The 269126-nt window shown below is 40.6% G+C and overlaps 1 non-coding gene and 338 pseudogenes across 1 annotated transcript; 277 read left to right on the top strand and 62 right to left on the bottom strand.

Annotated features, from left to right (window-relative positions):
* Positions 1–132279: 132279 nt before the first annotated feature.
* On the top strand, positions 132280–132399 carry LOC146741302 (5S ribosomal RNA; annotated as a pseudogene).
* A 95-nt stretch (positions 132400–132494) lies between these two features.
* Positions 132495–132614, top strand: LOC146741301 (5S ribosomal RNA; annotated as a pseudogene).
* A 96-nt stretch (positions 132615–132710) lies between these two features.
* On the top strand, positions 132711–132830 carry LOC146741300 (5S ribosomal RNA; annotated as a pseudogene).
* A 526-nt stretch (positions 132831–133356) lies between these two features.
* Positions 133357–133476, top strand: LOC146741299 (5S ribosomal RNA). The gene has a single exon (XR_014930043.1). It is a non-coding gene; the product is annotated as a 5S ribosomal RNA (ribosomal RNA).
* Positions 133477–133572: 96 nt separating this feature from the next.
* Positions 133573–133692, top strand: LOC146741298 (5S ribosomal RNA; annotated as a pseudogene).
* A 96-nt stretch (positions 133693–133788) lies between these two features.
* Positions 133789–133908, top strand: LOC146741297 (5S ribosomal RNA; annotated as a pseudogene).
* Positions 133909–134003: 95 nt separating this feature from the next.
* LOC146741296 (5S ribosomal RNA) lies at positions 134004–134123 on the top strand (annotated as a pseudogene).
* Positions 134124–134219: 96 nt separating this feature from the next.
* On the top strand, positions 134220–134339 carry LOC146741295 (5S ribosomal RNA; annotated as a pseudogene).
* Positions 134340–134434: 95 nt separating this feature from the next.
* On the top strand, positions 134435–134554 carry LOC146741294 (5S ribosomal RNA; annotated as a pseudogene).
* Positions 134555–134650: 96 nt separating this feature from the next.
* LOC146741293 (5S ribosomal RNA) lies at positions 134651–134770 on the top strand (annotated as a pseudogene).
* A 526-nt stretch (positions 134771–135296) lies between these two features.
* Positions 135297–135416, top strand: LOC146741292 (5S ribosomal RNA; annotated as a pseudogene).
* Positions 135417–135512: 96 nt separating this feature from the next.
* Positions 135513–135632, top strand: LOC146741291 (5S ribosomal RNA; annotated as a pseudogene).
* Positions 135633–135728: 96 nt separating this feature from the next.
* LOC146741290 (5S ribosomal RNA) lies at positions 135729–135848 on the top strand (annotated as a pseudogene).
* Positions 135849–135943: 95 nt separating this feature from the next.
* Positions 135944–136063, top strand: LOC146741289 (5S ribosomal RNA; annotated as a pseudogene).
* Positions 136064–136159: 96 nt separating this feature from the next.
* LOC146741288 (5S ribosomal RNA) lies at positions 136160–136279 on the top strand (annotated as a pseudogene).
* A 97-nt stretch (positions 136280–136376) lies between these two features.
* Positions 136377–136496, top strand: LOC146741287 (5S ribosomal RNA; annotated as a pseudogene).
* A 220-nt stretch (positions 136497–136716) lies between these two features.
* LOC146741286 (5S ribosomal RNA) lies at positions 136717–136836 on the top strand (annotated as a pseudogene).
* A 96-nt stretch (positions 136837–136932) lies between these two features.
* Positions 136933–137052, top strand: LOC146741285 (5S ribosomal RNA; annotated as a pseudogene).
* Positions 137053–137148: 96 nt separating this feature from the next.
* Positions 137149–137268, top strand: LOC146741284 (5S ribosomal RNA; annotated as a pseudogene).
* Positions 137269–137363: 95 nt separating this feature from the next.
* On the top strand, positions 137364–137483 carry LOC146741283 (5S ribosomal RNA; annotated as a pseudogene).
* Positions 137484–137579: 96 nt separating this feature from the next.
* LOC146741282 (5S ribosomal RNA) lies at positions 137580–137699 on the top strand (annotated as a pseudogene).
* Positions 137700–137795: 96 nt separating this feature from the next.
* On the top strand, positions 137796–137915 carry LOC146741281 (5S ribosomal RNA; annotated as a pseudogene).
* A 220-nt stretch (positions 137916–138135) lies between these two features.
* Positions 138136–138255, top strand: LOC146741280 (5S ribosomal RNA; annotated as a pseudogene).
* A 96-nt stretch (positions 138256–138351) lies between these two features.
* On the top strand, positions 138352–138471 carry LOC146741279 (5S ribosomal RNA; annotated as a pseudogene).
* A 96-nt stretch (positions 138472–138567) lies between these two features.
* Positions 138568–138687, top strand: LOC146741278 (5S ribosomal RNA; annotated as a pseudogene).
* Positions 138688–138907: 220 nt separating this feature from the next.
* Positions 138908–139027, top strand: LOC146741277 (5S ribosomal RNA; annotated as a pseudogene).
* A 96-nt stretch (positions 139028–139123) lies between these two features.
* On the top strand, positions 139124–139243 carry LOC146741276 (5S ribosomal RNA; annotated as a pseudogene).
* Positions 139244–139339: 96 nt separating this feature from the next.
* On the top strand, positions 139340–139459 carry LOC146741275 (5S ribosomal RNA; annotated as a pseudogene).
* Positions 139460–139554: 95 nt separating this feature from the next.
* LOC146741274 (5S ribosomal RNA) lies at positions 139555–139674 on the top strand (annotated as a pseudogene).
* A 95-nt stretch (positions 139675–139769) lies between these two features.
* Positions 139770–139889, top strand: LOC146741273 (5S ribosomal RNA; annotated as a pseudogene).
* Positions 139890–139985: 96 nt separating this feature from the next.
* On the top strand, positions 139986–140105 carry LOC146741272 (5S ribosomal RNA; annotated as a pseudogene).
* A 220-nt stretch (positions 140106–140325) lies between these two features.
* LOC146741271 (5S ribosomal RNA) lies at positions 140326–140445 on the top strand (annotated as a pseudogene).
* Positions 140446–140541: 96 nt separating this feature from the next.
* On the top strand, positions 140542–140661 carry LOC146741270 (5S ribosomal RNA; annotated as a pseudogene).
* Positions 140662–140757: 96 nt separating this feature from the next.
* LOC146741269 (5S ribosomal RNA) lies at positions 140758–140877 on the top strand (annotated as a pseudogene).
* A 220-nt stretch (positions 140878–141097) lies between these two features.
* LOC146741268 (5S ribosomal RNA) lies at positions 141098–141217 on the top strand (annotated as a pseudogene).
* A 96-nt stretch (positions 141218–141313) lies between these two features.
* LOC146741267 (5S ribosomal RNA) lies at positions 141314–141433 on the top strand (annotated as a pseudogene).
* A 96-nt stretch (positions 141434–141529) lies between these two features.
* Positions 141530–141649, top strand: LOC146741266 (5S ribosomal RNA; annotated as a pseudogene).
* Positions 141650–141745: 96 nt separating this feature from the next.
* Positions 141746–141865, top strand: LOC146741265 (5S ribosomal RNA; annotated as a pseudogene).
* Positions 141866–142085: 220 nt separating this feature from the next.
* Positions 142086–142204, top strand: LOC146741264 (5S ribosomal RNA; annotated as a pseudogene).
* A 96-nt stretch (positions 142205–142300) lies between these two features.
* LOC146741263 (5S ribosomal RNA) lies at positions 142301–142420 on the top strand (annotated as a pseudogene).
* Positions 142421–142516: 96 nt separating this feature from the next.
* Positions 142517–142636, top strand: LOC146741262 (5S ribosomal RNA; annotated as a pseudogene).
* Positions 142637–142732: 96 nt separating this feature from the next.
* On the top strand, positions 142733–142852 carry LOC146741261 (5S ribosomal RNA; annotated as a pseudogene).
* Positions 142853–142948: 96 nt separating this feature from the next.
* On the top strand, positions 142949–143068 carry LOC146741260 (5S ribosomal RNA; annotated as a pseudogene).
* Positions 143069–143288: 220 nt separating this feature from the next.
* LOC146741259 (5S ribosomal RNA) lies at positions 143289–143408 on the top strand (annotated as a pseudogene).
* A 96-nt stretch (positions 143409–143504) lies between these two features.
* Positions 143505–143624, top strand: LOC146741258 (5S ribosomal RNA; annotated as a pseudogene).
* A 96-nt stretch (positions 143625–143720) lies between these two features.
* Positions 143721–143839, top strand: LOC146741257 (5S ribosomal RNA; annotated as a pseudogene).
* A 96-nt stretch (positions 143840–143935) lies between these two features.
* LOC146741256 (5S ribosomal RNA) lies at positions 143936–144055 on the top strand (annotated as a pseudogene).
* Positions 144056–144300: 245 nt separating this feature from the next.
* On the top strand, positions 144301–144420 carry LOC146741255 (5S ribosomal RNA; annotated as a pseudogene).
* Positions 144421–144516: 96 nt separating this feature from the next.
* LOC146741254 (5S ribosomal RNA) lies at positions 144517–144636 on the top strand (annotated as a pseudogene).
* A 96-nt stretch (positions 144637–144732) lies between these two features.
* LOC146741253 (5S ribosomal RNA) lies at positions 144733–144852 on the top strand (annotated as a pseudogene).
* Positions 144853–145096: 244 nt separating this feature from the next.
* On the top strand, positions 145097–145216 carry LOC146741252 (5S ribosomal RNA; annotated as a pseudogene).
* A 96-nt stretch (positions 145217–145312) lies between these two features.
* LOC146741251 (5S ribosomal RNA) lies at positions 145313–145432 on the top strand (annotated as a pseudogene).
* Positions 145433–145528: 96 nt separating this feature from the next.
* On the top strand, positions 145529–145648 carry LOC146741250 (5S ribosomal RNA; annotated as a pseudogene).
* Positions 145649–145744: 96 nt separating this feature from the next.
* LOC146741249 (5S ribosomal RNA) lies at positions 145745–145864 on the top strand (annotated as a pseudogene).
* A 96-nt stretch (positions 145865–145960) lies between these two features.
* On the top strand, positions 145961–146080 carry LOC146741248 (5S ribosomal RNA; annotated as a pseudogene).
* Positions 146081–146299: 219 nt separating this feature from the next.
* LOC146741247 (5S ribosomal RNA) lies at positions 146300–146419 on the top strand (annotated as a pseudogene).
* A 96-nt stretch (positions 146420–146515) lies between these two features.
* Positions 146516–146635, top strand: LOC146741246 (5S ribosomal RNA; annotated as a pseudogene).
* Positions 146636–146732: 97 nt separating this feature from the next.
* On the top strand, positions 146733–146852 carry LOC146741245 (5S ribosomal RNA; annotated as a pseudogene).
* A 220-nt stretch (positions 146853–147072) lies between these two features.
* LOC146741244 (5S ribosomal RNA) lies at positions 147073–147192 on the top strand (annotated as a pseudogene).
* A 96-nt stretch (positions 147193–147288) lies between these two features.
* LOC146741243 (5S ribosomal RNA) lies at positions 147289–147408 on the top strand (annotated as a pseudogene).
* A 96-nt stretch (positions 147409–147504) lies between these two features.
* LOC146741242 (5S ribosomal RNA) lies at positions 147505–147624 on the top strand (annotated as a pseudogene).
* A 96-nt stretch (positions 147625–147720) lies between these two features.
* LOC146741241 (5S ribosomal RNA) lies at positions 147721–147840 on the top strand (annotated as a pseudogene).
* A 96-nt stretch (positions 147841–147936) lies between these two features.
* Positions 147937–148056, top strand: LOC146741240 (5S ribosomal RNA; annotated as a pseudogene).
* Positions 148057–148276: 220 nt separating this feature from the next.
* LOC146741239 (5S ribosomal RNA) lies at positions 148277–148396 on the top strand (annotated as a pseudogene).
* A 96-nt stretch (positions 148397–148492) lies between these two features.
* Positions 148493–148612, top strand: LOC146741238 (5S ribosomal RNA; annotated as a pseudogene).
* A 220-nt stretch (positions 148613–148832) lies between these two features.
* On the top strand, positions 148833–148952 carry LOC146741237 (5S ribosomal RNA; annotated as a pseudogene).
* A 96-nt stretch (positions 148953–149048) lies between these two features.
* On the top strand, positions 149049–149168 carry LOC146741236 (5S ribosomal RNA; annotated as a pseudogene).
* Positions 149169–149264: 96 nt separating this feature from the next.
* On the top strand, positions 149265–149384 carry LOC146741235 (5S ribosomal RNA; annotated as a pseudogene).
* Positions 149385–149480: 96 nt separating this feature from the next.
* LOC146741234 (5S ribosomal RNA) lies at positions 149481–149600 on the top strand (annotated as a pseudogene).
* A 220-nt stretch (positions 149601–149820) lies between these two features.
* Positions 149821–149940, top strand: LOC146741233 (5S ribosomal RNA; annotated as a pseudogene).
* A 96-nt stretch (positions 149941–150036) lies between these two features.
* Positions 150037–150156, top strand: LOC146741232 (5S ribosomal RNA; annotated as a pseudogene).
* A 96-nt stretch (positions 150157–150252) lies between these two features.
* On the top strand, positions 150253–150372 carry LOC146741231 (5S ribosomal RNA; annotated as a pseudogene).
* A 96-nt stretch (positions 150373–150468) lies between these two features.
* Positions 150469–150588, top strand: LOC146741230 (5S ribosomal RNA; annotated as a pseudogene).
* A 96-nt stretch (positions 150589–150684) lies between these two features.
* LOC146741229 (5S ribosomal RNA) lies at positions 150685–150804 on the top strand (annotated as a pseudogene).
* A 312-nt stretch (positions 150805–151116) lies between these two features.
* LOC146741228 (5S ribosomal RNA) lies at positions 151117–151236 on the top strand (annotated as a pseudogene).
* Positions 151237–151332: 96 nt separating this feature from the next.
* Positions 151333–151452, top strand: LOC146741227 (5S ribosomal RNA; annotated as a pseudogene).
* Positions 151453–151765: 313 nt separating this feature from the next.
* LOC146741226 (5S ribosomal RNA) lies at positions 151766–151885 on the top strand (annotated as a pseudogene).
* Positions 151886–151981: 96 nt separating this feature from the next.
* Positions 151982–152101, top strand: LOC146741225 (5S ribosomal RNA; annotated as a pseudogene).
* Positions 152102–152198: 97 nt separating this feature from the next.
* LOC146741224 (5S ribosomal RNA) lies at positions 152199–152318 on the top strand (annotated as a pseudogene).
* A 301-nt stretch (positions 152319–152619) lies between these two features.
* On the top strand, positions 152620–152739 carry LOC146741223 (5S ribosomal RNA; annotated as a pseudogene).
* Positions 152740–152835: 96 nt separating this feature from the next.
* On the top strand, positions 152836–152955 carry LOC146741222 (5S ribosomal RNA; annotated as a pseudogene).
* A 96-nt stretch (positions 152956–153051) lies between these two features.
* Positions 153052–153171, top strand: LOC146741221 (5S ribosomal RNA; annotated as a pseudogene).
* Positions 153172–153268: 97 nt separating this feature from the next.
* On the top strand, positions 153269–153388 carry LOC146741220 (5S ribosomal RNA; annotated as a pseudogene).
* Positions 153389–153484: 96 nt separating this feature from the next.
* Positions 153485–153604, top strand: LOC146741219 (5S ribosomal RNA; annotated as a pseudogene).
* Positions 153605–153725: 121 nt separating this feature from the next.
* LOC146741218 (5S ribosomal RNA) lies at positions 153726–153845 on the top strand (annotated as a pseudogene).
* Positions 153846–153941: 96 nt separating this feature from the next.
* On the top strand, positions 153942–154061 carry LOC146741217 (5S ribosomal RNA; annotated as a pseudogene).
* A 312-nt stretch (positions 154062–154373) lies between these two features.
* Positions 154374–154493, top strand: LOC146741216 (5S ribosomal RNA; annotated as a pseudogene).
* A 96-nt stretch (positions 154494–154589) lies between these two features.
* On the top strand, positions 154590–154709 carry LOC146741215 (5S ribosomal RNA; annotated as a pseudogene).
* Positions 154710–155021: 312 nt separating this feature from the next.
* On the top strand, positions 155022–155141 carry LOC146741214 (5S ribosomal RNA; annotated as a pseudogene).
* Positions 155142–155454: 313 nt separating this feature from the next.
* Positions 155455–155574, top strand: LOC146741213 (5S ribosomal RNA; annotated as a pseudogene).
* A 97-nt stretch (positions 155575–155671) lies between these two features.
* Positions 155672–155791, top strand: LOC146741212 (5S ribosomal RNA; annotated as a pseudogene).
* A 301-nt stretch (positions 155792–156092) lies between these two features.
* On the top strand, positions 156093–156212 carry LOC146741211 (5S ribosomal RNA; annotated as a pseudogene).
* A 96-nt stretch (positions 156213–156308) lies between these two features.
* On the top strand, positions 156309–156428 carry LOC146741210 (5S ribosomal RNA; annotated as a pseudogene).
* Positions 156429–156524: 96 nt separating this feature from the next.
* Positions 156525–156644, top strand: LOC146741209 (5S ribosomal RNA; annotated as a pseudogene).
* Positions 156645–156740: 96 nt separating this feature from the next.
* LOC146741208 (5S ribosomal RNA) lies at positions 156741–156860 on the top strand (annotated as a pseudogene).
* Positions 156861–156956: 96 nt separating this feature from the next.
* On the top strand, positions 156957–157076 carry LOC146741207 (5S ribosomal RNA; annotated as a pseudogene).
* A 121-nt stretch (positions 157077–157197) lies between these two features.
* LOC146741206 (5S ribosomal RNA) lies at positions 157198–157317 on the top strand (annotated as a pseudogene).
* A 96-nt stretch (positions 157318–157413) lies between these two features.
* On the top strand, positions 157414–157533 carry LOC146741205 (5S ribosomal RNA; annotated as a pseudogene).
* Positions 157534–157629: 96 nt separating this feature from the next.
* LOC146741204 (5S ribosomal RNA) lies at positions 157630–157749 on the top strand (annotated as a pseudogene).
* A 96-nt stretch (positions 157750–157845) lies between these two features.
* On the top strand, positions 157846–157965 carry LOC146741203 (5S ribosomal RNA; annotated as a pseudogene).
* Positions 157966–158061: 96 nt separating this feature from the next.
* On the top strand, positions 158062–158181 carry LOC146741202 (5S ribosomal RNA; annotated as a pseudogene).
* A 423-nt stretch (positions 158182–158604) lies between these two features.
* Positions 158605–158724, top strand: LOC146741201 (5S ribosomal RNA; annotated as a pseudogene).
* Positions 158725–158820: 96 nt separating this feature from the next.
* On the top strand, positions 158821–158940 carry LOC146741200 (5S ribosomal RNA; annotated as a pseudogene).
* Positions 158941–159034: 94 nt separating this feature from the next.
* LOC146741199 (5S ribosomal RNA) lies at positions 159035–159154 on the top strand (annotated as a pseudogene).
* Positions 159155–159250: 96 nt separating this feature from the next.
* Positions 159251–159370, top strand: LOC146741198 (5S ribosomal RNA; annotated as a pseudogene).
* A 96-nt stretch (positions 159371–159466) lies between these two features.
* LOC146741197 (5S ribosomal RNA) lies at positions 159467–159585 on the top strand (annotated as a pseudogene).
* Positions 159586–159681: 96 nt separating this feature from the next.
* On the top strand, positions 159682–159801 carry LOC146741196 (5S ribosomal RNA; annotated as a pseudogene).
* Positions 159802–159897: 96 nt separating this feature from the next.
* On the top strand, positions 159898–160017 carry LOC146741195 (5S ribosomal RNA; annotated as a pseudogene).
* A 96-nt stretch (positions 160018–160113) lies between these two features.
* Positions 160114–160233, top strand: LOC146741194 (5S ribosomal RNA; annotated as a pseudogene).
* A 312-nt stretch (positions 160234–160545) lies between these two features.
* On the top strand, positions 160546–160665 carry LOC146741193 (5S ribosomal RNA; annotated as a pseudogene).
* Positions 160666–160761: 96 nt separating this feature from the next.
* On the top strand, positions 160762–160881 carry LOC146741192 (5S ribosomal RNA; annotated as a pseudogene).
* A 312-nt stretch (positions 160882–161193) lies between these two features.
* Positions 161194–161313, top strand: LOC146741191 (5S ribosomal RNA; annotated as a pseudogene).
* Positions 161314–161409: 96 nt separating this feature from the next.
* On the top strand, positions 161410–161529 carry LOC146741190 (5S ribosomal RNA; annotated as a pseudogene).
* A 97-nt stretch (positions 161530–161626) lies between these two features.
* On the top strand, positions 161627–161746 carry LOC146741189 (5S ribosomal RNA; annotated as a pseudogene).
* Positions 161747–162047: 301 nt separating this feature from the next.
* LOC146741188 (5S ribosomal RNA) lies at positions 162048–162167 on the top strand (annotated as a pseudogene).
* Positions 162168–162263: 96 nt separating this feature from the next.
* On the top strand, positions 162264–162382 carry LOC146741187 (5S ribosomal RNA; annotated as a pseudogene).
* Positions 162383–162478: 96 nt separating this feature from the next.
* On the top strand, positions 162479–162598 carry LOC146741186 (5S ribosomal RNA; annotated as a pseudogene).
* Positions 162599–162694: 96 nt separating this feature from the next.
* LOC146741185 (5S ribosomal RNA) lies at positions 162695–162814 on the top strand (annotated as a pseudogene).
* Positions 162815–163125: 311 nt separating this feature from the next.
* Positions 163126–163245, top strand: LOC146741184 (5S ribosomal RNA; annotated as a pseudogene).
* A 96-nt stretch (positions 163246–163341) lies between these two features.
* Positions 163342–163461, top strand: LOC146741183 (5S ribosomal RNA; annotated as a pseudogene).
* Positions 163462–163557: 96 nt separating this feature from the next.
* Positions 163558–163677, top strand: LOC146741182 (5S ribosomal RNA; annotated as a pseudogene).
* Positions 163678–163772: 95 nt separating this feature from the next.
* On the top strand, positions 163773–163892 carry LOC146741181 (5S ribosomal RNA; annotated as a pseudogene).
* A 96-nt stretch (positions 163893–163988) lies between these two features.
* LOC146741180 (5S ribosomal RNA) lies at positions 163989–164108 on the top strand (annotated as a pseudogene).
* Positions 164109–164204: 96 nt separating this feature from the next.
* Positions 164205–164324, top strand: LOC146741179 (5S ribosomal RNA; annotated as a pseudogene).
* A 96-nt stretch (positions 164325–164420) lies between these two features.
* Positions 164421–164540, top strand: LOC144354902 (5S ribosomal RNA; annotated as a pseudogene).
* Positions 164541–164636: 96 nt separating this feature from the next.
* On the top strand, positions 164637–164756 carry LOC144354907 (5S ribosomal RNA; annotated as a pseudogene).
* A 96-nt stretch (positions 164757–164852) lies between these two features.
* LOC144354905 (5S ribosomal RNA) lies at positions 164853–164972 on the top strand (annotated as a pseudogene).
* Positions 164973–165068: 96 nt separating this feature from the next.
* Positions 165069–165188, top strand: LOC144354904 (5S ribosomal RNA; annotated as a pseudogene).
* Positions 165189–165499: 311 nt separating this feature from the next.
* Positions 165500–165619, top strand: LOC144354900 (5S ribosomal RNA; annotated as a pseudogene).
* Positions 165620–165715: 96 nt separating this feature from the next.
* Positions 165716–165835, top strand: LOC144359823 (5S ribosomal RNA; annotated as a pseudogene).
* A 96-nt stretch (positions 165836–165931) lies between these two features.
* On the top strand, positions 165932–166051 carry LOC144359821 (5S ribosomal RNA; annotated as a pseudogene).
* Positions 166052–171516: 5465 nt separating this feature from the next.
* On the bottom strand, positions 171517–171635 carry LOC144359901 (5S ribosomal RNA; annotated as a pseudogene).
* Positions 171636–171731: 96 nt separating this feature from the next.
* LOC144359900 (5S ribosomal RNA) lies at positions 171732–171851 on the bottom strand (annotated as a pseudogene).
* Positions 171852–171947: 96 nt separating this feature from the next.
* LOC144359899 (5S ribosomal RNA) lies at positions 171948–172067 on the bottom strand (annotated as a pseudogene).
* Positions 172068–172379: 312 nt separating this feature from the next.
* Positions 172380–172499, bottom strand: LOC146741178 (5S ribosomal RNA; annotated as a pseudogene).
* A 96-nt stretch (positions 172500–172595) lies between these two features.
* Positions 172596–172715, bottom strand: LOC144359372 (5S ribosomal RNA; annotated as a pseudogene).
* Positions 172716–173027: 312 nt separating this feature from the next.
* LOC144359374 (5S ribosomal RNA) lies at positions 173028–173147 on the bottom strand (annotated as a pseudogene).
* Positions 173148–173244: 97 nt separating this feature from the next.
* On the bottom strand, positions 173245–173364 carry LOC146741177 (5S ribosomal RNA; annotated as a pseudogene).
* Positions 173365–173677: 313 nt separating this feature from the next.
* On the bottom strand, positions 173678–173797 carry LOC146741176 (5S ribosomal RNA; annotated as a pseudogene).
* Positions 173798–185049: 11252 nt separating this feature from the next.
* On the bottom strand, positions 185050–185169 carry LOC146741175 (5S ribosomal RNA; annotated as a pseudogene).
* A 311-nt stretch (positions 185170–185480) lies between these two features.
* On the bottom strand, positions 185481–185600 carry LOC146741174 (5S ribosomal RNA; annotated as a pseudogene).
* Positions 185601–185696: 96 nt separating this feature from the next.
* LOC146741173 (5S ribosomal RNA) lies at positions 185697–185816 on the bottom strand (annotated as a pseudogene).
* Positions 185817–185912: 96 nt separating this feature from the next.
* LOC146741172 (5S ribosomal RNA) lies at positions 185913–186032 on the bottom strand (annotated as a pseudogene).
* A 96-nt stretch (positions 186033–186128) lies between these two features.
* Positions 186129–186248, bottom strand: LOC146741171 (5S ribosomal RNA; annotated as a pseudogene).
* A 96-nt stretch (positions 186249–186344) lies between these two features.
* LOC146741170 (5S ribosomal RNA) lies at positions 186345–186464 on the bottom strand (annotated as a pseudogene).
* A 931-nt stretch (positions 186465–187395) lies between these two features.
* Positions 187396–187515, bottom strand: LOC146741169 (5S ribosomal RNA; annotated as a pseudogene).
* Positions 187516–187611: 96 nt separating this feature from the next.
* LOC146741168 (5S ribosomal RNA) lies at positions 187612–187731 on the bottom strand (annotated as a pseudogene).
* A 96-nt stretch (positions 187732–187827) lies between these two features.
* On the bottom strand, positions 187828–187947 carry LOC146741167 (5S ribosomal RNA; annotated as a pseudogene).
* Positions 187948–188043: 96 nt separating this feature from the next.
* Positions 188044–188163, bottom strand: LOC146741166 (5S ribosomal RNA; annotated as a pseudogene).
* A 96-nt stretch (positions 188164–188259) lies between these two features.
* On the bottom strand, positions 188260–188379 carry LOC146741165 (5S ribosomal RNA; annotated as a pseudogene).
* A 96-nt stretch (positions 188380–188475) lies between these two features.
* On the bottom strand, positions 188476–188595 carry LOC146741164 (5S ribosomal RNA; annotated as a pseudogene).
* Positions 188596–188691: 96 nt separating this feature from the next.
* Positions 188692–188811, bottom strand: LOC146741163 (5S ribosomal RNA; annotated as a pseudogene).
* Positions 188812–188907: 96 nt separating this feature from the next.
* Positions 188908–189027, bottom strand: LOC146741162 (5S ribosomal RNA; annotated as a pseudogene).
* Positions 189028–189123: 96 nt separating this feature from the next.
* On the bottom strand, positions 189124–189243 carry LOC146741161 (5S ribosomal RNA; annotated as a pseudogene).
* A 96-nt stretch (positions 189244–189339) lies between these two features.
* LOC146741160 (5S ribosomal RNA) lies at positions 189340–189459 on the bottom strand (annotated as a pseudogene).
* A 96-nt stretch (positions 189460–189555) lies between these two features.
* LOC146741159 (5S ribosomal RNA) lies at positions 189556–189675 on the bottom strand (annotated as a pseudogene).
* A 96-nt stretch (positions 189676–189771) lies between these two features.
* Positions 189772–189891, bottom strand: LOC146741158 (5S ribosomal RNA; annotated as a pseudogene).
* A 96-nt stretch (positions 189892–189987) lies between these two features.
* On the bottom strand, positions 189988–190107 carry LOC146741157 (5S ribosomal RNA; annotated as a pseudogene).
* Positions 190108–190203: 96 nt separating this feature from the next.
* Positions 190204–190323, bottom strand: LOC146741156 (5S ribosomal RNA; annotated as a pseudogene).
* A 96-nt stretch (positions 190324–190419) lies between these two features.
* LOC146741155 (5S ribosomal RNA) lies at positions 190420–190539 on the bottom strand (annotated as a pseudogene).
* Positions 190540–190635: 96 nt separating this feature from the next.
* Positions 190636–190755, bottom strand: LOC146741154 (5S ribosomal RNA; annotated as a pseudogene).
* A 96-nt stretch (positions 190756–190851) lies between these two features.
* On the bottom strand, positions 190852–190971 carry LOC146741153 (5S ribosomal RNA; annotated as a pseudogene).
* A 96-nt stretch (positions 190972–191067) lies between these two features.
* LOC146741152 (5S ribosomal RNA) lies at positions 191068–191187 on the bottom strand (annotated as a pseudogene).
* Positions 191188–191283: 96 nt separating this feature from the next.
* LOC146741151 (5S ribosomal RNA) lies at positions 191284–191403 on the bottom strand (annotated as a pseudogene).
* Positions 191404–191499: 96 nt separating this feature from the next.
* Positions 191500–191619, bottom strand: LOC146741150 (5S ribosomal RNA; annotated as a pseudogene).
* Positions 191620–191715: 96 nt separating this feature from the next.
* On the bottom strand, positions 191716–191835 carry LOC146741149 (5S ribosomal RNA; annotated as a pseudogene).
* Positions 191836–191931: 96 nt separating this feature from the next.
* On the bottom strand, positions 191932–192051 carry LOC146741148 (5S ribosomal RNA; annotated as a pseudogene).
* Positions 192052–192147: 96 nt separating this feature from the next.
* Positions 192148–192267, bottom strand: LOC146741147 (5S ribosomal RNA; annotated as a pseudogene).
* Positions 192268–192363: 96 nt separating this feature from the next.
* Positions 192364–192483, bottom strand: LOC146741146 (5S ribosomal RNA; annotated as a pseudogene).
* A 96-nt stretch (positions 192484–192579) lies between these two features.
* LOC146741145 (5S ribosomal RNA) lies at positions 192580–192699 on the bottom strand (annotated as a pseudogene).
* Positions 192700–192795: 96 nt separating this feature from the next.
* On the bottom strand, positions 192796–192915 carry LOC146741144 (5S ribosomal RNA; annotated as a pseudogene).
* Positions 192916–193011: 96 nt separating this feature from the next.
* Positions 193012–193131, bottom strand: LOC146741143 (5S ribosomal RNA; annotated as a pseudogene).
* Positions 193132–193442: 311 nt separating this feature from the next.
* Positions 193443–193562, bottom strand: LOC146741142 (5S ribosomal RNA; annotated as a pseudogene).
* A 96-nt stretch (positions 193563–193658) lies between these two features.
* Positions 193659–193778, bottom strand: LOC146741141 (5S ribosomal RNA; annotated as a pseudogene).
* A 312-nt stretch (positions 193779–194090) lies between these two features.
* LOC146741140 (5S ribosomal RNA) lies at positions 194091–194210 on the bottom strand (annotated as a pseudogene).
* Positions 194211–194636: 426 nt separating this feature from the next.
* Positions 194637–194756, top strand: LOC146741139 (5S ribosomal RNA; annotated as a pseudogene).
* A 96-nt stretch (positions 194757–194852) lies between these two features.
* LOC146741138 (5S ribosomal RNA) lies at positions 194853–194972 on the top strand (annotated as a pseudogene).
* A 95-nt stretch (positions 194973–195067) lies between these two features.
* LOC146741137 (5S ribosomal RNA) lies at positions 195068–195187 on the top strand (annotated as a pseudogene).
* A 96-nt stretch (positions 195188–195283) lies between these two features.
* LOC146741136 (5S ribosomal RNA) lies at positions 195284–195403 on the top strand (annotated as a pseudogene).
* A 96-nt stretch (positions 195404–195499) lies between these two features.
* On the top strand, positions 195500–195619 carry LOC146741135 (5S ribosomal RNA; annotated as a pseudogene).
* A 96-nt stretch (positions 195620–195715) lies between these two features.
* Positions 195716–195835, top strand: LOC146741134 (5S ribosomal RNA; annotated as a pseudogene).
* A 96-nt stretch (positions 195836–195931) lies between these two features.
* Positions 195932–196051, top strand: LOC146741133 (5S ribosomal RNA; annotated as a pseudogene).
* Positions 196052–196362: 311 nt separating this feature from the next.
* Positions 196363–196481, top strand: LOC146741132 (5S ribosomal RNA; annotated as a pseudogene).
* A 96-nt stretch (positions 196482–196577) lies between these two features.
* LOC146741131 (5S ribosomal RNA) lies at positions 196578–196697 on the top strand (annotated as a pseudogene).
* Positions 196698–196793: 96 nt separating this feature from the next.
* On the top strand, positions 196794–196913 carry LOC146741130 (5S ribosomal RNA; annotated as a pseudogene).
* A 96-nt stretch (positions 196914–197009) lies between these two features.
* Positions 197010–197129, top strand: LOC146741129 (5S ribosomal RNA; annotated as a pseudogene).
* Positions 197130–197223: 94 nt separating this feature from the next.
* On the top strand, positions 197224–197343 carry LOC146741128 (5S ribosomal RNA; annotated as a pseudogene).
* A 243-nt stretch (positions 197344–197586) lies between these two features.
* Positions 197587–197706, top strand: LOC146741127 (5S ribosomal RNA; annotated as a pseudogene).
* A 311-nt stretch (positions 197707–198017) lies between these two features.
* Positions 198018–198137, top strand: LOC146741126 (5S ribosomal RNA; annotated as a pseudogene).
* Positions 198138–198448: 311 nt separating this feature from the next.
* On the top strand, positions 198449–198568 carry LOC146741125 (5S ribosomal RNA; annotated as a pseudogene).
* A 96-nt stretch (positions 198569–198664) lies between these two features.
* On the top strand, positions 198665–198784 carry LOC146741124 (5S ribosomal RNA; annotated as a pseudogene).
* A 742-nt stretch (positions 198785–199526) lies between these two features.
* On the top strand, positions 199527–199646 carry LOC146741123 (5S ribosomal RNA; annotated as a pseudogene).
* A 525-nt stretch (positions 199647–200171) lies between these two features.
* Positions 200172–200291, top strand: LOC146741122 (5S ribosomal RNA; annotated as a pseudogene).
* A 311-nt stretch (positions 200292–200602) lies between these two features.
* LOC146741121 (5S ribosomal RNA) lies at positions 200603–200722 on the top strand (annotated as a pseudogene).
* Positions 200723–200893: 171 nt separating this feature from the next.
* On the top strand, positions 200894–201013 carry LOC146741120 (5S ribosomal RNA; annotated as a pseudogene).
* A 312-nt stretch (positions 201014–201325) lies between these two features.
* Positions 201326–201445, top strand: LOC146741119 (5S ribosomal RNA; annotated as a pseudogene).
* A 311-nt stretch (positions 201446–201756) lies between these two features.
* On the top strand, positions 201757–201875 carry LOC146741118 (5S ribosomal RNA; annotated as a pseudogene).
* Positions 201876–202188: 313 nt separating this feature from the next.
* On the top strand, positions 202189–202308 carry LOC146741117 (5S ribosomal RNA; annotated as a pseudogene).
* A 367-nt stretch (positions 202309–202675) lies between these two features.
* On the top strand, positions 202676–202795 carry LOC146741116 (5S ribosomal RNA; annotated as a pseudogene).
* A 98-nt stretch (positions 202796–202893) lies between these two features.
* Positions 202894–203013, top strand: LOC146741115 (5S ribosomal RNA; annotated as a pseudogene).
* A 311-nt stretch (positions 203014–203324) lies between these two features.
* Positions 203325–203444, top strand: LOC146741114 (5S ribosomal RNA; annotated as a pseudogene).
* Positions 203445–203540: 96 nt separating this feature from the next.
* Positions 203541–203659, top strand: LOC146741113 (5S ribosomal RNA; annotated as a pseudogene).
* A 306-nt stretch (positions 203660–203965) lies between these two features.
* On the top strand, positions 203966–204085 carry LOC146741112 (5S ribosomal RNA; annotated as a pseudogene).
* Positions 204086–204181: 96 nt separating this feature from the next.
* Positions 204182–204301, top strand: LOC146741111 (5S ribosomal RNA; annotated as a pseudogene).
* Positions 204302–204612: 311 nt separating this feature from the next.
* Positions 204613–204732, top strand: LOC146741110 (5S ribosomal RNA; annotated as a pseudogene).
* A 737-nt stretch (positions 204733–205469) lies between these two features.
* On the top strand, positions 205470–205589 carry LOC146741109 (5S ribosomal RNA; annotated as a pseudogene).
* Positions 205590–205685: 96 nt separating this feature from the next.
* LOC146741108 (5S ribosomal RNA) lies at positions 205686–205805 on the top strand (annotated as a pseudogene).
* A 96-nt stretch (positions 205806–205901) lies between these two features.
* LOC146741107 (5S ribosomal RNA) lies at positions 205902–206021 on the top strand (annotated as a pseudogene).
* A 744-nt stretch (positions 206022–206765) lies between these two features.
* LOC146741106 (5S ribosomal RNA) lies at positions 206766–206885 on the top strand (annotated as a pseudogene).
* Positions 206886–207252: 367 nt separating this feature from the next.
* Positions 207253–207372, top strand: LOC146741105 (5S ribosomal RNA; annotated as a pseudogene).
* A 98-nt stretch (positions 207373–207470) lies between these two features.
* On the top strand, positions 207471–207590 carry LOC146741104 (5S ribosomal RNA; annotated as a pseudogene).
* Positions 207591–207687: 97 nt separating this feature from the next.
* Positions 207688–207807, top strand: LOC146741103 (5S ribosomal RNA; annotated as a pseudogene).
* A 367-nt stretch (positions 207808–208174) lies between these two features.
* LOC146741102 (5S ribosomal RNA) lies at positions 208175–208294 on the top strand (annotated as a pseudogene).
* A 99-nt stretch (positions 208295–208393) lies between these two features.
* Positions 208394–208513, top strand: LOC146741101 (5S ribosomal RNA; annotated as a pseudogene).
* A 526-nt stretch (positions 208514–209039) lies between these two features.
* On the top strand, positions 209040–209159 carry LOC146741100 (5S ribosomal RNA; annotated as a pseudogene).
* A 96-nt stretch (positions 209160–209255) lies between these two features.
* LOC146741099 (5S ribosomal RNA) lies at positions 209256–209376 on the top strand (annotated as a pseudogene).
* Positions 209377–209472: 96 nt separating this feature from the next.
* Positions 209473–209592, top strand: LOC146741098 (5S ribosomal RNA; annotated as a pseudogene).
* A 311-nt stretch (positions 209593–209903) lies between these two features.
* On the top strand, positions 209904–210023 carry LOC146741097 (5S ribosomal RNA; annotated as a pseudogene).
* A 97-nt stretch (positions 210024–210120) lies between these two features.
* LOC146741096 (5S ribosomal RNA) lies at positions 210121–210240 on the top strand (annotated as a pseudogene).
* Positions 210241–210552: 312 nt separating this feature from the next.
* LOC146741095 (5S ribosomal RNA) lies at positions 210553–210672 on the top strand (annotated as a pseudogene).
* Positions 210673–210768: 96 nt separating this feature from the next.
* On the top strand, positions 210769–210888 carry LOC146741094 (5S ribosomal RNA; annotated as a pseudogene).
* A 312-nt stretch (positions 210889–211200) lies between these two features.
* Positions 211201–211320, top strand: LOC146741093 (5S ribosomal RNA; annotated as a pseudogene).
* Positions 211321–211416: 96 nt separating this feature from the next.
* LOC146741092 (5S ribosomal RNA) lies at positions 211417–211536 on the top strand (annotated as a pseudogene).
* A 96-nt stretch (positions 211537–211632) lies between these two features.
* Positions 211633–211752, top strand: LOC146741091 (5S ribosomal RNA; annotated as a pseudogene).
* Positions 211753–211848: 96 nt separating this feature from the next.
* LOC146741090 (5S ribosomal RNA) lies at positions 211849–211968 on the top strand (annotated as a pseudogene).
* Positions 211969–212496: 528 nt separating this feature from the next.
* Positions 212497–212616, top strand: LOC146741089 (5S ribosomal RNA; annotated as a pseudogene).
* Positions 212617–212712: 96 nt separating this feature from the next.
* Positions 212713–212833, top strand: LOC146741088 (5S ribosomal RNA; annotated as a pseudogene).
* Positions 212834–212929: 96 nt separating this feature from the next.
* LOC146741087 (5S ribosomal RNA) lies at positions 212930–213049 on the top strand (annotated as a pseudogene).
* A 311-nt stretch (positions 213050–213360) lies between these two features.
* Positions 213361–213480, top strand: LOC146741086 (5S ribosomal RNA; annotated as a pseudogene).
* A 97-nt stretch (positions 213481–213577) lies between these two features.
* Positions 213578–213697, top strand: LOC146741085 (5S ribosomal RNA; annotated as a pseudogene).
* A 312-nt stretch (positions 213698–214009) lies between these two features.
* Positions 214010–214129, top strand: LOC146741084 (5S ribosomal RNA; annotated as a pseudogene).
* A 96-nt stretch (positions 214130–214225) lies between these two features.
* Positions 214226–214345, top strand: LOC146741083 (5S ribosomal RNA; annotated as a pseudogene).
* A 312-nt stretch (positions 214346–214657) lies between these two features.
* Positions 214658–214777, top strand: LOC146741082 (5S ribosomal RNA; annotated as a pseudogene).
* Positions 214778–214873: 96 nt separating this feature from the next.
* On the top strand, positions 214874–214993 carry LOC146741081 (5S ribosomal RNA; annotated as a pseudogene).
* A 96-nt stretch (positions 214994–215089) lies between these two features.
* Positions 215090–215209, top strand: LOC146741080 (5S ribosomal RNA; annotated as a pseudogene).
* Positions 215210–215305: 96 nt separating this feature from the next.
* On the top strand, positions 215306–215425 carry LOC146741079 (5S ribosomal RNA; annotated as a pseudogene).
* Positions 215426–215523: 98 nt separating this feature from the next.
* Positions 215524–215643, top strand: LOC146741078 (5S ribosomal RNA; annotated as a pseudogene).
* Positions 215644–215740: 97 nt separating this feature from the next.
* LOC146741077 (5S ribosomal RNA) lies at positions 215741–215860 on the top strand (annotated as a pseudogene).
* A 96-nt stretch (positions 215861–215956) lies between these two features.
* On the top strand, positions 215957–216076 carry LOC146741076 (5S ribosomal RNA; annotated as a pseudogene).
* Positions 216077–216387: 311 nt separating this feature from the next.
* On the top strand, positions 216388–216507 carry LOC146741075 (5S ribosomal RNA; annotated as a pseudogene).
* A 94-nt stretch (positions 216508–216601) lies between these two features.
* LOC146741074 (5S ribosomal RNA) lies at positions 216602–216721 on the top strand (annotated as a pseudogene).
* Positions 216722–217711: 990 nt separating this feature from the next.
* LOC146741073 (5S ribosomal RNA) lies at positions 217712–217831 on the top strand (annotated as a pseudogene).
* Positions 217832–217927: 96 nt separating this feature from the next.
* On the top strand, positions 217928–218047 carry LOC146741072 (5S ribosomal RNA; annotated as a pseudogene).
* A 312-nt stretch (positions 218048–218359) lies between these two features.
* Positions 218360–218479, top strand: LOC146741071 (5S ribosomal RNA; annotated as a pseudogene).
* Positions 218480–218790: 311 nt separating this feature from the next.
* Positions 218791–218910, top strand: LOC146741070 (5S ribosomal RNA; annotated as a pseudogene).
* A 96-nt stretch (positions 218911–219006) lies between these two features.
* LOC146741069 (5S ribosomal RNA) lies at positions 219007–219126 on the top strand (annotated as a pseudogene).
* A 96-nt stretch (positions 219127–219222) lies between these two features.
* On the top strand, positions 219223–219342 carry LOC146741068 (5S ribosomal RNA; annotated as a pseudogene).
* A 95-nt stretch (positions 219343–219437) lies between these two features.
* On the top strand, positions 219438–219557 carry LOC146741067 (5S ribosomal RNA; annotated as a pseudogene).
* A 96-nt stretch (positions 219558–219653) lies between these two features.
* Positions 219654–219773, top strand: LOC146741066 (5S ribosomal RNA; annotated as a pseudogene).
* A 312-nt stretch (positions 219774–220085) lies between these two features.
* LOC146741065 (5S ribosomal RNA) lies at positions 220086–220205 on the top strand (annotated as a pseudogene).
* Positions 220206–220516: 311 nt separating this feature from the next.
* Positions 220517–220636, top strand: LOC146741064 (5S ribosomal RNA; annotated as a pseudogene).
* A 96-nt stretch (positions 220637–220732) lies between these two features.
* On the top strand, positions 220733–220852 carry LOC146741063 (5S ribosomal RNA; annotated as a pseudogene).
* Positions 220853–220947: 95 nt separating this feature from the next.
* Positions 220948–221067, top strand: LOC146741062 (5S ribosomal RNA; annotated as a pseudogene).
* Positions 221068–221163: 96 nt separating this feature from the next.
* Positions 221164–221283, top strand: LOC146741061 (5S ribosomal RNA; annotated as a pseudogene).
* A 96-nt stretch (positions 221284–221379) lies between these two features.
* LOC146741060 (5S ribosomal RNA) lies at positions 221380–221499 on the top strand (annotated as a pseudogene).
* A 95-nt stretch (positions 221500–221594) lies between these two features.
* On the top strand, positions 221595–221714 carry LOC146741059 (5S ribosomal RNA; annotated as a pseudogene).
* A 96-nt stretch (positions 221715–221810) lies between these two features.
* LOC146741058 (5S ribosomal RNA) lies at positions 221811–221930 on the top strand (annotated as a pseudogene).
* Positions 221931–222242: 312 nt separating this feature from the next.
* LOC146741057 (5S ribosomal RNA) lies at positions 222243–222362 on the top strand (annotated as a pseudogene).
* Positions 222363–222673: 311 nt separating this feature from the next.
* On the top strand, positions 222674–222793 carry LOC146741056 (5S ribosomal RNA; annotated as a pseudogene).
* A 96-nt stretch (positions 222794–222889) lies between these two features.
* Positions 222890–223009, top strand: LOC146741055 (5S ribosomal RNA; annotated as a pseudogene).
* Positions 223010–223104: 95 nt separating this feature from the next.
* Positions 223105–223224, top strand: LOC146741054 (5S ribosomal RNA; annotated as a pseudogene).
* A 220-nt stretch (positions 223225–223444) lies between these two features.
* On the top strand, positions 223445–223564 carry LOC146741053 (5S ribosomal RNA; annotated as a pseudogene).
* Positions 223565–223875: 311 nt separating this feature from the next.
* On the top strand, positions 223876–223995 carry LOC146741052 (5S ribosomal RNA; annotated as a pseudogene).
* A 605-nt stretch (positions 223996–224600) lies between these two features.
* LOC146741051 (5S ribosomal RNA) lies at positions 224601–224720 on the top strand (annotated as a pseudogene).
* Positions 224721–224817: 97 nt separating this feature from the next.
* On the top strand, positions 224818–224937 carry LOC146741050 (5S ribosomal RNA; annotated as a pseudogene).
* Positions 224938–225033: 96 nt separating this feature from the next.
* On the top strand, positions 225034–225153 carry LOC146741049 (5S ribosomal RNA; annotated as a pseudogene).
* A 97-nt stretch (positions 225154–225250) lies between these two features.
* Positions 225251–225370, top strand: LOC146741048 (5S ribosomal RNA; annotated as a pseudogene).
* Positions 225371–225466: 96 nt separating this feature from the next.
* On the top strand, positions 225467–225586 carry LOC146741047 (5S ribosomal RNA; annotated as a pseudogene).
* Positions 225587–225682: 96 nt separating this feature from the next.
* LOC146741046 (5S ribosomal RNA) lies at positions 225683–225802 on the top strand (annotated as a pseudogene).
* Positions 225803–225898: 96 nt separating this feature from the next.
* LOC146741045 (5S ribosomal RNA) lies at positions 225899–226018 on the top strand (annotated as a pseudogene).
* A 97-nt stretch (positions 226019–226115) lies between these two features.
* Positions 226116–226235, top strand: LOC146741044 (5S ribosomal RNA; annotated as a pseudogene).
* Positions 226236–226331: 96 nt separating this feature from the next.
* On the top strand, positions 226332–226451 carry LOC146741043 (5S ribosomal RNA; annotated as a pseudogene).
* A 312-nt stretch (positions 226452–226763) lies between these two features.
* LOC146741042 (5S ribosomal RNA) lies at positions 226764–226883 on the top strand (annotated as a pseudogene).
* A 96-nt stretch (positions 226884–226979) lies between these two features.
* On the top strand, positions 226980–227099 carry LOC146741041 (5S ribosomal RNA; annotated as a pseudogene).
* A 96-nt stretch (positions 227100–227195) lies between these two features.
* Positions 227196–227315, top strand: LOC146741040 (5S ribosomal RNA; annotated as a pseudogene).
* A 96-nt stretch (positions 227316–227411) lies between these two features.
* On the top strand, positions 227412–227531 carry LOC146741039 (5S ribosomal RNA; annotated as a pseudogene).
* A 96-nt stretch (positions 227532–227627) lies between these two features.
* Positions 227628–227747, top strand: LOC146741038 (5S ribosomal RNA; annotated as a pseudogene).
* A 96-nt stretch (positions 227748–227843) lies between these two features.
* On the top strand, positions 227844–227963 carry LOC146741037 (5S ribosomal RNA; annotated as a pseudogene).
* Positions 227964–228490: 527 nt separating this feature from the next.
* Positions 228491–228610, top strand: LOC146741036 (5S ribosomal RNA; annotated as a pseudogene).
* Positions 228611–228706: 96 nt separating this feature from the next.
* LOC146741035 (5S ribosomal RNA) lies at positions 228707–228826 on the top strand (annotated as a pseudogene).
* A 95-nt stretch (positions 228827–228921) lies between these two features.
* LOC146741034 (5S ribosomal RNA) lies at positions 228922–229041 on the top strand (annotated as a pseudogene).
* A 220-nt stretch (positions 229042–229261) lies between these two features.
* On the top strand, positions 229262–229381 carry LOC146741033 (5S ribosomal RNA; annotated as a pseudogene).
* A 311-nt stretch (positions 229382–229692) lies between these two features.
* Positions 229693–229812, top strand: LOC146741032 (5S ribosomal RNA; annotated as a pseudogene).
* A 388-nt stretch (positions 229813–230200) lies between these two features.
* On the top strand, positions 230201–230320 carry LOC146741031 (5S ribosomal RNA; annotated as a pseudogene).
* A 96-nt stretch (positions 230321–230416) lies between these two features.
* On the top strand, positions 230417–230536 carry LOC146741030 (5S ribosomal RNA; annotated as a pseudogene).
* Positions 230537–230632: 96 nt separating this feature from the next.
* On the top strand, positions 230633–230752 carry LOC146741029 (5S ribosomal RNA; annotated as a pseudogene).
* Positions 230753–230848: 96 nt separating this feature from the next.
* Positions 230849–230968, top strand: LOC146741028 (5S ribosomal RNA; annotated as a pseudogene).
* Positions 230969–231187: 219 nt separating this feature from the next.
* Positions 231188–231306, top strand: LOC146741027 (5S ribosomal RNA; annotated as a pseudogene).
* A 311-nt stretch (positions 231307–231617) lies between these two features.
* LOC146741026 (5S ribosomal RNA) lies at positions 231618–231737 on the top strand (annotated as a pseudogene).
* A 96-nt stretch (positions 231738–231833) lies between these two features.
* LOC146741025 (5S ribosomal RNA) lies at positions 231834–231953 on the top strand (annotated as a pseudogene).
* Positions 231954–232049: 96 nt separating this feature from the next.
* Positions 232050–232169, top strand: LOC146741024 (5S ribosomal RNA; annotated as a pseudogene).
* A 604-nt stretch (positions 232170–232773) lies between these two features.
* LOC146741023 (5S ribosomal RNA) lies at positions 232774–232893 on the top strand (annotated as a pseudogene).
* Positions 232894–232990: 97 nt separating this feature from the next.
* Positions 232991–233110, top strand: LOC146741022 (5S ribosomal RNA; annotated as a pseudogene).
* A 96-nt stretch (positions 233111–233206) lies between these two features.
* LOC146741021 (5S ribosomal RNA) lies at positions 233207–233326 on the top strand (annotated as a pseudogene).
* A 96-nt stretch (positions 233327–233422) lies between these two features.
* On the top strand, positions 233423–233542 carry LOC146741020 (5S ribosomal RNA; annotated as a pseudogene).
* Positions 233543–233638: 96 nt separating this feature from the next.
* On the top strand, positions 233639–233758 carry LOC146741019 (5S ribosomal RNA; annotated as a pseudogene).
* Positions 233759–233854: 96 nt separating this feature from the next.
* On the top strand, positions 233855–233974 carry LOC146741018 (5S ribosomal RNA; annotated as a pseudogene).
* A 96-nt stretch (positions 233975–234070) lies between these two features.
* On the top strand, positions 234071–234190 carry LOC146741017 (5S ribosomal RNA; annotated as a pseudogene).
* Positions 234191–234286: 96 nt separating this feature from the next.
* LOC146741016 (5S ribosomal RNA) lies at positions 234287–234406 on the top strand (annotated as a pseudogene).
* A 96-nt stretch (positions 234407–234502) lies between these two features.
* LOC146741015 (5S ribosomal RNA) lies at positions 234503–234622 on the top strand (annotated as a pseudogene).
* Positions 234623–234795: 173 nt separating this feature from the next.
* On the top strand, positions 234796–234915 carry LOC146741014 (5S ribosomal RNA; annotated as a pseudogene).
* Positions 234916–235011: 96 nt separating this feature from the next.
* Positions 235012–235131, top strand: LOC146741013 (5S ribosomal RNA; annotated as a pseudogene).
* Positions 235132–235227: 96 nt separating this feature from the next.
* LOC146741012 (5S ribosomal RNA) lies at positions 235228–235347 on the top strand (annotated as a pseudogene).
* A 311-nt stretch (positions 235348–235658) lies between these two features.
* Positions 235659–235778, top strand: LOC146741011 (5S ribosomal RNA; annotated as a pseudogene).
* A 96-nt stretch (positions 235779–235874) lies between these two features.
* On the top strand, positions 235875–235994 carry LOC146741010 (5S ribosomal RNA; annotated as a pseudogene).
* Positions 235995–236090: 96 nt separating this feature from the next.
* LOC146741009 (5S ribosomal RNA) lies at positions 236091–236210 on the top strand (annotated as a pseudogene).
* Positions 236211–236306: 96 nt separating this feature from the next.
* On the top strand, positions 236307–236426 carry LOC146741008 (5S ribosomal RNA; annotated as a pseudogene).
* Positions 236427–236522: 96 nt separating this feature from the next.
* Positions 236523–236642, top strand: LOC146741007 (5S ribosomal RNA; annotated as a pseudogene).
* A 96-nt stretch (positions 236643–236738) lies between these two features.
* Positions 236739–236858, top strand: LOC146741006 (5S ribosomal RNA; annotated as a pseudogene).
* Positions 236859–237170: 312 nt separating this feature from the next.
* On the top strand, positions 237171–237290 carry LOC146741005 (5S ribosomal RNA; annotated as a pseudogene).
* A 96-nt stretch (positions 237291–237386) lies between these two features.
* On the top strand, positions 237387–237506 carry LOC146741004 (5S ribosomal RNA; annotated as a pseudogene).
* A 95-nt stretch (positions 237507–237601) lies between these two features.
* On the top strand, positions 237602–237721 carry LOC146741003 (5S ribosomal RNA; annotated as a pseudogene).
* A 526-nt stretch (positions 237722–238247) lies between these two features.
* LOC146741002 (5S ribosomal RNA) lies at positions 238248–238369 on the top strand (annotated as a pseudogene).
* A 527-nt stretch (positions 238370–238896) lies between these two features.
* Positions 238897–239016, top strand: LOC146741001 (5S ribosomal RNA; annotated as a pseudogene).
* Positions 239017–239112: 96 nt separating this feature from the next.
* On the top strand, positions 239113–239232 carry LOC146741000 (5S ribosomal RNA; annotated as a pseudogene).
* Positions 239233–239328: 96 nt separating this feature from the next.
* Positions 239329–239448, top strand: LOC146740999 (5S ribosomal RNA; annotated as a pseudogene).
* Positions 239449–239696: 248 nt separating this feature from the next.
* Positions 239697–239815, bottom strand: LOC146740998 (5S ribosomal RNA; annotated as a pseudogene).
* Positions 239816–239909: 94 nt separating this feature from the next.
* LOC146740997 (5S ribosomal RNA) lies at positions 239910–240028 on the bottom strand (annotated as a pseudogene).
* A 309-nt stretch (positions 240029–240337) lies between these two features.
* LOC146740996 (5S ribosomal RNA) lies at positions 240338–240456 on the bottom strand (annotated as a pseudogene).
* A 96-nt stretch (positions 240457–240552) lies between these two features.
* On the bottom strand, positions 240553–240671 carry LOC146740995 (5S ribosomal RNA; annotated as a pseudogene).
* A 96-nt stretch (positions 240672–240767) lies between these two features.
* On the bottom strand, positions 240768–240886 carry LOC146740994 (5S ribosomal RNA; annotated as a pseudogene).
* A 309-nt stretch (positions 240887–241195) lies between these two features.
* Positions 241196–241315, bottom strand: LOC146740993 (5S ribosomal RNA; annotated as a pseudogene).
* Positions 241316–241409: 94 nt separating this feature from the next.
* On the bottom strand, positions 241410–241529 carry LOC146740992 (5S ribosomal RNA; annotated as a pseudogene).
* A 97-nt stretch (positions 241530–241626) lies between these two features.
* Positions 241627–241745, bottom strand: LOC146740991 (5S ribosomal RNA; annotated as a pseudogene).
* A 96-nt stretch (positions 241746–241841) lies between these two features.
* On the bottom strand, positions 241842–241961 carry LOC146740990 (5S ribosomal RNA; annotated as a pseudogene).
* A 95-nt stretch (positions 241962–242056) lies between these two features.
* On the bottom strand, positions 242057–242176 carry LOC146740989 (5S ribosomal RNA; annotated as a pseudogene).
* Positions 242177–242273: 97 nt separating this feature from the next.
* Positions 242274–242393, bottom strand: LOC146740988 (5S ribosomal RNA; annotated as a pseudogene).
* Positions 242394–242489: 96 nt separating this feature from the next.
* LOC146740987 (5S ribosomal RNA) lies at positions 242490–242609 on the bottom strand (annotated as a pseudogene).
* Positions 242610–242705: 96 nt separating this feature from the next.
* On the bottom strand, positions 242706–242824 carry LOC146740986 (5S ribosomal RNA; annotated as a pseudogene).
* Positions 242825–242920: 96 nt separating this feature from the next.
* LOC146740985 (5S ribosomal RNA) lies at positions 242921–243039 on the bottom strand (annotated as a pseudogene).
* A 305-nt stretch (positions 243040–243344) lies between these two features.
* LOC146740984 (5S ribosomal RNA) lies at positions 243345–243463 on the bottom strand (annotated as a pseudogene).
* Positions 243464–243767: 304 nt separating this feature from the next.
* LOC144345076 (5S ribosomal RNA) lies at positions 243768–243887 on the bottom strand (annotated as a pseudogene).
* Positions 243888–243982: 95 nt separating this feature from the next.
* Positions 243983–244102, bottom strand: LOC144345080 (5S ribosomal RNA; annotated as a pseudogene).
* A 97-nt stretch (positions 244103–244199) lies between these two features.
* On the bottom strand, positions 244200–244319 carry LOC144345075 (5S ribosomal RNA; annotated as a pseudogene).
* Positions 244320–246592: 2273 nt separating this feature from the next.
* On the top strand, positions 246593–246712 carry LOC144345081 (5S ribosomal RNA; annotated as a pseudogene).
* A 96-nt stretch (positions 246713–246808) lies between these two features.
* LOC144345079 (5S ribosomal RNA) lies at positions 246809–246928 on the top strand (annotated as a pseudogene).
* A 310-nt stretch (positions 246929–247238) lies between these two features.
* LOC144345078 (5S ribosomal RNA) lies at positions 247239–247357 on the top strand (annotated as a pseudogene).
* Positions 247358–253232: 5875 nt separating this feature from the next.
* On the top strand, positions 253233–253352 carry LOC144355281 (5S ribosomal RNA; annotated as a pseudogene).
* Positions 253353–253663: 311 nt separating this feature from the next.
* Positions 253664–253783, top strand: LOC144360060 (5S ribosomal RNA; annotated as a pseudogene).
* Positions 253784–269126: the final 15343 nt, after the last annotated feature.

Here is a 269126-nt window from a genome sequence, read left to right as displayed (position 1 = left end):
CTTTTCAGCACTTTGCCACTGCTTTTCAGTACTTTGCCACTACTTTTCAGCACTTTGCCACATTTTTCAGTACTATGCCACTACTTTTCAGCACTTTGCCACAGCTTTTCAGTACTTTTCCACACATTTCAGTGCTTTGCCACTACTTTGCCACAACGTTTCAGTACTTTGCCACACTTTTCAGCACTTTGCCACTGCATTTCAGTACTTTGCCACTACTTTTCAGAACTTTGCCACAACTTTGCTGTAATTTGCCACACATATCAGTGCTTTGCCACTACTTTGCCACAACTTTTCAGTACTTTGCCACACTTTTCAGCACTTTGCCACTACTTTTCAGTACTTTGCCACTACTTTTCAGCACTTTGCCACAACTTTTCAGTACTTTGCCACACTTTTCAGTATTTTGCCTCCACTTTTCAGCACTTTGCCACACTTTTCAGTACTATGCCACTAATCTTCAGCACTTTGCTACAACTTTTCAGTACTTTGCCACACTTTTCAGTACTTTGCCACAACTTTTCAGTACTTTGCCACACTTTTCAGTACTTTGCCTCTACTTTTCAGCACTTTGCCACACTTTTCAGTACTTTGCCACTACTTTTCATCACTTTTCCACTACTGTTCATTACTTTGTCACTACTTTTCAGTACTTTGCCTCTACTTTTCAGCACTTTGCCACACTTTTCAGTACTTTGCCACTACACTTCATTACTTTGCTACAAGTTTTCAGTACTTTGCCACACTTTTCAGTACTTTGCCACGACCTTGCCACAACTTTTCAGTACTTTGCCTTACTTTTCAGCACTTTGCCACTACTTTTCAGTACTTTGCCACACTTTTCAGCACTTTGCCACTACTTTTCAGTACTTTGCCACTACTTTTCAGCATTTGCCACACTTTTCAGTACTATGCCACTACTTTTCAGCACTTTGCCACTACTTTTCAGCACTTTGCCACTACTTTTCTGCACTTTGTCACAGCTTTTCAGTACTTTTCCACACATTTCAGTGCTTTGCCACTACTTTGCCACAACTTTTCAGTACTTTGCCACACTTTTCAGCAGTTTGCCACTACTTTTCAGTACTTTGCAACTACTTTTAAGCACTTTGCCACAACCTTTCTGTACTTTGCCACAATTTTCAGTGCTTTGCCACTACTTTGCCGCAACTTTTCAGTACTTGCCACACTTTTCAGCACTTTGCCACTGCTTTTAAGTAGTTTGCCTTTACTTTTCAGCACTTTGCCACAACTTTTCAGTACTTTGTACGCTTTTCAGTGCTTTGCCACTACTTTTCAGCACTTTGCCACAACTTTTCAGTACTTTGCCACACTTTTCAGTGCTTTGCCTCTACTTTGCCACAACTTGTCAGTACTTTGCCAGACTTTTCAGCACTTTGCCACTGCTTTTCAGTACTTTGCCACTATTTTCAGCACATTACCACAACTTTTCTGTATTTGACACTCTTCTCAGTACTTTGCCACTACTTTTCAGCACTTTGCCACAAATTTTCAGTACTTTGCCACACATTTCAGTGCTTTGCCACTACTTTGTCACAACGTTTCAGTACTTTGACACACTTTTCAGCACTTTGCCACTACTTTTCAGTACTTTGCCACTACTTTTCAACACTTTGCCACAACTTTGCAGTACTTTGCCACACATGTCAGTGCTTTGCCTTTACTTTGCCACAACTTTTCAGTACTTTACCACACCGTTCAGCACTTTGCCACTACTTTTCAGTTCTTTGCCACTACTTTTCAGCACTTTGCCACAACTTTTCAGTACTTTGCCACACTTTTCAGTACTTTGCCACTACTTTTCAGCACTTTGCCAAACTTTTCAGTACTTTGCCACTAATCTTCAGCACTTTGCTACAACTTTTCAGTACTTTGCCACACTTTACAGTGCTTTGCCACTACTTTGCCACAACTTGTCAGTACTTTGCCACACTTTTCAGGACTTTGCCACTGCTTTTCAGTACTTTGCCACTACTTTTCAGCACATTGCCACAACTTTTATGTATTTGACACACTTCTCAGTACTTTGCCACAACTTTTCAGCACTTTGCCACAACTTTTCAGTACTTTGCCAGACTTTTCAGTACTTTGCCACGACTTTGCCACAACTTTTCATTACTTATAGTGCCACACTTTTCAGCACTTTGCCACTGCTTTTCAGTACTTTGCAACAACTTTTAAGCACTTTGCCACAACATTTCAGTATTTTGCTACACTTTTCAGTGCTTTGCCACTACTTTTCAGTACTTTGCCACTACTTTTCAGCACTTTGCCACAACTTTTCAGTACTTTGCCACACTTTTCAGTACTTTGCCACTACTTTTCAGCACTTTGCCACACTTTTCAGTACTTTGCCACTACTCTTCAGCACTTTGCTACAACTTTTCAGTACTTTGCCACACTTTTCAGTACATTGCCAGGACTTTTCAGTACTTTGCCAGTACTTTTCAGCACTTTGCCACAACTTTTCAGTACTTTGCCACACTTTTCAGGACTTTGCCACGACTTTGCCACAACTTTTCAGTACTTTGCCACACTTTTCAGCAGTTTGCCACTACTTTTCAGTACTTTGCAAGTACTTTTAAGCACTTTGCCACAACTTTTCAGTACTTTGCCACACACTTTTCAGTGCTTTGCCACTACTTTGCCGCAACTTTTGATTACTTGCCACACTTTTCAGCACTTTGCCACTGCTTTTCAGTAGTTTGCCACTACTTTTCACTACTTTGCCACACATTTCAGTGCTTTGCCACTACTTTGCCACAACTTTTCTGTACTTTGCCACACTTTTCACCACTTTGCCACTACTTTTCAGTACTTTGCCACTACTTTTCAGCACTTTGCCACACTTTTCAGTACTTGCCACTACTTTTCATCACTTTGCCACTACTTTTCAGTACTTTGCCACTAGTTGTCAGCACTTTGCCACTGCTTTTCAGTACTTTGCCACTACTTTTCAGCACATTGCCACAACTTTTATGTATTTGACACACTTCTCAGTACTTTGCCACAACGTTTCAGCACTTTGCCACAACTTTTCAGTACTTTGCCACACTTTTCAGTACTTTGCCACGACTTTGCCACAACTTTTCATTACTTATAGTGCCACACTTTTCAGCACTTTGCCACTGCTTTTCAGTACTTTGCAACAACTTTTAAGCACTTTGCCACAACTTTTCAGTATTTTGCTACACTTTTCAGTGCTTTGCCACTACTTTTCAGTACTTTGCCACTACTTTTCAGCACTTTGCCACACTTTTCAGTACTTTGCCACTACTCTTCAGCACTTTGCTACAACTTTTCAGTACTTTGCCACACTTTTCAGTACATTGCCAGGACTTTTCAGTACTTTGCCAGTACTTTTCAGCACTTTGCCACAACTTTTCAGTACTTTGCCACACTTTTCAGGACTTTGCCACGACTTTGCCACAACTTTTCAGTACTTTGCCACACTTTTCAGCAGTTTGCCACTACTTTTCAGTACTTTGCAAGTACTTTTAAGCACTTTGCCACAACTTTTCAGTACTTTGCCACACTTTTCAGTGCTTTGCCACTACTTTGCCGCAACTTTTCATTACTTGCCACACTTTTCAGCACTTTGCCACTGCTTTTCAGTAGTTTGCCACTACTTTTCAGTACTTTGCCACACATTTCAGTGCTTTGCCACTACTTTGCCACAACTTTTCTGTACTTTGCCACACTTTTCACCACTTTGCCACTACTTTTCAGTACTTTGCCACTACTTTTCAGCACTTTGCCACACATTTCAGTACTTGCCACTACTTTTCATCACTTTGCCACTACTTTTCAGTACTTTGCCACTAGTTGTCAGCACTTTGCCACAGCTTTTCAGTACTTTTCCACACATTTCAGTGCTTTGCCACTACTTTGCCACAACGTTTCAGTATTATGCTACACTTTTCAGCACTTTGCCACTACTTTTCAGTATATTGCCACTACTTTTCAGCACTTTGCCACAACTTTGCTGTTCTTTGCCACACATTTCAGTGCTTTGCCACTACTTTGCCACAACTTTTCAGTACTTTGCCACACTTTTCAGCACTTTGCCACTACTTTTCAGTACTTTGCCACAACTTTTCAGCACTTTGCCACTACTTTTCAGTACTTTGCCACTACTTTTCAGCACTTTGCCACAACTTTTCAGTACTTTGTCACACTTTTCAGTACTTTGCCACTACTTTTCAGCACTTTGCCACACTTTTCAGTACTTTGCCACTAATCTTCAGCACTTTGCTACAACTTTTCAGTACTTTGCCACACCTTTCAGTGCTTTGCCACTACTTTGCCAAAACTTGTCAGTACTTTGCCACACTTTTCAGGACTTTGCCACTGCTTTTCAGTACTTTGCCACTACTTTTCAGCATATTGCCAACTTTCATGTATTTGACACACTTCTCAGTACTTTGCCACAACTTTTCAGCACTTTGCCACAACTTTTCAGTACTTTGCCACACTTTTCAGTACTTTGCCACGACTTTGCCACAACTTTTCATTACTTTGCCACAATTTACAGCACTTTGCCACTGCTTTTCAGTACTTTGCAACAACTTTTAAGCACTTTGCCACAACTTTTCAGTACTTTGCTACACTTTTCAGTGCTTTGCCACTACTTTTCAGTATTTTGCCACTTCTTTTCAGCACTTTGCCACAACTTTTCAATACTTTGCCACACTTTTCAGTACTTTGCCACTACCTTTCAGCACTTTGCCACTACTTTTCAGCACTTTGCCACATTTTTCAGTAATATGCCTCTACTTTTCAGCACTTTGCCACAGCTTTTCAGTACTTTTCCACACATTTCAGCGCTTTGCCACTACTTTGCCACAACGTTTCAGTACTTTGCCACACTTTTCAGCACTTTGCCACTGCTTTTCAGTACTTTGCCACTACTTTTCAGAACTTTGCCACAACTTTGCTGTAATTTGCCACACATATCAGTGCTTTGCCACTACTTTGCTACAACTTTTCAGTACTTTGCCACACTTTTCAGCACTTTGCCACTACTTTTCAGTACTTTGCCACTACTTTTCAGCACTTTGCCACAACTTTTCAGTACTTTGCCACACTTTTCAGTATTTTGCCTCCACTTTTCAGCACTTTGCCACACTTTTCAGTACTATGCCACTAATCTTCAGCACTTTGCTACAACTTTTCAGCACTTTGCCACAACTTTTCAGTACTTTGCCACACTTTTCAGGACTTTGCCACGACTTTGCCACAACTTTTCAGTACTTTGCCACACTTTTCAGCAGTTTGCCACTACTTTTCAGTACTTTGCAAGTACTTTTAAGCACTTTGCCACAACTTTTCAGTACTTTGCCACACTTTTCAGTGCTTTGCCACTACTTTGCCGCAACTTTTCATTACTTGCCACACTTTTCAGCACTTTGCCACTGCTTTTCAGTAGTTTGCCACTACTTTTCAGTACTTTGCCACACATTTCAGTGCTTTGCCACTACTTTGCCACAACTTTTCTGTACTTTGCCACACTTTTCACCACTTTGCCACTACTTTTCAGTACTTTGCCACTACTTTTCAGCACTTTGCCACACATTTCAGTACTTGCCACTACTTTTCATCACTTTGCCACTGCTTTTCAGTACTTTGCCACTACTTTTCAGAACTTTGCCACAACTTTGCTGTAATTTGCCACACATATCAGTGCTTTGCCACTACTTTGCCACAACTTTTCAGTACTTTGCCACACTTTTCAGCACTTTGCCACTACTTTTCAGTACTTTGCCACTACTTTTCAGCACTTTGCCACAACTTTTCAGTACTTTGCCACACTTTTCAGTATTTTGCCTCCACTTTTCAGTACTTTGCCACACTTTTCAGTACTATGCCACTAATCTTCAGCACTTTGCTACAACTTTTCAGTACTTTGCCACACTTTCAGTACTTTGCCACAACTTTTCAGTACTTTGCCACACTTTTCAGTACTTTGCCACTACTTTTCAGTTTTTTGCCACTACTTTTCAGTACTTTGCCACAACTTTTCAGCACTTTGCCACTACTTTTCAGTACTTTGCCACTACTTTTCAGCACTTTGCCACAACTTTTCAGTACTTTGCCACACTTTTCAGTACTTTGCCACTACTTTTCAGCACTTTGCCACACTTTTCAGTACTTTGCCACTAATCTTCAGCACTTTGCTACAACTTTTCAGTACTTTGCCACACCTTTCAGTGCTTTGCCACTACTTTGCCAAAACTTGTCAGTACTTTGCCACACTTTTCAGGACTTTGCCACTGCTTTTCAGTACTTTGCCACTACTTTTCAGCATATTGCCAACTTTTATGTATTTGACACACTTCTCAGTACTTTGCCACAACTTTTCAGCACTTTGCCACAACTTTTCAGTACTTTGCCACACTTTTCAGTACTTTGCCACGACTTTGCCACAACTTTTCATTACTTTGCCACAATTTACAGCACTTTGCCACTGCTTTTCAGTACTTTGCAACAACTTTTAAGCACTTTGCCACAACTTTTCAGTACTTTGCTACACTTTTCAGTGCTTTGCCACTACTTTTCAGTATTTTGCCACTTCTTTTCAGCACTTTGCCACAACTTTTCAATACTTTGCCACACTTTTCAGTACTTTGCCACTACCTTTCAGCACTTTGCCACACTTTTCAGTACTTTGCCACTACTCTTCAGCACTTTGCCACAACTTTTCAGTACTTTGCCACACTTTTCAGCAGTTTGCCACTGCTTTTCAGTACTTTGCAAGTACTTTTAAGCTCTTTGCCACAACTTTTCAGTACTTGGCCACACTTTTCAGTGCTTTGCCACTACTTTGTCGCAACTTTTCATTACTTGCCACACTTTTCAGCACTTTGCCACTGCTTTTCAGTAGTTTGCCACTACTTTTCAGTACTTTGCCACACATTTCAGTGCTTTGCCACTATTTTGCCACAACTTTTCTGTACTTTGCCACACTTTTCACCACTTTGCCACTACTTTTCAGTACTTTGCCACTATTTTTCAGCACTTTGCCACTACTTTTCAGCACTTTGCCACATTTTTCAGTACTATGCCACTACTTTTCAGCACTTTGCCACAGCTTTTCAGTACTTTTCCACACATTTCAGCGCTTTGCCACAACTTTGCCACAACGTTTCAGTACTTTGCCACACTTTTCAGCACTTTGCCACTGCTTTTCAGTACTTTGCCACTACTTTTCAGAACTTTGCCACAACTTTGCTGTAATTTGCCACACATATCAGTGCTTTGCCACTACTTTGCCACAACTTTTCAGTACTTTGCCACACTTTTCAGCACTTTGCCACTACTTTTCAGTACTTTGCCACTACTTTTCAGCACTTTGCCACAACTTTTCAGTACTTTGCCACACTTTTCAGTATTTTGCCTCCACTTTTCAGCACTTTGCCACTACTTTTCAGTACTTTGCCACTACTTTTCAGCACTTTGCCACAACTTTTCAGTACTTTGCCACACTTTTCAGTATTTTGCCTCCACTTTTCAGCACTTTGCCACACTTTTCAGTACTATGCCACTAATCTTCAGCACTTTGCTACAACTTTTCAGCACTTTGCCACAACTTTTCAGTACTTTGCCACACTTTTCAGGACTTTGCCACGACTTTGCCACAACTTTTCAGTACTTTGCCACACTTTTCAGCAGTTTGCCACTACTTTTCAGTACTTTGCAAGTACTTTTAAGCACTCTGCCACAACTTTTCAGTACTTTGCCACACTTTTCATTGCTTTGCCACTACTTTGCCGCAACTTTTCATTACTTGCCACACTTTTCAGCACTTTGCCACTGCTTTTCAGTAGTTTGCCACTACTTTTCAGTACTTTGCCACACATTTCAGTGCTTTGCCACTACTTTGCCACAACTTTTCTGTACTTTGCCACACTTTTCACCACTTTGCCACTACTTTTCAGTACTTTGCCACTACTTTTCAGCACTTTGCCACACATTTCAGTACTTGCCACTACTTTTCATCACTTTGCCACTGCTTTTCAGTACTTTGCCACTACTTTTCAGAACTTTGCCACAACTTTGCTGTAATTTGCCACACATATCAGTGCTTTGCCACTACTTTGCCACAACTTTTCAGTACTTTGCCACACTTTTCAGCACTTTGCCACTACTTTTCAGTACTTTGCCACTACTTTTCAGCACTTTGCAACAACTTTTCAGTACATTGCCACACTTTTCAGTATTTTGCCTCCACTTTTCAGCACTTTGCCACACTTTTTCAGTACTATGCCACTAATCTTCAGCACTTTGCTACAACTTTTCAGTACTTTGCCACACTTTCAGTACTTTGCCACAACTTTTCAGTACTTTGCCACTATTCTTCAGCACTTTGCCACAACTTTTCAGTACTTTGCCACACTTTTCAGCAGTTTGCCACTGCTTTTCAGTACTTTGCAAGTACTTTTAAGCTCTTTGCCACAACTTTTCAGTACTTTGCCACACTTTTCAGTGCTTTGCCACTACTTTGCCGCAACTTTTCATTACTTGCCACACTTTTCAGCACTTTGCCACTGCTTTTCAGTAGTTTGCCACTACTTTTCAGTACATTGCCACACATTTCAGTGCTTTGCCACTATTTTGCCACAACTTTTCTGTACTTTGCCACACTTTTCACCTCTTTGCCACTACTTTTCAGTACTTTGCCACTATTTTTCAGCACTTTGCCACTACTTTTCAGCACTTTGCCACATTTTTCAGTACTATGCCACTACTTTTCAGCACTTTGCCACAGCTTTTCAGTACTTTTCCACACATTTCAGCGCTTTGCCACTACTTTGCCACAACGTTTCAGTACTTTGCCACACTTTTCAGCACTTTGCCACTGCTTTTCAGTACTTTGCCACTACTTTTCAGAACTTTGCCACAACTTTGCTGTAATTTGCCACACATATCAGTGCTTTGCCACTACTTTGCCACAACTTTTCAGTACTTTGCCACACTTTTCAGCACTTTGCCACTACTTTTCAGTACTTTGCCACTAATTTTCAGCACTTTGCCACAACTTTTCAGTACTTTGCCACACTTTTCAGTATTTTGCCTCCACTTTTCAGCACTTTGCCACACTTTTCAGTACTATGCCACTAATCTTCAGCACTTTGCTACAACTTTTCAGCACTTTGCCACAACTTTTCAGTACTTTACCACACTTTTCAGGACTTTGCCACACTTTTCAGTACTTTGCCACTACTTTTCAGTTTTTTGCCACTACTTTTCAGTACTTTGCCACAACTTTTCAGCACTTTGCCACTACTTTTCAGTACTTTGCCACTACTTTTCAGCACTTTGCCACAACTTTTCAGTACTTTGCCACACTTTTCAGTACTTTGCCACTACTTTTCAGCACTTTGCCACACTTTTCAGTACTTTGCCACTAATCTTCAGCACTTTGCTACAACTTTTCAGTACTTTGCCACACCTTTCAGTGCTTTGCCACTACTTTGCCAAAACTTGTCAGTACTTTGCCACACTTTTCAGGACTTTGCCACTGCTTTTCAGTACTTTGCCACTACTTTTCAGCATATTGCCAACTTTTATGTATTTGACACACTTCTCAGTACTTTGCCACAACTTTTCAGCACTTTGCCACAACTTTTCAGTACTTTGCCACACTTTTCAGTACTTTGCCACGACTTTGCCACAACTTTTCATTACTTTGCCACAATTTACAGCACTTTGCCACTGCTTTTCAGTACTTTGCAACAACTTTTAAGCACTTTGCCACAACTTTTCAGTACTTTGCTACACTTTTCAGTGCTTTGCCACTACTTTTCAGTATTTTGCCACTTCTTTTCAGCACTTTGCCACAACTTTTCAATACTTTGCCACACTTTTCAGTACTTTGCCACTACCTTTCAGCACTTTGCCACACTTTTCAGTACTTTGCCACTACTCTTCAGCACTTTGCCACAACTTTTCAGTACTTTGCCACACTTTTCAGCAGTTTGCCACTGCTTTTCAGTACTTTGCAAGTACTTTTAAGCTCTTTGCCACAACTTTTCAGTACTTGGCCACACTTTTCAGTGCTTTGCCACTACTTTGTCGCAACTTTTCATTACTTGCCACACTTTTCAGCACTTTGCCACTGCTTTTCAGTAGTTTGCCACTACTTTTCAGTACTTTGCCACACATTTCAGTGCTTTGCCACTATTTTGCCACAACTTTTCTGTACTTTGCCACACTTTTCACCACTTTGCCACTACTTTTCAGTACTTTGCCACTATTTTTCAGCACTTTGCCACTACTTTTCAGCACTTTGCCACATTTTTCAGTACTATGCCACTACTTTTCAGCACTTTGCCACAGCTTTTCAGTACTTTTCCACACATTTCAGCGCTTTGCCACTACTTTGCCACAACGTTTCAGTACTTTGCCACACTTTTCAGCACTTTGCCACTGCTTTTCAGTACTTTGCCACTACTTTTCAGAACTTTGCCACAACTTTGCTGTAATTTGCCACACATATCAGTGCTTTGCCACTACTTTGCCACAACTTTTCAGTACTTTGCCACACTTTTCAGCACTTTGCCACTACTTTTCAGTACTTTGCCACTACTTTTCAGCACTTTGCCACAACTTTTCAGTACTTTGCCACACTTTTCAGTATTTTGCCTCCACTTTTCAGCACTTTGCCACTACTTTTCAGTACTTTGCCACTACTTTTCAGCACTTTGCCACAACTTTTCAGTACTTTGCCACACTTTTCAGTATTTTGCCTCCACTTTTCAGCACTTTGCCACACTTTTCAGTACTATGCCACTAATCTTCAGCACTTTGCTACAACTTTTCAGCACTTTGCCACAACTTTTCAGTACTTTGCCACACTTTTCAGGACTTTGCCACGACTTTGCCACAACTTTTCAGTACTTTGCCACACTTTTCAGCAGTTTGCCACTACTTTTCAGTACTTTGCAAGTACTTTTAAGCACTCTGCCACAACTTTTCAGTACTTTGCCACACTTTTCATTGCTTTGCCACTACTTTGCCGCAACTTTTCATTACTTGCCACACTTTTCAGCACTTTGCCACTGCTTTTCAGTAGTTTGCCACTACTTTTCAGTACTTTGCCACACATTTCAGTGCTTTGCCACTACTTTGCCACAACTTTTCTGTACTTTGCCACACTTTTCACCACTTTGCCACTACTTTTCAGTACTTTGCCACTACTTTTCAGCACTTTGCCACACATTTCAGTACTTGCCACTACTTTTCATCACTTTGCCACTGCTTTTCAGTACTTTGCCACTACTTTTCAGAACTTTGCCACAACTTTGCTGTAATTTGCCACACATATCAGTGCATTGCCACTACTTTGCCACAACTTTTCAGTACTTTGCCACACTTTTCAGCACTTTGCCACTACTTGTCAGTACTTTGCCACTACTTTTCAGCACTTTGCAACAACTTTTCAGTACATTGCCACACTTTTCAGTATTTTGCCTCCACTTTTCAGCACTTTGCCACACTTTTTCAGTACTATGCCACTAATCTTCAGCACTTTGCTACAACTTTTCAGTACTTTGCCACACTTTCAGTACTTTGCCACAACTTTTCAGTACTTTGCCACTATTCTTCAGCACTTTGCCACAACTTTTCAGTACTTTGCCACACTTTTCAGCAGTTTGCCACTGCTTTTCAGTACTTTGCAAGTACTTTTAAGCTCTTTGCCACAACTTTTCAGTACTTTGCCACACTTTTCAGTGCTTTGCCACTACTTTGCCGCAACTTTTCATTACTTGCCACACTTTTCAGCACTTTGCCACTGCTTTTCAGTAGTTTGCCACTACTTTTCAGTACATTGCCACACATTTCAGTGCTTTGCCACTATTTTGCCACAACTTTTCTGTACTTTGCCACACTTTTCACCTCTTTGCCACTACTTTTCAGTACTTTGCCACTATTTTTCAGCACTTTGCCACTACTTTTCAGCACTTTGCCACATTTTTCAGTACTATGCCACTACTTTTCAGCACTTTGCCACAGCTTTTCAGTACTTTTCCACACATTTCAGCGCTTTGCCACTACTTTGCCACAACGTTTCAGTACTTTGCCACACTTTTCAGCACTTTGCCACTGCTTTTCAGTACTTTGCCACTACTTTTCAGAACTTTGCCACAACTTTGCTGTAATTTGCCACACATATCAGTGCTTTGCCACTACTTTGCCACAACTTTTCAGTACTTTGCCACACTTTTCAGCACTTTGCCACTACTTTTCAGTACTTTGCCACTAATTTTCAGCACTTTGCCACAACTTTTCAGTACTTTGCCACACTTTTCAGTATTTTGCCTCCACTTTTCAGCACTTTGCCACACTTTTCAGTACTATGCCACTAATCTTCAGCACTTTGCTACAACTTTTCAGCACTTTGCCACAACTTTTCAGTACTTTACCACACTTTTCAGGACTTTGCCACGACTTTGCCACAACTTTTCAGTACTTTGCCACACTTTTCAGCAGTTTGCCACTACTTTTCAGTACTTTGCAAGTACTTTTAAGCACTTTGCCACAACTTTTCAGTACTTTGCCACACTTTTCAGTGCTTTGCCACTACTTTGCCGCAACTTTTCATTACTTGCCACACTTTTCAGCACTTTGCCACTGCTTTTCAGTAGTTTGCCACTACTTTTCAGTACTTTGCCACACATTTCAGTGCTTTGCCACTACTTTGCCACAACTTTTCTGTACTTTGCCACACTTTTCACCACTTTGCCACTACTTTTCAGTACTTTGCCACTACTTTTCAGCACTTTGCCACACATTTCAGTACTTGCCGCTACTTTTCATCACTTTGCCACTGCTTTTCAGTACTTTGCCACTACTTTTCAGAACTTTGCCACAACTTTGCTGTAATTTGCCACACATATCAGTGCTTTGCCACTACTTTGCCACAACTTTTCAGTACTTTGCCACACTTTTCAGCACTTTGCCACTACTTTTCAGTACTTTGCCACTACTTTTCAGCACTTTGCAACAACTTTTCAGAACATTGCCACACTTTTCAGTATTTTGCCTCCACTTTTCAGCACTTTGCCACACTTTTCAGTACTATGCCACTAATCTTCAGCACTTTGCTACAACTTTTCAGTACTTTGCCACACTTTCAGTACTTTGCCACAACTTTTCAGTACTTTGCCACACTTTTCAGTACTTTGCCACTACTTTTCAGTTTTTTGCCACACTTTTCAGCACTTTGCCACTGCTTTTCAGTACTTTGCCACTACTTTTCAGAACTTTGCCACAACTTTGCTGTACTTTGCCACACATTTCAGTGCTTTGCCACTAATTTGCCACACTTTTCAGTACTTTGCCTCCAATTTTCAGCACTTTGCCACACTTTTCAGTACTTTGCCACTACTCTTCAGTACTTTGCCACTACTTTTCAGCACTTTGCTTCACTTTTCAGTACTTTGCCACTACTTTTCATCACTTTTCCACTACTGTTCATTACTTTGTCACTACTTTTCAGCAATTTGCCACTGCTTTTCAGTACTTTGCCACTACTTTTCAGCACTTTGCCACAACTTTGCTGTACTTTGCCACACATTTCAGTGCTTTGCCACTACTTTGCCACAACTTTTCAGTACTTTGCCACACTTTTCAGTACTTTGCCTCTACTTTTCAGCACTTTGCCACACTTTTCAGTACTTTGCCACTACACTTCATTACTTTGCTACAAATTTTCAGTACTTTGCCACCCTTTTCAGTACTTTGCCACACTTTTCAGCACTTTGCCACTGCTTTTCAGTAGTTTGCCACTACTTTTCAGTACTTTGCCACACATTTCAGTGCTTTGCCACTCTTTTGCCACAACTTTTCTGTACTTTGCCACACTTTTCACCACTTTGCCACTACTTTTCAGTACTTTGCCACTATTTTTCAGCACTTTGCCACTACTTTTCAGCACTTTGCCACATTTTTCAGTACTATGCCACTACTTTTCAGCACTTTGCCACAGCTTTTCAGTACTTTTCCACACATTTCAGCGCTTTGCCACTACTTTGCCACAACGTTTCAGTACTTTGCCACACTTTTCAGCACTTTGCCACTGCTTTTCAGTACTTTGCCACTACTTTTCATAACTTTGCCACAACTTTGCTGTAATTTGCCACACATATCAGTGCTTTGCCACTACTTTGCCACAACTTTTCAGTACTTTGCCACACTTTTCAGCACTTTGCCACTACTTTTCAGTACTTTGCCACTACTTTTCAGCACTTTGCCACAACTTTTCATTACTTTGCCACACTTTTCAGTATTTTGCCTCCACTTTTCAGCACTTTGCCACACTTTTCAGTACTATGCCACTAATCTTCAGCACTTTGCTACAACTTTTCAGCACTTTGCCACAACTTTTCAGTACTTTGCCACACATTTCAGGACTTTGCCACGACTTTGCCACAACTTTTCAGTACTTTGCCACACTTTTCAGCAGTTTGCCACTACTTTTCAGTACTTTGCAAGTACTTTTAAGCACTTTGCCACAACTTTTCAGTACTTTGCCACACTTTTCAGTGCTTTGCCACTACTTTGCCGCAACTTTTCATTACTTGCCACACTTTTCAGCACTTTGCCACTGCTTTTCAGTAGTTTGCCACTACTTTTCAGTACTTTGCCACACATTTCAGTGCTTTGCCACTACTTTGCCACAACTTTTCTGTACTTTGCCACACTTTTCACCACTTTGCCACTACTTTTCAGTACTTTGCCACTACTTTTCAGCACTTTGCCACACATTTCAGTACTTGCCACTACTTTTCATCACTTTGCCACTGCTTTTCAGTACTTTGCCACTACTTTTCAGAACTTTGCCACAACTTTGCTGTAATTTGCCACACATATCAGTGCTTTGCCACTACTTTGCCACAACTTTTCAGTACTTTGCCACACTTTTCAGCACTTTGCCACTACTTTTCATTACTTTGCCACTACTTTTCAGCACTTTGCAACAACTTTTCAGTACTTTGCCACACTTTTCACTATTTTGCCTCCACTTTTCAGCACTTTGCCACACTTTTCAGTACTATGCCACTAATCTTCAGCACTTTGCTACAACTTTTCAGTACTTTGCCACACTTTCAGTACTTTGCCACAACTTTTCAGTACTTTGCCACACTTTTCAGTACTTTGCCACTACTTTTCAGTTTTTTGCCACACTTTTCATCACTTTGCCACTGCTTTTCAGTACTTTGCCACTACTTTTCAGAACTTTGCCACAACTTTGCTGTACTTTGCCACACATTTCAGTGCTTTGCCACTAATTTGCCACAACTTTTCAGTACTTTGCCACACTTTTAAGCACTTTGCCACTACTTTTCAGTACTTTGCCACTACTTTTCAGCACTTTGCCACAACTTTTCAGTACTTTGCCACACTTTTCAGTACTTTGCCTCCAATTTTCAGCACTTTGCCACACTTTTCAGTACTTTGCCACTACTCTTCAGTACTTTGCCACTACTTTTCAGCACTTTGCTTCACTTTTCAGTACTTTGCCACTACTTTTCATCACTTTTCCATCACTGTTCATTACTTTGTCACTACTTTTCAGCAATTTGCCACTGCTTTTCAGTACTTTGCCACTACTTTTCAGCACTTTGCCACAACTTTGCTGTACTTTGCCACACATTTCAGTGCTTTGCCACTACTTTGCCACAACTTTTCAGTACTTTGCCACACTTTTCAGTACTTTGCCTCTACTTTTCAGCACTTTGCCACAGTTTTCAGTACTTTGCCACTACACTTCATTACTTTGCTACAAATTTTCAGTACTTTGCCACACTTTTCAGTACTTTGCCACACTTTTCAGCACTTTGCCACTACTTTTCAGTACTTCGCCACTACTTTTCAGCACTTTGCCACTACTTTTCAGCACTTTGCCACTACTTTTCTGCATTTTGTCACAGCTTTTCAGTACTTTTCCACACATTTCAGTGCTTTGCCACTACTTTGCCACAACTTTTCAGTACTTTGCCACACTTTTCAGCAGTTTGCCACTACTTTTCAGTACTTTGCAACTACTTTTAAGCACTTTGCCACAACTTTTCAGTACTTTGCCACAATTTTCAGTGCTTTGCCACTACTTTGCCGCAACTTTTCAGTACTTGCCACACTTTTCAGCACTTTGCCACTGCTTTTCAGTAGTTTGCCTTTACTTTTCAGCACTTTGCTACAACTTTTCAGTACTTTGTACGCTTTTCAGTGCTTTGCCACTACTTTTCAGCACTTTGCCACAACTTTTCAGTACTTTGCCACACTTTTCAGTGCTTTGCCTCTACTTTGCCACAACTTGTCAGTACTTTGCCAGACTTTTCAGCACTTTGCCACTGCTTTTCAGTACTTTGCCACTATTTTCAGCACATTACCACAACTTTTCTGTATTTGACACTCTTCTCAGTACTTTGCCACTACTTTTCAGCACTTTGCCACAAATTTTCAGTACTTTGCCACACATTTCAGTGCTTTGCCACTACTTTGCCACAACGTTTCAGTACTTTGACACACTTTTCAGCACTTTGCCACTACTTTTCAGTACTTTGCCACTACTTTTCAGCACTTTGCCACTACTTTTCAGCACTTTGCCACTACTTTTCTGCACTTTGTCACAGCTTTTCAGTACTTACCACACATTTCAGTGCTTTGCCACTACTTTGCCACAACTTTTCAGTACTTTGCCACACTTTTCAGCAGTTTACCACTACTTTTCAGTATTTTGCAACTACTTTTAAGCACTTTGCCACAACTTTTCACTACTTTGCCACAATTTTCAGTGCTTTGCCACTACTTTGCCGCAACTTTTCAGTACTTGCCACACTTTTCAGCACTTTGCCACTGCTTTTCAGTAGTTTGCCTTTACTTTTCAGCACTTTGGCACAACTTTTCAGTACTTTGTACGCTTTTCAGTGCTTTGCCACTACTTTTCAGCACTTTGCCACATCTTTACAGTACTTTGCCACACTTTTCAGTGCTTTGCCTCTACTTTGCCACAACTTGTCAGTACTTTGCCAGACTTTTCAGCACTTTGCCACTGCTTTTCAGTACTTTGCCACTATTTTCAGCACATTACCACAACTTTTCTGTATTTGACACTCTTCTCAGTACTTTGCCACTACTTTTCAGCACTTTGCCACAAATTTTCAGTACTTGGCCACACATTTCAGTGCTTTGCCACTACTTTGCCACAACGTTTCAGTACTTTGACACACTTTTCAGCACTTTGCCACTACTTTTCAGTACTTTGCCACTACTTTTCAGTACTTTGCCATACTTTTCAGTACTTTGCAACACTTTTCAGTACTCTGCCCCTATTTTGCCACAACTTTGCCGTACTTTGCCATACTTTTCAGCACTTTGCCACTACTTTTCTCTACTTTGCCACTACTTTTCAGCACTTTGCCACAATTTTTGTGTACTTTGCCATACTTTTCAGTACTTTGCTACTACTTTTCCTCAAATTGTCAGTACTTTGCCACACTTTTTAGCACTTTGACACTACTTTTCACTACTTTGCCACTAATTTTCAGCACTTTGCCACAACTGTTCAGTACTTTGCCACACTTATTAGCTCTTTGCTACTACTTTTCACTACTTTGCCACTACTTTTCAGCACTTTACCACAACTTTTCAGTACTTTGCCATACTTTTCAGTATTTTGCCACTACTTTTGCCACAACGGTTCAGTTCTTTGCCACACTTGTTAGCACTTTGTCACTACATTTCACTACTTTGCCACTATTTTTCAGCACTTTGCCACAACTTTTCAGTACTTTGCCATACTTTTCAGTACTTTGCCACACTTTTTAGTGCTTTGCCACTATTTTGCCCCTACTTTTCAGCATTTTGCCACAACTTTTCAGTACTTTGCCATACTTTTCAGTACTTTGCCTCTACTTTGCCACAACGTTTAAGTTCTTTGCCACAATTTTAGCACTTTGCCACTACATTTCATTACTTTGCCACTACTTTTCAGCACTTTGCCACAACTTTTCAGTACTTTGCCATACTTTTCAGCACTTTGTCACTACTTTGCCACAACTTTTCAGTACTTTGCCACACTTTTCAGCACTTTGCCACTACTTTTCACTACTTTTCAGCATTTTGCCACAATTTTTCAGTACTTTGCCACACTTTTCAGTACTTTGCCACTACTTTGCCACAACTGTTCAGTACTTTGCCACACTTATTAGCTCTTTGCTACTACTTTTCACTACTTTGCCACTACTTTTCAGCACTTTACCACAACTTTTCAGTACTTTGCCATACTTTTCAGTACTTTGCCACTACTTTTGCCACAACGGTTCAGTACTTTACCACACTTTTTAGCACTTTGCCACTACTTTTCACTACTTTGCCACTACTTGTCAGCACTTTGCCACAACTTTTCAGTACTTTGCCATACTTTTCAGCACTTTGTCACTACTTTGCCACAACTTTTCAGTACTTTGCCACACTTTTCAGCACTTTGCCACTACTTTTCACTATTTTCAGCACTTTGCCACAAATTTTCAGTACTTTGCCACACTTTTCTTTACTTTGCCACTACTTTGCCACAACTTTTCAGTACTTTGTCAAAATTTTCAGCACTATATCACACTTTTCAGTGCTTGGCCACTACATTGCCACAACTTTTCAGTACTTTGCCACACTTTTCAATACTTTGACACTACTTTTCACTACTTTGTCACAACTTTTCAGTAATTTGCAACACTTTTCAGTACTCTGCCCCTATTTTGCCACAACTTTACCGTACTTTGCCATACTTTTCAGCACTTTGCCACTACTTTTCTCTACTTTGCCACTACTTTTCAGCACTTTGCCACAATTTTTGTGTACTTTGCCATACTTTTCAGTACTTTGCTACTACTTTTCCTCAAATTGTCAGTACTTTGCCACACTTTTTAGCACTTTGACACTACTTTTCACTACTTGCCACTAATTTTCAGCACTTTGCCACAACTGTTCAGTACTTTGCCACACTTATTAGCTCTTTGCTACTACTTTTCACTACTTTGCCACTACTTTTCAGCACTTTACAACAACTTTTCAGTACTTTGCCATACTTTTCAGTACTTTGCCACTACTTTTGCCACAACGGTTCAGTACTTTACCACACTTTTTAGCACTTTGCCACTACTTTTCACTACTTTGCCACTACTTGTCAGCACTTTGCCACAACTTTTCAGTACTTTGCCATACTTTTCAGCACTTTGTCACTACTTTGCCACAACTTTTCAGTACTTTGCCACACTTTTCAGCACTTTGCCACTACTTTTCACTATTTTCAGCACTTTGCCACAAATTTTCAGTACTTTGCCACACTTTTCTTTACTTTGCCACTACTTTGCCACAACTTTTCAGTACTTTGTCAAAATTTTCAGCACTATATCACACTTTTCAGTGCTTGGCCACTACATTGCCACAACTTTTCAGTACTTTGCCACACTTTTCAATACTTTGACACTACTTTTCACTACTTTGTCACAACTTTTCAGTAATTTGCAACACTTTTCAGTACTCTGCCCCTATTTTGCCACAACTTTACCGTACTTTGCCATACTTTTCAGCACTTTGCCACTACTTTTCTCTACTTTGCCACTACTTTTCAGCACTTTGCCACAATGTTTGTGTACTTTGCCATACTTTTCAGTACTTTGCTACTACTTTTCCTCAAATTGTCAGTACTTTGCCACACTTTTTAGCACTTTGACACTACTTTTCACTACTTTGCCACTAATTTTCAGCACTTTGCCACAACTGTTCAGTACTTTGCCACACTTATTAGCTCTTTGCTACTACTTTTCACTACTTTGCCACTACTTTTCAGCACTTTACCACAACTTTTCAGTACTTTGCCATACTTTTCAGTACTTTGCCACTACTTTTGCCACAACGGTTCAGTTCTTTGCCACACTTTTTAGCACTTTGTCACTACATTTCACTACTTTGCCACTATTTTTCAGCACTTTGCCACAACTTTTCAGTACTTTGCCATACTTTTCAGTACTTTGCCACACTTTTTAGTGCTTTGCCACTATTTTGCCCCTACTTTTCAGCATTTTGCCACAACTTTTCAGTACTTTGCCATATTTTTCAGTACTTTGCCACTACTTTGCCACAACGTTTCAGGTCTTTGCCACACTTTTTAGCACTTTGTCACTACATTTCACTACTTTGCCACTACTTTTCAGCATGTTGCCACAACTTTTCAGTACTTTGCCATACTTTTCAGTACTTTGCCACTACTTTGCCACAACGTTTCAGTTCTTTGCCACAATTTTTAGCACTTTGCCACTACATTTCAGTACTTTGCCACTACTTTTCAGCACTTTGCCACAACTTTTCAGTACTTTGCCATACTTTTCAGCACTTTGTCACTACTTTGCCACAACTTTTCAGTACTTTGCCACACTTTTCAGCACTTTGCCACTACTTTTCACTACTTTTCAGCACTTTGCCACAATTTTTCAGTACTTTGCCACACTTTTCAGTGCTTTGCCACTACTTTGCCACAACTGTTCAGTACTTTGCCACACTTATTAGCTCTTTGCTACTACTTTTCACTACTTTGCCACTACTTTTCAGCACTTTACCACAACTTTTCAGTACTTTGCCATACTTTTCAGTACTTTGCCACTGCTTTTGCCACAACGGTTCAGTACTTTACCACACTTTTTAGCACTTTGCCACTACTTTTCACTACTTTGCCACTACTTTTCAGCACTTTGCCACAACTTTTCAGTACTTTGCCATACTTTTCAGCACTTTGTCACTACTTTGCCACAACTTTTCAGTACTTTGCCACACTTTTCAACACTTTGCCACTACTTTTCACTACTTTTCAGCACTTTGCCACAAATTTTCAGTACTTTACCACACTTTTCTTTACTTTGCCACTACTTTGCCACAACTTTTCAGTACTTTGTCAAAATTTTCAGCACTATATCACACTTTTCAGTGCTTGGCCACTACATTGCCACAACTTTTCAGTACTTTGCCACACTTTTCAATACTTTGACACTACTTTTCACTACTTTGTCACTACTTTTCAGTAATTTGCAACACTTTTCAGTACTCTGCCACTACTTTGCCACAACTTTACCGTACTTTGCCATACTTTTCAGCACTTTGCCACTACTTGTCTCTACTTTGCCACTACTTTTCAGCACTTTGCCTCAACTTTTCTGTACTTTGCCATACTTTTCAGTACTTTGCTACTACTTTTCCTCAAATTGTCAGTACTTTGCCACACTTTTTAGCACTTTGACACTACTTTTCACTACTTTGCCACTAATTTTCAGCACTTTGCCACAACTGTTCAGTACTTTGCCACACTTATTAGCTCTTTGCTACTACTTTTCACTACTTTGCCACTACTTTTCAGTACTTTGTCAAAATTTTCAGCACTATATCACACTTTTCAGTGCTTGGCCACTACATTGCCACAACTTTTCAGTACTTTGCCACACTTTTCAATACTTTGACACTACTTTTCACTACTTTGTCACAACTTTTCAGTAATTTGCAACACTTTTCAGTACTCTGCCCCTATTTTGCCACAACTTTACCGTACTTTGCCATACTTTTCAGCACTTTGCCACTACTTTTCTCTACTTTGCCACTACTTTTCAGCACTTTGCCACAATTTCTGTGTACTTTGCCATACTTTTCAGTACTTTGCTACTACTTTTCCTCAAATTGTCAGTACTTTGCCACACTTTTTAGCACTTTGACACTACTTTTCACTACTTTGCCACTAATTTTCAGCACTTTGCCACAACTGTTCAGTACTTTGCCACACTTATTAGCTCTTTGCTACTACTTTTCACTACTTTGCCACTACTTTTCAGCACTTTACCACAACTTTTCAGTACTTTGTCACAACTTTTCAGTAATTTGCAACACTTTTCAGTACTCTGCCCCTATTTTGCCACAACTTTACCGTACTTTGCCATACTTTTCAGCACTTTGCCACTACTTTTCTCTACTTTGCCACTACTTTTCAGCACTTTGCCACAATTTCTGTGTACTTTGCCATACTTTTCAGTACTTTGCTACTACTTTTCCTCAAATTGTCAGTTCTTTGCCACACTTTTTAGCACTTTGTCACTACATTTCACTACTTTGCCACTATTTTTCAGCACTTTGCCACAACTTTTCAGTACTTTGCCATACTTTTCAGTACTTTGCCACACTTTTTAGTGCTTTGCCACTATTTTGCCCCTACTTTTCAGCATTTTGCCACAACTTTTCAGTACTTTGCCATATTTTTCAGTACTTTGCCACTACTTTGCCACAACGTTTCAGTTCTTTGCCACACTTTTTAGCACTTTGTCACTACATTTCACTACTTTGCCACTACGTTTCAGCATTTTGCCACAACTTTTCAGTACTTTGCCATACTTTTCAGTACTTTGCCACTACTTTGCCACAACGTTTCAGTTCTTTGCCACAATTTTTAGCACTTTGCCACTACATTTCAGTACTTTGCCACTACTTTTCAGCACTTTGCCACAACTTTTCAGTACTTTGCCATACTTTTCAGCACTTTGTCACTACTTTGCCACAACTTTTCAGTACTTTGCCACACTTTTCAGCACTTTGCCACTACTTTTCACTACTTTTCAGCACTTTGCCACAATTTTTCAGTACTTTGCCACAATTTTCAGTGCTTTGCCACTACTTTGCCACAACTGTTCAGTACTTTGCCACACTTATTAGCTCTTTGCTACTACTTTTCACTACTTTGCCACTACTTTTCAGCACTTTATCACAACTTTTCAGTACTTTGCCATACTTTTCAGTACTTTGCCACTACTTTTGCCACAACGGTTCAGTACTTTACCACACTTTTTAGCACTTTGCCACTACTTTTCACTACTTTGCCACTACTTTTCAGCACTTTGCCACAACTTTTCAGTACTTTGCCATACTTTTCAGCACTTTGTCACTACTTTGCCACAACTTTTCAGTACTTTGCCACCCTTTTCAACACTTTGCCACTACTTTTCACTACTTTTCAGCACTTTGCCACAAATTTTCAGTACTTTACCACACTTTTCTTTACTTTGCCACTACTTTGCCACAACTTTTCAGTACTTTGTCAAAATTTTCAGCACTATATCACACTTTTCAGTGCTTGGCCACTACATTGCCACAACTTTTCAGTACTTTGCCACACTTTTCAATACTTTGACACTACTTTTCACTACTTTGTCACTACTTTTCAGTAATTTGCAACACTTTTCAGTACTCTGCCACTACATTGCCACAACTTTTCAGTACTTTGCCACACTTTTCAATACTTTGCCACTACTTTTCTCTACTTTGCCACTACTTTTCAGCACTTTGCCTCAACTTTTCTGTACTTTGCCATACTTTTCAGTACTTTGCTACTACTTTTCCTCAAATTGTCAGTACTTTGCCACACTTTTTAGCACTTTGACACTACTTTTCACTACTTTGCCACTAATTTTCAGCACTTTGCCACAACTGTTCAGTACTTTGCCACACTTATTAGCTCTTTGCTACTACTTTTCACTACTTTGCCACTACTTTTCAGAACTTTACCACAACTTTTCAGTACTTTGCCATACTTTTCAGTACTTTGCCACTACTTTTGCCACAACGGTTCAGCACTTTACCACACTTTTTAGCACTTTGCCACTACTTTTCACTACTTTGCCACTACTTTTCAGCACTTTGCCACAACTTTTTCAGTACTTTGCCATACTTTTCAGCGCTTTGTCACTACTTTGCCACAACTTTTCAGTACTTTGCCACACTTTTCAGCACTTTGCCACTACTTTTCACTACTTTGTCACTACTTTTCAGTAATTTGCAACACTTTTCAGTACTCTGCCACTACTTTGCCACAACTTTACCGTACTTTGCCATACTTTTCAGCACTTTGCCACTACTTTTCTCTACTTTGCCACTACTTTTCAGCACTTTGCCTCAACTTTTCTGTACTTTGCCATACTTTTCAGTACTTTGCTACTACTTTTCCTCAAATTGTCAGTACTTTGCCACACTTTTTAGCACTTTGACACTACTTTTCACTACTTTGCCACTAATTTTCAGCACTTTGCCACAACTGTTCAGTACTTTGCCACACTTATTAGCTCTTTGCTACTACTTTTCACTACTTTGCCACTACTTTTCAGAACTTTACCACAACTTTTCAGTACTTTGCCATAATTTTCAGTACTTTGCCACTACTTTTGCCACAACGGTTCAGTACTTTACCACACTTTTTAGCACTTTGCCACTACTTTTCACTACTTTGCCACTACTTTTCAGCACTTTGCCACAACTTTTTCAGTACTTTGCCATACTTTTCAGCGCTTTGTCACTACTTTGCCACAACTTTTCAGTACTTTGCCACACTTTTCAGCACTTTGCCACTACTTTTCAGCACTTTGCCACAATTTTTCAGTACTTTGCCACACTTTTCATTACTTTGCCACTACTTTGCCACAACTGTTCAGTACTTTGCCACACTTATTAGCTCTTTGCTACTACTTTTCACTACTTTGCCACTACTTTTCAGCACTTTACCACAACTTTTCAGTACTTTGCCATACTTTTCAGTACTTTGCCACTACTTTTGCCACAACGGTTCTGTGCTTTACCACACTTTTTAGCACTTTGCCACTACTTTTCACTACTTTGCCACTACTTTTCAGCACTTTGCCACAACTTTTCATTACTTTGCCATACTTTTCAGCACTTTGTCACTACTTTGCCACAACTTTTCAGTACTTTGCCACACTTTTCAGCACTTTGCCACTACTTTTCACTACTTTTCAGCACTTTGCCACAAATTTTCAGTACTTTGCCACACTTTTCTTTACTTTGCCACTACTTTGCCACAACTTTTCAGTACTTTGTCAACATTTTCAGCACTATATCACACTTTTCAGTGCTTGGCCACTACATTGCCACAACTTTTCAGTACTTTGCCACACTTTTCAGTACTTTGACACTACTTTTCACTCCTTTGTCCCTACTTTTCAGTAATTTGCAACACTTTTCAGTACTCTGCCACTACTTTGCCACAACTTTACCGTACTTTGCCATACTTTTCAGCACTTTGCCACTACTTTTCTCTACTTTGCCACTATTTTTCAGCACTTTGCCACAACTTCTCAGTACTTTGCCAAACTTTTCAGTACTTTGCCACTACTTTGCCACAACGTTTCAGTTCTTTGCCACACTTTTTAGCACTTTGCCACTACATTTCACTACTTTGCCACTACTTTTCAGCACTTTGCCACAACTTTTCAGTACTTTGCCACTAATTTTCAGCATTTTGCCACAACTTTTCAGTACTTTGCCATATTTTTCAGTACTTTGCCACTACTTTGCCACAACGTTTCAGTTCTTTGCCACACTTTTTAGCACTTTGTCATTACATTTCACTACTTTGCCACAACTTTTCAGTACTTTGCCATACTTTTCAGCACTTTGTCACTACTTCGCCACAACTTTTCAGTACTTTGCCACACTTTTCAGCACTTTGCCACTACTTTTCACTACTTTTCAGCACTTTGCCACAATTTTTCATTACTTTGCCACACTTTTCAGTACTTTGCCACTACTTTGCCACAACTGTTCAGTACTTTGTCTCACTTTTTAGCTCTTTGCTACTACTTTTCAATACTTTGCCACTGCTGTTCAGCACTTTACCACAACTTTTCAGTACTTTGCCATACTTTTCAGTACTTTGCCACTACTTTTGCCACAACGGTTCAGTACTTTGCCACACTTTTTAGCACTTTGCCACTAATTTTCACTACTTTGCCACTACTCTTCAGCACTTTACCACAACTTTTCAGTACTTTGCCATACTTTTCAGCACTTTGTCACTACTTTGCCACAAATTGTCAGTACTTTGCCACACTTTTCAACACTTTGCCACTACTTTTCAGCACCCTTCCACACTTTTCAGCACTTTGCCACTACTTTTCACTACTTTTCAGCACTTTGCCACAAATTTTCAGTACTTTGCCACACTTTTCTTTACTTCGCCACTACTTTGCCACAACTTTTTCAGTACTTTGTCACAATTTTCAGCACTTTATCACACTTTTCAGTGCTTGGCCACTACATTGCCACAACGTTTCAGTACTTTGCCACACTTTTCAGTACTTTGCCACTACTTTTCTCTACTTTGCCACTACTTTTCAGCACTTTGCCACAACCTTTCTGAACTTTGCCATACTTTTCAGTACTTTGCTACTACTTTGCCTCAAATTTTCAGTACTTTGCCACACTTTTTAGCACTTTGACACTACTTTTCACTACTTTGCCACTACTTTTCATCACTTTGCCACAACTTTTCAGTACTTTGCCATACTTTTCAGTACTTTGCCACAACTTTTCAGTACTTTGCCATAATTTTCAGCACTTTGCCACTACTTTTCACTACTTTGCCACAACTTTTCAGTACTTTGCCACACTTTTTAGCACTTTGCCACTAATTTTCACTACTTTGCCACTACTTTTCAGCACTTTGCCACAACTTTTCATTACTTTGCCATACTTTTCAGCACTTTGTCACTACTTTGCCACAACTTTTCTGTACTTTGCCACACTTTTCAGCACTTTGCCACTACTTTTCACTACTTTTCAGCACTTTGCCACAACTTTTCAGTAATTTGCCACACTTTTCAGCACTTTGCCACTAATTTTCACTACTTTGCCACTATTTTTCAATACTTTGCCACACATTTCAGCACTTTGCCCTTACTTTTCAGTTCTTTGCCACCACTTTTCAGTACTTTGCCACTACTTTTCATCACTTTGCCACAACTTTTCAGTACTTTGCCACACTTTTCAGTGCTTTGCCACTACTTTGCCACTATTTTTCAGCACTTTGCCACTACTTTTCACTACTTTGCCACTACTTTTCATCACTTTGCCACAACTTTTCTGTACTTTGTAATAGTTTTCAGTACTTTTCTACTACTTTGCCACAACTTTTCAGTACTTTGCCACACTTTTTAGCACTTTGACACGACTTTTGACTACTTTGCCACTACTTTTCAGCACTTTGCCACAACTTTTCAGTACTTTGCCATACTTTTCAGTACTTTGCCACACTTTTCAATGCTTTGCCACTACTTTGCCCCTAATTTTCAGCAATTTGCCACAACTTTTCAGTACTTTGCCAAACTTGTCAGTACTTTGCCACTACTTTGCCACAACTATTCAGAACTTTGCCACACTTTTCAGCACTTTGCCACTAATTTTCACTACTTTGCCACTATTTTTTCAATACTTTGACACACATTTCAGCACTTTGCCCTTATTTTTCAGTTCTTTGCCACCACTTTTCAGTACTTTGCCACACTTTTCAGCACTTTGCCACTACTTTTCAGCACTTTGCCACATTTTTCAGCACTTTATCACACTTTTCAGTGCTTGACCACTACATTGCCACAACTGTTCAGTACTTTGCCACACTTTTCAGTACTTTGCCCCTGCTTTTCAATACTTTGCCACTACTTTTCAGCACTTTGCCACAACTTATCAGTACTTTGCAACACTTTTCAGTACTCTGCCACTACTTTGCCACAACTTTTCCTTACGTTGCCACAGTTTTCAGTACTTTGCCACTACTTTTCACTACTTTGCCACTACTTTTCATCACTTTGCCACAACTTTTCAGTACTTTGCCACACTTTTCAGTGCTTTGCCACTACTTTGCCACTATTTTTCAGCACTTTGCCACTACTTTCCACTACTTTGCCACTACTTTTCATCACTTTGCCACAACTTTTCTGTACTTTGTAATAGTTTTCAGTACTTTTCTACTACTTTGCCACAACTTTTCAGTACTTTGCCACACTTTTTAGCACTTTGACACGACTTTTGACTACTTTGCCACTACTTTTCAGCACTTTGCCACAACTTTTTAGTACTTTGCCATACTTTTCAGTTCTTTGCCACCAATTTTCAGTACTTTGCCACACTTTTCAGCACTTTGCCACAACTTTTCAGTACTTTGCCACACTTTTCTTTACTTTGCCACTACTTTGCCACAACTTTTCAGTACTTTGTCACACTTTTCAGCACTTTATCACACTTTTCAGTGCTTGACCACTACATTGCCACAACTGTTCAGTACTTTGCCACACTTTTCAGTACTTTGCCCCTGCTTTTCAATACTTTGCCCCTAATTTTCAGCACTTTGCCACAACTTTTCAGTACTTTGCCAAACTTTTCAGTACTTTGCCACTACTTTGCCACAACTTTTCAGAACTTCGCCACACTTTTCAGCACTTTGCCACTAATTTTCACTACTTTGCCACTATTTTTCAATACTTTGCCAAACATTTCAGCACTTTGCCCCTACTTTTCAGTTCTTTGCCACTACTTTTCAGCACTTTGCCACCACTTTTCAGTACTTTGCCACTACTTTTCAGTACTTTGCCACGGCTTTCAGCACTTTACCCCTACTTTTCAGCACTTTGCCACAACTTTTCAGTACTTTGCCAAACTTTTCAGAACTTTGCGACTACTTTGCCACAACTTGTCCGTACTTTCCCACACTTTTCAGCACTTTGCCACTACTTTTCACTACTTTGCCACAATTGTCAGTACTTTGCCACACTTTTTAGCACTTTGCCTCTACTTTTCAGTACTTTGCCACTACTTTGCCACAACTTGTCAGTACTTTGCCACACTTTTCAGCACTTTGCCACTACTTTTCACTACTTTGCCACAATTGTCAGTACTTTGACACACTTTTTAGCACTTTGCCACTACTTTTCACTACTTTGCCACAATTGTCAGTACTTTGCCACACTTTTTAGCACTTTGCCACTACTTTTCAGTACTTTGCCACACTTTTTAGCACTTTTTCCACAACTTTTAAGTACTTTGCCACACTTTTCTTTACTTTGCCACTACTTTGTCACAACTTTTCAGTACTTTGTCACACTTTTCAGCACTATATCACACTTTTCAGAGCTTGGCCACTACATTGCTACAACTTGTCACTACTTTGCAACTACTTTTCAGCACTTTGCCTCAACTTTTCAGTACTTTGCCACACTTTTCAGTGCTTTGCCACTACTTTGCCACTATTTTCAGCAATTTGCCACTACTTTTCACTACTTTGCCACTACTTTTCAGCAATTTGCCACAACTTTTCAGTACTTTACCACACTTTTCAGTACTTTGCCACACTTTTCAGTGCTTTGCCACTACTTTGCCCCTACTTTTCAACACTTTGCCAGTACTTTTCATACTTTGCCACTACTTTTCAGCACTTTGCCACAACTTTTCAGTACTTTGCCAAACTTTTCAGTACTTTGCCACCACTTTGCCACAACTTTTCAGTACTATGCCACACTTTTCAGCACTTTGCCACTACTTTTAACTACTTTGCCCCTACTTTTCAGTTCTTTTCCACTACTTTTCAGCACTTTGCCAAATTTTTCAGTAGTTTGCCACTACTTTGCCACAACTTTTCAGTACTTTGCCACTACTTTTCATCACTTTGCCACAACTTTTAGGTACTTTGTCGTACTTTTCAGTACTTTTCTACTACTTTGCCACAACTTTTCAGTACTTTGCCACACTTTTTATCACTTTGACACGACTTTTGACTACTTTGCCACTACTTTTCAGCACTTTGCCACAACTTTTCAGTACTTTGCCATACTTTTCAGTACTTTGCCACACTTTTCAGTGCTTTGCCACTACTTTGCCACAACTTTTCAGAACTTCGCCACACATTTCAGCACTTTGCCACTAATTTTCACTACTTTGCCACTATTTTTCAATACTTTGCCACCCATTTCAGCACTTTGCCCCTACTTTTCAGTTCTTTGCCACTACTTTTCAGCACTTTGCCACCACTTTTCAGTACTTTGCCACTACTTTTCAGTACTTTGCCACGGCTTTCAGCACTTTGCCCCTACTTTTCAGCACTTTGCCACAACTCTTCAGTACTTTGCCAAACTTTTCAGTACTTTGCCACTACTTTGCCACAACTTGTCAGTACTTTGCCACACTTTTCAGCACTTTGCCACTACTTTTCACTACTTTGCCACAATTGTCAGTACTTTGCCACACTTTTTAGCACTTTGCCACTACTTTTCAGTACTTTGCCACTACTTTGCCACAACTTGTCAGTACTTTGCCACACTTTTCAGCACTTTGCCACTACTTTTCACTACTTTGCTACAATTGTCAGTACGTTGCCACACTTTTTAGCACTTTGCCACTACTTTTCACTACTTTGCCACAATTGTCAGTACTTTGCCACACTTTTTAGCACTTTGCCACTACTTTTCAGTACTTTGCCACACTTTTTAGCACTTTTTCCACAACTTTTAAGTACTTTGCCACACTTTTCTTTACTTTGCCACTACTTTGTCACAACTTTTCAGTACTTTGTCACACTTTTCAGCACTATATCACACTTTTCAGTGCTTGGCCACTACATTGCCACAACTTGTTACTACTTTGCCACTACTTTTCAGCACTTTGCCTCAACTTTTCAGTACTTTGCCACACTTTTCAGTGCTTTGCCACTACTTTGCCACTATTTTCAGCAATTTGCCACTACTTTTCACTACTTTGCCACTACTTTTCAGCAATTTGCCACAACTTTTCAGTACTTTGCCACAACTTTTCAGTACTTTGCCAAACTTTTCTGTGCTTTGCCACTACTTTGCCCCTACTTTTCAACACTTTGCCAGTACTTTTTACACTTTGCCACTACTTTTCAGCACTTTGCCACAACTTTTCAGTACTTTGCCAAACTTTTCAGTACTTTGCCACAACTTTGCCACAACTTTTCAGTACTATGCCACACTTTTCAGCACTTTGCCACTACTTTTAACTACTTTGCCCCTACTTTTCAGTTCTTTTCCACTACTTTTCAGCACTTTGCCAAATTTTTCAGTACTTTGCCACTACTTTGCCACAACTTTTCAGTACTTTGCCACACTTTTCAGCACTTTACCACTACTTTTCTCAACTTTGCCACAACTTTTCAGTGCTTTGCCACACTTTTTAGCACTTTGCCACTACTTTTCACTACTTTGCCACTACTTTTCAGCACATTGCCACAACTTTTCAGTACTTTGCCATACTTTTCAGCACTTTGTCACTACTTTGCCACAACTTGTCACTACTTTGCCACACTTTTCAGCACATTGCCACTACTTTTCACAACTTTGCCACAACTTCTCAGTGCTTTGCCACACTTTTTAGCACTTTGCCACTACTTTTCACTACTTTGCCACTACTTTTCAGCACATTGCCACAACTTTTCAGAACTTTGCCACACTTTTCAGCACTTTGCCACTAATTTTCACTACTTAGCCACTATTTTTCAATACTTTGCCACACATTTCAGCACTTTGCCCCTACTTTTCAGTTCTTTGCCACTACTTTTCAGCACTTTGCCTCCACTTTTCAGTACTTTGCCACTACTTTTCAGTGCTTTGGCACACCTTTCAGCACTTTGCCCCTACTTTTCAGCACTTTGCCACAACTTTTAAGTACTTTGCCAAACTTTTCAGTACTTTGCCACTACTTTGCCACAACTTGTCAGTACTTTGCCACATTTTTCAGCACTTTGCCACTACTTTTCACTACTTTGCCACAACTTTTCAGTACTTTGCCACACTTTTTAACACTTTGCCACTAATTTTCACTACTTTGCCACTATTTTTCAGCACTTTGCCACAACTTTTCAGTACTTTGCCATACTTTTCAGCACTTTGTCACTACTTTGCCACAACTTTTCAGTACTTTGCCACACTTTTCAGCACTTTGCCACTACTTTTTACTACTTTTCAGCACTTTGCCACAACTTTTAAGTACTTTTCCACACTTTTCTTTACTTTGCCACTTCATTGCCTCAACTTGTCACTACTTTGCCACTACTTTTCAGCACTTTGCCACAACTTTGCAGTACTTTGCCACACTTTTCAGCACTTTGCCACTACTTTTCACTACTTTGCCACAATTGTCAGTACTTTGCCACACTTTTTAGCACTTTGCCTCTACTTTTCAGTACTTTGCCACTACTTTGCCACAACTTGTCAGTACTTTGCCACACTTTTCAGCACTTTGCCACTACTTTTCACTACTTTGCCACAATTGTCAGTACTTTGACACACTTTTTAGCACTTTGCCACTACTTTTCACTACTTTGCCACAATTGTCAGTACTTTGCCACACTTTTTAGCACTTTGCCACTACTTTTCAGTACTTTGCCACACTTTTTAGCACTTTTTCCACAACTTTTAAGTACTTTGCCACACTTTTCTTTACTTTGCCACTACTTTGTCACAACTTTTCAGTACTTTGTCACACTTTTCAGCACTATATCACACTTTTCAGTGCTTGGCCACTACATTGCTACAACTTGTCACTACTTTGCCACTACTTTTCAGCACTTTGCCTCAACTTTTCAGTACTTTGCCACACTTTTCAGTGCTTTGCCACTACTTTGCCACTATTTTCAGCAATTTGCCACTACTTTTCACTACTTTGCCACTACTTTTCAGCAATTTGCCACAACTTTTCAGTACTTTGCCACACTTTTCAGTACTTTGCCACACTTTTCAGTGCTTTGCCACTACTTTGCCCCTACTTTTCAACACTTTGCCAGTACTTTTCATACTTTGCCACTACTTTTCAGCACTTTTCCACTACTTTTCAGCACTTTGCCAAATTTTTCAGTAGTTTGCCACTACTTTGCCACAACTTTTCAGTACTTTGCCACTACTTTTCATCACTTTGCCACAACTTTTAGGTACTTTGCCGTACTTTTCAGTACTTTTCTACTACTTTGCCACAACTTTTCAGTACTTTGCCACACTTTTTATCACTTTGACACGACTTTTGACTACTTTGCCACTACTTTTCAGCACTTTGCCACAACTTTTCAGTACTTTGCCATACTTTTCAGTACTTTGCCACACTTTTCAGTGCTTTGCCACTACTTTGCCACAACTTTTCAGAACTTCGCCACACATTTCAGCACTTTGCCACTAATTTTCACTACTTTGCCACTATTTTTCAATACTTTGCCACCAATTTCAGCACTTTGCCCCTACTTTTCAGTTCTTTGCCACTACTTTTCAGCACTTTGCCACCACTTTTCAGTACTTTGCCACTACTTTTCAGTACTTTCCCACGGCTTTCAGCACTTTGCCCCTACTTTTCAGCACTTTGCCACAACTCTTCAGTACTTTGCCAAACTTTTCAGTACTTTGCCACTACTTTGACACAACTTGTCAGTACTTTGCCACACTTTTCAGCACTTTGCCACTACTTTTCACTACTTTGCCACAATTGTCAGTACTTTGCCACACTTTTTAGCACTTTGCCACTACTTTTCAGTACTTTGCCACTACTTTGCCACAACTTGTCAGTACTTTGCCACACTTTTCAGCACTTTGCCACTACTTTTCACTACTTTGCTACAATTGTCAGTACTTTGCCACACTTTTTAGCACTTTGCCACTACTTTTCACTACTTTGCCACAATTGTCAGTACTTTGCCACACTTTTTAGCACTTTGCCACTACTTTTCACTACTTTGCCACACTTTTTAGCACTTTTTCCACAACTTTTAAGTACTTTGCCACACTTTTCTTTACTTTGCCACTACTTTGTCACAACTTTTCAGTACTTTGTCACACTTTTCAGCACTATATCACACTTTTCAGTGCTTGGCCACTACATTGCCACAACTTGTCACTACTTTGCCACTACTTTTCAGCACTTTGCCTCAACTTTTCAGTACTTTGCCACACTTTTCAGTGCTTTGCCACTACTTTGCCACTATTTTCAGCAATTTGCCACTACTTTTCACTACTTTGCCACTACTTTTCAGCAATTTGCCACAACTTTTCAGTACTTTGCCACAACTTTTCAGTACTTTGCCAAACTTTTCAGTACTTTGCCACTACTTTGCCACAACTTTTCAGTACTATGCCACACTTTTCAGCACTTTGCCCCTACTTTTCAGTTCTTTTCCACTACTTTTCAGCACTTTGCCAAATTTTTCAGTAGTTTGCCACTACTTTGCCACAACTTTTCAGTACTTTGCCACTACTTTTCATCACTTTGCCACAACTTTTAGGTACTTTGCCGTACTTTTCAGTACTTTTCAGTACTTTTCTAGTACTTTGCCACAACTTTTCAGTACTTTGCCACACTTTTTATCACTTTGACACGACTTTTGACTACTTTGCCACTACTTTTCAGCACTTTGCCACACCTTTTCAGTACTTTGCCATACTTTTCAGTACTTTGCCACACTTTTCAGTGCTTTGCCACTACTTTGCCACAACTTTTCAGAACTTCGCCACACTTTTCAGCACTTTGCCACTAATTTTCACTACTTTGCCACCCATTTCAGCACTTTGCCCCTACTTTTCAGTTCTTTGCCACTACTTTTCAGCACTTTGCCACCACTTTTCAGTACTTTGCCACTACTTTTCAGTACTTTGCCACGGCTTTCAGCACTTTGCCCCTACTTTTCAGCACTTTGCCACAACTCTTCAGTACTTTGCCAAACTTTTCAGTACTTTGCCACTACTTTGCCACAACTTGTCAGTACTTTGCCACACTTTTCAGCACTTTGCCACTACTTTTCACTACTTTGCCACAATTGTCAGTACTTTGCCACACTTTTTAGCACTTTGCCACTACTTTTCAGTACTTTGCCACTACTTTGCCACAACTTGTCAGTACTTTGCCACACTTTTCAGCACTTTGCCACTACTTTTCACTACTTTGCCACAATTGTCAGTACTTTGCCACACTTTTTAGCACTTTGCCACTACTTTTCACTACTTTGCCACAATTGTCAGTACTTTGCCACACTTTTTAGCACTTTGCCACTACTTTTCAGTACTTTGCCACACTTTTTAGCACTTTTTCCACAACTTTTAAGTACTTTGCCACACTTTTCTTTACTTTGCCACTACTTTGTCACAACTTTTCAGTACTTTGTCACACTTTTCAGCACTATATCACACTTTTCTGTGCTTGGCCACTACATTGCCACAACTTGTCACTACTTTGCCACTACTTTTCAGCACTTTGCCTCAACTTTTCAGTACTTTGCCACACTTTTCAGTGCTTTGCCACTACTTTGCCACTATTTTCAGCAATTTGCCACTACTTTTCACTACTTTGCCACTACTTTTCAGCAATTTGCCACAACTTTTCAGTACTTTGCCACACTTTTCAGTACTTTGCCACACTTTTCAGTGCTTTGCCACTACTTTGCCCCTACTTTTCAACACTTTGCCAGTACTTTTTACACTTTGCCACTACTTTTCAGCACTTTGCCACAACTTTTCAGTACTTTGCCAAACTTTTCAGTACTTTGCCACAACTTTGCCACAACTTTTCAGTACTATGCCACACTTTTCAGCACTTTGCCACTACTTTTAACTACTTTGCCCCTACTTTTCAGTTCTTTTCCACTACTTTTCAGCACTTTGCCAAATTTTTCAGTACTTTGCCACTACTTTGCCACAACTTTTCTGTACTTTGCCACACTTTTCAGCACTTTACCACTACTTTTCTCAACTTTGCCACAACTTTTCAGTGCTTTGCCACACTTTTTAGCACTTTGCCACTACTTTTCACTACTTTGCCACTACTTTTCAGCACATTGCCACAACTTTTCAGTACTTTGCCATACTTTTCAGCACTTTGTCACTACTTTGCCACAACTTGTCACTACTTTGCCACACTTTTCAGCACATTGCCACTACTTTTCACAACTTTGCCACAACTTCTCAGTGCTTTGCCACACTTTTTAGCACTTTGCCACTACTTTTCACTACTTTGCCACTACTTTTCAGCACATTGCCACAACTTTTCAGAACTTTGCCACACTTTTCAGCACTTTGCCACTAATTTTCACTACTTAGCCACTATTTTTCAATACTTTGCCACACATTTCAGCACTTTGCCCCTACTTTTCAGTTCTTTGCCACTACTTTTCAGCACTTTGCCTCCACTTTTCAGTACTTTGCCACTACTTTTCAGTGCTTTGGCACACCTTTCAGCACTTTGCCCCTACTTTTCAGCACTTTGCCACAACTTTTAAGTACTTTGCCAACCTTTTCAGTACTTTGCCACTACTTTGCCACAACTTGTCAGTACTTTGCCACATTTTTCAGCACTTTGCCACTACTTTTCACTACTTTGCCACAACTTTTCAGTACTTTGCCACACTTTTTAACACTTTGCCACTAATTTTCACTACTTTGCCACTATTTTTCAGCACTTTGCCACAACTTTTCAGTACTTTGCCATACTTTTCAGCACTTTGTCACTACTTTGCCACAACTTTTCAGTACTTTGCCACACTTTTCAGCACTTTGCCACTACTTTTTACTACTTTTCAGCACTTTGCCACAACTTTTAAGTACTTTTCCACACTTTTCTTTACTTTGCCACTTCATTGCCTCAACTTGTCACTACTTTGCCACTACTTTTCAGCACTTTGCCACAACTTTGCAGTACTTTGCCACACTTTTCAGTGCTTTGCCACTATTTTGCCACTATTTTTCAGCAATTTGCCACAACTTTTCACTACTTTGCCACTCCTTTTCAACACTTTGCACAACTTTTCTGTACTTTGCCATACTTTTCAGTACTTTGCTACTATTTTGCCACTATTTTTCAGCAATTTGCCACAACTTTGCAGTACTTTGCCACACTTTTCAGTGCTTTGCCACTATTTTGCCACTATTTTTCAGCAATTTGCCACAACTTTTCACTACTTTGCCACTCCTTTTCAACACTTTGCACAACTTTTCTGTACTTTGCCATACTTTTCAGTACTTTGCTACTACTTTTCCACAACTTTTCAGTACTTTGCCACACTTTTTAGAACTCAAACACTTCTTTTCACTACTTTGCCACTACTTTTCAGCACTTTGCCACAACTTTTCAGTACTTTGCCACACTTTTCAGTACTTTGCCACACTTTTCAGTGCTTTGCCACTACTTTGCCCCTACTTTTCAACACTTTGCCAGTACTTTTCAGTACTTTGCCACTACTTTTCAGCACTTTGCCACAACTTTTCAGTACTTTGCCAAACTTTTCAGTACTTTGCCACTACTTTGCCACAACTTTTCAGTACTATGCCACACTTTTCAGCACATTGCCACTACTTTTCACTGCTTTGCCACTACTTTTCAGTACTTTGCCACACCTCTCAGCACTTTGCCCCTACTTTTCAGTTCTTTTCCACTACTTTTCAGCACTTTGCCGCTACTTTTCACTACTTTTCAGCACGTTGCCACAACTTTTCAGTACTTTGCAACACTTTTCTTTACTTTGCCACTACTTTGCCACAACTTTTCAGTACTTTGTCACACTTTTTAGAACTCAAACACTGCTTTTCACTACTTTGCCACTACTTTTCAGTACTTTGCCACAACTTTTCAGTACTTTGCCAAACTTTTCAGTTCTTTGCCACTACTTTGCCACAACTTTTCAGTACTATGCCTCACTTTTCAGCACTTTGCCACTACTTTTCACTACTTTGCCACTACTTTTCAGTACTTTGCCACACCTTTCAGCACTTTGCCCCTACTTTTCAGTTCTTTTCCACTACTTTTCAGCACTTTGCCAAACTTTTCAGTGCTTTGCCACTACTTTGCGACAACTTTTCAGTACTTTGCCACACTTTTCAGCACTTTTCCACTACTTTTCACAACTTTGCCACAACTTTTCATTGCTTTGCCACACTTTTTAGCACTTTGCCACTACTTTTCACTACTTTGCCACTACTTTTCAGCACATTGCCACAACTTTTCAGTACTTTGCCATACTTTTCAGCACTTTGTCACTACTTTGCCACAACTTGTCAGTACTTTGCCACACTTTTCAGCACATTGCCACTACTTTTCACTACTTTTCAGCACTTTGCCACAACTTTTCAGTACTTTGCCACACTTTTCTTTACTTTGCCACACCTTTCAGCACTTTGCCCCTACTTTTCACTACTTTGCCACTACTTTTCAGCACTTTGCCACAACTTTTCAGTACTTTGCCAAACTTTTCAGTACTTTGCCACTACTTTGCCACAACTTTTTCAGTACTATGCCTCACTTTTCAGCACTTTGCGACTACTTTTCACTACTTTGCCACTACTTTTCAGTACTTTGCCACACCTTTCAGCACTTTGCCCCTACTTTTCACAACTTTGCCACAGCTTTTCATTGCTTTGCCACACTTTTTTGCACTTTGCCACTACTTTTCACTACTTTGCCACACTTTTCAGTACTTTGCCACACCTTTATGCACTTTGCCACTACTTTTCACTACTTTGCCACTACTTTTCAGTACTTTGCCACACCTTTCAGCACTTTGCCCCTACTTTTCACAACTTTGCCACAGCTTTTCATTGCTTTGCCACACTTTTTAGCACTTTGCCACTACTTTTCACTACTTTGCCACTACTTTTCAGCACATTGCCACAACTTTTCAGTACTTTGCCACACTTTTTAATACTTTGCCACTACTTTTCAGTACTTTGCCACTACTTTTCAATACTTTGCCACTACTTTTCAGCACATTGCCACAACTTTTCAGTACTTTGCCACACTTTTTAGCACTTTGCCACTACTTTTCACTACTTTGCCACTACTTTTCAGCACATTGCCACAACATTTCACTACTTTTCAGCACTTTGCCACAACTTTTCAGTACTTTGCCACACTTTTCTTTACTTTGCCACACCTTTCAGCACTTTGCCCCTACTTTTCAGTTCTTTGCCACTACTTTTCAACACTTTGCCGCTACTTTTCACTACTTTTCAGCACTTTGCCACAACTTTTCAGTACTTTGCCACACTTTTCTTTACTTTGCCACTACTTTGCCACAACTTGTCAGTACTTTGTCACTTTGTCAGTAGCTTTGCCACTACTTTGCCCCTACTTTTCAACGCTTTGCCAGTACTTTTCATACTTTGCCACTACTTTTCAGCACTTTGCCACAACTTTTCAGTACTTTGCCAAACTTTTCAGTTCTTTGCCACTACTTTGCCACAACTTTTCAGTACTATGCCTCACTTTTCAGCACTTTGCCACTACTTTTCACTACTTTGCCACTACTTTTCAGTACTTTGCCACACCTTTCAGCACTTTGCCCCTACTTTTCAGTTCTTTTCCACTACTTTTCAGCACTTTGCCAAACTTTTCAGTGCTTTGCCACTACTTTGCGACAACTTTTCAGTACTTTGCCACACTTTTCAGCACTTTTCCACTACTTTTCACAACTTTGCCACAACTTTTCATTGCTTTGCCACACTTTTTAGCACTTTGCCACTACTTTTCACTACTTTGCCACTACTTTTCAGCACATTGCCACAACTTTTCAGTACTTTGCCATACTTTTCAGCACTTTGTCACTACTTTGCCACAACTTGTCAGTACTTTGCCACACTTTTCAGCACATTGCCACTACTTTTCACTACTTTTCAGCACTTTGCCACAACTTTTCAGTACTTTGCTACACTTTTCTTTACTTTGCCTCACCTTTCAGCACTTTGCCCCTACTTTTCACTACTTTGCCACTACTTTTCAGCACTTTGCCACAACTTTTCAGTACTTTGCCAAACTTTTCAGTACTTTGCCACTACTTTGCCCCTACTTTTCACTACTTTGCCACTACTTTTCAGCACTTTGCCACAACTTTTCAGTACTTTGCCAAACTTTTCACTACTTTGCCACTACTTTTCAGCACATTGCCACAACATTTCACTACTTTTCAGCACTTTGCCACAACTTTTCAGCACTTTGCCCCTTCTTTTCACAACTTTGCCACAGCTTTTCAGTACTTTGCCACACTTTTTAGCACTTTGCCACTACTTTTCACTACTTTGCCACTACTTTTCAGCACATTGCCACAACATTTCACTACTTTTCAGCACTTTGCCACAACTTTTCAGTACTTTGCCACACTTTTCTTTACTTTGCCACACCTTTCAGCACTTTGCCCCTACTTTTCAGTTCTTTGCCACTACTTTTCAACACTTTGCCGCTACTTTTCACTACTTTTCAGCACTTTGCCACAACTTTTCAGTACTTTGCCACACTTTTCTTTACTTTGCCACTACTTTGCCACAACTTTTCAGTACTTTGTCACACTTTTCAGCACTTCATCACACTTTTCAGTTCTTGGCCACTACATTGCCACAACTGTTCAGTACTTTGCCACACTTTTCAGTACTTTGCCACTATTTTTCAATACTTTGCCACTACTTTTCAGCACTTTGCCACAACTTTTCAGTACTTTGCCACACTTTTCAGTGCTTTGCCGCTACTTTGCCACTATTTTTCAGCACTTGCCACTAGTTTTCACTACTTTGCCACTACTTTTCATCACTTTGCCACAACTTTTATGTACTTTGCCATACTTTTCAGTCCTTTTCTACTACTTTGCCACAACGTTTCTGTACTTTGCCACACTTTTTAGCACTTTGACACGACCTTTGACAACTTTGCCACTACTTTTCAGCTCTTTGCCACAACTTGTCAGTACTTTGCCATACTTTTCAGTGCTTTGCCACACTTTTCAGTGCTTTGCCACTACTTTGCCCCTAATTTTCAGCAGTTTGCCACAACTTTTCAGTACTTTGCCAAACTTTTCAGTACTTTGCCACTGCTTTGCCACAACTTTTCAGAACTTTGCCACACTTTTCAGCACTTTGCAACTAATTTTCACTACTTTGCCACTATTTTTCAATACTTTGCCACACATTTCAGCACTTTGCCCCTACTTTTCAGTTCTTTGCCACTACTTTTCAGCACTTTGCCACCACTTTTCAGTACTTTGCCACTACTTTTCAGTACTTTGCCACACCTTTCAGCACTTTGCCCCTACTTTTCAGCACTTTGCCAAAACTTTTCATTACTTTGCCAAACTTTTCAGTACTTTACCACTACTTTGCCACAACTTGTCAGTACTTTGCCACACTTTACAGCACTTTGCCACTACTTTTCACTACTTTGCCACAACCTTTCAGTACTTTGCCACACTTTTTAGCACTTTGCCACTACTTTTCACTACTTTGCCACTACTTTTCAGCACTTTGCCACAACTTTTCAGTACTTTGCCATACTTTTCAGCACTTTGTCACTACTTTGCCACAACTTTTCAGTACTTTGCCACACTTTTCAGTGCTTGGCCACTACATTGCCACAACTTGTCACCAATTTGTCACTACTTTTCAGCACTTTGCCACAACTTTTCAGTACTTTGCCACACTTTTCAGTGCTTTGCCACTACTTTGCCACTATTTTTCAGCAATTTGCCACTACTTTTCGCTACTTTGCCACTACTTTCCAGCACTTTGCCCCAACATTTCTGTACTTTGCCATACTTTTCAGTACTTTTGCTACTACTTTGCCACAACTTTTCAGTACTTTGCCACACTTTTTAGAACTCAAACACTGCTTTTCACTACTTTGCCACTACTTTTCAGCAATTTGCCACAACTTTTCACTACTTTGCCACACTTTTCAGTACTTTGCCACACTTTTCAGTGCTTTGCCACTACTTTGCCCCTACTTTTCAACACTTTGCCACTAATTTTCACTACTTTGCCACTATTTTTCAGCACTTTGCCACAACTTTTCAGTACTTTGCCATACTTTTCAGCACTTTGTCACTACTTTGCCACAACTTTTCAGTACTTTGCCACACTTTTCAGCACTTTGCCACTACTTTTTACTACTTTTCAGCACTTTGCCACTACTTTTAAGTACTTTTCCACACTTTTCTTTACTTTGCCACTTCATTGCCTCAACTTGTCACTACTTTGCCACTACTTTTCAGCACTTTGCCACAACTTTGCAGTACTTTGCCACACTTTTCAGTGCTTTGCCACTATTTTGCCACTATTTTTCAGCAATTTGCCACAACTTTTCACTACTTTGCCACTCCTTTTCAACACTTTGCACAACTTTTCTGTACTTTGCCATACTTTTCAGTACTTTGCTACTACTTTTCCACAACTTTTCAGTACTTTGCCACACTTTTTAGAACTCAAACACTTCTTTTCACTACTTTGCCACTACTTTTCAGCACTTTGCCACAACTTTTCAGTACTTTGCCACACTTTTCAGTACTTTGCCACACTTTTCAGTGCTTTGCCACTACTTTGACCCTACTTTTCAACACTTTGCCAGTACTTTTCAGTACTTTGCCACTACTTTTCAGCACTTTGCCACAACTTTTCAGTACTTTGCCAAACTTTTCAGTACTTTGCCACTACTTTGCCACAACTTTTCAGTACTATGCCACACTTTTCAGCACATTGCCACTACTTTTCACTGCTTTGCCACTACTTTTCAGTACTTTGCCACACCTTTCAGCACTTTGCCCCTACTTTTCAGTTCTTTTCCACTACTTTTCAGCACTTTGCCGCTACTTTTCACTACTTTTCAGCACTTTGCCACAACTTTTCAGTACTTTGCAACACTTTTCTTTACTTTGCCACTACTTTGCCACAACTTTTCAGTACTTTGTCACACTTTTTAGAACTCAAACACTGCTTTTCACTACTTTGCCACTACTTTTCAGTACTTTGCCACAACTTTTCAGTACTTTGCCAAACTTTTCAGTTCTTTGCCACTACTTTGCCACAACTTTTCAGTACTATGCCTCACTTTTCAGCACTTTGCCACTACTTTTCACTACTTTGCCACTACTTTTCAGTACTTTGCCACACCTTTCAGCACTTTGCCCCTACTTTTCAGTTCTTTTCCACTACTTTTCAGCACTTTGCCAAACTTTTCAGTGCTTTGCCACTACTTTGCGACAACTTTTCAGTACTTTGCCACACTTTTCAGCACTTTTCCACTACTTTTCACAACTTTGCCACAACTTTTCATTGCTTTGCCACACTTTTTAGCACTTTGCCACTACTTTTCACTACTTTGCCACTACTTTTCAGCACATTGCCACAACTTTTCAGTACTTTGCCATACTTTTCAGCACTTTGTCACTACTTTGCCACAACTTGTCAGTACTTTGCCACACTTTTCAGCACATTGCCACTACTTTTCACTACTTTTCAGCACTTTGCCACAACTTTTCAGTACTTTGCCACACTTTTCTTTACTTTGCCACACCTTTCAGCACTTTGCCCCTACTTTTCACTACTTTGCCACTACTTTTCAGCACTTTGCCACAACTTTTCAGTACTTTGCCAAACTTTTCAGTACTTTGCCACTACTTTGCCACAACTTTTTCAGTACTATGCCTCACTTTTCAGCACTTTGCCACTACTTTTCAGCACTTTGCCACCACTTTTCAGTACTTTGCCACTACTTTTCAGTACTTTGCCACACCTTTCAGCACTTTGCCCCTACTTTTCAGCACTTTGCCAAAACTTTTCATTACTTTGCCAAACTTTTCAGTACTTTACCACTACTTTGCCACAACTTGTCAGTACTTTGCCACACTTTACAGCACTTTGCCACTACTTTTCACTACTTTGCCACAACCTTTCAGTACTTTGCCACACTTTTTAGCACTTTGCCACTACTTTTCACTACTTTGCCACTACTTTTCAGCACTTTGCCACAACTTTTCAGTACTTTGCCATACTTTTCAGCACTTTGTCACTACTTTGCCACTACTTTTCAGCACTTTGCCACAACTTTTCAGTACTTTGCCACACTTTTCAGTGCTTTGCCACTACTTTGCCACTATTTTTCAGCAATTTGCCACTACTTTTCGCTACTTTGCCACTACTTTCCAGCACTTTGCCCCAACATTTCTGTACTTTGCCATACTTTTCAGTACTTTTGCTACTACTTTGCCACAACTTTTCAGTACTTTGCTACACTTTTTAGAACTCAAACACTGCTTTTCACTACTTTGCCACTACTTTTCAGCAATTTGCCACAACTTTTCACTACTTTGCCACACTTTTCAGTACTTTGCCACACTTTTCAGTGCTTTGCCACTACTTTGCCCCTACTTTTCAACACTTTGCCACTAATTTTCACTACTTTGCCACTATTTTTCAGCACTTTGCCACAACTTTTCAGTACTTTGCCATACTTTTCAGCACTTTGTCACTACTTTGCCACAACTTTTCAGTACTTTGCCACACTTTTCAGCACTTTGCCACTACTTTTTACTACTTTTCAGCACTTTGCCACAACTTTTAAGTACTTTTCCACACTTTTCTTTACTTTGCCACTTCATTGCCTCAACTTGTCACTACTTTGCCACTACTTTTCAGCACTTTGCCACAACTTTGCAGTACTTTGCCACACTTTTCAGTGCTTTGCCACTATTTTGCCACTATTTTTCAGCAATTTGCCACAACTTTTCACTACTTTGCCACTCCTTTTCAACACTTTGCACAACTTTTCTGTACTTTGCCATACTTTTCAGTACTTTGCTACTACTTTTCCACAACTTTTCAGTACTTTGCCACACTTTTTAGAACTCAAACACTTCTTTTCACTACTTTGCCACTACTTTTCAGCACTTTGCCACAACTTTTCAGTACTTTGCCACACTTTTCAGTACTTTGCCACACTTTTCAGTGCTTTGCCACTACTTTGCCCCTACTTTTCAACACTTTGCCAGTACTTTTCAGTACTTTGCCACTACTTTTCAGCACTTTGCCACAACTTTTCAGTACTTTGCCAAACTTTTCAGTACTTTGCCACTACTTTGCCACAACTTTTCAGTACTATGCCACACTTTTCAGCACATTGCCACTACTTTTCACTGCTTTGCCACTACTTTTCAGTACTTTGCCACACCTTTCAGCACTTTGCCCCTACTTTTCAGTTCTTTTCCACTACTTTTCAGCACTTTGCCGCTACTTTTCACTACTTTTCAGCACTTTGCCACAACTTTTCAGTACTTTGCAACACTTTTCTTTACTTTGCCACTACTTTGCCACAACTTTTCAGTACTTTGTCACACTTTTTAGAACTCAAACACTGCTTTTCACTACTTTGCCACTACTTTTCAGTACTTTGCCACAACTTTTCAGTACTTTGCCAAACTTTTCATTTCTTTGCCACTACTTTGCCACAACTTTTCAGTACTATGCCTCACTTTTCAGCACTTTGCCACTACTTTTCACTACTTTGCCACTACTTTTCAGTACTTTGCCACACCTTTCAGCACTTTGCCCCTACTTTTCAGTTCTTTTCCACTACTTTTCAGCACTTTGCCAAACTTTTCAGTGCTTTGCCACTACTTTGCGACAACTTTTCAGTACTTTGCCACACTTTTCAGCACTTTTCCACTACTTTTCACAACTTTGCCACAACTTTTCATTGCTTTGCCACACTTTTTAGCACTTTGCCACTACTTTTCACTACTTTGCCACTACTTTTCAGCACATTGCCACAACTTTTCAGTACTTTGCCATACTTTTCAGCACTTTGTCACTACTTTGCCACAACTTGTCAGTACTTTGCCACACTTTTCAGCACATTGCCACTACTTTTCACTACTTTTCAGCACTTTGCCACAACTTTTCAGTACTTTGCCACACTTTTCTTTACTTTGCCACACCTTTCAGCACTTTGCCCCTACTTTTCACTACTTTGCCACTACTTTTCAGCACTTTGCCATAACTTTTCAGTACTTTGCCAAACTTTTCAGTACTTTGCCACTACTTTGCCACAACTTTTTCAGTACTATGCCTCACTTTTCAGCACTTTGCCACTACTTTTCACTACTTTGCCACTACTTTTCAGTACTTTGCCACACCTTTCAGCACTTTGCCCCTACTTTTCACAACTTTGCCACAGCTTTTCATTGCTTTGCCACACTTTTTAGCACTTTGCCACTACTTTTCACTACTTTGCCACACTTTTCAGTACTTTGCCACACCTTTCAGCACTTTGCCACTACTTTTCACTACTTTGCCACTACTTTTCAGTACTTTGCCACACCTTTCAGCACTTTGCCCCTACTTTTCACAACTTTGCCACAGCTTTTCATTGCTTTGCCACACTTTTTAGCACTTTGCCACTACTTTTCACTACTTTGCCACTACTTTTCAGCACATTGCCACAACTTTTCAGTACTTTGCCACACTTTTTAATACTTTGCCACTACTTTTCAGTACTTTGCCACTACTTTTCAATACTTTGCCACTACTTTTCAGCACATTGCCACAACTTTTCAGTACTTTGCCACACTTTTTAGCACTTTGCCACTACTTTTCACTACTTTGCCACTACTTTTCAGCACATTGCCACAACATTTCACTACTTTTCAGCACTTTGCCACAACTTTTCAGTACTTTGCCACACTTTTCTTTACTTTGCCACACCTTTCAGCACTTTGCCCCTACTTTTCAGTTCTTTGCCACTACTTTTCAACACTTTGCCGCTACTTTTCACTACTTTTCAGCACTTTGCCACAACTTTTCAGTACTTTGCCACACTTTTCTTTACTTTGCCACTACTTTGCCACAACTTGTCAGTACTTTGTCACTTTGTCAGTAGCTTTGCCACTACTTTGCCCCTACTTTTCAACGCTTTGCCAGTACTTTTCATACTTTGCCACTACTTTTCAGCACTTTGCCACAACTTTTCAGTACTTTGCCAAACTTTTCAGTTCTTTGCCACTACTTTGCCACAACTTTTCAGTACTATGCCTCACTTTTCAGCACTTTGCCACTACTTTTCACTACTTTGCCACTACTTTTCAGTACTTTGCCACACCTTTCAGCACTTTGCCCCTACTTTTCAGTTCTTTTCCACTACTTTTCAGCACTTTGCCAAACTTTTCAGTGCTTTGCCACTACTTTGCGACAACTTTTCAGTACTTTGCCACACTTTTCAGCACTTTTCCACTACTTTTCACAACTTTGCCACAACTTTTCATTGCTTTGCCACACTTTTTAGCACTTTGCCACTACTTTTCACTACTTTGCCACTACTTTTCAGCACATTGCCACAACTTTTCAGTACTTTGCCATACTTTTCAGCACTTTGTCACTACTTTGCCACAACTTGTCAGTACTTTGCCACACTTTTCAGCACATTGCCACTACTTTTCACTACTTTTCAGCACTTTGCCACAACTTTTCAGTACTTTGCCACACTTTTCTTTACTTTGCCTCACCTTTCAGCACTTTGCCCCTACTTTTCACTACTTTGCCACTACTTTTCAGCACTTTGCCACAACTTTTCAGTACTTTGCCAAACTTTTCAGTACTTTGCCACTACTTTGCCACAACTTTTTCAGTACTATGCCACACCTTTCAGCACTTTGCCCCTACTTTTCACAACTTTGCCACAGCTTTTCAGTACTTTGCCACACTTTTTAGCACTTTGCCACTACTTTTCACTACTTTGCCACTACTTTTCAGCACATTGCCACAACATTTCACTACTTTTCAGCACTTTGCCACAACTTTTCAGTACTTTGCCACACTTTTCTTTACTTTGCCACACCTTTCAGCACTTTGCCCCTACTTTTCAGTTCTTTGCCACTACTTTTCAACACTTTGCCGCTACTTTTCACTACTTTTCAGCACTTTGCCACAACTTTTCAGTACTTTGCCACACTTTTCTTTACTTTGCCACTACTTTGCCACAACTTTTCAGTACTTTGTCACACTTTTCAGCACTTCATCACACTTTTCAGTTCTTGGCCACTACATTGCCACAACTGTTCAGTACTTTGCCACACTTTTCAGTACTTTGCCACTATTTTTCAATACTTTGCCACTACTTTTCAGCACTTTGCCACAACTTTTCAGTACTTTGCCACACTTTTCAGTGCTTTGCCGCTACTTTGCCACTATTTTTCAGCACTTGCCACTAGTTTTCACTACTTTGCCACTACTTTTCATCACTTTGCCACAACTTTTATGTACTTTGCCATACTTTTCAGTCCTTTTCTACTACTTTGCCACAACGTTTCTGTACTTTGCCACACTTTTTAGCACTTTGACACGACCTTTGACAACTTTGCCACTACTTTTCAGCTCTTTGCCACAACTTGTCAGTACTTTGCCATACTTTTCAGTGCTTTGCCACACTTTTCAGTGCTTTGCCACTACTTTGCCCCTAATTTTCAGCAGTTTGCCACAACTTTTCAGTACTTTGCCAAACTTTTCAGTACTTTGCCACTGCTTTGCCACAACTTTTCAGAACTTTGCCACACTTTTCAGCACTTTGCAACTAATTTTCACTACTTTGCCACTATTTTTCAATACTTTGCCACACATTTCAGCACTTTGCCCCTACTTTTCAGTTCTTTGCCACTACTTTTCAGCACTTTGCCACCACTTTTCAGTACTTTGCCACTACTTTTCAGTACTTTGCCACACCTTTCAGCACTTTGCCCCTACTTTTCAGCACTTTGCCAAAACTTTTCATTACTTTGCCAAACTTTTCAGTACTTTACCACTACTTTGCCACAACTTGTCAGTACTTTGCCACACTTTACAGCACTTTGCCACTACTTTTCACTACTTTGCCACAACCTTTCAGTACTTTGCCACACTTTTTAGCACTTTGCCACTACTTTTCACTACTTTGCCACTACTTTTCAGCACTTTGCCACAACTTTTCAGTACTTTGCCACACTTTTCTTTACTTTGCCACTACTTTGCCACAACTTTTCAGTACTTTGTCACACTTTTCAGCACTTCATCACACTTTTCAGTTCTTGGCCACTACATTGCCACAACTGTTCAGTACTTTGCCACACTTTTCAGTACTTTGCCACTATTTTTCAATACTTTGCCACTACTTTTCAGCACTTTGCCACAACTTTTCACTACTTTGCCACTACTTTTCAGTACTTTGCCACACCTTTCAGCACTTTGCCCCTACTTTTCAGTTCTTTTCCACTACTTTTCAGCACTTTGCCAAACTTTTCAGTGCTTTGCCACTACTTTGCGACAACTTTTCAGTACTTTGCCACACTTTTCAGCACTTTTCCACTACTTTTCACAACTTTGCCACAACTTTTCATTGCTTTGCCACACTTTTTAGCACTTTGCCACTACTTTTCACTACTTTGCCACTACTTTTCAGCACATTGCCACAACTTTTCAGTACTTTGCCATACTTTTCAGCACTTTGTCACTACTTTGCCACAACTTGTCAGTACTTTGCCACACTTTTCAGCACATTGCCACTACTTTTCACTACTTTTCAGCACTTTGCCACAACTTTTCAGTACTTTGCCACACTTTTCTTTACTTTGCCACACCTTTCAGCACTTTGCCCCTACTTTTCACTACTTTGCCACTACTTTTCAGCACTTTGCCACAACTTTTCAGTACTTTGCCAAACTTTTCAGTACTTTGCCACTACTTTGCCACAACTTTTTCAGTACTATGCCTCACTTTTCAGCACTTTGCCACTACTTTTCACTACTTTGCCACTACTTTTCAGTACTTTGCCACACCTTTCAGCACTTTGCCCCTACTTTTCACAACTTTGCCACAGCTTTTCATTGCTTTGCCACACTTTTTAGCACTTTGCCACTACTTTTCACTACTTTGCCACACTTTTCAGTACTTTGCCACACCTTTCAGCACTTTGCCACTACTTTTCACTACTTTGCCACTACTTTTCAGTACTTTGCCACACCTTTCAGCACTTTGCCCCTACTTTTCACAACTTTGCCACAGCTTTTCATTGCTTTGCCACACTTTTTAGCACTTTGCCACTACTTTTCACTACTTTGCCACTACTTTTCAGCACATTGCCACAACTTTTCAGTACTTTGCCACACTTTTTAATACTTTGCCACTACTTTTCAGTACTTTGCCACTACTTTTCAATACTTTGCCACTACTTTTCAGCACATTGCCACAACTTTTCAGTACTTTGCCACACTTTTTAGCACTTTGGCACTACTTTTCACTACTTTGCCACTACTTTTCAGCACATTGCCACAACATTTCACTACTTTTCAGCACTTTGCCACAACTTTTCAGTACTTTGCCACACTTTTCTTTACTTTGCCACACCTTTCAGCACTTTGCCCCTACTTTTCAGTTCTTTGCCACTACTTTTCAACACTTTGCCGCTACTTTTCACTACTTTTCAGCACTTTGCCACAACTTTTCAGTACTTTGCCACACTTTTCTTTACTTTGCCACTACTTTGCCACAACTTGTCAGTACTTTGTCACTTTGTCAGTAGCTTTGCCACTACTTTGCCCCTACTTTTCAACGCTTTGCCAGTACTTTTCATACTTTGCCACTACTTTTCAGCACTTTGCCACAACTTTTCAGTACTTTGCCAAACTTTTCAGTTCTTTGCCACTACTTTGCCACAACTTTTCAGTACTATGCCTCACTTTTCAGCACTTTGCCACTACTTTTCACTACTTTGCCACTACTTTTCAGTACTTTGCCACACCTTTCAGCACTTTGCCCCTACTTTTCAGTTCTTTTCCACTACTTTTCAGCACTTTGCCAAACTTTTCAGTGCTTTGCCACTACTTTGCGACAACTTTTCAGTACTTTGCCACACTTTTCAGCACTTTTCCACTACTTTTCACAACTTTGCCACAACTTTTCATTGCTTTGCCACACTTTTTAGCACTTTGCCACTACTTTTCACTACTTTGCCACTACTTTTCAGCACATTGCCACAACTTTTCAGTACTTTGCCATACTTTTCAGCACTTTGTCACTACTTTGCCACAACTTGTCAGTACTTTGCCACACTTTTCAGCACATTGCCACTACTTTTCACTACTTTTCAGCACTTTGCCACAACTTTTCAGTACTTTGCCACACTTTTCTTTACTTTGCCTCACCTTTCAGCACTTTGCCCCTACTTTTCACTACTTTGCCACTACTTTTCAGCACTTTGCCACAACTTTTCAGTACTTTGCCAAACTTTTCAGTACTTTGCCACTACTTTGCCACAACTTTTTCAGTACTATGCCACACCTTTCAGCACTTTGCCCCTACTTTTCACAACTTTGCCACAGCTTTTCAGTACTTTGCCACACTTTTTAGCACTTTGCCACTACTTTTCACTACTTTGCCACTACTTTTCAGCACATTGCCACAACATTTCACTACTTTTCAGCACTTTGCCACAACTTTTCAGTACTTTGCCACACTTTTCTTTACTTTGCCACACCTTTCAGCACTTTGCCCCTACTTTTCAGTTCTTTGCCACTACTTTTCAACACTTTGCCGCTACTTTTCACTACTTTTCAGCACTTTGCCACAACTTTTCAGTACTTTGCCACACTTTTCTTTACTTTGCCACTACTTTGCCACAACTTTTCAGTACTTTGTCACACTTTTCAGCACTTCATCACACTTTTCAGTTCTTGGCCACTACATTGCCACAACTGTTCAGTACTTTGCCACACTTTTCAGTACTTTGCCACTATTTTTCAATACTTTGCCACTACTTTTCAGCACTTTGCCACAACTTTTCAGTACTTTGCCACACTTTTCAGTGCTTTGCCGCTACTTTGCCACTATTTTTCAGCACTTGCCACTAGTTTTCACTACTTTGCCACTACTTTTCATCACTTTGCCACAACTTTTATGTACTTTGCCATACTTTTCAGTCCTTTTCTACTACTTTGCCACAACGTTTCTGTACTTTGCCACACTTTTTAGCACTTTGACACGACCTTTGACAACTTTGCCACTACTTTTCAGCTCTTTGCCACAACTTGTCAGTACTTTGCCATACTTTTCAGTGCTTTGCCACACTTTTCAGTGCTTTGCCACTACTTTGCCCCTAATTTTCAGCAGTTTGCCACAACTTTTCAGTACTTTGCCAAACTTTTCAGTACTTTGCCACTGCTTTGCCACAACTTTTCAGAACTTTGCCACACTTTTCAGCACTTTGCAACTAATTTTCACTACTTTGCCACTATTTTTCAATACTTTGCCACACATTTCAGCACTTTGCCCCTACTTTTCAGTTCTTTGCCACTACTTTTCAGCACTTTGCCACCACTTTTCAGTACTTTGCCACTACTTTTCAGTACTTTGCCACACCTTTCAGCACTTTGCCCCTACTTTTCAGCACTTTGCCAAAACTTTTCATTACTTTGCCAAACTTTTCAGTACTTTACCACTACTTTGCCACAACTTGTCAGTACTTTGCCACACTTTACAGCACTTTGCCACTACTTTTCACTACTTTGCCACAACCTTTCAGTACTTTGCCACACTTTTTAGCACTTTGCCACTACTTTTCACTACTTTGCCACTACTTTTCAGCACTTTGCCACAACTTTTCAGTACTTTGCCATACTTTTCAGCACTTTGTCACTACTTTGCCACAACTTTTCAGTACTTTGCCACACTTTTCAGCACTTTGCCACTGCTTTTTACTACATTTCAGAACTTTTTCCACAACTTTTAAGTACTTTGCCACACTTTTCTTTACTTTGCCACTACTTTGTCACAACTTTTCAGTACTTTGTCACACTTTTCAGTGCTTGGCCACTACATTGCCACAACTTGTCACCAATTTGTCACTACTTTTCAGCACTTTGCCACAACTTTTCAGTACTTTGCCACACTTTTCAGTGCTTTGCCACTACTTTGCCACTATTTTTCAGCAATTTGCCACTACTTTTCGCTACTTTGCCACTACTTTCCAGCACTTTGCCCCAACATTTCTGTACTTTGCCATACTTTTCAGTACTTTTGCTACTACTTTGCCACAACTTTTCAGTACTTTGCCACACTTTTTAGAACTCAAACACTGCTTTTCACTACTTTGCCACTACTTTTCAGCAATTTGCCACAACTTTTCACTACTTTGCCACACTTTTCAGTACTTTGCCACACTTTTCAGTGCTTTGCCACTACTTTGCCCCTACTTTTCAACACTTTGCCAGTACTTTTCATACTTTGCCACTACTTTTCAGCACTTTGCCACAACTTTTCAGTACTTTGCCAAACTTTTCAGAACTTTGCCACTACTTTGCCACAACTTTTCAGTACTATGCCTCACTTTTCAGCACTTTGCCACTACTTTTCACTACTTTGCCACTACTTTTCAGTACTTTGCCACACCCTTCAGCACTTTGCCCCTACTTTTCAGTTCTTTTCCACTACTTTTCAGCACTTTGCCAAACTTTTCAGTGCTTTGCCACTACTTTGCGACAACTTTTCAGTACTTTGCCACACTTTTCAGCACTTTGCCACTACTTTTCACAACTTTGCCACAACTTTTCACTACTTTGCCATACTTTTCAGCACTTTGTCACTACTTTGCCACAACTTGTCAGTACTTTGCCACACTTTTCAGCACATTGCCACTACTTTTCACTACTTTTCAGCACTTTGCCACAACTTTTCAGTACTTTGCCACAATTTTCTTTACTTTGCCACACCTTTCAGCACTTTGCCCCTACTTTTCACTACTTTGCCACTACTTTTCAGCACTTTGCCACAACTTTTCAGTACTTTGCCAAACTTTTCAGTACTTTGCCACTACTTTGCCACAACTTTTCAGTACTATGCCTCACTTTTCAGCACTTTGCCACTACTTTTCACTACTTTGCCACTACTTTTCAGTACTTTGCCACACCTTTCAGCACTTTGCCCCTACTTTTCAGTTCTTTTCCACTACTTTTCAGCACTTTGCCAAACTTTTCAGTACTTTGCCACTACTTTGCCACAACTTTTCAGTACTTTGCCACACTTTTCAGCACTTTGCCACTACTTTTCACAACTTTGCCACAACTTTTCATTGCTTTGCCACACTTTTTAGCATTTTGCCTCTACTTTTCACTACTTTACCACTACTTTTCAGCACATTGCCACAACTTTTCAGTACTTTGCCATACTTTTCAGCACTTTGTCACTACTTTGCCACAACTTGTCAGTACTTTGCCACACTTTTCAGCACATTGCCACTACTTTTCACTACTTTTCAGCACTTTGCCACAACTTTTCAGTACTTTGCCACACTTTTCTGTACTTTGCCACACCTTTCAGCACTTTGCCCCTACTTTTCAGTTCTTTGCCACTACTTTTCAACACTTTGCCACTACTTTTCACTACTTTGCCACTACATTTCAGCACTTTGCCACTACTTTTCACTACTTTGCCACTACTTTTCAGCACTTTGCAACAACTTTTCAGTACTTTGCCAAACTTTTCAGTACTTTGCCAAACTTTTCAGTACTTTGCCATCCATTTCAGCACTTTGCCACTAATTTTCTTTACTTTGCCACACCTTTCAGCACTTTGCCCCTACTTTTCACTACTTTGCCACTACTTTTCAGCACTTTGCCACAACTTTTCAGTACTTTGCCAAACTTTTCAGTACTTTGCCACTACTTTGCCACAACTTTTCAGTACTATGCCTCACTTTTCAGCACTTTGCCACTACTTTTCACTACTTTGCCACTACTTTTCAGTACTTTGCCACACCTTTCAGCACTTTGCCCCTACTTTTCAGTTCTTTTCCACTACTTTTCAGCACTTTGCCAAACTTTTCAGTACTTTGCCACTACTTTGCGACAACTTTTCAGTACTTTGCCACACTTTTCAGCACTTTGCCACTACTTTTCACAACTTTGCCACAACTTTTCACTACTTTGCCACTACTTTTCAGCACATTGCCACAACTTTTCAGTACTTTGCCATACTTTTCAGCACTTTGTCACTACTTTGCCACAACTTGTCAGTACTTTGCCACACTTTTCAGCACATTGCCACTACTTTTCACTACTTTTCAGCACTTTGCCACAACTTTTCAGTACTTTGCCACAATTTTCTTTACTTTGCCACACCTTTCAGCACTTTGCCCCTACTTTTCACTACTTTGCCACTACTTTTCAGCACTTTGCCACAACTTTTCAGTACTTTGCCAAACTTTTCAGTACTTTGCCACTACTTTGCCACAACTTTTCAGTACTATGCCTCACTTTTCAGCACTTTGCCACTACTTTTCACTACTTTGCCACTACTTTTCAGTACTTTGCCACACCTTTCAGCACTTTGCCCCTACTTTTCAGTTCTTTTCCACTACTTTTCAGCACTTTGCCAAACTTTTCAGTACTTTGCCACTACTTTGCCACAACTTTTCAGTACTTTGCCACACTTTTCAGCACTTTGCCACTACTTTTCACAACTTTGCCACAACTTTTCATTGCTTTGCCACACTTTTTAGCATTTTGCCTCTACTTTTCACTACTTTACCACTACTTTTCAGCACATTGCCACTACTTTTCAGTACTTTGCCATACTTTTCAGCACTTTGTCACTACTTTGCCACAACTTGTCAGTACTTTGCCACACTTTTCAGCACATTGCCACTACTTTTCACTACTTTTCAGCACTTTGCCACAACTTTTCAGTACTTTGCCACACTTTTCTGTACTTTGCCACACCTTTCAGCACTTTGCCCCTACTTTTCAGTTCTTTGCCACTACTTTTCAACACTTTGCCACTACTTTTCACTACTTTGCCACTACATTTCAGCACTTTGCCACTACTTTTCACTACTTTGCCACTACTTTTCAGCACTTTGCAACAACTTTTCAGTACTTTGCCAAACTTTTCAGTACTTTGCCAAACTTTTCAGTACTTTGCCACCCATTTCAGCACTTTGCCACTAATTTTCTTTACTTTGCCACACCTTTCAGCACTTTGCCCCTACTTTTCACTACTTTGCCACTACTTTTCAGCACTTTGCCACAACTTTTCAGTACTTTGCCAAACTTTTCAGTACTTTGCCACTACTTTGCCACAACTTTTCAGTACTATGCCTCACTTTTCAGCACTTTGCCACTACTTTTCACTACTTTGCCACTACTTTTCAGTACTTTGCCACACCTTTCAGCACTTTGCCCCTACTTTTCAGTTCTTTTCCACTACTTTTCAGCACTTTGCCAAACTTTTCAGTACTTTGCCACTACTTTGCCACAACTTTTCAGTACTTTGCCACACTTTTCAGCACTTTGCACTACTTTTCACAACTTTGCCACAACTTTTCATTGCTTTGCCACACTTTTTAGCACTTTGCCACTACTTTTCACTACTTTACCACTACTTTTCAGCTCATTGCCACAACTTTTCAGTACTTTGCCTTACTTTTCAGCACTTTGTCACTACTTTGCCACAACTTGTCAGTACTTTGCCACACTTTTCAGCACATTGCCATTACTTTTCACTACTTTTCAGTACTTTGCCACAACTTTTCAGTACTTTGCCACACTTTTCTGTACTTTGCCACACCTTTCAGCACTTTGCCCCTACTTTTCAGTTCTTTGCCACTACTTTTCAACACTTTGCCACTACTTTTCACTACTTTGCCACTACATTTCAGCACTTTGCCACTACTTTTCACTACTTTGCCACTACTTTTCAGCACTTTGCAACAACTTTTCAGTACTTTGCCAAACTTTTCAGTACTTTGCCAAACTTTTCAGTACTTTGCCACCCATTTCAGCACTTTGCCACTAATTTTCACTACTTTGCCACTATTTTTCAATACTTTGCCACACATTTCAGCACTTTGCCCCTACTTTTCAGTTATTTTCCACTACTTTTCAACACTTTGCCACCACTTTTCAGTACTTTGCCAAACTTTTCAGTACTTTGCCACAACTTTTCAGAACTTTGCCACACATTTCAGCACTTTGCCACTAATTTTCACTACTTTGTCACTATTTTTCAATACTTTGCCACACATTTCAGCACTTTGCCCCTACTTTTCAGTTCTTTGCCACTACTTTTCAACACTTTGCCACCACTTTTCAGTACTTTGCCACTACTTTTCACTACTTTGCCACAACTTTTCAGTACTTTGCCATACTTTTCAGCACTTTGTCACTACTTTGCCACAACTTTTCAGTACTTTGCCACACTTTTCAGCACTTTGCCACTACTTTTCACTACTTTTCAGCACTTTGCCACAACTTTTCAGTACTTTGCCACAATTTTCTTTACTTTGCCACACCTTTCAGCACTTTGCCCCTACTTTTCACTACTTTGCCACTACTTTTCAGCACTTTGCCACAACTTTTCAGTACTTTGCCAAACTTTTCAGTACTTTGCCACTACTTTGCCACAACTTTTCAGTACTATGCCTCACTTTTCAGCACTTTGCCACTACTTTTCACTACTTTGCCTCTACTTTTCAGTACTTTGCCACACCTTTCAGCACTTTGCCCCTACTTTTCAGTTCTTTTCCACTACTTTTCAGCACTTTGCCAAACTTTTCAGTACTTTGCCACTACTTTGCCACAACTTTTCAGTACTTTGCCACACTTTTCAGCACTTTGCCACTACTTTTCACAACTTTGCCACAACTTTTCATTGCTTTGCCACACTTTTTAGCATTTTGCCACTACTTTTCACTACTTTACCACTACTTTTCAGCACATTGCCACAACTTTTCAGTACTTTGCCATACTTTTCAGCACTTTGTCACTACTTTGCCACAACTTGTCAGTACTTTGCCACACTTTTCAGCACATTGCCACTACTTTTCACTACTTTTCAGCACTTTGCCACAACTTTTCAGTACTTTGCCACACTTTTCTGTACTTTGCCACACCTTTCAGCACTTTGCCCCTACTTTTCAGTTCTTTGCCACTACTTTTCAACACTTTGCCACTACTTTTCACTACTTTGCCACTACATTTCAGCACTTTGCCACTACTTTTCACTACTTTGCCACTACTTTTCAGCACTTTGCAACAACTTTTCAGTACTTTGCCAAACTTTTCAGTACTTTGCCAAACTTTTCAGTACTTTGCCACCCATTTCAGCACTTTGCCACTAATTTTCTTTACTTTGCCACACCTTTCAGCACTTTGCCCCTACTTTTCACTACTTTGCCACTACTTTTCAGCACTTTGCCACAACTTTTCAGTACTTTGACAAACTTTTCAGTACTTTGCCACTACTTTGCCACAACTTTTCAGTACTATGCCTCACTTTTCAGCACTTTGCCACTACTTTTCACTACTTTGCCACTACTTTTCAGTACTTTGCCACACCTTTCAGCACTTTGCCCCTACTTTTCAGTTCTTTTCCACTACTTTTCAGCACTTTGCCAAACTTTTCAGTACTTTGCCACTACTTTGCCACAACTTTTCAGTACTTTGCCACACTTTTCAGCACTTTGCCACTACTTTTCACAACTTTGCCACAACTTTTCATTGCTTTGCCACACTTTTTAGCACTTTGCCACTACTTTTCACTACTTTACCACTACTTTTCAGCACATTGCCACAACTTTTCAGTACTTTGCCATACTTTTCAGCACTTTGTCACTACTTTGCCACAACTTGTCAGTACTTTGCCACACTTTTCAGCACATTGCCACTACTTTTCACTACTTTTCAGCACTTTGCCACAACTTTTCAGTACTTTGCCACACTTTTCTGTACTTTGCCACACCTTTCAGCACTTTGCCCCTACTTTTCAGTTCTTTGCCACTACTTTTCAACACTTTGCCACTACTTTTCACTACTTTGCCACTACATTTCAGCACTTTGCCACTACTTTTCACTACTTTGCCTCTACTTTTCAGCACTTTGCAACAACTTTTCAGTACTTTGCCAAACTTTTCAGTACTTTGCCAAACTTTTCAGTACTTTGCCACCCATTTCAGCACTTTGCCACTAATTTTCACTGCTTTGCCACTATTTTTCAATACTTTGCCACACATTTCAGCACTTTGCCCCTACTTTTCAGTTATTTTCCACTACTTTTCAACACTTTGCCACCACTTTTCAGTACTTTGCCACAACTTGTCAGTACTTTGCCACACTTTTCAGCACTTTGCCACTACTTTTCACTACTTTGCCACAACTTTTCAGTACTTTGCCACACTTTTTAGCACTTTGCCACTAATTTTCACTACTTTGCCACTACTTTTCAGCACTTTGCCACAACTTTTCAGTACTTTGCCATACTTTTCAGCACTTTGTCACTACTTTGCCACAACTTTTCAGTACTTTGCCACACTTTTCAGCACTTTGCCACTACTTTTTACTAGTTTTCAGCACTTTGCCACTATTTTTCAGCAATTTGCCACTACTTTTCACTACTTTGCCATTACTTTTCATCACTTTGCCACAACTTTTCTGTACTTTGCCATACTTTTCAGTACTTTGCTACTACTTTGCCACAACTTTTCAGTACTTTGCCACACTTTTTAGAACTCAAACACTACTTTTCACTACTTTGCCACTACTTTTCAGCACTTTGCCACAACTTTTCAGTACTTTGCCACACTTTTCAGTACTTTGCCCACTTTTCAGTGCTTTGCCACTACTTTGCCCCTACTTTTCAACACTTTGCCAGTACTTTTCACTACTTTGCCACTACTTTTCAGCACTTTGCCACAACTTTTCAGTACTTTGCCAAACTTTTCAGTACTTTGCCACTACTTTGACACAACTTTTCAGTACTATGCCACACTTTTCAGCACATTGCCACTACTTTTCAGTACTTTGCCACTACTTTTCAGTACTTTGCCACACATTTCAGCACTTTGCCCCTACTTTTCAGTTCTTTTCCACTACTTTTCAGCACTTTGCCAAACTTTTCAGTGCATTGCCTCTACTTTGCCACAACTTTTCAGTACTTTGCCACACTTTTCAGCACTTTGCCACTACATTTCACAACTTTGCCACAGCTGTTCAGTACTTTGCCACACTTTTTAGCACTTTGCCACTACTTTTCACTACTTTGCCTCTACTTTTCAGCACATTGCCACAACTTTTCAGTACTTTGCCATACTTTTCAGCACTTTGTCACTACTTTGCCACAACTTTTCAATACTTTGCCACACATTTCAGCACTTTTCCCCTACTTTTCAGTTCTTTGCCACTACTTTTCAACACTTTGCCACTACTTTTCACTACTTTGCCACTACATTTCAACACTTTGCCACTACTTTTCACTACTTTGCCACTACTTTTCAGCACTTTGCCACAACTTTTCACTACTTTGCCAAACTTTTCAGTACTTTGCCAAATTTTTCAGTACTTTGCCACACCTTTCAGCACTTTGCCCCTACTTTTCAGCACTTTGCCACAACTTTTCAGTACTTTGCCATACTTTTCAGCACTTTGTCACTACTTTGACACAACTTTTCAGTACTTTGCCACACTTTTCAGCACTTTGCCTCTACTTTTTACTACTTTTCAGCACTTTGCCACAACTTTTAAGTACTTTGCCACACTTTTCTTTACTTTGCCACTACTTTGTCACAACTTTTCAGTACATTGTCACACTTTTCAGCACTTTATCACACTTTTCAGTGCTTGGCCACTACATTGCCACAACTTGTCACTACTTTGCCACTACTTTTCAGCACTTTGCCACAACTTTTCAGTACTTTGCCACACTTTTCACTGCTTTGCCACTACTTTGCCACTATTTTTCAGCAATTTGCCACTACTTTTCACTACTTTGCCACTACTTTTCAGCACTTTGCCACTACTTTTCTGTACTTTGCCATACTTTTCAGTAATTTGCTTCTATTTTGCCACAACTTTTCAGTACTTTGCCACACTTTTTAGAACTCAAACACTACTTTTCACTACTTTGCCACTACTTTTCAGCACTTTGTCACAACTTTTCAGTACTTTGCCACACTTTTCAGTACTTTGCCACACTTTTCAGTGCTTTGCCACTACTTTGCCCCTACTTTTCAACACTTTGCCAGTACTTTTCACTAATTCGCCACTACTTGTCAGCACTTTGCCACAACTTTTCAGTACTTTGCCAAACTTTTCAGTACTTTGAAACTACTTTGCCACAACTTATCAGTACTATGCCACACTTTTGAGCACTTTGCCCCTACTTTTCAGTTCTTTTCCACTACTTTTCAGCACTTTGCCAAACTTTTCAGTACTTTGCCACTACTTTGCCACAACTTTTCAGTACTTTGCCACACTTTTCAGCACTTTGCAATTACTTTTCACAACTTTGCCACAACTTTTCAGTACTTTGCCACACTTTTTAGCACTTTGCAACTACTTTTCACTACTTTGCCACTACTTTTCAGCACATTGCCACAACTTTTCAGTACTTTGTCACACTTTTCTTTACTTTGCCACACCTTTCAGCACTTTGCCCCTACTTTTCAGTTCTTTGCCACTACTTTTCAACACTTTGTCACTACTTTTCACTACTTTGCCACTACATTTCAGCACTTTGCCACTACTTTTCACTACTTTGCCACTAATTTTCAGCACTTTGCCACAACTTTTCAGTACTTTGCCAAACTTTTCAGTACTTTGCCAAACTTTTCAGTACTTTGCCACTACTTGGCCACAACTTTTCAGAACTTTGCCACACTTTTCACCACTTTGCCACAAATTTTCACTACTTTGCCCCTACTTTTCAGTTCTTTGCCACTACTTTTCAGCACTTTGCCATCACTTGTCAGTACTTTGCCACTACTTAACAGTACTTTGCCACACCTTTCAGCACTTCGCCCCTACTTTTCAGCACTTTGCCACATCTTTTCAGTACTTTGCCAAACTTTTCAGTACTTTGCCACTACTTTGCCACAACTTGTCAGTTCTTTGCCACACTTTTCAGCACTTTGCCACTACTTTTCACTACTTTGCCACAAATGTTCAGTACTTTGCCACACTTTTTAGCACTTTGCCACTAATTTTCACTACTTTGCCACTATTTTTCAGCACTTTGCCACAACTTTTCAGTACTTTGCCATACTTTTCAGCACTTTGCCACTACTTTTTACTACTTTTCAGCACTTTGCCACAACTTTTCAGTACTTTTCCACACTTTTCAGCACTTTGCCACTACTTTTTACTACTTTTCAGCACTTTGTCACAACTTTTCAGTACTTTGTCACACTTTTCAGCACTTTATCACACTTTTCAGTGCTTGGCCACTACATTGCCACAATTTGTCACTACTTTGCCACTACTTTTCAGCACTTTGCCACACTTTTTAGAACTCAAACACTACTTTTCACTACTTTGCCACTACTTTTCAGCACTTTGCCACAACTTTTCAGTACTTTGCCACACTTTTCAGTACTTTGCCACACTTTTCAGTGCTTTGCCACTACTTTGCCCCTACTTTTCAACACTTTGCCAGTACTTTTCACTAATTTGCCACTACTTTTCAGCACTTTGCCACAACTTTTTAGTACTTTGCCAAACTTTTCAGTACTTTGAAACTACTTTGCCACAACTGTTCAGTACTATACCACACTTTTCAGCACTTTGCCCCTACTTTTCAGTTCTTTTCCACTACTTTTCAGCACTTTGCGAAACTTTTCAGTACTTTGCCACTACTTTGCCACAACTTTTCAGTACTTTGCACATTTTTCAGCACTTTGCAACTACTTTTCACAACTTTGCCACAACTTTTCAGTACTTTGCCACACTTTTTAGCACATTGCCACTACTTTTCAGCACTTTGCCACAACTTTTCAGTACTTTGCCACACGTTTCTTTACTTTGCCACACCTTTCAGCACTTTGCCCCTACTTTTCAGTTCTTTGCCACTACTTTTCAACACTTTGCCACTACTTTTCACTACTTTGCCACTATATTTCAGCACTTTGCCACTACTTTTCACTACTTTGCCACTACTTTTCAGCACTTTGCCACAACTTTTCAGTACTTTGCCAAACTTTTCAGTACTTTGCCAAACTTCTCAGTACTTTGCCACTACTTTGCCACAACTTTTCAGAACTTTGCCACACATTTCAGCACTTTGCCACTAATTTTCACTACTTTGCCCCTACTTTTCAGTTCTTTGCCACTACTTTTCAGCACTTTGCCATCACTTGTCAGTACTTTGACACTACTTTTCAGTACTTTGCCACACCTTTCAGCACTTTGCCCCTACTTTTCAGCACTTTGCAACATCTTTTCAGTAATTTGCCAAACTTTTCAGTACTTTGCCAGAACTTGTCAGTTCTTTGCCACACTTTTCAGCACTTTGTCACTACTTTTCACTACTTTGCCACAACTTTTCAGTACTTTGCCACACTTTTTAGCACTTTGCCACTCATTTTCACTACTTTGCCACTATTTTTCAACACTTTGCCACTACTTTTCACTACTTTGCCACTATATTTCAGCACTTTGCCACTACTTTTCACTACTTTGCCACTACTTTTCAGCACTTTGCCACAACTTTTCAGTACTTTGCCAAACTTTTCAGTACTTTGCCAAACTTCTCAGTACTTTGCCACTACTTTGCCACAACTTTTCAGAACTTTGCCACACATTTCAGCACTTTGCCACTAATTTTCACTACTTTGCCCCTACTTTTCAGTTCTTTGCCACTACTTTTCAGCACTTTGCCATCACTTGTCAGTACTTTGACACTACTTTTCAGTACTTTGCCACACCTTTCAGCACTTTGCCCCTACTTTTCAGCACTTTGCAACATCTTTTCAGTAATTTGCCAAACTTTTCAGTACTTTGCCAGAACTTGTCAGTTCTTTGCCACACTTTTCAGCACTTTGTCACTACTTTTCACTACTTTGCCACAACTTTTCAGTACTTTGCCACACTTTTTAGCACTTTGCCACTCATTTTCACTACTTTGCCACTATTTTTCAGCACTTTGTCACAACTTTTCAGTACTTTGCCATACTTTTCAGCACTTTGTCACTACTTTGCCACAACTTTTCAGTACTTTTCCACACTTTTCAGCACTTTGGAACTACTTTTTACTACTTTTCAGCACTTTGTCACAACTTTTCAGTACTTTGTCACACTTTTCAGCACTTTATCACACTTTTCAGTGCTTGGTCACTACATTGCCACAACTTGTCACTACTTTGCCACTACTTTTCAGCACTTTGCCACAACTTTTCAGTACTTTGCCACACTTTTCAGTGCTTTGCCACTACTTTGCCACTATTTTTCAGCAATTTGCCACAACTTTTCAGTACTTTGCCACACTTTTTAGAACTCAAACACTACTTTTCAGTACTTTGCCACTACTTTTCAGCACTTTGCCACAACTTTTCAGTGCTTTGCTACACTTTTCATTGCTTTGCCACTACTTTGCCCCTACTTTTCAACCATTTGCCAGTATTTTTCACTACTTTGCCACTACTTTTCAGCACTTTGCCACAACTTTTCAGTACTTTGCCAAACTTTTCAGTACTTTGCCACTACTTTGCCACAACTTGTCACTACTTTGCCACTAATTTTCAGCACTTTGCCACAACTTTTCAGTACTTTGCCACACTTTTCAGTGCTTTGCCACTACTTTGCCACTATTTTTCAGCAATTTGCCACTATTTTTCACTTCTTTGCCACTACTTTTCAGCACTTTGCCACAACTTTTCTGTACTTTGCCATACTTTTCAGTAATTTGCTACTACTTTGCCACAACTTTTCAGTACTTTGCCACACTTTTTAGAACTCCAACACTAATTTTCACTACTTTGCCACTACTTTTCAGCACTTTGTCACAACTTTTCAGTACTTTGCCACACTTTTCAGTACTTTGCCACACTTGTCAGTGCTTTGCCACTACTTTGCCCCTACTTTTCAGCACACTGCCACAACTTTTCAGTACTTTGTCACACTTTTCACTACTTTGCCACTACTTTTCAGCACACTGCCACAACTTTTCAGTACTTTGTCACACTTTTCACTACTTTGCCACTACATTTCAGCACTTTGCCACTACTTTTCACTACTTCGCCACTACTTTTCAGCACTTTGCCACAACTTTTCAGTACTTTGCCAAACTTTTCAGTACTTTGCCAAACTTTTCAGTACTTTGCCACTAATTTGCCACAACTTTTCAGAACTTTGCCAAACTTTTCAGCACTTTGCCACTAATTTTCACTACTTTGCCCCTACTTTTCAGTTCTTTGCCACTACTTTTAAGCACTTTGCCATAACTTGTCAGTACTTTGACACTACTTTTCAGTACTTTGCCACACCTTTCAGCACTTCGCCCATACTTTTCAGCACTTTGCCACATCTTTTCAGTACTTTGCCAAATTTTTCAGTACTTTGCCACTACTTTGCCACAACTTGTCAGTTTTTTGACACACTTTTCAGCACTTTGCCACTACTTTTCACTACTTTGCCACAACTTTTCAGTACTTTGCCACACTTTTTAGCACTTTGCCACTAATTTTCACTACTTTGCCACTATTTTTCAGCACTTTGCCACAACTTTTCAGTACTTTGTCACACTTTTCAGCACTTTGCCACTACGTTTTACTACTTTTCAGCATTTTGTCACAACTTTTCAGTACTTTGTCACACTTTTCAGCACTTTATCACACTTTTCAGTGCTTGGCCACTACATTGCCACAACTTGTCACTACTTTGCCACTACTTTTCAGCACTTTGCCACACTTTTTAGAACTCAAACACTACTTTTCACTACTTTGCCACTACTTTTCAGCACTTTGCCACAACTTTTCAGTACTTTGCCAAACTTTTCAGTACTTTGCCAAACTTTTCAGTACTTTGCCACACCTTTCAGCACTTTGCCCCTACTTTTCAGCACTTTGCCACAACTTTTCAGTATTTTGCCAAATTTTCGGTACTTTGCCACTACTTTGCCACAACTTGTCAGTACTTTGCCACACTTTTCAGCACTTTGCCACTACTTTTCACTACTTTGCCACAACTTGTCAGTACTTTGCCACACTTTTAGCACTTTGCCACTAATTTTCACTACGTTGCCACTACTTTTCAGCACTTTGCCACAGCTTTTCAGTACTTTGCCATACTTTTCAGCACTTTGTCACTACTTTGCCACAACTTTTCAGTACTTTGCCACACTTTTCAGCACTTTGCCTCTACTTTTTACTACTTTTCAGCACTTTGCCACAACTTTTAAGTACTTTGCCACACTTTTCTTTACTTTGCCACTACTTTGTCACAACTTTTCAGTACTTTGTCACACTTTTCAGCACTTTATCACACTTTTCAGTGCTTGGCCACTACATTGCCACAAGTTGTCACTACTTTGCCACTACTTTTCAGCACTTTGGCACAACTTTTCAGTACTTTGCCACACTTTTCAGTGCTTTGCCACTACTTTGCCACTATTGTTCAGCAATTTGCCACTACTTTTCACTACTTTGCCACTATTTTTCAGCACTTTGCCACAACTTTTCTGTACTTTGCCATACTTTTCAGTAATTTGCTACTACTTTGCCACAACTTTTCAGTACTTTGCCACACTTTTTAGAACTCAAACACTAATTTTCACTACTTTGCCACTACTTTTCAGCACTTTGTCACAACTTTTCAGTACTTTGCCACACTTTTCAGTACTTTGCCACACTTGTCAGTGCTTTGCCACTACTTTGCCCCTACTTTTCAAAACTTTGCCAGTACTTTTCACTAATTTGCCACTACTTGTCAGCACTTTGCCACAACTTTTCATTACTTTGCCACAACTTTTCAGTACTTTGCCACACTTTTCAGCACTTTGCAACTACTTTTCACAACTTTGCCACAACTTTTCAGTACTTTACCACACTTTTTAGCACTTTGCAACTACTTTTCACTACTTTGCCACTACTTTTCAGCACATTGCCACAACTTTTCAGTACTTTGCCACACTTTTTCTTTACTTTGCCACACCTTTCAGCACTTTGCCCCTACTTTTCAGTTCTTTGCCACTACTTTTCAACACTTTGCCACTACTTTTCACTACTTTGCCACTACATTTCAGCACTTTGCCACTACTTTTCACTACTTTGCCACTACTTTTCAGCACTTTGCCACAACTTTTCAGTACTTTGCCAAACTTTTCAGTACTTTGCCAAACTTTTCAGTACTTTGACACAACTTTTCAGAACTTTGCCACACTTTTCAGCACTTTGCCACTAATTTTCACTACTTTGCCCCTACTTTTCAGTTCTTTGCCACTACTTTTCAGCACTTTGCCATCACTTGTCAGTACTTTGCCACTACTTTTCAGTACTTTGCCACACCTTTCAGCACTTCGCCCCTACTTTTCAGCACTTTGCCACATCTTTTCAGTACTTTGCCAAACTTTTCAGTACTTTGCCACTACTTTGCCACAACTTGTCAGTTCTTTGCCACAATTTTCAGCACTTTGCCACTAATTTTCACTACTTTGCCACAACTTTTCAGTACTTTGCCACACTTTTTAGCACTTTGCCACTAATTTTCACTACTTTGCCACTATTTTTCAGCACTTTGCCACAACTTTTCAGTACTTTGCCATACTTTTCAGCACTTTGTCACTACTTTGCCACAACTTTTCAGTACTTTTCCACACTTGTCAGCACTTTGCCACTACTTTTTACTACTTTTCAGCACTTTGCCACAACTTTTCAGTACTTTTCCACACTTTTCAGCACTTTGCCACTACTTTTTACTACTTTTCAGCACTTTGTCACAACTTTTCAGTACTTTGTCACACTTTTCAGCACTTTATCACACTTTTCAGTGCTTGGCCACTACATTGCCACAACTTGTCACTACTTTGCCACTACTTTTCAGCACTTTGCCACACATTTTAGAACTCAAACACTACTTTTCACTACTTTGCCACTACTTTTCAGCACTTTGGTCTAACTTTTCAGTACTTTGCCACACTTGTCAGTGCTTTGCCACTACTTTGCCACTATTTTTCAGCAATTTGCCACTACTTTTCACTACTTTGCCACTACTTTTCAGCACTTTGCCACAACTTTTCTGTACTTTGCCATACTTTTCAGTATTTTGCTACTACTTTGCCACAACTTTTCAGTACTTTGCCACACTTTTTAGAACTCAAACACTAATTTTCACTACTTTGCCACTACTTTTCAGCACTTTGTCACAACTTTTCAGTACTTTGCCACACTTTTCAGTACTTTGCCACACTTTTCAGTGCTTTGCCACTACTTTGCCCCTACTTTTCGACACTTTGCCAGTACTTTTCACTGATTTGCCACTACTTGTCAGCACTTTGCCACAACTTTTCAGTACTTTGCCACAACTTTTTATTACTTTGCCACACTTTTCAGCACTTTGCAACTACTTTTCACAACTTTGCCACAACTTTTCAGTACTTTACCACACTTTTTAGCACTTTGCAACTACTTTTCACTACTTTGCCACTACTTTTCAGCACATTGCCACAACTTTTCAGTACTTTGCCACACTTTTTCTTTACTTTGCCACACCTTTCAGCACTTTGCCCCTACTTTTCAGTTCTTTGCCACTACTTTTCAACACTTTGCCACTACTTTTCACTACTTTGCCACTATATTTCAGCACTTTGCCACTACTTTTCACTACTTTGCCACTACTTTTCAGCACTTTGCCACAACTTTTCAGTACTTTGCCAAACTTTTCAGTACTTTGCCAAACTTTTCAGTACTTTGCCACAACTTTTCAGAACTTTGCCACACTTTTCAGCACTTTGCCATTAATTTTCACTACTTTGCCCCTACTTTTCAGTTCTTTGCCACTACTTTTCAGCACTTTGCCATCACTTGTCAGTACTTTGCCACTACTTTTCAGTACTTTGCCACACCTTTCAGCACTTCGCCCCTACTTTTCAGCACTTTGCCACATCTTTTCAGTACTTTGCCAAACTTTTCAGTACTTTGCCACTACTTTGCCACAACTTGTCAGTTCTTTGCCACACTTTTCAGCACTTTGCCAATACTTTTCACTACTTTGCCACAACTTTTCAGTACTTTGCCACACTTTTTAGCACTTTGCCACTAATTTTCACTACTTTGCCACTATTTTTCAGCACTTTGCCACAACTTTTCAGTACTTTGCCATACTTTTCAGCACTTTGTCACTAGTTTGCCACAACTGTTCAGTACTTTTCCACACTTGTCAGCACTTTGACACTACTTTTTACTACTTTTCAACACTTTGCCACAACTTTTCAGTACTTTTCCACACTTTTCAGCACTTTGCCACTACTTTTTACTACTTTTCAGCACTTTGTCACAACTTTTCAGTACTTTGTCACACTTTTCAGCACTTTATCACACTTTTCAGTGCTTGGCCACTACATTGCCTCAACTTGTCACTACTTTGCCACTACTTTTCAGCACTTTGCCACACATTTTAGAACTCAAACACTACTTTTCACTACTTTGCCACTACTTTTCAGCACTTTGGTACAACTTTTCAGTACTTTGCCACACTTTTCAGTGCTTTGCCACTACTTTGCCCCTACTTTTCAACACTTTGCCAGTACTTTTCACTAATTTGCCACTACTTTTCAGCACTTTGCCACAACTTTTTAGTACTTTGCCAAACTTTTCAGTATTTTGCCACTACTTTGCCACAACATTTCAGTACTTTGCACACTTTTCAGCACTTTGCAACTACTTTTCACAACTTTGCCACAACTTTTCAGTACTTTGCCACACTTTTTAGCACATTGCCACTACTTTTCACCACTTTTCAGCACTTTGCCACAACTTTTCAGTACTTTGCCACACTTTTCTTTACTTTGCCACACCTTTCAGCACTTTGCCCCTACTTTTCAGTTCTTTGCCACTACTTTTCAACACTTTGCCACTACTTTTCACTACTTTGCCACTACATTTCAGCACTTTGCCACTACTTTTCACTACTTTGCCACTACTTTTCAGCACTTTGCCACAACTTTTCAGTACTTTGCCAAACTTTTCAGTACTTTGCCAAACTTTTCAGTACTTTGCCACTACTTTTCAGTTCTTTGCCACTACTTTTCAGCACTTTGCCATCACTTGTCAGTACTTTGCCACAACTTTTCAGTACTTTGCCACACTTTTTAGCACTTTGCCACTAATTTTCACTACTTTGCCACTATTTTTCAGCACTTTGTCACAACTTTTCACTACTTTGCCATACTTTTCAGCACTTTGACACTACTTTGCCACAACTTTTCAGTACTTTTCCACACTTTTCAGCACTTTGCCACTACTTTTTACTACTTTTCAGCACTTTGCCACAACTTTTCAGTACTTTTCCACACTTTTCAGCACTTTGCCACTACTTTTTACTACTTTTCAGCACTTTGTCACAACTTTTCAGTACTTTGTCACACTTGTCAGCACTTTATCACACTTTTCAGTGCTTGGTCACTACATTGCCACAACTTGTCACTACTTTGCCACTACTTTTCAGCACTTTGCCACAACTTTTCAGTACTTTGCCACACTTTTCAGTGCTTTGACACTACTTTGCCACTATTTTTCAGCAATTTGTCCCTACTTTTCAGTTCTTTGCCACTACTTTTCAACACTTAGTCACTACTTTTCACTACTTTGCCACTACATTTCAGCACTTTGCCACTACTTTTCACTACTTTGCCACTACTTTTCAGCACATTGCCACAACTTTTCAGTACTTTGCCACACGTTTCAGTACTTTGCCACACTTTTCAGTGCTTTGCCACTACTTTGCCCCTACTTTTCAACCCTTTGCCAGTACTTTTCAATACTTTGCCACTACTTTTCAGCACTTTTCCACAACTTTTCAGTACTTTGCCAAATTTTTCAGTACTTTGGCACTACTTTGCCACAACTTGTCACTACTTTGCCCCTACTTTTCAGCACTTTGCCACAACTTTTCAGTACTTTGCCACACTTTTCAGTGCTTTGCCACTACTTTGCCACTATTTTTCAGCAATTTGCCACTACTTTTCACTTCTTTGCCACTACTTTTCAGCACTTTGTCACAACTTTTCAGTACTTTGCCACACTTTTCAGTACTTTGCCACACTTTTCAGTGCTTTGCCACTACTTTGCCCCTACTTTTCAACCCTTTGCCAGTACTTTTCACTGATTTGCCACTACTTGTCAGCACTTTGCCACAACTTTTCAGTACTTTGCCACAACTTTTCAGTACTTTGCCACACTTTTCAGCACTTTGCAACTACTTTTCACAACTTTGCCACAACTTTTCAGTACTTTACCACACTTTTTAGCACTTTGCAACTACTTTTCACTACTTTGCCACTACTTTTCAGCACATTGCCACAACTTTTCAGTACTTTGCCACACTTTTTCTTTACTTTGCCACACCTTTCAGCACTTTGCCCCTACTTTTCAGTTCTTTGCCACTACTTTTCAACACTTTGCCACTACTTTTCACTACTTTGCCACTATATTTCAGCACTTTGCCACTACTTTTCACTACTTTGCCACTACTTTTCAGCACTTTGCCACAACTTTTCAGTACTTTGCCAAACTTTTCAGTACTTTGCCAAACTTTTCAGTACTTTGCCACAACTTTTCAGAACTTTGCCACACTTTTCAGCACTTTGCCATTAATTTTCACTACTTTGCCCCTACTTTTCAGTTCTTTGTCACTACTTTTCAGTACTTTGCCACACCTTTCAGCACTTCGCCCCTACTTTTCAGCACTTTGCCACATCTTTTCAGTACTTTGCCAAACTTTTCAGTACTTTGCCACTACTTTGCCACAACTTGTCAGTTCTTTGCCACACTTTTCAGCACTTTGCCAATACTTTTCACTACTTTGCCACAACTTTTCAGTACTTTGCCACACTTTTTAGCACTTTGCCACTAATTTTCACTACTTTGCCACTATTTTTCAGCACTTTGCCACAACTTTTCAGTACTTTGCCATACTTTTCAGCACTTTGTCACTAGTTTGCCACAACTTTCCAGTACTTTTCCACACTTGTCACACTTTGCCACTACTTTTTACTACTTTTCAGCACTTTGCCACAACTTTTCAGTACTTTTCCACACTTTTCAGCACTTTGCCACTACTTTTTACTACTTTTCAGCATTTTGTCACAACTTTTCAGTACTTTGTCACACTTTTCAGCACTTTATCACACTTTTCAGTGCTTGGCCACTACATTGCCACAACTTGTCACTACTTTGCCACTACTTTTCAGCACTTTGCCACACATTTTAGAACTCAAACACTACTTTTCACTACTTTGCCACTACTTTTCAGCACTTTGGTACAACTTTTCAGTACTTTGCCACACTTTTCAGTGCTTTGCCACTACTTTGCCCCTACTTTTCAACACTTTGCCAGTACTTTTCACTAATTTGCCACTACTTTTCAGCACTTTGCCACAACTTTTTAGTACTTTGCCAAACTTTTCAGTACTTTGCCACTACTTTGCCACAACATTTCAGTACTTTGCACACTTTTCAGCACTTTGCAACTACTTTTCACAACTTTGCCACAACTTTTCAGTACTTTGCCACACTTTTTAGCACATTGCCACTACTTATCACCACTTTTCAGCACTTTGCCACAACTTTTCATTACTTTGCCACACTTTTCTTTACTTTGCCACACCTTTCAGCACTTCGCCCCTACTTTTCAGCACTTTGCCACATCTTTTCAGTACTTTGCCAAACTTTTCAGTACTTTGCCACTACTTTGCCACAACTTGTCAGTTCTTTGCCACACTTTTCAGCACTTTGCCAATACTTTTCACTACTTTGCCACAACTTTTCAGTACTTTGCCACACTTTTTAGCACTTTGCCACTAATTTTCACTACTTTGCCACTATTTTTCAGCACTTTGCCACAACTTTTCAGTACTTTGCCATACTTTTCAGCACTTTGTCACTAGTTTGCCACAACTTTTCAGTACTTTTCCACACTTGTCACACTTTGCCACTACTTTTTACTACTTTTCAGCACTTTGCCACAACTTTTCAGTACTTTTCCACACTTTTCAGCACTTTGCCACTACTTTTTACTACTTTTCAGCATTTTGTCACAACTTTTCAGTACTTTGTCACACTTTTCAGCACTTTATCACACTTTTCAGTGCTTGGCCACTACATTGCCACAACTTGTCACTACTTTGCCACTACTTTTCAGCACTTTGCCACACATTTTAGAACTCAAACACTACTTTTCACTACTTTGCCACTACTTTTCATCACTTTGGTACAACTTTTCAGTACTTTGCCACACTTTTCAGTGCTTTGCCACTACTTTGCCCCTACTTTTCAACACTTTGCCAGTACTTTTCACTAATTTGCCACTACTTTTCAGCACTTTGCCACAACTTTTTAGTACTTTGCCAAACTTTTCAGTACTTTGCCACTACTTTGCCACAACATTTCAGTACTTTGCACACTTTTCAGCACTTTGCAACTACTTTTCACAACTTTGCCACAACTTTTCAGTACTTTGCCACACTTTTTAGCACATTGCCACTACTTTTCACCACTTTTCAGCACTTTGCCACAACTTTTCAGTACTTTGCCACACTTTTCTTTACTTTGCCACACCTTTCAGCACTTTGCCCCTACTTTTCAGTTCTTTGCCACTACTTTTCATCACTTTGCTACTACTTTTCACTACTTTGCCACTACATTTCAGCACTTTGCCACTACTTTTCACTACTTTGCCAATACTTTTCAGCACTTTGCCACAACTTTTCAGTACTTTGCCAAACTTTTCAGTACTTTGCCAAACTTTTCAGTACTTTGCCACTACTTTTCAGTTCTTTGCCACTACTTTTCAGCACTTTGCCATCACTTGTCAGTACTTTGCCACAACTTTTCAGTACTTTGCCACACTTTTTAGCACTTTGCCACTAATTTTCACTACTTTGCCACTATTTTTCAGCACTTTGTCACAACTTTTCAGTACTTTGCCATACTTTTCAGCACTTTGTCACTACTTTGCCACAACTTTTCAGTACTTTTCCACACTTTTCAGCACTTTGCCACTACTTTTTACTACTTTTCAGCACTTTGCCACAACTTTTCAGTACTTTTCCACACTTTTCAGCACTTTGCCACTACTTTTTACTACTTTTCAGCACTTTGTCACAACTTTTCAGTACTTTGTCACACTTGTCAGCACTTTATCACACTTTTCAGTGCTTGGTCACTACATTGCCACAACTTGTCACTACTTTGCCACTACTTTTCAGCACTTTGCCACAACTTTTCAGTACTTTGCCACACTTTTTCTTTACTTTGCCCCACCTTTCAGCACTTTGCCCCTACTTTTCAGTTCTTTGCCACTACTTTTCAACACTTTGCCACTACTTTTCACTACTTTGCCACTATATTTCAGCACTTTGCCACTACTTTTCACTACTTTGCCACTACTTTTCAGCACTTTGCCACAACTTTTCAGTACTTTGCCAAACTTTTCAGTACTTTGCCAAACTTTTCAGTACTTTGCCACAACTTTTCAGAACTTTGCCACACTTTTCAGCACTTTGCCATTAATTTTCACTACTTTGCCCCTACTTTTCAGTTCTTTGCCACTACTTTTCAGCACTTTGCCATCACTTGTCAGTACTTTGCCACTACTTTTCAGTACTTTGCCACACCTTTCAGCACTTCGCCCCTACTTTTCAGCACTTTGCCACATCTTTTCAGTACTTTGCCAAACTTTTCAGTACTTTGCCACTACTTTGCCACAACTTGTCAGTTCTTTGCCACACTTTTCAGCACTTTGCCATTACTTTTCACTACTTTGCCACAACTTTTCAGTACTTTGCCACACTTTTTAGCACTTTGCCACTAATTTTCACTACTTTGCCACTATTTTTCAGCACTTTGCCACAACTTTTCAGTACTTTGCCATACTTTTCAGCACTTTGTCACTAGTTTGCCACAACTTTTCAGTACTTTTCCACACTTGTCAGCACTTTGCCACTACTTTTTACTACCTTTCAGCACTTTGCCACAACTTTTCAGTACTTTTCCACACTTTTCAGCACTTTGCCACTACTTTTTACTACTTTTCAGCACTTTGTCACAACTTTTCAGTACTTTGTCACACTTTTCAGCACTTTATCACACTTTTCAGTGCTTGGCCACTACATTGCCTCAACTTGTCACTACTTTGCCACTACTTTTCAGCACTTTGCCACACATTTTAGAACTCAAACACTACTTTTCACTACTTTGCCACTACTTTTCAGCACTTTGGTACAACTTTTCACTACTTTGCCATACTTTTCAGCACTTTGACACTACTTTGCCACAACTTTTCAGTACTTTTCCACACTTTTCAGCACTTTGCCACTACTTTTTACTACTTTTCAGCACTTTGCCACAACTTTTCAGTACTTTTCCACACTTTTCAGCACTTTGCCACTACTTTTTACTACTTTTCAGCACTTTGTCACAACTTTTCAGTACTTTGTCACACTTTTCAGCACTTTATCACACTTTTCAGTGCTTGGTCACTACATTGCCACAACTTGTCACTACTTTGCCACTACTTTTCAGCACTTTGCCACAACTTTTCAGTACTTTGCCACACTTTTCAGTGCTTTGACACTACTTTGCCACTATTTTTCAGCAATTTGTCCCTACTTTTCAGTTCTTTGCCACTACTTTTCAACACTTAGTCACTACTTTTCACTACTTTGCCACTACATTTCAGCACTTTGCCACTACTTTTCACTACTTTGCCACTACTTTTCAGCACATTGCCACAACTTTTCAGTACTTTGCCACACGTTTCAGTACTTTGCCACACTTTTCAGTGCTTTGCCACTACTTTGCCCCTACTTTTCAACCCTTTGCCAGTACTTTTCACTACTTTGCCACTACTTTTCAGCACTTTTCCACAACTTTTCAGTACTTTGCCAAATTTTTCAGTACTTTGGCACTACTTTGCCACAACTTGTCACTACTTTGCCCCTACTTTTCAGCACTTTGCAACAACTTTTCAGTACTTTGCCACACTTTTCAGTGCTTTGCCACTACTTTGCCACTATTTTTCAGCAATTTGCCACTACTTTTCACTTCTTTGCCACTACTTTTCAGCACTTTGTCACAACTTTTCAGTACTTTGCCACACTTTTCAGTACTTTGCCACACTTTTCAGTGCTTTGCCACTACTTTGCCCCTACTTTTCAACACTTTGCCAGTACTTTTCACTGATTTGCCACTACTTGTCAGCACTTTGCCACAACTTTTCAGTACTTTGCCACAACTTTTCAGTACTTTGCCACACTTTTCAGCACATTGCAACTACTTTTCACAACTTTGCCACAACTTTTCAGTACTTTACCACACTTTTTAGCACTTTGCAACTACTTTTCACTACTTTGCCACTACTTTTCAGCACATTGCCACAACTTTTCAGTACTTTGCCACACTTTTTCTTTACTTTGCCACACCTTTCAGCACTTTGCCCCTACTTTTCAGTTCTTTGCCACTACTTTTCAACACTTTGCCACTACTTTTCACTACTTTGCCACTATATTTCAGCACTTTGCCACTACTTTTCACTACTTTGCCACTACTTTTCAGCACTTTGCCACAACTTTTCAGTACTTTGCCAAACTTTTCAGTACTTTGCCAAACTTTTCAGTACTTTGCCACAACTTTTCAGAACTTTGCCACACTTTTCAGCACTTTGCCATTAATTTTCACTACTTTGCCCCTACTTTTCAGTTCTTTGTCACTACTTTTCAGTACTTTGCCACACCTTTCAGCACTTCGCCCCTACTTTTCAGCACTTTGCCACATCTTTTCAGTACTTTGCCAAACTTTTCAGTACTTTGCCACTACTTTGCCACAACTTTTCAGTACTTTGCCATACTTTTCAGCACTTTGTCACTAGTTTGCCACAACTTTTCAGTACTTTTCCACACTTGTCACACTTTGCCACTACTTTTTACTACTTTTCAGCACTTTGCCACAACTTTTCAGTACTTTTCCACACTTTTCAGCACTTTGCCACTACTTTTTACTACTTTTCAGCACTTTGTCACAACTTTTCAGTACTTTGTCACACTTGTCAGCACTTTATCACACTTTTCAGTGCTTGGTCACTACATTGCCACAACTTGTCACTACTTTGCCACTACTTTTCAGTACTTTGCCACACCTTTCAGCACTTCGCCCCTACTTTTCAGCACTTTGCCACATCTTTTCAGTACTTTGCCAAACTTTTCAGTACTTTGCCACTACTTTGCCACAACTTGTCAGTTCTTTGCCACACTTTTCAGCACTTTGCCATTACTTTTCACTACTTTGCCACAACTTTTCAGTACTTTGCCACACTTTTTAGCACTTTGCCACTAATTTTCACTACTTTGCCACTATTTTTCAGCACTTTGCCACAACTTTTCAGTACTTTGCCATACTTTTCAGCACTTTGTCACTAGTTTGCCACAACTTTCAGTACTTTTCCACACTTGTCAGCACTTTGCCACTACTTTTTACTACTTTTCAGCACTTTGCCACAACTTTTCAGTACTTTTCCACACTTTTCAGCACTTTGCCACTACTTTTTACTACTTTTCAGCACTTTGTCACAACTTTTCAGTACTTTGTCACACTTTTCAGCACTTTATCACACTTTTCAGTGCTTGGCCACTACATTGCCTCAACTTGTCACTACTTTGCCACTACTTTTAAGCACTTTGCCACACATTTTAGAACTCAAACACTACTTTTCACTACTTTGCCACTACTTTTCAGCACTTTGGTACAACTTTTCACTACTTTGCCATACTTTTCAGCACTTTGACACTACTTTGCCACAACTTTTCAGTACTTTTCCACACTTTTCAGCACTTTGCCACTACTTTTTACTACTTTTCAGCACTTTGCCACAACTTTTCAGTACTTTTCCACACTTTTCAGCACTTTGCCACTACTTTTTACTACTTTTCAGCACTTTGTCACAACTTTTCAGTACTTTGTCACACTTTTCAGCACTTTATCACACTTTTCAGTGCTTGGTCACTACATTGCCACAACTTGTCACTACTTTGCCACTACTTTTCAGCACTTTGCCACAACTTTTCAGTACTTTGCCACACTTTTTCTTTACTTTGCCCCACCTTTCAGCACTTTGCCCCTACTTTTCAGTTCTTTGCCACTACTTTTCAACACTTTGCCACTACTTTTCACTACTTTGCCACTATATTTCAGCACTTTGCCACTACTTTTCACTACTTTGCCACTACTTTTCAGCACTTTGCCACAACTTTTCAGTACTTTGCCAAACTTTTCAGTACTTTGCCAAACTTTTCAGTACTTTGCCACAACTTTTCAGAACTTTGCCACACTTTTCAGCACTTTGCCATTAATTTTCACTACTTTGCCCCTACTTTTCAGTTCTTTGCCACTACTTTTCAGCACTTTGCCATCACTTGTCAGTACTTTGCCACTACTTTTCAGTACTTTGCCACACCTTTCAGCACTTCGCCCCTACTTTTCAGCACTTTGCCACATCTTTTCAGTACTTTGCCAAACTTTTCAGTACTTTGCCACTACTTTGCCACAACTTGTCAGTTCTTTGCCACACTTTTCAGCACTTTGCCATTACTTTTCACTACTTTGCCACAACTTTTCAGTACTTTGCCACACTTTTTAGCACTTTGCCACTAATTTTCACTACTTTGCCACTATTTTTCAGCACTTTGCCACAACTTTTCAGTACTTTGCCATACTTTTCAGCACTTTGTCACTAGTTTGCCACAACTTTTCAGTACTTTTCCACACTTGTCAGCACTTTGCCACTACTTTTTACTACTTTTCAGCACTTTGCCACAACTTTTCAGTACTTTTCCACACTTTTCAGCACTTTGCCACTACTTTTTACTACTTTTCAGCACTTTGTCACAACTTTTCAGTACTTTGTCACACTTTTCAGCACTTTATCACACTTGTCAGTGCTTGGCCACTACATTGCCTCAACTTGTCACTACTTTGCCACTACTTTTCAGCACTTTGCCACACATTTTAGAACTCAAACACTACTTTTCACTACTTTGCCACTACTTTTCAGCACTTTGGTACAACTTTTCAGTACTTTGCCACACTTTTCAGTGCTTTGCCACTACTTTGCCCCTACTTTTCAACACTTTGCCAGTACTTTTCACTAATTTGCCACTACTTTTCAGCACTTTGCCATAACTTTTTAGTACTTTGCCAAACTTTTCAGTATTTTGCCACTATTTTGCCACAACATTTCAGTACTTTGCACACTTTTCAGCACTTTGCAACTACTTTTCACAACTTTGCCACAACTTTTCAGTACTTTGCCACACTTTTTAGCACATTGCCACTACTTTTCACCACTTTTCAGCACTTTGCCACAACTTTTCAGTACTTTGCCACACTTTTCTTTACTTTGCCACACCTTTCAGCACTTTGCCCCTACTTTTCAGTTCTTTGCCACTACTTTTCAACACTTTGCCACTACTTTTCACTACTTTGCCACTACATTTCAGCACTTTGCCACTACTTTTCACTACTTTGCCACTACTTTTCAGCACTTTGCCACAACTTTTCAGTACTTTGCCAAACTTTTCAGTACTTTGCCAAACTTTTCAGTACTTTGCCACTACTTTTCAGTTCTTTGCCACTACTTTTCAGCACTTTGCCATCACTTGTCAGTACTTTGCCACAACTTTTCAGTACTTTGCCACACTTTTTAGCACTTTGCCACTAATTTTCACTACTTTGCCACTGTTTTTCAGCACTTTGTCACAACTTTTCAGTACTTTGCCATACTTTTCAGCACTTTGTCACTACTTTGCCACAACTTTTCAGTACTTTTCCACACTTTTCAGCACTTTGCCACTACTTTTTACTACTTTTCAGCACTTTGCCACAACTTTTCAGTACTTTTCCACACTTTTCAGCACTTTGCCACTACTTTTTACTACTTTTCAGCACTTTGTCACAACTTTTCAGTACTTTGTCACACTTGTCAGCACTTTATCACACTTTTCAGTGCTTGGTCACTACATTGCCACAACTTGTCACTACTTTGCCACTACTTTTCAGCACTTTGCCACAACTTTTCAGTACTTTGCCACACTTTTCAGTGCTTTGCCACTACTTTGCCACTATTTTTCAGCAATTTGTCCCTACTTTTCAGTTCTTTGCCACTACTTTTCAACACTTTGTCACTACTTTTCACTACTTTGCCACTACATTTCAGCACTTTGCCACTACTTTTCACTACTTTGCCACTACTTTTCAGCACATTGCCACAACTTTTCAGTACTTTGTCACACTTTTCAGCACTTTATCACACTTTTCAGTGCTTGGCCACTACATTGCCTCAACTTGTCACTACTTTGCCACTACTTTTCAGCACTTTGCCACACATTTTAGAACTCAAACACTACTTTTCACTACTTTGCCACTACTTTTCAGCACTTTGGTACAACTTTTCAGTACTTTGCCACACTTTTCAGTGCTTTGCCACTACTTTGCCCCTACTTTTCAACACTTTGCCAGTACTTTTCACTAATTTGCCACTACTTTTCAGCACTTTGCCACAACCTTTTAGTACTTTGCCAAACTTTTCAGTATTTTGCCACTATTTTGCCACAACATTTCAGTACTTTGCACACTTTTCAGCACTTTGCAACTACTTTTCACAACTTTGCCACAACTTTTCAGTACTTTGCCACACTTTTTAGCACATTGCCACTACTTTTCACCACTTTTCAGCACTTTGCCACAACTTTTCAGTACTTTGCCACACTTTTCTTTACTTTGCCACACCTTTCAGCACTTTGCCCCTACTTTTCAGTTCTTTGCCACTACTTTTCAACACTTTGCCACTACTTTTCACTACTTTGCCACTACATTTCAGCACTTTGCCACTACTTTTCACTACTTTGCCACTACTTTTCAGCACTTTGCCACAACTTTTCAGTACTTTGCCAAACTTTTCAGTATTTTGCCAAACTTTTCAGTACTTTGCCACTACTTTTCAGTTCTTTGCCACTACTTTTCAGCACTTTGCCATCACTTGTCAGTACTTTGCCACAACTTTTCAGTACTTTGCCACACTTTTTAGCACTTTGCCACTAATTTTCACTACTTTGCCACTATTTTTCAGCACTTTGTCACAACTTTTCAGTACTTTGCCATACTTTTCAGCACTTTGTCACTACTTTGCCACAACTTTTCAGTACTTTTCCACACTTTTCAGCACTTTGCCACTACTTTTTACTACTTTTCAGCACTTTGCCACAACTTTTCAGTACTTTTCCACACTTTTCAGCACTTTGCCACTACTTTTTACTACTTTTCAGCACTTTGTCACAACTTTTCAGTACTTTGTCACACTTGTCAGCACTTTATCACACTTTTCAGTGCTTGGTCACTACATTGCCACAACTTGTCACTACTTTGCCACTACTTTTCAGCACTTTGCCACAACTTTTCAGTACTTTGCCACACTTTTCAGTGCTTTGCCACTACTTTGCCACTATTTTTCAGCAATTTGTCCCTACTTTTCAGTGCTTTGCCACTACTTTGCCCCTACTTTTCAACCCTTTGCCAGTACTTTTCACTACTTTGCCACTACTTTTCAGCACTTTTCCACAACTTTTCAGTACTTTGCCAAACTTTTCAGTACTTTGGCACTACTTTGCCACAACTTGTCACTACTTTGCCACTACTTTTCAGCACTTTGCCACAACTTTTCAATACTTTGCCACACTTTTCAGTGCTTTGCCACTACTTTGCCACTATTTTTCAGCAATTTGCCACTACTTTTCACTTCTTTGCCACTACTTTTCAGCACTTTGCCACAACTTTTCAGTACTTTGCCACAACTTTTCAGTACTTTGCCACACTTTTCAGCACTTTGCAACTACTTTTCACAACTTTGCCACAACTTTTCAGTACTTTACCACACTTTTTAGCACTTTGCAACTACTTTTCACTACTTTGCCACTACTTTTCAGCACATTGCCACAACTTTTCAGTACTTTGCCACACTTTTTCTTTACTTTGCCACACCTTTCAGCACTTTGCCCCTACTTTTCAGTTCTTTGCCACTACTTTTCAACACTTTGCCACTACTTTTCACTAATTTGCCACTATATTTCAGCACTTTGCCACTACTTTTCACTACTTGCCACTACTTTTCAGCACTTTGCCACAACTTTTCAGTACTTTGCCAAACTTTTCAGTACTTTGCCAAACTTTTCAGTACTTTGCCACAACTTTTCAGAACTTTGCCACACTTTTCAGCACTTTGCCATTAATTTTCACTACTTTGCCCCTACTTTTCAGTTCTTTGCCACTACTTTTCAGCACTTTGCCATCACTTGTCAGTACTTTGCCACTACTTTTCAGTACTTTGCCACACCTTTCAGCACTTCGCCCCTACTTTTCAGCACTTTGCCACATCTTTTCAGTACTTTGCCAAACTTTTCAGTACTTTGCCACTACTTTGCCACAACTTGTCAGTTCTTTGCCACACTTTTCAGCACTTTGCCAATACTTTTCACTACTTTGCCACTACTTTTCAGTACTTTGCCACACTTTTTAGCACTTTGCCACTAATTTTCACTACTTTGCCACTATTTTTCAGCACTTTGCCACAACTTTTCAGTACTTTGCCATACTTTTCAGCACTTTGTCACTAGTTTGCCACAACTTTTCAGTACTTTTCCACACTTGTCAGCACTTTGCCACTACTTTTTACTACTTTTCAGCACTTTGCCACAACTTTTCAGTACTTTTCCACACTTTTCAGCACTTTGCCACTACTTTTTACTACTTTTCAGCACTTTGTCACAACTGTTCAGTACTTTGTCACACTTTTCAGCACTTTATCACACTTTTCAGTGCTTGGCCACTACATTGCCACAACTTGTCACTACTTTGCCACTACTTTTCAGCACTTTGCCACACATTTTAGAACTCAAACACTACTTTTCACTACTTTGCCACTACTTTTCAGCACTTTGGTACAACTTTTCAGTACTTTGCCACACTTTTCAGTGCTTTGCCACTATTTTGCCCCTACTTTTCAACACTTTGCCAGTACTTTTCACTAATTTGCCACTACTTTTCAGCACTTTGCCACAACTTTTTAGTACTTTGCCAAACTTTTCAGTACTTTGCCACTACTTTGCCACAACATTTCAGTACTTTGCACACTTTTCAGCACTTTGCAACTACTTTTCACAACTTTGCCACAACTTTTCATTACTTTGCCACACTTTTTAGCACATTGCCACTACTTTTCACCACTTTTCAGCACTTTGCCACAACTTTTCAGTACTTTGCCACACTTTTCTTTACTTTGCCACACCTTTCAGCACTTTGCCCCTACTTTTCAGTTCTTTGCCACTACTTTTCAACACTTTGCTACTACTTTTCACTACTTTGCCACTACATTTCAGCACTTTGCCACTACTTTTCACTACTTTGCCACTACTTTTCAGCACTTTGCCACAACTTTTCAGTACTTTGCCAAACTTTTCAGTACTTTGCCAAACTTTTCAGTACTTTGCCACTACTTTTCAGTTCTTTGCCACTACTTTTCAGCACTTTGCCATCACTTGTCAGTACTTTGCCACAACTTTTCAGTACTTTGCCACACTTTTTAGCACTTTGCCACTAATTTTCACTACTTTGCCACTTTTTTTCAGCACTTTGTCACTACTTTTCAGTACTTTGCCACACTTTTTAGCACTTTGCCACTAATTTTCACTACTTTGCCACTATTTTTCAGCACTTTGCCACAACTTTTCAGTACTTTGCCATACTTTTCAGCACTTTGTCACTAGTTTGCCACAACTTTTCAGTACTTTTCCACACTTGTCAGCACTTTGCCACTACTTTTTACTACTTTTCAGCACTTTGCCACAACTTTTCAGTACTTTTCCACACTTTTCAGCACTTTGCCACTACTTTTTACTACTTTTCAGCACTTTGTCACAACTGTTCAGTACTTTGTCACACTTTTCAGCACTTTATCACACTTTTCAGTGCTTGGCCACTACATTGCCACAACTTGTCACTACTTTGCCACTACTTTTCAGCACTTTGCCACACATTTTAGAACTCAAACACTACTTTTCACTACTTTGCCACTACTTTTCAGCACTTTGGTACAACTTTTCAGTACTTTGCCACACTTTTCAGTGCTTTGCCACTATTTTGCCCCTACTTTTCAACACTTTGCCAGTACTTTTCACTAATTTGCCACTACTTTTCAGCACTTTGCCACAACTTTTTAGTACTTTGCCAAACTTTTCAGTACTTTGCCACTACTTTGCCACAACATTTCAGTACTTTGCACACTTTTCAGCACTTTGCAACTACTTTTCACAACTTTGCCACAACTTTTCAGTACTTTGCCACACTTTTTAGCACATTGCCACTACTTTTCACCACTTTTCAGCACTTTGCCACAACTTTTCAGTACTTTGCCACACTTTTCTTTACTTTGCCACACCTTTCAGCACTTTGCCCCTACTTTTCAGTTCTTTGCCACTACTTTTCAACACTTTGCTACTACTTTTCACTACTTTGCCACTACATTTCAGCACTTTGCCACTACTTTTCACTACTTTGCCACTACTTTTCAGCACTTTGCCACAACTTTTCAGTACTTTGCCAAACTTTTCAGTACTTTGCCAAACTTTTCAGTACTTTGCCACTACTTTTCAGTTCTTTGCCACTACTTTTCAGCACTTTGCCATCACTTGTCAGTACTTTGCCACAACTTTTCAGTACTTTGCCACACTTTTTAGCACTTTGCCACTAATTTTCACTACTTTGCCACTTTTTTTCAGCACTTTGTCACAACTTTTCAGTACTTTGCCATACTTTTCAGCACTTTGTCACTACTTTGCCACAACTTTTCAGTACTTTTCCACACTTTTCAGCACTTTGCCACTACTTTTTACTACTTTTCAGCACTTTGCCACAACTTTTCAGTACTTTTCCACACTTTTCAGCACTTTATCACACTTTTCAGTGCTTGGTCACTACATTGCCACAACTTGTCACTACTTTGCCACTACTTTTCAGCACTTTGCCACAACTTTTCAGTACTTTGCCACACTTTTCAGTGCTTTGACACTACTTTGCCACTATTTTTCAGCAATTTGTCCCTACTTTTCAGTTCTTTGCCACTACTTTTCAACACTTTGTCACTACTTTTCACTACTTTGCCACTACATTTCAGCACTTTGCCACTACTTTTCACTACTTTGCCACTACTTTTCAGCACATTGCCACAACTTTTCAGTACTTTGCCACACGTTTCAGTACTTTGCCACACTTTTCAGTGCTTTGCCACTACTTTGCCCCTACTTTTCAACCCTTTGCCAGTACTTTTCACTACTTTGCCACTACTTTTCAGCACTTTTCCACAACTTTTCAGTACTTTGCCAAACTTTTCAGTACTTTGGCACTACTTTGCCACAACTTGTCACTACTTTGCCACTACTTTTCAGCACTTTGCCACAACTTTTCAGTACTTTGCCACACTTTTCAGTGCTTTGCCACTACTTTGCCACTATTTTTCAGCAATTTGCCACTAATTTTCACTTCTTTGCCACTACTTTTCAGCACTTTGCCACAACTTTTCTGTACTTTGCCATACTTTTCAGTACTTTGCTACTACTTTGCCACAACTTTTCAGCACTTTGCCACAACTTTTCAGTACTTTGCCACACTTTTCAGTACTTTGCCACACTTTTCTTTACTTTGCCACACCTTTCAGCACTTTGTCCCTACTTTTCAGCACTTTGCCACAACTTGTCACTACTTTGCCACTACTTTTCAGCACTTTGCCACAACTTTTCAGTACTTTGCCAAACTTTTCAGTACTTTGCCAAACTTGTCAGTACTTTGCCACTACTTTGCCACAACTTTTCAGAACTTTGCCACACTTTTCAGCACTTTGCCACTAATTTTCACTACTTTGCCCCTACTTTTCAGTTCTTTGCCACTACTTTTCAGCACTTTGCCATCACTTGTCAGTTCTTTGCCACTACTTTTCAGTACTTTGCCACACCTTTCAGCACTTTGCCCCTAATTTTCAGCACTTTGCCACATCTTTTCTGTACTTTGCCAAACTTTTCAGTACTTTGCCACTACTTTGCCACAACTTGTCAGTTCTTTGCCACACTTTTCAGCACTTTGTCACTACTTTTCACTACTTTGCCACAACTTTTCAGTACTTTGCCACACTTTTTAGCACTTTGCCACTAATTTTCACTACTTTGCCACTATTTTTCAGCACTTTGCCACCACATCTTTTCAGTACTTTGCCACACTTTTTAGAACTCAAACACTACTTTTCACTACTTTGCCACTACTTTTCAGCACATTGCCACAACTTTTCTGTACTTTGCCACACGTTTCAGTACTTTGCCACACTTTTCAGTGCTTTGCCACTACTTTGCCCCTACTTTTCAACCCTTTGCCAGTACTTTTCACTACTTTGCCACTACTTTTCAGCACTTTTCCACAACTTTTCAGTACTTTGCCAAACTTTTCAGTACTTTGCCACTACTTTGCCACAACTTGTCACTACTTTGCCACTACTTTTCAGCACTTTGCCACAACTTTTCATTACTTTGCCACACTTTTCAGTGCTTTGCCACTAATTTGCCACTATTTTTCAGCAATTTGCCACTACTTTTCACTTCTTTGCCACTACTTTTCAGCACTTTGCCACAACTTTTCTGTACTTTGCCATACTTTTCAGTACTTTGCTACTACTTTGCCACAACTTTTCAGTACTTTGCCAAACTTTTTAGAACTCAAACACTACTTTTCACTACTTTGCCATTACTTTTCAGCACTTTGTCACAACTTTTCAGTACTTTGCCACACTTTTCAGTGCTTTGCCACAACTTTGCCCCTACTTTTCAACACTTTGCCAGTACTTTTCTCTAATTTGCCACTACTTTTCAGCACTTTGCCACAACTTTTCAGTACTTTGCCAAACTTTTCAGTACATTGCCACTACTTTGCCACAACTGTTCAGTACTTTGCCACACTTTTCAGCACTTTGCCACTACTTTTCACAACTTTGCCTCAACTGTTCAGTACTTTGCCACACTTTTTAGCACTTTGCCACTACTTTTCACTGCTTTGCCACTACTTTTCAGTACTTTGCCACACCTTTCAGCACTTTGCCCCTACTTTTCAGTTCTTTTCCACTACTTTTCAGCACTTTGCCAAACTTTTCAGTACTTTGCCACTACTTTGCCACAACTTTTCAGTACTTTGCCACACCTTTCAGCACTTCGCCCCTACTCTTCAGCACTTTGCCACATCTTTTCAGTACTTTGCCAAATTTTTCAGTACTTTGCCACTACTTTGCCACAACTTGTCAGTTCTTTGCCACACTTTTCAGCACTTTGCCACTAATTTTCACTACTTTGCCACTATTTTTCAGCACTTTGCCACAACTTTTCAGTACTTTGCCATACTTTTCAGCGCTTTGTCACTACTTTGCCACAACTTTTCAGTACTTTTCCACACTTGTCAGCACTTTGCCACTACTTTTTACTACTTTTCAGCACTTTGCCACAACTTTTCAGTACTTTTCCACACTTTTCAGCACTTTGCCACTACTTTTTACTACTTTTCAGCACTTTGTCACAACTTTTCAGAACTTTGTCACACTTTTCAGCACTTTATCACACTTTTCAGTGATTGGCCACTACATTGCCACAACTTGTCACTACTTTGCCACTACTTTTCAGCACTTTGCCACACTTTTTAGAACACAAACACTACTTATCACTACTTTGCCACTACTTTTCAGCACTTTGCCACAACTTTTCAGTACTTTGCCATACTTTTCAGTACTTTGCTACTACTTTGTCACAACTTTTCAGTACTTTGCCAAAATTTTAGAACTCAAACACTACTTTTCACTACTTTGCCACTACTTTTCAGCACTTTGTCACAACTTTTCAGTACTTTGCCACACTTTTCAGTACTTTGCCACACTTTTCAGTGCTTTGCCACAACTTTGCCCCTACTTTTCAACACTTTGCCAGTACTTTTCACTAATTTGCCACTACTTTTCAGCACTTTGCCACAACTTTTCAGTACTTTGCCAAACTTTTCAGTACTTTGAAACTACTTTGCAACAACTTTTTCATTACTATGCCACACTTTTCAGCACTTTGCCCCTACATTTCAGTTCTTTTCCACTACTTTTCAGCACTTTGCCAAACTTTTCAGTACTTTGCCACTACTTTACCACAACTTTTCAGTACTTTGCCACACTTTTCAGCACTTTGCAACTACTTTTCACAACTTTGCCACAACTTTTCAGTACTTTGCCACACTTTTTAGCACTTTGCCACTAATTTTCACTACTTTGCCCCTACTTTTCAGTTCTTTGCCACTACTTTTCAGCACTTTGCCACCACTTGTCAGTACTTTGCCACTACTTTTCAGTACTTTGCCACACCTTTCAGCACTTCGCCCCTACTTTTCAGCACTTTGCCACATCTTTTCAGTACTTTGCCAAACTTTTCAGTACTTTGTCACTACTTTGCCACAACTTGTCAGTTCTTTGCCACACTTTTCAGCACTTTGCCACTACTTTTCACTACTTTGCCACAACTTTTCAGTACTTTGCCACACTTTTTAGCACTTTGCCACTAATTTTCACTACTTTGCCACTATTTTTCAGCACTTTGCCACAACTTTTCAGTACTTTGCCATACTTTTCAGCACTTTGTCACTACTATGCCACAACTTTTCAGTACTTTTCCACACTTGTCAGCACTTTGCCACTACTTTTTACTACTTTTCAGCACTTTGCCACAACTTTTCAGTACTTTTCCACACTTTTCAGCACTTTGCCACTACTTTTTACTACTTTTCAGCACTTTGTCACAACTTTTCAGAACTTTGTCACACTTTTTAGAACTCAAACACTACTTTTCACTACTTTGCCACTACTTTTCAGCACTTTGCCACAACTTTTCAGTACTTTGCCACACTTTTCAGTACTTTGCCACACTTTTCAGTGCTTTGCCACTACTTTGCCCCTACTTTTCACACTTTGCTAGTAATTTTCACTAATTTGCAACTACTTTTCAGCACTTTGCCACAACGTTTTAGTACTTCGCCAAACTTTTCAGTACTTTGAAACTACTTTGCCACAACTTTTCAGTACTATGCCACACTTTTCAGCACTTTGCCCCTACTTTTCAATTCTTTTCCACTACTTTTCAGCACTTTGCGAAAATGTTCAGTACTTTGCCACTACTTTGCCACAACTTTTCAGTACTTTGCACACTTTTCAGCACTTTGCAACTACTTTTCACAACTTTGCCACAACTTTTCAGTACTTTGCCACACTTTTTAGCACATTGCCACTACTTTTCACCACTTTTCAGCACTTTGCCACAACTTTTCAGTATTTTGCCACACTTTTCTTTACTTTGCCACACCTTTCAGCACTTTGTCCCTACTTTTCAGTTCTTTGCCAATACTTTTCAGCACTTTGCCACCACTTGTCAGTACTTTGCCACTACTTTTCAGTACTTTGCCACACCTTTCAGCACTTCGCCCCTACTTTTCAGCACTTTGCCACATCTTTTCAGTACTTTGCCAAACTTTTCAGTACTTTGTCACTACTTTGCCACAACTTGTCAGTTCTTTGCCACACTTTTCAGCACTTTGCCACTACTTTTCACTACTTTGCCACAACTTTTCAGTACTTTGCCACACTTTTTAGCACTTTGCCACTAATTTTCACTACTTTGCCACTATTTTTCAGCACTTTGCCACAACTTTTCAGTACTTTGCCATACTTTTCAGCACTTTGTCACTACTATGCCACAACTTTTCAGTACTTTTCCACACTTGTCAGCACTTTGCCACTACTTTTTACTACTTTTCAGCACTTTGCCACAACTTTTCAGTACTTTTCCACACTTTTCAGCACTTTGCCACTACTTTTTACTACTTTTCAGCACTTTGCCACAACTTTTCAGTACTATGCCACACTTTTCAGCACTTTGCCCCTACTTTTCAATTCTTTTCCACTACTTTTCAGCACTTTGCGAAACTTTTCATTACTTTGCCACTACTTTGCCACAACTTTTCAGTACTTTGCACACTTTTCAGCACTTTGCAACTACTTTTCACAACTTTGCCACAACTTTTCAGTACTTTGCCACACTTTTTAGCACATTGCCACTACTTTTCACCACTTTTCAGCACTTTGCCACAACTTTTCAGTACTTTGCCACACTTTTCTTTACTTTGCCACACCTTTCAGCACTTTGTCCCTACTTTTCAGTTCTTTGCCACTACTTTTCAACACTTTGCCACTACTTTTCACTACTTTGCCACTACATTTCAGCACTTTGCCACTACTTTTCAGTACTTTGCCACTACTTTTCAGCACTTTGCCACAACTTTTCAGTACTTTGCCAAACTTTTCAGTACTTTGCCAAACTTTTCAGTACTTTGCCACTACTTTGCCACAACTTTTCAGAACTTTGCCACACTTTTCAGCACTTTGCCACTAATTTTCACTACTTTGCCCCTACTTTTCAGTTCTTTGCCACTACTTTTCAGCACTTTGCCATCACTTGTCAGTACTTTGCCACTACTTTTCAGTACTTTGCCACACCTTTCAGCACTTTGCCCCTAATTTTCAGCACTTTGCCACATCTTTTCAGTACTTTGCCAAACTTTTCAGTACTTTGCCACTACTTTGCCACAACTTGTCAGTTCTTTGCCACACTTTTCAGCACTTTGTCACTACTTTGCCACAACTTTTCAGTACTTTGCCACACTTTTTAGCACTTTGCCACTAATTTTCACTACTTTGCCACTATTTTTCAGCACTTTGTCACAACTTTTCAGTACTTTGCCATACTTTTCAGCACTTTGTCACTACTTTGCCACAACTTTTCAGTACTTTTCCACACTTTTCAGCACTTTGCCACTACGTTTTACTACTTTTCAGCACTTTGCCACAACTTTTCAGTACTTTTCCACACTTTTCAGCACTTTGCCACTACTTTTTACTACTTTTCAGCACTTTGTCACAACTTTTCAGTACTTTGTCACACTTTTCAGCACTTTATCACACTTTTCAGTGCTTGGCCACTACATTACCACAACTTGTCACTACTTTGCCACACTTTTCAGTGCTTTGCCACTACTTTGCCACTATTTTTCAGCAATTTGCCACAACTTTTCAGTACTTTGCCACACTTTTTAGAACTCAAACACTACTTTTCACTACTTTGCCACTACTTTTCAGCACATTGCCACAACTTTTCAGTACTTTGCCACACGTTTCAGTACTTTGCCACACTTTTCAGTGCTTTGCCACTACTTTGCCCCTACTTTTCAACCCTTTGCCAGTACTTTTCACTACTTTGCCACTACTTTTCATCACTTTTCCACAACTTTTCAGTACTTTGCCAAACTTTTCAGTACTTTGAAACTACTTTGCCACAACTTTTCAGTACTATGCCACACTTTTCAGCACTTTGCCCCTACTTTTCAATTCTTTTCCACTACTTTTCAGCACTTTGCGAAACTTTTCAGTACTTTGCCACTACTTTGCCACAACGTTTCAGTACTTTGCACACTTTTCAGCACTTTGCAACTACTTTTCACAACTTTGCCACAACTTTTCAGTACTTTGCCACACTTTTTAGCACATTGCCACTACTTTTCACCACTTTTCAGCACTTTGCCACAACTTTTCAGTACTTTGCCACACTTTTCTTTACTTTGCCACACCTTTCAGCACTTTGTCCCTACTTTTCAGTTCTTTGCCACTACTTTTCAACACTTTGCCACTACTTTTCACTACTTTGCCACTACATTTCAGCACTTTGCCACTACTTTTCACTACTTTGCCACTACTTTTCAGCACTTTGCCACAACTTTTCAGTACTTTGCCAAACTTTTCAGTACTTTGCCAAACTTTTCAGTACTTTGCCACTACTTTGCCACAACTTTTCAGAACTTTGCCACACTTTTCAGCACTTTGCCACTAATTTTCACTACTTTGCCCCTACTTTTCAGTTCTTTGCCACTACTTTTCAGCACTTTGCCATCACTTGTCAGTACTTTGCCACTACTTTTCAGTACTTTGCCACACCTTTCAGCACTTTGCCCCTAATTTTCAGCACTTTGCCACATCTTTTCAGTACTTTGCCAAACTTTTCAGTACTTTGCCACAACTTTGCCACAACTTGTCAGTTCTTTGCCACACTTTTCAGCACTTTGTCACTACTTTTCACTACTTTGCCACTATTTTTCAGCACTTTGTCACAACTTTTCAGTACTTTGCCATACTTTTCAGCACTTTGTCACTACTTTGCCACAACTTTTCAGTACTTTTCCACACTTTTCAGCACTTTGCCACTACTTTTTACTACTTTTCAGCACTTTGCCACAACTTTTCAGTACTTTTCCACACTTTTCAGCACTTTGCCACTACTTTTTACTACTTTTCAGCACTTTGTCACAACTTTTCAGTACTTTGTCACACTTTTCAGCACTTTATCACACTTTTCATTGCTTGGCCACTACATTACCACAACTTGTCACTACTTTGCCACTACTTTTCAGCACTTTGCCACAACTTTTCAGTACTTTGCCACACTTTTCAGTGCTTTGCCACTACTTTGCCACTATTTTTCAGCAATTTGCCACAACTTTTCAGTACTTTGCCACACGTTTTAGTACTTTGCCACACTTTTCAGTGCTTTGCCACTACTTTGCCCCTACTTTTCAACCCTTTGCCAGTACTTTTCACTACTTTGCCACTACTTTTCATCACTTTTCCACAACTTTTCAGTACTTTGCCAAACTTTTCAGTACTTTGCAACTACTTTGCCACAACTTGTCACTACTTTGCCACTACTTTTCAGCACTTTGCCACAACTTTTCAGTACTTTGCCACACTTTTCAGTGCTTTGCCACTACTTTGCCACTATTTTTCAGCAATTTGCCACTACTTTTCACTTCTTTGCCACTACTTTTCAGCACTTTGCCACAACTTTTCTGTACTTTGCCATACTTTTCAGTACTTTGCTACTACTTTGCCACAACTTTTCAGTACTTTGCCAAACTTTTTAGAACTCAAACACTAATTTTCACTACTTTGCCACTACTTTTCAGCACTTTGTCACAACTTTTCAGTACTTTGCCACACTTTTCAGTACTTTGCCACATTTTTCAGTGCTTTGCCACAACTTTGCCCCTACTTTTCAACACTTTGCCAGTACTTTTCACTAATTTGCCACTACTTTTCAGCACTTTGCCACAACTTTTCAGTACTTTGCCAAACTTTTCAGTACTTTGAAACTACTTTGCCACAACTTTTTCAGTACTATGCCACACTTTTCAGCACTTTGCCCCTACTTTTCAGTTCTTTTCCACTACTTTTCAGCACTTTTCCAAACTTTTCAGTACTTTGCCACTACTTTGCCACAACTTTTCAGTACTTTGCCACACTTTTTAGCACTTTGCCCTACTTTTCACTACTTTGCCACTACTTTTCAGCACATTGCCACAACTTTTCAGTACTTTGCCACACTTTTCTTTACTTTGCCACACCTTACAGCACTTTGCCCCTACTTTTCAGTTCTTTGCCACTACTTTTCAACACTTTGCCACTACTTTTCACTACTTTGCCCCTACTTTTCAGTTCTTTGCCACTACTTTTCAGCACTTTGCCATCACTTGTCAGTACTTTGCCACTACTTTTCAGTACTTTGCCACACCTTTCAGCACTTTGCCCCTAATTTTCAGCACTTTGCCACATCTTTTCAGTACTTTGCCAAACTTTTCAGTACTTTGCCACAACTTTGCCACAACTTGTCAGTTCTTTGCCACACTTTTCAGCACTTTGTCACTACTTTTCACTACTTTGCCACTATTTTTCAGCACTTTGTCACAACTTTTCAGTACTTTGCCATACTTTTCAGCACTTTGTCACTACTTTGCCACAACTTTTCAGTACTTTTCCACACTTTTCAGCACTTTGCCACTACTTTTTACTACTTTTCAGCACTTTGCCACAACTTTTCAGTACTTTTCCACACTTTTCAGCACTTTGCCACTACTTTTTACTACTTTTCAGCACTTTGTCACAACTTTTCAGTACTTTGTCACACTTTTCAGCACTTTATCACACTTTTCATTGCTTGGCCACTACATTACCACAACTTGTCACTACTTTGCCACTACTTTTCAGCACTTTGCCACAACTTTTCAGTACTTTGCCACACTTTTCAGTGCTTTGCCACTACTTTGCCACTATTTTTCAGCAATTTGCCACAACTTTTCAGTACTTTGCCACACGTTTTAGTACTTTGCCACACTTTTCAGTGCTTTGCCACTACTTTGCCCCTACTTTTCAACCCTTTGCCAGTACTTTTCACTACTTTGCCACTACTTTTCATCACTTTTCCACAACTTTTCAGTACTTTGCCAAACTTTTCAGTACTTTGCAACTACTTTGCCACAACTTGTCACTACTTTGCCACTACTTTTCAGCACTTTGCCACAACTTTTCAGTACTTTGCCACACTTTTCAGTGCTTTGCCACTACTTTGCCACTATTTTTCAGCAATTTGCCACTACTTTTCACTTCTTTGCCACTACTTTTCAGCACTTTGCCACAACTTTTCTGTACTTTGCCATACTTTTCAGTACTTTGCTACTACTTTGCCACAACTTTTCAGTACTTTGCCAAACTTTTTAGAACTCAAACACTAATTTTCACTACTTTGCCACTACTTTTCAGCACTTTGTCACAACTTTTCAGTACTTTGCCACACTTTTCAGTACTTTGCCACATTTTTCAGTGCTTTGCCACAACTTTGCCCCTACTTTTCAACACTTTGCCAGTACTTTTCACTAATTTGCCACTACTTTTCAGCACTTTGCCACAACTTTTCAGTACTTTGCCAAACTTTTCAGTACTTTGAAACTACTTTGCCACAACTTTTTCAGTACTATGCCACACTTTTCAGCACTTTGCCCCTACTTTTCAGTTCTTTTCCACTACTTTTCAGCACTTTTCCAAACTTTTCAGTACTTTGCCACTACTTTGCCACAACTTTTCAGTACTTTGCCACACTTTTTAGCACTTTGCCCTACTTTTCACTACTTTGCCACTACTTTTCAGCACATTGCCACAACTTTTCAGTACTTTGCCACACTTTTCTTTACTTTGCCACACCTTACAGCACTTTGCCCCTACTTTTCAGTTCTTTGCCACTACTTTTCAACACTTTGCCACTACTTTTCACTACTTTGCCACTACTTTTCAGCACTTTGCCACAACTTTTCAGTACTTTGCCAAACTTTTCAGTACTTTGCCAAACTATTCAGTACTTTGCCACTACTTTGCGACAACTTTTCATAACTTTGCCACACTTTTCAGCACTTTGCCACTACTTTTCACTACTTTGCCACAACTTTTCAGTACTTTGCCACACTTTTTAGCACTTTGCCACTATTTTTCACTACTTTGCTACTATTTTTCAGCACTTTGCCACAACTTTTCAGTACTTTTCCACACTTTTCAGCACTTTGCCACTACTTTTTACTACTTTTCAGCACTTTTCCACACTTTTCAGCACTTTTCCACTACTTTTTACTACTTTTCAGCACTTTGTCACAACTTTTCAGTACTTTGTCACATTTTTCAGCACTTTATCACACTTTTCAGTGATTGGCCACTACATTGCCACAACTTGTCACTACTTTGCCACTACTTTTCAGCACTTTGCCACACTTTTTAGAACTCAAACACTACTTTTCACTACTTTGCCACTACTTTTCAGCACTTTGTCACAACTTTTCAGTACTTTGTCACAATTTTCAGTACTTTGCCACACTTTTCAGTGCTTTGCCACTTCTTTGCCCCTACTTTTCAACAATTTGCCAGTACTTTTCACTAATTTGCCACTACTTTTCAGCACTTTGCCACAACTTTTTAGTACTTTGCCAAAATTTTCAGTACTTTGTCATTACTTTGCTACAACTTTTCAGTACTTTGCCACACTTTTCAGCACTTTGCAACTACTTTTCACACATTTGCCACAACTTTTCAGTACTTTGCCGCACTTTTTAGCACTTTGCCACTACTTTTCACTACTTTGCCACTACTTTTCAGCACTTTGCCACAACTTTTCAGTACTTTGCCACACTTTTCTTTACTTTGCCACACCTTTCAGCACTTTGCCCTTACTTTTCATTTCTTTGCCACTACTTTTCTACACTTTGCCACTACTTTTCACTACTTTGCCACTACATTTCAGCACTTTGCCACTACTTTTCACTACTTTGCCACTACTTTTCAGCACTTTGCCACAACTTTTCAGTACTTTGCCAAACTTTTCAGTATTTTGCCCCTACTTTTCAGTTCTTTGCCACTACTTTTCAGCACTTTGCCATCACTTGTCAGTACTTTGCCACTACTTTTCAGTACTTTGCCACACATTTCAGCACTTTGCCCCTACTTTTCAGCACTTTGCAACATCTTTTCAGTACTTTGCCAAACTTTTCAGTACTTTGCCAAACTTTTCAGTACTTTGCCACTACTTTGCCACAACTTGTCAGTTCTTTGCCACACTTTTCAGCACTTTGCCACTACTTTTCACTACTTTGCCACAACTTTTCACTACTTTGCAACACTTTTTAGCACTTTGCCACTAATTTTCACTACTTTGCCACTATTTTTCAGCACTTTGCCACAACTTGTCAGTACTTTGCCATACTTTTCAGCACTTTGTCACTACTTTGCCACAACTTTTCAGTACTTTTCCACACTTTTCAGCACTTTGCCACTACTTTTTACTACTTTTCAGCACTTTGCCACTACTTTTCACTACTTTGCCACAACTTTTCACTACTTTGCAACACTTTTTAGCACTTTGCCACTAATTTTCACTACTTTGCCACTATTTTTCAGCACTTTGCCACAACTTTTCAGTACTTTTCCACACTTTTCAGCACTTTGCCACTACTTTTTACTACTTTTCAGCACTTTGCCACAACTTTTCAGTACTTTTCCACACTTTTCAGCACTTTGCCACTACTTTGTATTACTTTTCAGCACTTTGTCACAACTTTTCAGTACTTTGTCACACTTTTCAGCACTTTATCACACTTTTCAGTGCTTGGCCACTACATTGCCACAACTTGTCACTACTTTGCCACTACTTTTCAGCACTTTGCCACAACTTTTCAGTACTTTGCCACACTTTTCAGTGCTTTGCCACTACTTTTCACAACTTTGCCACAACTTTTCAGTACTTTGCCACACTTTTTAGCACTTTGCCACTACTTTTCACTACTTTGCCACTACTTTTCAGCACATTGCCACAACTTTTCAGTACTTTGCCATACTTTTCAGCACTTTGTCACTACTTTGCCAAAACTTGACAGTACTTTGCCACACTTTTCAGCACATTGCCACTACTTTTCACTACTTTTCAGCACTTTGCCCCTACTTTTCAGTTCTTTGCCACTACTTTTCAACACTTTGCCACTACTTTGCCACTTTATTTCAGCACTTTGCCACTACTTTTCAGTACTTTGCCACTACTTTTCAGTACTTTGCCACAACTTTTCAGTACTTTGCCAAACTTTTCAGTACTTTGCCAAACTTTTCAGTACTTTGCCACTACTTTGCCACAACTTTTCAGAACTTTGCCACACTTTTCAGCACTTTGCCACTAATTTTCACTACTTTGCTCCTACTTTTCAGTTCTTTGCCACTACTTTTCAGCACTTTGTCATCACTTGTCAGTACTTTGCCAATACTTTTCAGTACTTTGCCACACCTTTCAGCACTTTGCCCCTACTTTTCAGCACTTTGCCACTAATTTTCACTACTTTGCCACAACTTTTCAGTACTTTGCCACACTTTTTAGCACTTTGCCACTAATTTTCACTACTTTGCCACTATTTTTCAGCACTTTGCCACAACTTTTCAATACTTTGCCATACTTTTCAGCACTTTGTCACTACTTTGCCAGAACTTTTCAGTACTTTTCCACACTTTTCAGCACTTTGCCACTACTTTTTACTACTTTTCAGCACTTTGCCACAACTTTTCAGTACTTTTCCACACTTTTCAGCACATTGCCACAACTTTTCAGTACTTTGCCATACTTTTCAGCACTTTGTCACTACTTTGCCAAACCATGTCAGTACTTTGCCACACTTTTCAGCACATTGTCACTACTTTTCACTACTTTTCAGCACTTTGCCACAACTTTTCAGTACTTTGCCACACTTTTCTTTACTTTGCCACACCTTTCAGCACTTTGCCCTTACTTTTCATTTCTTTGCCACTACTTTTCTACACTTTGCCACTACTTTTCACTACTTTGCCACTACATTTCAGCACTTTGCCACTACTTTTCACTACTTTGCCACTACTTTTCAGCACTTTGCCACAACTTTTCAGTACTTTGCCAAACTTTTCAGTATTTTGCCAAACTTTTCAGTACTTTGCCACTACTTTGCCACAACTTTTCAGAACTTTGCCACACTTTTCAGCACTCTGCCACTAATTTTCACTACTTTGTCCCTACTTTTCAGTTCTTTGCCACTACTTTTCAGCACTTTGCCATCACTTGTCAGTACTTTGCCACTACTTTTCAGTACTTTGCCACACATTTCAGCACTTTGCCCCTACTTTTCAGCACTTTGCCACAACTTTTCAGTACTTTGCCAAACTTTTCAGTACTTTGCCACTACTTTGCCACAACTTGTCAGTTCTTTGCCACACTTTTCAGCACTTTGCCACTACTTTTCACTACTTTGCCACAACTTTTCACTACTTTGCAACACTTTTTAGCACTTTGCCACTAATTTTCACTAATTTGCCACTATTTTTCAGCACTTTGCCACAACTTGTCAGTACTTTGCCATACTTTTCAGCACTTTGTCACTACTTTGCCACAACTTTTCAGTACTTTTCCACACTTTTCAGCACTTTGCCACTACTTTTTACTACTTTTCAGCACTTTGCCACAACAACAAAAGTAGTGGCAAAGTGCTGAAATGTAGTGGCAAAGTAGTGAAAAGTGGTGGCAAAGTGTTGAAAGGTGTGGCAAAGTAAAGAAAAGTGTGGCAAAGTACTGAAAAGTTGTGGCAAAGTTCTAAAAAGTGTGGCAAAGTACTGAAAAGTTGTGGCAAAGTAGTAGCAATGTATTGAAAAGTATGGCAAAGTACAGAAAAGTTGTGGCAAAGTGCTGAAAAGTAGTGGCAAAGTAGTGAAAAGTAGTGGCAAATTGCTGAAAAATAGTGGCAAAGTAGTGGCAAAGCACTGACAAGTGTGGCAAAGTACTGAAAAGTTGTGGCAAAGTGCTGAAAAGTAGTGACAAAGTAGTGACAAATTGTGGCAATGTAGTGGCCAAGCACTGAAAAGTGTGATAAAGTGCTGAACAGTGTGACAAAGTACTGAAAAGTTGTGACAAAGTAGTGGCAAAGTAAAGAAAAGTGTGGCAAAGTAGTTAAAAGTAGTGGCAAAGTGCTGAAAAGTAGTAAAAAGTAGTGGCAAAGTGCTGAAAAGTGTGGCAAAGCACTGAAAAGTTGTGGCAAAGTAGTGACAAAGTGCTGAAAAGTATGGCAAAGTACTGAAAAGTTGTGGCAAAGTGCTGAAAAGTAGTGGCAAAGTAGTGAAAATTAGTGGCAAAGAGCTAAAAAGTGTGGCAAAGTACGGACAAGTTTTGGCAAAGTAGTGATAAAGTGCTGAAAAGTGTGTCAAAGTAATGAAAAGTTGTGGCAAAGTAGTGGCAAAGTAAAGAAAAGTATGGCAAAGTACTGAAAAGTTGTGGCAACATGCTGAAAAGTAGTGAAAAGTAGTGGCAAAGTGCTGAAAAGTGTGGCAAAGTACTGAAAAGTTTTGGCAAAGTAGTGACAAAGTGCTGAAAAGTATGGCAAATTACTGAAAAGTTGTGGCAATGTGCTGAAAAATAGTGACAAAGTAGTGAAAAGTAGTGGCAAAGTGCTGAAAAGTGTGGCAAAGTACTGAAAAGTTGTGGCAAAGTAGCGGCAATGTACTGAAAATTTTGGCAAAGTAATGAAAAGTTGTGGCAAAATGCTGAAAAGTAGTGGCAAAGCAGTGAAAAGTAGTGGCAAAGTGCTGAAATGTAGTGGCAAAGTAGTGAAAAGTAGTGGCAAAGTGTTGAAAAGTAGTGGCAAAAAACTGAAAAGTAGGGGCAAAGTGCTGAAAGGTGTGGCAAAGTAAAGAAAAGTGTGGCAAAGTACTGAAAAGTTGAGGCAAAGTGCTGAAAAGTGTGGCAAAGTACTGACAAGTTTTGGCAAAGTGGTGACAAAGTGCTGAAAAGTGTGGCAAAGTGCTGAAAAGTTGTGGCAAAGTAGTGGCAAAGTACTGAAAAGTAGTGGCAAAGTACTGAAAAGTGGTGGCAAAGTGCTGAAAAGTGTGGCATAGTACTGAAAAGTTGTGGCAAAGTAGTGGCGAAGTACTGAAAAGTTTGGCAAAGCACTGACAAGTTGTGGCAAAGTGCTGAAAAGTAGTGGCAAAGTAGTGAAAAGTACTGGCAAAGTGTTGAAAAGTAGGGGCAAAGTAGTGGCAAAGCACTGAAAAGTGTGGCAAAGTACTGAAAAGTGTGGCAAAGTACTGAAAAGTTGTGGCAAAGTGCTGAAAAGTAGTGGCAAAGTAGTGAAAAGTAGTGTTTGAGTTCTAAAAAGTGTGGCAAAGTACTGAAAAGTTGTGGCAAAGTAGTAGCAATGTACTGAAAAGTATGGTAAAATACTGAAAAGTTGTAGCAAAGTAGTGACAAAGTGCTGAAAAGTATGGCAAAGTACTGAAAAGTTGTGGCAAAGTGCTGAAAAGTAGTGGCAAAGTAGTGAAAAGTAGTGTTTGAGTTCTAAAAAGTGTGGCAAAGTACTGAAAAGTTGTGGCAAAGTAGTAGCAATGTACTGAAAAGTATGGTAAAATACTGAAAAGTTGTAGCAAAGTAGTGACAAAGTGCTGAAAAGTATGGCAAAGTACTGAAAAGTTGTGGCAAAGTGCTGAAAAGTAGTGGCAAAGTAGTGAAAATTAGTAGCAAAGTGCTAAAAAGTGTGGCAAAGTACTGACAAGTTGTGGCAAAGTAGTGGCAAAGTACTGAACAGTTTGGCAAAGTACTGAAAAGTTGTGGCAAAGTACTGAAAAGTAGTGGCAAAGTGCAGAAAAGTGTCGCAAAGTACTGACAAATTGTGGCAAAGTGCTGAAAAGTAGTGGCAAAGTACTGAAACGAGGGACAAAGTGCTGAAAGGTGTGGCAAAGTACTGAAAAGTAGTGGCAAAGTAGTCAAAAGTAGTGGCAAAGTACTGAAAAGTAGTGGCAAAGTACTGAAAAGTGGTGGCAAAGTGCTGAACAGTAGTGGCAAAGAACTGAAAAGTAGGGGCAAAGTGTTGAAATGTGTGGCAAAGTATTGAAAAATAGTGGCAAAGTAGTGAAAATTAGTGGCAAAGTGCTGAAAAGTGTGGCAAAGTTCTGAAAAGTTGTGGCAAAGTAGTGGCAAAGTACTGAAAAGTTTGGCAAAGTACTGAAAAGTTTGGCAAAGTACTGAAAAGGGTGGCAAAGTACTGAAAAGTTGTGGCAATGTAGTGGCCAAGCACTGAAAAGTGTGATAAAGTGCTCAAAAGTGTGACAAAGTACTGAAAAGTTGTGGCAAAGTGCTGAAAAGTAGTGGCAAAGTAGTGAAAAGTAGTGTTTGAGTTCTAAAAAGTGTGGCAAAGTACTGAAAAGTTGTGGCAAAGTAGTAGCAATGTACTGAAAAGTATGGTAAAATACTGTAAAGTTGTAGCAAAGTAGTGACAAAGTGCTGAAAAGTATGGCAAAGTACTGAAAAGTTGTGGCAAAGTGCTGAAAAGTAGTGGCAAAGTAGTGAAAAGTAGTGTTTGAGTTCTAAAAAGTGTGGCAAAGTACTGAAAAGTTGTGGCAAAGTAGTAGCAATGTACTGAAAAGAATGGTAAAATACTGAAAAGTTGTAGCAAAGTAGTGACAAAGTGCTGAAAAGTATGGCAAAGTACTGAAAAGTTGTGGCAAAGTGCTGAAAAGTAGTGGCAAAGTAGTGAAAATTAGTAGCAAAGAGCTAAAAAGTGTGGCAAAGTACTGACAAGTTGTGGCAAAGTAGTGGCAAAGTACTGAAAAGTTTGGCAAAGTACTGAAAAGTTGTGGCAAAGTACTGAAAAGTTGTGGCAAAGTAATGGCGAAGTACTGAAAAGTTTGGCAAAGCACTGACAAGTTGTGGTAAAGTGCGGAAAAGTAGTGGCAAAGTAGTGAAAAGTACTGGTAAAGTGTTGAAAAGTAGGGGCAAAGTAGTGGCAAAACACTGAAAAGTGTGGCAAAGTACTGAAAAGTGTGGCAAAGTACTGAAAAGTTGTGGCAAAGTGCTGAAAAGTAGTGGCAAAGTAGTGAAAAGTAGTGTTTGAATTCTAAAAAGTGTGGCAAAGTACTGAAAAGTTGGGCAAAGTAGTAGCAATGTACTGAAAAGTATGGTAAAATACTGAAAAGTTGTAGCAAAGTAGTGACAAAGTGCTGAAAAGTATGGCAAAGTACTGAAAAGTTGTGGCAAAGTGCTGAAAAGTAGTGGCAAAGTAGTGAAAAGTAGTGTTTGAGTTCTAAAAAGTGTGGCAAAGTACTGTAAAGTTGTGGCAAAGTAGTAGCAATGTACTGAAAAGTATGGTAAAATACTGAAAAGTTGTAGCAAAGTAGTGACAAAGTGCTGAAAAGTATGGCAAAGTACTGAAAAGTTGTGGCAAAGTGCTGAAAAGTAGTGGCAAAGTAGTGAAAATTAGTAGCAAAGTGCTAAAAAGTGTGGCAAAGTACTGACAAGTTGTGGCAAAGTAGTGGCAAAGTACTGAAAAGTTTGGCAAAGTACTGAAAAGTTGTGGCAAAGTACTGAAAAGTAGTGGCAAAGTGCAGAAAAGTGTCGCAAAGTACTGAAAAATTGTGGCAAAGTGCTGAAAAGTAGTGGCAAAGTACTGAAACGTAGGGACAAAGTGCTGAAAGGTGTGGCAAAGTACTGAAAAGTAGTGGCAAAGTAGTCAAAAGTAGTGGCAAAGTACTGAAAAGTAGTGGCAAAGTACTGAAAAGTGGTGGCAAAGTGCTGAACAGTAGTGGCAAAGAACTGAAAAGTAGGGGCAAAGTGCTGAAATGTGTGGCAAAGTATTGAAAAATAGTGGCAAAGTAGTGAAAATTAGTGGCAAAGTGCTGAAAAGTGAGGCAAAGTTCTGAAAAGTTGTGGCAAAGTAGTGGCAAAGTACTGAAAAGTTTGGCAAAGTACTGAAAAGTTTGGCAAAGTACTGAAAAGGGTGGCAAAGTACTGAAAAATTGTGGCAATGTAGTGGCCAAGCACTGAAAAGTGTGATAAAGTGCTCAAAAGTGTGACAAAGTACTGAAAAGTTGTGGCAAAGTGCTCAAAAGTAGTGGCAAAGTAGTGAAAAGTGGTGTTTGAGTTCTAAAAAGTGTGGCAAAGTACTGAAAAGTTGTGGCAAAGTAGTAGCAATGTACTGAAAAGTATGGTAAAATACTGAAAAGTTGTAGCAAAGTAGTGACAAAGTGCTGAAAAGTATGGCAAAGTACTGAAAAGTTGTGGCAAAGTGCTGAAAAGTAGTGGCAAAGTAGTGAAAAGTAGTGTTTGAGTTCTAAAAAGTGTGGCAAAGTACTGAAAAGTTGTGGCAAAGTAGTAGCAATGTACTGAAAATTATGGTAAAATACTGAAAAGTTGTAGCAATGTAGTGACAAAGTGCTGAAAAGTGTTTCAAAGTACTGAAAAGTTGTGGCAAAGTAGTGGCAAAGTACTGAAAAGTTTGGCAAAGTACTGAAAAATTGTGGCAAAGTGCAGAAAGTAGTGGCAAAGTACTGAACGTAGGGACAATCTGCTGAAAGGTGTGGCAAAGTACTGAAAAGTAGTGGCAAAGTAGTCAAAAGTAGTGGCAAAGTACTGAAAAGTAGTGGCAAAGTACTGAAAAGTGGTGGCAAAGTGCTGAACAGTAGTGGCAAAGAACTGAAAAGTAGGGGCAAAGTGCTGAAATGTGTGGCAAAGTATTGAAAAATAGTGGCAAAGTAGTGAAAATTAGTGGCAAAGTGCTGAAAAGTGTGGCAAAGTTCTGAAAAGTTGTGGCAAAGTAGTGGCAAAGTACTGAAAAGTTTGGCAAAGTACTGAAAAGTTTGGCAAAGTACTGAAAAGTTTGGCAAAGTACTGAAAAGGGTGGCAAAGTACTGAAAAGTTGTGGCAATGTAGTGGCAAAGTAAAGAAAAATGTGGCAAAGTACTGAAAAGTTGTGGCAAAGTGCTGAAAAGTAGTGAAAAGTAGTGGCAAAGTGCTGAAAAGTGTGGCAAAGTACTGAAAAGTTGTGGCAAAGTTGTGAAAAGTAGTGGCAAATTGCTGAAAAGTGTGGCAAAGTACAGAAAAGTTGTGGCAAAGTAGTGGCAAAGTACTGAAAAGTTTGGCAAAGTGCTGAAAAGTGTGGCATAGTACTGAAAAGTTGTGGCAAAGTAGTGGAGAAGTACTGAAAAGTTTGGCAAAGCACTGACAAGTTGTGGCAAAGTGCTGAAAAGTAGTGGCAAAGTAGTGAAAAGTACTGGCAAAGTGTGGAAAAGTAGGGGCAAAGTAGTGGCAAAGCACTGAAAAGTGTGGCAAAGTACTGAAAAGTGTGGCAAAGTACTGAAAAGTTGTGGCAAAGTGCTGAAAAGTAGTGGCAAAGTAGTTAAAAGTAGTGTTTGAGTTCTAAAAAGTGTGGCAAAGTACTGAAATGTTGTGGCAAAGTAGTAGCAATGTACTGACTAGTATGGTAAAGTACAGAAAAGTTGTGGCAAAGTGCTGAAAAGTAGTGGCAAAGTATTGAAAAGTAGTGGCAAATTGCTGAAAAATAGTGGCAAAGTAGTGACAAGTTGTGACAATGTAGTGGCTAAGCACTGAAAAGTGTGGTAAAGTGCTGAAAAGTGTGACAAAGTACTGAAAAGTTGTGACAAAGTAGTGGCAAAGTAAAGAAAAGTGTGGCAAAGTACTTAAAAGTTGTGGCAAAGTGCTGAAAAGTAGTGGCAAAGTAGTTAAAAGTAGTGTTTGAGTTCTAAAAAGTGTGGCAAAGTACTGAAATGTTGTGGCAAAGTAGTAGCAATGTACTGACTAGTATGGTAAAGTACAGAAAAGTTGTGGCAAAGCACTGAAAAGAGTGGCAAAGTACTGAAAAGTTGTGGCAAAGTGCTGAAAAGTAGTGGCAAAGTAGTGACAAGTTGTGACAATGTAGTGGCTAAGCACTGAAAAGTGTGGTAAAGTGCTGAAAAGTGTGGCAAAGTACTGAAAAGTTGTGGCAAAGTAGTGACAAAGTGCTGAAAAGTATGGCAAAGTACTGAAAAGTTGTGTCAAAGTGCTGAAAAGTAGTGGCAAAGTAGTGAAAATTAGTGGCAAAGTGCTAAAAAGTGTGGCAAAGTACTGACAAGTTTTGGCAAAATAGTGATAAAGTGCTGAAAGGTGTGACAATGTAATGAAAAGTTGTGGCAAAGTAGTGGCAAAGTAAAGAAAAGTATGGCAAAGTACTGAAAAGTGTGGCAAAGTACTGAAAAGTTGTGGCAAAGTGCTGAAAAGTAGTGGCAAAGTAGTTAAAAGTAGTGTTTGAGTTCTAAAAAGTGTGGCAAAGTACTGAAATGTTGTGGCAAAGTAGTAGCAATGTACTGACTAGTATGGTAAAGTACAGAAAAGTTGTGGCAAAGTGCTGAAAAGTAGTGGCAAAGTATTGAAAAGTAGTGGCAAATTGCTGAAAAATAGTGGCAAAGTAGTGACAAGTTGTGACAATGTAGTGGCTAAGCACTGAAAAGTGTGGTAAAGTGCTGAAAAGTGTGACAAAGTACTGAAAAGTTGTGACAAAGTAGTGGCAAAGTAAAGAAAAGTGTGGCAAAGTACTTAAAAGTTGTGGCAAAGTGCTGAAAAGTAGTGGCAAAGTAGTTAAAAGTAGTGTTTGAGTTCTAAAAAGTGTGGCAAAGTACTGAAATGTTGTGGCAAAGTAGTAGCAATGTACTGACTAGTATGGTAAAGTACAGAAAAGTTGTGGCAAAGCACTGAAAAGAGTGGCAAAGTACTGAAAAGTTGTGGCAAAGTGCTGAAAAGTAGTGGCAAAGTAGTGACAAGTTGTGACAATGTAGTGGCTAAGCACTGAAAAGTGTGGTAAAGTGCTGAAAAGTGTGACAAAGTACTGAAAAGTTGTGACAAAGTAGTGGCAAAGTAAAGAAAAGTGTGGCAAATTACTTAAAAGTAGTGGCAAAGTGCTGAAAAGTGTGGAAAAGTACTGAAAAGTTGTGGCAAAGTAGTGACAAAGTGCTGAAAAGTATGGCAAAGTACTGAAAAGTTGTGTCAAAGTGCTGAAAAGTAGTGGCAAAGTAGTGAAAATTAGTGGCAAAGTGCTAAAAAGTGTGGCAAAGTACTGACAAGTTTTGGCAAAGTAGTGATAAAGTGCTGAAAGGTGTGACAATGTAATGAAAAGTTGTGGCAAAGTAGTGGCAAAGTAAAGAAAAGTATGGCAAAGTACTGAAAAGTAGTGGCAAATTTCTGAAAAGTTTGGCAAAGTACTGAAAAGTGTGGCAAAGTACTGAAAAGTTGTGGCAATGTAGTGGCCAAGCACTGAAAAGTGTGATAAAGTGCTGAAAAGTGTGACAAAGTACTGAAAAGTTGTGGCAAAGTAGTGGCAAAGTAAAGAAAAGTGTGGCAAAGTACTGAAAAGTGTGGCAAAGTACTGAAAACTTGTGGCAAAGTGCTGAAAAGTAGTGAAAAGTAGTGAAAAGTAGTGGCAAATTGCTGAAAAGTGTGGCAAAGTACTGAAAAGTTGTGGCAAAGTAGTGGCAAAGTACTGAAAAGTTTGGCAAAGTGCTGAAAAGTAGTGGAAAAGAACTGAAAAGTAGTGGCAAAGTGCTGAAAAGTGTGGCATAGTACTGAAAAGTTGTGGCAAAGTAGTGGCGAAGTACTGAAAAGTTTGGCAAAGCACTGACAAGTTGTGGCAAAGTGCTGAAAAGTAGTGGCAAAGTAGTGAAAAGTACTGGCAAAGTGTTGAAAAGTAGGGGCAAAGTAGTGGCAAAGCACTGAAAAGTGTGGCAAAGTACTGAAAAGTGTGGCAAAGTACTGAAAAGTTGTGGCAAAGTGCTGAAAAGTAGTGGCAAAGTAGTGAAAAGTAGTGTTTGAGTTCTAAAAAGTGTGGCAAAGTACTGAAAAGTTGTGGCAAAGTAGTAGCAATGTACTGAAAAGTATGGTAAAATACTGAAAAGTTGTAGCAAAGTAGTGACAAAGTGCTGAAAAGTATGGCAAAGTACTGAAAAGTTGTTGCAAAGTGCTGAAAAGTAGTGGCAAAGTAGTGAAAAGTAGTGTTTGAGTTCTAAAAAGTGTGGCAAAGTACTGAAAAGTTGTGGCAAAGTAGTAGCAATGTACTGAAAAGTATGGTAAAATACTGAAAAGTTGTAGCAAAGTAGTGACAAAGTGCTGAAAAGTATGGCAAAGTACTGAAAAGTTGTGGCAAAGTGCTGAAAAGTAGTGGCAAAGTAGTGAAAATTAGTAGCAAAGTGCTAAAAAGTGTGGCAAAGTACTGACAAGTTGTGGCAAAGTAGTGGCAAAGTACTGAACAGTTTGGCAAAGTACTGAAAAGTTGTGGCAAAGTACTGAAAAGTAGTGGCAAAGTGCAGAAAAGTGTCGCAAAGTACTGACAAATTGTGGCAAAGTGCTGAAAAGTAGTGGCAAAGTACTGAAACGTAGGGACAAAGTGCTGAAAGGTGTGGCAAAGTACTGAAAAGTAGTGGCAAAGTAGTCAAAAGTAGTGGCAAAGTACTGAAAAGTAGTGGCAAAGTACTGAAAAGTGGTGGCAAAGTGCTGAACAGTAGTGGCAAAGAACTGAAAAGTAGGGGCAAAGTGCTGAAATGTGTGGCAAAGTATTGAAAAATAGTGGTAAAGTAGTGAAAATTAGTGGCAAAGTGCTGAAAAGTGTGGCAAAGTTCTGAAAAGTTGTGGCAAAGTAGTGGCAAAGTACTGAAAAGTTTGGCAAAGTACTGAAAAGTTTGGCAAAGTACTGAAAAGGGTGGCAAAGTACTGAAAAGTTGTGGCAATGTAGTGGCCAAGCACTGAAAAGTGTGATAAAGTGCTCAAAAGTGTGACAAAGTACTGAAAAGTTGTGGCAAAGTGCTGAAAAGTAGTGGCAAAGTAGTGAAAAGTAGTGTTTGAGTTCTAAAAAGTGTGGCAAAGTACTGAAAAGTTGTGGCAAAGTAGTAGCAATGTACTGAAAAGTATGGTAAAATACTGTAAAGTTGTAGCAAAGTAGTGACAAAGTGCTGAAAAGTATGGCAAAGTACTGAAAAGTTGTGGCAAAGTGCTGAAAAGTAGTGGCAAAGTAGTGAAAAGTAGTGTTTGAGTTCTAAAAAGTGTGGCAAAGTACTGAAAAGTTGTAGCAAAGTAGTAGCAATGTACTGAAAAGTATGGTAAAATACTGAAAAGTTGTAGCAAAGTAGTGACAAAGTGCTGAAAAGTATGGCAAAGTACTGAAAAGTTGTGGCAAAGTGCTGAAAAGTAGTGGCAAAGTAGTGAAAATTAGTAGCAAAGAGCTAAAAAGTGTGGCAAAGTACTGACAAGTTGTGGCAAAGTAGTGGCAAAGTACTGAAAAGTTTGGCAAAGTACTGAAAAGTTGTGGCAAAGTACTGAAAAGTTGTGGCAAAGTAATGGCGAAGTACTGAAAAGTTTGGCAAAGCACTGACAAGTTGTGGCAAAGTGCTGAAAAGTAGTGGCAAAGTAGTGAAAAGTACTGGCAAAGTGTTGAAAAGTAGGGGCAAAGTAGTGGCAAAACACTGAAAAGTGTGGCAAAGTACTGAAAAGTGTGGCAAAGTACTGAAAAGTTGTGGCAAAGTGCTGAAAAGTAGTGGCAAAGTAGTGAAAAGTAGTGTTTGAATTCTAAAAAGTGTGGTAAAATACTGAAAAGTTGTAGCAAAGTAGTGACAAAGTGCTGAAAAGTATGGCAAAGTACTGAAAAGTTGTGGCAAAGTGCTGAAAAGTAGTGGCAAAGTAGTGAAAAGTAGTGTTTGAGTTCTAAAAAGTGTGGCAAAGTACTGTAAAGTTGTGGCAAAGTAGTAGCAATGTACTGAAAAGTATGGTAAAATACTGAAAAGTTGTAGCAAAGTAGTGACAAAGTGCTGAAAAGTATGGCAAAGTACTGAAAAGTTGTGGCAAAGTGCTGAAACGTAGGGACAAAGTGCTGAAAGGTGTGGCAAAGTACTGAAAAGTAGTGGCAAAGTAGTCAAAAGTAGTGGCAAAGTACTGAAAAGTAGTGGCAAAGTACTGAAAAGTGGTGGCAAAGTGCTGAACAGTAGTGGCAAAGAACTGAAAAGTAGGGGCAAAGTGCTGAAATGTGTGGCAAAGTATTGAAAAATAGTGGCAAAGTAGTGAAAATAAGTGGCAAAGTGCTGAAAAGTGAGGCAAAGTTCTGAAAAGTTGTGGCAAAGTAGTGGCAAAGTACTGAAAAGTTTGGCAAAGTACTGAAAAGTTTGGCAAAGTAGTGACAAAGTGCTGAAAAGTATGGCAAAGTACTGAAAAGTTGTGGCAAAGTGCTGAAAAGTAGTGGCAAAGTAGTGAAAAGTAGTGTTTGAGTTCTAAAAAGTGTGGCAAAGTACTGAAAAGTTGTGGCAAAGTAGTAGCAATGTACTGAAAAGTATGGTAAAATACTGAAAAGTTGTAGCAAAGTAGTGACAAAGTGCTGAAAAGTATGGCAAAGTACTGAAAAGTTGTGGCAAAGTGCTGAAAAGTAGTGGAAAAGTAGTGAAAATTAGTAGCAAAGTGCTAAAAAGTGTGGCAAAGTACTGACAAGTTGTGGCAAAGTAGTGGCAAAGTACTGAACAGTTTGGCAAAGTACTGAAAAGTTGTGGCAAAGTACTGAAAAGTAGTGGCAAAGTGCAGAAAAGTGTCGCAAAGTACTGACAAATTGTGGCAAAGTGCTGAAAAGTAGTGGCAAAGTACTGAAACGTAGGGACAAAGTGCTGAAAGGTGTGGCAAAGTACTGAAAAGTAGTGGCAAAGTAGTCAAAAGTAGTGGCAAAGTACTGAAAAGTAGTGGCAAAGTACTGAAAAGTGGTGGCAAAGTAGTGAAAAGTGGTGTTTGAGTTCTAAAAAGTGTGGCAAAGTACTGAAAAGTTGTGGCAAAGTAGTAGCAATGTACTGAAAAGTATGGTAAAATACTGAAAAGTTGTAGCAAAGTAGTGACAAAGTGCTGAAAAGTATGGCAAAGTACTGAAAAGTTGTGGCAAAGTGCTGAAAAGTAGTGGCAAAGTAGTGAAAAGTAGTGTTTGAGTTCTAAAAAGTGTGGCAAAGTACTGAAAAGTTGTGGCAAAGTAGTAGCAATGTACTGAAAAGTATGGTAAAATACTGAAAAGTTGTAGCAAAGTAGTGACAAAGTGCTGAAAAGTGTTTCAAAGTACTGAAAAGTTGTGGCAAAGTGCTGAAAAGTAGTGGCAAAGTAGTGAAAATTAGTAGCAAAGTGCTAAAAAGTGTGGCAAAGTACTGACAAGTTGTGGCAAAGTAGTGGCAAAGTACTGAAAAGTTTGGCAAAGTACTGAAAAATTGTGGCAAAGTGCAGAAAGTAGTGGCAAAGTACTGAAACGTAGGGACAAACTGCTGAAAGGTGTGGCAAAGTACTGAAAAGTAGTGGCAAAGTAGTCAAAAGTAGTGGCAAAGTACTGAAAAGTGGTGTTTGAGTTCTAAAAAGTGTGGCAAAGTACTGAAAAGTTGTGGCAAAGTAGTAGCAATGTACTGAAAAGTATGGTAAAATACTGAAAAGTTGTAGCAAAGTAGTGACAAAGTGCTGAAAAGTATGGCAAAGTACTGAAAAGTTGTGGCAAAGTGCTGAAAAGTAGTGGCAAAGTAGTGAAAAGTAGTGTTTGAGTTCTAAAAAGTGTGGCAAAGTACTGAAAAGTTGTGGCAAAGTAGTAGCAATGTACTGAAAAGTATGGTAAAATACTGAAAAGTTGTAGCAAAGTAGTGACAAAGTGCTGAAAAGTGTTTCAAAGTACTGAAAAGTTGTGGCAAAGTGCTGAAAAGTAGTGGCAAAGTAGTGAAAATTAGTAGCAAAGTGCTAAAAAGTGTGGCAAAGTACTGACAAGTTGTGGCAAAGTAGTGGCAAAGTACTGAAAAGTTTGGCAAAGTACTGAAAAATTGTGGCAAAGTGCAGAAAGTAGTGGCAAAGTACTGAAACGTAGGGACAAACTGCTGAAAGGTGTGGCAAAGTACTGAAAAGTAGTGGCAAAGTAGTCAAAAGTAGTGGCAAAGTACTGAAAAGTAGTGGCAAAGTACTGAAAAGTGGTGGCAAAGTGCTGAACAGTAGTGGCAAAGAACTGAAAAGTAGGGGCAAAGTGCTGAAATGTGTGGCAAAGTATTGAAAAATAGTGGCAAAGTAGTGAAAATTAGTGGCAAAGTGCTGAAAAGTGTGGCAAAGTTCTGAAAAGTTGTGGCAAAGTAGTGGCAAAGTACTGAAAAGTTTGGCAAAGTACTGAAAAGTTTGGCAAAGTACTGAAAAGTTTGGCAAAGTATTGAAAAGGGTGGCAAAGTACTGAAAAGTTGTGGCAATGTAGTGGCCAAGCACTGAAAAGTGTGATAAAGTGCTCAAAAGTGTGAGAAAGTACTGAAAAGTTGTGGCAAAGTAGTGGCAAAGTAAAGAAAAATGTGGCAAAGTACTGAAAAGTTGTGGCAAAGTGCTGAAAAGTAGTGAAAAGTAGTGGCAAAGTGCTGAAAAGTGTGGCAAAGTACTGAAAAGTTGTGGCAAAGTAGTGGCAAAGTACTGAAAAGTTTGGCAAAGTGCTGAAAAGTGTGGCATAGTACTGAAAAGTTGTGGCAAAGTAGTGGAGAAGTACTGAAAAGTTTGGCAAAGCACTGACAAGTTGTGGCAAAGTGCTGAAAAGTAGTGGCAAAGTAGCGAAAAGTACTGGCAAAGTGTTGAAAAGTAGTGGCAAAGTAGTGGCAAAGCAATGAAAAGTGTGGCAAAGTACTGAAAAGTGTGGCAAAGTACTGAAAAGTTGTGGCAAAGTGCTGAAAAGTAGTGGCAAAGTAGTTAAAAGTAGTGTTTGAGTTCTAAAAAGTGTGGCAAAGTACTGAAATGTTGTGGCAAAGTAGTAGCAATGTACTGACTAGTATGGTAAAGTACAGAAAAGTTGTGGCAAAGTGCTGAAAAGTAGTGGCAAAGTATTGAAAAGTAGTGGCAAATTGCTGAAAAATAGTGGCAAAGTAGTGACAAGTTGTGACAATGTAGTGGCTAAGCACTGAAAAGTGTGGTAAAGTGCTGAAAAGTGTGACAAAGTACTGAAAAGTTGTGACAAAGTAGTGGCAAAGTAAAGAAAAGTGTGGCAAAGTACTTAAAAGTTGTGGCAAAGTGCTGAAAAGTAGTGGCAAAGTAGTTAAAAGTAGTGTTTGAGTTCTAAAAAGTGTGGCAAAGTACTGAAATGTTGTGGCAAAGTAGTAGCAATGTACTGACTAGTATGGTAAAGTACAGAAAAGTTGTGGCAAAGCACTGAAAAGAGTGGCAAAGTACTGAAAAGTTGTGGCAAAGTGCTGAAAAGTAGTGGCAAAGTAGTGACAAGTTGTGACAATGTAGTGGCTAAGCACTGAAAAGTGTGGTAAAGTGCTGAAAAGTGTGGCAAAGTACTGAAAAGTTGTGGCAAAGTAGTGACAAAGTGCTGAAAAGTATGGCAAAGTACTGAAAAGTTGTGTCAAAGTGCTGAAAAGTAGTGGCAAAGTAGTGAAAATTAGTGGCAAAGTGCTAAAAAGTGTGGCAAAGTACTGACAAGTTTTGGCAAAATAGTGATAAAGTGCTGAAAGGTGTGACAATGTAATGAAAAGTTGTGGCAAAGTAGTGGCAAAGTAAAGAAAAGTATGGCAAAGTACTGAAAAGTGTGGCAAAGTACTGAAAAGTTGTGGCAAAGTGCTGAAAAGTAGTGGCAAAGTAGTTAAAAGTAGTGTTTGAGTTCTAAAAAGTGTGGCAAAGTACTGAAATGTTGTGGCAAAGTAGTAGCAATGTACTGACTAGTATGGTAAAGTACAGAAAAGTTGTGGCAAAGTGCTGAAAAGTAGTGGCAAAGTATTGAAAAGTAGTGGCAAATTGCTGAAAAATAGTGGCAAAGTAGTGACAAGTTGAGACAATGTAGTGGCTAAGCACTGAAAAGTGTGGTAAAGTGCTGAAAAGTGTGACAAAGTACTGAAAAGTTGTGACAAAGTAGTGGCAAAGTAAAGAAAAGTGTGGCAAAGTACTTAAAAGTTGTGGCAAAGTGATGAAAAGTAGTGGCAAAGTAGTTAAAAGTAGTGTTTGAGTTCTAAAAAGTGTGGCAAAGTACTGAAATGTTGTGGCAAAGTAGTAGCAATGTACTGACTAGTATGGTAAAGTACAGAAAAGTTGTGGCAAAGCACTGAAAAGAGTGGCAAAGTACTGAAAAGTTGTGGCAAAGTGGTGAAAAGTAGTGGCAAAGTAGTGACAAGTTGTGACAATGTAGTGGCTAAGCACTGAAAAGTGTGGTAAAGTGCTGAAAAGTGTGACAAAGTACTGAAAAGTTGTGACAAAGTAGTGGCAAAGTAAAGAAAAGTGTGGCAAAGTACTTAAAAGTAGTGGCAAAGTGCTGAAAAGTGTGGAAAAGTACTGAAAAGTTGTGGCAAAGTAGTGACAAAGTGCTGAAAAGTATGGCAAAGTACTGAAAAGTTGTGTCAAAGTGCTGAAAAGTAGTGGCAAAGTAGTGAAAATTAGTGGCAAAGTGCTAAAAAGTGTGGCAAAGTACTGACAAGTTTTGGCAAAGTAGTGATAAAGTGCTGAAAGGTGTGACAATGTAATGAAAAGTTGTGGCAAAGTAGTGGCAAAGTAAAGAAAAGTATGGCAAAGTACTGAAAAGTTGTGGCAAAGTTCTGAAAATTAGTGAAAAGTAGTGGCAAAGTGCTGAAAAATGTGGCAAAGTACTGACAAGTTGTGGCAAAGTAGTGACAAAGTGCTGAAAAGTATGGCAAATTACTGAAAACTTGTGGCAATGTGCAGAAAAGTAGTGGCAAAGTAGTGAAAAGTAGTGGCAAAGTGCTAAAAAGTGTGGCAAAGTACTGAAAAGTTGTGGCAAAGTAGTGAAAAGTAGTGGCAAAATGCTGAAAAGTGTTTCAAAATACTGAAAAGTTGTGGCAAAGTAGCGGCAATGTACTGAAAAGTTTGGCAAAGTACTGAAAAGTTGTGGCAAAATGCTGAAAAGTAGTGGCAAAGCAGTGAAAAGTAGCGGCAAAGTGCTGAAATGTAGTGGCAAAGTAGTGAAAAGTAGTGGCAAAGTGTTGAAAGGTGTGGTAAAGTAAAGAAAAGTGTGGCAAAGTACTGAAAAGTTGTGGCAAAGTTCTAAAAAGTGTGGCAAAGTACTGAAAAGTTGTAGCAAAGTAGTAGCAATGTACTGAAAAGTATGGCAAAGTACAGAAAAGTTGTGGCAAAGTGCTGAAAAGTAGTGGCAAAGTAGTGAAAAGTAGTGGCAAATTGCTGAAAAATAGTGGCAAAGTAATGGCAAAGCACTGACAAGTGTGGCAAAGTACTGAAAAGTTGTGGCAAAGTGCTGAAAAGTAGTGGCAAAGTAGTGACAAGTTGTGGCAATGTAGTGGCCAAGCACTGAAAAGTGTGATAAAGTGCTGAAAAGTGTGACAAAGTACTGAAAAGTTGTGACAAAGTAGTGGCAAAGTAAAGAAAAGTGTGGCAAAGTAGTTAAAAGTAGTGGCAAAGTGCTGAAAAGTGGTAAAAAGTAGTGGCAAAGTGCTGAAAAGTGTGGCAAAGTACTGAAAAGTTGTGGCAAAGTAGTGACAAAGTGCTGAAAAGTATGGCAAAGTACTGACAAGTTGTGGCAAAGTGCTGAAAAGTAGTGGCAAAGTAGTGAAAATTAGTGGCAAAGAGCTAAAAAGTGTGGCAAAGTACGGACAAGTTTTGGCAAAGTAGTGATAAAGTGCTGAAAAGTGTGACAAAGTAATGAAAAGTTGTGGCAAAGTAGTGGCAAAGTAAAGAAAAGTATGGCAAAGTACTGAAAAGTTGTGGCAAAATGCTGAAAAGTAGTGAAAAGTAGTGGCAAAGTGCTGAAAAGTGTGGCAAAGTACTGAAAAGTTTTGGCAAAGTAGTGACAAAGTGCTGAAAAGTAGTGGCAAATTACTGAAAAGTTGTGGCAATGTGCTGAAAAGTAGTGGCAAAGTAGTGAAAAGTAGTGGCAAAGTGCTGAAAAGTGTGGCAAAGTACTGACAAGTTGTGGCAAAGTAGCGGCAATGTACTGAAAAGTTGTGGCAAAGTACTGAAAAGTAGTGGCAAAGAAGTGAAAAGTAGTGGCAAAGTGCTGAAATGTAGTGGTAAAGTAGTGAAAAGTAGTGGCAAAGTGTTGAAAAGTAGTGTCAGAGAACTGAAAAGTAGGGGCAAAGTGCTGAAAGGTGTGGCAAAGTAAAGAAAAGTGTGGCAAAGCACTGAAAAGTAGTGGCAAAGTACTGAAAAGCGGTGGCAAAGTGCTGAACAGTAGTGGCAAAGAACTGAAAAGTAGGGGCAAAGTGCTGAAATATGTGGCAAAGTATTGAAAAATAGTGGCAAAGTAGTGAAAGTTAGTGGCAAAGTGCTGAAAAGTGTGGCAAAGTTCTGAAAAGTTGTGGCAAAGTAGTGGCAAAGTACTGAAAAGTTTGGCAAAGTACTGAAAAGTTTGGCAAAGTACTGAAAAGTGTGGCAAAGTACTGAAAAGTTGTGGCAATGTAGTGGCCAAGCACTGAAAAGTGTGATAAAGTGCTGAAAAGTGTGACAAAGTACTGAAAAGTTGTGGCAAAGTAGTGGCAAAGTAAAGAAAAGTGTGGCAAAGTACTGAAAAGTGTGGCAAAGTACTGAAAAGTTGTGGCAAAGTGCTGAAAAGTAGTGAAAAGTAGTGGCAAATTGCTGAAAAGTGTGGCAAAGTACTGAAAAGTTGTGGCAAAGTAGTGGCAAAGTACTGAAAAGTTTGGCAAAGTGCTGAAAAGTAGTGGAAAAGAACTGAAAAGTAGGGGCAAAGTGCTGAAAGTTGTGGCAAAGTACTGAAAAGTAGTGGCAAAGTAGTGAAAAGTAGTGGCAAAGTGCTGAAAAGTGTGGCATAGTACTGAAAAGTTGTGGCAAAGTAGTGGCGAAGTACTGAAAAGTTTGGCAAAGCACTGACAAATTGTGGCAAAGTGCTGAAAAGTAGTGGCAAAGTAGTGAAAAGTACTGGCAAAGTGTTGAAAAGTAGGGGCAAAGTAGTGGCAAAGCACTGAAAAGGGTGGCAAAGTACTGAAAAGTGTGGCAAAGTACTGAAAAGTTGTGGCAAAGTGCTGAAAAGTAGTGGCAAAGTAGTGAAAAGTAGTGTTTGAGTTCTAAAAAGTGTGGCAAAGTACTGAAAAGTTGTGGCAAAGTAGTAGCAATGTACTGAAAAGTATGGTAAAGTAAAGAAAAGTTGTGGCAAAGTGCTGAAAAGTAGTGGCAAAGTATTGAAAAGTAGTGGCAAATTGCTGAAAAATAGTGGCAAAGTAGTGGCAAAGCACTGAAAAGTGTGGCAAAGTACTGAAAAGTTGTGGCAAAGTGATGAAAAGTAGTGGCAAAGTAGTGACAAGTTGTGACAATGTAGTGGCCAAGCACTGAAAAGTGTGGTAAAGTGCTGAAAAGTGTGACAAAGTACTGAAAAGTTGTGACGAAGTAGTGGCAAAGTACTGAAAAGTGAGGCAAAGTACTGAAAAGTTGTGGCAAAGTCGTGGCATAGTACTGATAAGTGTGGCAAAGTACTGAAAAGTAGTGGCAAAGTGCTGAAAAGTGTGGCAAAGTACTAAAAAGTTGTGGCAAAGTACTAAAAAGTGTGGCAAAGTAGTAGCAATTTGTGGCAAAGTCGTGGCAAAGTACTGATAAGGGTGGCAAAGTACTTAAAATTAGTGGCAAAGTGCTGAAAAGTGTGGCAAAGTACTGACAAGTTGTGGCAAAGTAGTGACAAAGTGCTGAAAAGTATGGCAAAGTACTGAAAAGTTGTGGCAAAGTGCTGAAAAGTAGTGGCAAAGTAGTGAAAATTAGTGGCAAAGTGCTAAAAAGTGTGGCAAAGTACTGACAAGTTTTGGCAAAGTAGTGATAAAGTGCTGAAAGGTGTGACAAAAGTAATGAAAAGTTGTGGCAAAGTAGTGGCAAAGTAAAGAAAAGTATGGCTAAGTACTGAAAAGTTGTGGCAAAGTTCTGAAAAGTAGTGAAAAGTAGTGGCAAAGTGCTGAAAAGTGTGGCAAAGTACTGACAAGTTGTGGCAAAGTAGTGACAAAGTGCTGAAAAGTATGGCAAATTACTGAAAAGTTGTGGCAAAGTGCTGAAAAGTAGTGGCAAAGTAGTGAAAAGTAGTGGCAAAGTGCTGAAAAGTGTGGCAAAGTACTGAAAAGTTGTGGCAAAGTAGCGGCAATGTACTGAAAAGTTTGGCAAAGTACTGAAAAGTTGTGGCAAAGTGCTGAAAAGTAGTGGCAAAGCAGTGAAAAGTAGTGGCAAAGTGCTGAAATGTAGTGGCAAAGTAGTGAAAAGTAGTGGCAAAGTGTTGAAAAGTAGTGGCAAAGAACTGAAAAGTAGGGGCATAGTGCTGAAAGGTGTGGCAAAGTAAAGAAAAGTGTGGCAAAGTACTGAAAAGTAGTGGCAAATTGCTGAAAAATAGTGGCAAAGTAGTGGCAAAGCACTGAAAAGTGTGGCAAAGTACTGAAAAGTTGTGGCAAAGTGCTGAAAATTAGTGGCAAAGTAGTGACAAGTTGTGACAATGTAGTGGCCAAGCACTGAAAAGTGTGGTAAAGTGCTGAAAAGTGTGACAAAGTACTGAAAAGTTGTGACGAAGTAGTGGCAAAGTAAAGAAAAGTGTGGCAAAGTACTTAAAATTAGTGGCAAAGTGCTGAAAAGTGTGGCAAAGTACTGACAAGTTGTGGCAAAGTAGTGACAAAGTGCTGAAAAGTATGGCAAAGTACTGAAAAGTTGTGGCAAAGTGCTGAAAAGTAGTGGCAAAGTAGTGAAAATTAGTGGCAAAGTGCTAAAAAGTGTGGCAAAGTACTGACAAGTTTTGGCAAAGTAGTGATAAAGTGCTGAAAGGTGTGACAAAAGTAATGAAAAGTTGTGGCAAAGTAGTGGCAAAGTAAAGGAAAGTATGGCTAAGTACTGAAAAGTTGTGGCAAAGTTCTGAAAAGTAGTGAAAAGTAGTGGCAAAGTGCTGAAAAGTGTGGCAAAGTACTGACAAGTTGTGGCAAAGTAGTGACAAAGTGCTGAAAAGTATGGCAAATTACTGAAAAGTTGTGGCAAAGTGCTGAAAAGTAGTGGCAAAGTAGTGAAAAGTAGTGGCAAAGTGCTGAAAAGTGTGGCAAAGTACTGAAAAGTTGTGGCAAAGTAGCGGCAATGTACTGAAAAATTTGGCAAAGTACTGAAAAGTTGTGGCAAAGTGCTGAAAAGTAGTGGCAAAGCAGTGAAAAGTAGTGGCAAAGTGCTGAAATGTAGTGGCAAAGTAGTGAAAAGTAGTGGCAAAGTGTTGAAAAGTAGTGGCAAAGAACTGAAAAGTAGGGGCAAAGTGCTGAAAGGTGTGGCAAAGTAAAGAAAAGTGTGGCAAAGTACTGAAAAGTTGTGGCAAAGTGCTGAAAAGTGTGGCAAAGTAGTGACAAGTTTTGGCAAAGTAGTGACAAAGTGCTGAATAGTGTGGCAAAGTACTGAAAAGTTGTGGCAAAGTAGTTGCAAAGTACTGAAAAGTTTTGCAAAGTGCTGAAAAGTAGTGGAAAAGAACTGAAAAGTAGGGGCAAAGTGCTGAAAGGTGTGGCAAAGTACTGACAAGTTTTGGCAAAGTAGTGATAAAGTGCTGAAAGGTGTGACAAAGTAATGAAAAGTTGTGGCAAAGTAGTGGCAAAGTAAAGACAAGTATTGCAAAGTACTGACAAGTTGTGGCAAAGTGACAAAGTGCTGAAAAGTATGGCATATTACAGAAAAGTTGTGGCAATGTGCTGAAAAGTAGTGGCAAAGTAGTGAAAAGTAATGGCAAAGTGCTAAAAAGTGTGGCAAAGTACTGAAAAGTTGTGGCAAAGTAGTGAAAAGTAGTGCCAAAGTGCTGAAAAGTGTGGCAAAGTACTGAAAAGTTGTGGCAAAGTAGCGGCAATGTACTGAAAAGTTTGGCAAAGTACTGAAAAGTTGTGGCAAAATGCTGAAAAGTAGTGGCAAAGCAGTGAAAAGTAGTGGCAAAGTGCTGAAATGTAGTGGCAAAGTAGTGAAAAGCAGTGGCAAAGTGTTGAAAGGTGTGGCAAAGTAAAGAAAAGTGTGGCCAAGTACTGAAAAGTTGTGGCAAAGTTCTAAAAAGTGTGGCAAAGTACTGAAAAGTATGGCAAAGTAGAGAAAAGTTGTGGCAAAGTGCTGAAAAGTAGTGGCAAAGTAGTGAAAAGTAGTGGCAAATTGCTGAAAAATAGTGGCAAAGTAGTGGCAAAGCACTGAAAAGTGTGGCAAAGTACTGAAAAGTTGTGGCAAAATGCTGAAAAGTAGTGGCAAAGTAGTTACAAGTTGTGGCAATGTAGTGGCCAAGCACTGAAAAGTGTGATAAAGTGCTGAAAAGTGTGACAAAGTACTGAAAAGTTGTGACAAATTAGTGGCAAAGTAAAGAAAAGTGTGGCAAAGTACTTAAAAGTAGTGGCAAAGTACTGACAAGTTTTGGCAAAGTAGTGATAAAGTGCTGAAAGGTGTGACAAAGTAATGAAAAGTTGTGGCAAATTAGTGGCAAAGTAAAGAAAAGTATTGCAAAGTAATGAAAAGTTGTGGCAAAGTTCTGAAAAGTAGTGAAAAGTAGTGGCAAAATGCTGACAAGTGTGGCAAAGTACTGACAAGTTGTGGCAAAGTAGTGACAAAGTGATGAAAAGTATGGCAAATTACTGAAAAGTTGTGGCAATGTGCTGAAAACTAGTGGCAAAGTAGTGAAAAGTAGTGGCAAAGTGCTAAAAAGTGTGGCAAAGTACTGAAAAGTTATGGCAAAGTAGTGAAAAGTAGAGGCAAAGTGCTGAAAAGTGTGGCAAAGTACTGAAAAGTTGTGGCAAAGTAACGGCAATGTACTGAAAAGTTTGGCAAAGTACTGAAAAGTTGTGGCAAAATGCTGAAAAGTAGTGGCAAAGCAGTGAAAAGTAGTGGCAAAGTGCTGAAATGTAGTGGCAAAGTAGTGAAAAGTAGTGGCAAAGTGTTGAAAGGTGTGGCAAAGTAAAGAAAAGTGTGGCAAAGTACTGAAAAGATGTGGCAAAGTTCTAAAAAGTGTGGCAAAGTACTGAAAAGTATGGCAAAGTACAGACAAGTTGTGGCAAAGTGCTGAAAAGTAGTGGCAAAGTAGTGAAAAGTAGTGGCAAATTGCTGAAAAATAGTGGCAAAGTAGTGGCAAAGCACTGAAAAGTGTGGCAAAGTACTGAACAGTTGTGGCAAAATGCTCAAAAGTAGTGGCAAAGTAGTTACAAGTTGTGGCAATGTAGTGGCCAAGCACTGAAAAGTGTGATAAAGTGCTGAAAAGTGTGACAAAGTACTGAAAAGTTGTGACAAAGTAGTGGCAAAGTAAAGAAAAGTGTGGCAAAGTACTTAAAAGTAGTGGCAAAGTACTGACAAGTTTTGGCAAAGTAGTGATAAAGTGATGAAAGGTGTGACAAAGTAATGAAAAGTTGTGGCAAAGTAGTGGCAAAGTAAAGAAAAGTATTGCAAAGTACTGAAAAGTTGTGGCAAAGTTCTGAAAAGTAGTGAAAAGTAGTGGCAAAGTGCTGAAAAGTTGTGGCAATGTGCTGAAAAGTAGTGGCAAAGTAGTGAAAAGTAGTGGCAAAGTGCTAAAAAGTGTGGCAAAGTACTGAAAAGTTGTGGCAAAGTAGTGAAAAGTAGAGGCAAAGTGCTGAAAAGTGTGGCAAAGTAATGAAAAGTGGTGGCAAAGTAGCGGCAATGTACTGAAAAGTTTGGCAAAGTACTGAAAAGTTGTGGCAAAATGCTGAAAAGTAGTGGCAAAGCAGTGAAAAGTAGTGGCAAAGTGTTGAAATGTAGTGGCAAAGTAGTGAAAAGTAGTGGCAAAGTGTTGAAAAGTGTGGCAAAGTAAAGAAAAGTGTGGCAAAGTACTGAAAAGATGTGGCAAAGTTCTAAAAAGTGTGGCAAATTACTGAAAAGTATGGCAAAGTACAGAAAAGTTGTGCAAAGTGCTGAAAAGTAGTGGCAAAGTAGTGAAAAGTAGTGGCAAATTGCTGAAAAATAGTGGCAAAGTAGTGGCAAAGCACTGAAAAGTGTGGCAAAGTACAGAAAAGTTGTGGCAAAATGCTGAAAAGTAGTGGCAAAGTAGTTACAAGTTGTGGCAATGTAGTGGAAAAGCACTGAAAAATGTGATAAAGTGCTGAAAAGTGTGGCAAAGTACTGAAAAGTTGTGGCAAAGTAGTGGCAAAGTAAAGAAAAGTGTGGCAAAGTACTTAAAAGTAGTGGCAAAGTGCTGAAAAGTAGTAAAAAGTAGTGGCAAAGTGCTGAAAAGTGTGGTAAAGTACTGAAAAGTTGTGGCAAAGTAGTGACACAGTGCTGAAAAGTATGGCAAAGTACTGAAAAGTTGTGGCAAAGTGCTGAAAAGTAGTGGCAAAGTAGTGAAAATTAATGGCAAAGTACTGAAAAGTTGTGGCAAAGTGCTGAAAAGTAGTGGCAAAGCAGTGAAAAGTAGAGGCAAAGTGCTGAAATGTAGTGGCAAAGTAGTGAAAAGTAGTGGCAAAGTGTTGAAAAGTAGTGGCAAAGAACTGAAAAGTAGGGGAAAAGTGCTGAAAGGTGTGGCAAAGTAAAGAAAAGTGTGGCAAAGTACTGAAAAGTTGTGGCAAAGTGCTGAAAAGTGTGGCAAAGTACTGACAAGTTTTGGCAAAGTAGTGACAAAGTGCTGAAAAGTGTGGCAAAGTACTGAAAAGTTTTGGCAAAGTAGTTGCAAAGTACTGAAAAGTTTGGCAAAGTGGTGAAAAGTAGTGGAAAAGAACTGAAAAGTAGGGGCAAAGTGCTGAAAGTTGTGGCAAAGTACTGAAAAGTAGTGGCAAAGTAGTGAAAAGTAGTGGCAAAGTGCTGAAAAGTGTGGCATAGTACTGAAAAGTTGTGGCAAAGTAGTGGCAAAGTACTGAAAAGTTGTAGCAAAGTAGTGACAAAGTGCTGAAAAGTATGGCAAAGTAGTGAAAAGTAGTGGCAAAGTGCTGAAACGTGTGGCAAAGTACTGACAAGTTGTGGCAAAGTAGTGGCAAAGTACTGAAAAGTTTGACAAAGTACTGAAAAGTTGTGGCAAAGTAGTGAAAATTAATGGCAAAGTACTGAAAAGTTGTGGCAAAGTGCTGAAAAGTAGTGGCAAAGCAGTGAAAAGTAGAGGCAAAGTGCTGAAATGTAGTGGCAAAGTAGTGAAAAGTAGTGGCAAAGTGTTGAAAAGTAGTGGCAAAGAACTGAAAAGTAGGGGAAAAGTGCTGAAAGGTGTGGCAAAGTAAAGAAAAGTGTGGCAAAGTACTGAAAAGTTGTGGCAAAGTGCTGAAAAGTGTGGCAAAGTACTGACAAGTTTTGGCAAAGTAGTGACAAAGTGCTGAAAAGTGTGGCAAAGTACTGAAAAGTTTTGGCAAAGTAGTTGCAAAGTACTGAAAAGTTTGGCAAAGTGGTGAAAAGTAGTGGAAAAGAACTGAAAAGTAGGGGCAAAGTGCTGAAAGTTGTGGCAAAGTACTGAAAAGTAGTGGCAAAGTAGTGAAAAGTAGTGGCAAAGTGCTGAAAAGTGTGGCATAGTACTGAAAAGTTGTGGCAAAGTAGTGGCAAAGTACTGAAAAGTTGTAGCAAAGTAGTGACAAAGTGCTGAAAAGTATGGCAAAGTAGTGAAAAGTAGTGGCAAAGTGCTGAAACGTGTGGCAAAGTACTGACAAGTTGTGGCAAAGTAGTGGCAAAGTACTGAAAAGTTTGACAAAGTACTGAAAAGTTGTGGCAAAGTGCTGAAAAGTAGGGGCAAAGTGCTGAAAGGTGTGGCAAAGAACTGAAAAGTAGTGGCAAAATACTGAAAAATGGTTGCAAAGTGCTGAACAGTAGTGGCAAAGAACTGAAAAATAGGGGCAAAGTGCTGAAATGTGTGGCAAAGTATTGAAAAATAGTGGCAAAGTAGTGAAAATTAGTGGCAAAGTGCTGAAAAGTGTGGCAAAAACCTGAAAAGTTGTGGCAAAGTAGTGGCAAAGTACTGAAAAGCTTGGCAAAATACAGAAAAGTTTGGCAAAGTACTGAAAAGTGAGGCAAAGTACTGAAAAGTTGTGGCAATGTAGTGGCCAAGCACTGAAAAGTGTGATAAAGTGCTGAAAAGTGTGACAAAGTACTGAAAAGTTGTGGCAAAGTAGTGGCAAAGTAAAGAAAAGTGTGGCAAAGTACTGAAAAGTTGTGGCAAAGTGCTGAAAAGTAGTGAAAAGTAGTGGCAACGTGCTGAAAAGTGTGGCAAAGTACTGACAAGTTGTGGCAAAGTAGTGACAAAGTGCTGAAAAGTATGGCAAATTACTGAAAAGTTGTGGCAATGTGCTGAAAAGTAGTGGCAAAGTAGTGAAAAGTAGTGGCAAAGTGCTAAAAAGTGTGGCAAAGTGCTGAAAAGTAGTGGCAAAATACTGAAAAATGGTGGCAAAGTGCTGAACAGTAGTGGCAAAGAACTGAAAAATAGGGGCAAAGTGCTGAAATGTGTGGCAAAGTATTGAAAAATAGTGGCAAAGTAGTGAAAATTAGTGGCAAAGTGCTGAAAAGTGTGGCAAAGTTCTGAAAAGTTGTGGCAAAGTAGTGGCAAAGTACTGAAAAGCTTGGCAAAGTACTGAAAAGTTTGGCAAAGTACTGAAAAGTGTGGCAAAGTAATGAAAATTTGTGGCAATGTAGCGGCAATGTACTGAAAAGTATGGCAAAGTACTGAAAAGTTGTGGCAAAGAACTGAAAAGTAGAGGCAAAGTAGTGAAAAGTAGTGGTAAAGTGCTGAAATGTAGTGGCAAAGTAGTGAAAAGTAGTGGCAAAGTGTTGAAAAGTAGTGGCAAAGAACTGAAAAGTAGGGGCAAAGTGCTGAAAGGTGTGGCAAAATAAAGAAAAGTGTGGCAAAGTACTGAAAAGTTGTGGCAAAGTGCTGAAAAGTAGTGAAAAGTAGTGGCAAAGTGCTGAAATGTGTGGCAAAGTACTGACAAGTTTTGGCAAAGTAGTGACAAAGTGCTGAAAAGTATGGCAAAGTACTGAAAAGTTGTGGCAATGTGTTGAAAAGTAGTGGCAAAGTAGTGAAAAGTAGTGGCAAAGTGCTAAAAAGTGTGGAAAAGTACTGAAAAGTTGTGGCAAACTAGTGGCAAAGTACTGAAAAGTTTGGCAAAGTGCTGAAAAGTATTGAAAAAGAACTGAAAAGTAGGGGCCAAGTGCTGAAAGGTGTGGCAAAGTAGTGAAAAGTAGTGGCAAAGTAGTGAAAAGTAGTGGCAAAGTGCTGAAAAGTGTGGCAAAGTACTGAAAAGTTGTGGCAAAGTAGTGACAAAGTGCTGAAAAGTAGTGGCAAAGTAGTGAAAAGTAGTGGCAAAGTGCTAAAAAGTGTGGCAAAGTACTGAAAAGTTGTGGCAAAGTAGTGAAAAGTAGTGGCAAATTGCTGAAAAATAGTGGCAAAGTAGTGGCAAGCACTGGAAAGTGTGGCAAAGTACTGACAAGTTGTGGCAAAGTGCTGAAAAGTAGTGGCAAAGTAGCGACAAGTTGTGGCAATGTAGTGGCCAAGCACTGAAAAGTGTGATAAAGTGCTGAAAAGTGTGACAAAGTACTGAAAAGTTGTGATAAAGTAGTGGCAAAGTAAAGAAAAGTGTGGCAAAGTACTGACAAGTTGTGGCAAAGTGCTGAAAAGTAGTGGCAAAGTAGCGACAAGTTGTGGCAATGTAGTGGCCAAGCACTGAAAAGTGTGATAAAGTGCTGAAAAGTGTGACAAAGTACTGAAAAGTTGTGATAAAGTAGTGGCAAAGTAAAGAAAAGTGTGGCAAAGTACTGACAAGTTGTGGCAAAGTGCTGAAAAGTAGTGGCAAAGTAGCGACAAGTTGTGGCAATGTAGTGGCCAAGCACTGAAAAGTGTGATAAAGTGCTAAAAAGTGTGACAAAGTACTGAAAAGTTGTGATAAAGTAGTGGCAAAGTGCTGAAAAGTGGGGCAAAGTACTGAAAAGTCGTGGCAAAGTAGTGACAAAGTGCTGAAAAGTATGGCAAAGTACTGAAAAGTTGTGGCAAAGTGCTGAAAAGTAGTGGCAAAGTAGTGATAATTAGTGGGAAAGTGCTAAAAAGTGTGGCAAAGTACTGAAAAGTTGTGGCAAAGTGCTGAAAAGTAGGGGCCAAGTGCTGAAAGGTGTGGCAAAGTACTGAAAAGTAGTGGCAAAGTGCTGAAATGTAGTGGCAAAGTAGTGAAAAGTAGTGGCAAAGTGATGAAAAGTAGTGGTAAAGAACGAAAAGTAGGGGCAAAGTGATGAAAGGTGTGGCAAAGTAAAGAAAAGTGTGGCAAAGTACTGAAAAGTTGTGGCAAAGTGCTGAAAAGTAGTGAAAAGTAGTGGCAAAGTGCTGAAAAGTGTGGCAAAGTACTGACAAGTTTTGGCAAAGTAGTGACAAAGTGCTGAAAAGTATGGCAAAGTACTGAAAAGTTGTGGCAAAGTGCTGAAAAGTAGTGGCAAAGTAGTGAAAATTAGTGGCAAAGTGTTGAAAAGTAGTGGCAAAGAATTGAAAAGTAGGGGCAAATTGCTGAAAGGTGTGGCAAAATAAAGTAAAGTGTGGCAAAGTACTGAAAAGTTGTGGCAAAGTGCTGAAAAGTAGGGGCAAAGTGCTGAAAGGTGTGGCAAAGTAGTGAAAAGTAGTGGCAAACTGCTGAAATGTAGTGGCAAAGTAGTGAAAAGTAGTGGCAAAGTGATGAAAAGTAGTGGTAAAGAACAAAAAGTAGGGGCAAAGTGCTGAACGGTGTGGCAAAGTAGTGAAAAGTAGTTGCAAACTGCTGAAATGTAGTGGCAAAGTAATGAAAAGTTGTGGCAAAGTGTTGAAAAGTAGTGGCAAAGTAGTGAAAAGTACTGGCAAAGTGTTGAAAAGTAGGGGCAAAGTAGTGGCAAAGCACTGAAAAGTGTAGCAAAGTACTGAAAAGTGTGGCAAAGTACTGAAAAGTTGTGGCAAAGTGCTGAAAAGTAGTGGCAAAGTAGTGAAAAGTAGTGTTTGAGTTCTAAAAAGTGTGGCAAAGTACTGAAAAGTTGTGGCAAAGTAGTAGCAAAGTACTGAAAAGTATGGCAAAGTACAGAAAAGTTGTGGCAAAGTGCTGAAAAGTAGTGGCAAAGTAGTGAAAAGTAGTGGCAAATTGCTGAAAAATAGTGGCAAAGTAGTGGCAAAGCACTGGAAAGTGTGGCAAAGTACTGAAAAGTTGTGGCAAAGTGCTGAAAAGTAGTGGCAAATTAGAGACAAGTTGTGGCAATGTAGTGGCCAAGCACTGAAAAGTGTGATAAAATGCCGAAAAGTGTGACAAAGTACTGAAAAGTTGTGACAAAGTAGTGGCAAAGTAAAGAAAAGTGTGGCAAAGTACTTAAAAGTTGCTACAAAGTGCTGAAATGTAGTAAAAAGTAGTGGCAAAGTGCTGAAAAGTGTGGCAAAGTACTGAAAAGTTGTGGCAAAGTAGTGACAAAGTGCTGAAAAGTATGGCAAAGTACTGAAAAGTTGTGGCAAAGTGCTGAAAAGTAGTGGCAAAGTAGTGAAAATTAGTGGCAAAGTGCTAAAAAGTGTGGCAAAGTACTGAAAAGTTGTGGCAAAGTAGTGAAAAGTAGTGGCAAAGTGCTGAAAAGTGTGGCAAAGTACTGACAAGTTGTGGCAAAGTAGTGGCAAAGTACTGAAAAGTTTGGCAAAGTACTGAAAAGTTGTGGCAAAGTGCTGAAAAGTAGGGGCTAAGTGCTGAAAGGTGTGGCAAAGTACTGAAAAGTAGTGGCAAAGTGCTGAAATGTAGTGGCAAAGTAGTGAAAAGTAGTGGCAAAGTGATGAAAAGTAGTGGTAAAGAACGAAAAGTAGGGGCAAAGTGCTGAAAGGTGTGGCAAAGTAAAGAAAAGTGTGGCAAAGTACTGAAAAGTTTTGGCAAAGTAGTGACAAAGTGCTGAAAAGTATGGCAAAGTACTGAAAAGTTGTGGCAAAGTGCTGAAAAGTAGTGGCAAAGTAGTGAAAATTAGTGGCAAAGTGTTGAAAAGTAGTGGCAAAGAAATGAAAAGTAGGGGCAAAGTGCTGAAAGGTGTGGCAAAATAAAGAAAAGTGTGGCAAAGTACTGAAAAGTTGTGGCAAAGTGCTGAAAAGTAGGGGCAAAGTGCTGAAAGGTGTGGCAAAGTACTGAAAAGTAGTGGCAAACTGCTGAAATGTAGTGGCAAAGTAGTGAAAAGTAGTGGCAAAGTGATGAAAAGTAGTGGTAAAGAACGAAAAGTAGGGGCAAAGTGCTGAAAGGTGTGGCAAAGTAAAGAAAAGTGTGGCAAAGTACTGAAAAGTTGTGGCAAAGTAGTAGCAAAGTACTGAAAAGTATGGCAAAGTACAGAAAAGTTGTGGCAAAGTGCTGAAAAGTAGTGGCAAAGTAGTGAAAAGTAGTGGCAAATTGCTGAAAAATTGTGGCAAAGTAGTGGCAAAGCACTGGAAAGTGTGGCAAAGTACTGAAAAGTTGTGGCAAAGTGCTGAAAAGTAGTGGCAAAGTAGCGACAAGTTGTGGCAATGTAGTGGCCAAGCACTGAAAAGTGTGATAAAGTGCTGAAAAGTGTGACAAAGTACTGAAAGGTTGTGATAAAGTAGTGGCAAAGTAAAGAAAAGTGTGGCAAAGTAATTAAAAGTTGCGGCAAAGTGTTGAAAAGTAGTAAAAAGTAGTGGCAAAGTGCTGAAAAGTGTGGCAAAGCACTGAAAAGTTGTGGCAAAGTAGTGACAAAGTGCTGAAAAGTATGGCAAAGTAGTGAAAAGTAGTGGCAAAGTGCTGAAAAGTGTGGCATAGTACTGAAAAGTTGTGGCAAAGTAGTGGCAAAGTACTGAAAAGTATGGCAAAGTACTGAAAAGTTGTGGCAAAGTGCTGAAAAGTAGTGGCAAAGTAGTGAAAATTAGTGACAAAGTGCTAAAAAGTGTGGCAAAGTACTGAAAAGTTGTGGCAAAGTAGTGAAAAGTAGTGGCAAAGTGCTGAAAAGTGTGGCAAAGTACTGACAAGTTGTGGCAAAGTAGTGGCAAAGTACTGAAAAGTTTTGCAAAGTACTGAAAAGTTGTGGCAAAGTGCTGAAAAGTAGGGGCAAAGTGCTGAAAGGTGTGGCAAAGTACTGAAAAGTAGTGGCAAAGTGCTGAAATGTAGTGGCAAAGTAGTGAAAAGTAGTGGCAAAGTGATGAAAAGTAGTGGTAAAGAACGAAAAGTAGGGGCAAAGTGCTGAAAGGTGTGGCAAAGTAAAGAAAAGTGTGGCAAAGTACTGTAAAGTTGTGGCAAAGTGCTGAAAAGTAGTGAAAAGTAGTGGCAAAGTGCTGAAAAGTGTGGCAAAGTACTGACAAGTTTTGGCAAAGTAGTGACAAAGTGCTGAAAAGTATGGCAAAGTACTGAAAAGTTGTGGCAAAGTGCTGAAAAGTAGTGGCAAATTAGTGAAAATTAGTGGCAAAGTGTTGAAAAGCAGTGGCAAAGAACTGAAAAGTAGGGGCAAAGTGCTGAAAGGTGTGGCAAAATAAAGAAAAGTGTGGCAAAGTACTGAAAAGTTGTGGCAAAGTGCTGAAAAGTAGGGGCAAAGTGCTGAAAGGTGTGGCAAAGTACTGAAAAGTATTGGCAAAGTGCTGAAATGTAGTGGCAAAGTAGTGAAAAGTAGTGGCAAAGTGATGAAAAGTAGTGGTAAAGAACGAAAAGTAGGGGCAAAGTGCTGAAAGGTGTGGCAAAGTAAAGAAAAGTGTGGCAAAGTACTGAAAAGTTGTGGCAAAGTGCTGAAAAGTAGTGAAAAGTAGTGGCAAAGTGCTGAAAAGTGTGGCAAAGTACTGACAAGTTTTGGCAAAGTAGTGACAAAGTGCTGAAAAGTTGTGGCAAAGTGCTGAAAAGTAGTGGCAAAGTAGTGAAAATTACTGGCAAAGTGCTAAAAAGTGTGGCAAAGTACTAAAAAGTTGTGGCAAAGTTGTGAAAAGTAGTGGCAAAGTGCTGAAAAGTGTGGCAAAGTACTGAAAAGTTGTGGCAAAGTTGTGGCAAAGTACTGAAAAGTTTGGCAAAGTGCTGAAAAGTAGTGAAAAAGAACTGAAAAGTAGGGGCCAAGTGCTGAAAGGTGTGGCAAAGTACTGAAAAGTAGTGGCAAAGTAGTGAAAAGTAGTGGCAAAGTGCTGAAAAGTGTGGCATAGTACTGAAAAGTTGTGGCAAAGTAGTGGCAAAGTACTGAAAAGTTTGGCAAAGTACTGAAAAGTTGTGGCAAAGTGCTGAAAAGTACTGGCAAAGTAGTGAAAAGTACTGGCAAAATGTTGAAAAGTAGGGGCAAAGTAGTGGCAAAGCACTGAAAAGTGTGGTAAAGTACTGAAAAGTGTGGCAAAGTACTGAAAAGTTGTGGCAAAGTGCTGAAAAGTAGTGGCAAAGTAGTGAAAAGTAGTGTTTGAGTTCTAAAAAGTGTGGCAAAGTAATGAAAAGTTGTGGCAAATTGCTGAATAATAGTGGCAAAGTAGTGGCAAAGCACTGAAAAGTGTGGCAAAGTACTGAAAAGTTGTGTCAAAGTGCAGAAAAGTAGTGGCAAAGTAGTGACAAGTTATGGCAATGTATTGGCCAAGCACTGAAAAGTGTGATAAAGTGCTGAAAAGTGTGACAAAGTACTGAAAAGTTGTGACAAAGTAGTGGCAAAGTAAAGAAAAGTGTGGCAAAGTAATTAAAAGTTGTGGCAAAGTGTTGAAAAGTAGTAAAAAGTAGTGGCAAAGTGCTGAAAAGTGTGGCAAAGTACTGAAAAGTTGTGGCAATTTGGGACAAAGTGCTGAAAAGTGAGGCAAAGTACTGACAAGTTGTGGCAAAGTAGTGGCAAAGAACTGAAAAATTTGGCAAAGTACTGAAAAGTTGTGGCAAAGTGCTGAAAAGTAGGGGCAAAGTACTGACAAGTTGTGGCAAAGTAGTGGCAAAGAACTGAAAAATTTGGCAAAGTACTGAAAAGTTGTGGCAAAGTGCTGAAAAGTAGGGGCAAAGTGCTGAAAGATTTGACAAAGTGCTGAAAAGTATGGCAAAGTACTGAAAAGTTGTGGCAATGTGCTGAAAAGTAGTGGCAAAGTAGTGAAAAGTAGTGGCAAAGTGCTAAAAAGTGTGGCAAAGTACTGAAAAGTTGTGGCAAAGTAGTGAAAAGTAGTGGCAAAGTGCTGAAAAGAGTGGCAAAGTACTGACAAGTTGTGGCAAAGTAGTGGCAAAGTACTGAAAAGTTTGGCAAAGTAGTGAAAAGTTGTGGCAAAGTGCTGAAAAGTAGGGGCAAAGTGCTGAAAGGTGTGGCAAAGTACTGAAAAGTAGTGGCAAAGTGCTGAAATGTAGTGGCAAAGTAGTGAAAAGTAGTGGCAAAGTGATGAAAAGTAGTGGTAAAGAACGAAAAGTAGGGGCAAAGTGCTGAAAGGTGTGGCAAAGTAAAGAAAAGTGTGGCAAAGTACTGAAAAGTTGTGGCAAAGTGCTGAAAAGTAGTGAAAAGTAGTGGCAAAGTGCTGAAAAGTGTGGCAACGTACTGACATGTTTTGACAAAGTAGTGACAAAGTGCTGAAAAGTATGGCAAAGTACTGAAAAGTTGTGGCAATGTGCTGAAAAGTAGTGGCAAAGTAGTGAAAAGTAGTGGCAAAGTGCTAAAAAGCGTGGCAAAGTACTGAAAAGTTGTGGCAAAGTTGTGAAAAGTAGTGGCAAAGTGCTGAAAAGTGTGGCAAAGTACTGAACAGTTTTGGCAAAGTAGTGGCAAAGTACTGAAAAGTTTGGCAAAGTGCTGAAAAGTAGTGGAAAAGAACTGAAAAGTAGGGGCAAAGTGCTGAAAGGTGTGGCAAAGTACTGAAAAGTAGTGGCAAAGTAGTGAAAAGTAGTGTTTGAGTTGTAAAAAGTGTGGCAAAGTACTGAAAAGTTGTGGCAAATTGCTGAAAAATAGTGGCAAAGTAGTGGCAAAGCACTGAAAAGTGTGGCAAAGTACTGAAAGTATTAGAGCATTATTGGATAAGACTGAGTGTCTCTTCACCAGTCTAAGTACGAAACAACTAACAGAGATTGTTCAAACTATAAACAAGTAGAGCCACCCAGCGTTACACACTGGAATCGTATTTTTCCTGATTTTAATTATTCCGACATGTGGGAAGGAATATACAGTGGTTTTAAAGATAATTTTCTGGGCGACATAGACTATAAAATATCCCATAATGCAATTTTCACAAACGATAGACTGTTGAAGATGAAGTTTACTGAAAGTGCCTTATGCGACTTCTGTAATTTTAATGTAGAAAATGTATACCATATGATAGCCTTGTGTTATTCTGTTAAACCACTTTGGGAGTTTGTGTTCGAATTAATATACATAATAGAGAATCGTTCAATTATACAAACATAACTGAAACGTTCGTATACCATTTTTGGTTATTTCGAACCTACAAGTAAGCAGAAAAAAGAGTTAATCAACTATCTCTTATCTCTTGCACGTTATGTAATAGTATATCGTCGACGTCAATTCAAACAATCAAAACATCACATGAACCTTTTAGAAACTTATCAATACAAAATAAAATTTAAAATGAATACATATTTCAAAATTTGTAAATACAGATTTAACATCACCGCCTTCAAACAAAGATTTATTAATCTTGTAAGGGTTGACGGAGATACTTTCCAAACAAACTTTTGAGAGATTAAGCACGATTTCCAAATCTGTATAACTATATCTGCATTCATATATTTATAGTCTGAATTCAACATTGTGTTATAAACTTTGTTAAGCATTTACTCAATGTAATTTTTTCATGTAAATATTTTTAACAAGGCGAGCTAGTGGGCTCGTCTTTTAATAAAAGAAAAAAAAAACAGTTCACGTCCGATCACTGAAGTTAAGCTGCATCGGGCGTGGTTAGTACTTGCATGGGAAACCTGCTGGGAATACCACGTGCAGTAGGCTTATCAACATTTTTATTCCACCGTACATACTATCTTTTTCCCGTGATTTTTTGCCTAGCCGAAGCATTAATTGAAATCCAATTTCGACAAATATTCAGCCTACTGCCAAACCATTGCAGAATAAACCAGTTCTCGTCCGATCACTGAAGTTAAGCCCACCTGACGTGGTTAGTACTTGCATGGGAGACCGGCTGAGAATACCACATGCAGTAGGCTCATCAACATTTTTATTCCACCGTACATACTAAATTTTTCGCGGGATGTTTTCCTAGCCGAAGTATTAAACGACATACAATTCCGACGAATATTCAGCCTACTGCCAACACATTGCGGAATACACCAGTTATCGTCCGATCACTGAAGTTATGATGCATCGGGCGCGGTTAGTACTTGCATGGGAGAGCGGCTGGGAATACCACGTGCAGTAGGCTCATCAACATTTTTATTCCACATTACATACTAATTGTTTCCCTTGATTTTTTGCCTAGACGAAGCATTAAATGACATACAATTCGAAGGAATATTCAGCCTACTGCCAAACCATTGCAGAATACACCAGTTCTCGTCCGATCACTGAAGTTAAGCTGCATCGGGCGTGGTTAGAACTTGCATGGGAGACCTGCTGGGATTACCACGTGCAGTAGGCTTATCAACTTTTTTATTCCACCGTACATACCAAATTTTTGCCGGATTTTTTGCCTAGCCAAAGCGTTAAACGACATCCAATTCTGACGAATACTCAGCCTACTGCCAAACCATTGCAGAATACACCAGTTCTCGTCCGATCACTGATGTTAAGCTGCATCGGGCGAGGTTAGTACTTGCATGGGAAACCTGCTGTGAATACCACGTGCAGTAGGCTTATCAACATTTTTATTATACTGTACATACTATCTTTTTCCCGTGATTTTTTGCCTATCCGAAGCATTAATTGAAATCCAATTTCGACAAATATTCAGCCTACTGCCAAACCATTGCAGAATACATCAGTTCTCGTCCAATCACTGAAGTTAAGCTGCATCGGGCGTGGTTAGTATTTGCATGGTAGACTGGCTGGGAATACAACGTGCAGTAGGCTCATCAACATTTTTATTCCACCGTACATACTAACATTTTCCAGGGATTTTTTGCCTTGCCGAAGCATTAAATGTCATCCAATTCCGACGAATTTTCAGCCTACTGACAAACCATTGCAGAATACACCAGTTCTCGTCCGATCACTGAAGTTAAGCCCACCTGACGTGGTTAGTACTTGCATGGGAGACCGGCAGAGAATACCACATGCAGTAGGCTCATCAACATTTTTATTCCACCGTACATACTAAATTTTTCGCGGGATGTTTTCCTAGCCGAAGTATTAAACGACATACAATTCCGACGAATATTCAGCCTACTGACAACACATTGCAGAATACACCAGTTATCGTCCGATCACTGAAGTTATGGTGCATCGGGCGCGGTTAGTACTTGCATGGGAGAGCGGCTGGGAATACCACGTGCAGTAGGCTCATCAACATTTTTATTCCACATTACATACTAATTGTTTCCTTTGATTTTTTGCCTAGACGAAGCATTAAATGACATACAATTCGAAGGAATATTCAGCCTACTGCCAAACCATTGCAGAATACACCAGTTCTCGTCCGATCACTGAAGTTAAGCTGCATCGGGCGTGGTTAGTACTTGCATGGGAGACCGGCTGGGAATACCACGTGCAGTAGGCTGATTAACATTTTTATTCCACCGTACATACTATCTTTTTCCCGTTATTTTTTGCCTAGCCGAAGCATTAATTGAAATCCAATTTCGACAAATATTCAGCCTACTGCCAAACCATTGCAGAATACATCAGTTCTCGTCCAATCACTGATGTTAAGCTGCATCGGGCGAGGTTAGTACTTGCATGAGAAACATGCTGGGAATACCACGTGCAGTAGGCTTATCAACATTTTTATTCCACCGTACATACTATCTTTTTCCCGTTATTTTTTGCCTAGCCGAAGCATTAATTGAAATCCAATTTCGACAAATATTCAGCCTACTGCCAAACCATTGCAGAATACATCAGTTCTCGTCCAATCACTGAAGTTAAGCTGCATCGGGCGTGGTTAGTATTTGCATGGTAGACTGGCTGGGAATACAACGTGCAGTAGGCTCATCAACATTTTTATTCCACCGTACATACCAACTTTTTCCCGGAATTTTTGCCTAGCCAAAGAGTTAAACGACATCCAATTCTGACGAATACTCAGCCTACTGCCAAACTAAAGCAGAACACACCAGTTCTCGTCTGATCACTGAAGTTAAGCTGCATCGGACGTGGTTAGTACTTGCATGGGAGACCGGCTGGGAATACCTCGTGCAGAAGGCTCATCTACATTTTTATTCCACATTACATACTAACGTTTTTCTATGATGTTTTGCCTAGTCGTAGCATTAAATGACATCCAATTCCGACGAACATTCAGCCTACTGACAAATCATTGCAGAATACACCAGTTCTCATCCAATCACTGAAGTTAAGCTGCATCGGGCGTGGTTAGTACTTGCATGGGAGACTGGCTGGGAATACCACGTGCATTAGGCTCATCAACATTTTTATTCCACCGTACATACCAAATTTTTGCCGGATTTTTTGCCTAGCCAAAGCGTTAAACGACATCCAATTCTGACGAATACTCAGCCTACTGCCAAACCATTGCAGAATACACCAGTTCTCGTCCGATCACTGATGTTAAGCTGCATCGGGCGAGGTTAGTACTTGCATGGGAAACCTGCTGTGAATACCACGTGCAGTAGGCTTATCAACATTTTTATTCCACTGTACATACTATCTTTTTCCCGTGATTTTTTGCCTATCCGAAGCATTAATTGAAATCCAATTTCGACAAATATTCAGCCTACTGCCAAACCATTGCAGAATACATCAGTTCTCGTCCAATCACTGAAGTTAAGCTGCATCGGGCGTGGTTAGTATTTGCATGGTAGACTGGCTGGGAATACAACGTGCAGTAGGCTCATCAACATTTTTATTCCACCGTACATACTAACATTTTCCAGGGATTTTTTGCCTTGCCGAAGCATTAAATGTCATCCAATTCCGACGAATTTTCAGCCTACTGACAAACCATTGCAGAATACACCAGTTCTCGTCCGATCACTGAAGTTAAGCCCACCTGACGTGGTTAGTACTTGCATGGGAGACCGGCAGAGAATACCACATGCAGTAGGCTCATCAACATTTTTATTCCACCGTACATACTAAATTTTTCGCGGGATGTTTTCCTAGCCGAAGTATTAAACGACATACAATTCCGACGAATATTCAGCCTACTGACAACACATTGCAGAATACACCAGTTATCGTCCGATCACTGAAGTTATGGTGCATCGGGCGCGGTTAGTACTTGCATGGGAGAGCGGCTGGGAATACCACGTGCAGTAGGCTCATCAACATTTTTATTCCACATTACATACTAATTGTTTCCTTTGATTTTTTGCCTAGACGAAGCATTAAATGACATACAATTCGAAGGAATATTCAGCCTACTGCCAAACCATTGCAGAATACACCAGTTCTCGTCCGATCACTGAAGTTAAGCTGCATCGGGCGTGGTTAGTACTTGCATGGGAGACCGGCTAGGAATACCACGTGCAGTAGGCTGATTAACATTTTTATTCCACCGTACATACTATCTTTTTCCCGTTATTTTTTGCCTAGCCGAAGCATTAATTGAAATCCAATTTCGACAAATATTCAGCCTACTGCCAAACCATTGCAGAATACATCAGTTCTCGTCCAATCACTGATGTTAAGCTGCATCGGGCGAGGTTAGTACTTGCATGAGAAACATGCTGGGAATACCACGTGCAGTAGGCTTATCAACATTTTTATTCCACCGTACATACTATCTTTTTCCCGTTATTTTTTGCCTAGCCGAAGCATTAATTGAAATCCAATTTCGACAAATATTCAGCCTACTGCCAAACCATTGCAGAATACATCAGTTCTCGTCCAATCACTGAAGTTAAGCTGCATCGGGCGTGGTTAGTATTTGCATGGTAGACTGGCTGGGAATACAACGTGCAGTAGGCTCATCAACATTTTTATTCCACCGTACATACCAACTTTTTCCCGGATTTTTTGCCTAGCCAAAGAGTTAAACGACATCCAATTCTGACGAATACTCAGCCTACTGCCAAACTAAAGCAGAACACACCAGTTCTCGTCTGATCACTGAAGTTAAGCTGCATCGGACGTGGTTAGTACTTGCATGGGAGACCGGCTGGGAATACCTCGTGCAGAAGGCTCATCTACATTTTTATTCCACATTACATACTAACGTTTTTCTATGATGTTTTGCCTAGTCGTAGCATTAAATGACATCCAATTCCGACGAACATTCAGCCTACTGACAAATCATTGCAGAATACACCAGTTCTCATCCAATCACTGAAGTTAAGCTGCATCGGGCGTGGTTAGTACTTGCATGGGAGACTGGCTGGGAATACCACGTGCATTAGGCTCATCAACATTTTTATTCCACCGTACATACTAACTTTTTCCCCGGGATTTTTTGCCTAGCCGAAGTATTAAATTAAATCCAATTCCGACGAATATTCAGCCTTCTGACAAACCATTGCACAATACACAAGTTCTCGTCCGATCACAGAAGTTAAGCTGCATAGGGCGTGGTTAGTACTTGCATGGGAGACCGGCTGAGAATACCACGTGCAGTAGGCTTATCAACATTTTTATTCCACCGTACATACCAACTTTTTCCCGGGATTTTTTGCCTAGCCGAAGCGTTAAACGACATCTAATTCTGACGAATATTCAGCCTACTGCCAAACTATTGCAGAACACACCAGTTTTCGTCCGATCACTGAAGTTAAGCTGCATCGGGCGTAGATTTTTTGCCTAGCCAAAGCGTTAAATGACATCCAATTCCGACGAATATTCAGCCTACTGCCAAACTATTGCAGAATACACCAGTTCTCGTCCGATCACTGAAGTTAAGCTGCATCGGGCGTGGTTAGTACTTGCATGGGAGACCGGCTGGGAATACCATGTGCATTAGGCACATCAAAATTTTTATTCCACCATACATACTATCTTTTTCCCGGGATTTTTTGCCTAGCCGAAGCGTTAAACGACATCCAATTCCGACGAATATTCAGCTTACTGCCAAACTATTGCAGAATACACCAGTTCTCGTCCGATCACTGAAGTTAAGCTGCATCGGGCGTGGTTAGTACTTGCATGGGAGACCGGCTGGGAATACCATGTGCATTAGGCTCATCAAAATTTGTATTCCACCGTACATACTATCTTTTTCCCGGGATTTTTTGCCTAGCCGAAGTATTAAATTACATCCAATTCCGACGAATATTCAGCCTACTGCTAAACCATTGCACAATACACCAGTTCCGGTCCAATCACTGAAGTTAAGCTGCATCGGGCGTGGTTAGTACTTGCATGGGAGACCGGCTGAGAATACCACGTGCAGGAGGCTTATCAACATTTTTATTCCACCGTACATACAAAATTTTTCAGGGATTTTTTGCCTAGCCGAAGCGTTAAACGACATCCAATTCTGACGTATATTCAGCCTACTGCCAAACTATTGCAGAATACACCAGTTCTCGTCCGATCACTGAAGTTAAGCTGCATCGGGCGTGGTTAGTACTTGCATGGGAGACCGGCTGGGAATACCACGTGCAGTAGGCTTATCAACATTTTTATTCCACCGTACATACCAATTTTTTCCCGGGAATTTTTGCCTAGCCGAAGCGTTAAACGACATCCAATTCTGACGAATATTCAGCCTACTGCCAAACCATTGCACAATACACCAGTTCCCGTCCGATCACTGAAGTTAAGCTGCATCAGGCGTGCTTAGTACTTGCATGGGAGACTGGCTGGGAAGACCACGTGCATTAGGCTCATCAAAATTTTTATTCCACCGTACATACTAACTTTTTCCCGGGATTTTTTGCCTAGCCGAAGTATTAAATTAAATCCAATTCCGACGAATATTCAGCCTTCTGCCAAACCATTGCACAATACACCAGTTCTCGTCCGATCACTGAAGTTAAGCTGCATAGGGCGTGGTTAGTACTTGCATGGGAGACCGGCTGAGAATACCACGTGCAGTAGGCTTATCAACATTTTTATTCCATCATACATACCAACTTTTTCCCGGGATTTTTTGCCTAGCCGAAGCGTTAAACGACATCCAATTCTGACGAATATTCAGCCTACTGCCAAACTATTGCAGAACACACCAGTTTTCGTCCGATCACTGAAGTTAAGCTGCATTGGGCGTGGATATTTTGCCTAGCCAATGCGTTAAACGACATCCAATTCTGACGAATACTCAGCCTACTGCCAAACTATTGCAGAACACACCAGTTCTCGTCCGATCACTGAAGTTAAGCTGCATCAGGCGTGGTTAGTACTTGCATGGGAGACCGGCTGGGAATACCTCGTGCAGAAGGCTCATGTACATTTTTATTCCACATTACATACTAACGTTTTCCTATGATTTTTTGCCTTGTCGTAGCATTAAATGACATCCAATTCCGACGAACATTCAGCCTGCATCTAAATCTTTGCAGAATACACCAGTTCTCGTCCGATCACTGAAGTTAAGCTGCATCGGGCGTGGTTAGTACTTGCATGGGAGACTGGCTGGGAATACCACGTGCATTAGGCTCATCAAAATTTTTATTCCACCGTACATACTAACTTTTTCCCGGGATTTTTTGCCTAGCCGAAGTATTAAATTAAATCCAATTCCGACGAATATTCAGCCTTCTGCCAAACCATTGCACAATACACCAGTTCTCGTCCGATCACTGAAGTTAAGCTGCATAGGGCGTGGTTAGTACTTGCATGGGAGACCGGCTGAGAATACCACGTGCAGTAGGCTTATCAACATTTTTATTCCATCGTACATACCAACTTTTTCCCGGGATTTTTTGCCTAGCCGAAGCGTTAAACGACATCTAATTCTGACGAATATTCAGCCTACTGCCAAACTATTGCAGAACACACCAGTTTTCGTCCGATCACTGAAGTTAAGCTGCATCGGGCGTAGATTTTTTGCCTAGCCAAAGCGTTAAATGACATCCAATTCCGACGAATATTCAGCCTACTGCCAAACTATTGCAGAATACACCAGTTCTCGTCCGATCACTGAAGTTAAGCTGCATCGGGCGTGGTTAGTACTTGCATGGGAGACCGGCTGGGAATACCATGTGCATTAGGCACATCAAAATTTTTATTCCACCATACATACTATCTTTTTCCCGGGATTTTTTGCCTAGCCGAAGCGTTAAACGACATCCAATTCCGACGAATATTCAGCTTACTGCCAAACTATTGCAGAATACACCAGTTCTCGTCCGATCACTGAAGTTAAGCTGCATCGGGCGTGGTTAGTACTTGCATGGGAGACCGGCTGGGAATACCATGTGCATTAGGCTCATCAAAATTTGTATTCCACCGTACATACTATCTTTTTCCCGGGATTTTTTGCCTAGCCGAAGTATTAAATTACATCCAATTCCGACGAATATTCAGCCTACTGCTAAACCATTGCACAATACACCAGTTCCGGTCCAATCACTGAAGTTAAGCTGCATCGGGCGTGGTTAGTACTTGCATGGGAGACCGGCTGAGAATACCACGTGCAGGAGGCTTATCAACATTTTTATTCCACCGTACATACAAAATTTTTCAGGGATTTTTTGCCTAGCCGAAGCGTTAAACGACATCCAATTCTGACGTATATTCAGCCTACTGCCAAACTATTGCAGAATACACCAGTTCTCGTCCGATCACTGAAGTTAAGCTGCATCGGGCGTGGTTAGTACTTGCATGGGAGACCGGCTGGGAATACCACGTGCAGTAGGCTTATCAACATTTTTATTCCACCGTACATACCAATTTTTCCCGGGAATTTTTGCCTAGCCGAAGCGTTAAACGACATCCAATTCTGACGAATATTCAGCCTACTGCCAAACCATTGCACAATACACCAGTTCCCGTCCGATCACTGAAGTTAAGCTGCATCAGGCGTGCTTAGTACTTGCATGGGAGACTGGCTGGGAAGACCACGTGCATTAGGCTCATCAAAATTTTTATTCCACCGTACATACTAACTTTTTCCCGGGATTTTTTGCCTAGCCGAAGTATTAAATTAAATCCAATTCCGACGAATATTCAGCCTTCTGCCAAACCATTGCACAATACACCAGTTCTCGTCCGATCACTGAAGTTAAGCTGCATAGGGCGTGGTTAGTACTTGCATGGGAGACCGGCTGAGAATACCACGTGCAGTAGGCTTATCAACATTTTTATTCCATCATACATACCAACTTTTTCCCGGGATTTTTTGCCTAGCCGAAGCGTTAAACGACATCCAATTCTGACGAATATTCAGCCTACTGCCAAACTATTGCAGAACACACCTGTTTTCGTCCGATCACTGAAGTTAAGCTGCATTGGGCGTGGATATTTTGCCTAGCCAATGCGTTAAACGACATCCAATTCTGACGAATACTCAGCCTACTGCCAAACTATTGCAGAACACACCAGTTCTCGTCCGATCACTGAAGTTAAGCTGCATCAGGCGTGGTTAGTACTTGCATGGGAGACCGGCTGGGAATACCTCGTGCAGAAGGCTCATGTACATTTTTATTCCACATTACATACTAACGTTTTCCTATGATTTTTTGCCTTGTCGTAGCATTAAATGACATCCAATTCCGACGAACATTCAGCCTGCATCTAAATCTTTGCAGAATACACCAGTTCTCGTCCGATCACTGAAGTTAAGCTGCATCGGGCGTGGTTAGTACTTGCATGGGAGACTGGCTGGGAATACCACGTGCATTAGGCTCATCAAAATTTTTATTCCACCGTACATACTAACTTTTTCCCGGGATTTTTTGCCTAGCCGAAGTATTAAATTAAATCCAATTCCGACGAATATTCAGCCTTCTGCCAAACCATTGCACAATACACCAGTTCTCGTCCGATCACTGAAGTTAAGCTGCATAGGGCGTGGTTAGTACTTGCATGGGAGACCGGCTGAGAATACCACGTGCAGTAGGCTTATCAACATTTTTATTCCATCGTACATACCAACTTTTTCCCGGGATTTTTTGCCTAGCCGAAGCGTTAAACGACATCCAATTCTGACGAATATTCAGCCTACTGCCAAACTATTGCAGAACACATCAGTTTTCGTCCGATCACTGAAGTTAAGCTGCATTGGGCGTGGATTTTTTGCCTAGCCAAAGCGTTAAACGACATCCAATTCTGACGAGTACTCAGCCTACTGCCAAACTATTGCAGAACACACCAGTTCTCGTCCGATCACTGAAGTTAAGCTGCATCGGGCATGGTTAGTACTTGCATGGGAGACCGGCTGGGAATACCACGTGCAGTAGGCTGATTAACATTTTTATTCCACCATACATACCAACTTTTTCCCGGGATTTGTTGCCTAGCCGAAGTCTTAAATTACATCCAATTCCGACGAATATTCAGCCTACTGCCAAACTATTGCAGAATACACCAGTTCTCGTCCGATCACTGAAGTTAAGCTGCATCGCTCGTGGTTAGTACTTGCATGGGAGACTGGCTGGGAATACCACGTGCATTAGGCTCATCAAAATTTTTATTCCACCGTACATACTAACTTTTTCCCGGGATTTTTTGCCTAGCCTAAGTATTAAATTACATCCAATTCCGACTAATATTCAGCCTTCTGCCAAACCATTGTACAATACACCAGTTCTCGTCCGATCACTGAAGTTAAGCTGCATTGGGCGTGGTTAGTACTTGCATGGGAGACCGGCTGGGAATACCATGTGTATTAGGCTCATCAAAATTTTTATTCCACCGTACATACTATCTTTTTCCCGGGATTTTTTGCCTAGCCGAAGTATTAAATTACATCCAATTCCGACGAATATTCAGCCTACTGCCAAACCATTGCACAATACACCAGTTCCCGTCTGATCACTGAAGTTAAGCTGCATTGGGCGTGGTTAGTACTTGCACGGGAGACCTGCTGAGAATACCACGTGCAGTAGGCTTATCAACATTTTTATTCCATCGTACATACCAACTTTTTCCCGGGATTTTTTGCCTAGCCGAAGCGTTAAACAACATCCAATTCTAACGAATATTCAGCCTACTGCCAAACTATTGCAGAACACTCCAGTTTTCGTCCGATCACTGAAGTTAAGCTGCATTGGGCGTGAATTTTTTGCCTAGCCAAAGCGTTAAACGACATCCAATACTGACGAATACTCAGCCTACTGCCAAACTATTGCAGAACACATCAGTTCTCGTCCGATCACTGAAGTTAAGCTGCATCGGGCGTGGTTAGTACTTGCATGGGAGACCGGCTGGGAATACTCGTGCAGAAGGCTCATGTACATTTTTATTCCACATTACATACTAACGTTTTCCTATGATTTTTTGCCTAGTCGTAGCATTAAATGACATCCAATTCCGACGAACATTCAGCCTACTGCTAAATCATTGCAGAATACACCAGTTCTCGTCCGATCACTGACGTTAAGCTGCATCGGGCGTGGTTAGTACTTGCATGGGAGACCGGCTGAGAATACCACGTGCAGTAGGCTCATCAAAATTTTTATTCCACCGTACATACCAAATTTTTCCCGGGATTTTTTGCCTAGCCGAAGCGTTAAACGACATCCAATTCTGACGAATATTCAGCCTACTGCCAAACTATTGCAGAATACACCAGTTCTCGTCCGATCACTGAAGTTAAGCTGCATCGGGCGTGGTTAGTACTTGCATGGGAGACCGGCTGGGAATACCTCGTGCAGAAGGCTCATGTACATTTTTATTCCACATTACATACTAACGTTTTCCTATGATTTTTTGCCTAGTCGTAGCATTAAATGACATCCAATTCCGACGAACATTCAGCCTACTGCTAAATCATTGCAGAATACACCAGTTATCGTCCGATCACTGACGTTAAGCTGCATCGGGCGTGGTTAGTACTTGCATGGGAGACCGGCTGAGAATACCACGTGCAGTAGACTCATCAAAATTTTTATTCCACCGTACATACCAAATTTTTCCCGGGATTTTTTGCCTAGCCGAAGCGTTAAACGACATCCAATTCTGACGAATATTCAGCCTACTGCCAAACTATTGCAGAATACACCAGTTCTCGTCCGATCACTGAAGTTAAGCAGCATCGGGCGTGGTTAGTACTTGCATGGGAGACCGGCTGAGAATACCACGTGCAGTAGGCTTATCAACATTTTTATTCCACCGTACATACCAAATTTTTCCCGGGATTTTTTGCCTAGCCGAAGCGTTAAACGACATCCAATTCTGACGAATATTCAGCCTACTGCCAAACTATTGCAGAACACACCAGTTTTCGTCCGATCACTGAAGTTAAGCTGCATTGGGCGTGGATTTTTTGCCTAGCCAAAGCGTTAAACGACATCCAATTATGACGAATACTCAGCCTACTGCCAAACTATTGCAGAACACATCAGTTCTCGTCCGATCACTGAAGTTAAGCTGCATCGGGCGTGGTTTCTACTTGCATGGGAGACCGGCTGGGAATACCTCGTGCAGAAGGCTCAAGTACATTTTTATTCCACATTACATACTAACGTTTTCCTATGATTTTTTGCATAGTCGTAGCATTAAATGACATCCAATTCCGACGAACATTCAGCCTACTGCTAAATCATTGCTGAATACACCAGTTCTCGTCCGATCACTGACGTTAAGCTGCATCGGGCGTGGTTAGTACTTGCATGGGAGACCGGCTGAGAATACCACGTGCAGTAGGCTTATCAACATTTTTATTCCACCGTACATACCAAATTTTTCCCGGGATTTTTCGCCTAGCCGAAGCGTTAAACGACATCCAATTCTGACGAATATTCAGCCTACTGCCAAACTATTGCAGAATACACCAGTTCTCGTCCAATCACTGAAGTTAAGCTGCATCGGGCGTGTTAGTACTTGCATGGGAGACTGGCTGGGAATACCACGTGCATTAGGCTCATCAAAATTTTTATTCCACCGTACATACTAACTTTTTCCCGGGATTTTTTGCCTAGCCGAAGTATTAAATTAAATCCAATTCCGACGAATATTCAGCCTTCTGCCAAACCATTGCACAATACACCAGTTCTCGTCCGATCACTGAAGTTAAGCTGCATAGGGCGTGGTTAGTACTTGCATGGGAGACCGGCTGAGAATACCATGTGCATTAGGCTCATCAAACTTTTTATTCCACCGTACATACCAACTTTTTCCCGGGATTTTTTGCCTAGCCGAAGTATTAAATTAAATCCAATTCCGATGCGTTAAACGACATCCAATTCTGACGAATATTCAGCCTACTGCCAAACTATTGCAGAACACACCAGTTTTCGTCTGATCACTGAAGTTAAGCTGCATTGGGCGTGGATTTTTTGCCTAGCCAAAGCGTTAAACGACATCCAATTCTGACGAATACTCAGCCTACTGCCAAACTATTGCAGAACACACCAGTTCTCGTCCGATCACTGAAGTTAAGCTGCATCGGGCGTGGTTAGTACTTGCATGGGAGACCGGCTGGGAATACCTCGTGCAGAAGGCTCATGTACATTTTTATTCCACATTACATACTAACGTTTTCCTATGATTTTTTGCCTAGTCGTAGCATTAAATGACATCCAATTCCGACGAACATTCAGCCTGCTGCTTAATCTTTGCAGAATACACCAGTTCTCGTCCGATCACTGAAGTTAAGCTGCATCGGGCGTGGTTAGTACTTGCATGGGAGACTGGCTGGGAATACCACGTGCATTAGGCTCATCAAAATTTTTATTCCACCGTACATACTAACTTTTTCCCGGGATTTTTTGCCTAGCCGAAGTATTAAATTAAATCCAATTCCGACGAATATTCAGCCTTCTGCCAAACCATTGCACAATACACCAGTTCTCGTCCGATCACAGAAGTTAAGCTGCATAGGGCGTGGTTAGTACTTGCATGGGAGACCGGCTGAGAATACCACGTGCAGTAGGCTTATCAACATTTTTATTCCATCTACATACCAACTTTTTCCCGGGATTTTTTGCCTAGCCGAAGTATTAAATTAAATCCAATTCCGATGCGTTAAACGACATCCAATTCTGACGAATATTCAGCCTACTGCCAAACTATTGCAGAACACACCAGTTTTCGTCCGATCACTGAAGTTAAGCTGCATTGGGCGTGGATTTTTTGCCTAGCCAAAGCGTTAAACGACATCCAATTCTGACGAATACTCAGCCTACTGCCAAACTATTGCAGAACACACCAGTTCTCGTCCGATCACTGAAGTTAAGCTGCATCGGGCGTGGTTAGTACTTGCATGGGAGACCGGCTGGGAATACCTCGTGCAGAAGGCTCATGTACATTTTTATTCCACATTACATACTAACGTTTTCCTATGATTTTTTGCCTAGTCGTAGCATTAAATGACATCCAATTCCGACGAACATTCAGCCTACTGCTAAATCATTGCAGAATACACCAGTTCTCGTCCGATCACTGAAGTTAAGCTGCATCGCGCGTGGTTAGTACTTGCATGGGAGACCGGCTGGGAATACCACGTGCAGTAGGCTGATTAACATTTTTATTCCACCATACATACCAACTTTTTCCCGGGATTTGTTGCCTAGCCGAAGTCTTAAATTACATCCAATTCCGACGAATATTCAGCCTACTGCCAAACTATTGCAGAATACACCAGTTCTCGTCCAATCACTGAAGTTAAGCTGCATCGGGCGTGGTTAGTACTTGCATGGGAGACTGACTGGGAATACCACGTGCATTAGGCTCATCAAAATTTTTATTCCACCGTACATACTAACTTTTTCCCGGGATTTTTTGCCTAGCCTAAGTATTAAATTACATCCAATTCCGACTAATATTCAGCCTTCTGCCAAACCATTGCACAATACACCAGTTCTCGTCCGATCACTGAAGTTAAGCTGCATTGGGCGTGGTTAGTACTTGCATGGGAGACCGGCTGGGAATACCATGTGTATTAGGCTCATCAATTTTTTTATTCCACCGTACATACTATCTTTTTCCCGGGATTGTTTGCCTAGCCGAAGTATTAAATTACATCCATTTCCGACGAATATTCAGCCTACTGCCAAACCATTGCACAATACACCAGTTCCCGTCCGATCACTGAAGTTAAGCTGCATAGGGCGTGGTTAGTACTTGCATGGGAGACCGGCTGAGAATACCACGTGCAGTAGGCTTATCAACATTTTTATTCCATCATACATACCAACTTTTTCCCGGGATTTTTGCCTAGCCGAAGCGTTAAACGACATCCAATTCTGACGAATATTCAGCCTACTGCCAAACTATTGCAGAACACACCAGTTTTCGTCCGATCACTGAAGTTAAGCTGCATTGGGCGTGGATTTTTTGCCTAGCCAAAGCGTTAAACGACATCCAATTCTGACGAATACTCAGCCTACTGCCAAACTATTGCAGAACACACCAGTTCTCGTCCGATCACTGAAGTTAAGCTGCATCAGGCGTGGTTAGTACTTGCATGGGAGACCGGCTGGGAATACCTCGTGCAGAAGGCTCATGTACATTTTTATTCCACATTACATACTAACGTTTTCCTATGATTTTTTGCCTAGTCGTAGCATTAAATGACATCCAATTCCGACGAACATTCAGCCTACTGCTAAATCTTTGCAGAATACACCAGTTCTCGTCCGATCACTGAAGTTAAACTGCATCGGGCGTGGTTAGTACTTGCATGGGAGACTGGCTGGGAATACCACGTGCATTAGGCTCATCAAAATTTTTATTCCACCGTACATACTAACTTTTTTCCCAGGATTTTTTGCCTAGCCGAAGTATTAAATTAAATCCAATTCCGACGAATATTCAGCCTTCTGCCAAACCATTGCACAATACACCAGTTCTCGTCCGATCACTGAAGTTAAGCTGCATAGGGCGTGGTTAGTACTTGCATGGGAGACCGGCTGAGAATACCACGTGCAGTAGGCTTATCAACATTTTTATTCCATCGTACATACCAACTTTTTCCCGGGATTTTTTGCCTAGCCGAAGCGTTAAACGACATCCAATTCTGACGAATATTCAGCCTACTGCCAAACTATTGCAGAACACACCAGTTTTCGTCCGATCACTGAAGTTAAGCTGCATTGGGCGTGGATTTTTTGCCTAGCCAAAGCGTTAAACGACATCCAATTCTGACGAATACTCAGCCTACTGCCAAACTATTGCAGAACACACCAGTTCTCGTCCGATCACTGAAGTTAAGCTGCATCGGGCGTGGTTAGTACTTGCATGGGAGACCGGCTGGGAATACCTCGTGCAGAAGGCTCATGTACATTTTTATTCCACATTACATACTAACGTTTTCCAATGATTTTTTGCCTAGTCGTAGCATTAAATGACATCCAATTCCGACGAACATTCAGCCTACTGCTAAATCATTGCAGAATACACCAGTTCTCGTCCGATCACTGAAGTTAAGCTGCATCGCGCGTGGTTAGTACTTGCATGGGAGACCGGCTGGGAATACCACGTGCAGTAGGCTGATTAACATTTTTATTCCACCATACATACCAACTTTTTCCCGGGATTTGTTGCCTAGCCGAAGTCTTAAATTACATCCAATTCCGACGAATATTCAGCCTACTGCCAAACTATTGCAGAATACACCAGTTCTCGTCCAATCACTGAAGTTAAGCTGCATCGGGCGTGGTTAGTACTTGCATGGGAGACTGACTGGGAATACCACGTGCATTAGGCTCATCAAAATTTTTATTCCACCGTACATACTAACTTTTTCCCGGGATTTTTTGCCTAGCCTAAGTATTAAATTACATCCAATTCCGACTAATATTCAGCCTTCTGCCAAACCATTGCACAATACACCAGTTCTCGTCCGATCACTGAAGTTAAGCTGCATTGGGCGTGGTTAGTACTTGCATGGGAGACCGGCTGGGAATACCATGTGTATTAGGCTCATCAATTTTTTTATTCCACCGTACATACTATCTTTTTCCCGGGATTTTTTGCCTAGCCGAAGTATTAAATTACATCCAATTCCGACGAATATTCAGCCTACTGCCAAACCATTGCACAATACACCAGTTCCCGTCCGATCACTGAAGTTAAGCTGCATAGGGCGTGGTTAGTACTTGCATGGGAGACCGGCTGAGAATACCACGTGCAGTAGGCTTATCAACATTTTTATTCCATCATACATACCAACTTTTTCCCGGGATTTTTTGCCTAGCCGAAGCGTTAAACGACATCCAATTCTGACGAATATTCAGCCTACTGCCAAACTATTGCAGAACACACCAGTTTTCGTCCGATCACTGAAGTTAAGCTGCATTGGGCGTGGATTTTTTGCCTAGCCAAAGCGTTAAACGACATCCAATTCTGACGAATACTCAGCATACTGCCAAACTATTGCAGAACACACCAGTTCTCGTCCGATCACTGAAGTTAAGCTGCATCAGGCGTGGTTAGTACTTGCATGGGAGACCGGCTGGGAATACCTCGTGCAGAAGGCTCATGTACATTTTTATTCCACATTACATACTAACGTTTTCCTATGATTTTTTGCCTAGTCGTAGCATTAAATGACATCCAATTCCGACGAACATTCAGCCTACTGCTAAATCTTTGCAGAATACACCAGTTCTCGTCCGATCACTGAAGTTAAACTGCATCGGGCGTGGTTAGTACTTGCATGGGAGACTGGCTGGGAATACCACGTGCATTAGGCTCATCAACATTTTTATTCCATCGTACATACCAACTTTTTCCCGGGATTTTTTGCCTAGCCGAAGCGTTAAACGACATCCAATTCTGACGAATATTCAGCCTACTGCCAAACTATTGCAGAACACACCAGTTTTCGTCCGATCACTGAAGTTAAGCTGCATTGGGCGTGGATTTTTTGCCTAGCCAAAGCGTTAAACGACATCCAATTCTGACGAATACTCATCCTACTGCTAAATCATTGCAGAATACACCAGTTCTCGTCGGATCACTGAAGTTAAGCTGCATCGGGCATGGTTAGTACTTGCATGGGAGACCGGCTGGGAATACCACGTGCAGTAGGCTGATTAACATTTTTATTCCACCATACATACCAACTTTTTCCCGGGATTTGTTGCCTAGCCGAAGTCTTAAATTACATCCAATTCCGACGAATATTCAGCCTACTGCCAAACCATTGTACAATACACCAGTTCTCGTCCGATCACTGAAGTTAAGCTGCATCGGGCGTGGTTAGTACTTGCATGGGAGACTGGCTGGGAATACCACGTGCATTAGGCTCATCAACATTTTTATTCCACTGTACATACTAACTTTTTCCCGGGATTTTTTGCCTAGCCTAAGTATTAAATTACATCTAATTCCGACTAATATTCAGCCTTCTGCCAAACCATTGTACAATACACCAGTTCTCGTCCGATCACTGAAGTTAAGCTGCATCGGGCGTGGTTAGTACTTGCATGGGAGACCGGCTGGGAATACCATGTGTATTAGGCTCATCAAAATTTTTATTCCACCGTACATACTATCTTTTTCCCGGGATTTTTTGCCTAGCCGAAGTATTAAATTACATCCAATTCCGACGAATATTCAGCCTACTGCCAAACCATTGCACAATACACCAGTTCCCGTCCGATCACTGAAGTTAAGCTGCATTGGGCGTGGTTAGTACTTGCACGGGAGACCTGCTGAGAATACCACGTGCAGTAGGCTTATCAACATTTTTATTCCATCGTACATACCAACTTTTTCCCGGGATTTTTTGCCTAGCCGAAGCGTTAAACGACATCCAATTCTGACGAATATTCAGCCTACTGCCAAACTATTGCAGAACACTCCAGTTTTCGTCCGATCACTGAAGTTAAGCTGCATTGGGCGTGAATTTTTTGCCTAGCCAAAGCGTTAAACGACATCCAATTCTGACGAATACTCAGCCTACTGCCAAACTATTGCAGAACACATCAGTTCTCGTCCGATCACTGAAGTTAAGCTGCATCGGGCGTGGTTAGTACTTGCATGGGAGACCGGCTGGGAATACCTCGTGCAGAAGGCTCATGTACATTTTTATTCCACATTACATACTAACGTTTTCCTATGATTTTTTGCCTAGTCGTAGCATTAAATGACATCCAATTCCGACGAACATTCAGCCTACTGCTAAATCATTGCAGAATACACCAGTTCTCGTCCGATCACTGACGTTAAGCTGCATCGGGCGTGGTTACTACTTGCATGGGAGACCGGCCGGGAATACCACGTGCATTAGGCTCATCAAAATGTTTATTCCACCGTACATACTAACTTTTTCCCGGGATGTTTTGCCTAGCCGAAGTATTAAATTACATCCTATTCTGACGAATATTCAGCCTACTGCCAAACCATTGCACAATACACCAGTTCCCGTCCGATCACTGAAGTTAAGCTACATCGGGAGTGGTTAGTACTTGCATGGGAGACCGGCTGAGAATACCACGTGCAGTAGGCTTATCAACATTTTTATTCCACATTACATACTAACATTTTCCCATGATTTTTTGCCTAGCCGTAGCATTAAATGACATCCAATTCCGACGAGCATTCAGCCTACTGCCAAACCATTGCAGAATACATCAGTTCTCGTCCGATCACTGAAGTTAAGCTTCATTGGGCGTGGTTAGTACTTGCATGAGAGACCTGTTGGGAATACCACGTGCAGTAGGCTTATCAACATTTTAATTCCACCGTACATACTATCTTTTTCCCGTGATTTTTTGCCTAGCCGAAGCATTAATTGAAATGCAATTCCGACAAATATTCAGCCTACTGCCAAACCATTGCAGAATACACCAGTTCTCGTCCGATCACTGAAGTTAAGCCGCATCGGGCGTGGTTAGTACTTGCACTGGATACCGGCTGGGAATACCACGTGTAATAGGCTCATCAACATTTTTATTCCACCGTACATACTAACTTTTTCCCGGGATTTTTTGCCTAGCCGAAGTATTAAATTACATCCAATTCCGACAAATATTCAGTCTACTTCCAAACCATTGCAGAATACACAAGTTCTCGTCCAATCACTGAAGTTAAGCTGCATCGGGCGTGGTTAGTACTTGCATGAGAGACCTGTTGGGAATACCACGTGCACTAGGCGTTTCAACATTTTTATTCCACCGTACATACCATCTTTTTCCCGTGATTTTTTGCTTAGCCAAAGCATTAATTGAAATCCAATTCCGACAAATATTCAGCCTACGGCCAAACCATTGCAGAATAGACCAGTTCTCGTCCGATCACTGAAGTTAAGCTGCATCGGGCGTGGTTGGTACATGCATGGGAGACCGGCTGGGAATACCACGTGCATTAGGCTCATCAACATTTTTATTCCACCGTACATACTAACATTTTCCCGAGATTTTTTGCTTAGCCAAAGCATTAATTGAAATCCAATTCCGACAAATATTCAGCCTACTGCCAAACCATTGCAGAATACACCAGTTCTCGTCCGATCAATGAAGTTAAGCTGCATCGGGCGTGGTTAGTACTTGCATGGGAGACCGGCTGGGAATACCACGTGCATTAGGCTCATCAACATGTTTATTCCACATTACATACTAACATTTGCCCATGATTTTTTGACTAGCCGTTGCATTAAATGACATCCAATTCCGACGAGTATTCAGCCTACAGTCAAACCATTGCAGAATACATCAGTTCTCGTCCGATTATTGAAGTTTAGCCGCATCGTGCGTGGTTAGTACTTGCACTGGAGACCGGCTGGGAATACCACGTGTAGTAGGCTCATCAACATTTTTATTCCACCGTACATACTAACTTTTTCCCGGGATTTTTTTGTCTAGCCGAAGTATTAAATTACATCCAATTCCGACGAATATTCAGGCTACTGCCATACCATTGCAGAATACACAAGTTCTCGTCCAATCACTGAAGTTAAGCTGAATCGGGCGTGGTTAGTACTTGCATGGGAGACCGGCTGGGAATACCACGTGCATTAGGCTCATCAACATTTTTATTCCACCGTACATACTAACTTTTTCCCGGGATTTTTTGCTTAGCCGAAGCATTAATTGAAATCCAATTCCGACAAATATTCAGCCTACTGCCAAACCATTGCAGAATACACCAGTTCTTTTCCGATCACTGAAGTTAAGCTGCATCGGGCGTGGATAGTACTTGCATGAGAGACCGGCTGGGAATACCATGTGCATTAGGCTCATCAACATTTTTATTCCACCGTACAATACCAACTTTTTCCCGGGATTTTTTTCCTAGCCGAAGCGTTAAACAACATCCAATTCTCACGAATATTCAGCCTACTACCAAACCGTTGCAGAACACACCAGTTCTCGTCCGATCACTGAAGTTAAGCTGCATCGGGTGTGGTTAGTACTTGCATGGGAGACCGGCAGGGAATACCACGTGCAGTATGCTCATTCACATTGTTATTCCACATTACATACTAACATTTTCCCATGATTTTTTGCCTAGCCGTAGCATTAAATGACATCCAATTCCGACGAGTATTCAGCCTACTGCCAAACCATTGCAGAATACACCAGTTCTCGTCCGATCACTGAATTGGGCATGGTTAGTACTTGCATGGGAGACCGGCTGGGAATACCACGTGCAGTAGGCTTATCAACATTTTTATTCCACCGTACATTCCAACTTTTTCCCGGGATTTGTTGCCTTGCCGAAGTATTAAATTACATCCAATTCCGACGAATATTCAGCCTACTGCCAAACCATTGCAGAATACACCAGTTCTCGTCCGATCACTGAAGTTAATCTGCATCGGGCATGGTTAGTACTTGCATGAGAGACCCGCTGGGAATACCACGTGCAGTAGGCTTATCAACATTTTTATTCCACCGTACATACTATCTTTTCCCCGTGATTTTTTGCCTAGCCGAAGCATTAATTGAAATGCAATTCCGACAAATATTCAGCCTACTGCCAAACCATTGCACAATACACCAGTTCTCGTCCGATCACTGAAGTTAAGCCGCATCGGGCGTGGTTAGTACTTGCACGGGAGACCGGCTGGGAATACCACGTGCAGTAGGCTCATCAACATTTTTATTCCACATTACATAGTAACTTTTTCCCATGATTTTTTGCCTAGACGAAGCATTAAATGACATACAATTCGGACGAATATTCAGCCTACTGCTAAACCATTGCAGAATACACCAGTTCTCGTCTGATCAATGAAGTTAAGCTGCATCGGGCGTGGTTAGTACTTGCATGGGAGACCGGCTGGGAATACCACGTGCATTAGGCTCATCAACATTTTTATTCCACATTACATACTAACATTTGCCCATGATTTTTTTGCCTAGCCGATGCATTAAATGACATCCAATTCCGACGAGTATTCAGCCTACAGTCAAACCATTGCACAATACACCAGTTCTCGTCCGATCACTGAAGTTAAGCTGCATCGGGCGTGGTTAGTACTTGCATGGGAGACTGGCTGAGAATACCACGTGCATTAGGCTCATCAAAATTTTTATTCCACCGTACATACTAAATTTTTCCCGGGATTTTTTGCCTAGCCGAAGTATTAAATTAAATCCAATTCCGACGAATATTCAGCCTTCTGCCAAACCATTGCACAATACACCAGTTCTCGTCCGATCACTGAAGTTAAGCTGCATAGGGCGTGGTTAGTACTTGCATGGGAGACCGGCTGAGAATACCACGTGCAGTAGGCTTATCAACATTTTTATTCCATCGTACATACCAACTTTTTCCCGGGATTTTTTGCCTAGCCGAAGTATTAAATTAAATCCAATTCCGATGCGTTAAACGACATCCAATTCTGACGAATATTCAGCCTACTGCAAAACTATTGCAGAACACACCAGTTTTCGTCCGATCACTGAAGTTAAGCTGCATCGGGCGTGGTTAGTACTTGCATGGGAGACCGGCTGGGAATACCTCGTGCAGAAGGCTCATGTACATTTTTATTCCACATTACGTACTAACGTTTTCCTATGATTTTTTGCCTAGTCGTAGCATTAAATGACATCCAATTCCGACGAACATTCAGCCTACTGTTAAATCATTGCAGAATACACCAGTTCTCGTCCGATCACTGAAGTTAAGCTGCATCGGGCGTGGTTAGTACTTGCATGGGAGACAGGCTGGGAATACCACGTGCAGTAGGCTGATTAACATTTTTATTCCACCATACATACCAACTTTTTCCCGGGATTTGTTGCCTAGCCGAAGTATTAAATTACATCCAATTCCGACAAATATTCAGTCTACTTCCAAACCATTGCAGAATACACAAGTTCTCGTCCAATCACTGAAGTTAAGCTGCATCGGGCGTGGTTAGTACTTGCATGAGAGACCTGTTGGGAATACCACGTGCACTAGGCGTTTCAACATTTTTATTCCACCGTACATACTATCTTTTTCCCGTGATTTTTTGCTTAGCCGAAGCATTAATTGAAATCCAATTCCGACAAATATTCAGCCTACGGCCAAACCATTGCAGAATAGACCAGTTCTCGTCCGATCACTGAAGTTAAGCTGCATCGGGCGTGGTTGGTACATGCATGGGAGACCGGCTGGGAATACCACGTGCATTAGGCTCATCAACATTTTTATTCCACCGTACATACTAACATTTTCCCGGGATTTTTTGCTTAGCCAAAGCATTAATTGAAATCCAATTCCGACAAATATTCAGCCTACTGCCAAACCATTGCAGAATACACCAGTTCTCGTCCGTTCAATGAAGTTAAGCTGCATCGGGCGTGGTTAGTACTTGCATGGGAGACCGGCTGGGAATACCACGTGCATTAGGCTCATCAACATGTTTATTCCACATTACATACTAACATTTGCCCATGATTTTTTGACTAGCCGTTGCATTAAATGACATCCAATTCCGACGAGTATTCAGCCTACAGTCAAACCATTGCAGAATACATCAGTTCTCGTCCGATTATTGAAGTTTAGCCGCATCGGGCGTGGTTAGTACTTGCACTGGAGACCGGCTGGGAATACCACGTGTAGTAGGCTCATCAACATTTTTATTCCACCGTACATACTAACTTTTTCCCGGGATTTTTTGTCTAGCCGAAGTATTAAATTACATCCAATTCCGACGAATATTCAGGCTACTGCCATACCATTGCAGAATACACAAGTTCTCGTCCAATCACTGAAGTTAAGCTGAATCGGGCGTGGTTAGTACTTGCATGGGAGACCGGCTGGGAATACCACGTGCATTAGGCTCATCAACATTTTTATTCCACCGTACATACTAACTTTTTCCCGGGATTTTTTGCTTAGCCGAAGCATTAATTGAAATCCAATTCCGACAAATATTCAGCCTACTGCCAAACCATTGCAGAATACACCAGTTCTTTTCCGATCACTGAAGTTAAGCTGCATCGGGCGTGGATAGTACTTGCATGAGAGACCGGCTGGGAATACCATGTGCAATTAGGCTCATCAACATTTTTATTCCACCGTACATACTAACTTTTTCCCGGGATTTTTTGCTTAGCCGAAGCATTAATTGAAATCCAATTCCGACAAATATTCAGCCTACTGCCAAACCATTGCAGAATACACCAGTTCTTTTCCGATCACTGAAGTTAAGCTGCATCGGGCGTGGATAGTACTTGCATGAGAGACCGGCTGGGAATACCATGTGCATTAGGCTCATCAACATTTTTATTCCACCGTACAATACCAACTTTTTCCCGGGATTTTTTTCCTAGCCGAAGCGTTAAACAACATCCAATTCTCACGAATATTCAGCCTACTACCAAACCGTTGCAGAACACACCAGTTCTCGTCCGATCACTGAAGTTAAGCTGCATCGGGTGTGGTTAGTACTTGCATGGGAGACCTGTTGGGAATACCACGTGCAGTATGCTCATTCACATTGTTATTCCACATTACATACTAACATTTTCCCATGATTTTTTGCCTAGCCGTAGCATTAAATGACATCCAATTCCGACGAGTATTCAGCCTACTGCCAAACCATTGCAGAATACACCAGTTCTCGTCCGATCACTGAATTGGGCATGGTTAGTACTTGCATGGGAGACCGGCTGGGAATACCACGTGCAGTATGCTTATCAACATTTTTATTCCACCGTACATTCCAACTTTTTCCCGGGATTTGTTGCCTTGCCGAAGTATTAAATTACATCCAATTCCGACGAATATTCAGCCTACTGCCAAACCATTGCAGAACACACAAGTTCTCGTCCGATCACTGAAGTTAAGCTGCATCGGGCGTGGTTAGTACTAGCATGGGAGTCCTGCTGGGAATACCACGTGCAGTATGCTGATGAACATTTTTATTCCACCGTACATACTAACTTTTTTCCATGATTTTTTGCCTAACCGAAGCAATAAATGACATCCAATTGCGATGAGTATTCAGCCTACTGCCAAACCATTGCAGAATACACCAGTTCTCGTCCGATCACTGAAGTTAATCTGCATTGGGCATGGTTAGTACTTGCATGAGAGACCCGCTGGGAATACCACGTGCAGTAGGCTTATCAACATTTTTATTCCACCGTACATACTATCTTTTCCCCGTGATTTTTTGCCTAGCCGAAGCATTAATTGAAATGCAATTCCGACAAATATTCAGCCTACTGCCAAACCATTGCACAATACACCAGTTCTCGTCCGATCACTGAAGTTAAGCCGCATCGGGCGTGGTTAGTACTTGCACGGGAGACCGGCTGGGAATACCATGTGCATTAGGCTCATCAACATTTTTATTCCACATTACATACTAACATTTGCCCATGATTTTTTGCCTAGCCGATGCATTAAATGACATCCAATTCCGACGAGTATTCAGCCTACAGTCAAACCATTGCACAATACACCAGTTCTCGTCCGATCACTGAAGTTAAGCTGCATCGGGCGTGGTTAGTACTTACATGGGAGACTGGCTGAGAATACCACGTGCATTAGGCTCATCAAAATTTTTATTCCACCGTACATACTAAATTTTTCCCGGGATTTTTTGCCTAGCCGAAGTATTAAATTAAATCCAATTCCGACGAATATTCAGCCTTCTGCCAAACCATTGCACAATACACCAGTTCTCGTCCGATCACTGAAGTTAAGCTGCATAGGGCGTGGTTAGTACTTGCATGGGAGACCGGCTGAGAATACCACGTGCAGTAGGCTTATCAACATTTTTATTCCATCGTACATACCAACTTTTTCCCGGGATTTTTTGCCTAGCCGAAGTATTAAATTAAATCCAATTCCGATGCGTTAAACGACATCCAATTCTGACGAATATTCAGCCTACTGCAAAACTATTGCAGAACACACCAGTTTTCGTCCGATCACTGAAGTTAAGCTGCATCGGGCGTGGTTAGTACTTGCATGGGAGACCGGCTGGGAATACCTCGTGCAGAAGGCTCATGTACATTTTTATTCCACATTACGTACTAACGTTTTCCTATGATTTTTTGCCTAGTCGTAGCATTAAATGACATCCAATTCCGACGAACATTCAGCCTACTGTTAAATCATTGCAGAATACACCAGTTCTCGTCTGATCACTGAAGTTAAGCTGCATCGGGCGTGGTTAGTACTTGCATGGGAGACAGGCTGGGAATACCACGTGCAGTAGGCTGATTAACATTTTTATTCCACCATACATACCAACTTTTTCCCGGGATTTGTTGCCTAGCCGAAGTCTTAAATTACATCCAATTCCGACGAATATTCAGCCTACTGCCAAACTATTGCAGAATACACCAGTTCTCGTCCAATCACTGAAGTTAAGCTGCATCGGGCGTGGTTAGTACTTCCATGGGAGACTGGCTGGGAATACCACGTGCATTAGGCTCATCCAAATTTTTCTTCCACCGTACATACTAACTTTTTCCCGGGATTTTTTGCCTAGCCTAGGTATTAAATTACATCCAATTCCGACTAATATTCAGCCTTCTGCCAAACCATTGCACAATACACCAGTTCTCGTCCGATCACTGAAGTTAAGCTGCATTGGGCGTGGTTAGTACTTGCATGGGAGACCGGCTGGGAATACCATATGTATTAGGCTCATCAATTTTTTAATTCCACCGTACATACTATCTTTTTCCCGGGATTTTTTGCCTAGCCGATGTATTAAATTACATCCAATTCCGTCGAATATTCAGCCTACTGCCAAACCATTGCACAATACACCAGTTCCCGTCCGATCACTGAAGTTAAGCTGCATTGGGCGTGGTTAGTACTTGCATGGGAGACCTGCTGAGAATACCACGTGCAGTAGGCTTATCAACATTTTTATTCCATCGTACATACTAGCTTTTTCCCGGGATTTTTTGCCTAGCCGAAGCGTTAAACGACATCCAATTCTGACGAATATTCAGCCTACTGCCAAACTATTGCAGAACACTCCAGTTTTCGTCCGATCACTGAAGTTAAGCTGCATTGGGCGTGAATTTTTTGCCTAGCCAAAGCGTTAAACGACATCCAATTCTGACGAATACTCAGCCTACTGCCAAACTATTGCAGAACACACCAGTTCTCGTCCGATCACTGAAGTTAAGCTGCATCGGGCGTGGTTAGTACTTGCATGGGAGACCGGCTGGGAATACCTCATGTACATTTTTATTCCACATTACATACTAACGTTTTCCTATGATTTTTTGCCTAGTCGTAGCATTAAATGACATCCAATTCCGACGAACATTCAGCCTACTGCTAAATCATTGCAGAATACACCAGTTCTCGTCCGATCACTGAAGTTAAGCTGCATCGGGCGTGGTTAGTTCTTGCATGGGAGACCGGCTGGGAATACCATGTGCATTAGGCTCATCAAAAATTTTATTCCACCGTACATACTATCTTTTTCCCGGGATTTTTTGCCTAGCCGAAGTATTAAATTACATCCAATTCCGACGAATATTCAGCCTACTGCCAAACCATTGCCCAATACACCAGTTCTCGTCCGATCACTGAAGTTAAGCTACATCGGACGTGGTTAGTACTTGCATGGGAGACCGGATGAGAATACCACGTGCAGTAGGCTTACCAAATTTTTATTCCACCGTACATACCAAGTTTTTCCCGTATTTTTTGCCTAGCCAAAGCGTTAAACGACATCCAATTCTGACGAATACTCAGCCTACTGCCAAACTATTGCAGAACACACCAGTTCTCGTCCGATCACTGAAGTTAAGCTGCATCGGGCGTGGTTAGTACTTGCATGGGAGACCGGCAGGGAATACCACGTGCAGTAGGCTGATTAACATTTTTATTCCACCATACATACCAACTTTTTCCCGGGATTTGTTGCCTAGCCGAAGTCTTAAATTACATCAAATTCCGACGAATATTCAGCCTACTGACAAACCATTGCAGAGTACACCAGTTCTTGTCCGATCACTGAAGTTAAGCTGCATCTGGCGTGGTTAGTACTTGCATGGGAGACCTGCTGGGAATACCATGTGCAGTAGGCTCATCAACATTTTTATTCCACATTACATACCAACTTTTTCCCATGATTTTTTGCCTAGACGAATCATTAAATAACATACAATTCGGACCAATGTTCAGCCTACTGCCAAACTATTGCAGAATACACCAGTTCTCTCCGATCACTGAAGTTAAGCTGCATCGGGCGTGGTTACTACTTGCATGGGAGACCGGCTGGGAATACCACGTGCATTAGGCTCATCAAAATGTTTATTCCACCGTACATACTAACTTTTTCCCGGGATGTTTTGCCTAGCCGAAGTATTAAATTACATCCTATTCTGACGAATATTCAGCCTACTGCCAAACCATTGCACAATACACCAGTTCCCGTCCGATCACTGAAGTTAAGCTACATCGGGAGTGGTTAGTACTTGCATGGGAGACCGGCTGAGAATACCACGTGCAGTAGGCTTATCAACATTTTTATTCCACATTACATACTAACATTTTCCCATGATTTTTTGCCTAGCCGTAGCATTAAATGACATCCAATTCCGACGAGCATTCAGCCTACTGCCAAACCATTGCAGAATACATCAGTTCTCGTCCGATCACTGAAGTTAAGCTTCATTGGGCGTGGTTAGTACTTGCATGAGAGACCTGTTGGGAATACCACGTGCAGTAGGCTTATCAACATTTTAATTCCACCGTACATACTATCTTTTTCCCGTGATTTTTTGCCTAGCCGAAGCATTAATTGAAATGCAATTCCGACAAATATTCAGCCTACTGCCAAACCATTGCAGAATACACCAGTTCTCGTCCGATCACTGAAGTTAAGCCGCATCGGGCGTGGTTAGTACTTGCACTGGATACCGGCTGGGAATACCACGTGTAATAGGCTCATCAACATTTTTATTCCACCGTACATACTAACTTTTTCCCGGGATTTTTTGCCTAGCCGAAGTATTAAATTACATCCAATTCCGACAAATATTCAGTCTACTTCCAAACCATTGCAGAATACACAAGTTCTCGTCCAATCACTGAAGTTAAGCTGCATCGGGCGTGGTTAGTACTTGCATGAGAGACCTGTTGGGAATACCACGTGCACTAGGCGTTTCAACATTTTTATTCCACCGTACATACTATCTTTTTCCCGTGATTTTTTGCTTAGCCGAAGCATTAATTGAAATCCAATTCCGACAAATATTCAGCCTACGGCCAAACCATTGCAGAATAGACCAGTTCTCGTCCGATCACTGAAGTTAAGCTGCATCGGGCGTGGTTGGTACATGCATGGGAGACCGGCTGGGAATACCACGTGCATTAGGCTCATCAACATTTTTATTCCACCGTACATACTAACATTTTCCCGGGATTTTTTGCTTAGCCGAAGCATTAATTGAAATCCAATTCCGACAAATATTCAGCCTACTGCCAAACCATTGCAGAATACACCAGTTCTCGTCCGATCAATGAAGTTAAGCTGCATCGGGCGTGGTTAGTACTTGCATGGGAGACCGGCTGGGAATACCACGTGCATTAGGCTCATCAACATGTTTATTCCACATTACATACTAACATTTGCCCATGATTTTTTGACTAGCCGTTGCATTAAATGACATCCAATTCCGACGAGTATTCAGCCTACAGTCAAACCATTGCAGAATACATCAGTTCTCGTCCGATTATTGAAGTTTAGCCGCATCGGGCGTGGTTAGTACTTGCACTGGAGACCGGCTGGGAATACCACGTGTAGTAGGCTCATCAACATTTTTATTCCACCGTACATACTAACTTTTTCCCGGGATTTTTTGTCTAGCCGAAGTATTAAATTACATCCAATTCCGACGAATATTCAGGCTACTGCCATACCATTGCAGAATACACAAGTTCTCGTCCAATCACTGAAGTTAAGCTGAATCGGGCGTGGTTAGTACTTGCATGGGAGACCGGCTGGGAATACCACGTGCATTAGGCTCATCAACATTTTTATTCCACCGTACATACTAACTTTTTCCCGGGAATTTTTGCTTAGCCGAAGCATTAATTGAAATCCAATTCCGACAAATATTCAGCCTACTGCCAAACCATTGCAGAATACACCAGTTCTTTTCCGATCACTGAAGTTAAGCTGCATCGGGCGTGGTTAGTACTTGCATGAGAGACCGGCTGGGAATACCATGTGCATTAGGCTCATCAACATTTTTATTCCACCGTACAATACCAACTTTTTCCCGGTATTTTTTTCCTAGCCGAAGCGTTAAACAACATCCAATTCTCACGAATATTCAGCCTACTACCAAACCGTTGCAGAACACACCAGTTCTCGTCCGATCACTGAAGTTAAGCTGCATCGGGTGTGGTTAGTACTTGCATGGGAGACCGGCAGGGAATACCACGTGCAGTATGCTCATTCACATTGTTATTCCACATTACATACTAACATTTTCCCATGATTTTTTGCCTAGCCGTAGCATTAAATGACATCCAATTCCGACGAGTATTCAGCCTACTGCCAAACCATTGCAGAATACACCAGTTCTCGTCCGATCACTGAATTGGGCATGGTTAGTACTTGCATGGGAGACCGGCTGGGAATACCACGTGCAGTAGGCTTATCAACATTTTTATTCCACCGTACATTCCAACTTTTTCCCGGGATTTGTTGCCTTGCCGAAGTATTAAATTACATCCAATTCCGACGAATATTCAGCCTACTGCCAAACCATTGCAGAACACACAAGTTCTCGTCCGATCACTCAAGTTAAGCTGCATCGGGCGTGGTTAGTACTAGCATGGGAGTCTTGCTGGGAATACCACGTGCAGTATGCTGATGAACATTTTTATTCCACCGTACATACTAACTTTTTTCCATGATTTTTTGCCTAACCGAAGCAATAAATGACATCCAATTGCGATGAGTATTCAGCCTACTGCCAAACCATTGCAGAATACACAGTTCTCGTCCGATCACTGAAGTTAATCTGCATCGGGCATGGTTAGTACTTGCATGAGAGACCTGCTGGGAATACCACGTGCAGTAGGCTTATCAACATTTTTATTCCACCGTACATACTATCTTTTCCCCGTGATTTTTTGCCTAGCCGAAGCATTAATTGAAATGCAATTCCGACAAATATTCAGCCTACTGCCAAACCATTGCACAATACACCAGTTCTCGTCCGATCACTGAAGTTAAGCCGCATCGGGCGTGGTTAGTACTTGCACGGGAGACCGGCTGGGAATACCACGTGCAGTAGGCTCATCAACATTTTTATTCCACATTACATAGTAACTTTTTCCCATGATTTTTTGCCTAGACGAAGCATTAAATGACATACAATTCGGACGAATATTCAGCCTACTGCTAAACCATTGCAGAATACACCAGTTCTCGTCTGATCAATGAAGTTAAGCTGCATCGGGCGTGGTTAGTACTTGCATGGGAGACCGGCTGGGAATACCACGTGCATTAGGCTCATCAACATTTTTATTCCACATTACATACTAACATTTGCCCATGATTTTTTGCCAAGCCGATGCATTAAATGACATCCAATTCCGACGAGTATTCAGCCTACAGTCAAACCATTGCAGAATACATCAGTTCTCGTCCGATCATTTAAGTTTAGTCTCATCGGGCGTGGTTAGTACTTGCACGGGAGACGGCTGGGAATACCACGTGCAGTAAGCTCATCAACAATTTTATTCCACCGTACATGCTAAATTTTTCCCGGGATTTTTTGCCTAGCCGAAGCGTTAAACGACATCCAATTTCGACGAATATTCAGCCTACTACCAAACCATTGCAGAATACGCCAGTTCTCATCCGATCACTGAAGTTAAGATGCATTGGGCGTGGTTAGTACTTGCATGGGAGACCGGCTGAGAATATCACGTGCAGTAGGCACATTAACATTTTTATTCCACCGTACATACTAACTTTTTCCCAGGATTGTTTGCCTAGCCGAAGCATTAAATGGCATCCAATTCCAACGAATTTTCAGCCTACTGACAAACCATTGCACAATACACCAGTTCGCGACCGATCACTGAAGTGAAGCTGCATCGGGCGTGGTCAGTACTTGCATGGGAGACCGGCTGAGAATATCACGTGCAGTAGGCACATTAACACTTTTATTCCACCGTACATACTAATTTTTTCCCGGGATTTTTTGCCTAGCCGTAGCATTAAATGACATCCCATTCCAACGAATATTCAGCCTACTGCCAAACCATTGCAGAATACACCAGTTCTCGTCCCATCACTGAAGTTAAGCTGCATCGGGCGTGGTTAGTACTTGCGTGGGATCCCGGCTGGGAATACCACGTGCAGTAGGCTCATCAAAAAATTATTCTGCAGTACATAGTAACATTTTTCCTGGTTTCTTTGCCTAGCCGAAGCATTAAATGACATCCAATTCCGACGACAATTCAGCCTACTGCCAATCCGTTGCAGAATACACCAGTTCTCGTCCGATCACTGAAGTTAAGCTGCATCGGGCGTGGTTAGTACTTGCATGAGAGACCGGCTGGGAATATCACGTGCAGTAGGCACATTAACATTTTTATTCCACCGTACATACTAACTTTTTCCCGGAATTTTTTGCCTAGCCGAAGTATTAAATGTTAACCAATTCCGACGAATTTTCAGCCTACTGACAAACCATTGCAGAATATACCAGTTCTCGTCCGATCACTGAAGATAAGCTGCATCGGGCGTGGTTAGTACTTGCATTGGAGACCGGCTGGGAATACCACGTGCAGTAGGCTGATGAACATTATTATTCCACCGTACACACTAATTTTTTTCCATGATTTTTTGCCTAGACGAAGCATTAAATGTCATCCAATTCCGACGAATATTCAGCCTACTGCCAAACCATTGCAGAATACAACAGTTCTCGTCCGATCACTGAAGATAAGCTGCATCGGGCGTGGTTAGTACTTGCATTGGAGACCGGCTGGGAATACCACGTGCAGTAGGCTGATGAACATTTTTATTCCACCGTACACACTAATTTTTTTCCAAGATTTTTTGCCTAGCTGAAGCATTAAATGTCATCCAATTCCGAGGAATTTTCAGTCTACTGACAAACCATTGCAGAATACACCATTTCTCGTCTCATCACTGAAGTTAAGCTGCATTGGGCGTGGTTAGTACTTGCATGGGAGACCGGCTGAGAATATCACGTGCAGTAGGCACATTAACATTTTTATTCCACCTTACATACTAACTTTTTCCCAGGATTGTTTGCCTAGCCGAAGCATTAAATGGCATCCGATTCCGACGAATTTTCAGCCTACTGACAAACCATTGCAGAATACACCAGTTCGCGACCGATCATTGAAGTTAAGCTGCATCGGGCGTGGTTAGTACTTGCATGGGAGACCGGCTGGGAATACCACGTGCAGTAGACTTATCAACATTTTTATTCCACCGTACATACTAATTTTTTTCCGCGATTTTTTGTCTAGCCGAATCGTTAAACGACATCCAATTTCGACGAATATTCAGCCTACTGCCAAACCATTGCAGAATACGCCAGTTCTCATCCGATTACTGAAGTTAAGATGCATTGGGCGTGGTTAGTACTTGCATGGGAGACCGGCTGAGAATATCACGTGCAGTAGGCACATTAACATTTTTATTCCACCGTACATACTAAGTTTTTCCCAGGATTGTTTGCCTAGCCGAAGCATTAAATGGCATCCAATTCCGACGAATTTTCAGCCTACTGACAAACCATTGCAGAATACACCAGATCGCGACCGATCACTGAAGTTAAGCTGCATCGGGCGTGGTTAGTACTTGCATGGGAGACCGGCTGGGAATACCACGTGCAGTAGGCTTATCAACATTTTTATTCCACCGTACATACTAAATTTTTCCCGGGATTTTTTGCCGAGCCGAAGCTTTAAATGGCATCCAATTCCGACGAATTTTCAGCCTACTGACAAACCATTGCAGAATACACCAGTTCTCGACCGATCACTGAAGTTAAGCTCACCGGACGTGGTTAGTACTTGCATGGCAGACCGGCTGAGAATATCACGTGCAGTAGGCACATTAACACTTTTATTCCACCGTACACACTAAATTTTTCCCGGGATTTTTTGCCTAGCCGTAGCATTAAATGACATCCCATTCCAACGAATATTCAGCCTACTGCCAAACCATTGCAGAATACACCAGTTCTCGTCCCATCACTGAAGTTAAGCTGCATCGGGCGTGGTTAGTACTTGCGTGGGAGACCGGCTGGGAATACCACGTGCAGTAGGCTCATCAAAAAAATTATTCCGCAGTACATAGTAACATTTTTCCTGGTTTCTTTGCCTAGCCGAATCATTAAATGACATCCAATTCCGACGACAATTCAGCCTACTGCCAATCCGTTGCAGAATACACCAGTTCTCGTCCGATCACTGAAGTTAAGCTGCATCGGGCGTGGTTAGTACTTGCATGAGAGACTGGCTGGGAATATCACGTGCAGTAGGCACATTAACATTTTTATTCCACCGTACATACTAACTTTTTCCCGGAATTTTTTGCCTAGCCGAAGTATTAAATGTTAACCAATTCCGACGAATTTTCAGCCTACTGACAAACCATTGCAGAATACACCGGTTCTCGTCCGATCACTGAAGTTAAGCTGCATCGGGCGTGGTTAGTACTTGCATGGGAGACCGGCTGAGAATACCACGTTCTTTAAATAAATATATAGTATTGCGGTAATTACAAATATTAAAATCTGTTGTAAGTTTACTTCTCATTTTTTTTTTAAATGTAAGAACTATTTTAATGTGTTGTTTCTCATTTTTATATAATCTGCGACGATGTATTATAATAAAACGTGCTAATGAAAGTAAATAATTAATCAGTTTCACTTTATCTCTTTCATCGTGCTCGTAATAACCAAATATCATGCACACAGGCTTGTCAGTATTGTGTATTGTAGTCCCGTTTAAAATCTTAGATATAAGGCTGAAGACAAAGTTCCAGAGCGGTTTCACTGTACTGCAGAGTGTTAACATATGTACAATATTTTCTATATGAATATGGCAGAAATCACAGATGTTGCTAACAGATGGGTCTATTTTGTGTATGATATCGTTTGTGAAAACGGCATTATGAACAAATTTGTAGTCGATATCGCCTAAAAAATTGTTTTTAATTCCGCCATATATTCTACTCCAAATTGCATTGAAGTCCAAATCAGAGAAATAGCGCCCCCAATATGCCATGCATGAAGACTCTATTTTTTTATGGACCTTACGAGTTGTGTTAATTGTTTCGTGCTGAGGCTAGTAATAGTGAATGTCGCGTCACTGATTTGTACTTTTATTGTTGAGCTTTCATTTTCTTCGTTTTCTGGGATTCGTAATTTATATTCAGGTAGCCAATCGTTAGGTATACAGTGAAATAGAGTATCAATTTGACTATTCACATTACAAGCCTGTGGTTCAGATACGTTACTCAGTATTTCAGCAATGGCATGTCGAGAAAGGACACCTGGAACTACCTCGTATAATAGGTCTTTGACTTGGCGTATGCCAGCATCTATGAAATTACGAAAGAACAATGGCTTACCATTTCTAAGTACAAGTTTGTTACAGAATAAAGGCTGGTTGTAAATGTCACGTAATGTCTGTGGTGTCGTGTCCAGTACTGGTGAGATTTGGCTCCAGGACATTAACAACTCAGTGTAAAAACTTGGTACATGCAATATTTTTCGGGGATCGATTTCTATTTTAAATGTATCTGTTCCCAAATTAAGACCGCGGTACTTATTAATATAGTATAACATCATGTATTTGAGCTTGTGATTAAAAGTTGTATCTAGCAGTTTTTTTATCCATTTTCGTCTAAATGCATTTCTTTTTGTTTTTAGATCACCGAGGTTGAGACCACCCAAAATGACTGCACTGGTGATAGTATCATAATTTACAAGATGTTTACGACAGTCCCAAAAAAAGTATGTGACAATGTGCTTAAATCTGGTTATAATATTTTCACAAATTGGTGCGACTGAGAGGAGATAATATAGTGAGGAAGAAACCAAGGAATTTACAACAATAACTTTACCGTTGAATGAAAGTTTTCTTCGTCTCCATTGGATAAGAATTTTTTCACATTTTGTTATTTTGTTGTTCCAGTTGGATTCCATAGTAGTGTTTTCGTTGTTGCCTACAGTGACGCCAAGAATAGTAATATGGTCATTGTGATATTTTGCTAGAATTGGAGTGTCGAGTCGACCTTGGTTGCTTCCAATCCATAACATTTCCGTTTTGCTTATATTTATTTTGGCACCTGATATGTTTCCTTAATTTTTAAAGGTTGTGATACATTCTTGTATTGAGTTATCATCAGACAAGGTAAGAGTTGTGTCATCCGCATGTTGGTACATAAGAGATGTTTCTTCCGTGTCTGGTAGCGGAATACCTCTTATTTGTGGATTGGCCTTGATGGCGCTGTTCAGAGGTTCTATCGATATTACATATAACATGGCAGATAGAGGGCAGCCTTGTCTCACACTTCGAGGTATAGAAAATGGATCCGAAATGAAACATTACATTTAACAACATTTTGTATATTGTGATAAAGAATAGTGATCCATTTTATAAATGTAGGACCGAAATTGAAAGCTTTCATTACATCGAATAGATAATTGTGATCAACCCTGTCGAATGCCTTTATTTGGTCCAATTTCAATATTACGCCAGTTTGATTTGTTTCATTTGTGTAAGAAACGACATCCCGGATGCATGACATATTATCGGCGATGTCTCTACCGGGTACACAGCAAGACTGATCTTGAGATATTGTCGTTCCTATAACGGATCTTAATCGCGATGACAGATATTTGGATATAATTTTATAATCAACATTGAGGAGTGATATGGGTCGCCAGTTTTTAATAAACCGTTTGTGAGTGTTCTTTTTAGGAACTAATGTAATGATTCCCTTATGGAGACTATCAGGTAACATGCCCACATTAAAAATATGAATAATAAGATCTAAAATATCCCCTGAAATGTCATTCCAAAAATATTTATACCACTCGACTGTCAATCCGTCCGAGCCTGGTGATTTCCCGTTCACCATTTCAGAGAGCACGTTATTCAATTCTTCCTTCGTTGGTTTCTCTTCTAGATAGCTTTTATTTTTATCTGATAATTTTGTTTTCACTAATTGTTGAACATAGTCTGGGTTGCCATTAGTCGGTTCGTTAGAAAATAAGTTGGAATAAAACTGGGTAATGTTAGGAATTATCTTTTCAGATGTGTCTAATGTTTCGTCACGTTCATTTATTATTGTTTTTATGGTTTTATTATTTTGTTTAATTTTTTCAAGGTTTAAAAAATATTTTGTATTTTTTTCTCCTTCTTCGATGAATTGGATTTTACTGCGGATTGCGGCTCCCCTTGTTTCGGTAATAGTTATGAAATCAAGTTCATCTTTTAGTCTGTGGAGGTTTGAACAACAGTAATCTGAAAATTTTGCTGATTTTTCATATTCATATTTGATTTTTTTTTCTCGTATTTTTTTCCCTTTTCGCATAATTTTAGACTTGCGTTTCGAGATACGTATACTAACATTTTTAATATCGGACTTTAATTGTTCCCACCAGGTAAATTTATTTTCCCTGTGAATCGGCTGCTCACGGGCACTATTAATCAACTTTTTAATTTCTAACGTGTAACTGGGATCTTTCAACATGTTATTGTTAAATTTCCAGACTCCTGGTCCTCGTATAACCTGAGAGAAATCGAACCTAAAAATATAGCGTCGTGATCACTAAAAGGAAAGTTTTTGATCGAGCTATCAGTACAGTAGTGTGCATATTCTAATGATAATAAGCAATAGTCGATGCGACTCTGTAACAGTCGACTGCTGACTGAGCGCCGCCAGGTGAATTCACGATTAGACGGGTGTTAGGAACGCCAAATATCAATTAGGGAATTGTGGTTAATAAATTCTCTTAGGTAGTTTCTTGAATGGTCTCTATAGTGAACCACACTATGAGATTTATCAAGGTTAGTGTCTAACACACAATTAAAATCGCCAATAATTAAATTCATGTTATTGGGGTCTAAGTAGTCGCCAATAAGCTGAACAAACTGGCGGCGCTCATTAATATTATTGGGTGCATATATGTTAATTATATTTATATTCTTATCATCAACCTCAACAGTAGCTTGTATCAACCTTCCGGGATATCTACGGCAATCGGAGAAGGATGATACGGAAATACCTGATTTTTTAGAGAATAGAAGGGCAACCCCTCGCATTCCGCTGTCACACTGTTCTCCATAATTACTAGTGATTATTTCACCATCCCAATAGTTTTTAATATTCGAAAAGGTCGAGTCTTGCCAAAATGTTTCTTGAATGGCGATTATATCAATTTTGTGGCTTTTAAAATAATGCAGGGTGTTGGATATCTTGTCATAATTACGTAAGTCATTCGCATTCATGGAGATCAGGGAAACCATCAGTACAATAAAAGAATAGAAGAAGTTACATAACAGAGCCATTAACCTTATTTAGATATGTCTGTTGCGTCATCACATGTGTCCTCAGATTTCTTCTTTTCGTTCATAGATTTGGGGGTAAAGTTACTACGAGAGTGTTTAACGTTTGGTTTTGTTGACATTCTTTTACGTCGTTGAGGGGATTTGTCGTCACGTTCGGTTTCAGTGTTGCTATTTGTGGATTCATGCTGGCGCTTTGAAGGTGTTGATGAGTTCGTATCCATATCAGCTGTCTCTGTGTAGCTTTTTGATTCTTCTTTTTCAGGGTCTGTCAAAATGGGCACGTCAACTGTATTTTCGGTGGCAATAATATTACTGATTTCCGGAGTGGGGTTTGGCTCAGTAATTTTGGACTTACCATCTTCTTTGCAATCATCGGTTGTCATATTTTGCGTATCATTTTCAGTTTCCGTGGTTGGAGTCGTGTCATCATTGGGTTGTGGACGGGTGCGTTGTTTATCTTGAATATCGGAAAGACAGTCCCTTGCCGTGTGTCCAAACTGTCCACAACTGAAGCATTTACGGGTCTGGCAACGTCTTTCAGTATGCCCTTGTTCTTTGCAAATTTTACACTCGTAATCAGGACATTCATGAATTGTGTGTGAGTCTTTTAGACAGTGGTTACATACTTTTTGTTGGTTATTATGTAGTAATCTGGTATAAGGTCTATTTTCTTCAAATTTGACGGCATAGGGGAGCGATTTTACAGTGGATGGGAGTTCAACAGGGACGAATCGCGTCCCGTTCTCAATGTCCGATGCCTCACTATAATGTTTGCGAAAAACAGCACTTCGGATTTCACATCCAAAGTTTTCAAGCTTTATTTTAACGTCCTCGTCCCTTATATAGGCAGGAAGACTGAAAAATGACACGGTTACAAGGTGTCTACTCACGCCACGGACTTCATAGTTCTTGTCATTGATAATCAGGCCCTGTTGTAGTAGTAGGTCGGCCTTCTCCTGTGCTTGCAACGAAACTTTCCATATTCCATTTATGTTTACTCACGCGAGAACACTGTTATCACCCGCAGTTGCGTGAACACCGTTGATGACATCTATAGCAGAAAAATGGTCGTCAATAACTGTGACTGTGTTTTCTTTCCGAGGCGAAAGTCGCCGAGCCTGGGTGGCCGCCATATTGGCTAGCGCACCCAGTTGGTGGAAAAGTACGCCGAAAAAACACTTGTCCGCAAAAGTTCAAACAAAAATAGACGTCTAGCTTAGAAGCTAGACAGACAGGCTTCCTATACGGAAGAAATTGCGAATAAATGTCAAAACTCACCGGACGTGGATTGTACTTGCATGGGAGACCGGCTGAGAATATCACGTGCAGTAGGCACATTAACATTTTTATTCCACTGTACATACTAACTTTTTCCCGGGATTTTTTGCCTAGCCGAAGAATTAAATGACATCCAATTCCGACGAAATTTCAGCCTACAGACAAACCATTGCAGAATACGCAGTGCAAGTACTAACCACGCCCGATGTAGCTTAACTTCAGTGATCGGACGAGAACTGGTGTATTCTGCAATGGTTTGACAGTAGTCTGAATATTCGTCGGAATTGGATGCCATTTAATGCTTCGGCTAGGCAAAAAATCATGGGAAAAAGTTAGTATGTACGGTGAAATAAAAATGTTGATGAGCCTACTGGACGTGATATTCTTAGCCGGTCTCCCATGCAAGTACTAACCACGTCCGGTGAGCTTAACTTCAGTGATCGGACGAGAACTGGTGTATTCTGCAATGGTTTGTCAGTAGGCTGAAAATTCGTCGGAATTGGTTAACATTTAATGCTTCGGCTAGGCGAAAAATTCCGGGAAAAAGTTAGTATGTACGGTGGAATAAAAATGTTAATGTGCCTACTGCACGTGATATTCCCAGCCGGTCTCTCATGTAAGTACTAACCACGCCTGATGCAGCTTAACTTCAGTGATCGGACGAGAACTGGTGTATTGTGCATTGGTTTGGCAGCAGGCTGAATATTAGTCGCAATTGAATGTTATTTAATGCTTCGGCTAGGCAAAAAATCAAGGAAAAATTTTACTATGTAGTGCGGAATAAAATTGTTCATCAGCCTACTTCACGTCGTATTCCCAGCCGGTCTCCCATGCAAGTACTATCCACGCCCGATTCAGCTTAACTTCAGTGATCGGACGAGAACTGGTGTGTTCTGCAATGGTTGGGCAGTAGGCTGAATATTCGTCGGAATTGGATGTCATTTAATGCTACAGCTAGGCAAAAAATCATGGAAAAAAGTTAGTATGTAATGTGGAATAAAAATGTTGATGAGCCTACTGCACGTGATATTCTCAGCCGGTCTCCCATGCAAGTACTAACCACGTCCGGTGAGCTTAACTTCAGTGATCGGTCGAGAACTGGTGTATTCTGCAATGGTTTGCCAGAAGGCTGAATATTCGTCAGAATTGGATGTCGTTTAATGCGTCGACTGGGGCAAAAAATCCCGGGAAAATGTTAGGATGATCGGTGGAATAAAAATGTTGATGAGCCTACTGAACGTGGTATTCCCAGCTGGTCTCCCATGCAAGTACTAACCACGCCCGATGCAGCTTAACTTCAGTGATCGGACGAGAAGCGGAGTACTCTGTAATGGTTTGGCAGTAGGCTGAATATTCGTCCGTATTGTATGTCATTTAATGCTTCGTCTAGTCAAAAAATCATGGAAAAATGTTATTATGTAATGTGGAATAAAAATGTTGATGAGCCTGCTGCACGTGGTATTCCCAGCCGGTCTCCCATGCAAGTACTAACCACGCCCAATGCAGCTTAACTTCAGTGATCAGACGAGAACTGGTGTATTCTGCAATGGGTTGGCAGTAGGCTGAATATTCGTCGGAATTGGATGTCGTTTAATGCTTCGGCTATGCAAAAAATTCCGCGAAAAAGTTAGTATGTACGGTGCAATAAAAATGTTGATGAGCCTTCTGCATGTAGTATTCTCAGCCGGTCTCCTATGCAAGTACTAACCACGTCCGGTGGGCTTAACTTCAGTGATCGGACGAGAACTGGTGTATTCTGCAATGGTTTTTCAGTAGGCTGAATATTCGTCAGAATTGAATGAAATTTAATACTTCGTCTAGGCAACAAATCCCGGGAAAATGTTGGTATGTACGGTGGAATAAAAAATGTTGATAAGCCTACTGCACGTGGTAATCCCAGCCAGTCTCCAATGCAAGTACTAACCACGCCCGATGCAGCTTAATTTCAGTGATCGGACAAGAACTGGTGTATTCTGCAATGGTTTGGCAGTAGGCTAAATATTCGTCCGAATTGTATGTCATTTTATGCTTCGTCTAGGCAAAAAAATCATGGGAAAAAGTTAGTATATAATGTGCAATACATATGTTGATGTGCCCACTGCACGTGGTATTCCCAGCCGATCTCCCGTGCAAGTACTAACCACGCCCGATGCGGCTTAACTTCAGTGATCGGACGAGAACTGGTGTATTCTGCAATGGTTTGGCAGTAGGCTGAATGTTTGTCAGAATTGGATATAATTTAATACTTCGGCTAGTCAAAACATCCTGGGAAAAAGATAGTATGTATGGTGGAACAAAAATGTTGATGAGCCTAATGCACGTGGTCACTCCCAGCCGGTCTCCCATGCAAGTACTAACCACGCCCAATAAAGCTTAACTTCAGTGATCGGACGCGAACTGCAGTATTCTGCAATGGTTTGTCAGTAGGCTGAATATTCGTCCGAATTGTATGTCATTTAATGCTTCGTCTAGGCAAAAAATCATGGGAAAAATATAGTATGTAATGTGGAATGAAAATGTTGATGAGCCTACTGCACGTGGTATTCCCAGCCGGTCTCCCATGCAAGTACTAACCACGCCCGATGCAGCTTAACTTCAGTGATCGGACGAGAACTGGTGTATTCTGCAATGGGTTGGCAGTAGGCTGAATAATCGTCGGAATTGGATGTCGTTTAATGCTTCGGCAATGCAAAAAATCCCGCGAAAAATTTAGTATGTTCGGTGGAATAAAAATGTTGATGAGCACGGCATGAAATCGCGTGTTTCCAGTATGGTTACACAACTGTTACATGGCGGTTATGCAGTAAATCCGCCGCGTAACCATCGCGTAACCGTCGGACTATGGGGGTGGCATATCCGTCGCGTAACCGTCAGCCGGAAATGCTACGTTTGTCCTCCATTCAGTCCAACGTAAATCAACGTTAATTTCTGAAAAACCGCAGATTTACGTTCAACGTTTATAACGTATACTTTTAAATAACCGCTGATTAAGTTGGATGGAAGAAACTTCAATGCAGATATATACGCCAATTTACGTTGAAACTGAAACAACATATACAGCTGGGTAACCGATCATTACGTGAACGGTTTCCGGCGTATTCTTGTGTTCTTCCACGTCATGTACGCAGAGTACGCCCATTGTAAATTACATTTATTTTGACGTTTTCCGGAAATGCCTTATAATATTTATCCTTACATGGTGTGTATAACCGTTTACAATTTAAATGTGCTTTAGCAAATATAATACAATTATTCCATATTCGTATATAGCGCCCTCGTTCGGCTTGTTTTGAAATTGCTTGTTAAGTACAATTACTCCCGCGTAATGATCCTGCCATCAACGACAAACACAGTCGTGGCTTGAGGATTGATGTACCCCCAGACGTGCTTAGCTCCAATACATCACGCTTCTTGTACGTCTTTATCAGTTCAATTTCATGACATCTCAAAAATCTAAAGAAAAGTCTAGTATGATAGAACGAAGTTCCGTCATATTTTGCGTTTTGGAAATAAAAAACGTGTAAGCGGCTGCACTTGAACTCTGCCAAGACAGCTCACACTTGTTTGTTAATACATTGTTTATAATCACGTGTGTTACTTCTACAACAAAAGAGGTGTTACCACTGTGGCATCAAGTGATGTTTGTTTTGTCTGATGTGACTGAACCACGGTTACTAAAACCGTGACTGAACTTATAAACATACTGTTGATTAACCTATAATTAAAACACACAATGAATGTGCTCGTAACGGATGCTGATGTTGAAATGGCTGTAGACTGGTAGCTGTACAATTCGTAAATAAAATACGTTGGTCGTTACGTCCCTGGAATAAATTATATTCGAAGTTCATATCTAGTGCACTACTCTAGTGAAGAGGGACTTTGATTAAATTCACAATGAATGTGTAGCGGCACTGGTTTGTATACTTGCCTTGGCACAGCTATGCCCGTGTGAGAGACATTATGGAACTGTTAATAATATAATAAAATATTTAAATTTAAAATGAGTATTTGTTGTAATGTCAATGTAATGTGCCTGCTCAAAATCATCCGATACCTTGATAAAAACTATAATAGTCCATTAGAGGATGTGGATCTACATGCAAGTGTCAACTACGTTTGTTGCTATGAAATATGTGTGGTCTAACCAAGATCTGATTGGCCTAGAACAGTATACTATACCAAATTATAACCGAAAGAGAGAGACTATTCCACTTCCGTCTGAGGATAAAAACGAATAGAAAAATTGTAATTAAAATGTTCGTTGGTAGAAACTACATACAGAATGCTTTATCACGATGCATATTTCGTCGAGTGACCATTTCGTCAAAAGTATGATGTGAATTGGCAGTGCTGAACACCCTCTCCATAATAATATCATTTTTTGCTCCGCATTTATTGTAATATTACAAAATAAGAAATCCGCTGCAATTAATAGTTAGTGGTTTGTTGATGTTAAATGGATAAAACTCAATTCACACACCAAGAGGTGTCATTCTTCAGTTAAGCAATACAATGTGACAGACTTCAGTCGAATACTGGTGGAAGTTTTGACCTGCTCTTAAAACACGTCTTTTATTCCAAATAAGCGATACGAAGACAGAATTGGTTCGGTGACAGTCGGTAATGAGCTGATAATAGTTAGTATTGTGAACACGTCGACGCGTTTTATACATCGTACGTTTAACCATGGTGCTCCATGGTTTAATATACAGCCTTACAGGCCTGCTAGAGCCAAATAGTGGAGTATTACTGAATCCAAGTCGCCACATCATCGTACGCCATGGCCCGGCTTCTTTTACGCCAAGCCTACATAGATTTATTCCGTCGAGTCTCGAAGCGGAAACAAACTCTGGCGGCGAGAATGAGTCTCGGACAAAAGTGTATAGTAGCTAGCGTTAAGTTTACCGCATTCCGTAGTTGGACAACCAGAATGCATTGTTCCATACAGTTACAGCAACCGGTTTGACATCGAGAAAAAAATCGTTTTTTTCAACTTTATATGCAGTCTGCTATTCTTTTTTTGTAAATTCTTAACCCATATGCCAAGAAGCGGACCCAAACGGTTTGAAGGTTCTCAAACTCATTTCGACGAAGCAACTCTGACATTGCTTCCAGTGTCTCTTTCGTTACACTATTCAATCAGGAGAATGTAAAGTTTCACCTCGTCCAAAAACGTCCACACACAATATATATATATAATTATATATATGTATATCAAGTATAAATGGGAAAGGATGTTTTGTCTTAACGTATATATTGAATAATTTCGACACCACGATTATCTGGACTACTACATTTATTTTTTTATATCGGTCTTAGCAAAGAACCACAAAATGTACCGAGGATTGATTCCGATATTCTGATTAGTCTAATTAACGCTGTTTCGTTCGTCATTACTTTGCGCAAAATAACGACAAATGTGCAACCAAATCAAGTACGAAGTCTAGGCAGGTAGTGTGAGTAGATCTGGTGTCGTGGCCTTGGGTGCGAAAACGAAAGGGGCTTCCCCAAGGAAGTAGTTTACACGAACCAGCTCCCTGCACGAACCTAATTCGGGAAAGTCGTGTCACGTGAGTGTATTGGTCTACCGAAAACTCATCTACTTGCGTTTTATGTTTGAGAATATTACTCAAACACCTTTTTACCTATCTATTTCTTCGTTCGTTATTTTTTTCAAAAATCCGCCCACGCTCGTTGCTAGAAACCGCCATTCAGAATTTCCGACCAGAATAAAAAAATGACGACCGGCGCTCTGCTATTTGTTTGCAATACACACAGGATGTTGGCCACTGGACCGTTATGCATCAGACTCGTAATATTACTAGTCTGGGGTTATGCTATTGTCACGACATGGAAGGAGTACCTTCCATGGTCACGTTAAGGTAGTGAGAAGGGTTTGACGACGTTTTTGAATAAAGTGTTCTCTGCCTGTTGTATCATACAGAACCATACTTTAGAATTTATGATTCAAAAGCCTAAATATAGAGGGACAAGTTCGCACTAACCGGACAGTCATTGTTACCACGTGACAAAAAATGGCGAACCTTGTAAAAATGACGCGATTGCGAGAGCTCACAGCGGAATTTCCGCTTGAAATGTGCGCCATGCATTTCCCGTGATCAAGTTCATTGAAATGTAATTAAAAGAGCCATTTTTTTCGATTTCAAAGCAGGTTTGTTGTTTTTTGTCCCATAACTATTTCAAACTATTCCACAGACTATTATTCTGTGACAAAGCATTTTCTAAAAAAAAAACAAAAAAAACAGACGTATTTCACACCGTTATTATCTTGTGAATGTGTGAGTTTAAACGTCCGAACGCACCTAATTTTACAGCGGTGCCAATAAGTTCATTAATACCTGGGTTTACTCAACACTGGGGAGTTGATTTGTAAATTGTGTTATGTCAAGTGGACTCATATAGTTATAACAATTTAAAATTAAAATATAACACTTGAACGCATATGCAACATATAACCTGTTATTTTATTGTAACCAGGCGTTGAGTTTTGAAAACAACGTTTTACCCGCATCTAGCAAGATTATGAAATATTTTTGTTTAGTATTTTAATTATTCCCCAACATAGATTATTTTGTGTAGAATCAGTATTAAAGGGTTCATTTCAGTCGATCATTTTACCGTTAGTTTTGCCCCCGTAAATACTTGTATCCGCCCACGAACCAAGATGGTCGTCGAGTATCGTTCGAAGAAAACGACTGTTCGAAGTGTGTTTTTTTTATATTGATGCCTAAAATTTTGAAGAACCGTTGATTTATATCTTAGAAATATCCGAATCATGTTGGTGTAGTCAGATTCCGATATTCTTCTCAGAAAATCACTGAATTAAACAGCTCCCTGATTTAGAGTGTACAAAATTTGTTCATGTTATACCATTTATCTCCATGGTTATATCAAGATGGCGATTCGAATGACCAAATTCGATGTCATAGTAACAGTATCTGATTTTAACAAACCTCACAAACACACTTTTCCGACTTGAGCTATTATTTTATTAATAATGAGATGGAAGTTAAAAAAAAGTGCCCAATGCTGTTTTAATGGCTGTTCTGTTTGTTTCGATCAAACTTAGATCGTGTTTTAACACATAAACTACGTTCGGTACGTTTTTTGCGGCCCTGACAGAATGGATGGCTGCGTCGATGTCTCTGTTTCCGTAGCCTTCTTTCGTGCATTCAGCAGCAACATTCTCTGGGCTCTCTTGCAATATATCATTCCAATCGATATCGAAATCGACACAATCCTCGTAGTTTTCCCACATTTTGGTAAATAATGTACCGTCTCTCGCGTTGTGCCAAAAATCGAAACGAAGTGTATACGCATGCGTAGATGTGATTCAAGAAGGCTTCTGTTGTCATATGCCATACCATATGCTAATTTTATGGTAATAGAAAAGTAGGCTTGCGTTCACTTGGGTTAAAAAGAGACCTCCATGGGTTAACGAATAAACAATTTGACGAACATGTAACACGCATTGAGACAAAATAAGTATTATCGTGTCCCAACCGGGGGTTTAGAGACTGCGTTTCTATCCACCCCTTATCACGGAGATCTTACCATGGATCTGATATAACCAAAGCTCTTTATTAACAGTTTATTTGTTCACAACTCCCGACTTCGGGCAAATTTATATTCGTGATTATTACAATAAAAATAACATTCCAAAGATTTGCTAAATTAAGAGTTGTAGTACTATCAGATTAAATACCACATCACAGTTGAGAGAATAAGATAAAACTATATACAGTATACAATGTATTTCAGCAAAAACAGTTAGACGAAACTCTGTAACTTTGCAAACGAAACCCAAAAATGTTTAGCTAACGACCACCAAACACGCATATGAAAATTTCAGATTACAACTGAATTCGTGCCAAAAACATGCACAGCACGTTGTGGACACTGATTACCGGTCACCCCAAGTGCCAAATCAGGATAAACAGCCATTGTCAATAGAGTAGACAAGGTGTTAAAAATGGATTAAGATCACTGGTACACGAGTGGTTGAATTTGTTGTTTCAATGGTAAAGTTTACGGATACAACGAGTAATAGAGTATTAATTACAATTAAAATCCGAACGACACGATACGGACGAACGACAATCTATGACACTTTGTATGGAGGGGGGCAAAGGGGGTAGCTGGTACAGTTTTACGGGAAATAAAAAGGGTCTTTTACAATTTACAAGGAAAAAAAGACGTTTTTTACCATTTACAGTGATAATTGAATTTTGCAATGAATTGTGTCATCTAGTCATTTCACAGTTTCGAAAATGTAATTTCGCTGGATTATTCTTTACGACTTTTTTAATTTGGATGTAAATTCCTGTACGTACCGAGAAAAATGACACATTTTTACAGTGTACGATAACAATATTTGATTGATTACGTCGTACGTCTAGCCTGTGATTACACAATTACGGAATTTATTTTTCCAATTTCCGTTGTACGACAAAAAAAATTCATTTACGTTGAACGAAAATAACCCTCCTTGCCCCTTGTATCATTCGCGCACGTAACTTGAACTACGAACTTTTGTTTAACATGCTGAAGGAGCCGAACTGTGTTCCATTTGAATCCAGGACTGCTCTCTCCTTTCATCAATGATGATCGAGACAGTTACTTGATAAAGACAACGCTAACTCCCTAGGGCAAAGAAACGAAGAAAATATTGATGTGTTTCCCCAAATATAACGATGCCAAAACCACGAATTAAAATGCGCGCAGCGGGCGATATTTTCAAAATAAAGCGGAAATTAGACAGGTTGGGTGAAATTAATACTGTGCACTCGGTTGGTATAAACAGATCCTTAAATACGTAAAAATACGACCGGACAATATCTATCATTCTGAAATATGCCAAAGACAGAAACAAATGCAGCACGTTTTTTTATGAGCCAAAATAAACAAAACAACAATTCTACGAACGAAACAGACCCTGTTTGCAATGTTTATTTACACCGCGGCATCTCTTAAACACATTCTCAAAATTTGCGATGTTAATTTTATAAACGTTTAAAACATTGTTATTCTGATATTTTTTGGTCAGCATATAAAATAAAAAATCTTTTGTTCAAAGGGCGGTGGTCATCTCGTCCTGTTGGATAGGGGACTCATAGCGAAGTATAAAACACGTGTAAACATTGCTTCATTACATGAAGTACGAAAACGCGCTGTGCAACGACCAGCGCCCTTCAAATTTGTACCTGTACCATACTATTTTAAAGGACGTTGGTGTTTATTAGTTTGGAAAATAACTTTTCAAAAAAGTGGTTATACACTAAATATTTATGTAAACAACTAAACATGTACGCCGAAATAACGGAATAGACTACAAGTATGTTTTAATATTTTTGTAAACTGAATGACGACATCATTTCTGTGAACAACTGATCACTTATATCGTGTAATAGACAACAACTGTAACAACCAGTCTTCTCGGTCATTATTATGTTCAGTATTATGTAAATTAGATAACGAAAAGTTCTTATTTGTATTGTTGTTTTATTTGCGAAGAATAATTAGAATGTACTGTATACACGTAATTTCTATTGCATGTTCAAGGGTACCGAATATCCCGCCGTTTAGCGCCCCATCCACAGCTTTACCATAATGTGATACCATGGAGGTAAAAGTCTTTTTTTACCTCCATGGTCATACCAAGTGAAACGTATATTTTTACTATCGCATTTTACAAAAGTAGAAACTGGGTGTATCATGGTACAACACACGCTGCGATAACTGAGTGATCAGCGACATCTTTGTTGGGCGATGTTTCAATGGTGAATTAGTTTATTTGAAATGGCGTGATTATGAATATGAACTCTATTACAACGTGTTTGAATTGTGTGCAGCAATGGGCAATGACCTCCAGAGTTCACGCATTAATATCTAATTAAATTCGCTTAACTCTGTTTTTTAAGAAACATGTCGCACATGAAAAGCAGGAGATATTTTAGATTAGTTTTATGTTTACCGATCTTCAACTTTTTAGAATAAATGATAGCTACCGTTGTCGAATCAATCAAGAGGCTTGAATCCGGAAGGCTTGGCTATTTTAGACTTCGTAAATAGCATTCTTTTCAAGTGGCGACTTCATTCAAGTTTAATGAACGTAAGTGAAATGTATGGAAGAGTCACGATTCTTGTACCTACGAAAGTTACGACACTTATTCTTGAAATTGGTCATAAATACATGCACAAAATACAAGCATATATCATTTTTCTATGGCACAAAAACCATACTTATTGATTGAAATACTAGTAACTGATACCTACACATATAACGATAGGTGCGAATTTCAAATATTGAAACCCTTGGCCGAAACGTCCGTCCACCGGAACGCCCAAACCCAATATTCTGTCAATTTAAATATAATTACTCAGTAAAGTAACAAGGAAGGTATACATGTTCGATTTATAGTTATAAATCGATGCCAAAGCAAATTCAGAAAATGCAGATAACAGTATAACAGGAATTGGACACGGTGTCTCGACGGTAGTTATTTTTTTCGCTTTCACCACAGTCCCTCTATCCCCGGTCTGGAAATGACAATGTACTCAATTCTGTGCTAAAAAAATCATTTATATACAAAGATTGAAGCATTGTTTTATACTTTTGCATCGAATAAAGTCATTAGTTTTTGTATAGTTGACTTGAACTGTTATGAACCCCCGAGAATCAGAAATATCTCAGGTTTTTCGATCGACTACGTTAACATGAACGACGCCATTTTGACAAGATATTTTCCGCGATGTCAGCATGTTGGTACGTGAAGTTTTTTCCCTATTAAATCTAGAAGATGAACCCAACTCCCGATATTAATTTTTACATGGCTGGACTGTATGTTTATGAGTTGGTAGGCTGGTTTTGATGCGTATAAGGGTTCAAAAACCCCAAATTTCATAGTGCTATTTTTGTTTACATGCTTTGTTTACGTTGTGGTTGCCCAAATTTGAAGTCAAAGTGAAGTCATACAATGAGGTATCGCTTTGCATGACGGTAAATTTGCCGAATTTAATGAATATTCTGACGGTATTGTAATATGTTTGACTTCCTGGATCCCTCGGCCCGGGTGTGAACGGTTTGTTTACCCGCAACGCGGTTCGAGACAAAAGTACGCTTGTCGTTTCCAGACCGGGGATAGAGGGACCGTGCTTTCACACATTATTATTTAGGCCGCAGTTTGGTTACGTCAGAAGTGTCCAACACGCCGGACCTCAGCGTGTTATTTCTCGGTGTTTTCCTTTATGTACGTAGCACATTTCGACGAAAAGGTAGTCTGCATTATCGGAATAGTGTCTTAAATTGAAGTCTCAGCTTTATGTTTCTACAATGCTGTATTTGGAATAACCATTGAGAAATTAGTTTTCCTTTAATATATACCAACCATTGTTTTTGTTTCCTCGGCAGGCTAATTGACATCTCTCACAGCCATCCTGGTTGCAATTGTAAAAACAAATTTCACGAACCTAATTTAGTCAATGCATGGAGGTATCTGTTTATACCTCCATGGTCAATGATAGTTGCGATTACGCAATCTAGCGCTTGATCATGCTGTAGTTAGGCCACCCATGAAGGCTCTTTTTACCTCCATGGGCCACCTAACCTTGGGATTAAAATGCAATGGTTGTCGCGCCGCGTCGTGTTTGATATGGACTCATAGCGACGTAAACAACACGTTGTTTACTTACATAAAATTCAAACACGCACTGAGCAAAGACCACCGCCCTTTCATCAAAGGCCTCTTCTAAGCTATGATTTATTTATACCGCCCGAATATTTTGATTCGAAATTGAGTTAAGCCACAGCCCCTCCACAAAAGCCTCCATTATTTTAGAATGTGAAACCACCTTATTATCGATATCCAACAACATTTATTATCTTGAATATTACATTTAAGCCCAAATAATAAACGTCAACAATATTAGTAAATGATAGAACAATCTCAATTATGAATTCTAAGTAGGAAGACTGAATAGACGTGATGTCAACCGCAGTGCTTGTCATGATTACAAGATCCTAAAGCGGAAGTGATGCAATCGTAGAACGATTTTTAGCCTTTGAAAGAGAAGCAACGTCACAACAGTTATAAATACGCCTGTCGCTGTGTTGGCTGTTGGTTGTTGGCTCACCCGCTTCAAGTTGTCCGAATATAACGCCTCGTTAATTACTACTTAATGCTAAGTGGTGTTGTTTGAAATAACGCTATTTTACAGAGTGGGTTGCGTGGAACCAATTGTCGTATGTTTTATAATTATGTCAATTAGTCGCGTGAATCCGGGCCAGAATCCCAGGGCCGACCTGCCGTTCACAAACAAACACTCCTGTAGCATTGTGTGCTACAGTAACTCATGAGTAGACATCATCTTCATAAAAAAAGATCATAAAATTTTCCCTGAAAATTACATGGTCATCAAGTATTTCAATACACTACATAGTAATAAAGCCTTTTGTTTAAAAATTGTAATATAAGTGATGATATAGAAAACATTCCCTGTAGACACAATCAGGGTAGAACAAACTCCCAGACAGTACATCGCATGGAGAAGTGGCATTTAATGTGAGCGTACCATAATCCGTTAATTGTTAAACCACCTATTTTTTTAGCTGTACTAGTATATTATATATTATGATTTATAAAGCAACAATATGACTATTTGTATTTTAAAATAAAGATTGACATTGGTGACCTTTTAGATCTACTGTGAAATACTTTATTTTCGCGAATATACCTTTTTCCTAAATGTCACATTCAACTCGTCACAAATCAGTAAAAAAAATCTATGCAAAACACTAAAAAACACTTTTCAGCAAACAATAATTCCAGCTAAAATAAAGTATTTCACAGTACATCAAAGTTCATCGTCAACCCTGTTCTATTGTAATGTGTTGGCAGTAACTTAAAAATTACATTATCTAAACACATGTTTTCTGACATAATGTCCGTCGGGATCTTGCTCTGCCGGAATCCAGTAAATCTCAAATTCAGGTTAACCTCAAAACACATTTCGTGCTCGTAGGATTAGCGATGGTGCGGGTTAAACCCATACACTATCCATGTAAGGTGCAAGGCCACTTCACAAAATGTCAATAGTCGCTAAGGTGTTAATTCCATAGATAAACATACACAATTTACAGAGGGCGCACAACCATCGCATAAGCCATGATAAAGAGCTATTTTGCTTCGCATGAATTGTAAAGTTCAACTGGATTTGAGATCGGCGAGGGCGCAATAACAGAAATAATATTATTATTAGTCACTACGGATTCATATGTAATAAATTATAATATGTCGCTATAATAGCATATTTATGTAATGTACAGTTACAATCGCTAGTTAAGCACTTCGCCACAATCGAATCATTGAGTATTAGTTCAAACAATACCATTGTAAAACAAAAAATATATAGTTGACGATAAATTAGTAAATTATAAACGGATTAGTTAGAAATATATTTCTATAGTCTTTAGACCTGGCCACCTAAGCAGGTTTATATGAAAAGTGAATGATTTTTACCATGTCAAGACAGTAGTGCAGCAGTTTAAGCTGCGTGATTTCCGCTTAATAAGTTGAACGTAAAACAACGACAAACTCAGAGTTGCCCGTCAATTTACGTTGAAAATATACAACGGGCGACGTAGTATATCAGTTCTTTATGTTCAGCGTAAAACGACACCAAATTTGATAATTTCCGCTGTTTACATTGGGCGTATCAAACGCGCAATTTCTAAATTTACGTCGTTTCAGTTTCTACGGTTACGCGAGGGAAATTCGAACGTTTACGCACCCAAATATAAACAACGGATTTACTGCAAAACACGTTGCTAATCCGGCAAGCGGCTACGATGAAAATTCGAATTTTCATGCAGAAGAGCCTTCTGCATTTGGTATTCCCAGCTGGTCTCCCATTCAAGTACTAACCACGCCCGATGCAGCTTAACTTCAGTGATCGGACGAGAACTGGTGTATTCTGCAATGAGTTGGCAGTAGGCTGAATATTTGTCGGAATTGGATGTCGTTTAATGCTTCGGCTAGGCAAAAAATCCCGCGAAAAAGTTAGTATGTACGGTGGAATAAAAATGTTGATGAGCCTACTGCATGTGGTATTCTCAGCCGTTCTCCCATACAAGTACTAACCACGTCCGGTAGGCTTAACTTCAGTGATCGGACGAGAACTGGTGTATTCTGCAATGGTTTGTCAGTAGGCAGAAATGTCGTCGGAATTGGATGACATTTAATGTTTCGGCTAGGCAAAAAATCCATGGAAAAAGTTAGCATGTACGGTGGAATAAAAATGTTAATGAGCCTACTGCACGTGATATTCCCAGCCGGTCTCTCATGCAAGTACAAACCACGCCCGATGCAGCTTAACTTCAGTGATCGGACGAGAACTGGTGTATTTTGCAATGGATTGGCAGTAGGCTGAATATTCGTCGCAATTGGATGTCATTTAATGCTTCGGCTAGGCAAAACATCATGGAAAAAAGTTAGTATGTACGGTTTAATAAAAATGTTCATCAACCTGCTGCACATGGTATTCTCAGCCAGTCTCCCATGCATGTACTAACCACGCCCGATGCATCTTAACTTCAGTGATCGGACGAGAACTGGTGTATTCTGCAATGGTTTGGCAGTAGGATGAATATTCGTCCGAATTGTATGTCATTTAATGTTTCGTCTAGGCAAAACATTATGAAAAAAAGTTAGTATGTAATGTGGAATAAAAATGTTGATGAGCCTACTGCACGTGGTATGACCAGCCGGTCTCCCGTGCAAGTACTAACCACGCCCGATGCGGCTTAACTTCAGTGATCGGACGAGAACTGGTGTATTCTGCAATGGTTTAGCAGTAGGCTGAATATTTGTCGGAATTGGATTTCAGTTAATGCTTCGGCTAGGCAAAAAAACACGGAAAAAAGATAGTATGTACGGTGGAATAAAAATGTTGATAAGCCTTCTGCACGTGGTTTTCCCAGCAGGTCTCCCATACAAGTACTAACCACGCCCGATGCAGCTTAACTTCAGTGATCAGACGAGAACTGGTGTACTTTGCAATGGTTTGGCAGTAGGCTGAATATTCGTCAGAATTGGATGTAATCTAATACTTCGGCTAGGCAACAAATCCCGGGAAAAAGTTGGTATGTACGGTGGAATAAAAAAGTTGATAAGCCTACTGCACGTGGTATTCCCAGCCGGTCTCCCATGCAAGTACTAACCATGCTCGATGCAGATTAACTTCAGTGATCGGACGAGAACTGGTGTATTCTGCAATGGGTTGGCAGTAGGCTGAATATTCATCGGAATTGGATGTCGTTTAATGCTTCGGCTATGCAAAAAATCCCGCGAAAAAGATAGTATGTATGGTGGAATAAAAATGTTGATGAGCCTACAGCATGCGGTATTCTCAGCCGGTCTCCCATGCAAGTACTAACCACGTCTGGTGGGCTTAACATCAATGATCGGACGAGAACAGGTGTATTCTGCAATGTAAGCAAATAACACCGAATAAACGGCAAGGTAAAGACTATGTCTAATTATAGTAAATACGTACTGCGTGCGTGACTCGAACCGGCGCTCACGTACGGCACCTAATCGCCTAGCTTCACGCCACTACACGTCTTCCCCTCGGCCACCGGGCATCCCCAAAAAAGGATGCTTAATAACCGAGCTTATTACGTGCAGAGAACGTGAAACCCGTCCACGCGATACGCGCCACACAGCATGGCCAGAATGCGGCAAAGGCCTTCAGATCTGGCTGCAGTAGGATGGTGAAAGTAATGGTACAGCATTTTAACAGTGAATAAGTACTGAGAAATAATTTTTAAACTCATAGTTGCTGTCGACATAGGAAGTAAAGTAAGCAAATAACACCGAATAAACGGCAAGGTAAAGACTATGTCTAATTATAGTAAATACGTACTGCGTGCGTGACTCGAACCGGCGCTCACGTACGGCACCTAATCGCCTAGCTTCACGCCACTACACGTCTTCCCCTCGGCCACCGGGCATCCCCAAAAAAGGATGCTTAATAACCGAGCTTATTACGTGCAGAGAACGTGAAACCCGTCCACGCGATACGCGCCACACAGCATGCAATGGTTTGCAATGGTTTGTCAGTAGGTTGAATATTCGTCGGAATTGGATGTAATTTAATACTTCGGCTAGGCAAAAAATCCCGGGAAAAAGTTGATATGTGCGGTGGAATAAAAATGTTAATGAGCCTATTGCACGTGGTATTCCCTGCCGGTCTCCCATGCAAGTACTAACCACGCCCGATGCTGCTTAACTTCAGTGATCGGACGAGAACTGGTGTATTCTGCAATGGTTTGGCAGTTGGCTGAATATTCGTCGAAATTGCATGTCGTTTAACGCTTCTGCTAGACAAAAAATCGCGGAAAAAAGTTAGTATGTATGGTGGAATAAAAATGTTAAAGAGCCTATTGCACGTGGTATTCCCAGCCGGTCTCCCATGCAGGTACTAACCACGCCCGATGCAGCTTAACTTCAGTGATCGGACGAGAACTGGTGTATTCCGCAATGTTTTGGCAGTAGGCTGAATAGTCTTCCGAATTATATGTCATTTAATGTTTCGTCTAGGTAAAAAATCATGGAAAAAAGTTAGTATGTAATGTGGAATAAAAATGTTGATGAGCCTACTGCACGTGGTATTCCCAGCCGGTCTCCCGTGCAAGTACTAACCACGCCCAATGCGGCTTAACTTCAGTGATCGGACGAGAACTGGTGTATTCTGCAATGGTTTGGCAGTAGGCTGAATATTTATCGGAATTGGATTTCAGTTAATGCATCAGCTAGGCAAAAAATCACTGCAAAAAGATAGTATGTACGGTGGAATAAAAATGTTGATAAGCCTACTGCACGTGGTTATCCCAGCAGGTCTCCCATGCAAGTACTAACCACGCCCGATGCAGCATAACTTCAGTGATCAGACGGGATTTGGTGTACTCTGCAATGGTTTGGCAGTAGGCTGAATATTTGTCGGAATTGGATGTAATTTAATACTTCGGCTAGGCAAAAAATCCCGGGAAAAAGTTGATATGTGCGGTGGAATAAAAATGTTAATGAGCCTATTGCACGTGGTATTCCCTGCCGGTCTCCCATGCAAGTACTAACCACGCCCGATGCTGCTTAACTTCAGTGATCGGACGAGAACTGGTGTATTCTGCAATGGTTTGGCAGTTGGCTGAATATTCGTCGAAAATGGATGTCGTTTAACGCTTCTGCTAGACAAAAAATCGCGGAAAAAAGTTAGTATGTACGGTGGAATAAAAATGTTAATGAGCCTATTGCACGTGGTATTCCCAGCCGGTCTCCCATGCAGGTACTAACCACGCCCGATACAGCTTAACTTCAGTGATTGGACGAGAACTGGTGTATTCCGCAATGTTTTGGCAGTAGGCTGAATAGTCTTCCGAATTATATGTCATTTAATGTTTCGTCTAGGCAAAAAATCATGGAAAAAAGTTAGTATGTAATGTGGAATAAAAATGTTGATGAGCCTACTGCACGTGGTATTCCCAGCCGGTCTCCCGTGCAAGTACTAACCACGCCCAATGCGGCTTAACTTCAGTGATCGGACGAGAACTGGTGTATTCTGCAATGGTTTGGCAGTAGGCTGAATATTTATCGGAATTGGATTTCAGTTAATGCATCAGCTAGGCAAAAAATCACTGCAAAAAGATAGTATGTACGGTGGAATAAAAATGTTGATAAGCCTACTGCACGTGGTTATCCCAGCAGGTCTCCCATGCAAGTACTAACCACGCCCGATGCAGCATAACTTCAGTGATCAGACGGGATTTGGTGTACTCTGCAATGGTTTGGCAGTAGGCTGAATATTTGTCCGAATTGGATGTAATTTAATACTTCGGCTAGGCAACAAATCCCGGGAAAAAGTTGATATGTACGGTGGAATAAAAAAGTTGATAAGCCTACTGCACGTGGTATTCCCAGCCGGTCTCCCATGCAAGTACTAACCATGCCCGATGCAGATTAACTTCAGTGATCGGACGAGAACTGGTGTATTCTGCAATGGTTTGGCAGTAGGCTGAATATTCGTCGAAATTTGATGTCGTTTAACGCTTCGGCTAGACAAAAAATCGCGGAAAAAAGTTAGTATGTACGGTGGAATAAAAATGTTAATGAGCCCATTGCACGTGGTATTCCCAGCCGGTCTCCCATGCAGGTACTAACCACGCCCGATGCAGCTTAACTTCAGTGATCGGACGAGAACTGGTGTATTCCGCAATGTTTTGGCAGTAGGCTGAATATTCTTCCGAATTATATGTCATTTAATGTTTCGTCTAGGCAAAAAAACATGGAAAAAAGTTAGTATGTAATGTGGAATAAAAATGTTGATGAGCCTACTGCACGTGGTATTCCCAGCCGGTCTCCCGTGCAAGTCCTAACCACGCTCAATGCGGCTTAACTTCAGTGATCGGACGAGAACTGGTGTATTCTGCAATGGTTTGGCAGTAGGCTGAATATTTATCGGAATTGGATTTCAGTTAATGCTTCAGCTAGGTAAAAAATCACTGGAAAAAGATAGTATGTACGGTGGAATAAAAATGTTGATATGCCTACTGCACGTGGTTTTCCCAGCAGGTCTCCCATGCAAGTACTAACCACGCCCGATGCAGCTTAACTTCAGTGATCATACGGGATTTGGTGTACTCTGCAATGGTTTGGCAGTAGGATGAATATTTGTCCGAATTTGATGTAATTTAATACTTCGGCTAGGCAACAAATCCCGGGAAAAAGTTGATATGTACGGTGGAATAATAATGTTGATAAGCCTACTGCACGTGGTATTCCCTGTCAGTCTCCCATGCAAGTACTAACCATGCCCGATGCAGATTAACTTCAGTGATCGGACGAGAACCGGTGTATTCTGCAATGGTTTGGCAGTAGGCTGAATATTCGTCGGAATTGAATGTAATTTAATACTTCGGCTAGGCAACAAATCGCTGGAAAAAGTTTGTATGTACGGTGGAATAATAATGTTGATAAGCCTACTGCACGTGGTATTCCCAGCCGGTCTTCCATGCAAGTACTAACCATGCCCTATGCAGATTAACTTCAGTGATCAGACGAGAACTGGTGTATTCTGCATTGGTTTGGCAGTAGGCTGAATATTCGTCGCAATTGGATGTCATTTAATGCTTCGGCTAGGCAAAAAATTATGGAAAAAAGTTAGTATGTATGGTGGAATAAAAATGTTGATGAGCCTACTGCACATGGTATTCTCAGCCAGTCTCCCATGCAAGTACTAACCACGCCCGATGCATCTTAACTTCAGTGATCGGACGAGAACTGGTGTATTCTGCAATGGGTTGGCAGTAGGCTGAATATTCGTCGGAATTCGATGTCGTTTAATGCTTCGGCTATGCAAAAAATCCCGCGAAAATATTAGTATGTACGGTGGAATAAAAATGTTGAAGAGCCTACTGCACGTGGTATTCCCAGCCGGTCTCCCATGCAGGTACTAACCACGCCCGATGCAGCTTAACTTCAGTGATCGGACGAGAACTGGTGTATTCCGCAATGTTTTGGCAGTAGGCTGAATATTCTTCCGAATTATATGTCATTTAATGTTTCGTCTAGGCAAAAAAACATGGAAAAAAGTTAGTATGTAATGTGGAATAAAAATGTTGATGAGCCTACTGCACGTGGTATTCCCAGCCGGTCTCCCGTGCAAGTCCTAACCACGCTCAATGCGGCTTAACTTCAGTGATCGGACGAGAACTGGTGTATTCTGCAATGGTTTGGCAGTAGGCTGAATATTTATCGGAATTGGATTTCAGTTAATGCTTCAGCTAGGTAAAAAATCACTGGAAAAAGATAGTATGTACGGTGGAATAAAAATGTTGATATGCCTACTGCACGTGGTTTTCCCAGCAGGTCTCCCATGCAAGTACTAACCACGCCCGATGCAGCTTAACTTCAGTGATCATACGGGATTTGGTGTACTCTGCAATGGTTTGGCAGTAGGATGAATATTTGTCCGAATTTGATGTAATTTAATACTTCGGCTAGGCAACAAATCCCGGGAAAAAGTTGATATGTACGGTGGAATAAAAAAGTTGATAAGCCTACTGCACGTGGTATTCCCTGTCAGTCTCCCATGCAAGTACTAACCATGCCCGATGCAGATTAACTTCAGTGATCGGACGAGAACCGGTGTATTCTGCAATGGTTTGGCAGTAGGCTGAATATTCGTCGGAATTGAATGTAATTTAATACTTCGGCTAGGCAACAAATCGCTGGAAAAAGTTTGTATGTACGGTGGAATAATAATGTTGATAAGCCTACTGCACGTGGTATTCCCAGCCGGTCTCCCATGCAAGTACTAACCATGCCCTATGCAGATTAACTTCATTGATCAGACGAGAACTGGTGTATTCTGCATTGGTTTGGCAGTAGGCTGAATATTCGTCGCAATTGGATGTCATTTAATGCTTCGGCTAGGCAAAAAATTATGGAAAAAAGTTAGTATGTATGGTGGAATAAAAATGTTGATGAGCCTACTGCACATGGTATTCTCAGACAGTCTCCCATGCAAGAACTAACCACGTCCGATGCATCTTAACTTCAGTGATCGGACGAGAACTGGTGTATTCTGCAATGGGTTGGCAGTAGGCTGAATATTCGTCGGAATTCGATGTCGTTTAATGCTTCGGCTATGCAAAAAATCCCGCGAAAAAGTTAGTATGTACGGTGGAATAAAAATGTTGATGAGCCTACTGCACGTGGTATTACCAGCCGGTCTCCCATGCAGGTACTAACCACGCCCGATGCAGCTTAACTTCAGTGATCAGACGAGAACTGGTGTATTCCGCAATGTTTTGGCAGTAGGCTGAATATTCTTCCGAATTATATGTCATTCAATGTTTCGTCTAGGCAAAAAAACATGGAAAAAAGTTAGTATGTAATGTGGAATAAAAATGTTGATGAGCCTACTGCACGTGGTATTCCCAGCCGGTCTCCCGTGCAAGTCCTAACCACGCTCAATGCGGCTTAACTTCAGTGATCGGACGAGAACTGGTGTATTCTGCAATGGTTTGGCAGTAGGCTGAATAATTATCGGAATTGGATTTCAGTTAATGCTTCAGCTAGGTAAAAAATCACTGGAAAAAGATAGTATGTACGGTGGAATAAAAATGTTGATATGCCTACTGCACGTGGTTTTCCCAGCAGGTCTCCCATGCAAGTACTAACCACGCCCGATGCAGCTTAACTTCAGTGATCTTACGGGATTTGGTGTACTCTGCAATGGTTTGGCAGTAGGATGAATATTTGTCCGAATTTTATGTAATTTAATACTTCGACTAGGCAACAAATCCCGGGAAAAAGTTGATATGTACGGTGGAATAAAAAAGTTGATAAGCCTACTGCACGTGGTATTCCCTGCCAGTCTCCCATGCAAGTACTAACCATGCCTGATGCAGATTAACTTCAGTGATCGGACGAGAACCGGTGTATTCTGCAATGGTTTGGCAGTAGGCTGAATATTCGTCGGAATTGAATGTAATTTAATACTTCGGCTAGGCAACAAATCGCTGGAAAAAGTTTGTATGTACGGTGGAATAATAATGTTGATAAGCCTACTGCACGTGGTATTCCCAGCCGGTCTCCCATGCAAGTACTAACCATGCCCGATGCAGATTAACTTCAGTGATCAGACGAGAACTGGTGTATTCTGCATTGGTTTGGCAGTAGGCTGAATATTCGTCGCAATTGGATGTCATTTAATGCTTCGGCTAGGCAAAAAATTATGGAAAAAAGTTAGTATGTATGGTGGAATAAAAATGTTGATGAGCCTACTGCACATGGTATTCTCAGCCAGTCTCCCATGCAAGTACTAACCACGCCCGATGCATCTTAACTTCAGTGATCGGACGAGAACTGGTGTATTCTGCAATGGGTTGGCAGTAGGCTGAATATTCGTCGGAATTCGATGTCGTTTAATGCTTCGGCTATGCAAAAAATCCCGCGAAAAAGTTAGTATGTACGGTGGAATAAAAATGTTGATGAGCCTACTGCATGCGGTATTCTCAGCCGGTCTCCCATGCAAGTACTAACCACGTCTGGTGGGCTTAACTTCAATGATCGGACAAGAACAGGTGTATTCTGCAATGGTTGGTCATTAGGCTGAATATTCGTCGGAATTGGATGTAATTTAATATTTCGGCAAGGCAAAAAATCCCGGAAAAAATTTAGTATGTACGGTGGAATAAACATGTTAATGAGCCTAATGCACGTGGTATTCCCAGCCGGTCTCCCATGCAAGAACTAACCACGCCCAATGCAGCTTAACTTCAGTGAGCAGACAAGAACTGGTGTATTCTGCAATGGTTTGGCAGTGGGCTGAATATTTGTCGGAATTGGATTTCAGTTAATGCTTCGGCCAGGCAAAAAATCACGGGAAAAAGATAGAATGTACGGTGGAATAAAAATGTTGATAAGCCTAGTGCACGTGGTTTTCCCAGCAGGTCTCCCATGCAAGTACTAACCACGCGCGATGCAGCTTAATTTCAGTGATCAGACGAGAACTGGTGTACGCTGCAATGGTTTGGCAGTAGGCTGAATATTCCTCGGAATTGAATGTAATTTAATACTTCGACTAGGCAACAAATCCCTGGAAAAAGATAGTATGTACGGTGGAATAAAAATGTTGATAAGCCTACTGCACGTGGTTTTCCCAGCAGGTCTCCGATGCAAGTACTAACCACTTGCGATTCAGCTTAACTTCAGTGATCAGACGAGAACTGGTGTACTCTGCAATGGTTTGGCAGTAGGCTGAATATTCGTCGGAATTGAATGTAATTTAATACTTCGGCTAGGCAACAAATCCCTGGAAAAAGTTTGTATGTACGGTGGAATAATAATGTTGATAAGCCTACTGCACGTGGTATTCTCAGCCAGTCTCCCATGCAAGTACTAACCACGCCCGATGCATCTTAACTTCAATGATCGGACGAGAACTGGTGTATTCTGCAACGGTTTGGCAGTAGGCTGAATATACGTCGGAATTGGATGTCATTTAATGCTATGGCTAGGCAAAAAATCATAGGAAAAAGTTAGTATGTAATGTGGAATAAAAATGTTGATGAGCCTACTACAATTGGTATTCCCAGCCAGTCTCCGATGCAAGTACTAACCACGCCCGATGCAGCTTAACTTCAGTGATCGGACGAGAACTGGCGTATTTTGCAATGGGTTGGCAGTAGGCTGAATATTCGTTGCAAGTACTAACCAGTTCTCGTCCGATCATTGAAGTTAAGCCCACCAGACGTGGTTAGTACTTTCATGGGAGACCGGCTGAGAATACCGAATGCAGTAGGCTCATCAACATTTTTATTCCACCGTACATACTAACTTTTTCGCGGGATTTTTTGCATAGCCGAAGCATTAAACGACATCCAATTCCGACGAATATTCAGCCTACTACCAACCTATTGCAGAATAGACCAGTTCTCGTCCGATCGCTGAAGTTAAGCTGCATCGGGCGTGGTTAGTACTTGCATGGGAGACCGGCTGGGAATACCACGTGCAGTAGGCTCACCAACATTTTTATTCCACCGTACATACTAACTTTTTCCCGGGATTTTTTGCCAAGCCGAAGTATTAAATTAAATCCTATTCCGACCAATATTCAGCCTACTGCCAAAACATTGCAGAATAAACCAGTTCTCGTACGATCACTGAAGATAATCTGCATTGGGCATGGTTAGTACTTGCATGGGAGACCGGCTGGGAATACCGCGTGCAGTAGGTTTATCAACATTATTATTCCACCGTACATACAAACTTTTTCCCGGGATATGTTCCTAGCCGAAGTATTAAATTACATTCAATTCCGACGAATATTCAGCCTACTGCCAAACCATTGCAGAATACACCAGTTCTCGTCCGATCACTGAAGTTAATCTGCATCGGGCATGGTTAGTACTTGCATGGGATACCGACTGGGAATACCATGTGCAGTAGGCTCATCAACATTTTTATTCCACCGTACATACTAACATTTTCCTGGGATTGTTTGCCTAGCCGAAGTATTAAATTAAATCCAATTCCGACCAATATTCAGCCTACTGCCAAACCATTGCAGAATACACCAGTTCTCGTCTGATCACTGAAGTTAAGCTGCATCGGGCGTGGTTAGTACTTGCAAGGGAGACCGGCTGGGAATACCACGTGCATTAGGCTCATCACCAATTTAATTCCACCGTACATAATAACATTTTCCCGGGATTTTTTGCCTAGCCGAAGTATTAAATTACATCCAATTCCGACGAATGTTCAACCTACTGACAAAACATTGCAGAATACACCAATTCTCGTCCGATCACTGAAGTTAAGCTGCATCGGGCGTGGTTAGTACTTGCATGGGAGACCGGCTGGGAATACCACGTACAGTAGGCTCATCAACATTTTTATTCCACCGTACATACTAACTTTTTCCCGGGATTTTTTGCCAAGCCGAAGTATTAAATTACATCCAATTCCGACCAATATTTCGCCTACTGCCAAACCATTGCAGAATACACCAGTTCTCGTCCGATCACTGAAGTTAAACTGCATCGGGCGTGGTTAGTACTTGCATGGGAGACCGGCTGGGAATACCACGTGCAGTAGGCTTATCAACATTTTTATTCCACCGTACATACTAACATTTTCCCATGTTTTTTTGCCTAGCCGAAGCAATAAATGACATCCAATTGCAATGAATATTCAGCCTTCTGCCAAACCAATGCAGAATACACCAGTTCACGTCCGATCACTGAAGTTAAGCTGCATCGGGCGTGGTTAGTACTTGCAACGGAGACTGGCTGGGAGTACCACGTGCATTAGGCTCATCAACAATTTTATTTCACCGTAGACACTAACTTTTTCCCGGGATTTTTTGCCTAGCCGAAGTATTAAATTACATCCAATTCCGACGAATATTCAACCTACTGACAAACCATTGCAGAATACACCAGTTCTCGTCCGATCATTGAAGTTAAGCCCACCAGACGTGGTTAGTACTTTCATGGGAGACCGGCTGAGAATACCGCATGCAGTAGGCTCATCAACATTTTTATTCCATCATACATACTAACTTTTTCGAGGGATTTTTTGCATAGCCGAAGCATTAAACGACATCCAATTCCGACAAATATTCAGCCTACTGCCAACCCATTGCAGAATACACCAGTTCTCGTCCGATCACTGAAGTTAAGCTGCATCGGGTGTGGTTAGTACTTGCATGGAGACCGGCTGGGAATACCACGTGCAGTAGGCTCATCAACATTTTTATTCCACAGTACATGCTAACTTTTTCCCGGGATTTTTTGACAAGCCGAAGTATTAAATTAAATCCAATTCCGACAAATATTCAGCCTACTGCCAACCCATTGCAGAATACACCAGTTCTCGTCCGATCACTGAAGTTAAGCTGCATAGGGCGTGGTTAGTACTTGCATGGGAGACCGGCTGAGAATACCATGTGCAGTAGGCTCATCAACATTTTTATTCCACCGTACATACTAAATTTTTTCCATGTTTTTTTGCCTAGCCCAAGCATTAAATGACATCCAATTGCGACGAATATTCAGCCTACTGCCAAACCAATGCAGAATACACCAGTTCTCATCCGTTCACTGAAGTTAATCTGCATCGGGCATGGTTAGTACTTGCATGGGAGACCGGCTGAGAATACCATGTGCAGTAGGCTCATCAACATTTTTATTCCACCGTACATACTAAATTTTTTCCATGTTTTTTTGCCTAGCCCAAGCATTAAATGACATCCAATTGCGACAAATATTCAGCCTACTGCCAAACCATTGCAGATTACACAAGTTCTCGTCCGATCACAGAAGTTAATCTGCATCAGGCATGGTTAGTACTTGCATGGGAGACTGGCTGGGAATACCAGGTGCAGTAGGCTTATCAACATTTTTATTCCACCGTACATACTAACATTTTCCCTTTTTTTTGCCGAGCCGAAGCAATAAATGACATCCAATTGCAACAAATACACAGCCTACTGCCAACCCATTGCAGAATACACCAGTTCTCGTCCGATCACTGAAGTTAAGCTGCATCGGGCATGGTTAGTACTTGCATGGGAGACCTGCTGGGAATACCACCTGCAGTAGGCTTATCAACATTATTGTTCCACCGTACATACAAACTTTTTCCCGGGATTTGTTGCCTAGCCGAAGTATTAAATTACATTCAATTACGACAAATATTCAGCCTACTGCCAAACCATTGCAGATTACACAAGTTCTCATCCGATCACTGAAGTTAAGCTGCATCGGGCGCAGTTAGTACTAACATTTTCCCATGTTTTTTTTGCCTAGCCGAAGCAATAAATGACATCCAATTGCAACGAAAATTCAGCCTACTGCCAAACCAATGCAGAATACACCAGTTCTCATCCGTTCACTGAAGTTAATCTGCATCGGGCATGGTTAGTACTTGCATGGGGGACCTGCTGGGAATACCACCTGCTGTAGGCTTATCAACATTATTGTTCCACCGTACATACAAACTTTTTCCCGGGATTTGTTGCCTAGCCGAAGTATTAAATTACATTCAATTACGACAAATATTCAGCCTACTGCCAAACCATTGCAGATTACACAAGTTCTCGTCCGATCACAGAAGTTAATCTGCATCAGGCATGGTTAGTACTTGCATGGGAGACGGGCTGGGAATACCAGGTGCAGTAGGCTTATCAACATTTTTATTCCACCGTACATACTAACATTTTCCCTTTTTTTTTGCCGAGCCGAAGCAATAAATGACATCCAATTGCAACAAATACACAGCCTACTGCCAACCCATTGCAGAATACACCAGTTCTCGTCCGATCACTGAAGTTAACCTGCATCGGGCATGGTTAGTACTTGCATGGGAGACCTGCTGGGAATACCACCTGCAGTAGGCTTATCAACATTATTGTTCCACCGTACATACAAACTTTTTCCCGGGATTTGTTGTCTAGCCTAAGTATTAAATTACATTCAATTACGACAAATATTCAGCCTACTGCCAAACCATTGCAGATTACACAAGTTCTCGTCCGATCACAGAAGTTAATCTGCATCAGGCATGGTTAGTAATTGCATGGGAGACTGGCTGGGAATACCAGGTGCAGTAGGCTTATCAACATTTTTATTCCACCGTACATACTAACATTTTCCCTTTTTTTTTGCCGAGCCGAAGCAATAAATGACATCCAATTGCAACAAATACACAGCCTACTGCCAACCCATTGCAGAATACACCAGTTCTCGTCCGATCACTGAAGTTAACCTGCATCGGGCGCGGTTAGTACTTGCATGGCAGACTAGCTGGTAATACCACGCGCAGTAGGCTCATCAACATTTTTATTCCACATTACATACTAACATTTTCCCATAATTTTTTTCCTAGCCGAAGCAATAAATGACCTCCAATTGCAAAGAATATTCAGCCTACAGCCAAACCAATGCAGAATACACCAGTTCTCGTCCGATCACTGAAGTTAATCTGCATCGGGCGTGGTTAATACTTGCATGGGAGACCGGCTGGGAATACCACGTGAAGTAGGCTCATCAACATTTTTATTCCACATTACATACTAATATTTTCCCAAGTTTTTTTGCCTAGCCAAAGCAATAAATGACATCCAATTGCAACGAATATTCAGCCTACTGCCAAACCAATGCAGAATACACCAGTTCACGTCCGATCACTTAAGTTAAGCAGCATCGGGCGTGGTTAGTATTTGCAAGGGAGACGGGCTGGGAATACCACGTGCATTAGGCTCATCAACATTTTTATTCCACCATACATACTAACTTTTTCCCGGGATTTTTTGCCTAGCCGAAGTATTAAAGTACATCCAATTCCGACGAATATTCAACCAACTGACAAACCATTGCAAATATAACTGTTCTCGTCTGATCATTGAAGATAAGCCCGCCAGACGTGGTTAGTACTTGTATTGGAGACCGGCTGAGAATACCGCATCCAGTTGGCTAATGAACATTTTTATTCCACCGTACATACTAACTTTTTCGCGGGATTTTTTGCATAGTCGAATCATTAAATGACATCCAATTCCGACGAATATTCAGCCAAATGCCAACCCATTGCAGAATACACCAGTTCTTGTCCGATCACTGAAGTTAAGCTGTATCGGGCGTGGTTAGTACTTGCATGGCAGACCGGCTGGGAATACCACCTGCAGTAGGCTCATCAGCATTTTTATTCCACCGTACATACTAACTTTTTCCCAGGATTTTTTGCCTAGCCGAAGTATTAAATTAAATCCAATTCCGGCGTATATTCAGCCTACTGCCAAACCATTGCAGAATACACCAGTTCTCGTCAGATCACTGATGTTAACATTCATCTGGCGTGGTTAGTACTTGCATGGGAGACCGGCTGAGAATACCATGTGCAGTAGGCTCATCAACATTTTTATTCCACCGTACAAACTAACTTTTTTCCATGCTTTTTTTTCCTAGCCGAAGCATTAAATGACATCCAATTGCGACAAAATCAGCCTACTGCCAAACCAATGCAGAATACACCAGTTCTCGTCATATCAATGAAGTTAAGCTGCATTGGGTATGGTTAATACTTGCATGGGAGACCGGCTGGGAATACCACGTGCAGTATGCTTATCAACATTTTTATTCCACTGTACATACTAACATTTTCCCATGTTTTTTTGCCTAGCCGAAGCAATAAATGACATCCAATTGCAACAAATATTCAACTTACTGCCAAACCATTGCAGAACACACCAGTTCTCGTCATATCTGAAGTTAAGCTGCATCGGGCGTGGTTAGTACTTGCATGGTAGACCGGCTGGGAATACCATGTGCAGTAGGCTCATCAACATTTTTATTCCACATTATATACTAACTTTTTCCGATGATTTTTTGCCGAGCCGTAGCATTAAATGACATTCAATTCCGACGAATATTCAGCCTACTGCCAAACCAATGCAGAATACACCAGTTCTCGTCCGATCACTGAAGTTAAGCTGCATCGGGCGTGGTTAGTACTTGCATGGTAGACTGGCTGGGAATACCACGTGCAGTAGGCTCATCAACATTTTTATTCCACCGTACATACTCACTTTTTCCCGGGATTTTTTGCCTAGCTGAAGTATTAAATTACATCCAATTCCGCCGAATATTCAGCCTACTGACAAACCATTGCAGAATACACCAGTTCTCGTCCGATCAATGAAGTTAAGCCCACCGGACGTGGTTAGTACTTGCATGGGAGACCGGCTGAGAATACCACAAGCAGTAGGCTAATCAACATTTTTATTTCACCGTACATACTAACTTTTTCGCGGGATTTTTTGCATAGCCGAAACATTAAACGACATCCAATTCCGACAAATATTCAGCCTACTGCCAATCCATTGCAGAATACAACAGTTCTCGTCCGATCACTGAAGCAAAGCTGCATCGGGCGTGGTTAGTACTTGCATGGTAGACCGGCTGGGAATACCACGTGCAGTAGGCTCATCAACATTTTTATTCCACATTACATACTAACTTTTTCCTATGATTTTTTGCCGAGCCGTAGCCGTTGGCTGATGAACATTTTTATTCCACCGTACATACTAACTATATTCCATCATGATGTCTTGCCTAGCCGACGTATTAAATGGCATCCGATTGCGACGAATATTCAGCATACTGCCACACCAATGCAGAATACACCAGTTCTCGTCCGATCACTGAAGTTAATCTGCATCGGGCATGGTTAGTACTTGCATGGAAGACCGCCTGGGAATACCACGTGCAGTTGGCTTATCAACATTTTTATTCCACCATACATACTAACATTTTCCCATGTTTTTTTGCCTAGCCGAAGCAATAAATGACATCCAATTGCAACGAATATTCAACTTACTGCCAAACCATTGCAGAACACACCAGTTCTCGTCATATCAATGAAGTTACGCTGCATCGGGCGTGGTTAGTACTTGCAAGGGAGACCGCCTGGGAATACCACGTGCAGTAGGCTTATCAACATTTTTATTCCACCATACATACTAACATTTTCCCATGTTTTTTTGCCTAGCCGAAGCAATAAATGACATCCAATTGCAACGAATATTCAGCCTACTGCCAAACCAATGCATAATACACCAGTTCACGTCCGATCACTGAAGTAAATCTGCATCAGGCGTGGTTAGTACTTGCAAGGGAGACCGGCTGGGAATACCACGTGCATTAGGCTCATCAACATTTTTATTCCACCATACATACTAACTTTTTCCCGGGATTTTTTGCCTAGCCGAAGTATTAAACTACATCCAATTCCGACGAATATTCAACCAACTGACAAACCATTGCAGAATATACCTGTTCTCGTGCGATCATTGAAGTTAAGCCCATCAGACGTGGTTAGTACTTGCATGGGAGACCGGCTGAGAATACCGCATGCAGTAGGCTCATCAACATTTTTATTCCACCGTACATACAAACTTTTTCGCGGGATTTTTTGTATAGCCGAAGCATTAAACGACATCGAATTCCGACGAATATTCAGCCTACGCCAACCCATTGCAGAATACACCATTTCTCGTCCGATCACTGAAGTTAAGCTGCATCGGGCGTGCTTAGTACTTGCATGGGAGACCGGCTGGGAATACCACGTGCAGTAGGCTTATCAACATTTTTATTCCACCGTACATCCTAACTTTTTTCCATGATTTTTTGCCTAGGCGAAGCATTAAATGACATCCAATTGCGACGAATATTCAGCCTACTGATGAACCAATGCAGAATACACCAGTTCTCGTCTGCTCACAGAAGTTAATCTGCATCTTGCATGGTTAGTACTTGCATTGGAGACCGGCTGGGAATATCTCGTGCAGTAAGATTATCCACATTATTATTCCACCGTACATACACACTTTTTCCCCTAGATTTGTTGCCTTGTCGAAGTATTAAATTACATTCAATTCCGACGAATATTCAGCCTACTGCCAAACCATTGCAGAATACACCAGTTCTCGTCCGATCACTGAAGTTAATCTGCATCGGGCATGGTTAGTACTTGCATGGGAGACCGGCTGGGAATACTGCGTGCAGTAGGCTTATCAACATTATTATTCCACCGGGAGACCGGCTGGGAATACCACGTGCATTATGCTCATTAACAATTTCATTCCACCGTACATACTAACTTTTTCCCGTGATTTTTTGCCTAGCCGAAGTATTAAATCACATCCAATTCCGACGAATATTCAACCTACTGACAAACCATTGCAGAATACACCAGTTCTCGTCCGATCATTGAAGTTAAGCCCACCAGACGTGGTTAGTACTTTCATGGGAGACCGGCTGAGAATACCGCATGCAGTAGGCTCATCAACATTTTTATTCCACCATACATACAAACTTTTTCGCGGGATTTTTTGCATAGCCAAAGCATTAAACGACATCCAATTCCGACCAATATTCAGCCTACTGCCAAACCATTGCAGAATAAACCAGTTCTCGTCAGATCACTGAAGTTAAGCTGCATCGAGCGTGATTAGTACTTGCATGGGAGACCGGCTGGGATTACCACGTGCAGTAGGCTCATCAACATTTTTATTCCACATTACATACTAACATTTTCCCTTATTTTTTTTTACCTAGCCGAAGCAATAAATGACTTCCAATTGCAAAGAATATTCAGCCTACAGCCAAACCAATGCAGAATACACCACTTCTCGTCCGATAACTGAAGTTAATCTGCATCGGGCGTGGTTAGTACTTGCATGGGAGACCGGCTGGGAATACCACGTGCAGTAGGCTCAACAACATTTTTATTCCACATTACATACTAACATTTTCCCTTATTTTTTTACCTAGCCGAAGTATTAAATTACATCCAATTCCGACGAATATACAGCCAACTGACGAACCATTGCACAATATACCTGTTCTCGTCTGATCATTGAAGTTAAGCCCACCAGACGTGGTTAGTACTTGCATGGGAGACCGGCTGAGAATACCGCATGCAGTAGGCTCATCAACATTTTTATTCCACCGTACATACTAACTTTTTCGCGGGATTTTTTGTATAGCCGAAGCATTAAACGACATCCAATTCCGACGAATATTCAGCCTACTGCCAACCCATTGCAGAGTACACCAGTTCTTGTCCGATCACTGAAGTTAAGCTGCATCGGGCGTGGTTAGTACTTGCATGGGAGACAGACTGGGAATACCACGTGCAGTAGGCTCATCAACATTTTTATTCCACATTACATACTAACATTTTCCCATGTTTGTTTGCCTAGCCGAAGCAATAAATTACATCCAATTGCAACGAATATTCAGCCTACAGCCAAACCAATGCAGAATACACCAGTTCACGTCCGATCACTGAAGTTAAGCTGATCGGGCGTGGTTAGTATTTACAAGGGAGACCAGCTGGGAATACCACGTGCATTAGGCTCATCAACATTTTTATTCCACCATACATACTAACTTTTTCCCGGGATTTTTTGCCTAGCCGAAGTATTAAATTACATCCAATTCCGACGAATATTCAACCAACTGACAAACCATTGCAGAATATACCTGTTCTTGTCCGATCATTGAAGTTAAGCCCACCAGACGTTGTTAGTACTTGCATGGGAGACCGGCTGAGAATACCGCAGTAGGCTCATCAACATTTTTATTCCACCGTACATACTAACTTTTTCGCGGGATTTTTTGCCTAGCCAAAGTATTAAATTAAATCCAAGTCGACCAATATTCAGCCTACTGCAAAACCATTGCAGTATACACCAGTTCTCTTCCGATCACTGAAGTTAAGCTGCATCGGGCGTGGTTAGTACTTGCAAGGGAGACCGGCTGGGAATACCACGTGCATTAGGCTCATCAACATTTTTATTCCACATTACATACTAACATTTTCCCATGTTTTTTTGCCTAGCCGAAGCAATAAATGACATCCAATTGCAACGAATATTCAGCCTACTGCTAAACCAATGCAGAATACACCAGTTCATGTCCGATCACTGAAGTTAAGCTGCATCGGGCGTGGTTAGTACTTGCAAGGGAGTCCGGCAGGGAATACCACGTGCATTAGGCTCATCAACATTTTTATTCCACCATACATACTAACTTTTTCCCGGGATTTTTTGCCTAGTCGAAGTATTAAATTACATCCAATTCCGACGAATATTCAACCAACTGACAAACCATTGCACAATATACCTGTTCTCGTCCGATCATTGAAGTTAAGCCCACCAGACGTGGTTTGTACTTGCATGGGAGACCAGCTGAGAATACCGCATGCAGTAGGCTCATCAACATTTTTATTCCACCGTACATACTAACTTTTTCGCGGGATTTTTTGCATAGCCGAGGCATTAAACGACATCCAATTCCGACGAATATTCAGCCTACTGCCAACCCATTGCAGAGTACACCAGTTCTTGTCCGATCACTGAAGTTAAGCTGCATCGGGCGTGGTTAGTACTTGCATGGGAGACAGACTGGGAATACCACGTGCAGTAGGCTCATCAACATTTTTATTCCACATTACATACTAACATTTTCCCATGTTTGTTTGCCTAGCCGAAGCAATAAATTACATCCAATTGCAACGAATATTCAGCCTACAGCCAAACCAAAGCAGAATACACCAGTTCACGTCCGATCACTGAAGTTAAGCTGATCGGGCGTGGATAGTATTTACAAGGGAGACCGGCTGGGAATACCACGTGCATTAGGCTCATCAACATTTTTATTCCACCTTTCATACTAACTTTTTCCCGGGATTTTTTGCCTAGCCGAAGTATTAAATTACATCCAATTCCGACGAATATTCAACCAACTGACAAACCATTGCAGAATATACCTGTTCTTGTCCGATCATTGAAGTTAAGCTGATCGGGCGTGGTTAGTATTTACAAGGGAGACCGGCTGGGAATACCACGTGCATTAGGCTCATCAACATTTTTATTCCACCTTTCATACTAACTTTTTCCCGGGATTTTTTGCCTAGCCGAAGTATTAAATTACATCCAATTCCGACGAATATTCAACCAACTGACAAACCATTGCAGAATATACCTGTTCTTGTCCGATCATTGAAGTTAAGCCCACCAGACGTTGTTAGTACTTACATGGGAGACCGGCTGAGAATACCGCAGTAGGCTCATCAACATTTTTATTCCACCGTACATACTAACTTTTTCGCGGGATTTTTTGCATAGCCGAAGCATTAAACGACATCCAATTCCGACGAATATTCAGCCTACTGCCAACCCATTGCAGAATACACCAGTTCTCGTCCGATCACTGAAGTTAAGCTGCATCGGGCGTGGTTAGTACTTGCATGGCAGACCGGCTGGGAATACCACGTTCAGTAGGCTCATCAACATTTTTATTCCACCGTACATACTAACTTTTTCGCAGGATGTTTTGCCTAGCCAAAGTATTAAATTAAATCCAAGTCCGACCAATATTCAGCCTACTGCCAAACCATTGCAGTATACACCAGTTCTCTTCCGATCACTGAAGTTAAGCTGCATCGGGCGTGGTTAGTACTTGCAAGGGAGACCGGCTGGGAATACCACGTGCATTAGGCTCATCAACATTTTTATTCCACATTACATACTAACATTTTCCCATGTTTTTTTGCCTAGCCGAAGCAATAAATGACATCCAATTGCAACGAATATTCAGCCTACTGCTAAACCAATGCAGAATACACCAGTTCACGTCCGATCACTGAAGTTAAGCTGCATCGGGCGTGGTTAGTACTTGCAAGGGAGACCGGCTGGGAATACCACGTGCATTAGGCTCATCAACATTTTTATTCCACCATACATACTAACTTTTTCCCGGGATTTTTTTGCCTAGTCGAAGTATTAAATTACATCCAATTCCGACGAATATTCAACCAACTGACAAACCATTGCACAATATACCTGTTCTCGTCCGATCATTGAAGTTAAGCCCACCAGACGTGGTTAGTACTTGCATGGGATACCGGCTGAGAATACTGCAAGCAGTAGGCTCATCAACATTTTTATTCCACCGTACATACTAACTTTTTCGCGGGATTTTTTGCATAGCCGAAGCATTAAACGACATCCAATTCCGACGAATATTCAGCCTACTGCCAACCCATTGCAGAGTACACCAGTTCTCGTCCGATCACTGAAGTTAAGCTGCATCTAACGTGGTTAGTACTTGCATGGCAGACTGGCTGGGAATACCACGTGCAGTAGCCTCATCAACATTTTTATTCCACATTACATACTAACATTTTCCCATGTTTTTTGCCTAGCCGAAGCATTAAATGACATCCAATTGCGACGAATATTCAGCCTACTGATGAACCAATGCAGAATACACCAGTTCTCGTCTGATCACAGAAGTTAATCTACATATAGCATGGTTAGTACTTGCATTGGAGACCGGCTGGGAATATCTCGTGCAGTAAGCTTATCAACATTATTATTCCACCGTACATACACACTTTTTCCCCTAGATTAGTTGCCTTGTCGAAGTATTAAATTACATTCAATTCCGAGGAATATTCAGCCTACTGCCAAACCATTGCAGAATACACCAGTTCTCGTCCGATCACTGAAGTTAATCTGCATCGGGCATGGTTAGTACTTGCATGGGAGACCGGCTGGGAATACTGCGTGCAGTAGGCATATCAACATTATTATTTCACCGGGAGACCGGCTGGGAATACCACGTGCATTATGCTCATTAACAATTTTATTCCACCGTACATACTAACTTTTTCCCGTGATTTTTTGCCTAGCCGAAGTATTAAATCACATCCAATTCCGACGAATATTCAACCTACTGACAAACCATTGCAGAATACACCAGTTCTCGTCCGATCATTGAAGTTAAGCCCACCAGACGTGGTTAGTACTTTCATGGGAGACCGGCTGAGAATACCACATGCAGTAGGCTCATCAACATTTTTATTCCACCGTACATACAAATTTTTTCGCGGGATTTTTTGCATAGCCAAAGCATTAAACGACATCCAATTCCGACCAATATTCAGCCTACTGCCAAACCATTTCAGAATAAACCAGTTCTCGTCAGATCACTGAAGTTAAGCTGCATCGGGCGTGATTAGTACTTGCATGGGAGACCGGCTGGGAATACCACGTGCAGTAGGCTCATCAACATTTTTATTCCACATTACATACTAACATTTTCCCTTATTTTTTTTTACCTAGCCGAAGCAATAAATGACTTCCAATTGCAAAGAATATTCAGCCTATAGCCAAACCAATGCAGAATACACCAGTTCTCGTCCGATAACTGAAGTTAATCTGCATCGGGCGTGGTTAGTACTTGCTTGGGAGACCAGCTGGGAATATCTCGTGCAGTAAGCTTATCAACATTATTATTCCACCATACATACACACTTTTTCCCCTAGATTTGTTGCCTTGTCGAAGTATTAAATTACATTCAATTCCGACGAATATTCAGCCTACTGCCAAACCTTTGCAGAATACACCAGTTCTCGTCCGATCACTGAAGTTAATCTGCATCGGGCATGGTTAGTACTTGCATGGGAGACCGGCTGGGAATACTGCGTGCAGTAGGCTTATCAACATTATTATTCCACCGGGAGACCGGCTGGGAATACCACGTGCATTATGCTCATTAACAATTTTATTCCACCGTACATACTAACTTTTTCCCGTGATTTTTTGCCTAGCCGAAGTATTAAATCACATCCAATTCCGACGAATATTCAACCTACTGACAAACCATTGCAGAATACACCAGTTCTCGTCCGATCATTGAAGTTAAGCCCACCAGACGTGGTTAGTACTTTCATGGGAGACCGGCTGAGAATACCGCATGCAGTAGGCTCATCAACATTTTTATTCCACCGTACATACAAACTTTTTCGCGGGATTTTTTGCATAGCCAAAGCATTAAACGACATCCAATTCCGACCAATATTCAGCCTACTGCCAAACCATTGCAGAATAAACCAGTTCTCGTCAGATCACTGAAATTAAGCTGCATCGGGCGTGATTAGTACTTGCATGGGAGACCGGCTGGGAATACCACGTGCAGTAGGCTCATCAACATTTTTATTCCACATTACATACTAACAATTTCCCTTATTTTTTTTTTACCTAGCCGAAGCAATAAATGACTTCCAATTGCAAAGAATATTCAGCCTACAGCCAAACCAATGCAGAATACACCAGTTCTCGTCCGATAACTGAAGTTAATCTGCAGCGGGAGAGGTTAGTACTTGCATGGGAGACCGGCTGGGAATACCACGTGCAGTAGACTCATCAACATTTTTATTCCATATTACATACTAAATTTTTTCCCGGAATTTTTGCATAGCCGAAGCATTAAACGACATCCAATTCCGACGAATATTCAGCCTACAGCCAAACCAATGCAGAATACACCAGTTCACGTCCGATCACTGAAGTTAAGCTGATCGGGCCTGGTTAGTATTTACAAGGGAGACCGGCTGGGAATACCACGTGCATTAGGCTCATCAACATTTTTATTCCACCATACATACTAACTTTTTCCCGGGATTTTTTGCCTAGCCGAAGTATTAAATTACATCCAATTCCTACGAATATTCAACCAACTGACAAACCATTGCAGAATATACCTGTTCTTGTCCGATCATTGAAGTTAAGCCCACCAGACGTTGTTAGTACTTGCATGGGAGACCGGCTGAGAATAACGCATGCAGTAGGCTCATCAACATTTTTATTCCACCGTACATACTAACTTTTTCGCGGGATTTTTTGCATAGCCGAAGCATTAAACGACATCCAATTCCGACGAATATTCAGCCTACTGCCAACCCATTGCAGAATACACCAGTTCTCGTCCGATCACTGAAGTTAAGCTGCATCGGGCGAGGTTAGTACTTGCATGGCAGACCGGCTGGGAATACCACGTTCAGTAGGCTCATCAACATTTTTATTCCACCGTACATACTAACTTTTTCGCAGGATTTTTTGCCTAGCCAAAGTATTAAATTAAATCCAAGTCCGACCAATATTCAGCCTACTGTCAAACCATTGCAGTATACACCAGTTTTCATTCCGATCACTGAAGTTAAGCTGCATCGGGCGTGGTTAGTACTTGCAACGGAGACCGGCTGGGAATACCACGTGCATTAGGCTAATCAACATTTTTATTCCACATTACATACTAACATTTTCCCATGTTTTTTTGCCTAGCCGAAGCAATAAATGACATAAAATTGCAACGAATATTCAGCCTACTGCTAAACCAATGCAGAATACACCAGTTCACTTCCGATCACTGAAGTTAAGCTGCATCGGGCGTGGTTAGTACTTGCAAGGGAGACCGGCTGGTAATACCACGTGCATTAGGCTCATCAACATTTTTATTCCACCATACATACTAACTTTTTCCCGGGATTTTTTGCCTAGTCGAAGTAGTAAATTACATCCAATTCCGACGAATATTCAACCAACTGACAAACCATTGCACAATATACCTGTTCTCGTCCGATCATTGAAGTTAAGCCCACCAGACGTGGTTAGTACTTGCATGGGAGACCGGCTGAGAATACCGCATGCAGTAGGCTCACCAACATTTTTATTCCACCGTACATACTAACTTTTTCGCGGGATTTTTTGCATAGCCGAAGCATTAAACGACATCCAATTCCGACGAATATTCAGCCTACCGCCAACCCATTGCAGAGTACACCAGTTCTCGTCCGATCACTGAAGTTAAGCTGCATCGGACGTGGTTAGTACTTGCATGGCAGACCGGCTGGGAATACCACGTGCAGTAGCCTCATCAACATTTTTATTCCACATTACATACTAACATTTTCCCATGTTTTTTTTGCCTAGCCGAAGCAATAAATAACATTCAATTGCAACGAATATTCAGCCTACTGCCAAACCAATGCAGAATACACCAGTTCTCGTCCGATCACTGAAGTTAAGCTGCATCGGGCGTGGTTAGTACTTGCAAGGGAGACCGGCTGGGAATACCTTGTGCAGTAGGCTCATCAACATTTTTATTCCACATTACATACTAACATTTTCCCTTGTTTTTTTGCCTAGCCGAAGCAATAAATGACATCCAATTGCAAAGAATATTCAGCCTACTGCCAAACAAATGCAGAATACACCAGTTCACGTCCGATCACTGAAGTTAAGCTAAATCGGGCGTGGTTAGTACTTGCAAGGGAGACCGGCTGCAAATACCACGTGCATTAGGCACATCAACATTTTTATTCCACCATACATACTAACTTTTTCCCGGGATTTTTTGCCTAGCCGAAGTATTAAATTACATCCAATTGCAAAGAATATTCAGCCTACTGTCAAACCAATGCAGAATACACCAGTTCTCATTCGATCACTGAAGTTAATCTGTATCGGGCATGGTTAGTACTTGCATGGGAGACCGGCAGGGAATACCACGTGCAGTAGGCTTATCAACATTATTATTCCACCGTACATACAACCTTTTTCCCGGGATTTGTTGCCTAGCCGAAGTATTAAATTACATTCAATTCCGACAAATATTCAGCCTACTGCCAAACCATTGAAGAATACACCAGTTCTCGTCCGATCACAGAAGTTAATCTGCATTGGGCATGGTTAGTACTTGCATGGGAGAACGGCTGAGTATACCACGTGCAGTAGGCTTATCAACTTTTTTATTCCACCGTACATACCAACTTTTTCCCGGGATTTGTTGCCTAGCCGAAGTATTAAATTACATCCAATTCCGACGAACATTCAGCCTACTGCCAAACAATTGCAGAGTACACCAGTTCTCGTCTGATGACTGAAGTTAAGCTGCATCGGGCGTTTTTAGTACTTGCATGGGAGACCTGCTGGGAAAACCACGAGCAGTAGGCTTATCAACATTTTTATTCCACCGTACATACTATCTTTTTCCCGTGATTTTTTGCCTAGCCGAAGCATTAACTGAAATCCAATTATGACAAATATTCAGCCTACTGCCAAACCATTGCAGAATACTCCAGTTCTCGTCTGATCACTGAAGTTAAGCCGCATCGGGCGTGGATAGTACTTGCATGGGAGACAGGCTGGGAATACCACGTGCAGTAGGCTCATCAACATTTTTATTCCACATTACATACTAACTTTTTTCCATGATTTTTTGCCTAGACGAAACATTAAATGACATACAATTCGGACGAATATTCAGCCTACTGCCAAACCATTGCAGAATACACCAGTTCTCGTCCGATCACTGAAGTTTAGCTGCATCAGGCGTGGTTAGTACTTGCATGGGAGACCGGCTGGGAATACTACGTGCATTAGGCTCATTAACATTTTTATTCCACCGTACATACTAACTTTTTCCCGGAATTGTTTGCATAGCCGAAGCATTAAACGACATCCAATTCCGACGAATATTCAGCCTACTGTCAAACCATTGCAGAATATACCAGTTTTCGTCCGATCACTGAAGTTAATCTGCATCAGGCATGGTTAGTACTTGCATGGGAGACCGGCTGGGAATATCTCGTGCAGTAGGCATATCAACATTATTATTCCACCGTACATACAAACTTTTTCCCGATATTTGTTGCCTAGCCGAAGTATTAAATTACATTCAATTCCGATGAATATTCAGCCTACTGCCAAACCATTGCAGAATACACCAGTTCTCGTCAGATCACTGAAGTTAAGCTGCATCGGGCGTGGTTAGTACTTGCATGGGAGACCGGCTGGGAAAACCAAGTGCAGTAGGCTCATCAACATTTTTATTCCACATTGCATACTAACATTTTCCCTTATTTTTTTTTTCCTAGCCGAAGCAATAAATGACCTCCAATTGCAAAGAATATTCAGCCTGCAGCCAAACCAATGCAGAATACACCAGTTCACGTCCGATCACTGAAGTTAAGCTGATCGGGCCTGGTTAGTATTTACAAGGGAGACCGGCTGGGAATACCACGTGCATTAGGCTCATCAACATTTTTATTCCACCATACATACTAACTTTTTCCCGGGATTTTTTGCCTAGCCGAAGTATTAAATTACATCCAATTCCTACGAATATTCAACCAACTGACAAACCATTGCAGAATATACCTGTTCTTGTCCGATCATTGAAGTTAAGCCCACCAGACGTTGTTAGTACTTGCATGGGAGACCGGCTGAGAATAACGCATGCAGTAGGCTCATCAACATTTTTATTCCACCGTACATACTAACTTTTTCGCGGGATTTTTTGCATAGCCGAAGCATTAAACGACATCCAATTCCGACGAATATTCAGCCTACTGCCAACCCATTGCAGAATACACCAGTTCTCGTCCGATCACTGAAGTTAAGCTGCATCGGGCGAGGTTAGTACTTGCATGGCAGACCGGCTGGGAATACCACGTTCAGTAGGCTCATCAACATTTTTATTCCACCGTACATACTAACTTTTTCGCAGGATTTTTTGCCTAGCCAAAGTATTAAATTAAATCCAAGTCCGACCAATATTCAGCCTACTGTCAAACCATTGCAGTATACACCAGTTTTCATTCCGATCACTGAAGTTAAGCTGCATCGGGCGTGGTTAGTACTTGCAACGGAGACCGGCTGGGAATACCACGTGCATTAGGCTAATCAACATTTTTATTCCACATTACATACTAACATTTTCCCATGTTTTTTTGCCTAGCCGAAGCAATAAATGACATAAAATTGCAACGAATATTCAGCCTACTGCTAAACCAATGCAGAATACACCAGTTCACTTCCGATCACTGAAGTTAAGCTGCATCGGGCGTGGTTAGTACTTGCAAGGGAGACCGGCTGGTAATACCACGTGCATTAGGCTCATCAACATTTTTATTCCACCATACATACTAACTTTTTCCCGGGATTTTTTGCCTAGTCGAAGTAGTAAATTACATCCAATTCCGACGAATATTCAACCAACTGACAAACCATTGCACAATATACCTGTTCTCGTCCGATCATTGAAGTTAAGCCCACCAGACGTGGTTAGTACTTGCATGGGAGACCGGCTGAGAATACCGCATGCAGTAGGCTCACCAACATTTTTATTCCACCGTACATACTAACTTTTTCGCGGGATTTTTTGCATAGCCGAAGCATTAAACGACATCCAATTCCGACGAATATTCAGCCTACCGCCAACCCATTGCAGAGTACACCAGTTCTCGTCCGATCACTGAAGTTAAGCTGCATCGGACGTGGTTAGTACTTGCATGGCAGACCGGCTGGGAATACCACGTGCAGTAGCCTCATCAACATTTTTATTCCACATTACATACTAACATTTTCCCATGTTTTTTTTGCCTAGCCGAAGCAATAAATAACATTCAATTGCAACGAATATTCAGCCTACTGCCAAACCAATGCAGAATACACCAGTTCTCGTCCGATCACTGAAGTTAAGCTGCATCGGGCGTGGTTAGTACTTGCAAGGGAGACCGGCTGGGAATACCTTGTGCAGTAGGCTCATCAACATTTTTATTCCACATTACATACTAACATTTTCCCTTGTTTTTTTGCCTAGCCGAAGCAATAAATGACATCCAATTGCAAAGAATATTCAGCCTACTGCCAAACAAATGCAGAATACACCAGTTCACGTCCGATCACTGAAGTTAAGCTAAATCGGGCGTGGTTAGTACTTGCAAGGGAGACCGGCTGCAAATACCACGTGCATTAGGCACATCAACATTTTTATTCCACCATACATACTAACTTTTTCCCGGGATTTTTTGCCTAGCCGAAGTATTAAATTACATCCAATTGCAAAGAATATTCAGCCTACTGTCAAACCAATGCAGAATACACCAGTTCTCATTCGATCACTGAAGTTAATCTGTATCGGGCATGGTTAGTACTTGCATGGGAGACCGGCAGGGAATACCACGTGCAGTAGGCTTATCAACATTATTATTCCACCGTACATACAACCTTTTTCCCGGGATTTGTTGCCTAGCCGAAGTATTAAATTACATTCAATTCCGACAAATATTCAGCCTACTGCCAAACCATTGAAGAATACACCAGTTCTCGTCCGATCACAGAAGTTAATCTGCATTGGGCATGGTTAGTACTTGCATGGGAGAACGGCTGAGTATACCACGTGCAGTAGGCTTATCAACTTTTTTATTCCACCGTACATACCAACTTTTTCCCGGGATTTGTTGCCTAGCCGAAGTATTAAATTACATCCAATTCCGACGAACATTCAGCCTACTGCCAAACAATTGCAGAGTACACCAGTTCTCGTCTGATGACTGAAGTTAAGCTGCATCGGGCGTTTTTAGTACTTGCATGGGAGACCTGCTGGGAAAACCACGAGCAGTAGGCTTATCAACATTTTTATTCCACCGTACATACTATCTTTTTCCCGTGATTTTTTGCCTAGCCGAAGCATTAACTGAAATCCAATTATGACAAATATTCAGCCTACTGCCAAACCATTGCAGAATACTCCAGTTCTCGTCTGATCACTGAAGTTAAGCCGCATCGGGCGTGGATAGTACTTGCATGGGAGACAGGCTGGGAATACCACGTGCAGTAGGCTCATCAACATTTTTATTCCACATTACATACTAACTTTTTTCCATGATTTTTTGCCTAGACGAAACATTAAATGACATACAATTCGGACGAATATTCAGCCTACTGCCAAACCATTGCAGAATACACCAGTTCTCGTCCGATCACTGAAGTTTAGCTGCATCAGGCGTGGTTAGTACTTGCATGGGAGACCGGCTGGGAATACTACGTGCATTAGGCTCATTAACATTTTTATTCCACCGTACATACTAACTTTTTCCCGGAATTGTTTGCATAGCCGAAGCATTAAACGACATCCAATTCCGACGAATATTCAGCCTACTGTCAAACCATTGCAGAATATACCAGTTTTCGTCCGATCACTGAAGTTAATCTGCATCAGGCATGGTTAGTACTTGCATGGGAGACCGGCTGGGAATATCTCGTGCAGTAGGCATATCAACATTATTATTCCACCGTACATACAAACTTTTTCCCGATATTTGTTGCCTAGCCGAAGTATTAAATTACATTCAATTCCGATGAATATTCAGCCTACTGCCAAACCATTGCAGAATACACCAGTTCTCGTCAGATCACTGAAGTTAAGCTGCATCGGGCGTGGTTAGTACTTGCATGGGAGACCGGCTGGGAAAACCAAGTGCAGTAGGCTCATCAACATTTTTATTCCACATTGCATACTAACATTTTCCCTTATTTTTTTTTTCCTAGCCGAAGCAATAAATGACCTCCAATTGCAAAGAATATTCAGCCTGCAGCCAAACCAATGCAGAATACACCAGTTCTCGTCAGATCACTGAAGTTAAGCTGCATCGGGCGTTGTTAGTACTTGCATGGGAGACAGGCTGAGAATACCATGTGCAGTAGGCTCATCAACATTTTTATTCCACCGTACATGCTAACGTTTTTCCCATGTTTTTTTGCCTAGCCGAAGCATTAAATGACATCCAATTGCAACGAATATTCAGCCTACTTCCAAACCAATGCAGAATACACCAGTTCATGTCCGGTCACTGAAGTTAAGCTGCATCGGGCGTGGTTAGTACTTGCAAGGGAGACCGGCTGGGAATACCACGTGCATTAGGCTCTTCAACATTTTTATTCCACCATACATACTAACATTTTCCCATGTTTTTTTGCCTAGCCGAAGCAATAAATGACATTCAATTGCAACGAATATTCAGCCTACTTCCAAACCAATGCAGAATACACCAGTTCACGTCCGGTCACTGAAGTTAAGCTGCATCGGGCGTGGTTAGTACTTGCAAGGGAGACTGGCTGGGAATACCGCGTGCATTAGGCTCATCAACATTTTTATTCCACCATACATACTGACTTTTTCCCGGGATTTTTTGCCTAGCCGAAGTATTAAACTACATCCAATTCCGACGAATATTCAACCAACCGACAAACCATTCCAGAATATACCTGTTCTCGTCCGATCATTGAAGTTAAGCCCACCAGACGTGGTTAGTACTTGCATGGGAGACTGGCTGGGAATACCACGTGCAGTAGGCTTATCAACATGTTTATTCCACCGTACATACTAACATTTTCTCATGATTTATTGACTAGCCGAAGCAATAAATGACATCCAATTGCAACGAATATTTAGCCTACTGCCAACCAATTGCAGAATATACCAGTTCTCGTCTGATCACTGAAGTTAAGCTGTATCGGGCGTGGTTAGTACTTGCATGGAAGACTGGCTGGGAATACCACGTGCAGTAGGCTCATCAACATTTTTATTCCACATTACATACTAACATTTTCCCTTTTTTTTTACCTAGCCGAAGCAATAAATGACCTCCAATACAAAGAATATTCAGCCTACAGCCAAACCAATGCAGAATACATTAGTTCTCGTCCGATCACTGAAGTTAATCTGCATCGGGCGTGGTTAGTACTTGCATGGGAGACCGGCTGGGAATACCACGTGCAGTAGGCTCATCAACATTTTTATTCCACATTACATACTAACATTTTCCCATGTTTTTTTGCCTAGCCGAAGCAATAAATGACATCCAATTGCAACGAATATTCATCCTACTGCCAAACCAGTGCAGTATCAGGGGTAAAATCTTCTTTCTCGGGGTCTCCACACTGTCAGGGGGGGAAACTCGTCTTGTCTCTCTATCTCGTCCCCTTGAGGTACGGGATCGGGGAAGTCACTTTAACTTTACAGTCAAATAAGGCACACACAACGAAATACGTTTCAACTATCGTCTTAGTCGATCTTTTGGAGCACTCTATAAGACACAGCGCCCTGGGGAAAAGTCCCCAAGACTCTCACAAGGGTGAACCAAGACTCGCCCAAGACCGGACTCTCTCAAGGCTCGCCCCTGGACTGGACTCTCTCTCAGACTGGACTCGACTGCCCAAGGCTGCGTCTGTCGTGGAGTATTCGCCAAGACCAACTCAAACTCTCTTTATTCATTTTCAAAACTCTAACCAATTACAAAGCAGTAAAAAGACTCTAAGGCGTAAACTTCAATCATAAAGCCAATCAAACTAAGTACTGAATACGTCATATCTTTTGATTAATCGTTCACTACATTAATAACTACGGAATACCAACTGTCAGAATCGCGACGGATATCTCGTAATTAGTTCCAAATCTCTGAGCCATGTTCCGTCCAAAATTTCAAATAGGCCTACACGATGACAGACATAACACAGCAATTCGCTAATAATGAGTTAATTAAGTCGGTCAACAGATACGCGAAAACAAATTCATGACAGCAGAATACACCAGTTCACGTACGATCACTGAAGTTAAGCTGCATCGGGCGTGGTTAGTACTTGCAAGGGAGACCGGCTGGGAATACCACGTGCATTAGGCTCATCAACATTTTTATTCCACCGTCATACTGACTTTTTCCCGGAATTTTTTGCATAGCCGAAGCATTAAACGACATCCAATTCGTGCGAATATTCAACCTACTGCCAACTCATTGCAGAGTACACCAGTTCTCGTCCGATCACTGAAGTAAAGCTGCATCGGGCGTGGTTAGTACTTGCATGGGAGACCGGCTGGGAATACTGCGTGAAGTAGGCTTATCAACATTATTATTCCATCGTACATACAAACTTTTTCCCGGGATTTGTTGCCTAGCCGACGTTTTAAATTACATTCAATTACGACGAATATTCAGACTACTGCCAAACCATTGCAGAATACACCAGTTCTCGTCCGATCACTGAAGTTAAGCTGCATTGGGCGTGGTTAGTACTTGCATTGGAGACCGGCTGGGAATACCACGTGCAGTAGGCTGATGAACATTTTTATTCCACCGTACATACTAACTTTTTTCCATGATTTTTTGCCTAGCCGAAGCATTAAATGACATCGAATTGCGACGAATATTCAGCCTACTGCGAAACCAATGCAAAATACACCATTTCTCTTCCGATCACTGAAGTTAATCTGCATCGGGCATGGTTAGTACTTGCATGGGAGACTGGCTGGGAATATCTCGTGCAGTAGGCTTATCAACATTGTTATTCTACCGTACATACAAACATTTTCCCGAGATTTGTTACCTAGCCGAAGTATTAAATTACATTCAATTCCGACGAATATTCAGCCTACTGCCAAACCATTGCAGAATACACCAGTTCACGTCCGGTCAATGAAGTTAAGCTGCATCGGGCGTGGTTAGTACTAGCAAGGGAGACTGGCTGGGAATACCGCGTGCATTAGGCTCATTAACATTTTTATTCCACCATACATACTGACTTTTTCCCGGGATTTTTTGCCTAGCCGAAGTATTAAACTACATCCAATTCCGACGAATATTCAACCAACTGACAAACCATTCCAGAATATACCTGTTCTCGTCCGATCATTGAAGTTAAGCCCACCAGACGTGGTTAGTACTTGCATGGGAGAATGGCTGGGAATACCACGTGCAGTAGGCTTATCAACATTTTTATTCCACCGTACATACTAACATTTTCTCATGATTTTTTGACTAGCCGAAGCAATAAATGACATCCAATTGCAACGAATATTCAGCCTACTGCCAACCCATTGCAGAATATACCAGTTCTCGTCTGATCACTGAAGTTAAGCTGTATCGGGCGTGGTTAGTACTTGCATGGAAGACTGGCTGGGAATACCACGTGCAGTAGGCTCATCAACATTTTTATTCCACATTACATACTAACATTTTCCCTTATTTTTTTTACCTAGCCGAAGCAATAAATGACCTCCAATACAAAGAATATTTAGCCTACAGCCAAACCAATGCAGAATACATTAGTTCTCGTCCGATCACTGAAGTTAATCTGCATCGGGCGTGGTTAGTACTTGCATGGGAGACCGGCTGGGAATACCACGTGCAGTAGGCTTATCAACATTTTTATTCCACCATACATACTAACTTTTTTCCATGATTTTTTGCCTAGCCGAAGCATTAAATGACATCCAATTGCGACGAATATTCAGCCTACTGCCAAACCAATGCAGAATACACCAGTTCTCATCCGATCACTGAAGTTAATCTGCATCGGGCATGGTAAGTACTTGCATGGGAGACCGGCTGGGAATACCGCGTGCAGTAGGTTTATCAACATTATTATTCAACTGTACATACAAACTTTTTCCAGGGATTTGTTCCTAGCTGAAGTATTAAATTACATTCAATTCCGACGAATATTCAGCCTACTGCCAAACCATTGCAGAATACACCAGTTCTCGTCTGATCACTGAAGTTAATCTGCATCGGGCATGGTTAGTACTTGCATGGGATACCGACTGGGAATACCACGTGCAGTAGGCTCATCAACATTTTTATTCCAACGTACATACTAACTTTTTCCTGGGATTGTTTGCCTAGCCGAAGTATTAACTTAAATCCAATTCCGACCATTATTCAGCCTACTGCCAAACCATTGCAGAATACACCAGTTCTCGTCCGATCACTGAAGTTAAGCTGCATCGGGCGTGGTTAGTACTTGCAAGGGAGACCGGCTGGGAATACCACGTGCATTAGGCTCATCAACAATTTTATTCCACCGTACATACTAACATTTTCCCGGGATTTTTTGCCTAGCCGAAGTATTAAATTACATCCAATTCCGACGAATATTCAACCTACTTTCAAACCAATGCAGAATACACCAGTTCTCGTCCGATCACTGAAGTTAATCTGCATGGGGCATGGTTAGTACTTGCATGGGAGACCGGCTAAGAATACCGCCTGCAGTAGGCTTATCAACATTATTATTCCACCATACATACTAACTTTTTCCCGGGATTTGTTGCCTAGCTGAAGTTTTAAATAACATTCAATTCCGACCAATATTCAGCCTACTGCCAAACCATTGCAGAATACACCAGTTCTCGTCCGATCACTGAAGTTAAGCTGCATCGGGCGTGGTTAGTACTTGCATCGTAGACCGGCTGGGAATACCACGTGCAGTAGGCTCATCAACATTTTTATTCCACCGTACATACTCACTTTTTCCCGGGATTTTTTGCCTAGCCGAAGTATTAAATTACATCCAATTCCGACGAATATTCAGCCTACTGACAAACCATTGCAGAATACACCAGTTCTCGTCCGATCACTGAAGTTAAGCCCACCGGACGTGGTTAGTACTTGCATGGGAGACAGACTGAGAATACCACAAGCAGTAGGCTCATCAACGTTTTTATATCACCGTACATACTAACTTTTTAGCGGGATTTTTTGCATAGCCGAAGCTTTAAACGACATCCAATTCCGACGAATATTCAGCCTAATGCCATCCCATTGCAGAATACACCAGTTCTCGTCCGATCACTGAAGTTAATCTGCATAGGGCATGGTGAGTACTTGCATGGGAGACTGGCTGGGAATACCACGTGCAGTAGGCTTATCAACATTTTTATTCCACCATACATACTAAATTTTTTCCATGATTTTTTGCCTAGCCGAAGCATTAAATGATATCCAATTGTGACGAATATTCAGCCTACTTTCAAACCAATGCAGAATACACCAGTTCTCGTCCGATCACTGAAGTTAATCTGCATCGAGCATGGTTAGTACTTGCATGGGAGACCGACTGGGAATACCGCGTGCAGTAGGCTTATCAACATTATTATTCCACCGTACATACAAACTTTTCCCGGGATTTGTTGCCTAGCCGAAGTTTTAAATTACATTCAATTCCGACGAATATTCAGCCTACTGCCAAACCATTGCAGAATACACCAGTTCTCTTCCGATCACTGAAGTTAAATTGCATCGGGCGCAGTTAGTACTTGCATGGGAGACCGGCTGGGAATACCACAAGCAGTAGGCTCATCAACATTTTTATATCACCGTACATACTAACTTTTTAGCGGGATTTTTTGCATAGCCGAAGCTTTAAACGACATCCAATTCCGACGAATATTCAGCCTAATGCCATCCCATTGCAGAATACACCAGTTCTCGTCCGATCACTGAAGTTAATCTGCATAGGGCATGGTGAGTACTTGCATGGGAGACTGGCTGGGAATACCACGTGCAGTAGGCTTATCAACATTTTTATTCCACCATACATACTAAATTTTTTCCATGATTTTTTGCCTAGCCGAAGCATTAAATGACATCCAATTGCGACGAATATTCAGCCTACTGCCAAACCAATGCAGAATACACCAGTTCTCATCCGATCACTGAAGTTAATCTGCATCGGGCATGGTAAGTACTTGCATGGGAGACCGGCTGGGAATACCGCGTGCAGTAGGTTTATCAACATTATTATTCAACTGTACATACAAACTTTTTCCAGGGATTTGTTCCTAGCTGAAGTATTAAATTACATTCAATTCCGACGAATATTCAGCCTACTGCCAAACCATTGCAGAATACACCAGTTCTCGTCTGATCACTGAAGTTAATCTGCATCGGGCATGGTTAGTACTTGCATGGGATACCGACTGGGAATACCACGTGCAGTAGGCTCATCAACATTTTTATTCCAACGTACATACTAACTTTTTCCTGGGATTGTTTGCCTAGCCGAAGTATTAACTTAAATCCAATTCCGACCATTATTCAGCCTACTGCCAAACCATTGCAGAATACACCAGTTCTCGTCCGATCACTGAAGTTAAGCTGCATCGGGCGTGGTTAGTACTTGCAAGGGAGACCGGCTGGGAATACCACGTGCATTAGGCTCATCAACAATTTTATTCCACCGTACATACTAACATTTTCCCGGGATTTTTTGCCTAGCCGAAGTATTAAATTACATCCAATTCCGACGAATATTCAACCTACTTTCAAACCAATGCAGAATACACCAGTTCTCGTCCGATCACTGAAGTTAATCTGCATGGGGCATGGTTAGTACTTGCATGGGAGACCGGCTAAGAATACCGCCTGCAGTAGGCTTATCAACATTATTATTCCACCATACATACTAACTTTTTCCCGGGATTTGTTGCCTAGCTGAAGTTTTAAATAACATTCAATTCCGACCAATATTCAGCCTACTGCCAAACCATTGCAGAATACACCAGTTCTCGTCCGATCACTGAAGTTAAGCTGCATCGGGCGTGGTTAGTACTTGCATCGTAGACCGGCTGGGAATACCACGTGCAGTAGGCTCATCAACATTTTTATTCCACCGTACATACTCACTTTTTCCCGGGATTTTTTGCCTAGCCGAAGTATTAAATTACATCCAATTCCGACGAATATTCAGCCTACTGACAAACCATTGCAGAATACACCAGTTCTCGTCCGATCACTGAAGTTAAGCCCACCGGACGTGGTTAGTACTTGCATGGGAGACAGACTGAGAATACCACAAGCAGTAGGCTCATCAACATTTTTATATCACCGTACATACTAACTTTTTAGCGGGATTTTTAGCATAGCCGAAGCTTTAAACGACATCCAATTCCGACGAATATTCAGCCTAATGCCATCCCATTGCAGAATACACCAGTTCTCGTCCGATCACTGAAGTTAATCTGCATAGGGCATGGTGAGTACTTGCATGGGAGACTGGCTGGGAATACCACGTGCAGTAGGCTTATCAACATTTTTATTCCACCATACATACTAAATTTTTTCCATGATTTTTTGCCTAGCCGAAGCATTAAATGATATCCAATTGTGACGAATATTCAGCCTACTTTCAAACCAATGCAGAATACACCAGTTCTCGTCCGATCACTGAAGTTAATCTGCATCGAGCATGGTTAGTACTTGCATGGGAGACCGACTGGGAATACCGCGTGCAGTAGGCTTATCAACATTATTATTCCACCGTACATACAAACTTTTCCCGGGATTTGTTGCCTAGCCGAAGTTTTAAATTACATTCAATTCCGACGAATATTCAGCCTACTGCCAAACCATTGCAGAATACACCAGTTCTCTTCCGATCACTGAAGTTAAGTTGCATCGGGCGCAGTTAGTACTTGCATGGGAGACCGGCTGGGAATACCACGTGCAGTAGGCTTATCAACATTTTTATTCCACCGTACATACTAATATTTTTCCATGTTTTTTTTCCCTAGCCGAAGCAATAAATGACATCCAATTGCAACGAATATTCAACTTCCTGCCAACCCATTGCAGAATACACCAGTTCTCATCAACCATTAAATGACATACAATACGGACGAATATTCAGCCTACTGCCGTAGCATTAAATGACATTCAATTCCGACGAATATTCAGCCTACTGCCAAACCATTGCACAATACACCAGTTCTCGTCCGATCACTGAAGTTAAGCTGCATCGGGCGTGGTTAGTACTTGCATGGTAGACCGGCTGGGAATACCACGTGCAGTAGGCTCATCAACATTTTTATTCCACCGTACATACTCACTTTTTCCTGGGATTTTTTGCCTAGCCGAAGTATTAAATAACATCCAATTCCGACGAATATTCAGCCTACTGACAAACCATTGCAGAATACACCAGTTCTCGTCCGATCACTGAAGTTAAGCCCACCGGACGTGGTTAGTACTTGCATGGGAGACAGGCTGAGAATACCACAAGCAGTAGGCTCATCAACATTTTTATATCACCGTACATACTAACTTTTTCGCGGGATTTTTTGCATAGCCGAAGCTTTAAACGACATCCAATTCCGACGAATATTCAGCCTACTGCCATCCCATTGCAGAATACACCAGTTCTCGTCCGATCACTGAAGTTAATCTGCATAGGGCATGGTGAGTACTTGCATGGGAGACTGGCTGGGAATACCACGTGCAGTAGGCTTATCAACATTTTTATTCCACCGTACATACTAACTTTTTTCCATGATTTTTTGCCTAGCCGAAGCATTAAATGATATCCAATTGTGACGAATATTCAGCCTACTTTCAAACCAATGCAGAATACACCAGTTCTCTTCCGATCTCTGAAGTTAAGTTGCATCGGGCGCAGTTAGTACTTGCATGGGAGAACGGCTGGGAATACCACGTGCAGTAGGCTTATCAACATTTTTATTCCACCGTACATACTAATATTTTTCCATGTTTTTTTTTGCTAGCCGAAGCAATAAATGACATCCAATTGCAACGAATATTCAACTTACTGCCAACCCATTGCAGAATACACCAGTTCTCATCAAGCATTAAATGACATACAATACGGACGAATATTCAGCCTACTGCCAAGCCATTGTGAAATACACCAGTTCTCGTACGATCACTGAAGTTAATCTGCATCGGGTGTGGTTAGTACTTGCATGGGAGACTGGCTGCGAATACAACGCGCAGTAGGCTCATCAACATTTTTATTCCACATTACATACTAACATTTTCCCATAATTTTTTACCTAGCCGAAGCAATAAATGACCTCCAATTGCAAAGAATATTCAACCTACAGCCAAACCAATGCAGAATACACCAGTTCTCGTCCGATCACTGAAGTTAATCTGCATCGGGCGTGGTTAGTACTTGCATGGGAGACTGGCTGGGAATGCCATGTGCAGTAGGCTTATCAACATTTTTATTCCGCATTACATACTAACATTTTCCCATGTTTTTTTTGCCTAGCCGAAGCAATAAATGACATCCAACTCCGACGAATATTCAGCCTACTGCCAACCCATTGCAGAATACACCAGTTCTTGTCCGATCACTGAAGTTAAGCTGCATTGGGCGTGGTTGGTACTTGCATGGCAGACCGGCTGGGAATACCACGTGCAGTAGGCTCATCAACATTTTTATTCCACCGTACATACTAACTTTTTCCCAGGATTTTTTGCGTAGCCGAAGTATTAAATTAAATCCAATTCCGACCAATATTCAGCCTACTGCCAAACGATTGCAGTATACACCAGTTCTCTTCCGACCACTGAAGTTACGCTGCATCAGGCGTGGTTAGTACTTGAATGGGAGACCGGCTGGGAATACCACGTGTAGTAGGCTCATCAACATTTTTTATTCCACATTACATACTAAATTTTTCCCGGGATTTTTTGCCTAGCCGAAGTATTAAATTACATCCAATTCCGACGAATATTCAGCCTATTGCCAAACCAATGCAGAATACACCAGTTCTCTTCCGATCACTGAAGTTAATCTGCATCGGGCATGGTTAGTACTTGCATGGGAGACCGGCTGGGAATACCACGTGCTGTAGGCTCATCAACATGTTTATTCCACATTACATACTAACTTTTTCCTATGATTTTTTTCCTAGCCGTAGCATTAAATGACATCCAATTCCGAAGTATATTCAGCCTACTACCAAACCATTGCAGAACACACCAGTTCTCGTCCGATCACTGAAGTTAAGCTGCATCGGGCGTGGTTAGTACTTGCAGGGGAGAACAGCTGGGAATACCACGTGCAGTAGGCTCATCAACATTATTATTCCACCATACATGCAAACATTTTCCCGGGATTTGTTGCCTAGCCAAAGTATTAAATTACATTCAATTCCGTCAAATATTCAGCCTACAGCCAAACAATTGCAGAATACACCAGTTCTCATCCGATCACTGAAGTTAAGCTGCATCGGGCGTGGTTAGTACTTGCATGGGAGACCGGCTGGGAATACAATGCGCAGTAGGCTCATCAACATTTTTATTCCACATTACATACTAACATTTTCCCATAATTTTTTACCTAGCCGAAGCAATAAATGACCTCCAATTGCAAAGAATATTCAACCTACAGCCAAACCAATGCAGAATACACCAGTTCTCGTCCGATCACTGAAGTTAATCTGCATCGGGCGTGGTTAGTACTTGCATGGGAGACTGGCTGGGAATGCCATGTGCAGTAGGCTCATCAACATTTTTATTCCGCATTACATACTAACATTTTCCCATGTTTTTTTTGCCTAGCCGAAGCAATAAATGACATCCAATTGCAACGAATATTCAGCCTACTGCCAAATCAATGCAGAATACACCAGTTCACGTCCGATCACTGAAGTTAGGCTGCATCGGGCGAGGGTAGTACTTGCAAGGGAGACCGGCTGAGAATACCACGTGCAGTAGGCTCATCAACATTTTTATTCCAACGTACATACTAACTTTTTTCTGGGATTGTTTGCCTAGCCGAAGTATTAACTTAAATCCAATTCCGACCATTATTCAGCCTACTGCCAAACCATTGCAGAATACACCAGTTCTCGTCCGATCACTGAAGTTAAGCTGCCTCGGGCGTGGTTAGTACTTGCAAGGGAGACCGGCTGGGAATACCACGTGCATTAGGCTCATCAACAATTTTATTCCACCGTACATACTAACATTTTCCCGGGATTTTTTGCCTAGCCGAAGTATTAAATTACATCCAATTCCGACGAATATTCAACCTACTTTCAAACCAATGCAGAATACACCAGTTCTCGTCCGATCACTGAAGTTAATCTGCATGGGGCATGGTTAGTACTTGCATGGGAGACCGGCTAAGAATACCGCCTGCAGTAGGCTTATCAACATTATTATTCCACCATACATACTAACTTTTTCCCGGGATTTGTTGCCTAGCTGAAGTTTTAAATAACATTCAATTCCGACCAATATTCAGCCTACTGCCAAACCATTGCAGAATACACCAGTTCTCGTCCGATCACTGAAGTTAAGCTGCATCGGGCGTGGTTAGTACTTGCAAAGGAGACCATCTGGGAATACCACGTGCATTGGGCTCATCAACATTTTCATTCCACATTACATCCTAACCTTTTCCCGGAATTTTTTGCATAGCCGAAGCAATAAATGATCTCCAATTCCGTCAAATATTCAGCCTACTGCCAACCCATTGCAGAATACACCAGTTCTCGTCCGATCACTGAAGTTAAGCTGCATTGGGCGTGGTTAGTACTTGCATGGGAGACCGGCTGGGAATACCACGTGCAGTAGGCTCATCAACATTTTTATTCCAACGTACATACTAACTTTTTCCTGGGATTGTTTGCCTAGCCGAAGTATTAAATTAAATCCAATTCCGACCAATATTCAGCCTACTGCCAAACCATTGCAGAATACACCAGTTCTCGTCCGATCACTGAAGTTAAGCTGCATCGGGGGTGGTTAGTACTTGCAAGGGAGACCGGCTGGGAATACCACGTGCAGTAGGCTCATCAACATTTTTATTCCACCATACATACTAACTTTTTCCCGGGATTTTTTGCCAAGCCGAAGTATTGAATTAAATCCAATTCCGATCAATATTTCGCCTACTGCCAAACCATTGTAGAATACACCAGTTCTCGTTCGATCACTGAAGTTAAGCTGCATCGGGCGTGGTTAGTACTTGCATGGGAGACTGGCTGGGAATACCACGTGCAGTAGGCTTATCAACATTTTTATTCCACCGTACATAATAAATTTTTACCATGATTTTTTGCCTAGCCGAAGCATTAAATGACATCCAATTGTGACGAATATTCAGCCTACTTTCAAACCAATGCAGAATACACCAGTTCTCGTCCGATCACTGAAGTTAATCTGCATGGGGCGTGGTTAGTACTTGCATGGGAGACCGGCTGGGAATACCGCCTGCAGTAGGCTTATCAACATTATTATTCCACCATACATACTAACTTTTTCCCGGGATTTGTTGCCTAGCCGAAGTTTTAAATAACATTCAATTCCGACCAATATTCAGCCTACTGCCAAATCATTGCAGAATACACCAGTTTTCGTCCGATCACTGAAGTTAAGCTGCATCGGGCATGGTTAGTACTTGCAAGGGAGACCATCTGGGAATACCACGTGCATTAGGCTCATCAACATTTTCATTCCACATTACATCCTAACATTTTCCCATGTTTTTTTGCCTAGCCAAAGCAATAAATGACATCCAATTGCAACGAATATTCAGGCTACTGCCAAACCAATGCAAAATACACCAGTTCACGTCCGATCACAGAAGGTAAGCTGCATTGGGCGTGGTTAGTACTTGCAAGGGAGACTGGCTGGGAATACCACGTGCATTAGGCTCATCAACATTTTTATTCCACCGTACATACTAACTTTTTCCCGGGATTTTTTGCCTAGCCGAAGTATTAAATTACATCCAATTCCGACGAATATTCAGCCTACTGACAAACCATTGCAGAATACACCAGTTCTCGTCCGATCACTGAAGTTAAGCCCACCGGACGTGGTTAGTACTTGCATGGGAGACAGACTGAGAATACCACAAGCAGTAGGCTCATCAACATTTTTATATCACCGTACATACTAACTTTTTAGCGGGATTTTTTGCATAGCCGAAGCTTTAAACGACATCCAATTCCGACGAATATTCAGCCTAATGCCATCCCATTGCAGAATACACCAGTTCTCGTCCGATCACTGAAGTTAATCTGCATAGGGCATGGTGAGTACTTGCATGGGAGACTGGCTGGGAATACCACGTGCAGTAGGCTTATCAACATTTTTATTCCACCATACATACTAAATTTTTTCCATGATTTTTTGCCTAGCCGAAGCATTAAATGATATCCAATTGTGACGAATATTCAGCCTACTTTCAAACCAATGCAGAATACACCAGTTCTCGTCCGATCACTGAAGTTAATCTGCATCGAGCATGGTTAGTACTTGCATGGGAGACCGACTGGGAATACCGCGTGCAGTAGGCTTATCAACATTATTATTCCACCGTACATACAAACTTTTCCCGGGATTTGTTGCCTAGCCGAAGTTTTAAATTACATTCAATTCCGACGAATATTCAGCCTACTGCCAAACCATTGCAGAATACACCAGTTCTCTTCCGATCACTGAAGTTAAGTTGCATCGGGCGCAGTTAGTACTTGCATGGGAGACCGGCTGGGAATACCACGTGCAGTAGGCTTATCAACATTTTTATTCCACCGTACATACTAATATTTTTCCATGTTTTTTTTCCCTAGCCGAAGGAATAAATGACATCCAATTGCAACGAATATTCAACTTCCTGCCAACCCATTGCAGAATACACCAGTTCTCATCAACCATTAAATGACATACAATACGGACGAATATTCAGCCTACTGCCGTAGCATTAAATGACATTCAATTCCGACGAATATTCAGCCTACTGCCAAACCATTGCACAATACACCAGTTCTCGTCCGATCACTGAAGTTAAGCTGCATCGGGCGTGGTTAGTACTTGCATGGTAGACCGGCTGGGAATACCACGTGCAGTAGGCTCATCAACATTTTTATTCCACCGTACATACTCACTTTTTCCTGGGATTTTTTGCCTAGCCGAAGTATTAAATAACATCCAATTCCGACGAATATTCAGCCTACTGACAAACCATTGCAGAATACACCAGTTCTCGTCCGATCACTGAAGTTAAGCCCACCGGACGTGGTTAGTACTTGCATGGGAGACAGGCTGAGAATACCACAAGCAGTAGGCTCATCAACATTTTTATATCACCGTACATACTAACTTTTTCGCGGGATTTTTTGCATAGCCGAAGCTTTAAACGACATCCAATTCCGACGAATATTCAGCCTACTGCCATCCCATTGCAGAATACACCAGTTCTCGTCCGATCACTGAAGTTAATCTGCATAGGGCATGGTGAGTACTTGCATGGGAGACTGGCTGGGAATACCACGTGCAGTAGGCTTATCAACATTTTTATTCCACCGTACATACTAACTTTTTTCCATGATTTTTTGCCTAGCCGAAGCATTAAATGATATCCAATTGTGACGAATATTCAGCCTACTTTCAAACCAATGCAGAATACACCAGTTCTCTTCCGATCTCTGAAGTTAAGTTGCATCGGGCGCAGTTAGTACTTGCATTGGAGAACGGCTGGGAATACCACGTGCAGTAGGCTTATCAACATTTTTATTCCACCGTACATACTAATATTTTTCCATGTTTTTTTTGCTAGCCGAAGCAATAAATGACATCCAATTGCAACGAATATTCAACTTACTGCCAACCCATTGCAGAATACACCAGTTCTCATCAAGCATTAAATGACATACAATACGGACGAATATTCAGCCTACTGCCAAGCCATTGTGAAATACACCAGTTCTCGTACGATCACTGAAGTTAATCTGCATCGGGTGTGGTTAGTACTTGCATGGGAGACCGGCTGGGAATACCACGTGCAGTAGGCTCATCAACATTTTTATTCCACATTACATACTAACATTTTCCCATAATTTTTTACCTAGCCGAAGCAATAAATGACCTCCAATTGCAAAGAATATTCAGCCTACTGCCAAACCATTGCAGAATACACCAGTTTTCTTCCGATCACTGAAGTTAATCTGCATCGGGCGTGGTTAGTACTTGCATGGGAGACTGGCTGGGAATGCCATGTGCAGTAGGCTCATCAACATTTTTATTCCGCATTACATACTAACATTTTCCCATGTTTTTTTGCCTAGCCGAAGCAATAAATTACATCCTATTGCAACGAATATTCAGCCTACTGCCAACCCATTGCAGAATACACCAGTTCACGTCCGATCACTGAAGTTAACCTGCATCAGGTGTGGTTAGTACTTGCATGGGAGACCGGCTGGGAATACCACGTGCAGTAGGCTCATCAACATTTTTATTCCACATTACATACTAACATTTTCCCATAATTTTTTACCTAGCCGAAGCAATAAATGACCTCCAATTGCAAAGAATATTCAGCCTACTGCCAAACCATTGCAGAATACACCAGTTTTCTTCCGATCACTGAAGTTAATCTGCATCGGGCATGGTTAGTACTTGCATGGGAGACCGGCTGGGAATACCACGTGCAGTAGGCTTATCAACATTTTTATTCCACCGTACATACTAATATTTTTCCATGTTTTTTTCCCTAGCCGAAGCAATAAATGACATCCAATTGCAACGAATATTCAACTTACTGCCAACCCATTGCAGAATACACCAGTTCTCATTAAGCATTAAATGACATACAATACGGACGAATATTCAGCCTACTGCCGTAGCATTAAATGACATTCAATTCCGACGAATATTCAGCCTACTGCCAAACCATTGCAGAATACACCAGTTCTCGTCCGATCACTGAAGTTAAGCTGCATCGGGCGTGGTTAGTACTTGCATCGTAGACCGGCTGGAATACCACGTGCAGTAGGCTCATCAACATTTTTATTCCACCGTACATACTCACTTTTTCCCGGGATTTTTTGCCTAGCCGAAGTATTAAATTACATCCAATTCCGACGAATATTCAGCCTACTGACAAACCATTGCAGAATACACCAGTTCTCGTCCGATCACTGAAGTTAAGCCCACCGGACGTGGTTAGTACTTGCATGGGAGACAGGCTGAGAATACCACAAGCAGTAGGCTCATCAACATTTTTATATCACCGTACATACTAACTTTTTAGCGGGATTTTTTGCATAGCCGAAGCTTTAAACGACATCCAATTCCGACGAATATTCAGCCTAATGCCATCCCATTGCAGAATACACCAGTTCTCGTCCGATCACTGAAGTTAATCTGCATAGGGCATGGTGAGTACTTGCATGGGAGACTGGCTGGGAATACCACGTGCAGTAGGCTTATCAACATTTTTATTCCACCATACATACTAAATTTTTTCCATGATTTTTTGCCTAGCCGAAGCATTAAATGATATCCAATTGTGACGAATATTCAGCCTACTTTCAAACCAATGCAGAATACACCAGTTCTCGTCCGATCACTGAAGTTAATCTGCATAGGGCATGGTGAGTACTTGCATGGGAGACTGGCTGGGAATACCACGTGCAGTAGGCTTATCAACATTTTTATTCCACCATACATACTAAATTTTTTCCATGATTTTTTGCCTAGCCGAAGCATTAAATGATATCCAATTCCGACGAATATTCAGCCTAATGCCATCCCATTGCAGAATACACCAGTTCTCGTCCGATCACTGAAGTTAATCTGCATAGGGCATGGTGAGTACTTGCATGGGAGACTGGCTGGGAATACCACGTGCAGTAGGCTTATCAACATTTTTATTCCACCATACATACTAAATTTTTTCCATGATTTTTTGCCTAGCCGAAGCATTAAATGATATCCAATTGTGACGAATATTCAGCCTACTTTCAAACCAATGCAGAATACACCAGTTCTCTTCCGATCTCTGAAGTTAAGTTGCATCGGGCGCAGTTAGTACTTGCATGGGAGAACGGCTGGGAATACCACGTGCAGTAGGCTTATCAACATTTTTATTCCACCGTACATACTAATATTTTTCCATGTTTTTTTTGCTAGCCGAAGCAATAAATGACATCCAATTGCAACGAATATTCAACTTACTGCCAACCCATTGCAGAATACACCAGTTCTCATCAAGCATTAAATGACATACAATACGGACGAATATTCAGCCTACTGCCAAGCCATTGTGAAATACACCAGTTCTCGTACGATCACTGAAGTTAATCTGCATCGGGTGTGGTTAGTACTTCCATGGGAGACTGGCTGCGAATACAACGCGCAGTAGGCTCATCAACATTTTTATTCCACATTACATACTAACATTTTCCCCTAATTTTTTACCTAGCCGAAGCAATAAATGACCTCCAATTGCAAAGAATATTCAACCTACAGCCAAACCAATGCAGAATACACCAGTTCTCGTCCGATCACTGAAGTTAATCTGCATCGGGCGTGGTTAGTACTTGCATGGGAGACTGGCTGGGAATGCCATGTGCAGTAGGCTCATCAACATTTTTATTCCGCATTACATACTAACATTTTCCCATGTTTTTTTTGCCTAGCCGAAGCAATAAATGACATCCAATTGCAACGAATATTCAGCCTACTGCCAAATCAATGCAGAATACACCAGTTCACGTCCGATCACTGAAGTTAAGCTGCATCGGGCGAGGGTAGTACTTGCAAGGGAGACCGGCTGAGAATACTGCATGCAGTAGGCTCATCAACATTTTTATTCCACCGTACATACTAACATTTTCGCGGGATTTTTTGCATAGCCGAAGCATTAAACGACATCCAACTCCGACGAATATTCAGCCTACTGCCAACCCATTGCAGAATACACCAGTTCTTGTCCGATCACTGAAGTTAAGCTGCATTGGGCGTGGTTAGTACTTGCATGGCAGACCGGCTGGGAATACCACGTGCAGTAGGCTCATCAACATTTTTATTCCACCGTACATACTAACTTTTTCCCAGGATTTTTTGCGTAGCCGAAGTATTAAATTAAATCCAATTCCGACCAATATTCAGCCTACTGCCAAACGATTGCAGTATACACCAGTTCTCTTCCGACCACTGAAGTTACGCTGCATCAGGCGTGGTTAGTACTTGCATGGGAGACCGGCTGGGAATACCACGTGTAGTAGGCTCATTAACATTTTTATTCCACATTACATACTAACTTTTTCCTATGATTTTTTGCCTAGCCGTAGCATTAAATGACATCCAATTCCGACATATATTCAGCCTACTGCCAAACCATTGCAGAATACAACAGTTCTCGTCCGATCACTGATGTTAAGATGAATCGGGCGTGGTTAGTACTTGCATGGGAGACCGGCTGAGAATACCACGTGCAGTAGGCTCATCAACATTTTTATTCCACCGTACATACTAAATTTTTCCCGGGATTTTTTGCATAGCCGAAGTATTAAATTACATCCAATTCCGACGAATATTCAGCCTATTGCCAAACCAATGCAGAATACACCAGTTCTCTTCCGATCACTGAAGTTAATCTGCATCGGGCATGGTTAGTACTTGCATGGGAGACCGGCTGGGAATACCACGTGCTGTAGGCTCATCAACATGTTTATTCCACATTACATACTAACTTTTTCCTATGATTTTTTTCCTAGCCGTAGCATTAAATGACATCCAATTCCGAAGTATATTCAGCCTACTACCAAACCATTGCAGAACACACCAGTTCTCGTCCGATCACTGAAGTTAAGCTGCATCGGGCGTGGTTAGTACTTGCAGGGGAGAACAGCTGGGAATACCACGTGCAGTAGGCTCATCAACATTATTATTCCACCATACATGCAAACTTTTTCCCGGGATTTGTTGCCTAGCCAAAGTATTAAATTACATTCAATTCCGACAAATATTCAGCCTACAGCCAAATAATTGCAGAATACACCAGTTCTCATCCGATCACTGAAGTTAAGCTGCATCGGGCGTGGTTAGTACTTGCATGGGAGACCGGCTGGGAATACAACGCGCAGTAGGCTCATCAACATTTTTATTCCACATTACATACTAACATTTTCCCATAATTTTTTACCTAGCCGAAGCAATAAATGACCTCCAATTGCAAAGAATATTCAACCTACAGCCAAACCAATGCAGAATACACCAGTTCTCGTCCGATCACTGAAGTTAATCTGCATCGGGCGTGGTTAGTACTTGCATGGGAGACTGGCTGGGAATGCCATGTGCAGTAGGCTCATCAACATTTTTATTCCGCATTACATACTAACATTTTCCCATGTTTTTTTTGCCTAGCCGAAGCAATAAATGACATCCAATTGCAACGAATATTCAGCCTACTGCCAAATCAATGCAGAATACACCAGTTCTCATCAAGCATTAAATGACATACAATACGGACGAATATTCAGCCTACTGCCTACCCATTGCAGAATACACCAGTTCTCGTCCGATCACTGAAGTTAAGCTGCATCGGGCGTGGTTAGTACTTGCATGGGAGACAGGCTGGGAAAAACACGTGCAGTATGCTCATCAATATTTTTATTCCACATTACATACTAACAATTTCCCATATTTTTTTACCTAGCCGAAGCAATAAATGACCTCCAATTGCAAAGAATATTCAGCCTACACCCAAACCAATGCAGAATACACCAGTTCTTGTCCGATCACTGAAGTTAATCTGCATCGGGCGTGGTTAGTACTTGCATGGGAGACCGGCTGGGAATATCTCGCGCAGTAGGCTTATCAATATTATTATTCCACCGTACATACAAACATTTTCCCGAGATTTGTTACCTAGCCGAAGTATTAAATTACATTCAATTCCGTCAAATATTCAGCCTACTGCCAAACCATTACAGAATACACCAGTTCTCGTCCGATCACTGAAGTTAAACTGCATCGGGCATGGTTAGTACTTGCATGGGAGACTGGCTGGGAATACCACGTGTAGTAGGCTCATCAACATTTTTATTCCACATTACATACTAACATTTTCCCATGTTTTTTTGCCTAGCCGAAGCAATAAATGACATCCAATTGCAACGAATATTCAGCCTACATCCAAACCAATGCAGAATACACCAGTTCTTGTCCGATCACTGAAGTTAATCTCATCGGGCGTGGTTAGTACTTGCATGGGAGACTGGCTGAGAATACCACGTGCAGTAGGCTCATCAACATTTGTATTCCACATTACATACTAACATTCTCCCGGATTTTTTTGCAAAGCCGAAGCATTAAACGACATCCAATTCCGACGAATATTCAGCCTACTGCCAACCCATTGCAGAATACACCAGTTCTCGTCCGATCACTGAAGTTAAGCTGCATCGGGCGTGGTTAGTACTTGCATGGAGGACCGACTGGGAATACCACGTGCAGTAGGCTCATCAACATTTTTATTCCACATTACATACTAACTTTTTCCTATGATTTTTTTCCTAGCCGTAGCATTAAATTACATCCAATTCCGACGTACATACAGCCTACTGCCAAACCATTGCAGAATACAACAGTTCTCGTCCAATCACTGAAGTTAAGCTGCATCGGGCGTGGTTAGTACTTGCTTGGGAGACCGGCTGAGAATACCAAGTGCAGTACGCTCATCAACATTTTTATTCCACCGTACATACTAAATTTTTTCCATGTTTTTTTGCCTAGCCGAAGCATTAAATGACATCCAATTGCGACGAATATTCAGGCTACTGCCACAACAATGCAGAGAACACCAGTTCTCATCCGTTCACTGAAGTTAATCTGCATCGGGCATGGTTAGTACTTGCATGGGAGACCGGCTGGGAATACCACGTGCAGTAAGCTTATCAACATTATTATTCCACCGTACATACAAACATTTTCCCGGGATTTGTTGCCTAGCCGAAGTATTAAATTACATTCAATTCCGTCAAATATTCAGCCTACTGCCAAACCATTGCAGAATACACCAGTTCTCGTCCGATCACTGAAGTTAAACTGCATCGGGCGTGGTTAGTACTTGCATTGGAGACCGGCTGGGAATACCTCGTGCAGTAGGCTTATCAACATTATTATTCCACCGTACATACCAACTTTTTCCCGGGATTTGTTGCCTAGCCGAAGTATTAAATTACATCCAATTCCGACGAATATTCAGCCTACTGCCAAACCATTGCAGAGTACACCAGTTCTCGTCCGATCACTGAAGTTAAGCTGCATCGGGCGTGGTTAGTACTTGCATGGTAGATCTGCTGGGAAAACCACGTGCAGCAGGCTTATCAACATTTTTACTCCACCGTACATATTATCTTTTTCCCGTGATTTTTTGCCTAGCCGAAGCATTAACTGAAATCGAATTCCGACAAATATTCAGCCTACTGCCAAACCATTGCAGAATACACCAGTTCTCGTCCGATCACTGAAGTTAAGCCGCATCGGGCGTGGTTAGTACTTGCACGGGAGACCGGCTGGGAATAACACGTGCAGTAGGCTCATCAACATTTTTATTCCACATTACATACTACCTTTTTTTCCATGATTTTTTGCCTAGACGAAACATTAAATGACATACAATTCGGACGAATATTCAGCCTACTGCCAAACCATTGCAGAATACACCAGTTCTCGTCCGATCTCTGAAGTAAGCTCACCGGACGTGGTTAGTACTTGCATGGGAGACCGGCTGGGAATACAACGTGCAGTAGGCTCATCAACATTTTTATTCTCCCGTACCTACTAACTTTTTTCCGCGATTTTTTTGTCTAGCCGAAGCGTTAAACGACATCCAAATCCGACGAATATTCAGCCTACTGCCGATAAATTGCAAAATACACCAGTTCTCGTCCGATCACTGAAGTTAAGCTGCATCGGGCGTGTTTAGTACTTGCATGGGAGACCTGCTGGGAATACCACGCGCAGTAGGCACATCAACATTTTTATTCCACTTTACATACTAACATTTTCCTATGATTTTTTGCCTAGACGAAACATTAAATAACATACAATTCGGACAAATAGTTAGCCTACTGCCAAACTATTGCAGAGTACACCAGTTCTCGTCCGAACACTGAAGTTAAGCTGCATTGGGCGTGGTTAGTACTTGCATGGGAGACCGGCTGGGAATACCACGTGCATGAGGCTCATCAACATTTTTATTCCACCGTACATACCAACTTTTTCCCGGATTTTTTGCCTAGCCAAAGCGTTAAACGACATCCAATTCTGACGAATATTCAGCCTACAGCCAAACAATTGCAGAATACACCAGTTCTCATCCGATCACTGAAGTTAAGCCGCATCGGGCGTGCTTAGTAATTGCATGGGAGACCGGCTGGGAATACCACGTGCAGTAAGCTCATCAACATTTTTATTCCACCGTACATACTAAATTTTTCCCGGGATTTTTTGCCTAGCCGAAGTATTAAATTACATCCAATTCCAACGAATATTCATCCTACTGCCAAACCATTGCAAAATAAACCAGTTCTCGTCCGATCACTGAAGTTAAGCCGCATCGGGCGTGCTTAGTACTTGCACGGAGACCGGCTGGGAATACCACGTGCAGTAGGCTCATCAACATTTTTATTCCATCGTACACACTAATTTTTTTCCATGATTTTTTGCCTACCCGAAGCATTAAATGTCATCCAATTCCGACGAATTTTCAGCCTACTGACAAACCATTGCAGAATACTCCAGTTCTCGTCCCATCACTGAAGTTAATCTCACCGGACGTGGTTAGTACTTGCATGGGAGACCGGCTGAGAATATCACGTGCAGTAGGCACATTAACATTTTTATTCCACAGTACATACTAACTTTTTCCCGGGATTGTATGCCTAGCCGAAGCATTAAATGGCATCCAATTCCGACGAATATTCAGCCTACTGCCAAACCATTGCAGAACACACAATAGTTCTCTTCCGATCACTGAAGTTAAGATGCATTGGACGTGGTTAGTACTTGCATGGGAAACCGGCTGGGAATACCACGTGCAGTAGGCTGATACAAATTTTAATTCCACCGTACAAACAAACTTTTGTCCATAATTTTTTGCCTAGCCGCAGCATTAAATGACATCCAATTGCGACGAATATTCAGCCTACTGCCAAGCCAATGCAGAATACACCTGTTCGCGACCGATCACTGAAGTTCAGCTGCATCGGGCGTGTTTAGTACATGCATGGGAGACCGGCTGAGAATATCACATGCAGTAGGCACATTAACATTTTTATTCCACCGTACATACTAAATTTTTCCCGGGATTTTTTGCCTAGCCGAAGCATTAAATGGCATCCAATACCGACGATTTTTCAGGCTACTGACAAACCATTGCAGAATACACCAGTTCTCGACCGATCACTGAAGTTAAGCTCACCGGACGTGGTTAGTACTTGCATGGGAGACCGGCTGAAAATATCACGTGTAGTAGTCTCATCAACATTTTTATTCTACATTACATACTAACTTTTTACCATGATTTTTTGCCTAGCCGTAGCATTAAATGACATCCAATTCCGACGAATATTCAGCCTACTGCCAAACCATTGCAGAATACACCAGTTCTCGTCACATCACTGAAGTTAAGCTGCATCGGGCGTGGTTAGTACTTGCATGGGAGACCGGCTGGGAATACCACGTGCAGCAGGCTCATCAAAAAATGTATTCCGCAGTACATAGTAACATTTTTCCTGGTTTCTTTGCCTAGCCGAAGCATTAAATGACATCCACTTCCGACGACAATTCAGCCTACTGCCAATCCATTGCAGAATACCCCAGTTCTCGTCCGATCACTGAAGTTCAGCTGCATCGGGCGTGATTAGTACTTGCATGAGAGACTGGCTGGGAATACCACGTGCAGTAGGCACATTAACATTTTTATTCCACCGTACATTCTAACTTTTTCCCGGGATTGTTTGCCTAGCCGAAGCATTAAATGGCATCCAATTCCGACGAATTTTTAGCCTACTGACAAACCATTGCAGAATACACCAGTTCGCGACCGATCACTGAAGTTCAGCTGCATCGGGCGTGGTTAGTACTTGCATGGGAGACCGGCTGGGAATACCACGTGCAGTAGGCTTATCAACATTTTTATCCCACCGTACATGCTAACTTTTTCCCGGGATTGTTTGCCTAGCCGTAGCATTTAAATGACATCCAATTCCGACGAATATTCAGCCTACTGCCAAACCATTGCAGAATACACCAGTTCTCGTCCGCGTTGGCAGTAGGCTGAATATTCGTCGCAATTGGTTTCATTTAATGCATCGGCTAGGCAAAAAATCATGGAAAAAATTTAGTATGTACGGTGGAATAAAAATGTTCACCAGCCTACTGCACGTGGTATTCCCAGCCGGTCTCCATGCAAGTACTAACCTCGCCAGATGCAGCTTAACTATAGTGATCGGACGAGAACTGGTGTATTCTGCAATGGTTTGGCAGTACGCTGAAGATTCGTCGGAATTGGATGTAATTTAATACTTCGGCTAGGCAACAAATCCCGGGAAAGTTGGTATGTATGGTGGAATAAAAATGTTGATGAGCTTACTGCACGTGGTATTCCCAGCCGGTCTCCATGCAAGTACTAACGACGCCCGATGCAGCTTAACTTCAGTGATCGGACGAGACCTGGTGTATTATGCAATGGTTTGGCAGTAGGCTGAATATTCGTCGGAATTGGATGTTATTTAATACTTCGGCTAGGCAACAAATCCCGGGAAAAAGTTGGTATGTATGGTGGAATAATAATGTTGATAAGCCTAGACGTGGTATTCCCAGCCGGTCTCCCGTGCAAGTACTAACCACGCCCGATGCGGCTTAACTTCAGTGATCGGACGAAAACTGGTGTATTCTGCAATGGATTGGCAGTAGGCTGAATATTCGTCGCAATTGGATTTCATTTAATGCTTCGGCTAGGCAAAAAATCATGGAAAAAATTTAGTATGTACGGTGGAATAAAAATGTTCACCAGCCTACTGCACGTGGTATTCCCAGCCAGTCTCCATGCAGGTACTAACCACGCCCGATGCAGCTTAACTTCAGTGATCGGACGAGAATTGGTGTATTTTGCAATGGTTTGGCAGTAGGCTGAATATTCGTCGGAATTGGATGTGATTTAATACTTCGGCTAGCCAACAAATCCCGGGAAAAAGTTGGTATGTACGGTGGAATAAAAATGTTGATAAGCCTACTGCACGTGGTATTCCCAGCCGGTCTCCATGCAAGTACTAACCACGCCCGATGCAGCTTAACTTCAGTGATCGGACGAGAACTGGTGTATTCTGCAACGGTTTGGCAGTAGGCTGAATATTCGTCGGAATTGGATGTAATTTAATACTTCGGCTAGGCAACAAATCCCGGGGAAAAGTTGGTATGTATGGTGGAATAAAAATGTTGATGAGCCTACTGCACGTGGTATTCCCAGCCGGTCTCCATGCAAGTACTAACGACGCCCGATGCAGCTTAACTTCAGTGATCGGACGAGACCTGGTGTATTATGATATGGTTTGGCAGTAGGCTGAATTTTCGTCGGAATTGGATGTTATTTAATACTTCGGCTAGGCAACAAATCCCGGGAAAAAGTTGGTATGTATGGTGGAATAAAAATGTTGATGAGCCTAGACGTGCTATTCCCAGCCGGTCTCCCGTACAAGTACTAACCACGCCCGATGCGGCTTAACTTCTGTGATCGTACAAAAACTGGTGTACTCTGCAATGGATTGGCAGTAGGCTGAATATTCGTCGCAATTGGATGTCATTTAATGCTACGGCTAGACAAAAAATCATGGGAAAAGGTTGGTATGTATGGTGGAATAAAAATGTTGATAAGCCTACTGCACGTGGTATTCCCAGACTGTCTTCCATGCAAGTACTAACCATGCCCGATGCAGATTAACTTCAGTGATCGGACGAGAACTGGTGTATTCTGCATTGGTTTGGCTGTAGGCTGAATATTCGTCGCAATTGGATGTCATAAATGCTTCGGATAGGCAAAAAATCTTGGAAAAAGTTAGTGTGTACGGTGGAATAAAAATTTTAATGAGCCTACTGCACGTGATATTCCCAGCCGGTCTCTCATGCAAGTACTAACCACGCCCGATGCAGCTTAACTTCAGTGATCGGACGAGAACTGGTGTATTCTGCAATGGATTGACAGTAGGCTGAATATTCGTCGGAATTGGATGTCATTTAAAGCTTCGGCTAGGCAAAGAATCATGGGGAAAAAGTTGGTATGTACGGTGGAATAAAAATGTAGATAAGCCTACTGCACGTGATAATCCCAGCCGGTCTCCATGCAAGTACTAACCACGCCCAATGCAGCTTAACTTCAGTGATCGGACGAGAACTGGTGTATTCTGCAATGGTTTGGCAGTAGGCTGAATATTCGTTGGAATTGGATGTAATTTAATACTTCGGCTAGGCAACAAATCCCGGGAAAAAGTTGGTATGTACGGTGAAATAAAAATGTTGATAAGCCTACTGCACTTGGTATTCCCAGCCGGTCTCCCATGCAAGTACTAACCATGCCCGATGCAGATTAACTTCAGTGATCGAATGAGAACTGGTGTAATCTGCATTGGTTTGGCAGTAGGCTGAATATTCGTCGCAATTGGATGTCATTTATTGCTTCGGCTAGGCAAAAAATCATGGAAAAATTTAGTATGTACGGTGGAATAAAAATGTTAATGAGCCTACTGCACGTGATATTCCCAGCCGGTCTCTCATGCAAGTACTAACCACGCCCGATGCAGCTTAACTTCAGTGATCGGACGAGAACTGGTGTATTCTGCAATGGATTGACAGTAGGCTGAATATCCGTCGGAATTGGATGTCATTTAAAGCTTCGGCTAGGCAAAAAATCATGGGGAAAAAGTTGGTATGTACGGTGGAATAAAAATGTTGATAAGCCTACTGCTCGTGGTATTCCCAGCCGGTCTCCCATGCAAGTACTAACCATGCCTGATACAGATTAACTTCAGTGATCGGACGTGAACTGGTGTATTCTGCATTGGTTTGGCAGTAGGCTGAATATTCGTCGCAATTGGATGTCATTTAATGCTTCGGCTAGGCAAAAAATCATGGGAAAAAGTTAGTAAGTAATGTGGAGTAAAAATGTTGAAGAGCCTACTGCACGTGGTATTCCAAGCCGGTCTTCCATGCAAGTACTAACCACGCCCGATGCAGCTTAACTTCAGTGACCCGACGAGAACTGGGGTATTCTGCAATGGTTTGGCAGTAGGCTGAATATTTGTCGGAATTGGATTTCAGTTAATGCTTCAGCTAGGCAAAAAATCACGGGAAAAAATTAGTATGTACGATGGAATAAAAATGTTCACCAGCCTACTGCACGTGGTATTCCCAGCCGGTCTCCATGCAGGTACTAACCACGCCCGATGCAGCTTAACTTCAGTGATCGGACGAAAACTAGTGTATTCTGCAATGGTTTGGCACTAGGCTGAATATTCGTAAGAATTGGATGTCGTTTAACGTTTCGGCTAGGCAACAAATCCCGGGAAAAAGTTGGTATGTACGGTCGAATAAAAATGTTGATGAGCCTACTGCACGTGGTATTCCCAGCCGGTCTCCATGCAAGTACTAACCACGCCCGATGCAGCTTAACTTCAGTGATGGGACGAGAACTGGTGTATTCTGCAATGGTTTGGCAGTAGGCTGAATATTTGTCGGAATTGGATGTAATTTAATACTTCGGCTAGGCAACAAATCCCGGGAAAAAGTTGGTATGTACAGTGGAATAAAAATGTTGATGAGCCTGCTGCACGTGGTAATCCAAGCCGGTCTCCCATGCAAGTACTAACCATGCCCGATGCAGCTTAACTTCGGACGAGAACTGGTGTATTCTGCAATGGTTTGGCAGTAGGCTGAATATTCATCGGAATTGGATGTAATTTAATACTTCGGCTAGGCAACAAATCCCGGGAAAAAGTTGGTATGTACGGTCGAATAAAAATGTTGATGAGCCTAAAGCACGTGGTATTCCCAGCCGGTCTCCATGCAAGTACTAACCACGCCCGATGCAGCTTAACTTCAGTGATCGGACGAGAACTGGTGTATTCTGCAATGGTTTGGCAGTAGGCTGAATATTCGTCGGAATTGGATGTAATTTAATACTTCGGCTAGGCAACAAATCCCGGGAAAAAGTTGGTATGTACGGTGGAATAAAAATGTTGATGAGCCTGCTGCACGTGGTAATCCCAGCCGGTCTCCATGCAAGTACTAACCATGCCCGATGCAGCTTAACTTCGGACGAGAACTGGTGTATTCTGCAATGGTTTGGAAGTAGGCTGAATATTCGTTGGAATTGGATGTAATTTAATACTTCGGCTAGGCAACAAATCCCGGGAAAAATTTGGTATGTACGGTAGAATAAAAATGTTGATAAGCCTACTGCACGTGGTATTCCCAGCCGGTCTCCCATGCAAGTACTAACCATGCCTGATGCAGATTAACTTCAGTGATCGGACGAGAACTGGTGTATTCTGCATTGGTTTGGCAGTAGGCTCAATATTCGTCGCAATTGGATGTCATTTAATGCTTCGGCTAGGCAAAAAATCATGGAAAATGTTAGTATATACGGTGGAATAACAATGTTAATGAGCCTACTGCACGTGATATTCCCAGCCGGTCTCTCATGCAAGTACTAACCACGCCCAATGCAGCTTAACTTCAGTGATCAGACCAGAACTGGTGTATTCTGCAATGGATTGACAGTAGGCTGAATATTCGTCGGAATTGGATGTCATTTAAAGCTTCGGCTAGACAAAAAATCATGGGGAAAAAGTTAGTAAGTAATGTGGAATAAAAATGTTGATGAGCCTACTGCACGTGGTATTCCCAGCCGGTCTCCCATGCAAGTACTAACCACGCCCGATGCGGCTTAACTTCAGTGATCGGACGAGAACTGGTGTTTTCTGCAATGGTTTGGCAGTGGGCTGAATATTTGTCGGAATTGGATTTCAATTAATGCTGGGAAAACAGGGTAAACAAATGCCTTCACATTTTGAAAAGGTGGAGCCACCGGAAAATAACTTTCCGCGACAAAACTCTTGTTGCTAATGCCTTGGTTTCATCGACCATGTGGTACACGTTATCTGTTTCGAGCATGCCCGAATATTACACAGCGAAAATTAAAAACAGTATTGTAGATTTCTTTTGGAGTAACAAGAGGCATAAAATAAAATACCAAGTGATCACGGGTCCTATCTCTGAAGGCGGACACAATCTTGTAAATATAGAATTTAAACAAATGGCGTTTCGTTTAAAATGGCTTAAAAAACTCATGAACGCTGATTCACAACATAAATTTAAACACTTAATGATATTCTACTTGAATAAGTACAGAAACTTGCAACTTGGCAAAAGTATCCTGAAGATTAATATCGATAATAATAAAATATCGGATATTCCGCCATTCTATGCTGAAATTATCAAGGCATGGGGAATGGTCGCCAATGGCAACTGTAGTCAACCTGAACCTTCATACCAAATAATGTACGAGCCATTATTCTGTAACCCTTTTATTGTTCACAAGAACAAGTCATTATTTTTTCAAGACTTTATTAACGCCAAGATTGTTCAGGTTAAGGACCTGACATATGAAGTTATACCGGGTTTTCTACCATTTTTTGCTATTTCAGAGCTTGTAACTGCAACATCAACTTCTGAAGCGAGTGGACAAGGACATGTTTATGATAAATACAGAGTTCTTCTAAAATCATTACCACGTGATTGGTTACAATATTGTTTTGAGAATGCCTGCTCGAACGAGCACGACACGCTTTCTGTCACATTGCAAATAGAAACAAACAACTAACTGCCCTTGTTCGCTCGTGTCAGAAATCCAGCTCTCCACAATTATTTAAGCCAGCTTGCATTAATTATTGGGCTGAGAAATTTCCAAATGTCCACTTTGACAGAATTTGGAAAAATATATACGGAGGCATAAAAGAAAATATTATTTGTAACCTGGAATATCTTATTGTTCATAATTCACTTGTAACAAACGCTACACTATATAATTCCAAAATTTTAGACAGCCCTTTATGTAATTTCTGCACGACTGACATCGATAGTGTTTTGAACGCGTTCACTGAATGTACAACAGTACAGGAATTATGGACATACGTGTTCAGTATTATCGTCAACATTTGTGGAGGAATTTCTAGTGCAAATAGGCAAGAATTAATTATTTTTGGTTTCCTTGATAAATCGGACAAATACGAATGGGCGGCCATACATTTTCTAATAGGTCTGGGAAAATACTCCATTAATGCACGGCATCTATTTCAGCGAAAGCACAGTAAAACAATGCAGCTCATTTCATATTTTAAGTATAAGCTAAAAGCTAAGCTTAATTTTGAATATGACCGCTTTTTGCATCATGATGATCTTTTACAATTCCAGTGTCTCTTTCAAGACACTCACATAGTGAAACATGTCGATATTCTGGGATACGAAGTAAACATCACATAGCTTACCCACAATGCACAACCTCAGATGCGAAATTCAACATGTATTATTAATGGTTACAGCATGCCGATTCCACGTTTCCTTCGTCGATAGGATTTGCACCACAATTTGACATTGTATTCCTATGAACGTTTATTTATAATCCGAAAATTCAATCATCGGAATCTGTACAGAGTCTAATTATTTGTATTACTGTTATTACTAATTACAATTACTGTAATCGCTCTGGGTAATGAAGGGTGCCTTCAAGGTACAACTTGTGAATTACAAACCAACAGCTATCATTAACGGTCAAAACACGCTCAGCCTGATTCCACGTTTTCCATCGTCGATAGGATTTGCACCACAATTTGACATTGTATTCCTATGAACGTTTATTATTAATCCGGGAATTTAACCAACGGAACAAGCGCTAACACTGTAGTTATAAAAACTCATGTCATAGTTTTGTAAATGTTATATTCAATAAGAATAACAGAATGTGCAATATGTCTTTTTAACAAGGCTGTCCAGTGGGTCAGTCTTTTAATAAAAGAGAAAAAAAATACACCAGTTCTCGTCCGATCACTGAAGTTAATCTGCATCGGGCATGGTTAGTACTTGCATGCGAGACCGGCTGGGAATACCACGTGCAGTAGGCTTATCTACATTTTTATTCCACCGTACATACCAACTTTTTCCAGGGATGTGTTGCCTAGCCAAAGCATTAATTGAAATCCAATTCCGACAAACATTCAGCCTACTGCCAAACCAATGCAGAATACACCAGTTCTCGTCCGATCACTGAAGTCAAGCTGCATTGGGCGTGGTTAGCACTTGCATGGGAGACCGACTGGGAATACCACGTGCAGTAGGCTTATCAACATTTTTATTCCACAGGACATGCTAACTTTTTCCCGGGATTTTTTGCCTAGCCGAAACGTGAAACGCCATCCAATTCTGACGAATATTCAGCCTACTGCCAAAATATTGCAGAACACACAAGTTCTCGTCCGATCACTGAAGTTAAGCTGCATCGGGCGTGGTTAGTACTTGCATGGGAGACCGGCTGGGAATACGATGTGCAGTAGGCTCATCAACATTTTTATTCCACATTACATACTAACTTTTCCCATGATTTTTTGTCTAGCCGTAGCATTAAATTACATCCAATTCCGACAAATATTTAGCCTACTGCCAAACCCTTGCAGATTACACCAGTTCTCGTCCGATCACTGAAGATAAGCTGCATCGAGCGTGGTTAGTACTTGCATTGAAGACTAGCGGAAATACCACGTGCAGTAGGCTGATGAACATTTTTATTCCACAGTACACATTAACTTTTTTTCATGATTTTTTGCCTAGCCGAAGCATTAAATGTAATCCAATTCCGATGAATTTTCAGCCTACTGACAAACCATTGCAGAATACACCAGTTCTCGTCCGATCACTGAAGTTAAGTTCACCGGACGTGGTTAGTACTTGCATGGGAGACCGGCTGAGAATATCACGTGCAGTAGGCACATTAACAATTTTATTCCACCGTACATACTAACTTTTTCCCGGGATTTTTTGCCTAGCCGAAGCATTAAATGGCACCTAATTCCGACGAATTTTCAGCCTACTGACAAGCCATTGCAGAATACACCAGTTCTCGACCGATCACTGAAGTTATGCTCACCGGACGTGGTTAGTACTTGCATGGGAGACCGGCTGAGAATATCACATGCAGTAGGCTCATCAACATTTTTATTCCACATTACATACTAACTTTTTCCCATGATTTTTTGCCTAGCCGCAGCATTAAATGACATCCAATTCCGACGAATATTCAGCCTACTGCCAAACCATTGCAGAATACACCAGTTCTCGTCCGAGTAGGACGTGTTCAACTGGTGCTCCAGCATATGCTAATCAACGTGCTTCGTGATAGACATCCTGTGTTAATCACAGTGATTTGTAGTGTTGTTCTACCACCATAAGACGTTTTTCATTGTTATTTCGTGATAGTTAGGAAAGGCCTTCTGTGACCAGTGTTTTCTTCCAGCGCTGCACGAGAGATTAGGCCATTATGGCCGCCCCTCGTGCTCAAGGCACTCGGCGACCACCTGCCACAAAGGACAACACGGTATCCATTGTTGATTGTAATTTTAAAGCTTTAGATGTTATTGAGGCTGTACAAGGAACATGTGGAACTGAATCTGTATTAGCATGTATAAATATTAATGGTATTTGGCAAATAAATCTGGTTTCTACCGAGTCTGTTGAGCTATTACTCGAACAAGGCATTGCTATTAATGGAGTGGAGTGCGAAGTACATGGTGTGAGCCGTAACTTCCTGACAGTGTCCTTTTTCAACGTTCCTGCTTATATTCAGGATGAAGTTATTACATGTCGTCTGGAGCAATTTGGATGCACAATTAGAAGCCCCGTGTTACACAAATACTAACGAGAGGCCCCCTCCATTGAAAATGGTACTCGTTTTGTTCGTGTTGAATTCCCATCAAGTGTTAAGTCACTGCCTTATGCAATCAAGTTTGAAGACAATGGGCCATACACTCGTTTATTACATAACAATCAGCATAAAGTGTGTAACAATTGTTTAAGTGAAAGCCACGTTATCCACGAGTGTCCAAACTATATGTGTAAAATATGTAAACAATTAGGTCATACAGAGAGAATCTGTGAAAATCGCAAGTGTTTTAAATGTGGAGAAAATGGTCATATTGCACGTCATTGCTCTAATCCTAATTGAGACTTCACGGAAAAAAATTAGGAAGGAAGAAAGTCGAATAATGGAACACCAATGGAAACATTTAAAAAAAAAACGAATGACAACGGCGATGAGAATGATAGAAAACCTGATAACGACTATGACAGTGACGGTATGGACGAAACGGAAGATCTCGGTTTTGACAATGCGGAAGTGGCTGATGAATACCCCGTCCAGACTTGGCATCTCACAACCCCCACCCTTCAGACAATGAAGCAACTGTTAAAGACGACCAAAAAAAGAGAGCAACCAAAAAACAGTCTAACAAATCAAAGTTGTCTACAACCGTCAAACGGCAACATGATTCATCTACAGAGAACGAGCCTGGTACTCCACAGAGTCATCTAAGAAAAAAAATATCACCAAAACCGAACATTGAACAATCACATACCAAGTTTAAACCGAAAGATGTCATCACAAACCAGGTCATATCAGGAGATGTAATGAACGACACCTGAACAATGATTATGTTACAATTACCACTCATTATTTATGTCATTATGGTCACACTGGTATCTATCAATATTAACGGTCTAAGAAATCAGACAAAACTATCAGATACAATACAGTATTGTAAAGTTCATAAATTTAGTGTTGTCGCACTACAGGAAACGTTCTGGACAGACTCCAAAATTCCAAAAATCAGACAATCCTGGGAAGGAGAACTGATCACAAGTAATTCTTAAAACCAGTGTGACCGTGGTATGCGTGGTGTTGCTATATTTGTATCGGAAACATCGGGTATAACTATAACAGATTATAGTGAGAGTCTCATTTTTCCAGTAAGGCTTATCCAAGTCACACTGGATATCGATGATAATATTGTTAATTTGATTAATGTGTATGCCCCCAACAATATGACAGAAAGACTACGGTTTTGTGAACACCTTGGTCAATTTCTGTGTAACGATCGCCCAAACATAATAATTGGAGATTTTAATTGTGTTATAAATCAACACCTTGATAAATCTGGTAGGTACATTGTTTTATAAAGATCGTTCTAAAGACTACTTAAAAACATTTTTAGAACAAAAATCTTTAATTGATATTTGGAGAGCTTAGCATGCATCTCAGCGTGAATTCACATGGCGTAGGATTATCGACCAGCACTTATGCCAAAGTCGAATTGATTACTGCCTGGTATCAGCTGAGAAAATACACTGCTGTACTTCAAGCAAAATAATTTCATTTCCTTTTAGCGACCACGATGCAATTAAATTGACTTTTGATTTTTCTAAAACTCGGCGCGGACCTGGTCTCTGGCACTTTAATAGCTGTTTATTAAAAGACCAAATTTACATACACTAAATTAAAACTCTGATTATGAATTCCCGAAAAGATGGTATCTACCTGGACAATAAAATAGAATGGTGGGAACATCTTAAACGGGAAATTAAACGCATTTCATGTCATATTGCCGGAAAAAAGGCCAAAGCCAGTCGAAAACTAAAAACATCATTAGAGAAAAAAAATAAATATGAATACGCTAAAGCGTCAAAATATCCTGACTACTGTTTGACACGCGCAACACGTCTACAGGATGAAATAAACAACTTCATTGTAAACGAAACAAAAGGTGCCGCTATCCGCAGCAAAGCACAAAATATTGAAGAGGGTGAAAAACATACTAAACATTGTTTGACACTTGAAAAATGTAAACAAGAGAAAAAAACACTAAAATGCATTGTGGACGATCACGGCCAAATTTTGTCCACATCCGATACAATTATTCCCTATGTTGCTGACTTCTACAAAAAATTGTTCAAAAAAGATCTCTCAGTAAGCGACCCATCCTCTCTGCTCAATTCAATTGAAAATAAACTCGCAGATGAGGACAAAACTACTTTAGACAGAAAATAACTAATGAGGAATTAAGTCTTGTACTTACTAAAATGATTAATGACAAGTCGCCAGGTATTGACGGTCTGACCGTAGAGTGGTATAAATGTTTCTGGTCGGACATTTGTGATGATTTCACGGATATAACAAATCTCATTTATGAAAACGACATATTGCCCCATAGTTTACGCACAAGTGTCATTACACTAATTACAAAGAAGGATTGTGATAAACGTTTAATTGCTAACTAGCGCCCGATTTCGCTTTTAAACGTAGATTACAAACTTATTTCAAAGTTGTTAGCGTTCCGTCTACGTAATGTTCTCAGTTCAATTATTTCTGACGATCAGACTTGTTGTGTACCAGGCCGCGATATTGCAGATAATATACTGTGTATCTGTGACATCATCACCTATGTCAATGAAAATAATAAACAAGAAATAGTTTTAAAAATAGATCAGATGAAAGCGTTTGATCGGGTTGATCACAATTACTTGATCAATACTCTAAAGGCATTTAATTTTGGCGAAAATTTTGTCAAATGGGTATCAATTCTATACCACGATGTAAACAGTATAGTAAAATGTAATGGTTTTTTATCTGAACCCTTTTCAGTATCTCGTAGTGTCCGACAAGGCTGCCCTCTGTCGGCGATGCTCTATGTTTTATCGATTGAGCCTCTCAATATTTTAATCAATTCTAATCACCTTATAAAAGGCATTTCAATACCAAACACAAACACGTCATCTCTTATGTATCAGCATGCTGATGATACGACGCTCACATTGGCGGATGATGACTCAATTTTAGAATGTCTAACAGCTTTTGAGAGTTACGGTAAAATTTCAGGTGCAAAAATCAACACCAACAAAACTGAAATACTGTGGATTGGCAGCAACAGAGGGCGCACTGATACTCCGATACCTGCAATTTACAGTCAAGACAAAATTAGCATACTCGGTGTCAACATCGGTAATAGTAATGACATTATTTTAGAGTCAAACTGGAAGAGAAAAATTGACAAAGCAGAAAATGTGTTAAATCAATGGAACCATCGACGTCTGTCTCTGCGAGGTAAACTGATTGTTATTAACAGTCTAGTTGCGTCGTCATTTTATTACCTACTATTCGTTACGCCAATCTCAGATAATTTGTTAACCAGGTTTAAGAACATTATCACTTCATTCATTTGGGACAATAACAGTCACCTTGTGAAGTACGACGTTATTACCAGCACAATGAGGAATGGCGGTCTCAATCTCATTGATCTTAATACAAAAAGAGACGCCTTTCGATTAAAATGGATCAAAAAATTAATAAATCCTGATTATGTACACAAATTTAAGTACATCATGACTAATTCTATTAACAAATACCAAAATCTTAATCTCGGCTTCGACACTTTCAAATGTGAAATTGAAATTAGGAAATTAACGAACCTTCCTCTTTTTTATCAGGAACTCTTCTTAGCCTGGAACAAAATATCTAGTTTCATTGACACACGTCCATGTTCTCTGATTGACATACATCAACAGCCACTTTTCTGCAATAAATTCATCATTAAAAATGAAAGTACGCTATTTTACCTCAATTATATTAACGCTGGTATAACACGCATTAAGGATATTCTATACGAGGTTGTGCCAGGGTTTCTAACTGAGGGTGCAGTCACTGAATTATTAGGAGCCCATAGACCCGGTTGTGTAAGCAGGCAATTAAAGACCTTGATAAGCTGTATTCCATTTGGTTGGGTGAAATCAATAATGAATGGCATCCCTCATAGGAGCGACACAACCTCCTGTATTAGAGTATTATTGGATAAGACTGAGTGTCTCTTCACCAGTCTAAGTACGAAACAACTAACAGAGATTGTTCAAACTATAAAACAAGTAGCGCCACCCAGCGTTACACACTGGAATCGTATTTTTCCTGGTTTTAATTATTCCGACATGTGGGAAGGAATATACAGTGGTTTTAAAGATAATTTTCTTGGCGACATAGACTATAAAATATCCCATAATGCAATTTTCACAAACGATAGACTGTTGAAGATGAAGTTTACTGAAAGTGCCTTATGCGACTTCTGTAATTTTAATGTAGAAAATGTATACCATATGATAGCCTTGTGTTATTCTGTTAAACCACTTTGGGAGTTTGTGTTCGAATTAATATACATAATAGAGAATCGTGCAATTATACAAACAGAACTGAAACGTTCATATACCATTTTTGATTATTTCGAACCTACAAGTATGTTATGTAATCGTCGACGTCAATTCAAACAATCAAAATATCACATGAAGCTTTTGGAAACATATAAATACAAACTAAAATTTAAAATGAATACATATTTCAAAATTTGTAAATACAGATTTAACATCACCGCCTTCAAACAAAGATTTATGAATCTTGTAAGGGTTGACGGAGATACTTTCCAAACAAACTTTTGAGAGATTAAGCACGATTTCCAAATCTGTATAACTATATCTGCATTCATGTATTTATAGTCTGAATTCAACATTGTGTTATAAACTTTGTTAAGCATTTACTCAATGTAATTTTTTTCATGTAAATATTTTTAACAAGGCTAGTGGGCTCGTCTTTTAATAAAAGAAACAAAAAACAGTTCACGTCCGATCACTGAAGTTAAACTGCATCGGGCGTGGTTAGTACTTGCATGGAGGACCGGCTGGGAATACCACGTGCAGTAGGCTCATCAACATTTTTATTCCACATTTTTTGCCTAGTAGTAGCATTGAATGTCATACAATTGCGACGAATATTCAGCCTACTGCCAACCCATTGCAGAATATACCAATTCTCGTCCGATCACTGAAGTTAAGCTGCATCGGGCGTGGTTAGTACTTGCATGGGAGAGTGGCTGGGAATACCACGTGCAGTAAGCTCATCAACATTTTTATTCCACATTACATCCTAACTTTTTCCTATGATTTTTTGCCTAGCAGTAGCATTAAATGTCATCCAATTCCGAGGAATTTTCTGCCTACTGAAAAACCATTGCAGAATACACCAGTTCTCGTCCGATCACTGAAGTTAAGCCCACCGGACGTGGTTAGTGCTTGCATGGGAGACCGGCTGAGAATACCACATGCAGTAGGCTCATCAACATTTTTATTCCACCGTACATACTAACTTTTTCGCGGGATTTTTTGCCTAGCCAAAGCGTTAAACGACATCCAATTCTGACGAATACTCTGCCTACTGCCTAACTATTGCAGAACACGCCAGTTCTCGTCCGATCACTGAAGTTAAGCTGCATCGGGCGTGGTTAGTACTTGCATGGGAGACCGGCTGGGAATACCACGTGCAGTAGGCTCATCAACATTTTTATTCCACATTACATACTAAGGTTTTCCTATAATTTTTTTTACTTTTCATTACTTTGCCACACTTTTCAGTACTTTGCCACTACTTGTCAGCACTTTGGCACAACTTTTCAGTACTTTGCCACAACTTGTCAGCACTTTGCCACTACTTTTCAGTACTTTCCTACTCTTTTCAGCACTTTGCCACAACTTTTCAGTACTTTGCCACACTTTTCAGTACTTTGCCACTACTTTTCAACACTTTGCCACAACTTTGTAGTATTTTGCCACACTTTTTAGTACTTTGCCACACTTTTCAGCACTTTGCCACTACTTTTCAGTACTTTGCCACACTTATCAGTACTTTGCCACGACTTTGCCACAACTTTTCAGTATTTTGTCACACTTTTCAGCACTTTGCCACTACTTTTCAGTACTTTGCCACACTTATCAGTACTTTGCCACGACTTTGCCACAATTTTTCAGTACTTTGCCACACTTTTCAGTACTTTGCCACTACTTTGCAGCACTTTCCACAACTTTTTATTACTTTGCCACACTTTACAGTACTTTGCCACACTTTTCAGTAATTTGCCACTCTTTTTCAGCACTTTGCCACAACTTTTCAGTACTTTGCCACACTTTTCAGTGCTTTGCAACTACTTTGCCACAACTTTTCAGTACTTTGCCACAACTTGTCAGCACTTTGCCACTACTTTTCAGTACTTTCCTACTCTTTTCAGCACTTTGCCACAACTTTTCAGTACTTTGCCACACTTTTCAGTACTTTGCCACTACTTTTCAACACTTTGCCACTACTTTGCAGCACTTTCCACAACTTGTTATTACTTTGCCACACTTTACAGTACTTTGCCACACTTTTCAGTACTTTGCCACTCTTTTTCAGCACTTTGCCACAACTTTTCAGTACTTTGCCACACTTTTCAGTGCTTTGCCACTACTTTGCCACAACTTTTCAGTACTTTGCCACACTTTTCAGCACTTTGCCACTACTTTTCAATAATTTCCCACTACTTTTCGGCACTTTGACACAACTTTTCAGTACTTTGCCACTACTTTTCCGCACTTTGCCACAACTTTTCAGTACTTTGCCACACTTTTCAGTACTTTGCCACGACTTTGCCACAACTTTTCAGTACTTTGCCACACTTTTCAGCACTTTGCCACGACTTTGCCACAACTTTTTTGTACTTTGCCACACTTATCAGTACTTTGCCACGACTTTGCCACAACTTGTCAGTACTTTGCCACACTTTTCAGTACTTTGCCACTACTTTTCAGCACTTTGCCACAACTTGTTAGTACTTTGCCACACTTTTCTGTAATTTGCCACTATTTTGCCACAACTTTTTCAGTACTTTGCCACACTTTTCAGTGCTTTGCCACTACTTTTCAGTACTTTCCTACTCTTTTCAGCACTTTTCCACAACTTTTCAAAAATTTCCCACTACTTTTCAGCACTTTGCCACAACTTTTCAGTACTTTGCCACTGCTTTTCAGAACTTTGCCACAACTTTTCAGTACTTTGCCACACTTTTCAGTACTTTGCCACGACTTTGCCACAACTTTTCAGTACTTTGCCACACTTTTCAGCACTTTGCCACTAATTTTCTGTACTTTGCCACACTTATCAGTACTTTGCCACAACTTTTTTGTACATTGCCACACTTTTCAGTACTTTGCCACTACTTTTCAGTACTTTGCCACTACTTTTCAGCACTTTGCCACAACTTGTTAGTACTTTGAAACACTTTTCAGTACTTTGCCACTGCTTTTCAGTACTTTGCCACAACTTTTCAGTACTTTCCTACTCTTTTCAGCACTTTGCCACAACTTTTCAGTACTTTGCCACACTTTTCAGTACTTTGCCACTACTTTTCAACACTTTGCCACAACTTTGTAGTATTTTGCCACACTTTTTAGTACTTTGCCACAACTTTTCAGTACTTTGCCACACTTTTCAGCACTTTGCCACTACTTTTCAGTACTTTGCCACACTTATCAGTACTTTGCCACGACTTTGCCACAACTTTTCAGTATTTTGTCACACTTTTCAGCACTTTGCCACTACTTTTCAGTACTTTCCTACTCTTTTCAGCACTTTGCCACAACTTTTCAGTACTTTGCCACACTTTTCAGTACTTTGCCACTACTTTTCAACACTTTGCCACAACTTTGTAGTATTTTGCCACACTTTTTAGTACTTTGCCACAACTTTTCAGTACTTTGCCACACTTTTCAGCACTTTGCCACTACTTTTCAGTACTTTGCCACACTTATCAGTACTTTGCCACGACTTTGCCACAACTTTTCAGTATTTTGTCACACTTTTCAGCACTTTGCCACTACTTTTCAGTACTTTGCCACACTTATCAGTACTTTGCCACGACTTTGCCACAATTTTTCAGTGCTTTGCCACACTTTTCAGTACTTTGCCACTACTTTTCAGCACTTTGCCACACTTTACAGTACTTTGCCACACTTTTCAGTACTTTGCCACTACTTTTCAGCACTTTGCCACAACTTGTTAGTACTTTGCCACACTTTTCTGTAATTTGCCACTATTTTGCCACAACTTTTCAGTACTTTGCCACACTTTTCAGTGCTTTGCCACTACTTTTCAGTACTTTCCTACTCTTTTCAGCACTTTTCCACAACTTTTCAAAAATTTCCCACTACTTTTCAGCACTTTGCCACAACTTTTCAGTACTTTGCCACTGCTTTTCAGAACTTTGCCACAACTTTTCAGTACTTTGCCACACTTTTCAGTACTTTGCCACGACTTTGCCACAACTTTTCCGTACTTTGCCACACTTTTCAGCACTTTGCCACTAATTTTCTGTACTTTGCCACACTTATCAGTACTTTGCCACAACTTTTTTGTACATTGCCACACTTTTCAGTACTTTGCCACTACTTTTCAGTACTTTGCCACTACTTTTCAGCACTTTGCCACAACTTGTTAGTACTTTGAAACACTTTTCAGTACTTTGCCACTGCTTTTCAGTACTTTGCCACAACTTTTCAGTACTTTGCCACAACTTGTCAGCACTTTGCCACTACTTTTCAGTACTTTCCTACTCTTTTCAGCACTTTGCCACAACTTTTCAGTACTTTGCCACACTTTTCAGTTCTTTGCCACTACTTTTCAACACTTTGCCACAACTTTGTAGTATTTTGCCACACTTTTTAGTACTTTGCCACAACTTTTCAGTACTTTGCCACACTTTTCAGCACTTTGCCGCTACTTTTCAGTACTTTGCCACACTTATCAGTACTTTGCCACGACTTTGCCACAACTTTTCAGTATTTTGTCACACTTTTCAGCACTTTGCCACTACTTTTCATTACTTTGCCACACTTATCAGTACTTTGCCACGACTTTGCCACAATTTTTCAGTGCTTTGCCACACTTTTCAGTACTTTGCCACTACTTTTCAGCACTTTGCCACAACTTTTCAGTACTTGCCACACTTTTCAGTACTTTGCCACTACTTTGCAGCACTTTCCACAACTTGTTATTACTTTGCCACACTTTACAGTACTTTGCCACACTTTTCAGTACTTTGCCACTCTTTTTCAGCACTTTGCCACAACTTTTCAGTACTTTGCCACACTTTTCAGTGCTTTGCCACTACTTTGCCACAACTTTTCAGTACTTTGCCACACTTTTCAGCACTTTGCCACTACTTTTCAATAATTTCCCACTACTTTTCGGCACTTTGCCACAACTTTTCAGTACTTTGCCACTACTTTTCCGCACTTTGCCACAACTTTTCAGTACTTTGCCACACTTTTCAGTACTTTGCCACAACTTTTCAGTACTTTGCCACACTTTTCAGCACTACTTTTCAGCACTTTGCCACAACTTGTTAGTACTTTGCCACACTTTTCTGTAATTTGCCACTATTTTGCCACAACTTTTCAGTACTTTGCCACACTTTTCAGTGCTTTGCCACTACTTTTCAGTACTTTCCTACTCTTTTCAGCACTTTGCCACAACTTTTCAAAAATTTCCCTCTACTTTTCAGCACTTTGCCACAACTTTTCAGTACTTTGCCACTGCTTTTCAGAACTTTGCCACAACTTTTCAGTACTTTGCCACACTTTTCAGTACTTTGCCACGACTTTGCCACAACTTTTCAGTACTTTGCCACACTTTTCAGCACTTTGCCACTAATTTTCTGTTCTTAGCCACACTTATCAGTACTTTGCCACAACTTTTTTGTACATTGCCACTACTTTTCAGCACTTTGCCACAACTTGTTAGTACTTTGAAACACTTTTCAGTACTTTGCCACGACTTTCCCACAACTTTTCAGTACTTTGCCACACTTTTCAGTACTTTGCCACTGCTTTTCAGTACTTTGCCACTACTTTTCAGCACTTTGCCACAACTTTTCAGTACTTTGCCGCACTTTTCAGCACTTTGACACTACTTTTCAGTACTTTGCCACACTTATCAGTACTTTGCCACGACTTTGCCACAACTTTTCAGTACTTTGTCACACTTTTCAGTACTTTGCCACACTTTTCAGCATTTTGCCACTACTTTTCAGTACTTTGCCACACTTATCAGTACTTTGCCACGACTTTGCCACAACTTTTCAGTACTTTGCCTCACGTTTCAGTACTTTGACACAACTTTTTAGTACTTTGCCACACATTTTCAGTACTTTGCCACACTTTTCAGCACTTTGCCACTACTTTTCAGTACTTTGCCACACTTATCAGTACTTTGCCACGACTTTGCCAAAACTTTTCAGTACTTTGACACACTTTTCAGTACTTTGCCACTACTTTTCAGTACTTTGCCACGACTTTGCCACAACTTTTCATTTCTTTGCCACACTTTTCAGCACTTTGCCACGACTTTGCCACAACTTTTTTGTACTTTGCCACACTTATCAGTACTTTGCCACGACCTTGCCACAACTTGTCAGTACTTTGCCACACTTTTCAGTACTTTGCCACTACTTTTCAGCACTTTGCCACAACTTGTCAGTACTTTGCCACTCTTTTCAGTACTTTGCCACTACTTTTCAGCACTTTGCCACAACTTTTTAGTACTTTGCCACACTTTTCTGTAATTTGCCACTATTTTGCCACAACTTTTCAGTACTTTGCCACACTTTTCAGTGCTTTGCCACTACTTTTCAGTACTTTCCTACTCTTTTCAGCACTTTGCCACAACTTTTCAAAAATTTCCCACTACTTTTCAGCTCTTTGCAACAACTTTTCAGTACTTTGCCACACTTTTCAGTACTTTGCCACGACTTTGCCACAACTTTTCAGTACTTTCCCACACTTTTCAGCACTTTGCCACTAATTTTCTGTACTTTGCCACACTTATCAGTACTTTGCCACGACTTTGCCACAACTTTTTTGTACTTTGCCACACTTTTCAGTACTTTGCCATTAATTTTCAGTACTTTGCCACTACTTTTCAGCACTTTGCCACAACTTGTTAGTACTTTGAAACACTTTTCAGTACTTTGCCACGACTTTCCCACAACTTTTCAGTACTTTGCCACACTTTTCAGTACTTTGCCACTGCTTTTCAGTACTTTGCCACTACTTTTCAGCACTTTGCCACAACTTTTCAGTACTTTGCCGCACTTTTCAGCACTTTGACACTACTTTTCAGTACTTTGCCACACTTATCAGTACTTTGCCACGACTTTGCCACAACTTTTCAGTACTTTGTCACACTTTTCAGTACTTTGCCAGACTTTTCAGCATTTTGCCACTACTTTTCAGTACTTTGCCACACTTATCAGTACTTTGCCACGACTTTGCCACAACTTTTCAGTACTTTGCCACACGTTTCAGTACTTTGACACAACATTTTAGTACTTTGCCACACATTTTCAGTACTTTGCCACACTTTTCAGCACTTTGCCACTACTTTTCAGTACTTTGCCACCCTTATCAGTACTTTGCCACGACTTTGCCACAAATTGTTAGTACTTTGCCACAATTTTCAGTACTTTGCCACAACTTTTTAGTACTTTGCCACTACTTTTCAGCACTTTGCCACTACTTTTCAGTACTTTGCCACACCTATCAGTAATTTGCCACGATTTTGCAACAACTTTTTAGTACTTTGCCACACTTTTCAGTACTTTACCACTACTTTTCAGTACTTTGCCACTACTTTTCAGCACTTTGCCACACTTTTCAGTACTTTGCCACTATTTTTCAGCACTTTGCCACAACTTTTCAGTACTTTGCAACACTTTTCAGTGCTTTGCTACTACTTTTCAGTACTTTGCCACAACTTGTCAGCACTTTGCCACTACTTTTCACTACTTTCCTACTCTTTTCAGCACTTTGCCACAACTTTTCAATACTTTGCCACACTTTTCAGTACTTTACCACTACTTTTCAACACTTTGCCACAACTTTGTAGTATTTTGCCACACTTTTTAGTACTTTGCCACGACTTTGCCACTACTTTTCAGTACTTTGCCACTACTTTTCAGCACTTTGCCACAACTTTTCAGTACTTTGCCACACTTTTCAGCACTTTGCCACTACTTTTCAGTACTTTGCCACCCTTATCAGTACTTTGCCACGACTTTGCCACAAATTGTTAGTACTTTGCCACAATTTTCAGTACTTTGCCACAACTTTTTAGTACTTTGCCACTACTTTTCAGCACTTTGCCACTACTTTTCAGTACTTTGCCACACCTATCAGTAATTTGCCACGACTTTGCAACAACTTTTTAGTACTTTGCCACACTTTTCAGTACTTTACCACTACTTTTCAGTACTTTGCCACTACTTTTCAGCACTTTGCCTCACTTTTCAGTACTTTGCCACTATTTTTCAGCACTTTGCTACAACTTTTCAGTACTTTGCCACACTTTTCAGTGCTTTGCTACTACTTTTCAGTACTTTGCCACAACTTGTCAGCACATTGCCACTACTTTTCACTACTTTCCTACTCTTTTCAGCACTTTGCCACAAATTTTCAGTACTTTGCCACACTTTTTAGTACTTTGCCACTACTTTTCAACACTTTGCCACAACTTTGTAGTATTTTGCCACACTTTTTAGTACTTTGCCACGACTTTGCCACAACTTTTCACTACTTTGCCACACTTTTCAGCACTTTGCCACTGCTTTTCAGTACTTTGCCACACTTATCAGTACTTTGCCACGACTTTGCCACAACTTTTCAGTACTTTGCCACACTTTTCAGTACTTTGCCACTACTTTTCAGTACTTTGCCAATTCTTTTCAGTACTTTGCCACTACTTGTCAGCACTTTGCCAAAACTTTTCAGTACTTTGCCACACTTTTCAGTACTTTGCCACGACTTTGCCACAACTTTTCAGTACTTTGCCACACTTTTCAGCACTTTGCAACTACTTTTTAGTATTTTGCCACACTTATCAGTACTTTGTCACTACTTTTCAGCACTTCGCCACACTTTTCAGCATTTTGCAACTACTTTTCAGTACTTTGCCACACTTTTCAGTACTTTGCCACTCTTTTTCAGCACTTTGCCACAACTTTTCAGTACTTTGCCACACTTTTCAGTGCTTTGCCACTACTTTGCCACAACTTTTCAGTACTTTGCCACACTTTTCAGCACTTTGCCACTACTTTTCAATAATTTCCCACTACTTTTCGGCACTTTGACACAACTTTTCAGTACTTTGCCACTACTTTTCCGCACTTTGCCACAACTTTTCAGTACTTTGCCACACTTTTCAGTACTTTGCCACGACTTTGCCACAACTTTTCAGTACTTTGCCACACTTTTCAGCACTTTGCCACGACTTTGCCACAACTTTTTTGTACTTTGCCACACTTATCAGTACTTTGCCACGACTTTGCCACAACTTGTCAGTACTTTGCCACACTTTTCAGTACTTTGCCACTACTTTTCAGCACTTTGCCACAACTTGTTAGTACTTTGCCACACTTTTCTGTAATTTGCCACTATTTTGCCACAACTTTTTCAGTACTTTGCCACACTTTTCAGTGCTTTGCCACTACTTTTCAGTACTTTCCTACTCTTTTCAGCACTTTTCCACAACTTTTCAAAAATTTCCCACTACTTTTCAGCACTTTGCCACAACTTTTCAGTACTTTGCCACTGCTTTTCAGAACTTTGCCACAACTTTTCAGTACTTTGCCACACTTTTCAGTACTTTGCCACGACTTTGCCACAACTTTTCAGTACTTTGCCACACTTTTCAGCACTTTGCCACTAATTTTCTGTACTTTGCCACACTTATCAGTACTTTGCCACAACTTTTTTGTACATTGCCACACTTTTCAGTACTTTGCCACTACTTTTCAGTACTTTGCCACTACTTTTCAGCACTTTGCCACAACTTGTTAGTACTTTGAAACACTTTTCAGTACTTTGCCACTGCTTTTCAGTACTTTGCCACAACTTTTCAGTACTTTCCTACTCTTTTCAGCACTTTGCCACAACTTTTCAGTACTTTGCCACACTTTTCAGTACTTTGCCACTACTTTTCAACACTTTGCCACAACTTTGTAGTATTTTGCCACACTTTTTAGTACTTTGCCACAACTTTTCAGTACTTTGCCACACTTTTCAGCACTTTGCCACTACTTTTCAGTACTTTGCCACACTTATCAGTACTTTGCCACGACTTTGCCACAACTTTTCAGTATTTTGTCACACTTTTCAGCACTTTGCCACTACTTTTCAGTACTTTCCTACTCTTTTCAGCACTTTGCCACAACTTTTCAGTACTTTGCCACACTTTTCAGTACTTTGCCACTACTTTTCAACACTTTGCCACAACTTTGTAGTATTTTGCCACACTTTTTAGTACTTTGCCACAACTTTTCAGTACTTTGCCACACTTTTCAGCACTTTGCCACTACTTTTCAGTACTTTGCCACACTTATCAGTACTTTGCCACGACTTTGCCACAACTTTTCAGTATTTTGTCACACTTTTCAGCACTTTGCCACTACTTTTCAGTACTTTGCCACACTTATCAGTACTTTGCCACGACTTTGCCACAATTTTTCAGTGCTTTGCCACACTTTTCAGTACTTTGCCACTACTTTTCAGCACTTTGCCACACTTTACAGTACTTTGCCACACTTTTCAGTACTTTGCCACTACTTTTCAGCACTTTGCCACAACTTGTTAGTACTTTGCCACACTTTTCTGTAATTTGCCACTATTTTGCCACAACTTTTCAGTACTTTGCCACACTTTTCAGTGCTTTGCCACTACTTTTCAGTACTTTCCTACTCTTTTCAGCACTTTTCCACAACTTTTCAAAAATTTCCCACTACTTTTCAGCACTTTGCCACAACTTTTCAGTACTTTGCCACTGCTTTTCAGAACTTTGCCACAACTTTTCAGTACTTTGCCACACTTTTCAGTACTTTGCCACGACTTTGCCACAACTTTTCCGTACTTTGCCACACTTTTCAGCACTTTGCCACTAATTTTCTGTACTTTGCCACACTTATCAGTACTTTGCCACAACTTTTTTGTACATTGCCACACTTTTCAGTACTTTGCCACTACTTTTCAGTACTTTGCCACTACTTTTCAGCACTTTGCCACAACTTGTTAGTACTTTGAAACACTTTTCAGTACTTTGCCACTGCTTTTCAGTACTTTGCCACAACTTTTCAGTACTTTGCCACAACTTGTCAGCACTTTGCCACTACTTTTCAGTACTTTCCTACTCTTTTCAGCACTTTGCCACAACTTTTCAGTACTTTGCCACACTTTTCAGTTCTTTGCCACTACTTTTCAACACTTTGCCACAACTTTGTAGTATTTTGCCACACTTTTTAGTACTTTGCCACAACTTTTCAGTACTTTGCCACACTTTTCAGCACTTTGCCGCTACTTTTCAGTACTTTGCCACACTTATCAGTACTTTGCCACGACTTTGCCACAACTTTTCAGTATTTTGTCACACTTTTCAGCACTTTGCCACTACTTTTCATTACTTTGCCACACTTATCAGTACTTTGCCACGACTTTGCCACAATTTTTCAGTGCTTTGCCACACTTTTCAGTACTTTGCCACTACTTTTCAGCACTTTGCCACAACTTTTCAGTACTTTGCCACACTTTTCAGTACTTTGCCACTACTTTGCAGCACTTTCCACAACTTGTTATTACTTTGCCACACTTTACAGTACTTTGCCACACTTTTCAGTACTTTGCCACTCTTTTTCAGCACTTTGCCACAACTTTTCAGTACTTTGCCACACTTTTCAGTGCTTTGCCACTACTTTGCCACAACTTTTCAGTACTTTGCCACACTTTTCAGCACTTTGCCACTACTTTTCAATAATTTCCCACTACTTTTCGGCACTTTGCCACAACTTTTCAGTACTTTGCCACTACTTTTCCGCACTTTGCCACAACTTTTCAGTACTTTGCCACACTTTTCAGTACTTTGCCACAACTTTTCAGTACTTTGCCACACTTTTCAGCACTACTTTTCAGCACTTTGCCACAACTTGTTAGTACTTTGCCACACTTTTCTGTAATTTGCCTCTATTTTGCCACAACTTTTCAGTACTTTGCCACACTTTTCAGTGCTTTGCCACTACTTTTCAGTACTTTCCTACTCTTTTCAGCACTTTGCCACAACTTTTCAAAAATTTCCCTCTACTTTTCAGCACTTTGCCACAACTTTTCAGTACTTTGCCACTGCTTTTCAGAACTTTGCCACAACTTTTCAGTACTTTGCCACACTTTTCAGTACTTTGCCACGACTTTGCCACAACTTTTCAGTACTTTGCCACACTTTTCAGCACTTTGCCACTAATTTTCTGTACTTAGCCACACTTATCAGTACTTTGCCACAACTTTTTTGTACATTGCCACTACTTTTCAGCACTTTGCCACAACTTGTTAGTACTTTGAAACACTTTTCAGTACTTTGCCACGACTTTCCCACAACTTTTCAGTACTTTGCCACACTTTTCAGTACTTTGCCACTGCTTTTCAGTACTTTGCCACTACTTTTCAGCACTTTGCCACAACTTTTCAGTACTTTGCCGCACTTTTCAGCACTTTGACACTACTTTTCAGTACTTTGCCACACTTATCAGTACTTTGCCACGACTTTGCCACAACTTTTCAGTACTTTGTCACACTTTTCAGTACTTTGCCACACTTTTCAGCATTTTGCCACTACTTTTCAGTACTTTGCCACACTTATCAGTACTTTGCCACGACTTTGCCACAACTTTTCAGTACTTTGCCTCACGTTTCAGTACTTTGACACAACTTTTTAGTACTTTGCCACACATTTTCAGTACTTTGCCACACTTTTCAGCACTTTGCCACTACTTTTCAGTACTTTGCCACACTTATCAGTACTTTGCCACGACTTTGCCAAAACTTTTCAGTACTTTGACACACTTTTCAGTACTTTGCCACTACTTTTCAGTACTTTGCCACGACTTTGCCACAACTTTTCATTACTTTGCCACACTTTTCAGCACTTTGCCACGACTTTGCCACAACTTTTTTGTACTTTGCCACACTTATCAGTACTTTGCCACGACCTTGCCACAACTTGTCAGTACTTTGCCACACTTTGCAGTACTTTGCCACTACTTTTCAGCACTTTGCCACAACTTGTCAGTACTTTGCCACTCTTTTCAGTACTTTGCCACTACTTTTCAGCACTTTGCCACAACTTTTTAGTACTTTGCCACACTTTTCTGTAATTTGCCACTATTTTGCCACAACTTTTCAGTACTTTGCCACACTTTTCAGTGCTTTGCCACTACTTTTCAGTACTTTCCTACTCTTTTCAGCACTTTGCCACAACTTTTCAAAAATTTCCCACTACTTTTCAGCTCTTTGCCACAACTTTTCAGTACTTTGCCACTGCTTTTCAGAACTTTGCCACAACTTTTCAGTACTTTGCCACACTTTTCAGTACTTTGCCACTAATTTTCTGTACTTTGCCACACTTATCAGTACTTTGCCACGACTTTGCCACAACTTTTTTGTACTTTGCCACACTTTTCAGTACTTTGCCATTAATTTTCAGTACTTTGCCACTACTTTTCAGCACTTTGCCACAACTTGTTAGTACTTTGAAACACTTTTCAGTACTTTGCCACGACTTTCCCACAACTTTTCAGTACTTTGCCACACTTTTCAGTACTTTGCCACTGCTTTTCAGTACTTTGCCACTACTTTTCAGCACTTTGCCACAACTTTTCAGTACTTTGCCGCACTTTTCAGCACTTTGACACTACTTTTCAGTACTTTGCCACACTTATCAGTACTTTGCCACGACTTTGCCACAACTTTTCAGTACTTTGTCACACTTTTCAGTACTTTGCCAGACTTTTCAGCATTTTGCCACTACTTTTCAGTACTTTGCCACACTTATCAGTACTTTGCCACGACTTTGCCACAACTTTTCAGTACTTTGCCACACGTTTCAGTACTTTGACACAACATTTTAGTACTTTGCCACACATTTTCAGTACTTTGCCACACTTTTCAGCACTTTGCCACTACTTTTCAGTACTTTGCCACCCTTATCAGTACTTTGCCACGACTTTGCCACAAATTGTTAGTACTTTGCCACAATTTTCAGTACTTTGCCACAACTTTTTAGTACTTTGCCACTACTTTTCAGCACTTTGCCACTACTTTTCAGTACTTTGCCACACCTATCAGTAATTTGCCACGATTTTGCAACAACTTTTTAGTACTTTGCCAGACTTTTCAGTACTTTACCACTACTTTTCAGTACTTTGCCACTACTTTTCAGCACTTTGCCACACTTTTCAGTACTTTGCCACTATTTTTCAGCACTTTGCCACAACTTTTCAGTACTTTGCAACACTTTTCAGTGCTTTGCTACTACTTTTCAGTACTTTGCCACAACTTGTCAGCACTTTGCCACTACTTTTCACTACTTTCCTACTCTTTTCAGCACTTTGCCACAACTTTTCAATACTTTGCCACACTTTTCAGTACTTTACCACTACTTTTCAACACTTTGCCACAACTTTGTAGTATTTTGCCACACTTTTTAGTACTTTGCCACGACTTTGCCACTACTTTTCAGTACTTTGCCACTACTTTTCAGCACTTTGCCACAACTTTTCAGTACTTTGCCACACTTTTCAGCACTTTGCCACTACTTTTCAGTACTTTGCCACCCTTATCAGTACTTTGCCACGACTTTGCCACAAATTGTTAGTACTTTGCCACAATTTTCAGTACTTTGCCACAACTTTTTAGTACTTTGCCACTACTTTTCAGCACTTTGCCACTACTTTTCAGTACTTTGCCACACCTATCAGTAATTTGCCACGACTTTGCAACAACTTTTTAGTACTTTGCCACACTTTTCAGTACTTTACCACTACTTTTCAGTACTTTGCCACTACTTTTCAGCACTTTGCCTCACTTTTCAGTACTTTGCCACTATTTTTCAGCACTTTGCTACAACTTTTCAGTACTTTGCCACACTTTTCAGTGCTTTGCTACTACTTTTCAGTACTTTGCCACAACTTGTCAGCACATTGCCACTACTTTTCACTACTTTCCTACTCTTTTCAGCACTTTGCCACAAATTTTCAGTACTTTGCCACACTTTTTAGTACTTTGCCACTACTTTTCAACACTTTGCCACAACTTTGTAGTATTTTGCCACACTTTTTAGTACTTTGCCACGACTTTGCCACAACTTTTCACTACTTTGCCACACTTTTCAGCACTTTGCCACTACTTTTCAGTACTTTGCCACACTTATCAGTACTTTGCCACGACTTTGCCACAACTTTTCAGTACTTTGCCACACTTTTCAGTACGTTGCCACTACTTTTCAGTACTTTGCCAATACTTTTCAGTACTTTGCCACTACTTGTCAGCACTTTGCCAAAACTTTTCAGTACTTTGCCACACTTTTCAGTACTTTGCCACGACTTTGCCACAACTTTTCAGTACTTTGCCACACTTTTCAGCACTTTGCAACTACTTTTTAGTATTTTGCCACACTTATCAGTACTTTGTCACTACTTTTCAGCACTTCGCCACACTTTTCAGCATTTTGCAACTACTTTTCAGTACTTTGCCACACTTATCAGTACTTTGCCACGACTTTGCCACAACTTTTCAGAACTTTGCCACACGTTTCAGTACTTTGACACAACTTTTTTGTACTTTGCCACACATTTTCAGTACTTTGCCACACTTGTCAGCACTTTGCCACTACTTTTCAGTACTTTGACACACTTTTCAGTACTTTGCCACTACTTTTCAGTACTTTGCCACTACTTTTCAGCACTTTGCCACAACTTTTCAGTACTTTGCCACACTTTTCAGCACTTTGCCACTACTTTTCAGTACTTTGCCACCCCTATCAGTACTTTGCCACGACTTTGCCACAAATTGTAAGTACTTTGCCACACTTTTCAGTACTTTGCCACAACTTTTTAGTACTTTCCCACACTTTTCAGCACTTTGCCTCTACTTTTCAGTACTTTGCCACACTTATCATTACTTTGCCACGACTTTGCCACAACTTTTCAGTACTTTGCCTCACTTTTCAGTACTTTGCCACTACTTTTCAGTACTTTGCCACTACTTTTCAGTACTTTGCCACTACTTTTCAGCACTTTGCCACAACTTTTCAGAACATTGCCACACTTTTCATTACTTTGCCACTACTTGTCAGCACTTTGCCACAACTTTTCAGTACTTTGCCACACTTTTCAGTACTTTGCCACGACATTGCCACAACTTTTCAGTACTTTGCCACACTTTTCAGCACTTTGCCACTACTTTTTAGTATTTTGCCACACTTATCAGTACTTTGCCACTACTTTTCAGCACTTTGCCACAACTTTTCAGTACTTCGCCACATTTTTTCAGCATTTTGCCACAACTTTTCAGTACTTTGTCACACTTTTCAGTACTTTGCCAGACTTTTCAGCATTTTGCCACTACTTTTCAGTACTTTGCCACACTTATCAGTACTTTGCCACGACTTTGCCACAACTTTTCAGTACTTTGCCACACGTTTCAGTACTTTGACACAACATTTTAGTACTTTGCCACACATTTTCAGTACTTTGCCACACTTTTCAGCACTTTGCCACTACTTTTCAGTACTTTGCCACCCTTATCAGTACTTTGCCACGACTTTGCCACAAATTGTTAGTACTTTGCCACAATTTTCAGTACTTTGCCACAACTTTTTAGTACTTTGCCACTACTTTTCAGCACTTTGCCACTACTTTTCAGTACTTTGCCACACCTATCAGTAATTTGCCACGATTTTGCAACAACTTTTTAGTACTTTGCCAGACTTTTCAG

This window comes from Saccoglossus kowalevskii, chromosome 7 (assembly GCF_978046115.1).
Source record: "Saccoglossus kowalevskii chromosome 7, keSacKowa6.1, whole genome shotgun sequence".
Taxonomy (NCBI): domain Eukaryota; kingdom Metazoa; phylum Hemichordata; class Enteropneusta; family Harrimaniidae; genus Saccoglossus; species Saccoglossus kowalevskii.
This window is presented reverse-complemented; position numbering and strand designations above follow the sequence as displayed.